The 255000-nt window shown below is 40.0% G+C and overlaps 12 protein-coding genes across 19 annotated transcripts; 4 read left to right on the plus strand and 8 right to left on the minus strand.

Moving 5' to 3' along the window:
- Positions 1–9712: 9712 nt before the first annotated feature.
- Positions 9713–16005, plus strand: proza (protein Z, vitamin K-dependent plasma glycoprotein a). Of its 2 annotated transcripts, none has more exons than XM_080043530.1 (9): positions 9713–9873; positions 11451–11591; positions 12286–12434; positions 12988–13012; positions 13102–13215; positions 13311–13445; positions 13789–13904; positions 14070–14187; positions 14984–16005. In XM_080043530.1, the coding sequence occupies exons 2-9, from the start codon at positions 11513–11515 to the stop codon at positions 15511–15513; spliced, it is 1266 nt and encodes a 421-aa protein (XP_079899656.1). In that variant the 5' UTR covers positions 9713–9873; positions 11451–11512; the 3' UTR covers positions 15514–16005. The 2 variants fall into 2 exon arrangements, with proteins under 2 accessions (XP_079899656.1, XP_079899655.1); XM_080043529.1 differs by having other exon boundaries at positions 9713–9869; positions 11448–11591.
- A 7580-nt stretch (positions 16006–23585) lies between these two features.
- On the plus strand, positions 23586–35594 carry gprc5ba (G protein-coupled receptor, class C, group 5, member Ba). The gene is made up of 4 exons (XM_080044123.1): positions 23586–23797; positions 32019–33047; positions 33167–33288; positions 34687–35594. Exons 2-4 carry the CDS (start codon positions 32021–32023, stop codon positions 34729–34731), a joined length of 1194 nt encoding a protein of 397 aa, XP_079900249.1. The 5' UTR covers positions 23586–23797; positions 32019–32020; the 3' UTR covers positions 34732–35594.
- An 8970-nt stretch (positions 35595–44564) lies between these two features.
- Positions 44565–55576, minus strand: iqck (IQ motif containing K; the record flags this gene model as incomplete). Its single annotated transcript, XM_080044616.1, has 8 exons — positions 44565–44752; positions 47831–47942; positions 53820–53904; positions 54155–54232; positions 54409–54461; positions 54555–54863; positions 55302–55429; positions 55525–55576. The coding sequence occupies 8 exons, from the start codon at positions 55574–55576 to the stop codon at positions 44565–44567; spliced, it is 1005 nt and encodes a 334-aa protein (XP_079900742.1).
- Positions 55577–56680: 1104 nt separating this feature from the next.
- On the minus strand, positions 56681–86671 carry sun1b (Sad1 and UNC84 domain containing 1b). Of its 4 annotated transcripts, none has more exons than XM_080044119.1 (23): positions 83447–83662; positions 79023–79120; positions 69047–69244; positions 68228–68475; positions 67418–67681; positions 66809–66943; positions 66460–66588; positions 65778–65861; positions 64760–64870; positions 64480–64599; positions 64241–64334; positions 63548–63606; positions 62750–62952; positions 62047–62325; positions 61849–61941; positions 61189–61283; positions 60958–61102; positions 60199–60513; positions 59968–60052; positions 59357–59472; positions 58870–59037; positions 58294–58386; positions 56681–58187 (listed from the first exon to the last, which is right to left on the minus strand). In XM_080044119.1, exons 2-23 carry the CDS (start codon positions 79103–79105, stop codon positions 58071–58073), a joined length of 3234 nt encoding a protein of 1077 aa, XP_079900245.1. In that variant the 5' UTR covers positions 79106–79120; positions 83447–83662; the 3' UTR covers positions 56681–58070. The 4 variants fall into 4 exon arrangements, with proteins under 4 accessions (XP_079900245.1, XP_079900244.1, XP_079900247.1 ...); XM_080044118.1 differs by lacking the exon at positions 83447–83662 and adding an exon at positions 79617–79906; XM_080044121.1 differs by lacking the exons at positions 79023–79120; positions 83447–83662 and adding an exon at positions 86531–86671.
- Positions 86672–87516: 845 nt separating this feature from the next.
- On the plus strand, positions 87517–88617 carry LOC307262681 (uncharacterized protein). Its single transcript, XM_080043637.1, has 5 exons — positions 87517–87644; positions 87734–87769; positions 87968–88120; positions 88205–88323; positions 88440–88617. The coding sequence occupies exons 1-5, from the start codon at positions 87575–87577 to the stop codon at positions 88563–88565; spliced, it is 504 nt and encodes a 167-aa protein (XP_079899763.1). The 5' UTR covers positions 87517–87574; the 3' UTR covers positions 88566–88617.
- Positions 88618–90277: 1660 nt separating this feature from the next.
- ccp110 (centriolar coiled-coil protein 110) lies at positions 90278–97996 on the plus strand. Its single transcript, XM_080044617.1, has 14 exons — positions 90278–90378; positions 91236–91449; positions 92393–92521; positions 93384–94605; positions 94822–94943; positions 95276–95453; positions 95671–95780; positions 95905–96021; positions 96159–96260; positions 96347–96463; positions 96910–96983; positions 97093–97158; positions 97291–97350; positions 97477–97996. The coding sequence occupies exons 2-14, from the start codon at positions 91285–91287 to the stop codon at positions 97550–97552; spliced, it is 2538 nt and encodes an 845-aa protein (XP_079900743.1). The 5' UTR covers positions 90278–90378; positions 91236–91284; the 3' UTR covers positions 97553–97996.
- Positions 97997–99666: 1670 nt separating this feature from the next.
- Positions 99667–123023, minus strand: LOC307263471 (uncharacterized protein; the record flags this gene model as incomplete). Its single annotated transcript, XM_080044618.1, has 10 exons — positions 122986–123023; positions 110798–110879; positions 110277–110395; positions 104240–104321; positions 104007–104125; positions 103643–103729; positions 103236–103322; positions 102686–102748; positions 101066–101990; positions 99667–99698 (listed from the first exon to the last, which is right to left on the minus strand). The coding sequence occupies exons 2-10, from the start codon at positions 110868–110870 to the stop codon at positions 99667–99669; spliced, it is 1587 nt and encodes a 528-aa protein (XP_079900744.1). The 5' UTR covers positions 110871–110879; positions 122986–123023.
- A 4299-nt stretch (positions 123024–127322) lies between these two features.
- Positions 127323–170222, minus strand: LOC307262564 (nuclear GTPase SLIP-GC-like). 2 transcript variants are annotated; one of them, XR_013845249.1, is made up of 21 exons: positions 170147–170222; positions 169150–169262; positions 168435–168468; positions 168174–168260; positions 167665–167755; positions 165564–165777; positions 165205–165432; positions 137398–137604; positions 137124–137299; positions 131885–131975; positions 131714–131801; positions 131432–131553; positions 130914–131087; positions 130661–130818; positions 128865–128982; positions 128463–128571; positions 128235–128368; positions 127873–127954; positions 127652–127730; positions 127519–127569; positions 127323–127428 (listed from the first exon to the last, which is right to left on the minus strand). XR_013845249.1 is itself a non-coding variant. In XM_080043493.1 (20 exons), exons 1-19 carry the CDS (start codon positions 170211–170213, stop codon positions 127666–127668), a joined length of 2358 nt encoding a protein of 785 aa, XP_079899619.1. In that variant the 5' UTR covers positions 170214–170222; the 3' UTR covers positions 127340–127428; positions 127652–127665. The 2 variants fall into 2 exon arrangements, 1 of the variants encoding a protein (XP_079899619.1); XM_080043493.1 differs by lacking the exon at positions 127519–127569 and having other exon boundaries at positions 127340–127428.
- Positions 137803–145513, minus strand: LOC307262924 (nuclear GTPase SLIP-GC-like; the record flags this gene model as incomplete). Its single annotated transcript, XM_080043947.1, has 5 exons — positions 145437–145513; positions 145140–145223; positions 144722–144815; positions 138196–138412; positions 137803–138060 (listed from the first exon to the last, which is right to left on the minus strand). The coding sequence occupies exons 3-5, from the start codon at positions 144781–144783 to the stop codon at positions 137803–137805; spliced, it is 537 nt and encodes a 178-aa protein (XP_079900073.1). The 5' UTR covers positions 144784–144815; positions 145140–145223; positions 145437–145513.
- On the minus strand, positions 157713–159195 carry LOC307262565 (nuclear GTPase SLIP-GC-like). The gene is made up of 6 exons (XM_080043494.1): positions 159076–159195; positions 158858–158975; positions 158488–158596; positions 158227–158360; positions 157940–158021; positions 157713–157789 (listed from the first exon to the last, which is right to left on the minus strand). The coding sequence occupies exons 2-6, from the start codon at positions 158915–158917 to the stop codon at positions 157725–157727; spliced, it is 450 nt and encodes a 149-aa protein (XP_079899620.1). The 5' UTR covers positions 158918–158975; positions 159076–159195; the 3' UTR covers positions 157713–157724.
- A 20001-nt stretch (positions 170223–190223) lies between the features above and the next one.
- Positions 190224–241374, minus strand: LOC307262563 (nuclear GTPase SLIP-GC-like). 3 transcript variants are annotated; one of them, XR_013845248.1, is made up of 25 exons: positions 241175–241374; positions 239480–239561; positions 237585–237697; positions 237322–237357; positions 237142–237180; positions 236001–236073; positions 233224–233316; positions 232802–232895; positions 232025–232241; positions 231670–231894; positions 231314–231520; positions 231029–231204; positions 228792–228882; positions 228623–228710; positions 228309–228430; positions 227842–228015; positions 227590–227747; positions 227384–227501; positions 225588–225696; positions 225368–225501; positions 224074–224155; positions 190733–190811; positions 190597–190650; positions 190371–190506; positions 190224–190319 (listed from the first exon to the last, which is right to left on the minus strand). XR_013845248.1 is itself a non-coding variant. In XM_080043491.1 (24 exons), exons 2-23 carry the CDS (start codon positions 239544–239546, stop codon positions 190608–190610), a joined length of 2538 nt encoding a protein of 845 aa, XP_079899617.1. In that variant the 5' UTR covers positions 239547–239561; positions 241175–241374; the 3' UTR covers positions 190287–190506; positions 190597–190607. The 3 variants fall into 3 exon arrangements, 2 of the variants coding, with proteins under 2 accessions (XP_079899617.1, XP_079899618.1); XM_080043491.1 differs by having other exon boundaries at positions 190287–190506; XM_080043492.1 differs by lacking the exons at positions 190224–190319; positions 190371–190506; positions 190597–190650; positions 190733–190811 and adding an exon at positions 223716–223926.
- Positions 190958–218459, minus strand: LOC307262925 (nuclear GTPase SLIP-GC-like; the record flags this gene model as incomplete). The annotated part of the gene is made up of 19 exons (XM_080043948.1): positions 218370–218459; positions 209745–209768; positions 205712–205793; positions 204582–204694; positions 204351–204386; positions 203911–203944; positions 203650–203736; positions 203127–203217; positions 197285–197498; positions 196929–197153; positions 196569–196772; positions 196296–196471; positions 194184–194238; positions 194025–194088; positions 193754–193875; positions 193194–193367; positions 191526–191634; positions 191265–191398; positions 190958–191062 (listed from the first exon to the last, which is right to left on the minus strand). The coding sequence occupies exons 3-19, from the start codon at positions 205776–205778 to the stop codon at positions 190958–190960; spliced, it is 2010 nt and encodes a 669-aa protein (XP_079900074.1). The 5' UTR covers positions 205779–205793; positions 209745–209768; positions 218370–218459.
- Positions 241375–255000: the final 13626 nt, after the last annotated feature.

Below are 255000 nucleotides of genomic sequence, written 5' to 3' on the forward strand. Positions count from 1 at the left end.
TAACATTTTCAGCAAAAGTACATTGCTTTCACCACCCGTTAATGGAGGCAATGTAGCTGAAAACGTTTGGGGAATACACACACAGTACTGGAGAAATTTTGTGGGACCTGTTTATTAATTTGCACTCGATAGTCTACAGAGTGAATAAAACCGAATGACAGAGCCCAGAGTAATGTATTACATTTGCATGTTTACTCTCTCAATTTCTAATGATATGTCAAATGGAGAAAAGCAATAAGCCGCTATTATAGTTGATGTTTGATATTGTTCTCTCTCTCTGCTATGCATACACTTGTTGACAGTTATGCTCAATTAAGTCCACTAAGTGCATTTACTTAGATACTACTTGGTATGTGTACTTTGATGGAGTAGCTCTATTACGCACACTGCCATCAGGAATGCGGTGGCGGAGTGCAACTGAATATATTAACAGTGAATGTGTTTTCCATGGACATTAGTCTCCTGGTTTTTGAACCCCGTGTGGAAAATAGTGGGCACATGGAACAAGAGAAAACTGCTGTACATGATTCAAATCATTTGTGTGTCTTTATTTCTCCCCCAATCTCACAATGTTCTGTACCTGACCTGAAGAATGATCATTTGAGATGATTCAGCCTCAAAGCTTTTGTCTGAAATTGACTATGACCTGACCTGGCTTCTTTCCAACATCCACTGTCCGGATGTGAAAGTGTTATATATACTCGAGTACTACCCAGGCAGCTAAGACATGCTAGTTTAAGATTTAGCTTAAATATATCTTATAAAACAAACATTATTTAAACAGAAATCAACACTGTAAAAGTGGAATTATATAGTAATTAAGTTAGTTAACCCTAAGAGATATACAGGCTAGTAATTGACTCACCATCCATGGGACTCATTGCATTAGCTTTTCAGCACTTGTGTTTTTTTGACTTGTGTCGTTTCTTCATTTGCAGCATGTTAGGCAATGTTGTGGGCCGCTAGAATGTCTGTCCTTTTTCGACCGCCGTTAATTGATATTTAATAATAATAAAAACACTCACAGCAGACATTTTTATGCAGACTGATAACTTCAACTTTTGATACATTTTGTTGAAAATCATTTTATTTTAGTAAGATTTTGGATACAATTGTCATCAAGTATGGTTAGACTGTTGTATTGCTTCTTTTTCAGTGATACATCTGATTAATGCTTCCACCACTGACAATTCTCTCAACACAGGAACAATTGTGAAATCATACAGATATTTATCAGAAAAACTGTGGATCTACAAAAACTACAGAACTACAGAAACTGTGACTCTATATGCAATCAGAATTGATTTTCATTGTATTCATTTATTATTATTATTATTATTTTGAATACCACTGATTTACAAGACTCCATAGGATTTGTATGAGTTGCTATATGTGCAGAAAGTGGACATCAGAGGACAGTGAAACAGAATGTACATTTTAGAGAGCTGTCAGCTGCTTCTCTGTGCCTCTTCAGCGCAATCAAAGCCTACGCCACCTCTGCACAGATCTGAGACATACACTCTACTCTGCTGTCTGACTCAGATACAGTATATCATTTTAAAAAGGTGGCGAGGTGGATGCGACAAGCTCCCGAGGGCTGACAAGATTAAAGAGTTTGATACAAAGAAGAGAGCGAGAGAGAGCGAGAGAGAAGCAGGTTTTGGTGGAAGAAAAGGCCTTGTGAGTCACTGTGCTCGTGGAAAGCTGGGGCACAAAAGAGGATCAGGACCATCTTAAAACCTGTTAAGACTTTCAATTATGGGGTCTTGAGCCTCATACACCCATCTATCTGAAACCAAAGGTAGACTTAATTACAGAAACTGTCCTCCATTGGCTGACCTGTTTCTGCTGAAAGACACTTGAATCAGGGGCAGGGAAAGTGCAGGTGAAGTGAATAAGGAACGAACGAGGGTGTAGGTGAGAAGAGTGTTGGGGAAAAGGAGAAATCACGTGCTCTCTTCATTCCTTTCTCTCCAACATGTGAACAAATGAGCTTCCGGGGACAAGTGATGAATAAAATATGGCCAACTGATGTGAATTGATCATGGGGAAATGTGGGACAGAGAGCCGTGATCCTTCAACAGTTGCTAGCGTAGTGGTGAAAGACCCCCACAGGGTATTAGTGCTTGCCCGCTCTCCAGTACTTAATACAACATCATCATTGGTCCTTGTCACGCAAACTCAATTACACACACAATCCTCTGGCACCCTGATATAGGCGTGATTGTGGTGTGTGTCGGTTGTTGTTTGCGTATACTGTACATGTGTGAGGGTATTCTTAATGCGCAACCATAGATGAATGTTACACAGCAAGGCAAATTATTATGTTTTGTTATTCATAGAGTGTGATCATACCGCCACCTGACCTCAATACTTACTGAGGTGATATGTGTGGTGTGTAATTTCAATGGTGGGGAAAAGGTGTTTGCAGGTCATTAGTGTCTGTGAGAGTGTGACTGTTTTGTGTGTGTGTGTGTGTGTGTGTGTGTGTGTGTGTGTGTGTGTGTGTGTGTGTGTGTGTGTGTGTGTGTGTGTGTGTGTGTGTGTGTTTGTGTGTGTGTGTCTGCCATTAACCTATTACATCATCATTAGACATGCTGCTTGGGGACCTCACAGTGTCACATCCCCACCAAACTGAAGAATCAAATGAGGACATGAACAAACGTGCAACAAAAACACGCATTAGCTGCTTCAAACGCCACATATGTGTTGGTGGAGTATGTTTGCCATGTTGATATTTATGGCACGCTACTAACCAGAACAAAGCTGATGTGGCTTTGAAGCTGTTTAATCTTACCATTACAAGTGTGTACAGTTTAGTCATGTTCCACGAGAGAAATGTAATTTACATTAATGGTAAAAACACAAACATGACATAGGGGAGAACGGGGTAATATGTCACACGGGTTGGTTGTCACAATCGTTATATCTCGGAACCAGAAGGCGCTGTCTGTGAATTTTTGGTATGTAAATGTACAGAATTGGGATCAGAGGTCACCTACAGAGTCTTCCTTGGAGTTAGACTGCTGAATTTGAGGTGAGAGGACTGTTTGTGTTTTTCATGTCAAATTGAAAATATTTGGCTCTTCAGTATTTTACTTCTAGGCTTTTACACAATGGGTTTATTACAAAACACTTGTTACCCATAAAAAGTGTGAAGGGTAAACTATAGTTTAGATTGTGGTTAGCAAGCTAATTAGTTGTCAGATGGTTGTTGGCCTTGATGCTAGCAAGAAATTCAAGTTGGGGTTGGTCGTCACATTTTTTGGGGGGTTGGTTGTCACATATTATCCAAACGCTGCAGCCAAAAAAGGAACCCAATAATGAAAGAAATGTTCAAGCTGTATCCTCACTGACACCCCAGAGAAGGAGAGAATAGAGCAGGAAAAGGCAGCTAGCATGCAAAAGAAAAAAGGGCTACAAAATCAAAACAACCCAGTGCATCCCAAACTAGACCAGCTGCCAAGGCTACAGTAAGTTATGTAGGCCTATTTGTCAACTTGACAGTGCAATTAAACTTTAAAATGTTGTTCTGCTTTCTTGCCTTCTTTTTAAGATTATTCCCATTAAGATAACATTGTGACAAACAACCCCATAGTGTGTGACAACCGACCCCTTGATGTTGTCACACTGTGTAAGGGTGTCTTTTTTTGTAAGATATTTTTTTGGCATTTTTATGCTTTATTGATAGTGTAGAGACAGAGTTGAAATGGGGCAGAGAGGGGAGTGACATGCAGAGAACGACTGCGGGCTGGAATCGAACCCGGGTCTGCTGCTGGCCGAGGCCCATGGGGGGGGACGCCCTACCAACTGAGCTAAGGGCGCCCCCGTGTAAGGGTGTCTTTGATGATTAATTTCTTCTTTATTACAATAAGATATAAAAAAGTGAGGGGTACACATTTCAAGCCAACACATTAAGCTTCAATTTAATGTAGGAATGATTATTGAAAGATGTTTAGGTGATGAGCAATTCTCACTAGAGTAAAAAGTGTGCCTACTTACCCCGTTCTCCCCTATACTTTACAAATGCATAAGAGAGTACAAAGCAACCTGACCAAATACAACCAAGAAAAAGAAAACCTCACTGTTTATAATGTTATAAAGTCCACTCATTTAGAATTGTAGCAAAAAATAAAGTGCTAGTGCTGCTGGAAAGTGCCATCAAGATTTAGCACTGATTAAATGCATTTATTGCACTTAGTACCTAGGGAAATTTATATCTGTTTCATTTTAGCCTGGGCAGCCCGTTCCTTCGACCCAAAGGAAGAAGGACACATTCCTCAGAGGGGATGGTCAGAGCTGGATAAAATTGCATTAGTCACAATAAGTGTCAATACATTTTTCTGGCTGTTGTTCCACTATATTGGAGAGACGATGTTGGTTGTGCCCTGAAAGGTTACCATACCAAGACATAAAGCAAAAATGTTAATGTTATGTCTCAATAAAATGATGTAAAATAGAACCACCAGTAACTTGTCAACGTTAAAAGTGTTCAGTCTTTGCAGAAAGCAGAGTGGCGTTGCACATCTGGTTGTTAGAAGCTACATAAATGATAGCTTGAACATGCTAATGTGTGCACAAACATCTAAGTTAGTCAATTTGGTCCCCTCTGAATCAGCAACTCTAGAGAACGCTTGTTGACAAAATCACTTTTTGTCAAAATCAGTGAAATATCTCCCCACGATACCTGTCCATACTGTGTGTGTGTGTGTGTGTGCGCGCGCACTGAATCTGTTGTTAATACACAGCCTAGGCTCTGTAAACTGGCATGTAAACAAAGTGTATGCAAACAAAGGGGGACTACAATAGCTTAGCGTGCCAGTTTACAGAGCCTAGGCTGTATTTTAACACTGTTTTTTCAGCTCACACAAAACAACATCATAACAAGCATGCTCCAAAGTCACTCATTCCAAGTTTAATCTTGATGATTAATTTAATGATACACAAGGATGTGTTGTCAGTGCTAAAGGGGTAACACGTTTTAAGGGTCTTTGGCTATGGGAGGCTGAGCTTTGAGCTAACATTGGCTTGTTAACATGCTAATAATCATGACATTCTGGTATTACAAGGGTATCATCTCAATTTTAGCATATTTGCTAGAAATGAGGCTGAAGGGAATGTCATTTGTTTGGGTAAAGGGTCATAAGTGGCAATCCATCGAGTAGCTGTTGAGAGACTTCTGTCTAGAGACCATAGTGTTGGACCGACCAAGACAGATATGAGCATCCCTTGAATTGTACTGCTGGCAAGGCAAACACATCAAGAAAGTAGATAAGATGTGAGGTGAAATAATAAGGGGCTCTGACATGCTGGGATTTCCTGGGATTTGGCCTCGAGCCTGTTATATCTATCAGAAAGTTGTCAAGCACCAGGTGGCATTAAGTATAGATGGCTTCTGTGATGGCTGAGCTGTTTGTTTAGCCTGCCTGTTCAAATTGGGCCCTGGATCTGAGGAGGACTGGGTCGGCGAGGTCACACGTGAGTGGTGTGCTACTCTTTTTTTCCTTTCAATCCTCCAATTTGCAGCCGCTGCTCAAAGCATAATGAGAGGAGAGGGAAGACATGGGAGTGAAGGAGAGAGAGAAAAGAGATAGTGAGAGATATTATAAGAGAGGGGACGTTGAATTATACATTACTGAGAGAAAGAGATGGATGGATGATTGGGGGAGATATTCACCACCTTACACGGTTTGCAGGTGTAGAATATACAGTACACACGCACACACACACATACACACACACACACACACACACGCGTGCGCACACACACACACACACACACACACACACACACACACACACACACACATGACAAGACTCAAATCACATGCACATGCACATGTATGAACACAAGCATGTAATTCAGCAACTTAGGAACACAATCACTAGGGAAATTACCACAATCATCATTTACACATAACACAGCTCTACAGGCAGGGACAGGCTCTCCCAAAGCCTGGGTGAGTCTCTCTGGACTGGGCAGCTCCAGCTCCTGCCCCTCTCCAGCACCAGGGACCAGCTGGTCCAAACAGGCTCTTATAAAGCCTCTGTTATTAGACTTGGGAAATGGTGACATTTAACAGGGATGCAGCTGAGACTGAAGCCCTAAGGCCCTGGCTGCAAATTACATTGCTCTCGCAAACACCCCCATTGAAATAAAGCGGGACTTTGGGAAAGTGTAGCCCGATGGCCCAGTTTCAGCAGCTCTTATCTGATGTGCGTGTGTGTGCGTGTGTGTGTGTGTGTGTGTGTGTGTGTGTGTGTGTGTGTGTGTGTGTGTGTGCGTGTGTGCAATGTGCAATGTGCATGTGTGTGTGTGTGTGTGTGTGTGTGTGTGTGTGTTGTGTCCTCACCTCCAAGAATTGCTAATCACAAGGTTTGACATTAAATATGCAGTGACTCTTAATAGTGGCTCATAACTTCTTCTGAGAGAATTCACTTTTATAACCCGCCTTCCCACTTTTATTTCAGTTGGCTTCATGAGATAAGACTGTTCTCCCATGTGCCTCTCTGTTTCTCAACAGTTTCCGTCTAATCCTCCTGTCCACTTTGATTTTCATTTGTACGCATTAGCTGATGTTTGCGGACTGCTGTGTGTTTGTTTGCAGTTAGGCTTCACCTTATTGATCACAGTGGGATAGCGTCCCATTTTGTTTGCTCAAGTGTGCACATCAGACGAGGTTGTGATTCTGAACACACTGCTGAGAAAATAAAGTGATGCTTTTTCATACATGCGTGTGTATGCCTGTGAGAGTGTGTGATTGACATGAATGTTCATATTTATGCAAACACATTTCATTTCATTCATTTTCCTTTATTTAACCTCGAAAGATCAATTGAGGGGTGACCCTCTTTTACAATGACGTCGAGTTTGTACATATACACAATATACAATGAGAATACATAACAAGTTTACACACACACACACACACACACAGACAACAACAATTTAAAACATTCAGATCAATTGAATGAGAGACATAATAGCCTAATTAAAACAGTTACAAGTGTAGAGGGGCTGATTCAAAATAATAATTTTAAATTGGTTAACAGTTATGAGTGTATTTATTTTAATTGTATGTTGTAGGCTGTTCCAGGAGTCAGGGGCACTATGGCTAAAAGCGGTTTTACCAAGCTCAGACCGGGCATAGGGGACATATAACATGAGCATGTCAGTTGAGCGGGTTTGATAAAGCCCATCTGAAATAAGCAGCATTTCTGTCAAATATAGTGGTAGCTTTCCAGTCAGAGCTTTATATATAAAAATATGCCAATGTGCATCACGTCTCTCCTTAAGGGAGGACCACCCAACCTTTTCATATAAAACACAATGGTGTGTATCATAAGCATCTCCTGTAATGAATCTCAAAGCAGAGTGAAATACAGAGTCTAGGAGTTTAAGGCATGAACGAGATGCATGCCGATAAACCACATCACCGTAATCAACATCATCCCTTTGATAACCTGCAGTGATAATCCCTTTGATAATAGCTGTCACCACGGAGTGTCAATCAAAACACTGGAATACTGCTTTCTTGGTTTGTCCAATGTAATGGCAGATTTATTTAGTTTGTAGGGTTTGGAGGGAATCTTTGTGTGTGTGTGTGTGTGTGTGTGTGTGTGTGTGTGTGTGTGTGTGTGTGTGTGTGTGTGTGTGTGTGTGTGTGTGTGTGTGTGTGTGTGTGTGTGTGTGTGTGTGTGGTATACAGAAACAAGGGAAACAAATAATCACGTCATAACCACATTCATAATAACTATACATAGCCTATCTATAATGCATGCACACTACAACTAGCATGACAGTCTAAGTAATTAACATAGGGGGAAAATTATTATACAAGTCAATACCAGGATATGCATTATTGCCAGTAGGCCTTCACATGGAATTAACATAGTTAACAGAAGATGCTAACATTCACCTAACAGCATAAATGCCCCGGTAAAATACTAGGGAGAAGTAACTGACATCTAATACAAATGGCGTCAAAAGACGGTAAGTGCGAGAGGCTCTAAAACGGGACTTTACAACATTAAACAGTTGCTTATATACTTAACAAAAACTTACAAACAATTGGTTATCGTCACTTACAAATCTTCAACGACGCACACTTCGGCAATCAGACTTGCTCTAAAAGACTCAGACCAAATCGCCTCATTTTGTAGATCATCCTGTATTTTTTTAAGAATCATCCATGACAAAAGAAGATTGTAAGAGTTTCTATAAATACAGTATTAGAAAAACTAAACCCTATTTCTGTATTTAATATAATTATAATAACTTGAAAACCACCCAAATATGATGCCTTCACATTGAATGTCAACTCCGTCATTGGCCTGTCACCACCGTCAGACAGAAATCAGACGGAGTTGACATCTGATGGTGTTGACATATTTCACGTTTCTTAAACAATTTTTTTTTAATTAATCTAGTTAGCCATTTGTTTTTTCTGTTGATGTTAGGTGCTAGTATGAACTACTTCAGGAATATAAAATTATCGAAACATTTCAAATAACTTCTTCAGAAATTGTAAGTCGGTGTTGACATATCATGGTTGTGACGCATGACTTTCAAGATTTGGAATGTAAAATATTCTAAAACTACAACACTTATCAGAGCCTGTCTGACTCTAATGTACTCTGCAGAGGTAGAATGTGACAAGAGGTCCTTCATAGTGACAGCTGTCCCTTATTTTGGCTGATTTTCTTACATTTTAATGGATTGTCTGACGGTGGTGACAAAAAGTGTCCCACCACTTTGAAACCATATAAAACATGAATGTGTTGAGGAAAAACAGTTTTTATTGATATGAGAGATTATTTAGTGTTGCTTTTTAATCATTAAAGTACATTTTTAATAGGTGTTATTGCATATTATGAAAGATTGAAACTCTCTCTGTGGACACACTGTTTTGGACGTCGTGAGAAGATAACAAGTGTCATGACATAATAATGAACAAAATAAATTTAAGGGGATACTTGTGCTCCAGACAATCTATTCTTAATGCCTAACAACATCTACAATTTTAAATGTTTTTATTTTTAAAGATAACAGCAGTTACATATGGAAGACGACCTGTTGTCCCGGTTCTCAAGAATCACTCATAAATCATACGAAAGTACAAACATAGAAATGCACTTAGAGAAGTAATAGTACCTGTTTTGCAATTAATGACATCATTACTACTAATGCAACAATGTGTAGGCAGCATAGCACTACTTTAGATAGTTTAATCCAGATAATTCCACTATATCTATTTGATAAATAAAATATTGATATTAACAATAGACACTATAGTCAACAAATTATTTCTGATGTTATGTTATAAAGATGACACACACTATTCATTATTCTGGAATAGGTCCTTCGCACAACGAATATACATGTACGTTAAGTAGGCTACTTTCTATCTATCTATCTATCTATCTATCTATCTATCTATCTATCTATCTATCTATCTATCTATCTATCTATCTATCTATCTATCTATCTATCTATCTATCTATCTATCTATCTATCTATCTATCTATCTATCTATCTATCTATCTATCTATCTATCTATCTATCTATCTATCTATCTATTTTAATCTGTCTCTCATTGACTGGGTTTTCTGGTGCTGCACGGGCATCATTTTGGACTACACGGGGACAGTCAGCTCTGTCTTGCAGCGCCCTCTGATGGCAGCTCTTTGTCGTTACACGCACCACACGCAGTAAACAGTGAGAGGCTGAGTGGATGTGGTCATCATCATCTGATTGTGTAGACCGATAGCCAGCCAGGCCCAGATAAGTCCAGGGAGCTGCGTTGTGTTATAGGACCAGCGGTGTAAAGGAACCAGACCGGGCCGGTACCTTGATTCAGTCCGGAGCGGTAGGTACCACCTAGCATCCCTCTGCCACAGAGCTGCTGTTATTGTTGTTGTCTCCGTTACTCAGAGCCATGTTGGTCTGCTGAAATGACCCGCCCTAAATTCAGTGACAGATTTGAATATGAATAGGCCTAGCCTATATGGTATATTTTTAAAGCTGGACGTGTGCCATTGTAGCAGCTTGTAGAAACTCAGTATCCTAGATATTATTATTGCAGCACAGGAGATGCGTCACGGCTTTCTCTCCGGCTTCATGCGTTGTAACATCAGCTGAGCTAATGCTATCGGGCTGGTGAAAGCTATGACAGACAGGGAGCAAAGAGTCTGTCGTTTGAACACATTGTACTCCACCCAGCTGACTGTTAATGCTGCAAAACGTACATTAGATTATTTGAGAGGGATTTAGGTTGTTTTCTTTTCAGTGTTAATTAGCTAGAAGGCAAAAAACAATATGGCAGCAATGAAACAACGACCTGCTGCACAAAAACTGCAGAATCACTGATGATGGTGTGAGGTCATTTACTGGGTCCTCATGAATAGTTTAACAGACCAATAATAACAGTAAGGTCTTAAGTAATTTTCATAGCATAGGCCTATTTCCTTTGGACTGGGATGTTTGTTTGTTTTTTAAATAAGAGACATTACTTCTAATAATTCTATGTTAATATACTACGCCATGATATACTCGCATAATATCTCATGCTAAACCATAAACTGATCTGTATTATGGAATTTCGTTACCATGTTTCACAAATCCAGGCATTTAATACAAGCAAAGGCGCCTTATTTACAATATGAAAACAAACCTGATCGCTATCTGTCATAGCCTATTTGATTCCCCGTTTAATATAGAGTAATACATTTTAGAAATGGTCCATGGCTGTGATGTTTAAGACACGCAAAGAAGGATCTCTTACGTGTTGATGACCTTTCTTTAACAAAAATCCTCTGGAGTAGCACGGTGTGGTATTGACTAAAACATCTGAACTAGGTGGTGCCAGATATTAAAGGAGAAGGAAGTGATATTTTTGTGTTGATATAATGGTTAAATCTTTATATATTCATGCAGCAATCACTTAAACAGTATGCACAGTTCATAACACAGGTCTCCCAGTCATTCAGTATATCAGTAATTGCCAGTTAAAATGTCCAGTATCCCGCTCGTTTTATCCAATCAGGAGACAGAGCGCTATAAAGAGGCGGGGTCTCTGTGCCTGTGAACGATGACTTGATGCTCTCCATCGTGGCACTATCCGACGTAGACGGCTGTGTGTTCATGTGGTGGTGACGTAGGGACGAGGGAGGGGATTGCTAAATGCAGTCACTGACAGGAAGTTAGCTAAAAGGACCATATCACTTACTTCTCCTTTAATTGCACTTTAAGAATCACTCCTCTATGGCAACTAGCATCTTCATGTGTTATTTCACATATTTAATATGTAATTTTATGTAAGTTTTTTTTTTTGTTTCTTTGTGTAAGACACTGAACAATACTGCCTCAATTCCATCTCTCATCTCATCGCCCTTTTTTCATCAGTATCCTGTGTGTCTTGTCTCTAACCTGCTTGTCTTGCTTGTAGGAGTACACTTAAAGATCCTCACAGCACCAACAACTTGGAGACCCAGATCTGGCTTCAGTGTCAACATGGGCTTCTCTTCCACATCTGCTGCCCTGCTGTGTCTGCTGGCGGGGGCCATGGCAGCCATTCACACCCCCCAGACCGGTGAGTGTGTATGGGGGCAAAAAGGAGGTCAAGATGGCAGCATGCTGAGTGTGACATGTCAGAGTCTCTCCTCGGCTGTGAATACTGTGTTTAAAAAATAAATACATCGGAGCTTTAGCCTCAGTGGATGAGATTTGAGCATATTTTGCAGTTTGGTTTATTTATGCTGCATTTCAAGGCCGGGTCACACATGTTTATGTTTTCCCAGCAGTCCAGAGCCAAAAGATTTTCAGTTTTACAATGAAATAAAACCGAAAAGCATACAATACACACATATGCATGAAAAAGAGAAATGCACTGATAGATCCATACTGTCAAGTTATAAGTATCTAGTTAGATAGTTGCAAACTAACGTATTAATACAAAAAATTGCTTCAGCTGGAAAACACAAACTGTAGCAAAAAAAAATAGAAACAAGCAGATAAATCTTAATCCTAATCAATGAACTATATACAGTAGCTCAATGCTACTGTTTCAGAAACTAAAACACTTTGAGTGTGCCTTGTGTTAATTGACTAATAAAGATAACTTAATTTTACTATAATTTGCTAATCACATAAGATCTGGGCAGGTTGAATCCTATTTATTGCCGAGCAGCTGAATCTGTGCAGGGAAAACAATTTCAAACTGAAGTCTCTATACTAGGTCAGTCAGTTGTTGTGGATCCAGCTGAGACAGTAACCTTTTCCTCCAGTGTTCTTGGACAAGCAGCAGGCCAGCTCAGTGATCTCCCGTCAGAAGAGGAACAACCCGGGGCAGGCCTCCAGTCTGGAGCAGGCCTGCATGGAGAAAGTCTGCAGCTACGAGGAGGCCAGGAGGTTCTTCCAGGACTCTTACCGCACGGTGATTCTCCAGGATTTTTACTTGTTAACTCCCTGGGCTTCTTTATTTCTTACCTCAAACCTTCTCTGTTCCATTTCCTTTGCTTTGTCCATTTCTGTTTTTTTTCTGATTTTCATGAAGGCACTTGTTAAATGCCAGAGAAAGCTATTATGCTGCTTTATGTAACTTTGGGTGTGTCAGATATGTGAACATTTTCTAAAGGTATATTCTGATTATCTAATTAACAAACTTTCCTCCCAGGAACACTGGATCCCTGGAGCACTGTTTGAAGTTAGAAAGCTACCTTAAAATATACTGTTTCACTGTTTGTTGTTTACAGCAGCAGGGCCCACCGTTTTGTTTACAAAAAAAGTCTTACGTTTGGTTCCAGCAGGTGCCTCAAAATAATTTTGTTTTGATTTATCACGGCAGAATGATTCAATACTAAGAATGACATGTAGAGAAAATATATATTGTGGTCTAAATGCATGCTCTGCAAATGTAAACAAATCCCCCTCCCCTGAAAGATAGTGTATCTTTAACACACTTATCATGCATGTTTTTTCTCTTGCAGGACATCTTCTGGGCTGTCTACATTGGTAAGTGCTGTGGTTTAAAGGACTTTCCATCATAGCGAGGTTGTTAGTAGCACATTACATCCTCTCATAGACTTGCTGTCTGTGTCTAGACGGTGACCAGTGTGCGGAGCAGCCCTGCAAGAATGGAGCCATGTGTTCAGACAGTGTGGGAGGCTACGACTGCGTCTGCAAGTCAGGTTTCAGCGGGGTCCACTGTGAGACAGGTGAGAGGGAGATGCCGGCATCACCGTTGTTAAATCACTTATCGTTAGGTGAGCGAGTGCCTCAACCCCCCCTTCTTCTGTTTTCCACCATGCAGACCAGACTTTGTGCACCCTGGAAAAGGACAAGGGCTGCTACCAGTTCTGCAAACCGGGCTACACGTCCTACGAGTGCTCCTGCGCCCGGGGATGGAAGCTCCACCGCACAGACAGGAATAAGTGTGAGCCTGCAGGTATGTCTGTGTCCAGTATAACATGCCTTTTCCCTGCTACAGCATACACCTCATGCCATGTGTTCTCTTTTGAAAACGATTTGAATAATCTGAAACCGAAAGGGAGAAATATATATTTCTGGATTCATTGTGGCAGCATATACTTTTTTTTAAATTAATTAAACAGAATACCATTAGAGCTCCATCTACGTAGATGGAAACTTTTCCACACAGATGATCCAAACTTGCCAACTTCTGTTGTTTTAAATACAAAAAGGGACGACCAAATGTGATGTCTGTTGAGAGGTAAAGAAATATTCTTCTGAGAGAAGTGAATCCTAACCATCTCCCATTCTCCTGTCAGTCACTTTTGCCTGTGGTAAGGTGAACAGTCTGAGTCGGTGGAAAGACAGACTGGCCACCAACGCGGGCAGCAACTTTGAAGGACTCAGCTGTGGTTCTACAGAGTGTCCCTGGCAGGTGAGGAGAAACACACACACACACACACACACACACACACACACACACACACACACACACACACACACACACTTTGTTACACTGCAGGTTTCAATAAAATACATGTTCTTATTGTAAATCCCACGGATAGTGATGCTGCTGAGGTGTGTGGTGTTGTTGTTTCAGGCACTATTGAAGAGTTCAGAGTCTCCAGCCTTCTGTAGCGGAGTCATCCTGAAGGAGAACCTGGTCTTGACTTCAGCTCAGTGTGCCAACAAGTACAGCCTCTTCCAGGTGTCCGTCGGTGAGTAGAAATAAAACACACTCATGTAATACTGCTACTGTTAGACCAACATTACATTTACTAATGCAACATTTAGGTTACTGTCTTCAGAAAAATGAACCAAGGACAGTGTAATACACATTTCTACATTTTCCCAAAAGGCATTGTATTTTTCAATATAGACAATTATTATTAAACCATTATAGGGTTTGAGGAAATTTATACAAGGGCTTTTTTATTTAATTCCAAATGCAGGTTGAGGTTGTTGTGCTCATGTCACTTAATTTAGTTCATTTGTTTAGTTCTACTCAATTCAAGAAACAAAAGGGAATATTGGACACATTTGGATAAAAGGTATGGCAAAAAATAAACAGAGGAAGTATACACTTTTGTCTACCTCTTCTGTTTCAGAGCCATATATAATATTTTGGACTTTCCCCATTAAATTACACAATTTTTGAGTGGAAAATGGTTATGAAACACACTAGGCATCAGTGACGACATTACATGCTCCAAGCTGCATATAACAATGTTCCATTTATATTATTTTATCTGTATTATATCAGAAGAATTGACATTCTTAATATTTTCTTAGAGCCCAAGTTGGCGTCTCCAAATGTCTTGTTTTGTCCTATCAAAAATCCAAAATATAAACAGTCACATATAAGCTTCAGATCTTTACACTTGCGAAGCCCCCGCTAGCAAATGTTCAATCAACTAATTACCTACTCATTGCAGCTCTATGTGTCAGTATGTGTGCATGAACTTGACACACCACCATCATCCTGAATGTCCTGTTTCACCTGCCCCTCCTCAGGCAAGCGCAATGCTGACGACAACAGTGGACAGACGTTGTATGTAAAACTAGTTCACGTCCACCCGCGCTACGTGGCAGGAAGCCCTGAAAACGACCTGGCTGTAATCGAGCTCGGCGACCGCATCGTGTTTAAGAAAGAGGTGATTCCCGCTTGTCTGCCAGAAAGAGACTTTGCGGACAACATGCTGATGACGGGGGAGGCCACAGTCACCGGCTGGAAAGTAGGCGGCGATGAGGCGTCTCCTCTCCAGGGCGCACTCACTCTCAACCAGCTGGAATACAAGCCCCTGACTCAGTGTCTGGAGGCTCACCCCAATCTGATCACCAATAAGATGGGCTGCACCGCTCCTCGGCCCAGTGCCGACTGCACCATGAGCTCTGGCAGCCCGCTGCTCACCTTGCACAGGGAGGTCTTCTACCTCACTGGGGTGCTCAGCCGGCCGGAGGGGGCCGACTGCAGCAAGGGCTACATCTTCCAGAAAGTGTCGCGTCACCTCGGGTGGCTGCAAAAGCTCATTGGTTCTCGTTAAGTGTGGTAGTAAGGGAGAACATGGAGATGATTGGTTATGGAAAATATAGTATTAAAAAGGGTAAATAAGTACTATAAACAGGGAACCAGATGACAATTTTGATTTGGATACTTCTATCTCTTCATACTCTTTGTCTCTTAGTGGTTTGGTTATCTCCTAGTGGGAAACACTATTTTAGCATCCCTGTAGTTTTATTCTGGGTGGATTCTCATCTTCTGTCTCTGTGGACTCCCTCATGCCTCCACAAGGGGGCTCTCTGTTATCATATTTAAAGCAACACTTCCTGTATGTATCTACCAAACCATAGGGTCAGAGGCAGCAAGAGATGCAGTGAATTATTCAGCATGTGTTTTGTGATGTGGATATACTTTATAATAAGCTTTGAAGTGATGTTATTTTAGCAACTACTGTACTGTCTGACATGCACCTTGTACCATTGACTGTTCTATAAATGTAATTAACCCTAATACCACTGCTGAGGTCATTATTTTAGTGTACAGTTAGGTTTTCTAGAAGGTGTTGAGAGAAAAAAAATGTTTTCCAGACTTTCAGTGTCTGAACATTTGGAAATACAAGATATATCTAGATGCTTCAGGGGCCCAAATTGCTTTTTTAATTTCAAAGTTTGACATTTGAGGGTGTGATCTTTTTGGGTTCACCACTGTGTTTTCAAGCTGTTCATTAAATACAATAACATGAAAATAATATGTAGTAATAAATAAGCAACAACAAATCAGTCCAAAAATAACGGCTCCTCTATGAATTGTACCACTTTATCAATACAACTAAATGAATCTGCATGCAAATACAAAATTAAATAAGTCAACTAGTAAAACAAATTTAACTTAGAAGCTTCAAAAAACTGTGATTCCCTCCCTGTCATCGGACTTCATCCACTGGGGAACATGATCATCTCCCACACATTAAAAAACATGGCAATCCACCATATATCTAGTATGCTAGTTTTTTTAAGCACAAAGGAAGAAAGCAACACATCTGCATTTCTCCTAAATTTGATGTAACCATAGTATGAAATCACAAGAACGTAGCTCTGACAGTCTACTAGTCGCATATTTTCTTTTTGTCCCCGGACGTTTTTTAGCTTGCCCTCACTGTCACATACCCCTGTGTTGTCTGGCAACATTTTCCCACAGACACACTGGCCCTCTGCAGTCTTCTCACAGCCTCCCTGGAGCACCAGGCCAGCACCGTGTCACACAGGGAGAGAAAAGGGGGAGGCAGAAGAATGGGCAAGAGCGAGAGCAAGAGACGCCACAAAACAAAACAAAACCTGGCTTGCCACTTTTGATCGGGCGCTTGAAAAGGACAGCCCTGAAAGCTGGGGCCCACGTTGGCTGTTGCCATGGTGCTCACCTAGGAGATGGCTCCTTTGCTCCCAAAAATGGCTGGGCTCCTTTACTGGGCCTTCCAGTGGAGATTAATTTGAGGGGAGCTCCTTCCTTCCTGAACAGGGTCCTGCACTCATCATGGTCCAGCCAGCTCCATTCATATGTTCAAGCTTACACAGAGATACACACACACACACACACACTGAGCAAGGTAGCAGCTAAACTCAATCTTCATCTGCTCTGTGCTGCTGAGTCCAGTTAAATGGATCACCTCAATATCAAAAAGCTATTGCATCGGTCTGATATTATTCCCTGAGTCGAACCTTAAATCTGAGCAAATGGGGGAGATTAGGAATGGATGAGAATGCATGGGGGGGGGGGGAGCATCAGAGGGGAAAACGGGTCAAAGTGAGAGATGTTTGACAGGCTGCGAAAGCAAAGAGAGAGAGAGAGGAAGGGATAAAGAGGTGAAGAAGGTCAGTCAGGAAATACTTCAGTCATTGAACAGATGGAGTGATAGACCTACGGTATATTGAACGTGAATGATAAGGCATCGGAGAGGAACAATAGCGAGGCCATTACAAATGGGGGAAAGTGAAAGCACTCAATGCCAAAGCTTTCAAATCAAATGTTAGTATAAGCGGACAAGATTACTGCAGAGTGTTGATATGGTCAAAATGTACCACAATGTGTCAGGCATGAGGGTACATCTGGCCAGTGTCCTACTAAATCAATAATCCTCTACTTTCCCCAAACCCCCAAAATAGTTGCATGCTGTGATCCCAAATCCTCCCTACCCTCTGTGTGTGTGTGTGTGTGTGTGTGTGTGTGTGTGTGTGTGTGTGTGTGTGTGTGTGTGTGTGTGTGTGTGTGTGTGTGTGTGTGTGTGTGTGTGTGTGTGTGTGTATGTGTATGTGTGTGCGTGCGTGCATGTGTGTGTGGGGGGGGGGAGGTGGGGGAAGCTCCTACGTATTTATAACACATGTGTGCTCATGTGTGTCGTGTCTTGTGAGTCTGGGGGTGGGAGGGCAACATCAAATGGCAGACTTTGGGAGGGATTATCCGTCTGTGTGGTGTCTGATTCCAAACATGGGGTTAGCAGCATGTCTGAGCGTCACAGGCAGATCGACTGAATCGAAAGTCTGGTGTGCTGGGTGTAAGGAGCGCTATGCTATCTGTGAAGGCATGCCGCCTAGGATCTTGTCCAGTTATCTCCCTTCTCAAAATCCATGTCCCCAATCTTTTTTTTCCCCCTCTCTTCAGGACTCAGACAGTAAGACACAGGGGCTCTGCAGTCATATTGGGTGGCACTGGCAGTGACAAACCCAACTCTGCCCTATACCAGACAAAGCAGTTCCCACTTCGATGGGTAATTGTGCAATAGGGTGGGGGTAACACGGGACCTCGAGAGATTAGGGCCTGGACTGAGATGAAGTGGCTGAAAGAGGGCTTTTATATAACTCAGCTGTTGTGTATTTTTTCCCTGATATTTGTGTTATATTTGTTAACTCAAAACTACAAATGTCGACCTCGTGGTGGCGTGCAGCGTGAGAGGAAGAGTCAGAGGATCAACAAAGTCAGTGGGCTTTGTGAATGTTCTGTTCATGGCAATCCATCTGAAGGTCGCTGAGATACTTCAGTCTGGACCAAATAGGTGCACCAACCGAAACACCAACATTGACGCCCCCAAAGTCACAGTGCTAGAATGGCTAACAATCACCCAACCTCAAAACTGAAAAAAATATACTCTACACCATGTAGGACGGACAATCAATACTTCCTGTTGGTAAATGAAGGTATCGCCTCGTCTGATACGCGGTGGATTTCCTGGAATTCCACCTTGGTCTCTTCTGTGCTTGGTGACAATTCTTCTCAGAAATCCTATAACAGAAATAATGTACTTTGTTCACCTCTATCGTTGCGACAGGCATTTAAAACAGTATGTCACTCTCAGCATTCGGACACGCTGAGTGGGTGAGAGAGGACGTAGGTAAATCCTGAAGCTGCCTTTGTCCCACTGACCTCAACCTGACCCTTTCTAGGGTTAAATCCTGTTTAGAGCCATTGAGAAACCATGTGATATAGTCTTTTGAGTGGTCAGATAAGACCTCTGTGTGTGTGTCCTGTCTTCCAGATACAGAACCTGTAAATCTACTTGGTTGTTTAAAGGTGAACTGACAAGGTCACATTTAGATGACCTTCCATATCAACCCTGCTTCTAACAGGCGACGCTACTTCAAAAAGGTCACAACCTCTGTAGGTTTTAGTAACACTGACCGGCCAGTTACAGTCGCAGGGTTTCAGTCACTGTGTTGAACAGATAAAGTCAGGATTATCCCACTAATCATATCACCTTCGTTAAATCAGTGACCAGTGGGCACAGCTAGCTCCACAATGGCACCACAGCAACTCCACGCAATGTTATTTATGTTATTTAGTGTGCACCACCACCATCCCTTAAATACACCAGTATAAAAATACATTCAAAAGTATAATAAAACCTGGGTAACATAAATGAGTATGTGGGATAATTAAAGGGGCAGTACAATGATTTAGTATGCCACTTCCAATAAGTTCGGGGAAACGCAAAAAACATGAAACAATGGTCCAAATCAGATCAGCAGAATCCGAGAAATCTTTTTCTCTAATATTTTGGGTAAATCTCGGGCAAAAACCTGAATCCTACTTTTCCCATAATGCAGCTGGACAGTTATACAGTTACAGTTAACGTACTGTGTCTTTCAAACTCCATGTTCTCAGTTACTAAAGCAGGAATTCTGTTAAAACATTGGTCGTCTCCTTGAAAAATTATTTCACACTCCAGTAATTTATCTTATTTGTTTCAAATGTGTGCAAATGACACAAAAAAAACACCTTAAGACTTGGCAAAGCCTATAGAAGACTTTACACAGCTGTTTTCACAAGCTGTGGTTAGCTCTGCCCATGATGAGTAAACTGATGTTGATGTTTAAAATGGGTGGAGTGCCCCATTTAAGTGGAGGTTTGTGTATTTATAGGGAAACAGCAGCAACAAGATGCGTGGGTTGACCCAACATATCACAGTAAAACTCTGCTATACGACCCCAACATTGTATTTGGTGTCTATTTTCATTTATATACCGAAATGAATCTTCCAATCAGACTTGCTAAATGTCAGTATTACGTCAGCACAAAATAATTGTTCAGCTGATCCATTCTCCTCACCAAGCAGCACCAGCACTGTCCCACTTTTACATCTCTGGAAGATACATTGCAGTCAGATAACAAAATGGGATTGTGTGTCTGGAAACAAAGAGCCCTTTAAAATTAGACTCTCTTCCTGCTCATTTTGGACACCTGCATCCTGTCACTGTTAATGCATCCTGTGAGGTCATGATAGGCTCTCATTCTGACGTTTGTCTCTGGAAACAGATGCAGCAATGCGGCCTGTGTGTCGGCCCACCCTGCAGCCAGCTATATGGTCCATTGTGTGGAGCTGAGCAGGGTCTTGACAAGGTGACGCAACCAAAGGGGACGTGGTGTAATGAAGGGAAGGATGAGTGTGAGTAAAATAAAGAGCATAAACAGAGCACAGACCCATGCAGGGGTTGCACATTTTGAGGGGAATATCTGAGATCAATAGCGGAAGAAAAAAGTCTAACAACACAGAACCAAAAGGAAACATGACAGACAGTAATCTCCTGCTGTTGTTCCTGTAGACACATGACAACCTCAGGAGCATATGCTCTCCTCATTAGGGGACAATAACTCACCAGGCAGAGCCAAAGTTAGTCTGCTGTCTGTCTGTGAAGCTATATTAGTCAGTGAGGCTATATGAGTCACAGGAGATCATACAGATACACAGTTAATTTGTCACCACTTATAAATACTGAGGCAGGAGGTCTACTTTATTTTTTCTGATGATGGCACCTTAGATACGAATGCAAACAATCATTGAAACAATATGGCCATATGAGCATGATTTATGTTCAGAATATTTACCAAAGGTTTTACAATTGAGATCAGATTGACTTGTCCTGGAGGTCTCATTAAGATATTCCCAGTTCAGAGTTGAAAAGAAACTGGTGTTGCATATTTTTATACTACATTGCTATGGTTTCTTCAATTAATTATTTGCTACCTCCTTACGGTCTGCCTTTTCCTGTGTATGAACATTAAGGTTTAGTTCAACATGTCTTGCTGATAGTAAAAAGGGTCTAATTCTACCTAGCTCCACTTTCAGTAACTCCATGTTAATACACATCCTAAATACACTAGTAAACTCCACAGGTTAAAGGTGGAGTCAGTAATCCATGGAGATTGTTTGTTGTCACAATCACTTCACCTGCCAGTATACTGTGTGTGCACTGAGAATAATGGTCTCAGTACATACCCTAGGCTCTGTAAAATGGTACGTTGCTAGCTACAGTGGGTCGGTCCGAGCCCCTTTGTTTACAGTGTAAAGTCCACCTTTGGTGTTAAGAATTCAGATTGACGTGTCCCAAATCTGTGCGTTGTCATTAGTTATCCATATGTGAACTCTTTCCTGCTCACAGTCTCTCAGTGCTGATAGCAAAGATGATGAGAACGAGGGTCTGTATCGACAATGCACCGCCTGAACTATAGTCTGCTGATAAAAAGTGAGGGGGCCATTAATCTTCTAATGGTTCTGTTTTGACCCCCATTCCTCTTCCCATGCTGTCACTCCCCCGGCCTGCACCTGTCAGATTAGTCTCACATCCTCAGCTGCCACTCCATATGATATGCCTCCTTTACCGGCCAGAGCCTGCATGTCAGCTCACTTTGCATGTATTTATGCGTCTGTGTGTGTGTGTGTGTGAAAGGGAAAGTCGAGGTTGGGGGTTGGCCGGTAATGAGAGGGGAAATCCCATGCAGTATAGGCCTATGTATGTGTGCCTGTGATGGGGGTTGTTGGTTCCCAGAGTCTCCCCTCTTGTTGCAGCAGGATTTGTCTTGGCACCATTAACATGCAAGTCGATAAAGTGTAGATTAAAAGCCCCAAATCACTGGATTATTTGCGATCCTTTAAAATGAGACCCATATCTCTGTGAATGGAGTTTTGCATTTCCATTGTCTGGTAATATGTTAAACCAGCAGCATTATTGTTGCCTGGACAGAGGTGTCATGGCAGCCATGCTCTGCTCTTGCCTGTCTGAGGCTGCAGTTTCCACATTTTTTTCTCTTTTTAGGGTGCCAGTGCAAATGCCGTCAAATCATAAGCAACTGGCTTCATGCACCGAGAGAGGCAGGATAGATGGGAGTCGGAGTGGGGGTTGGAGGTAATGGGGGCAGTGAAAGCCTCTATGGTGGATGGACTGGAGCAGCTGAGGCGACAAGCATGTGACGAGACGGAGACATAATAAGCAACACAGTGCTATGTAGTTGTATTAAGCACCCAGTTGATAACCAGAAACTAGCCTGGGAAGAGAGGCTAGATTACTTTCAAAATAAAAGTATAAATCCTTTTAATTGTAAACAATACTTAAGAAGAAGGGAGGCAGGTATTTCTGGATTGACTATAAAATATAAATAAACTAATGAAAGTAATAATAACATGGCATTGGTAGTGAAATACTCATGATGCGTTATGGCCGGACTGTAGTGTTGGAGGTTCACTTCCTGGCTCTTTCTGACTTGTTGAAGTGTCATGGGGCAAAAACACTGAACCAGAGTAGCTCCAGCGGTTATCAGTGTGACAGTGCCTTGCATGACAGTTTGCTGGCATTGGTGTGTGTATGGGTGAGGGTGAATGAGAGGTAAAGTGTAAAGCGCTAAAGATGCAACCTGTTTTTTAATGAATAAATAAAAAAGATTAATACTAGATTAGAATATTATCATTGTAAAATTGGTTTGATTTATTTTAAGTAGAATAGATGACTACGGGGATTATCGAATATTATTCTGAAAGATATCACCGGAAATTGAGTTTTAGCACTTTAGCTTGACAATATATAGGCATGTGTTTTTATGCCTATATAGGCTAGTTATCGTAGTGAACAAGACAAACACAAGTAAGTTACAGTAAACTGTAACTAAGCAGAGTGCACACGTGGTAGCTATAGCCTGGCTCTGAGACAGTGAGAAAAAATATTTTGGGGGTGTGCGCGCGTGCGTGTGTAGGAGAGATAGAGAGAGGGACCCGCTGTGCGACTTTAAAAGATTTAAATAAGGTGGTCCTCCTGTCAGGCACCATTTAATTTACCGACGAGTAAAACAGTTGAAGAGAGGGCGGACAGAGAGGAGCCAGTCAGCGGGGACTGTGGCGGCTCTGAGGGCTGTGACATTCTGTGTGCATGTGCGTGTTTGAGAGTGCACGCAGAGGGATTATCGGGACGCACGTTGTGCAGAGCGCAGTATCGGTCATGCATTCATTCGGGGGATGTGCAGCGGGCACCGTTGAGTATCCACTCGGACATAATTCAGTGGCGTAATCAGCGCAACAGCAGAAGAAGGGGATCCGGATGGTGTTTGGGGGGGCGCCTTCTGTGCGCATCACATGATTCCGACTCATCTTGTGTTTTATTTATTTTTCATGAATGCTCCTTTATTGGTGCAGACTGAAAGTCAAAGATGCGCACCGCTGAACAAAGGATTTAAGGGGAAACGATCAACAATCTCTTCCACATTTTAATCCTAACACCCCGGTGTGTGTCATCTCCCCCCGTTTGGACTTATCAAGAGTCGGCATTCATGTCCATTCTGTCTGTGAGGACAACGGACACATCCTGAATAACCGGGTGCCTCTGGTGTAAAACCTGGAGCAGGAGGAATCATCTGGGCTGATCGCGCACAAATCCATGTGGATGGAGAGAGAATACGCAAACACAGCGAGCGGAGCTCAGTCCGAAATGTGACATTTTCATTCCTCCTCTCACCTTACCTGACAACTGCATCTCCGCCTTCGTTCTCGATCGGATTTGTTTACATCGATTAAGGTACGTGCTGCTCACTGCTCATGGACCAGATGATATTGATTCAAATGAACGGGGGGTGGGTAGGGGAGCGAGTGTGATATTCTAGTGGAGTGCGCGTGACATTTATTCAGTGGGTAGGACTGTTTTCGCTGAATAAACCACAGGGGGTCTCGGTGTATTTGAACGCATCACACGGTGTGTATTGATATAAGGCTTTCGGGGACTTGTCACCACTGAGGTGGAAGTTGCATCACTGACAGCCCCAGGAGAAATACAATGTCGATGCACCAAATCAAATGCATAGGTGTGTGAAGCATAGAGGACACGTAGCACATTTACGCAACTGTACATTTACGCACAGGGCACGGCACGTCTGGCCTTGACCTTTAAGGGGCATTTGAGAAAAAAAACATGCTATACTCATCTAAAGACATGTCTCTGGACGACTTTGACCTGTGTGAGCTATGATGAGTGATTGGCTGTGGCACGTTTGTCTCACAAGGATGAAAACGTTGGTCTTTTTTAGATGCCCCACCTCCATCTTCTCCTCGTTTTAGGAGTGTCAATCACTGCTCCTTTCTTAGTTTAGAGGTTAGATGTCATTCTTTATTTCTGGACACACACACACACACACACACACACACACACACACACACACACACACACACACACACACACACACACACACACACACACACACACACACACACACACACACACACACACACACACACCTTACTAACAATGGTCTTATTGCTGCTCCCTCAAACAAACACACTCTTCTGGAACCCCCCAGGGACCTCCCCATGTGGTTGGTATTGTTAAGACAGAGAGAGAGAGGGGGGGGGGGGGTCTGTGCCTAAAAAAAGAAAAGAAAAAAGAACGTTCTCCAAATGTGTGTTTGCATTAAGCTGCTCCTCAGGTCAGCTAAAACCAAGAAGAACGTCCCCTTTAGGGCGGCGTGTCCCTCCCTGAAACAAGAAGCAGGGCCTGGGACTGGTTGTTGAGAAATTGCACTTAAATGCCCTCTTGAGTTCAATTAGACATAGGAAGTTTGAGTGGAAATGGAAGTCGATGTATTGACTGACTTTCTGTTGGTGAATTGATAGATGATACATCAGCCTGGAGCCTCTGTCAGTGCACTATTTGCGTACTAGTAGGAAAGCTCCTGGGCCTATTTGGGACTGTTCTGTTTTCCATCATTAATCAATATTCAGCAGAGTGGAGCGGTTTGTTCTCGGGCTGTGCTTTCATGAGTTAGTTAGCTTCCCTCATGGGGAAACAAGATGCTACAGTATCTCCTCGGGGATGACGCCATATGTGTGTGAGTGAGTGTTTGTGTGTCAGTGAATGGGGCCCCTTTTATGTACACATGACACAGTGTATGAATGTGTGTGTGTGAACTGTGCGGATTGCCAGGGAACTTCCTTGCTTCTACTTACATACGTGCATTTGTGCTCTAGCACCCACCCAACCCCCTCCATTCAACCTCAGTGATACTCACACACACACACACACACACACACACACACACACACACACACACACACACACACACACACACACACACAAGCTCCAGGCACAAGGCTCGCTCCAATTCTTCCTCCCCACATCGGGCTGTTCCTTGTTACTCCTGCTCCTCTGATCACTATCGTGCTCTCTAACCAGATCGGATGCCCCCCCCACCCCACACACACACACACACACACACACACACACACCCATCCCACCTCAGATGCCATCACCCATCACTTTATTCATAATAGAAGATGCTTATTGAAATCACATGCAAGCAGGACATGTGACACTGGAGGTCTGTGGCTCCGGTTTCAGGGAGCTGTTTTCGGGTTTGGGATGCCATCTGAGATCACACCCCCCTTGGGTTGTTGTTGTTGTTGTTGGAGGAACATGAAGAAGAAGAAGAAAAGGGAGTAGAGGGAGGGGTGTAAGGCGCTGGTGCTGTTAATTGTTAAGTCAAAATTAGCATATGGTCTTGCTGTGAGCCCAGTTATATGCTAATGAGGCCTAACTAGGACGGCTGTAGGGGTGTCTGAAGAGGCTAGGGAAAATACCTCCACCATCAGCTTCCCCATGTTTACACCTAGGAGGCCTGCACAGTGAATGGACGACCACTTTCTCAGTCTCGCCAAGTCGCCATTTAATATCTCTTCAAGTCTTTCCTCTTAGACCTGATTCTCATGTCTTCTGTGACTGAGTCTATTTTTACAAATAATCCTTTTCAGTATTTTAGCACACCCATCCATCATATGGTGACGTCCACTGCATCTCCCCCACTGTCTTTTATTTGTCCCCATCCCCACCGTTTCTTTCCATCTTTTTATCTGCCACCAACAGCTGTGAGGGTTATGCGTGGTCACACAGGAGGCTTGCATGTACTGTGTACGTGGAGAGAGATTGGAGGCCAAGTCAGAAGGGTCAGATCTCGCCTTGTGATTCATGGTTATTGTGCTTTTCATTTGAAGTATAGGAAGTCTGAAGAGTTTCCAGTGGCGAGGTAAATACGTTCCTTTGCATTTGTTCAAGAGAAAAGTCGAGTCCTAATAAACATACAGCGTCATAAGCTGGAATAAGCAGCTACAACATATATATCTAGTCAGCACGTTAAACAAAAATGCAGCTTATGTCCCTGTGTGTGCAGCTGTGCAGCTGCGATGTCAGCTCTGTTTATGTTACCACTAGATATCTTCCTCAAAATGCAGACTTGGAAATCGTATTAAAGAGGGGCCATGCTTTTGCAATTTTCTGTGTAGGAGGTCTCTGACTCAAGCTGAATGCACGGCCGCTAGGGAAGGGCCTTCTCTGGAAAGTCACAAGTTCGGGGATTACAACAACCATGTGTCCTGTCAAAGTGTCCTCCAGGGGAGAAACAGGTCCTCTTATCCTTTGTGGATCCTTTCTCAGAGCATGACCTCATAAAGCCAAGTTCATCTGCCTTTTTCTCTCCATTCCAGCCCTCTGTCTACACTACAACATTGTTTTTTTTTCACTCAAAACTAGAGCAGAGAGGATGAATGTTAAAATGAAAGCCTGGTGATGTCCGAAAAGTACATCCGTAAAGGAGTAAGAAAGAGATTTGCAGTCATATATAGATATTCAAAGAGACACATGAATAAAGAAATGATACTGTATACACACTGGATATATTATATACAGTATCTAAGACTTCAGGTTAGACATGCCTGTCCCTATTGGTTCCCATTACGTCTGTGACTTCCCTCCATTACCTCTCCTTTCTCGACAATGTTTCAGACCAAGAGCTACTTAAAGCCAATTATTCTCACACTAGAGAAGGTCAAGAGATCTTACGGCTGACGTTACGACTAATAAAAGACCAGTCTAAGATGCCTCTGATGCTAAAACCCAGTTATTAGCTCATAGGAGTTTATTCGGAGGCACAAATGTGATTTTAATCCAAAGTAAATCTCATGCAGTGAGACAGGACATCCAGATGGGTTAATTTAACATGACCGATATCTCGGCAATTATGTAATCCTGGCAACTGTTGTAAGATGTAAATGTATGCGCTGTCAGAGGAAGGGTCTGTAACTGTTAAGAGCAGCCAGTGGACGGAGGAGGCTGGAGTTCTCTAGCACCGTCGTCAGCGAGCAGATGCCAGCATACATCCTGCAAATGACCCGCTCACCTCGACAGCTGGATCAGTGTTCCCAGAAACATACCCACACACACACAAAACACAGATGCACGCACGCACGCACACACACACACACACACACACACACACACACACACACACACACACACACACACACACACACACACACACACACACACACACACACACACACACACACACACACACACACACACACACACACACACACACACACACACACACACACACACACACACACACACACACACACACACACACACACACACACACACACACACACACACACACACACACACACACACACACACACACACACACACACACACACACACACACACACACACACACACACACACACACACACACATTTCCTCCATCATTGTAGAACCAAGCTGGATAAAACAGTAGGGGGGGTAAAAAAAAAAAAGAGAATTGAAGCGAGTCGTCAAAATGCAATAATACTCCCAATTATCGCCGTGGTAATTAGACAGCATCTGGCCGTGTGCTATGTCTGATGATTATAGGAGGAGGTAATTGTTCAGTACGGCCCACTGGATTTACCCATCCCAGCCTATCCAGCCTGGAGCAGCTCTGAAGGACTGCAGCGCTGCACACTTGCACTCTCATGTCCGTATTCCTGTTGTGTTAAAACATCAGCGCTATAAGGAATGCATGCTGCATACTTCCACATTCAGCTTTGTGGTGACAATGTGGTGCCTTCACACACGGATGCATAATACATGCCACCAAGCAGAATGTTTTATTTGCATGCAAATAGGGCCAGCACACATGGGCATTACGCCAGCCAGCCTGTGTATAGTGTGTGTGAGAGCGACACGTGCGGCATGAATTCATGTGAACCCACTATGTGCAGAATACAAAACCAAGATGGACCTCTGGGTGCCAGCTAGTAGCAGGCTGCTTTGGCACAGAGGAAGATGATGCCCGAGGAACAGCAGCCGTGTTGCAGAACGGTGCTGGATCCTTCCCCAGTTACATAAGATACACAGCAAAGAATAAAGGCAATGTGGGGGGAGGGAGGGAGGGGGTACAAGGAGGGAAGACGAAGAAGCCAAAATGGAAGGAAGGAAGAGGGGCGTGTTTGGGATTAGTTAGTAAGGGTGGATGAAAAATAGGCAGAAAATGTGGGGAGAGGAGGTGTGTGAGGCGCATCTTTCACTGCACATCTGAGAGATGAGGCAGCGCCGGAGAAGGAGAGGTGTCACTGAAATCCCACAGAATGGAGGATTTTAAATGGTGGGGAGGACAGAAATGGCTGCAGGGAGCGGGAGTGACAGAGAGAGAAACATGTCTAGAAAGAGGGGAGGGGGGGAGGATGAGATGGCTGCAGAACCCTCTGTACTGCACAAAGCGGAAGGCCAGGGGCGCTCTCTCTCTCTCTCTCTCTCTCTCTCTCTCTCTCTCTCTCTCTCTCTCTCTCTCTCTCTCTCTCTCTCTCTCTCTCTCTCTCTCTCTCTCTCTCTCTCTCTCTCTCTCTCTCTCTCTCTCTCTCTCTCTCTCTCTCTCTCTCTCTCTCTCTCTCTCTCCTTTCACATTACTCATATTAATCAGAAGCAGTGGAGAGGACTCAAGGTTGTGGCATGTGTGCCGTAGGTGTGTGTTATGTATTGCATGTTTGGATGAGCATTGGTCATTTTGGACCTCTGTGTGTGCGTCAGTGTGTGTGTGTGGCCACTGGTAGCCCCTGTGTGCCAAGTCCACACTCAAAAAGCACCCTGACTAACCATATGCACACAAGGGAGTAATCAAATAGGCCGAGAGGGTTCGAGACTGAGTGTGAATTTAAAAGTGGCCACTCACTAGTGTGCAGCCACCAGCCGCTGCGTGTCTCTTGTCCTGAGAGTGCGCTCGTCTCGACTATGTTTTTTTCAAAGGCTCCGTCGTTTGGAAGTGACAAAAAAAGGCGTTAATGACAAAAAAAGAAGAAGTGGATAAAAAGAGAGAGGAGGAGCAGCTTGTTGAGGGTGAATGAGCCACTCTCTCTTTTCGTCTACTCTCCCTTTTGTTTTGTTTCTTCCTGTCATTTATGGGGCGTTACCATGGTTATCAGGAGCTCACTAGAAAAACAACATGATGTCAGGAGAAAGAAAGCGAGGCGCTTATCAGGAGGGAGTGTGTGTGTGTGTGTGTGTGTGTGTGTGTGTGTGTGTGTGTGTTTGTGCCACTTGTGCATCTAGGAATGTAAATGTCAGGGGTTTGTATGTGTGTGTGTGTGTGTGTGTGTGTGTGTGTGTGTGTGTGTGTACGGAGCTCCAGCCCTGTGTTTTTTCTATATGTGTTTTTGTTGACTCATCCATCCATAGGCAGTGATTTATGTTAATGTAGGCCAATCACAACTAGAGGCTTTGAGCTGCTGCAACAAGGAGACAACAGGAAGCCACAGACCAAATTAGGAAGCCAGAAATTTGAGTAATGAGGGAGGGCCAGGGTGTGAATCTCTAAAGGATAGATGAAAGAGCTCCAAACAAATGAAATATTATGCACAAACACGCCCTATATATGAACGCATGCATCTTTCATTGTAATGCCCACTGGGGTCTCAGAAATAACTAACGATGTTTGGCAGGCAGTAAACAGCCACTGCCTTAAGAATAAATATATTTTGAATGGATACAGACAGACACATCAAAGGCCAGCAGTGGAGTGAAGAGATAGATGCAATATCTGCAATGTTTGTATGTGGAAATGTGGGGAAGAATCTCTGAACATTTGACTGGACGAGATAAGTTCACTCACTATTTATGTTACATCTTCTAACATACACAACCCTCTCTTTTGTCTTTGGAGAAGAATACTCCTAAGTCAATATATACTCTTTAAAACCTCAGACCCCTAATGGCCATTGGACCGCTCTACCTCTTGATCGACAGCCGGCCAACAAATTAAAGGTGCTTCGAGGAACTTTCAGTTTGTGTTATTCTTGCACCCCCTTTGGACAAAAGCGGTAGTTCCTGGGTGAGCGTACCCATGACAAATGCTTTAAGACAAACTATATATATAAAAAAAACTTTCTTTGCTGGTCCCGTTTGCTGTTACATGTCATTTCTGATCAGCAGAGGAAAAATGTGACTGTTTCAGAAATATTTAAAAGTTCCTAGTAGCACCTAGTGGCAATTCATGCACTCAAAAGCAGGTCTGATTTGCTGCAGATCCACTGCTGATCCTGATCCTATTTTCCTCATGATAAAATTAATCACAGTATCTAGGCGTCTGTCTCTTTCTCACTGACTGCCCCACTTAATGAGCCACATTCCATAAAGACTGTGTGTGACCTGTAGCCCTGGCTGGCGTTTATTTAAACCTACCGCTCTCCCTTGATGGGCCCATGCAGCATTACTCTCCCTGACTTACTGGCATGGAGGGAGAGTATGAAGCTGGGGGATATCCAGTGTCCCTTGTGGGGTATGTAAATATTGTGGTGCAGTCTATTTGTGGTGATTTTATATGTCAAAAGCTCAGCGAGACTGAAGTCCTCTAAAATAAACAGTTCTAAAGTGCGGCTTCGGGAACAGCGCAGACTTGAAAAAAAAAAGTGTGTGTTCTTTGCAAGAGCAGATTGTTTGACACTGTAATGTGTGAGCATGCTTGGAAAGAATTTCGGGACGTTTGACGTGACCCTAACAAAAATGATGTGCTGTGTGTGTGTGTGTGTGTGTGTGTGTGGAGGGGGGGGGGGGGTGGGTTTAAATACAGATGAACAAAAAACGAAGCTTGTCAGGTGGGACGACAGCACCGATCCTATACTGGCAAAGTTTACCTCAATGAAACAAAAATGTGTGTGTGTGTGTGTGTGTGTGTGTGTGTGTGTTTGTGTGTGTGTGTGCGTGCCTGACAGTTGCGATGAATAAAGGAACAGCTATGACAGCATTGATTCCACATACTGAGTTCTGCTGTTTTTTTATTTTCTTCTTCTTCGCTGGCCGGGCCACAGAAGTATAGTGATTCTTCTGGGAGCTTGAAGCGCTGTATATCTGCGCACAGTGTATTATTCATTGTCTTTCGCCTTGCCAGATGCCCTTAGATGCCTGATAGTGATAGGAACTGCTTGTACGCGATCGTTCCCTCCCCTGTATCTCTGTTTTCCCATAAAAATATGCATGATGCTGCAGGTTTTTCTCTCTGTGCTCTGGAAACCTGACGAGAGTAGACAAATGACCGTACACCTGAATCTCACTTTGTAGGTCCTATGACCCTGAACATACCTCCTTGTGAACGGTCTGACTGCAGCTTATCTGGGGTTTTCTGGGTTTGTTGGTATTTGTCTGCCATGTGTATGTTGTTTTTTCGAATGCGTTTGCCACAAAATGAGGCCTTTAGGGCAGGACTACGGTCTACTATTGGTGGAACAGGATGTGTGTGTGTGTGTGTGTGTGTGTTTCAGTCATTCACCCTGCATGAACTACTGTCCTTTGTTTCCTTTCTAAAACACAGATTGCCTGTATTGTCACTCACTGGCGGATGATTACTGTGGGAATGACTGACCACTGCAGCTCTGTTGCTTTCCAAACATTTTTGAGTCCCTCTGTCTCTTACTTTGTCTCCCTTCTGTCTCTTTGCTCCCTTCAGAGATGGCATACCTCCCGGTCCTCCTCCTGCTGCTGACCGTTGCTCACCAGTCTAGTGCTCAGAGCTCAGAGGACCCTGAAGCTCTCCCTAGAGGCTGCGGCTGGGGCCTGGAGCGTCCCTACACCCTCCTGTGTGACCTGGACTCCATATGGGGTGTGGCTGTGGAGTCTGTGGCTGCCGGTGGGGCGCTGACTGCCCTCCTGCTAGCTCTGGTCCTGCTGTGCCGTGTACACACCATCAGTGAGGCTGAGAAGCGCAGCGGCGTGGGACCCATGCTCCTGCTGCTACTGGGCATCCTTGGCCTGTTCGGCCTTAGCTTTGCGTACCTGATAGAGGAGGATGAGTCTCTGTGTTTGCTCCGCAGGGCCCTGTGGGGTCTCCTGTTTGCCGTCTGCTTCTCCTGCTTGCTGGTGCAGGGCGTCCGCCTGCGCAGGCTGGGCCGCGAGCGCCGTAGCCCTGGTGGCTGCGCCTTAACGGGCCTGGCACTGGGCTTGAGCGCCGTGCAGGGCATCATTGCCGCCGAGTGGCTACTTCTGACCGTGCTGAAGGAGAGACGAGCTGCCTGTCTGTACGAGCCTATAGACTTCTCACTGGCCTGCACCTACGTGCTAGTCCTCCTGCTAGCTGCGCTAACGGCCGCCTCCCTGGCCTTGTGTGGGAAGACACGTCAGTGGCGCTGCAATGCTGTGTGGCTGCTGGTGACCTGCCTGCTGTCGCTGCTGCTGTGGGTGGCCTGGGTGGGCTTCTATCTCTACGGCAACGAATGGCTGGGGAGGGCCCCGGCCTGGAACGACCCGGCACTGGCCATCGCTTTAGTGGCTCAGGGCTGGCTGCTGCTTATCTTCCACGCCATTCCTGAATCCCACATCTGCCTTAGACCCCCTCCACAGCCCACTGCCCCGGATTACTTTGACACCTCACAGAACTCCACCCGGATGAGGGAGACCAGCTTTGACGAAGACATCCCTCTGTCTCACAGGCAGTTTGTGGAGAACCAGGGCTACGGATACAGCGATGAGAACACTGCAGGTACAGTGAGTGAGTAAAACCAGAAACAAGACTAAACAGCAAGTGTTTCTTCTTCCTATGGTGATGTGGTTAGACCCAGTAAGTCATTTCTGTCCTCCTCTCTTTCCATTCCCTGCCAGGCTTGAGGAGTGGTAGCAGTGCTGGACAGCATAACAGCAACACCGGTGCCAGGCCCAGCGCTCCTTTCCGTAGCAATGTCTACCAGCCCACCGAGATGACCATGATCCTGAACGGGGGAGCGGTGAGTACATCCGCCCAGTCTCAGGTACACGCCGCTAACACGCCGCTCTCTCATTCGACCACGCCGACAAGACTGCATGCACATCTGTGCGTTCCAGACCGTACGTCATTGCACAAGAATGAGGGAGAGGTGTGAGTGTGTGTGTGTGTGTGTGCGGGTGTGTGAGTGTGTGTGTGTGTGTGCGTGCGTGCATTATCACGTTGTGTGTGCATGGTCACGAGCCTGTGTGTGTTGTATTTTGTGGGCACATGCATGGATGGGTTTGTCACAAATGGTCACTCTTGTGATCTGAGGTTGATTTGTGTATGGGTGAGAGGGAGAGGGCCTCTATGTGTTCCTGTGTGTATAAACTAGCTGTGATGCTATGTGTCCACTGAGTGATGCGACTGCCTGCCGGCCTGTCAGCCCCTTCATTATGCTGGATGAATTGGCGCCCTGGCTGGCACAGGTGAACCCACTCCCGGCCACTGTGTTATGGAGTCACACTAAAACGCTGAAGCAGTACTCTATACTGCCTAGGAGGATAATTTGTAGCCCCTATTCCTAGAGATTGCAGCTGGGCGTGCTGAAAGAGGGGAGGCAGAGACTTCTCCTTCAAGCTACTCTGCATTAAATATCATTAGTTTACCCTAACAGTGTTTTTATGTATCCCTTTTAAAGACTGGGCAAGTTCATTTATAAATCCTGTGTCATACTGAATGGGAAGTGCTTTGGTGAGGCATAAAACTATATTTAGTAAGAATTATATCTTACAACATGTCAGTTTAAAGAGGATAAAATAAATATAAAAAATAGAAGCACATAATGAAGAGGAAGAAGCCAGTGCAAGGTAGATAATGGTCTAAGTGTGTAAGACTGGGTTGACTGTAGGCCTATAGTCTGTTTTAGAGATTTAAATGAGGAGATACTATATGCTGCTCTATTGTGTGTGCGGTACATATTAAGGCAGCACAAGCAGTCAGCTTAGTTTAGCATAGAGGCTGGAAATAGAGTGGAACAGCTATCCGGGCTATGTAAAAGGAACATTAAAAATGTAGCACACACAAGATGTAATTTCTAGCCTTCAGTCTTTGCAATTAAACAAATGGGGTATTAAATGTTAATTAATGAGCTCTGGATGCAGTTGGATTGTGTTACTAGGTGGGGGCTTCATACTCAGCATACAGACATTGGAAAGGTATCGATTTTCTCCTCTAACTCCTCTAAAAAGACAATTAGTTTAGTTCCAAAACTGTCAAACTGTTGCTTTAAATACATATATATAGGGATACAGGAGTATGAAGGGCAATTCCAGGTGGTGAAAGTGTAAATGGGACTGTATGCATGTGTATGTACAGTGTTAATATGTGACACTAGGATGTTTATTTACATTTACATACTAAATGTTTCCCTTCACAGGTGCCGTCTGCTCCTCCGACCTACACGGGGAGGCAGCTGTGGTGAGTGAGCAGATTGGAAAGAAGATGTTTGGTAAAAAATGAAGAGAAGAAGAGGATGGTGAGGGCCTGGGACAAGGGGGCCCTGTCTGGTTGAATTATTGGACTTAAAACATGGATGCCAGGAGGGCCCTTTCGCTCTGTGTACAGACTTTAAAAAACAAACTTTGTGCCAATCAACTACTGTATGAGTGTGAGAGAGACTGAGAGAAAGTGGGGTATGGAGGACAGAGCTAAAGCCCTTCTGGCACACACATCTCTATTGGAGGGTTGAAAAGCTTGACCAGCAAGTAGCAAAACACAAGGCCGAGTCCGATCTGAAAATACCAATATGCAGTATACTCTTTTACATTCGTTTGATTTGCACCCCCCAAGACTACAGCACTGTAAGCATCCTTGAAAACTGTGAAATGTATTGCTTTTATCCCTCCCTTCCTGTCAGTCAGTCAGGATGTCCCCTCACAAAGCTGGAAACATTTGGCTCTGTCCTCCATCCGTGCACGGCGTAGGTGAAGACAGAGCACAGGGGCAACTGTACAGCTTGAGCACCGCCCGCTTAAAAAACAACCCCAGCCTCTGTGTGTGTGTGTGTATGAGTAAGAGGAAAAGAGTGTGTGAGTATTCCCTATATATCCACCCAGGCAAGCCTTTCTTCTCCAGACTGTTACCCCCCTCCGCTTCAACAATGAACACCTCTCTCTCTCCCCCCTCTCTCTTTATCTCTCGCTCTGTATCCGGTTTGCATTTCTGTGAACAGAACACGTTTACTCTTCTCACCTTGCCCCATCCTCCCACCTGCATGGACACTTTGCAAGATGCGAAACAAACTGTGAAGAACTGTGGACCGGTGACCGTGCACTCAACCAAAGCAGCACCTCAACAGAACAGAGGGATCACAAGCTGCTAATGAACTGCTGTTAGATCGTTCATTCTGATTGGACGAGGAGGGTGTCAGTCACCAGCGGTGGGCTGGCACAGCCTCACAAATCTAGGTCAGACTACTGTGTGCCGCTCTCCCACATCTCCGGTGGCCACTGGCGCTTTGAAGCAGCCAGGAGAAACTGTCACTTTGTATCAGCAGGAAACGGAGCGAGGAAGTGAAATGGTCTCCCGTCCTTAGTTCCGCTATCTGTGGTTTTAACGTGTACGTGCGTGGCTGTCGTGATTTTATGAGTGTCCGCAGATGACAGTGTGGTTTCCAGTCAAAATCTGGTGCTAAATACTCCTCCACGCCGCTTCCCAGTGAGGCACAGAGCCACAAGAACAACACTGGTGCAGATACAGTAGTCGAAAAAACTGTGAGGACAGACTATATATAGAGAGCTGTAACTGGTGTGTGTGTATGAAATATCTGAGAGCCTTAGAACGGATCAGATTTATAGAGCAAGGTGGAAATAGAGGGAGATCAAATATAAGAGAAGGAGGAAGAAAGGGGAAGATGGAAAGAGCAAGGAGGAAGATAAGGGGAGTGTATATATGCGACAGTGTAAAATCCCTGTGACATCCCTCACTTGGTCCCATCTGTGTGAGGAAATGGCTTCCCGGCCATGTGGAGGGGGCGGCCATGCTGCTCTGCTCTGTGTGGTTGTCTCCTATATCTGGTGAAGCTTCTCTCTCTCTCTCTCTCTCTCCCTCCTCCTCTCCTCTTCTTCATCCTCCTCCTGTCTCCCTTTGGTCGGCTAATGCTCAAGTCCCTGTGCCAAGAAGGACTCTAGTTACAACGGAGTCTCCGTTTCCCTTCATCGTGACACCAGCTCTCTCTCTCTCTCTCTCTCTCTCTGTCATCGCCCTAGAAGCTATGTACATAGTAGTGCTGTAAAGCTTTGCTTGCTTGTTTACTTTTCCTTTCTTTTTTAACTTTAGGCTTAGACACCAGTGGCATTTGACTGACCACTGTAAACTGTCGTTACCAGGGGATTTTAATTTTATTTTTTAAACTGATTTGCTTTGTGTTTATACATTTTGCTTGTTATTACATTATTCTTTTATTTTTTTAAGCTAGCATTTCGGAACTGTTTCGCCAACACTAGATATGCTTTCATAAATATAATTTTTTGTTTGATTAATGTTCAAGGAAATGTTATGGGTCATTATTTTACAGGTCTCACATCAGTTCTACCACCTGCACAGTACTCACAGTCCAGACAGTGGTCCACTCTTTGCTGTAACGGTTACGGGAATACATACTAGTTTTTTTTTAAATGACAATGACTAAGAATAACTTTTGGCACTACATGCAGTAAACAACAACTTATAATGGGATACTTTAGGGATAATTATATATATATAAAAAAAACAGAACAGGGTTGAAGAAAAAAAAACTAACAAGCCCACCAATCATTTCAGTGACCCCCTGTTCTTACATCAACCCTCCACTAAGAAAAGACTAAGGGTCAACCCTCGACTGCTGTATGTTTAGGTCTTACCCACTGGTTATTCTAAAATAGGACCAATGCAGACAGGCCAGCTCCATGCCCAAAGAGAGTGTCTCTGTTTGGGACGATCCCTGGCATTAAACAGGCTACGGGCCCCAAATTTGTACATCGTAGCCCATAAAGAAGAACTGTCCTCAGGGTCTTGAATGATCAGCGGTGTGAAATAGTGTCAACAAACAGAGTGGAGGGGGGAGGTTTCAGTTCTTGTGGTGAATTCACTCAATGTAGAATACAAAAAACAAACAAAAAAAATAATAACATGTGACTTTGTAGATTTTGCACTTGTCGACTACCTATCTGTGCATGCTTATCACCATTTCTACATGTAAGATCTTTCTCAGATGTACTTTTGAATACTAACTATTTATGTAAGGGTCATGTGACAGCAATCATCATTTCAGTGTATACCAGATGATACATTTAATGTCTGTGCTTTCTTAAATACAAAAGAGAGCTGGCTCTTGAGAAGCAAAGAGATCAAAGTTCAGGGGGTAAAATGGTCCACCATAAAGGAACAAAATGCCATCATCACTGGACCTAATAACAACTTCCTCTGCTAGCGTGAAGACTCGAGGGGGAAAAAAAGAATCTTCTGACTGATATTGTCTCTGTGTTTGAAATCAATTAGACTGTGGTGAAATTTGCACAAAACATCTATATGTTGAGTTTGTCATCCCTGGGCAGCCCACTGAACACCCTTCCTCTCTGGGTTTGACACATCCTTGCCTGTCTCCTCCTGATTTGTCTTGCCTTCAGAGCCGGCAGGGTGGATATTGGTTTTCACAGCTGTGACTGTGCAGTGACGCAGCATGCCTATGTATAGAACTTTATTCCCCTGATTAGAAAAATAAAAAAACAGTTAACTCTCGTTTCTGTAACCGAATCAGGAAGAAAAAGTTCAATAAAAGTGTCATGTTTGTAGTTAACTTTTATTTGGTTGTGGTGTTTTTTTTTCTATTTTTCTGGTAGTGACATTGTGACATATTTGATTATTCTATACAGCAGGGGTTCTCAACCTTCTGCAAGCTGGGCCCCCCCAAAGCTGGGTCATTGCAGTTGGGCCCCCCCACCGACCCTGACAACCCCCCCCCCCCCCCCCACACACACACACACACACACACCACCCTACACAGATAGATAGATAGATAGATAGATAGATAGATAGATAGATAATCTATTATTGTTATTATCACAAGGGCTAGGCGCAGTGGCGCACCTTTGAGTTGAACATTTAGGGTTGGGGTCCGGAAATTTCTTATATTTTAACGTTAAATTCTGGTGCACTTTAAAAGCTAATTATGAGATTGTATCAATGAGACACTGAGGAAATGTTTTTGTTTTTTTAAATCTCCTTAGAAGAGAAGAAAATAGTAGCCTAAATAGAACATACACAGAATAAATTCTACAATAGGTATACCTGTTATGAAAAAGCTTCACAAAACAAAGTCTATGATCAATGGGAAACACTGCTGTCTGACAACCCAGTTCAGAGAATGTTTCAACTATTGAGTCTTGGATTTGGAAAGTGGCCAGATTTAGCTCAAAATGCTACCTGCGATTAATGTGCTGTGCAGCCTGAACGCGGAGTTGTGTGTGTCTCAGTGGCGATTCCAGGAAATTTTGACTGGGGGTGGCCAAGGTGGGCCACAGAGCTAGAGTGGGGTGGCCATCGCACCCCTGAATGAATAGCATGTGATATGCTGTACAACCAATTCAAAGATGATTTATAATCCCAAATGCCCAAATCATGTTAGTATCCATTGTAATGTTTGTCAGAAAACTAAACCCCTGAAAGGGGGTCTGGGGGCATCCCCCCCAGAAGATTTTTTTGTGTTTTTAACATGTAATCTAAGCATTCTGGTGCATTCTGGCGAAGATAATAAAGGAAAAAGTCAATATTTATTTCAGTTCAGATGAATAGTAAAATTAGCAAGACAACATAACTTGCTAGCAGCCAGATGCCTAACAACTGGACAGAGGGACGGATGACAACTAGCTTCTGACCAAATATCTTGCTAAAAAAATAAACCTTTATTTATGAAATTCTGCCCTAAGAACATGTTACACTTGCTAACTACAAACTTAAATTTTTTTATTCAGATTTCAAAAATCTGCTGGGACACGTGCCCATACACATGCATGGGTGGCACGCATGTCACAAGCACACTTATGCTGTTTTCAAGACCTTTGCTGACCAGAGACCAGTTCTAGTGGCCACAGTCCTACCATTAATTCAGTACTTGAAAATTGCAAACTGATCTCATATCAGTGGATTGGAGTGTTTGTGTGATGAACTTGGCAACTACCTATCAAAAAAAGTTAAGAAAGAAAAAAATACATATCATCTCTGAACTAGGCTACATATCAGGAAAAAAATTGAAATTACAAAAAAAAAAAAAAATCTTAATTTTTTTTTTTTTTTTTTTCATCCCCCTCGCGCCCCCCCGGTAGAGTGTCCACGCCCCCCCGGGGGGGCGCGCCCCACCGGTTGAGAACCACTGCTATACAGCATCCAATATTTTTGCACTTTCATCTCCCATGAATATAAAGCTAGCGTTAGCTGTTTGCTAAGCTTAGCACAGAAACAAGAAACAGGAGCGATAAATGACCTTTACAGAAATGTGTGTACATTTCTAGAAAAAAAATATAGAGAATTAAAAAGACATGTTAATTAGTAAACTGTACAGGTGCTGCAGGACCCTTTGGACATATCCAGGCTAGGTGTTTCCCTCTGTTTCTAGTCTTTGTGCTAAGCTAAGCTAAACAGCTCCTCGCTTTAGCTTGATATTTGTGTTAGGCAGCTGTTTTCCTTTATAAATCACAAAATACAGTGGGGTATTTAGCAGCTATATATTCATCAGTAGCCTAAAATCAGAGTTAAAGAGAGTGAATACTGGACTAACTTTAATTCAGAAAGACTACTTCAAATGAATGCTTATGTTGTTCATCACTGCTGCATGTGAAAAATAAGCAACTGTTTGCTAACAAGTTATACCCATATTATCTTTAAAGGTGATGATATGCCAATGTACAGTTTTGTTCAGAAGTTGTTTCATCTGCCCCAAGTGGCCAAAAAAAGGAGTTTTGAAACCATTGTAGGCATACTGTTAAAACGAAGGAACATTGATTGATTGATTGATTGATTGATTGTCTTTATTTCGAACATGCAATAAAAAAAATAGATGAATAAATAAAAAACAAACAAAAGCAAAACAAAGAAATAGAATTAAAAAAAGCAAAAGAAAAACAGACATGCTCGAAAGGGGGTAGGAGGAAGTAAAAAACTTATCTAGTCCTACCCCTTAACAGATCAATTTTGCTTGGATAGATTATGTTATTAACATGTCAGTATAATAAAAAGCTATAATAATGCATATATACATGAGTACCGAATCATTTTGTGCATATATATATATATATACATACACATACATACATACACACACACACATACATATATATAATAAACAATCATATATATATATACTATAAACTATTTATATTACATTATAAATACCCATACATGTATATTGTAAGTTACTATACATATATAAATATTACAAATATAAATACAAATACCATGTATTCTACAAAACTACAGTCTACATATGTCCATGTTATAAAGGCTTTTCTAAATTTCTGTACTTTGTGAAGATGATGTCTTTATATCTGTTTTTGAACTGTCTTATGTTTTGGCTTTTCTGTACTTCCACACTTAACTTATTCCACAATTTTACTCCGTAGATGCTGATACAGAAGCTCTTTTTTGTTGTGCGTGTGTGGTGGACCTTGAAGTTCAGCTGTCCCCTTAACTTATAACGTCCCTCCCTTTCAGAAAACATTGCCTGTATGTTTTTTGGTAGCATATAATTTCTGGCTTTGAAGATTATTTGGGCAGTTTTGAATTCAACCAGATCAGGAAATTTGAGAGTTTTGGACTGTATGAATAGTTGATTAGTATGTTCATGATAATTTACATTATGGATTATTCTAATGGCTCGCTTCTGAAGAATATACAACGGTTGTAAAGAGCTTTTGTATGTGTTTCCCCAGATTTCTGAACAGTAATACAAATATGGTAATATTAATGAGTTATAAAGAATATGGAGTGATTTATTATTCAGGAAGTGCTTAGCTTTGGACAGGACTGAAATGCTTCTTGATAGTTTGGTTTGTATGTGTTTTATATGAGGTTTCCAGCAAATTCTGTCGTCAATGATTACCCCCAGAAATGTGTTTTCATATACCCTTTCTAAGTTTACACCCTCTATTTGTACCTCAATGTTTTCTGATTTTTTACAGTTTCCAAATATCATAATTTTAGTTTTATTTAGGTTTAGAGATAACTTATTTCTGTCAAACCATTTTTTTAGTTTGCTAATCTCTGCGGTCAATGTGGACAGAAGTTGCTGCAAATTTTCCCCAGAAACCAGTATATTTGTGTCATCCGCAAAAAGTATAAATTTTAGAGATTTCGATACATTGCAAATATCATTGATGTACAAGTTAAATAACAGTGGTCCCAGCACTGACCCCTGCGGAACCCCACACACGATGTCCAAGCATTCTGACTTAAATCCATCCATCATCACAAATTGTTGCCTTCTCTCTAAATAGCTCCTCACCCAATTCAAAACTACCCCCCGGATCCCATATTGTTCCAGTTTTGTAATTAATATATTGTGATTTATAGTATCAAATGCTTTTTTTAAGTCTATAAATGTCCCGATCGCAAATTTCTTATTGTCCGTGAAGTTAGTGATTTATTCTGTGAGTTCTGTTAAGGCTAGTGCTGTTGACCGGTTTGCTCTGAATCCATATTGACTGTCGGTGAGTAATTTGTATTTATCTATGAATTTGCATAATCTGTCTTTAAATAGTTTTTCAAGAATTTTGGAGAATTGTGGGAGCAGAGAGATTGGCCTATAATTTGTGAAGTGGTGTTTATTGCCAGTTTTGTACATCGGTATGACTTTGGCTGTTTTCATTTTATTAGGAAATTGTCCAGTTTGGAATGACAGGTTACAGATGTGTGCTAATGGTCTAGAGATACCCTTAATTACCCTTTTAACAGTTTTTATGTCAATGTCATCACAATCAATGGAAGTTTTGTTTTTGCATTTGTTTACAACATCTATAATTTCTTTCTCAAGAACAGGATTGAGGTACATTGAGCTGCTGTTTTTCTTAATAGGTGTATCATCATGAGCTAAAGTATCTGTCATAGGTATATTTTCCGCTAAATTTGGTCCAATGTTTACAAAATATTTATTAAACTGATTAACCACCTCTTCCATTTTATTAATTTTTTTATCATTTTCGCTGAAATACTGGGGGTAAGTGATATGTCTCGGGGTATCTCTAATCACATTATTTAATATGGTCCATATGCTTTTAATATTATTTTTATTATTTTCTAATATTGTACTATAATATTCTTTTTTACATATTCTGATAATACTTGTTAACTTATTTTTGTATTTCTTATATTTATTTTCTGCTTCCTTAGTTCTGTGTTTGACAAATTCTCTATATAGAGTATTCTTCTTTTTACAAGCATACAAGCAACATGGCGTGGGTGTTTAAATCAAAGTGTTTCTAGCCCACCGATACAATCAACTCAGACTCTCAGTGTGTTAACACAGTCGTCTTCTACACTTCCACCTTCAGGCTGGATTCACAGAGCAGAAGCCAGTTGTTTTCTGGCTTTGCTCTGACAGCCTGGTGCCCGCTCCCTCCTGCTGCTGTGTGATCCGGTTTCAGACGGGCCCAGTGCTGCCAGACTGCTTGGAGCTGGCTGCACTATCAGATGTCCCCAGAATGAAATGGGCTGTTTTATCACGTCACCCAGTGGGCAGCTGTCTCCCAGGCATCCACATACCTGCAAAGGGAGATACATGACCCTGTGCATGCCTCACTGTGAAGGCAGCGTGCATGAGTGACTGGGATGGTCAGGAAAGCCGTTCATCAAAGGAACGCCGCCTCCCTCTCTCTGCAGAGACACTGGAGGAGAAACCACTAGTATCCTCTCAGGTACAGATGGACTCATTGAGTAGTGGAAATGTGCCAGGAGTGCACTTTATTCAGTTTAATTGACACACAGTCAGGAGAAGACAGTGATAACCTGCAGTTCTTTTCCTGTCGGCACCAAGGAGAACGAAGAATAACTGCACAGTCCGTTGAAAGCTTGCAGCCTTTTTATTACGAATCTGTCTGCGTATCACATTTCATGAACTTTCCGTGACTACTTTCAAGATGATGTTTGATTGCTTCCATGAGCAAAGACAACAACAAAAAGACAGCTATGGCGCTGGAGTCAGCAGGGGCCATGTAATATGTCTCCCTTTCAGGTACATGGTGCAAAAGATCAAAACCAAAATAATAAAAAATTAAAATATTCTAACTTAATATTTAAAAAAAATAAAAAAACATGAAAATTCATATACAAAACTGAAAATATTAGACAAGTACATCATCATACAGTGTCTTATTTTTATGAAGAGAATTTATATATTGATTGTGATGCTTGCCTAATGAGTGGATGTTTTTCTATATAAAAAGGTCATTACTTTTCTAACTTGCCAAAAAATCGACATGGTGGAAATATTAATATAATGGTAACAAAGTTAACATTTTTATCCGGGACATTAATTATATTTTCAATAAAATAGATATGTAATAATGTTAAACGTATATCTTGTTAAATAGTAATATCCAACTTGCCTTACTGAAGCTAACATTCAATGCACATAGTGTCAGGAGATACATAAAAGACGGTAATTAACAGGTGTAAAATAGCGAAATCTGAGGAGAATATTGAATATTCCTTTCTGCTGTCAGAATTATCTGTGATTTTTTGACAGGGTTATTACCTGTTCTGATAAACCGGATAGAAGATGCTGCTCAGAGTCACCTTTCAAATATATAACCTCTTCTGTGGAGTGATATTTATATACGGAAATGACAAGGCAAGGAAATACAATTTGGTTATGTTAGCTAGAGGTGCTCAGAGGAAATATTAGTGGTTTTTACGACATGCTTCACTCCCGACAGTATAATAATATGTGAACCGTATTATACGGGTTTCAATTGTTGGTTGAGGCTCGTAAATCCATCAAAAAAGCAATAAAAGCAATCAACTAATTAGACACAGATCTCAGACCATAAATCCCTGCCCTGCCGTACCCAATTGGTTACAGGCGTTTTTAATGGCTTGTTTGAGTGATCATTTTGCTCAGTTTGACATCAACCTAACAGAGTTTAATAGCCTTTAAAAAGCAGAAAAGCCTTGTAGACAGGGCTAATGATTTCAGTTACATTACCACCAGTCTAGCTCAGGTTCAGAGCTCCCAAAAGACTGAGACACTGCAGTCAGCGATTTGTCACCAGGCAGGAAATCAGTCACTCATGGTGTGAAGGACATTTTATCCACGCTGTGCAGGCTGGGGGTGAGCCGCTCACCGGCCTCGGGGGTCATCTGCGGGGTGGGGGTGTGGACCACCGTGCTCTGGGGGGTTGGGGAAACTACCTGGATGGACACATCTGAGTTGCCGGGCTGGGGGCTTTCTGGACGATCTGTCATGGCAGAGCCCACTGGAGACAAACAAGAGCTGCATCATTAATATGAGCAGGTTCAACAGAGGAGAAACAAAGAGTGAACCTGTTTAACAAACCATGATTCAGCCAGGAACTGACACTTTCTCACTGTGACAGCTGCAAGGTTATTGTGGTGGCCTTTTGTTATCTGCCAGTTAAAGGCAACTGGTTTGACAGTATGGAAGTGAAGCTTTGATGGATAGACTGACTTTGTATGCAGTTTATATCACAACAAGATCCACGGACAGGTTGTTAAATAAATGTCTGTGAAAAGTTCTTTCACACTATTTACACGTGAATGACTGTAACTGTCGTTTTTATAAACGCTGATTACATCTGTGAGGCGCATAGACACCATCTGCAGCATCAACATCTGGCCTTTAATATCTTAAAATGAACTTCTGCATCTCAACACCATAAACATGGTTATTATAATAAATTGATTAGATGAATAAAATGCAGGATGCGACATGTGCCAGACTTGGGTATAATAAACTGTAATTGACACATTTATGTTACCATACATTACATTAGTTATACTGTTTTTATCCATCACAATATCACCATGCTTGGACTGATGATAAACACACAACATGGCGGACTACAGTCAAGGACAGTCATGTGGTGATAAATGAGCTGCTGAGCGCCACACCTGCCCAAAGAGCCATGGCCTTTAGCCCTTGAGGTACCGTCCTGCATCCGCTCTCTCCCGGCTACATTTCTCTCTCCCCCTTTTGTTTTTCTCTTTTCCCATCTCTGACTTATTCTGATTTCAGAGTGTGACACGTGAAATGGTAGAAGAGGTATCGCATGCCGGTCTCCTCGGGTCAGATGAGATGAGTGCAGCTGTTGCTGGAGCGTGCATACAGTAGGGAGGGGGCTTCCTTAAATAATCTCTCTCTCTCTAAACTCACCCTCTCTCTGCCATAGTCATTAAAACATAGGTCATTTATGTGGAGGTGCTGGAGGGCAGCGCTCGCTTCATTCCATCCAAAACAACAAACAAACTGCAACTTCAGCATCAATCTCATCCCTGCCCCTAACTCCCATGTTTCTGGTTCCCCTCACAGTCTCATCCATTTGAGATTTTGGCAAAGAGGTCAGAAAATGGCCTCCAGTCTCGGCAAACTCTCTTAGTATACTCGCTCAGACACACACACACACGCACACGCACACGCACCCACGCACGCACGCACGCACACACACACACACACCCACACCCACACACACACACGCGCACACACAATAATGTCACGTCAGCAGTAGCTGTGCAGTAGCAGTAGCATCAGCTAACAGCAGCAGAACAGTGTGGCTTTGGAAGAATGTTCGCCGGGCAGCGAGAGCCTTTGTTGTGTGGAATGTGTCAGTGTGGAAGTAACCTGTGTTTATGATGCCGTTATTGTTTGTGTGTGACAAAAACAGAGATGCTACGATGACCATATTTACAGTGCAAATTGGAGTCTTGTGTATTTGTCATGAGCTATATGCACATTCATTTAAAAGTGGCAACATTATTGGGATGGATGGGATCCATGACTGTTTTTTTTAAAGGGGCCACTTGTCTGGCTAACCCATGGAGAACTATCACCCGACTCTACTGTTAATCACTTAGTTCTATAGCTACTTTAGCTGCCATTTCAAAAATCTAACTGCTAAGTGCCAAACACCAATTAAATAGATCATTTACCTTCAAAAGAGACGTATTCCCCTCAAGATTTAATGAAGAGCAACCCAGAGCTATAGAAGAGTAGATATTGGACCATGACTGAACAAATGCTATTGTTGTTCTCTATCTGCTGGATGTGTAAATAAGTTCTGTTTGAGTGGACTGAATATCAGTGGGCTTATTGCATGTTTTTAAGCTCAGTCTAGCCTGCAGCCATGCTAGCTGCTCTGTGAGGCCAAATGCTAATGCTTTCACGGCAACCAAATCATAATGACAATGCTAACATCACATGCTCATTTTTAGCAAGTATAAAGTTTTTAAGGTAATAATTTTAGGTTAGCATCATGACATACTAGTGTTTGCTATTTAGCACAAAACAAAAAGTTACAGCTGAGCTAAGGCTGATGGGAGTGTGTTATCTCTGCAGGTATTTTGTCACAAATCACCTCCTGGCGATGGCAATTGAAGATCCCTATACCTTTCATCTAAGTCATGACGCTTCATCCTCTATGCACTTTGGATACCTGTACAAAATGTAATCGCAATCCATCACATACTGTAGTTATGAAAAAATGTCCTTCTGGAAATAGTGGCGCACTGATGGACTGACATCGCCATCCTTTGAGGAGAATACACATCAAACTAATTCTATTTGTGTGTTTATTTACTAACCCTTTTGTACCTATATTACCACCTAGAATACTTGGGATTACAATGACTACTCTCTGTGTGTTCAAGGACAAAGTTGTCACTTTCATTGCCTAACGCCAGTCAGTCCCACTGGACGAGGGCCTGCATTCTCAGCTGCTGTGCTCTGTCTTTCATCTCCAGACACGCACATGCACACATACACACACACAACACTCTGCATCTCTGCTCTGTCTTCACATGTACTGTATACCCAGTCTCCATCCTTTGCTCCAAGCCAGCAGACACTTTCTTCTCTCTTCTTCTCCTCACTCACTTCCCCTATCTCACTCCTCGTTCTCTCTCTGTGTGTGTCGCTGTTCTCTGAATCCTCATCTCTCGGATTTAACTCCAAAGCATTGTTTGGGATGAATACTGTATCTCTGCAACCCATGTGTGTGTGTTATTGTGAATGCTTCAGACATGTTGGTGTGGATTGCACTGTATAGGTGGATATCTGTGCATTGTAGCTTGTTTGAAAGGAATGCTAACGTGTGTTGGCTTCCTGCCTGCCTATCTATCAACAGCTGCTGTCAACTACAGGAGACAATACAAGATCAATGGTATGGTGTTGTCAGCGAGCCTCAGGCCTGGTGTTCAGTGATACCGTTTGAATGTGTGTGTGTGTGTGTGTGTGTGTGTGTGTGTGTGTGTGTGTGTGTGTGTGTGTGTGTGTGTGTGTGTGTGTGTGTGTGTGTGTGTGTGTGTGTGTGTGTTCTCACCTCGGCTCTCTCGTTGGGCCCAGAACTTCTCAACAGTTTTGGCAATGTCACGGTTCTCTCTCAGTTCTTTCTGCCACCGGCGCAGCTCCTGCACATCTGGGCGTGCCCTGATCTATAAGACATGCAGCAAAATGAGCACAGGCAGCACATGCATACATTCACATTAGCAAAACATCAATAACTTAATCAAGCTGCAATCAGTATTGGTAACCTGCCAGTGCGGTTTGAAATACCCATATGATTTGTATTGGGCATATCAGCCTGTGTAATTAGAAATGGCCTCATTTCACAAAGCCCACAACCTCAATACATTATACTCTGCTATTGCCCGCTCAAATATGTCCAGTTCACAACGCTGATGCATTAACTTCACTTATGCATATTATATTTTTCAGTTCATATTAAGTGTTAAATTGACATGACTTTCTTTGTTTATTAACTTTGTTTTCCTTGTTTATTTCACTGTTTTTATCGTATTGTACCGTGGCATATTTGGTTATCTATACTTTTATTTAATTGATCTGATTATTGTATAATAAGGTTTTAATCTTGATATTCCCATGTAAAGATTATTTTTCTTTAGTTTGAACATGTGGTAAGTTATGAATCGCAGCTTAAACAATGATGCAACAAATGCGTGACATAGATATGAACCTTGTTTAAAGGGCAGATGTGTGTGTGTGTGTGTTTGTGTGTGTGTGTGTGTGTGTGTGTGTGTGTGTGTGTCCCATCGTGTGTTATGTAAATGATACAGCACACTTATATAATGAGCTCTTGTGGATACTATAAGTCTGTCCCTGGTATTGTGTGGGTAAATGGGTCAAATTCTGCTGCAAATTAATGTCAATAAGCAAGCAGCCTCTGATTTGTCAATGTCTGTAGTTAGAATGAGTTATGCTTTTGATCTTGGAGGAACCCCCTGTAGCAGTGTGTTTGTGTGGGCTGCTGGCTTCCCTAAGATATTACTTAACAGGATTGCTGTTTTGGATGAATAAAAAAAAAAGAAATGCTTCTTTATTTCATCCTCTACTCCCCCACTTACTCAGCCTCCTTCAACCTCAACTTTCTCCCTAGTGCCTGCTTGAATGGCGCCCATAGTGTTCCCATTAGCGCTGGGTATGAAAGTGGGCGTATTATATAAGCCTGGCAATGGGTTGAGGAATGGGCAAGTCTAGTGGGCTCCAATAGTTAATTTACCGGGTGTCACAGCGCCGCAACAGCCCCTCTGCTGATGGGATCAACCCATAGAAATGGTAATGAGGGTCATGAGGGATGGAGGGACGGGTGTGTGTGTGGGGGGGGGGGGGGGGGGGGAGGGGACTCCGTTGTGTGTGTCTATTTGTGTACGGTGTGGCCATTCCTAGTCCAAATCACTGCATTGGTGTCCTGCTGCAACCTCATACCTTCAGTTCTTTTTATATTGCTGCCAGCTACTTACTAAATGGAAACATTTAACAGCCATTGGACCCCCACAGGCAATGTGTTATAATGTGTCACACACAAAGACAAAAATCAAAGTCTCAGTTCTGGGAAAGAAGGCTTTTTGAAAATACAAGCTTTCTGCAGGGGTTCTGACAGTTTGTGTGTGACAGCAGGAGAAAAAGAGCTGAGTGAGTGCGTGTGCGCGCATGAACCTGTCTGTTTGCATGAGCACAGCTGATTAGCAGGGGTGTGTTATTGTTTTAGATGTGTGCATCAAGGAAGGTATGTTTGTGTCTCTGTATGCTGTGTTTAAGATTAAACACATTTGAACATGATTTTCAACAGCAAATAATATGCTTTTCATCAATTATTCCTTTCGTCTTAACAATGGATGAACCTTTCAGATAGAACAGTTTCTTGTTGCTACAGTCGTCCATGTCACTGAGTCTGGTTCAGTGAGCATGTGAGTCCGGCCGGCTACATGCATTCACACGCATTATTTAGCATGCAAAAAGACAACTACAAACAAACAGACGCATTCCAAAATCACACGAAACCCCATATCGCAAGCAGAAACCCCCACACTCACAAAGCACACATAAAAACGCGTATGACAACAACCACACACACAGTGACACAAACTGTGCACACCAAAGCCCTCTCACACACACACACACACACACGCACACGTCAATCCTACTACAGAGCCTTTCAAGCTGCCTTTCCTTTTTGTGCAAAGCTGCCTGTGAGACTGAGCTCCTCTCCCAGTCTCACACTCCGCAGCAGCACAATGGAAGAACAGGCTGCAGTCACATCACCAGCAACACTGACACGCTGCATAAAGACATGGCCACCACAGCCTCTTCCATCCAGGCTTCAACCTCCACCCACCAATCCATCATCTTTTTGTTGACCATCCATTTGGGCTTGACCAGCTGTGATCTGATTGATGCATTTGAGTTTTGATTTCATTTATTGTGAATCTACGGTCTTTTCATAAGAACACTTAAAAAGGTCAATTCAATTCAAACCACTCTTTAGATTACAGATGTATAGGACTACTGGAGTAGGCCTTTTCATGCTATGATCAGTCCATCTCATCCTGGGCCAGTGTGTCCGTACAGACCTCTATAGGAGGGGGAAGGGAGGATGAAGCAGAGCCACTGCTGGATGTCCTGAGTGCCTGTGACATATTTACATGAGTGTCACTGTCAGTGCCAGTGGACCTTCACCGACTCAACACGGGAACTCAATTCCGACTGTTCATCTCTCGCTGCCCTGGGATCATTCAGCTGGAATCACAGACCTAGTTCTGCTGTTGACTTCACAGCTCTCTCGCTCTCTCTTTGTGTGTGTGTGTGTGTGCATGTGTGTGCGCGCGTGCATGTGAGATTCTTTCAACAACTCTATTAGTTTATGTCAAGTAGAATACACTCAGCACACACAGTGTCCTACTTTTAGACAATAGCTGGGACTGCAAGTGGAAGAAGACCTCCCTCAGACAAGTGGAGACTGTTATATTGTGTTTGCTTACCAGATGATTTATAAAAATAGGTTTCACACTTGATAGACAACTAAAATACCAGTCAACATAAAGTGTATGACCCTATGTGGCACATATAGCGCCATTTAAATGAAAACAAGTTAGGATTTCAAAGCCATAAATTGACATTTGTCAAAGCAGCTTATTAGCTAAGCTTTTCTGTGTAGGTCTACCACTAATAAGCTCAAGCCAGCAATTGGTTGGATGTACAGACAGGGCTACGCTATTCTGTGCTATGGCCAACCCAACCACAGTGGGAGTATGCTTAATTAATGTGAAAATAAAGACAATGGAAATCATTATGATAAAAGCCTGCTTCTCTGCCAACCACAAACCCCAAAGTATTTACAGATCCTAATTGTAATGCCTATTTATTACTCAGTAGCCACATTACTCCATCTAAGCTGACTGGTCCCGAGAGCCTGGGAGGACTTAGTGAAGTGTGTACATGTACATATGTGTTACACTGGCAGGCATGGATGAATGGATTAGAGTTGGGCTAAGGCACACAGTCAAAAGAAGATTATATAATATTTTTAGACCCATAGTTGTACGTGAGCAAAACAAGAAATAATTGTTTTGTCTGCATCATAGATGTGAGTGAGTGAGTGAGTGTGTGTCTGCCGCTGCTCATCTTCAGTCCTAAACATGTTTTGATGAAACGCATTAATAGTGGAGGGCTGAAACTCCAATCTACAAAAATATCATCCTTCCTTGCTTCCTGCCTCTCATTCGTTTGTCTGTCTGTCTTACACACACACACACACACACACACACACACACACACACACACACACACACACACACACACACACACACACACACACACACACACACACACACACACACACACACACACACACACACACACACACACACACACACACACACACACACACACACACACACACACACACACACACACACACACACACACACACACACACTCTCTGCAGTCTGCAGTCAGAGCTGCGTCAGGAAGGTTATATAACAGCAGAGGGTGTAGAGAGTGAGGGGGAAAGAGGGGAAGAGGGTGAATAGAACAGAGTCTATTGATAAAGGAGGAATTTTGCCATTTTAATCAAATGTACATTGGGATAACTATCACAGAAAATACATATTACAATTGTAAGTGAAGTATTCAAAAAGAGAGCTCATATTCATCATCGAGTCAAATGGGTTTTGAGTGTTTTTTTACAGCCAAATCCCGTAATCCTATTATACTCTGATAAACCCTCAAAACAATATATAGTATTTAAAAATATGACTGAATATGTGGAAATATAGTTCAGACGTTGATATTCAATTGGTGAGTCATGATGTCTTGAGTTGAGTTTTGTAAGCATGCATTTATAATGAGAAAAAATCTCTTGCATGCTCGCATTAAAAAAAAACGAAAGAAAAAATATGTGTACAGGACATCCACGTTTGCACGTCACAGGGCAACCAATGAACTTTTACAGTGCGCCGATGCATCCCAGATGACTGTTTGAGCCGATGTCCTCTGCTCAGCTGCCCACTGAGCTGTTAACCGCTGTTTTTCATTCCAGCCAAGGTAACAACAGCAGCCTTGACACAACACAACGCCTGTGTGAGGACATTGCTTCAGTGCCTGCCCAAAAATATCTCCACCCAGTGAATCTTAAATAAATCATGTCCTTAAGAGCCCAACCCACAACTTTGGATCCTAATTGTTCTGCGTTCACAGCCTCCCCATGCTTCTCAGGGAGAATGTATTTTACAAGGCTGCATGTCCCTCAATCTCGCTCCCTTTTCTAATCCGAGACCACCCTGCCACATCATCATGCCACTTTTACTCCTTTTTGTCATCCATCCATCTGAAAATCCTACCCATTCTCCCAGCACAGACTGTGTGTCTCTATCTGGCTGTGTGATCCCTTGGGGTGCCGAGCTGCAGTGCCATCAGTGGCCCTCAGTGAACCTTTCTTAGTTCAGGGTAAACTCAGTGAGGAGTGACAGGCGCCTGGCTCACTGCTGCCACCTCATGTGAGCAGAGGCCAAATAGAGTTTTTGTTGTTACAGAAACAAAGAGGAAAAGAGGAAGCGTTGCCCCCTGCTGGTGCAAAAAAAAGAACCAAACCTGGATGAATGCACACACAGATACAATGCGTCTTGTCATGCACACACAACTACATGCAACAAAAAAAAACAGGGTTTCAAATTACTCAAACGCCATGTAAATGCACCGGACAGCACAGCTGGAATCTTTTCCTCTCAATGCTTTATGAAGCTGAATCCTCCCACAGGCACCAAGGATAAGACACAAAAAAAGAAGAGCTTTCTTTTGAGACAAACAAGCCTCCACTGCTTACATCAAACTGGGTTTATCTGCGAGCGTGGAAGAAATGGCTGCTGATTGCCTCTGGTATAGCGTCTATTTATATCCCAGTACAGAGCACTCCAGACCACAACACACACACAGGAAAGAATTAAAGCCCAGCATCACTGATGATGACATAATCAAGCTGCTGAATGAAACTGCAGTCCCTGTGGAAGAGGGGCTTTTCAGCGGGATGGGATTATACAACGAGATGACACTTAGGCCCAAGCACGAGCAGGACGGTGCCTGTTGTATCCTAACAGAGCTACACACACACAACAATGCTGGCAGAGTCAATGTGGTCTGTGAGGTAATTACAGCGTTACGTTTAGATTTCTACTTCAAAAATGAATCCCCCTTTTACAAACACACACTGCAACGTCTTCATTCAATGTGAAATGTGCTAATTAGTGTTAGCCAGTCAGGCATACAGTAGCTATAGTTATGTCAAGTGCTACCTTTCGTAAACATTGTAATGTAATGTGCATCCAGCGCTAAGCAACCTTTTTCTCCCAGCCTTTTCATTTGAAATTTCCCACTTTCTGTTATTACTTTTCTCTGAAGCATTTCAGGCCAGGGTTGGGCCCATTCCACCCCCCCCCCCCCCACACACATCTGTCTACAAGCCCCTTAATATACATTTAGACTAACCCCGTTTTGCCTCTAGTCGTGGCATAGTTTACCTTGTATCCCCTCCAGAAAGACTGCATGATCAGAGCAGCCTGTTCCTCGCTCAGCAGCAGAAACAGAGGGATGGGAGGCCGGGGACTGAAGTAGGAGAGAGAGAAAGAGAGAAATATGTGAAAGCAGGCAAAACATGGGGATGTGTCACCTTCCCCTGCATCGTTATTATCTGAATCATTATTCTTCAAATGAATGTTTGTTCTATACTTTAGAGACAATGGAGAGTGGACAGCAAGCTGGTGATCATGAAAATCCAGACCCCAAATAAAACATGGAAGTTTAATGAGGTTTAAAACATTGAATGAACAGGTGCAAGGATTGAGGAGACACTCACTGTGTGCTGAGTAAGTCCTTGACAAAGGGGATGTCATTGAAGGTCACCGGGGCTTGTTTTAGCCTGCGGGGGTTATGGCTAGGAGAGAGGAGAAAATGGATGAATGCATGAAAAATTACAACAGCTCCAATATATTACATTTGATACGATTTATAGGTTGAGGTGAAAGAGCTATCTGTGTGTGTGTTGTCTGTCTGTCTGTCTGTCTGTCTGTCTGTCTGTCTGTCTGTCTGTCTGTGTGGTGGAGCTCTTACTTGTAAAGCCACTCAGTAAGGAAGTCGCACGGGTTAAATGCGGTTATTTTTCTCTGCAACACAAAAGATGAGGCAATCAACGCCATACATCAAGTTTCAAGTTCTGTCTTTACAGATGAATTTGTCAAAATCCAAAAAATTCCGACCTGGAAACAGCCTTGTTTCTGGGCTTCTTTCACCAAAGCCTCCAGTGCAGGCAGCAACAGCGGGAACACTCTCCTCTCTAAGAATCTGGCGACAGGGCCTGAAAAATACAAATATATGAACAACAAGGAGCAGGATGGTAGAGATATTTGCATACAGCTGTACCCATCCCTCTTACGGCTGTGTAGCTGTGGAGGGGTTGATAGGCGCCTCTGGTTTGGAGATTGATGTTTTCCTAACACAGAGGAGCTGGTGAGAGCAGGGCGGCAAAGAGGGGGGTCAAAGTCTAGAGGATCATCGTCCACAAACACCTGATGAAAAGCAACAAGTCACCCAGGGGATTCTCCAAGATTAGATACATTTCAATTTTGGCACAATATGTAAAAGTGTCAAGAGTGGACTGTTTCACACGTAAGGGAGGTCTGTTGGGAAATGCTTTCTATAGTTAATAGGGGATTTTTTTGGTTGAAGTTTTACACAATTTGTAATGGAACACTTGGCCAAATTTTTCGCACAGGTTTTCTACATTCAGTATTAGGTATTGCACAATCTTGTTTTCGATAATCGAATATCCTTACTTTCATTTTTAATTTATAGGCCTATATTTTTGTATCACTACCCTTCCTTAAAATGACCGTACACATTCCTCATTATTTCATGCATGGCAGAGTGTTTCTTCAAGATTTATTTATTTGATAAGATCCAAACTAATGAGACACACAACACGGTGAGCTGAATGATGGGCTGACCTCGGCTGTGGAGAGTCCATAGGAGAGCAGTGAGTGTGTGGTGGCGCTGTACTGGGGGAGCCCGGTGCTTACCGATCTGCCGTCTGTCCACACAGCAGCGGGAGGACTGGGCTGCTCAGCTTCAAACTCTCAGGAAGACACATTCAAGAAAACTACGTTTATTTGAGGCTGTTTTTAAATTCACAACAGCGCTTCAAACAAAGACACAACATTATCATCTTACCTTCGCATACTTGTTGCCAAAGAGATGTTTGGGCTCCGACCGTCTCTGCCATTATTATGGACGTGGTTACCAGGGACTCGATGGTTGCTAAGGAAGTAATCATGCCTGTGACTTCCGGTGTGAATAACGCGCAGATAAATCATCAGAGCAAACGACTTGTCAGAGATGTTCAAAAACCATACATAAAAAAAATAAAATAAGATTATCTGTATAGGTGAATAAAAATCGAGTCCAACTTTAGGGAAATGATTAACGTAAACGTGTGACTCCATGGCCTTCTTACGGATACTGACACAATAAACAACGACGTGTTTTGCAACTGAAACTGCTCTAAAAACTATTATATTACTAAATAAATATTTTATTATTAATTATAAAATATATTCAATGTAGGAAATAATCGCTGCAGTTGGACAATTCCATGCTTCCATTTTGCAGTTCCGTTATTCGCTGCCAGAGGGCAGTATAACTTTGGCCTACAATAGTGAAGTCTACTTGTAGGCCTATATGGCCATTACAAATCAATAGCCTATCATAAAAAAGAGTTACTTTGGTAAGGCCTTTAACTTTTGGGTTGTTGTTTGTTTTTCACCTTTTCAAATTAATAGTCAGAGATCTTCTTAGGCTATCATAGTCAATGCCAAAATCTAAGATCAAGTGTATTTCTTTTCAGGAGTAAAAGATACAGCTTTAAAATCTAAGAGTTTACAGAGTAGCCTACCAGATTATTGTACCACAATTAACATAATAATGTTATATAATGTAATAATGGTACTTATGTGCTCCTCGCTGTTGTATTGTAAAACAATTAATCTCTAAAGGTATAGACCAAAAGTAAACCTGTGGATGAAGAGGACATTATAACCTTCGTATTAGACCATGATTATGTTACTCAGAAAAGTTCTTCAAAATTAAAATCTTTATTGGAATACATTCCAAAGCAGTTAAGTCATCTCATGACTGAACAAAAATAGCCATTTATCTTAAAAAAGTCCCAAGATGGTTCCAAAATGCACTGAACAGCTTTTGACAAAATATACATTGAAGTAACTCACATCTTGCAGTCACCAATTAACTTGTTAATAAATAAGATTGTGAACAAAATATTTTTTTATACATAAACATTTTAGACCCCCCCCCATATTTTCAAACAAAATGTATGACTATACACCCCCCCCTTTTTTTTAGACAAATAGTGACGAGCTGTGCCAAAAATATTCCTCTAACAAGTTGTTGCAGTGCATCCTTTGACATTATTAACAATCCCCCAAAAAAGAAAAAGCAAAACATGATGAGTAACGGTAAAAATAATGGTAATAATAAAAGGAAGATTTTTTCAAAAGCAACACTGATAAAAGCAGATATCATAAAAGGACCGACTATAAACAATGAAATTTACAGTTTACATTCCTTCAGGGTTAGAGGACAGAGGGAGCCCATTTGAGGAGGACGTTTAATAACTGAGCCCGAGGGAGAGTCTCCTCTTGATAGAGACAAAGGAAGAAAATATCACACTCTTGTCTACAGGAGTAGTTATGTTATTTAGCTTTCAGCATTGAGTGGTGGTAAGTTGGGATCCAGGCAAAGGACACAAAACCTACAGAGACGACGCGTGTCTCATGTAAATCCATGATTGGTTTCAAAGTTATTGTTAAGAAAGAGTCTCATGCGAGGATGAATCCTGGAGTCCTTCTATGACCATACACATATTTTGTACATAATGAAGAGCCTCCTAATACTCTGAACACATCAATCTCAGGTCAGTGGTTATATTATGTTGCATCAAGCTTCGTGAAAACATTCAGGCCCTGTCCATAGGCATCATGTTCAGTTCCAAAAGACAGAAAGTTATGGCTGTGTGGATGCGCGATGCTGAGCCTTCAATGTAGTGAAGCTTACACAGTATCAACCCACTGCTGGTGTTGTCCAGTGCTGCAGGCTGCCCAACAGCTCAGTTAAAAGTCATTGCAGAGACTTGACGGCAAAGATGGGAGTGACATGCCTGGACATTGTCACAGGCAAACAGTTTGATACTGAAAATAGAAGACCAACAGCAGTTCAAAGTAGATTAAGAACTGAACTTAAATAGCAGACCAAGATGCAGTGTGTGAGGAAATGGTGGAGATGAGTCTGTGATCCCCCATTTCAAGTGTCCACCTCCCTATAGGAGTGGGAGGTGCCAAGAGTGGGGGGAATAGATTTGTCCGCTCGGTGGAGCCTGCTGCCCCTCAAAAGGCTGGATTCAGTGCAAGAGACCTTTTTATGAAAAGGGGACTGGGAGTTTTAGCTTCCTTCCATGGTTCCATTACTCTTCTGTGATCATTTCCCATACAAACTTTCCTGCGATTCTTTCTAAATTTCTCTCGTGATTCAGTCTGGTCACACATTCCTTTAACAATCCACCGCTTCTACGTCTTTCATGTCTTTCATACGAAAACGTCCACAAAGTCCTGCAGAGTCCCCCTCCGGGTTTAGTAACAAGTTGGCCAGAGCTATGTACAGATAGGGTGATATGTCGTATACGAGCACGTGTGGTGGTCGTTGGTTCACTGAGGCCGAGGTTCTCCGTGGACTCTGAAGCGGTACATGCAGGTGTATTCTGGATGACCCCAGTTAGACAGCACCCGTACCTCCATGATCTGAAAGGCCCTCTCATTCTCCTCCTGAAAGAAAAGAGAGGAGATATTCACATGTCGTATTAGAATATTAAATAATAAATAAACCCAACCTGATTTGTATTTTTCAACACAAAGAAGCGCTTTCAGTTACCATAACGGGAAAGGTTTGCAGTGACTCCCCATCGTCCTGGTATACGTAGTGTCCCAGCAGCTTCCCTTCTTCCTGGTACTCATCATCTAGACCCTGTGCACAAAACCAATATGGGGCGAGAAAAGGCATTGGTCACTTGTGCTTTTACTGGATTAGAGACTCCAATTTTAAAGACATTAGCTGGGTTCCAATACCCATACTATTTAGTATTGCATAAAAAAGATTTAGGATATTCCGATTTGTGTGGCCAGATTTAGTATGGTTAGAAATACCCGGATGTTTACTACATTCGGTAGAGATTTTTAGTGTTGAAAAAAGCATCCTATTTGGGTGATTCTGAGTGTGCACTGGAAGTGATCACATCGACGGAGCCTCCATATGAAAACAAACGATATAAAAGCAAGAGGCAAGATCAAGGCGCACTGTTATGATGAAATAAATAAGTACAAGTTTGTCCCAAGTGTATGCCTACTGCATCCTAACTAGATTCTTTTTATGATCAGATGTAGTATGTAGAATAGAAAAAAGAAAGAATATGCGATTTGGACACAGGGATTGTGTGAAAGTGATTCTTACATAAACAGTGAAGTTGCGTGGTGCGCTGGTGATGCTTCCGGTGGGAGACAGGGCTTTGGGGATGTGCTCCATGCAGAAGGATGTAGGCAGGATCCTCAGGGACAGTCGGATCACGAGGTAGCCCTGGGAGCCTTTGAACGCCCAGCAGTTTCCTGGGTACACATCGGGCTGAGGAGGGGAGACATGCCTAAATGAGTTTCATAACAGCAGCCAGGACTTCCAACTTCTGTGTTCCAGCTAATCAATTCATTTCGCACTAATAAAATAAATCACAACAGTTTTTGGTTCAGGTGTGTCTTCAAACATTAGTTAAGTGCCCATATATATTTAAAAACATATGGATCATATTGCACATTAGAAGACATTTAAAACCCCCTTATTTGATGTTAAAGAAATACTCCCCAACATCAATCTGAAGCTTATACTAGGCTCCTGCAAGTTAGTTAAATCAAGTTGATATCTTCCAAAGTCACAGGGTGAGGCTCACCTGGATGACAACCCGCGGGGACTGGGAGAAGTACCAGAGAGGCAGGCCGAACAGACTCATGAGGGCCGTCTTGGTCTCGTATGTCTCCGAGCAACGAGTACTGAGGATGCTGCCACCTGAATGCACACACACACAAGGGTTCATTACTTAAAGGTGTTTTGACATTTTATTTATTTTAAATACATTTATTTTTTATTTTATTTTATTAAAATTGTATTTATTTTATTATACAAACTACAAATAAGTGGACTAAAAGAGAGGCTAATGTAAAAAAAAACGTCCCCAGCCCAAATCAAACCAGAGTTTCTGATTATATGGAGTCTTTTAACTCCTATGCTACCAGAACAAAAAGTGGTAGGTCAGCAGAGTGCTCAGTAACAACATGACAATGGAGCAAGAGCCTTTGCTGTTAAGACCTTGTTATCCACGAGCCTGGTTCATGCATGCACACTCATTACGCAAGAGATACATACATTAGAGCACGGTATAGAGTTATGGAGCGACTAGCTTGCTTATCCCTTTCACCCATTATAGGGTCGACTACTACAAATAAATAAATAATTGGCCCAGGATGGAGTGTCACAGACATCGATATGAGGCTCCTTTCTTACCTCCAGACTCCAGGGCGTAGTCCACCTGGCCCGTTCGATCCTGGGAGTAGAGTCTCAATGCGTTTTGGACAATCAGCTGCACTTGCTGGGGCAGAGACACAAACACAGGAGTTAAAGGAGAAATAAAGGCCTCAAACATGTGGTAAACAACAAGCTCAGCTTAGATTATGTGTTTAAGATGGTAATGCACAGTGATGATGAATGGCGACAGTAGACTTTAACGTTCATTACCTCTTCAGACAGCCCCTCAGCAGCGGCGGTGTGCTGGACAGATCCGGTGACCGTCTGAATGATGGTCTCAGCTCTGGACTCGACGTGGCCCAGGGTTTGAGCCTGGTTATGCTCCAGCTGCACGGACACGTTCTTCAGGATGCTCAGCTCCAGTGAGGCCAGGGCGGCTCGCAGGTCGGGCGTGCTGACGTAGCGCTGAGACAGCCAGTGGATCAGAGACTCAGGTACCTCTCCCTGCTCCTCTCCTGACCCACCACTGCCATAGAACAGAGCCCGCAACTCCTTACGCACCTGGGAGGACACCTCGGCTGATATCTGGGAAAAAGGCATACAGTACATAGGAATCTAATGAGTAAGGGAATGTATTTGAAGAGTTAAGGAAAACCTTACTAATTACAAAACTGCACATTTGGTAGGGCTGCTGGATTATGGCAAAAACCATGATCGCGATTAATATCGAGATCACAATGATTTAACATAATAATAGCATTAACTTTGGAAACATCATGCATTTAGTAACTTTTTATTTGATTTGTGTATTTCCCTGATGTTAGATATAGTTCAACTGTAAAATAAAAACACGACCTGGCTCGAAGGCTTGACCTGTCTTAAAAAACATTAACCTGTAAAAGTGGATTATCTTATCGTCATAACTGTAGGAAGTGGAAATTGCGATTAAAATTCAATTAAATTGTACGGCCCTAACCTGAGTTCGATAATACTGTAAAGCCCGACACAGAAGTCATCTGTGTGACTTACCGTCGCCTGCAGTGTGTCCAGCTGATCACACTTGCCCTTGCAGCCCATAACACCCTGCACGTCCTCTCTGATTTTGCCCAGCTCCGTCTCAAGTCTCTGCACCTCCACCAGCAAAGCATCATGGTCCTCCTGCTTGACACCCACACTGAGGGAAAGACAGAATCTATGTGTGAGCTGACAGTCTAAAAGAACAAAATGTGACTTCATTTTTTTTCCCTCTGTTCTTTGTACCTGACAGGAACGGTGTGTACTGCTGAAGTTACAACCTCTTCCTTTCTTTCAGTCTTCTTCTCGTGCTCATACTGCTGTTGCTTCTGCTGCACCAGCTACAACACAGACAGACCAACACAGTGTTAATAACAATGAGATTAACCCAGGAACACACATCCATTAGATATGTGATACAACACCATTCTATCTTTGTATAAAAGACTTAAAACCTGGCACGGAAACCAGATCCGCCTGTTCATGTTTGTCCTCGCCTGCCTGAGCTCGTCAGGACATTCTTGTCAATTTTTTAATATTGTTGCTGCTATGGTTGTGGAATGTCATGCCTCATATAATGCCATTGTAACAGTTTTGTGTGCAATAAAAATTAGACTCCAGGATATGTATGAGAGCCCATGTTGTCTGTTCTTTGTTAATGTTGACCATTTGACCTATACATGCTGTGCTTTATAATGGTTTATAGTAACTTATACTTATTTGTTGCATTAAGGAGGCCAGTAATAGACTATTAAGATTATTCTGGTATATTCTGGTATCGGTCAAATAATAAAACATTTAGATAAATACAGCCTCTTGCCAAAATACTCCTTGCATTCAGCAAACATTTGTGTCCATTGCAGTACAGTGGGTTTTCTATGTGGAAAAGCAGTGAATGTGCTGTACCTCAGTTTTGGTAGCCAGAGCATTGAGAAGCAGTTGTAGATCGGCCAGCCGTAATGCCAGACTCTCTTCGTGCTGTTTCTGCTGCTCTGCATTCTGCACAGAGGGTGGGATACATGGTACGAATGTAAACTTTTTTTTAAAAGTAACATTATACTTGTAAAAAAACCTCACTCAAGACTTATCCTGAATCTCCCCTACCTGTGCCCGCTGTGTGTTCTCCTCCTGCACCAGCTCCCCCTTCAACACGCCCAGCCTCTGCTCCAGCAGGGAGGACACCCACAGTCCCAGGCTCTCTCTGTCTGTCTGCGTGTGGAGCTGCTCCTTCACACTGCTGTACAGACCCACTACGTCCTGGTGACGCAGCTCCTGCTTCTGGTCCCCCTGCTGGACACGTTCCCACAGCAGGGCTAGCTGGCGCTCCACACGGTCCAGTCGCTCCAAATCCACACTGGAGACCACCACGGGGGGGACGATCGACTGAGGAAGGGAATGAAAGAGGATGTGACGCATGGAAATGTGTTGACTGCATGACAGCCCTGCATTGCACCAGACACACGATAGAATAAAGATATTATGTGTGCATTTAAGGAAAAAATAACTTATTAATGTGTAAAAGAATATGTTAATGTGTAGTAAACATGAGTCAACATTTAATTATATAGTCCTTTACAGTCCCCAGCAGGTGACCAAAGTGCTTTACAATCAAGGAAACAATTAAACCTTATATTATATAAAGTACAATCAAAACAGCTTACATAAAAGCAGGAAGAAAATGTCACAGCGCTAACTGTTTATACAAAGCCTTTCAAAATATGTCTTGAAACATCATATCATAAGTTCACAATCAGAATCACTCAATGATGTCTAAAAATTATGCTTTTTTTCCCCCTGTGAATCTTACCGATGCGTGCGAGACCGGAGTGGCTGGAGTCTGTACAAGTGAAGGCTCTGGTGGAGGGACGGGGACAGAGGCAGGCACCGGAGCAGAAGCCGGCATCATGTTAGACACCATGGCGAGGGGAGACGTAGGACGCCACTGGGTCAGGTTTACGGCTGGGAGGTAGGCTAGCAGGGCAGCAGTGGACGGACCCCACCACCACCACACTGCACAAAGAAGAAAGACAGTGAGTTAACAACCAGGTCGTTTCCTCATAACAAACTCACAATGTGAGCCAAAAGCTTGTTCAAATCTTTCAGAAATGTATTTTAAATTCTAGTCAAGATACAAAGCAGGATTCATTCTGGGTAAATGTGTATAAAAGTAACAGTTAGAATCTAGAAATGTAACAGTTAATGTAAAAGTGCAGCAGCAAAAACATGGCAAATCTTTACATGACCCCTGTTTCCCTTATCTTTAAATTGACATTGGGATACAAACACAAAATACATAAGTAAATGAGTTAGACATAGTTCACAAAGCAACCAGAGAATTAATACACACATTTTTTTTGTTTAATTTCTGTGCGTTTTTGTGAGCGGTGCTGAACCACAGAGTGAAGACGCTCACTAGAAAGCCCAGAAAGGCTGACCTGAATCTGGTGCCGATACGCAGCTTTATATGCTCTGGGGAAGCGTGCTGGTTTTGAACATCTACAGCCTCACTACAGATTGGTCTTTTTCTCTGTACATGCTCACTAAATGGGTTACACTTGGGATGAAGAAAAGAGAGAGAGAGCACTGCCAGGTCTTATACACTCACAGAGGAGGAGCAGAAGGGGCAGGAGGAACAGCAGGAGCTTCCAGAGTTTGGGAAGGCATCTGAAAACAGAGGCACACACACTGGGTCAGATAAATGACAGGAATACACATAAAGTTTATTCAAAAGAGACAAGAACCTTTATGAATCAAAACTGTGCAAACTTCTGAAAAGGACAACAAGCACTGATTCTCTGGACAAGATGTATTGACCATTATCCACAAAGCACAGAATACATCATTATAGTCACTCTCTAGTTTGCTATGTACCTGGTCTCAACCAACTCATGAAGGAGTTATCTGACTCTTTAGCTGCTAAATGCTCCACTATGGTAGCCTACTAGCTTAGGTACTAACTGCATTTGTTGCAGTCAGTTTAGTGTTCAGTAGGTAGTGTACCATGGGGGTTTTAGAGCTTTGTCATTAAAAACAGTTGCCTTGTGTGGCTGAAACCCAGGCTGTGAGAGCATTGAGAGAGAGAAACATAACAGTCCAGTAGCAGAGCAAAGCTGTGGGGAGCTGCATTTGAAAGGTGACAATTCTCTGTGGGTTTGTCCCTTTCACACTGTCACATTGTTTTAACATCATCATTTGATACATTGTTATTAAATACATATCCAATATATTCACCTTAAATGTTTGTGTGTTGCAATGCATGATGGTTCAGAGAGAAAATAAAAGGGGGTGAGGTTCTTACTGTGTCAGAAAGAAGACGTTGAGGAGAGTCATAAGAGACACCAGCTGGTACCATCCTGTTGCAAGAAACCACAGCAGTCCCCTGCCTGCCTTCACTGGACAGATTAAAATACATATATATTAAAAATCACATACAAAGAATGACAAATACAATGTGTTGCCAGACCATGTTGCCCAGGAAATAAGTAGAGACTGTGCATACTTCCTTTAATAAGAGGGGGAAAAAAAGCTAGCACTAACCTGGAGCTGCCAGGAGCATCCAGAACAGTGAGAGCAGCTTCTGCACCGCTGTAGCAGCCCCTGAGCCCAATGATTTGCCTGCTCTCACTGCACAGTAACCTGGCTGCAGGAGGCAGTAACCTGCAGGACAAGGGGAAAGAGGGACACATGTTTATTGATTGCAGCAACTGTATAACAGATTGACTTACAGTGTAAACGTGGAAGTACTAAAGAAACCCTTAACAGTGTATCAGTGTATATCTACAAGCTGTCATGGACATAAAGTGAAGTGCTGGTTAACCTGTGTAAGCTAGGACGCTCCACAGAGCTCCCGCCAGGCGTCCAGGCCTGGAGGACTGTGTGAGGAGGACGGTGTGTGTCTCAGAATGCTGCTTCCCTTTACAGTCATCACCTGTGTGCGCCGACATGATGGAAAGCAGGCAAACACAAAACACACAACACAAAAAAAACAAACAAAAGAATGTGTAAATGAATGAAATTAACATGGCTGATAAGCATAAAGACAAAAAGCAATACAAATCTGCAAATAACCAAAGCAGCAGCATTTAAAATGTATGTGAAACAGCAACACTGTATGTGTATATATATATATATATATAGAAAATACTGCATGTGATGACAACATAAACAGCTGAATGTATGATAGCGCTACGAGAGGTGCTGGACAGCCAGTTCACTTCACTGTAACTTTTAAATGATTAGCCTATTGATAAAACAAGCATGGACATTCAAAATCAGTAAGCGTTCTTCTGTGTTTGGGTGTCATTCATTTTCATTTATTTTATGTCCTTTTTTAAATAAACGTCTTTCTATATTTGTTTTATAATGCCAAATGTAGGGACTATCTGATCCCTCTGTTTAACATGCATTTATTCTGTTTGTATTCAGTTTATATGGGTAAAACTAAAAAACAATACTAAAAACAGTTGTTACTTAACTACCGGTAAGTTTATTTATGTTTTGAATGATAATAACTTGTGCTGACTTGTTGGTGTTGGACTGGTCCCTTGGTTTGGGGAAACAAGTTCATTGAAAGAGAAGCATCTGCGGGTCACACCGGTCAACAGGCTGCTCACTATGTAAAGCAGTTCACACAACCTCTGCTCACTAGTCCCAACATAGGTCACGCATAGAATTAACTCTTGTCAATCGCAGCTACCACACGAACACATACTGAGAGCAGAGATAAGAAGCTTCGTACGTGGGGTCTGTGTGTGTGTGTGTGTGTGTGTGTGTGTGTGTGTGTGTGTGTGTGTGTGTGTGTGTGTGTGTGTGTGTGTGTGTGTGTGTGTGCTTACACAGGGAACCATTGAGTTTAAGATGTGATGCGTCTTCAGTCACCAGACCCTTCACATTCATGCTTCCACAGTAACTTGAGTGAGCTGCAACACACACACAACACATTTATTTGCATAACAAAACTCATGTCGTGTGAGAACATTTAAAGGAAACAGAGAAGAAGAAGAAGAAGAAGAAGAAGAAGAAGAAGAAGAAGAAGAAGAAGAAGAAGAAGAAGAAGAAGAGAAGAAAATCCACATATCGCGCCAGTCTGACGGCTCTGTGTCTACAAGAAGGAAATGAGAGTAGAGGACACATGGGAAAAACGGCTAGAATCAAGATTATAAAATGTGCTGAAACGAACGTTTCCAAGTTGATCCAATTCATTTATAGCTGTGAAAAGAACCAACTTAAATCAGCAGTATGTATGTATGTAGTTTTAATCTTGTTTCTAGTATACGTTCTCCTTCGGAATAAGAAAGTGTGTCTCTTGGTCCATAGAACCAGAGAGTGAGAGAGATGATAAAGAGATCCATCAAAGTCCATTCAACTACATATTAATCCTAAGAAGAGGCTTCTTTCCCTTTAAACAATTACAGTACAAGTTTAGGAAGAAGAGAAATGGTGACAAGAAAGTGCATTAATAAAGAGAGCAGCGGAAGAGGTCAGGAGCTGTGACCCATTTGCAGTAAGGGCCGGTACCTTGTGCTTCATAGCCATTGGCCCTGTGGCCCATCACCCTGTGGAGAGTGCTCTGCTTAAACAGCCACAGCTGGGACAAACTGGATGACACCGCTCGTCTCAACGAGCCCCAAAACGACACAAGGACACCTGGTGAAACACCCACCCGGTACAATCCCCGTTAGAAAAATGGAAAATCTGCCCAAAATCTTGTCAGTAGGTGTTTTTAATTATTTTTTTTTAATTAAGATCACTGAGAGTCTTGTTCTGACCTGAGCGACTCAATTCCCACCGCAAATGACGGGAGAAGAAAAATAGAGAATGATGGACGAATGAATGGGGAGTAAAAAGGGTCTTGTTGTATGTATACCTTTTCCTGTAGTGCTTTTGGCCCTTGAGCCCAGCCACAGCACATTGTTGAAGAGCAGGGTGACAAAGGACACGATGGGAGCCAGGGCTCGTTTGCTGTAGCGCACACACGTGTTTGACATAGACACCAGGACACCTGGAGAGAGAGAGACAAACCATTACCAATTATAATCTCATGATCACAACTGCATTAAAAGTAGGAACATACTGGCCTTTCAAAGCATTTCAACCTTAAAGGAGCACTATGTACACTTGGGTGTGAGCATTTTCCAAGATATATTGAATAAACAAACTTTCCTCACAGGAGAACTGGAACCGGGGAACACGTGTATTCTGTCTGACGTGGAACCAGCTATCTACTGAAAATGAATTCCTCTAGCCTGGCTGTGTGGTCATTAAAACTAACTAACACTGTTTGAAGTTAGAAAGCTTCCTGAAAAGATGCTGTTTCACTGTTGTTGTTTACGGTAGCACGGCCCCCACTAACTCCAGGCTCCGAACATTTTAACAAATCCCCCTCCCCTGAAACTGCGTAGTGCACCTTTAACAAGGACACATGTGAAGAACAGCATTCTCCATTTCTTTTCCGTCCAACTCATCAGTTCCTCACCTGTTTTGCTCTTCCGACTCCTGTCTCTGGAGTATATGCTTGTGAACGGTGACGAGGAGAAAGCGTCTGAGGCGGCTTCTGCAGCCTGACATGAGGATGATGATGATGATGAAGAGCGTGTGATAAAGGAGTCCGTCTGATGGGAGTGTAGAGAGCAGTCTTTGCAGATGTAACCGTTGGCGAGCGAGGCGTGGGACTTTGACACGCTGACACTGGCGTCACCGTTGACACCCGATGAACAGTGGTCATCGCCCGTGTTTCGTCCTGGGGGAGAGAAGAGAGCAGCAGGTGATGAATAAAACAGATGAATAAAAACACATTCATTTTAAAACGCATAGGCAAATAGTTATATAGCAAATATATTACTAAGCAAGTACTATGCTATTGCTTCATTCACAACTTATTGTCTGAGATACACAGAGCAACAGGGAACACCTACAGTAGTGGAGGAAGTAGTAACAACCTTAACTTAGGTAAAAGTAGTAAAAGTAGCAATACAATTATCTAAATAAATACTCTGTTGCATTGTTCAATTTTACTTTCGTATATTTTTATAATTCATTATACTAGTGCAATTACTTTCTTGCTATCGATAATAATAACCAGTTGATAACCTGGATTGCTAATGTTAGCAAACTAAATAATAACACTTCAAACTAAATCAAATGTATAAATCTAGGCTAGAATAAGGGTACATTTTTTTTTCAGGAAAAGTTACATTGTATATCATGCATGGTGGAATTCATTCTACAAAGGTGTATCAATGACTCTATTTTTTGCAAATGCATAAGGTCATTTTCAACAACTGACCCCAGTGTCCATCCACAGAAGTAAAGGTGGAGGTTGTGGTGCGTTGTCTCAGGTTGGACTGATCCAGCATGGAGGTGAGCAGAGTGGCATCAGACGCTGTGTTGCTCTCCTGGATGATGCTGCTGCTGCTGTGGATGGGTGTGCTGCTAACAGCTGAGAAGGAGAGGTTCTTCATCGGTGTGGCGACTTGACTCAGGGATAAAGACAAGGAGCCGGAACTGGCTTGCTGCTTTCTGCTGCGCACCGTTCTGGGAGAGAAAGGACAGGAAACATTATTATGGCGCCAGTTCGATTGCATGTACAGTATACGAGTATGACAGAGAGACATGTTGAGACCACTTAAGGCCTTGAGCGATCATGGAGCACCAGTTAGTAGGCAAGTGTGTCCCACGTCTGTAAACATGCCAATATCCAGTGCACTTCACCAACACCGTGTGTGTACAATGTCTTAACTTGTTTGAAGCAGTATCCATATTCAGTTAAGTATATGGCATCATCAGTCCAGCTGTTTAGTTCAGTTATTAATGTATCAACACTACGAAAAATTACAGGAACTCTGAAATTTGTCATCAGGGAATGTCATAAATCTTTTTCTTGATGACAATGGTAAGAATGATAAAGCATATCTGACATTGTCAAAAAATATTAAATTATTTGATTGATTGATTTGGAAAAATAGGCTCATTTCATAATCAAAGGTCGATACCGTTTCAAAAAAGCAGGCCGAGTCCCTTATAAACAGTAGAGTTGTGTACTACCAACTGGATTTAATTGAAAAGTTGTGAAGTGCTGAGCATTGTAATCCATGTCTATCCTCACCGTGTCTCTCTCCTGGTACTGGTGCTGGTGTGGCTGGTGCTGCTGTGGTTGTGGGAGTGTTCAGCCAGGCTCTCGGTGCCATACTGACCAGAGCCCGTCTGCAGGCGCAGGCTCCGTCGAGACATCCTGGGGGACACGTACACGGCAGGAATATGATGCTCCTTCTCAAACTCCAACGCTGCTGTGGAGTAGCTGGAGCTGAGTGAGAGAGATAGAGAGAGAGATAGAGAGAGAGAGAGAGAGAGAGAGAAGGAAGGAAAGAGTGGAGCAGAAAGAGCGGGAAAGTCAGAAAGAGAGGGAGAAAGAAGAGAGGGAGAAGAGGTTTATTGAAAAGAAGGTATTGCGTAAGAGTGAAGTTTTCTTGTGTCTGCCACAGGGATATTCAGGTGGAGACAGACCTCTAACGACTTATAACCTTAAAACAACACAGAACGGGGATATCCTGCACTTTTCAGGATGTGTGTTTCTTCTTTAGATAGTCAACTTCAGTGTGAGTTTTCTTGTTTTAAACAAAAACAAGCGATAAAAAAAGGAACAGTCAGTCCGTTCAGAGAGCTGTGATAATGCTGTTGTTAGGCCAAAACAGGAAGTGACTCACACCCAAGGGACGGAGAAAAGAAGACAAAAGAATAGGCACAGAGCGTCTCTTGAACGTTGGACTGGAACAAAATGAGCCTGGTAAACATCACAAATACTGCAAGTAAGCTGTAAAAAAACAACAACAACAAAAACTATTCCCCTCCACTCACTGCAACCCCAAAGCCAACATTTGGTAAGTGGAAACACACCAGGAATGTTGTTCAATTTTGACTTTGCCATGCGTTGTGCAGCTGTGACTCACACTGCCACACCCACTTGGCGAGAGTAGGCGCGCAGAGCCAACGCCAACATGCAGCCATGATGACTAACACGCAACAGGGCAGCACTCTGTAGAATGCACTGGAATCATACACAAAACTACAATCCTTCCAAGATGGTTGTCAGCCAAACACAGCTAGAAAAAATACAATAACCATGCCCCTCTTTCTCTACAGTGGCAGCAATCAACAATCAATATAAAATCAACCCGCTAAGGTAATATTGATTTGTGTTTACTTACGATACTGGTATTTTTGTTATGGTTTTAGACTGAACTGAAATGACCTGACCACCACGCTCCATTTTCTTTTGCAGACTGTCTGTGTACAATCCTCAGCACTCAGCATGTGGCTCAACTGGGTCAGGCAGAATGACTCCCCAGACATGATGCAGGGGAGGGCGGGTGAGGAGGAGGGGCCAAGCACTTCATCTGTCACTGGACAACAGAGACTTAAACTTCCTGATTGAAAAGGAGGGACTCTCCCTGTATAAACACAAGAAGTGTTTGGTTTTAAGTCCCCGTCTCTGGCTCTAGCACAGCAGCTATTACATGGAGGCAGAGTCTTGTGCCCAGGACAAACTATAGACTGAGTAATAGCAGCAGTATGTACAGTACATGCGTGCATGTTGTTCACTGGCCCTCCCTCTGACTCTCAACCCAGAGGATTACACGCCCACTCAAGAGCCAATTATGTGCTTTCGTCCTTGTTTTACCTCCGGCCCGCTGTTCCAACTGGCTTTTCTCTCTAGTCTCTCTCCATCTATATCCTGTTGGTCTGATTTTGACCGTGGCTCAAATCTACTGTCGAGCGTTTGCCAAGTAGAGTGATTGTAAGTGCATGTGCTACTTGTTTAGGGCCTCACTTTACATGTTCTCATTTGGAATATCTGCTTCTTTTTTTTTTTTACTAAAATGCACAACACTACGTCAAGTTGTTCCAACACTAGCAAGCCATCATCCTTTGGGTTTAAGTCAGGTAATTTCAGTTCAGTATAAAATGATAACACAATACCAGTAATATGACCCTGCCCTTCTGTCTTGAAGTGAAACCTATGAGTGGAAAATCAAAAAGGTTACAGATATGATTTAAAAATTGTTTTAAAGCCAAATAACCACACAACGCTTTTCAAACAGTGCAAATCTTCATCTATGCTCCTGTGCCTCGAGTGTGTCTATATTTGTGTGACACACCCCTTCTCCAGTCACATATCTAATAGGAAACATCTGGACCATGAAAAAAAGATCTCACCCAGGAGTAAAGCCAGCTGTACCATATGTACCAATTCAGCACTATTAAGCTCTCAAAATCATTTGAGAAAGGGCGGTATGGTATTAAACCAGCACTGACATTAGTGCTTTCTGCACGTAGCATTAGCAATACTAACTTATTTCACCTCCAAAACACTACTTAAATAACCCATAAACATCCAACATTCATGTGCAACTGAAGATATCAAGAACAATTGAGCAGTCACAAATATATCTGGATCAAACTGTAGACCATGTATCTTCAGTCCAGGTGCTGAATTGCTGTAGAGGGATAATAAGACATAGACACTGTATTCAATACGTATATAATATAAGATCAAGAGGTCATACAAGGACAGCTGAGCATGAAGAGGAGAACATGGAGAGACTGTAAGCTTGAAGTGGAGTGAGGAAACAGGATGCACCTAAACAAAAGTGGGCTGCCGCATATCAACAGAACAATCAACCTCCCCTCACATTTACGTCACTGCTCGTCTGATTCTAATTTGAAATTCAAATCATGGTCCATGTCCGTGGGGTAGTGCAGACTTGGAGTGCGTTTCTGTGTTTGTTTTTTCAATGCATAGTTTCTAACATTGAATAATCTTTATTTAAATGGAGAATGACCCAATTCATCCAGTGTGAGTCATGAATACAGAGAGAGCACGATACAATATTGTATTGGCAAAACCCACAGTTATTAAAACCTCATACAGTTTGCCTCCAGGTCTCATCCTGAGCCAGAAGCCCTTCGCTGTGGCATGTCTCCAGGTGAATACAAACACACACGTTGATGGGTTTATCATATCAGAACATGATAGTTCAGGATTCACTGGTAAATGTCACTGACTGAGAGCCTGGGGGCGTTGAGACAGTGTGCAGGGCAGGGTGCGTGTGAGAGAGAAAAACAGGCTTGTCTGTCTGTGTGTGTAGCCTTCAGCCAGGCACATTAATGTAATCTGCTGCACTGCCTGGCAACTCCTCACCACCAGTCACAAACCTTCATTTGAACAAAAACATCCACCGAACATTCACCTGTCTGGAGGGCACAGTAATGAACGTGTGGATATTGTGGTTCTAGAGAGATTGCACGCCCTGCCCTCCTTCAACAAACTAAAATAATGGTTTTATACACAATGTTTGAATACTTCGTAAAAACTCTTTTCAGTTGTTGTGGGCATCCAAATTGATCTGCGTGCTGTTTTCTGCCAGGCAGCTCCCACGGCCCACACCAGTGATAAAAATAGAGACGGACACTGTGCACTGTGCTTTCAGAGCAGAGAGAAGAAGACAAAGATAAAGAGACACAGACATACGGTATTGAGAAAGAAGACACTGACATTCAACATCCTGGAATCTCTCCTTACATAACACCAAAGCCTTTGATACTCTTCCCACACTCAGTGGGCACTGCCGGCTCTCTTACAACACACAACCCAACCACACAGCCAGCTGCTTAGAAAGTGTCCTTTTTGTTATTAAGCAGAGGATGATGCAAAGTACAACACTAATGAACTACTGGCTTCTGGACTGTTGGTCACACAAAAACAAGACATTTCAAATAATTGGGCTCTGTAAAGTCATGATGAGAATTTTCTAATTAATGTTCTGACATTGATTAAACCAAAAGATGAATCAAGACAACAGTGTGATTGGGGTTTCCTGAACCCGGTGAACTCTACAAAACACGTTTTAAAGAAATACTCCAAATGCCAAATATTGGAGAATAATCAATGCCTCAAGAACATTTGACATTACTTCAAAGTGCACATGCACAACTGAAATAGGATGAGATCTTGATGTGTTTGCATGACTGAGAAGGTATCTATCTATCCATCTATCTGTAGGGTGGGGGGAGGCACTATCATAACAGCATTTGCTCTGTACAGGTTCGGCACAATATAAAACGCTTAAGACAACAAGACAGTTAGACTCTAGGGCTCACAGCAGCTGCACAACCGACTGAGTCAAAACCGGCTCGTCATCATTTCTTTCAGATCTTTCCATAACAAAGAAACAGCAACTCTATTAACATGGCTATTGGTGAGTAGACACCTCCCGCAACATGTTTGGTTTGCTGCCACTTCTGCCTGCTTTGCATAGTGTATGCAAAAACAGAGATCCCTTAGCAAACGCACAGAAAGGACACAATGACACATCAAGTTTACATGCAATGACATTAACATCTTTCTTTACCGTCTACACAGCATTAAAAAAAATGTTTAAAGAGTTAGAATAAAGCCTTTCTGCTAATTATGTTAAAAGCATAGAAAGTATTCTTATAAGGAGGACACTTGAAGTCTTCTTGAACGAGCCGAACTAGTAACAGACTTGCAAGAGCAAATGCTTCATACAACACTACCATTTGTGTGTGTGCGCGCACACAGACACACACACTAAAAGAAACCATGTGGGTTGTAAATCTCAGCATCAAAACAAAGTGTGGTTAGTAAAGCCTTGTCAAATGCCTGCCAGAAACCTCACACGCACAAAACAGAAGGAAAACGTTTTTATAAGACAATGGGGGCTTTTTGAAACCCCTAGGAGGAGCAAGAGCTGCTATTTAAAGTTACTGAAAAACATTGGTTAGTTAGCCATTAAGAGTGCCCTGCTTGCCTTGGGTAAGACTTATCAGAAATGCTTGTCCTGTAATCAAATGGAATTAGTGTTTTTTTCCTCTCCTTCCTCTCTATACATATTATGATATATGGCAATATTGCAAAGCACCAAACACATTTGAAGGATTGGGATACTGTAATTCAGCTGAAGTAAAGTGATTACTGTATCACAAATTCCCAGATATGTATTGAAATCTCCTCCCTACGCCACAGTGGAGAAAACGCTGTGTTTACTGAAATTATACTAACTTCACCCCACCCGGAATTCAGCTGTGATGAGTCTCTGTAAATCTGTGTGGAAAAAAAATACCAAATCAGAAGACAAACATAGCACATTCTGGCTATCCCATTTCCTCAAAGCGTTACAGAGTAGAGAAAGTCTATTCCCCTGAGGTGCTAAGGCCTATATTTACCAGAGGCCGGGGCACTGGGAGTCTGGGAGTGAGCGGAGAGCCTTTGAATTTCCATCCAGCTATCTCTCGGTGGATAAAATTTGGCACTGATTAGGATCGTTCCTGCCCACTCTCATTTTCCCTCCCACAGACAGCACTTTCCTTCTGTCCCACTCACTCTCTCTCTCTCTCTCTATGTGGTGTCCTTTGCTCTCTATCTCATGGCCATATAGTCAGAGTGCCATTTTATGTTGGTGTGATTGCCATGGAGACCACTCTAAACAGCTCCATGGCTTGAGAGAGAGAGAGAGAGAGAGAGAGAGAGAGAGAGAGGATTGCAATCAGTAGCAGAACTGGATACATGATGCATTTCCAAACAGACAGAAGTTGTAATAAACACAAACCAACACAAGCCAGGCTGATACACAGGAACAGAAATGCTTCCGACGTGTAAAACACCTCAACATAATGTATGAAGTAACCATTTCAAACAGGGCTGTGACGGGATAGACTTTTTCTTCCTGCGGTTATCACTCAACATATCAGCACGGTCATTTGTAATGGACTGTCCATACTGTGTTTCAACCTGCATGATAGGGTGCAGTTGAAATGGAGAGTGAATTAGCCTAACAAATACTTAAATAGGCTATTGAAAGCCATGAACGGAAGGCAGTAGGTGACAAATACTATTTTTAAATGTGTACATTTCATACAAAACTTTTACAAAATGTAACTTCATTAGTAAAGAAACAAAAGAACAACGGTGATAGATAGTGGTTATAACACCAAATGGGTTTATTGCGTTATTGTTACAGCCCTAGTTTCAAGAGGCAAAAAAAAAAAAAAACAGTTAAAGAAATGTTTGTGTGTTGTCATGGGTAACTCTGGCACAGGCTCAGTCTCCAGAACCTAACGGCTGTCATTTGCCTAGCACTTGACCAGTGGTGTGCACGTGTTCTGACACACTCTCAGACCAGATGTCAAAACAACTGTGGACAACCCCCACTGTGTTCACAGTTCGAGCCTGATTTACTTGCATCCCTGAACCTTGTCTTGCAGAGCGTGCATGTGCAAATGTCACAGCAACAAATACATTCCATACACTCTCTCAATTTGATTTTAGTCAGTTTTCTAAAAAATTAAACTTTAAATTAAGGAGAAAACATTGCTTTTTCAAATACTTGTTCAATTTTGCGATTTTTGACTATTTGCTTCCATAACATGTTTTCTTTCATACTGGTGAAAATAAAAAGGTACATTTAGGTATTTATTTTACTTAAACTTGTCTGTTTGCATCTGCATATGGAACGATTATTAACGGCCATTATCTCAAGTTCAATTTTTCTCAATACTCTGAACCAAATAATAATCCATGATCCTTCTTAGTTTAATTCTGAAGGTAATTACAGAAGGAGTTGTTCAATAGTAGATATAATACATATAAGACATATAATATAGGTAAATTCAACCAGTTTTAGACTTGAAAATTAGCGGTTTGACACAGTTTCAACAGATCATTATGAGGATGGGAGGTCAAGTTTATGTTTCCTATCCTCTTATCTCTTAGATTTTTTGTTATCTTTTCCCCAGGTGTCTGCTGCTGCTGTTCACAGACAGCCACATTCAGCATCAGATAACTCCATCACTGCTCTCTGTCACAGTTCAGTTATCACTCATGATGGAAAAACACTCCAACCCCAGCCCCAATGACCCACTTCCACCATCAGAAAATATGGAAGGGTCTGTGTGAAGACATTGACAAAGTCCATCTGTCTCTCAACACGTGGAAAAGATCAATGCTGAACCACGCTGTCAAGACTAAAATGACAAAACGTTATCCATGCAGTTATTCTATAAACTGTAGTAGCTCATGTTTGTCCACTGGTGGCGTACCAGAGAACTTTTGTACATGTGTGCTTTAGTATGACCAGTGCAAAGATGACTAAACTAAAAATTATGATATTACACTTTAATTACCTTGATAACATCTTCATCCAATTCCAGCACATGTCTACCTTTGAATTAGCATCCTGGGTTTTTCTTCCGTTTAATGAAAGGTTTGTCAAAATAGCTTTGCTAAGAAGAACTAAAGAATTTGATGTTTTCTTCTAAAAGAGCTTTATTATCTTGATGAGAAATACCCAGAATTCTGCCCCAGAATTAATCAAACATTTTCTCAACTGTTTTGATCCAAGGGCAAAAGCAGTTTGATAATGAAAAAAACCGCACAAATTAGATGTGACATCTCAGATTAGAACTTGAAAAATAGAACCTTGCTTATAAAACCCAAGAATTGAAGATTCAAATCCACACAATAAAAACTTAATATCTCCAATATGACACAGATAATGTGATATATAATAATAATAATAATAATATAATAATTGATCAAACAATGAGATTATAGTTGTCAATCTGATCTAGTATGACCTCGCAGCATCCCTTGATAAAATCATTGAATCAGTCCAGTAAAGAGGAAAGTGAAAGCAACTGTGAGGAAGTGAAAGAGCTCATACATCAAATCCACAGCTAAAACACATTGACAGGTTATAAATCCATTAATAAAAGCATTACGCTTGATATATATACACAATATTAATTACATGAAGACAAGGTTTGGGGTCCAATTTGTAATGGTCTCTCGCTGGTGTGTGTGTGTGGGAGTTGTGAGTGTGGACAAAAACAGCACGTGATTAGCTGGCCTCCTCTCTCCCCCTTTCCCTTGAGCCAGTCAATGCCACACAAGTTGTCGCTGCTCTTTTGAGTTTTGACAACAGATGGGCCAACCGCCTCTTGTCACCTGACCCTGTCCGTCTCTGCCCTGCTCTCTTGTATTCACCGCCAGGCCGCAGACGACATATACAGACACCCTGTGAAGTCGGACCAAATTCAACTGTCAGACTCTGATGGGTTAAGCTTTCTGAACTTTGAACTAGTAGAAAAATAGGCCATTTAGTGACTGGCTGTTCTGCTATTTACTTAGAATATAAAGTCAAAGTCAAATGTATTTCTATAGCACATTTAAAAACAACATCAGCTGACCAAAGTGCTGTACAAGATACAATACAAAACAAAAAAAGATACATGAAAATATATATATTTTTTTTTTTAAACGTAGAAGTGTCAATAATATATAAACCACGAGATAAAGACAGTTGGCTGTTTTAAAATGTCATCAAACCGTTTCTGGGGAGAATTGAGAAAGAATCATTTAGACGCTCGGCAGCAGTGAACACAGGCCAAGATAAAAGCACCGATCTCTCAACTAGCTGCGGTCAAAGAAGCAGAAACTATTAGTGTAATCCTGGGATCAGGGCCACTGGTTGTGACTGTGTGAGGTTCATTAATAGCTTCTCAGCTGACTGCATTCAAAAAGGAACACGATTAGCTTGTTCCAGGCCCTTCAGTCTCTACCTGGCAGATTCCAACACCGTGTCAAACGGGCTTTTGTGTTTTCTTTGCCTCGATCCACGTTGTGAGTCATAAGACTGGATTCTTCATTACTGGAACTTTTTGAGCAACAAATATGAACTGAGATTAATCTTAATTCCTCCCAATAAAGTCATTTCTGATTCCATGAGGGTGTTATTTATTTAATTTCTTTTAGCCATTTATGACATGATACAACATTAGCATACTTTTTATTCTAGTTCTCAAGATGAAAGACTTTCCATAGTGGAATGCCATTTTTTCCACACTTGATATAATGTCACGTATGATTACCTTGAGACTGTGGCCTGAAGTTATTCAACTCAAATGGGGGGAAAAAAAAGAACTCAATGGTAGTTTTCACAATTTGCTCTGCATTTCCGCAACACAAAGTTGTTAAAGTATTGCGAGGTATTTGTTCAAACTAGTCTTCTTGTTTTAGAAGAAACATTCCTACTTTCACTTTGAATGATGGGTCTCTTGCTCTTTCAGGTCATGCCACTCTCCCACTAAAAGTCAAAAAGTGAGTTAAGACCTACACACACCCAAATACCTTTCTCTGTTCTGAGAGCTGCCGGCATCAACAGTGACAGTGCTGAAGACAACAACATTCCTTCACATGCCAAGACCTTCCTGTCGAAGTGTGGACCACACCTAACAACATATCATCTGCAACGAGTAGCCCGAGAAATGATGCATGGAGCTGGTAAACGATGGACCAGGTCGGTGAGGTGTATCTTAAGCTGACTATGCTGACTTCAAAAGCTGAAAGTTTGGGTCAAGAAATCTAGAGTAGTTACATGCTCTGTGTTGTACCCTGTGCGAGCCTCCCCAGTGCACACACTCCAACTGAATCACGAGGCTGAGTCATCAAAACCACAACCACCGGATTTTTATGAGTTTAACTTACTTTGAAAAACCTCGGAAAGTAAAAGAAATACAACAACAATGTAATCAAAAGTCAATTTAACCAAGGTTTAAGATGTAATTCGTCGCTACTTTCCAATCTAACTGGCACGGAAGGCTGGACTATCAAAGCTGCATCCTAAAAACAACAAACAGTCTTCTCATATGACACAGAAAGCTAGCAGACAAATGGTGAGTGCCAAACAACCCCTGGCATCATGTGCACGCTTAAACCTACTGTTTTATTACACTATCATAGTGAAATGAGTTAACACAGACAGTAAACATAGCATCAGGGTTGACATACAGAGCTCCATATAGCATATGAAACAAATAGAATAAGGAGTGGCTGGTTTGACGTCACACATGCAAATTCCTACAACTGTGCCACATTCAGACTTAACACTGTGAGCGACACGTAAGGGACACAATTAACAGACAGGGTGTTAGATGAAGTGCCATAGAGCTGACTGTTTGACGAAGCAGCCAGCGCACAGCAGCAGCGTATAGCAATGAGGTCTCACCTGAGAGAGTAGGTATAGCCCGTGTTGTCTGGAGCACACTGTGGCGGCGTATATGTGTGCAGTTGGGAAAAATCCATGGTCATTCTTCGTTGTTCAGACTGCAAGAGTCAGGACGCAAAGGGACAGGCATCTTTAAGCCAAAGCTTAAGTTGCAGAGGGATAACAAGCAAAACTAAACTCCACACACACACACACACACACTCACAAAGACACATGCACTGCCCTGTTCAGCCTGTCTCTATGCAGCAGACAAATTAGTCCTGCTAATGAGCTCCGGTTCTGCAACTGTGCAATTCTATTTTGGAAAGAAAAAACTGATTCAGAACCGCATGTACACTAAATACAGTACAACACTGGTAAATTCCCCCTGCTTCTTCTCGAATGAATGCTATAGCGCTATTCACTGGGCTGCTCTCCAGGAAAAAAAACACAAGCACCGGTTATAACTGCTAGTCTGCTACACTGTACAACCATGTCATAGAGCCCCGGGCACAGGCAGGTCCTAATGAGAGCTGAGCACTGGACATTCCTTTTCCCTTAGGAGCACAAACAATGCTACTGTGGTGCTAACAGTGGACGAGAGTTGGCCCGAACCTCTTCCTGCATGTTGACGGAGCCTACGGACGCCAGTAGAAGCTGGAATGAATGACTCGTCTCTTCTCCTCCGCTCGACAAAACAGGCTGAAAGTGACAGGAAAAGGGCTGCTGGGGAAAGTGGACAAAAAGAATGACGATCCTCTCCTGTCGTACTGGGTTGTACTCCGCACCATGGGCAGCTATACTCCGACAGTCAGTGACTTACTGGTTAGGCTTCCACGTTCAAACAGAGCACTATTACGAAACAGCCAAGTCAAACTGCGAGGGGTGGGGTTTGAGTTTCTGGCAGTGAGCGGGAAACAACTGGCCTGAGGGGTTGAGCTTCTCATAGTAAAACCTGCTGTGCAAATGCTGTAACCATAATACACTCCGGTTGCCAGTTAATTAGCTTCCCCTATAGTTCAAACTGATGCAGTCTAAGAAAACTGCCGTGCAATAAATCCTGACAGGAGGTTGTTGTTCTATTATTTGATCTTATCTGATTTAGATAAGTGAGGGGAGAGGTGGACTAAATCTGTGGTTCCCAACATAGCGGTCAGCCCCCCAAAAAGGACAACATAATCTATCTGTCATGTCGTGAGTAAAGTTGAATGAACACCTTTTTATTGTTGAACAGTTTCAACAAAACGAAACAAAAGCAACTATTGTAACCTTGATGATGGAAGTATATTGGAAGACTGAGTAACTACTGGGAATATCATTTTTCTATGCGGCCAAAACTTCCGTCAATTTCCTGAGCAAGGAAAGAGTAAGGACTAAGGAGGGAACTCCTACTCTTAACTTACTTACTTACTTACTTACTACTTAATACACAAACTCTGTTCTCCGGGAGTAAAAAAAAAAGTGCGTGTGGCAAATAAACAGATGGCTTTTCCTAAAATCCACCACCAAAATCTCAATCCTTAATCTTAAATCAAATCAATTCAAATCCGCATCCTAGTCTCCAAGCCCAAAAGAGGGATAAACGGAATCAAATAGCCAAAAGCTGAGCGGACTACTATAATTCAGACAGGATTATTACTTTTCTTCTTCTTTTTTACTTGTCAACTGGTGCTATATGAAGCATGATGCTGTACTAAATATGGGCACTGCAAAATCAAATACTGTGGCGTGTAGAGACGGGAGTCGGAGGCGGAGTGTCAAAAGACGGAGCTAACTGCTTTAATGACATTAATACACTTGTCGAGTAACAACAACGGAGCAGACAGTAAACTCTTGATAGTCTCAAAACGCCAACAAGACAAAACAGGAAATTCCCCCAGTCATAACAGTTCCCCCGGAACCCCGGAACTTCAGTTCCATAGGTGAATTATGTAAGATCACTACACAAGCCCCCCCAGAATTCACCCATAGTCAAAGTCCCCGTGCCGGAAAGGCACGATGGCCCGGCCGCGACTAGAACGAGTGGCAGGGGCCGAAGAGGGGAGGGGCGTGGTGGGTGCGGCAGGACCAAGCCCAGGACTGGGCGGCAACGGCACCGACAAGGCGGCAGGGAGCCCAGCGGGGCGTGGCAACGGGGGGCGTCCACGGCGCGGAGCCTGGGCCAACTCCAACGGTCTGGAAATGTCCACGTGGGCAGGCTTGATCCTGTCGACAGAGACAGTCTCGGGCCTACCACCGACGTCCACGACCAGGCTCTTATCCCCGTGTTGCAAGACCCTAAACGGCCCGTCATAGGGGGGGCGCAACGGTCCACGGTGGGCGTCGTGGCGGATGAACACAAACTCCGCCGTGTGCAGATTGGGTGGCACCAGGGAAACGGGGGTGCAGTGATGCGAAGTGGGGACGGGTGCGAACTGCTTGGCGACCTCCAGCAGAGAGGACCGCTGCCTGGCCGCCGACCAGGGTGTTGTGGCGTTCGGAATGAAATCCCCTGGAACTCGGAGCACCTGACCGTAGACTAACTCGGCAGACGAGGACTGCAGGTCCTCCTTAGGCGCCGTCCGGAGCCCCAGCATCACCCAGGGAAGTTTGTCCAACCAGTTGCCGTCCGTCAAACTGGCACGCAAGGCCGCCTTCATGGAGCGATGGAACCGCTCGCACAAACCATTAGCCTGAGGATGGTATGCGGTAGTGCGATGCAGTTTAACCCCCAGATCCTTGGCAACCACATTCCAGATCTCCGAGGTAAACTGTGCACCCCGGTCGGAGGAGAGGTCCGAAGGTGTCCCAAAGCGCGCGACCCACGTGCCGATAAACGCACGGGCCACATCGGAAGACGATGTCGAGGTGAGTGGCACAGCTTCAGGCCAACGCGTCGTCCTGTCCACCATCGTGAGGAGGTGGGTGAAACCATGCGAAGGGGGGAGTGGCCCCACCAGGTCGATGTTGACATGGTCGAACCTCCTACCAGGGACGACGAATGGCTCCAACGGGGCCTTGGTGTGGCGGTGCACTTTTGCACGCTGACAGGACACACACGAGTCGACCCAGGCCCGTACGTCCTTCTTCAGTCCTTTCCAGACAAACTTCTGAGAGACCAGCCTCACGGACGCCCTCCTACCGGGATGGGACAGGCCGTGTATTGCCTCGAAAACAGCCCGCTGCCAGCCGGCAGGGACCAGTGGCCTGGGCTGGCCGGTGGAGAGGTCACACCATAACCTGACCCCTGAGTCGCCGATCGCCACTTTTTCCAGGCGCAGCCCGGTGTCGGAGTCTTTGAGGGACTGAAAACCGTGGTCCGTGGCCTGTTCCGCACTCATACGCGAGTAGTCGAGATCCAGCTGCACCGCGCCGACGATCACGTCGGGGTCACCAATGTGGCGTGTAGAGACGGGAGTCGGAGGCGGAGTGTCAAAAGACGGAGCTAACTGCTTTAATGACATTAATACACTTGTCGAGTAACAACAACGGAGCAGACAGTAAACTCTTGATAGTCTCAAAACGCCAACAAGACAAAACAGGAAATTCCCCCAGTCATAACAGTTCCCCCGGAACCCCGGAACTTCAGTTCCATAGGTGAATTATGTAAGATCACTACAATACCAACGTTCTACAGTGCATCTCTTGTGCTAGAACTGACCACAGCTGCTTCCTATAAAAAGAGCAACGTATGTAGCCTATATGCTCTGCTGAAGGAGACTTTTTATTTATGTTCTAGCGTTTAATCCTTGAGCTCACATAATGCAAGAGACAGGTTCAACCAAAGCAGTCACACACACACACACACACACACACACACACACACACACACACACACACACACACACACACACACACACACACACACACGCAGTCTAAACACGCGACACAGTGACACCTTTCCCACAGTGATTGTTTTGTCCTCCTAATGTTTTGCTGGCTCCGTTGACGCAGAACCACCTGCCAGGAAAGGGGATCGCTTCTGCGTCCCGAAAACAGCGTTCCGATAACACATAGTTTAGTTTAATAATAATAGCAGATAGTGTCCGGCCAAATGACATAGCCTACAAGCCCAGTTACATTCTCCTATTGCCCTGCGCTAAATTTAGACGCCATGTATTTAGACAACACCGTCACTCACGAAAGCACAGACTTACAGGCTCGTGCAACAACGAAATATTTCCATGTATTATAGCCTATCACCACACAGACTCACTTAACATTGCTCAGTCAAAGCACGTACTCTGTGGTTTCTCTTGCATACTGATAACACATACTATGTCCGATATGTCGCAGATGTGTAGAAATCACCTTAGAAAACAAGGCCTGAGATTGCGTACGTTGTGGGTAAAGGAGCTCAGCGAGGACAAAACAAATCTGAAGAGAAAACCCAAAATGACACGTTCGCAACAGAAAGAAATTCAGCTACATGACAGGATGGTATTTATAGTAGCATGCCAACTTGCCCGCGTGGTAAGAGACCATATGTTATTATTCTTAAGAGCGTAGTCCAAAGGAAAAAGATCCACTCATTACTATCACGGGTGATGCGCAAACTCCTGCCAGCATCCCGACGCACGGGAACCGAAGGGTTACTTATCGATGCGGACCCACATAGCCTATATCCTTGACGTTATCGTTGTAGTAAAAAGAAAAAGGCAAAAGTTTACAAGTAGCTTGGCAATGTTATGCTAGTGCACAACAAGCAGATTTCCAAAATGGCTTCCCAGGCGTAACAAAGCCAGAAGGATAGCTGCTGAGCCGATCCTCCCACTCCGAGCCCCTCTATTGTGGGCCAGGGCGCACACTTTGAATCTATTGGAGGACAGCAGCACTGCTGCAACGGCACACACCGGACTGCTGCTGGAGCTCCGTGCATTGCCAGGGATCACAGTCACACTATTGTTAGAGTTGACATTGAACCCATGGAAGAGATAAAAAAAAAAAAAAGTCCTCGTATATCACATCTGTCGTAAAAACAAACTCAAACACACTTCTGACAGCATGAATGATTGATGACAAAATACCGGTAATAACATCAACAATATAATAATAACAAAGCAATAATAATAATAATAATAATAATAATAATAATAATAATAATAATAATAATAATAATAATAATAATAAGCTTACAGATAGTTTTGACCTGCACATAAAAGGTCTCAGAACCTTTAAAATACTCAGCATTTATAATTAACAGTATAATATAAACTGACCCTATAGCTCTCTACAACGCTTATGGCCCAGATTGGTTGAATGATCATTATGATACATCTGAAAATATGATGCATTGTTATAAATCAACCCCTTGCACACACGTGTTTTCAGTTGTGTCTGATTAACATATTCGGTTGGAGCTTTTATAGTTTATGATAAGAAACTTCATTGTTCCATATGGAAACAAAAGTGGCAATGCACCTACAAACATGCATTACATAAATGATATGCACAAATGTTCTGTGCATCTCTGACAAGTGACCAAGGATTTTTAATATAGAAGTTGGAGGTAGTTTTGTTCTTTTTTCCTGATTTTCTTCCTGGCTGCTGGAGTGAAGTCAGTATGCACTACTAAGAATACAAAAATTGTGAATTGTCCTGGAACAAAGTTATAAAGCCCAGGAAGTCCCAAACAATTATTTCTTATTTTGCCGGATGCAATGTGTAAAAACACATCTTCTTATCTTTTGTAGGGCTGCAACTAACGATTATTTTGATAATCGATTAATCTGTCGATTATTTTCTCGATTATTAATCGATTAGTGTTTGGTCCGTAAAATGTCAGAAAATGGTGAAAAATGTTGATACATTTTCCAAAGCCCATGTTGACGTCCTCTAATATTGTTATGTCCAAAACACACAGATATTTCAGTTTACTGTCATAATAGGATTAAAGAAACCAGAAAATATTCACATTGGAGAAGTTGAAATCAGAGAATTTGGACATCTTTTATTCAAAAATTACTCAAAACGATTAATCGATTATCAAAATAGTTGTTGATTACTTTAATAATCGATTAATAATCGATTCGTCGATTAATCGTTGCAGCTCTAATCTTTTGTGCATAATATAGAACCTTGAAAGCAACATAATGTAACACACTGAAAAGGGAGGAACAAATACTGTATGTGTGGTGATACTTTTACTTTTGATACTTAACAAGACAAACAAGAAGCACATTTGAATCTGACTCCTATAATTAAAATGATGGGAGCATATAAGGTCTTGGGGAAGGCGCCATCTGCTGGACAGCAGCCTGTACACTTTATTTTTATGAACTTGAGATCCCGTTATCATGGTCTTAAATGGGACCTTTGGACTTCTGCTGCATGCCTCCAGAAACTTAACAACAGAGTTGTTCACACCCTGTATTAGCCTTGATAAGACCTGTATCATAATTTTCTCATTGAGTATCCGTCATTGCATATCATGTGAGCAATATCCAGTGGTGGAAGGAGTATTCATTAAGTGAAATTGTCAACACCAACACCTAGACTACAATATAAAAAAATACCCTATAACAAACAGTCCATTATATCAAATAACCTATAACAAGCAGTCATATTGCATTTAGGTGAGAGTATAAAAGTAGCAGTTTTTCAATTTCAAGTAGGCCTACTTCATAGTTAGGTAGGCCTAGTTAAGTGCAGTGGTTAGTAGTCAGGTCCTTAGAGCAGGTGACATGGAGTCATGAGATGATTAAGTTTTTCTACAAAACTGTAGACATTTTGGGACTTTTTTTAGGCCATAATAATCCATTATTTATATGAAACCATGTTAGGCATTTCTGGGGGAAATATAATTTGGTGGAACTGCTAACAGCAGACATCTGAAACGTGAACAAGGGCTCCAACCAAAACTCTTATAAACTCTTATAAAGAGGCACAAACCAGAAGTCATAGCATGTGCATTTTAAGATAAATGTTAATCTGAGGAGAAGGCTAGCCTTACTAGAAGCTGTAGCTGTATACTACGATTACTAAGCCTAGTAGACTTTGTAGCAGAGTAGATATGTCCATGGTAGATATGCTATAAAGTAGCAGAAAGTGAAGTAGGCTACAAGCTACAACACTGCGAGTGTCTCCCGGATTTGAATGATAAAACACGGAAGTGTAGCTTTCAGGGTCGAAGCCCCTGCCTTTGCATAGATAGCTACTCTGATTTTGCAGATGTGACGTTCAAGGAAGTGACCAGCAGCCACCCCACACAGGCTTTGTTAAAATTAAATAATAAGCATCCCCAGTGGGATTACATTAGTGACAGTGGTGTGTGTTCAGTGAATCCATAGACAAACTGTGTCGTCACCATGAAATACATTATAGCCTAGCCCCCCTGCTGCTACTGCACTGGGCAGGAAAAACTAAAGCTGAAGTTAGTCACCAGGTTTCAAAAACTTAAATATAGGCTACTGCACCACACAACAAAGCGATAAGCAGCTTACTATCCGAAAAATTCACTGGACAAAGGTTGTATAGCCTCTTGTGACAGTTCATTATAGCACACGTGAAGTGCATTTATAGATATCAATACAGAGGTTAAGACTACTTACATGTTGTCCCTGGCAGCGGGTTATAGAGGGCACGCACTGCTGACAGTCAAATTGGTTAATCTTCCAGTTGGTTGAATCCAGTTCGTTTAAGCTTCACGAGCAGTTGCACATCTACTCCCCTGAAAAGAAGAGGACTTCGCTCAGTTCTAACGTTCGCCTTTCCCGCACACAGTCATACTTTCCGTTGCTACCACCGGCGTCACATGTGTCATTCCATATATGGTGAAGATGACCATATATGGGATCTGTCAAAAAAAAGAAAAAAAATTTAAACTGGCTATTGATATAAAACAGCGCCACTATGTGGCCGCTGACAGGAACAACGACTAAACTAGGTGAAAGAATTGTAGGCCTATTATTATTTCAAAACTAGCCTGCTACTTCTACCCTACTAGGCCCAGCAGTGGTGTAATGTAGGCCTACATTTAGCCAAATGTTTTAGGCTTACAAAATAGAGATAGGCCTCCTTGTAGCCTACTTTACTTGAGTATTTCAATTGTATGCAACTTTAAACTTCTATGATCACTAGCCTACATTTTATAGGATATTGTAGGCCAATTTAAACTCCACTTTATTTGTTTAACAGCTTCAGCTATAATTCAGATTACAATTTGTAGGGTACCCGGCTACCCCCTTCTGTCCAGTGAAGACCATGTATCTCCAGATTTGGTTATTTTGAATGTTTCTGATAAAATAAAGGATTACTTTTTTATGGGTTGGGAAAAAACTTCTTACAGTAACTTATCTCTTACATCTGGTATTGTTCTATATCTAGGGTACTTTCAGACCCCCGTAAAAAAGACCAGCAATAGGCCTACTAACTCTGTGTTAATTATCTTTATATAGTATGAGAAAAACCTGAAAAACTGGACACCTGTCGTCTGTGGAATGATGTGATCCCATTGTCCTCGAGATCACATGACCACGTTACCTGAAAGGGAAGATGACGCGGCTTGTGCACAGTTGATTGCTCTGCCTCTATGTCTCTTACAGTGAGAGAGTTGTCAGTTCACAGTGTTCTTGTTTGGTCTCCAGTCGACAACTATGAGAACCTTGCTCTTGATAGTGTGCATGTGCTGCATTCTTCCTGTGCAGCCTAATGACGTGGAACGCTGTAAGTAAATTAAACTCTGCTAACTTTTACCCCAGTTTGCTCTCTGTGGATAGTTTCTCACCGCTTGTTGATGTTTTTCTTTTGAACAGATGCCTTTTGTGAGAGTTGTCTGGGAGCAGCACGAGGTATTGTGGACTAGTCTACCCTCCTTAGAGCAAGACACAATGTTAAAAAAGAAATGATACTGAGCTAAAGTGAAACTTATTTTGACTCCATAGTTTCCTATAACCTTGTGTCACTCACTTCTTCCCTGTATGATTTTGAATTCTCTCCTAAGAAATACAAAGTATAATTGAAAGCTCATGTTGTTTACCACACTCCAGAGATTGAGAAAGCCATGAAGGAAGCCCCAGCTGAGATGAGACAGACAGTAGTCAAGAACCTCATCGGTGGAGGGGTTTGTGAGAAACTGCAGTCCTACAACCATGGCCATGTCTCGAAGGACAGAATGAAATCCTCCTGCATGCGCTTGTTGGGTAAGATCAGGGGGGACTGTTAAACTGAACTAATGGATTTGCACCTTTTCCACTCACTCATTGATCATTTATTTTTGAATCCAGATTCTCATCATGACCAGTTCTATGAAGCTTTGTTGAATAAAGAACCAAAGCGTCTGGATATAGTCTTGTGTTATGAACAATCCCCAGCATGTGTAGGGGTGAAACGCAAGTCTTTTGAGGTATGGCCGTGGGTAAATTGCCAATTGTGAAACTTATAAACATTGATATCTATCTGTTTAAACATAACACTACATTCCTCCTAGGAGAACTAACATTGTTGAACTTTGTCTGACAGGTTCCCAATGAGAAAGCCTTTAGAGACAGTGACATTGAAGCTCTACTTCAGGCCAACAAGGATAAGGTGCGCATTGCTCAACCAACACATTCAGGTTCACCTGAGCATTCAAGAGACGAGTTGTGAAAACAGTGACGTCACTTTTGCATGCTACTGGATGTGTAAGGACTTTTGTTATGATACAGTGTGAGTTTATACAGTGTCAGTATAATAAAGACATAATTGAAAAAACTTGTCCTGGTGTGTGTGTGTGTGTGGGGAGAGGGGGGGTGGGGGTTGTTCTGCTCCATTTATGTAGCCTACTCAGTATGTCAAGTTCTCCATAAGCCCACTGCGTAGAGTAGATTGAAGATTGAATGCACCTTTATTTAAGAATATGTTCCATGTTACCACAATATAATATTAAAATAGGCTATTAAACATCAACGAAGTTGATTTTGACACAGAGTCCATCCCAAAATTTGAATTTAATCCAAATACCAAAAGTTTTGTTCCAAACTAATTTGCTTGTAGTAAACCTGGGGTTTAGGGACCCTGATGATCCGGGTCCTGGGGCAGTTGCCCACTTTGCACTGTTTGTAATCCAACATCGATGTTTAATATCTAGGCTATATAATAGCCTACAATAACAGAGATGTGACCAGAAACTGTAGCCTATGATAAAATCACATTGGTGTGCAGAGAGGCAAATAGACATAGGCCTACCGTTAGTAGGCTATCATTGGATAGCTTCCTCATCCTTGGTGATTAATTCAATTCTAATCAGATTAACACACAGGGACACTTCCAGACTACCAACAGGCTGCAGGCCTTTACAAAATGCACAGAGAGCAGGGAGAACTAGTTAAAGGTGCAGTGTGTAATATGACATCATCAAGAAAGTTCTAGAAAGTTCAAGAATGCAACACTCCCTGGGTAACCCCAACCCTTTTCGAATAATAACAGAAGCTACAGTGGCCTCCAAGGACAAGAACAATTCTAAATTTTATACAATGCACCTCATGACATTCCAACTATGACACTTTCAAGATGGCGGCACTAGGCCTTGGTCCAAAATATGCAGAAATATGGACATAAATGAGACCCTTTCTAAGGGAAAAAATAATAATTAAAAAAAAAAATTCAGCTATTATGCACTAAATTAAATGTTCTTATGGATATTATAATTACTTTCTACAAAATCTGCTAGGAAATAAAACCCAAAATTCTACACTGCAGGTTTAATAGGAGCTATCAATGTTCCCCTGTTGATTGACCCCGTCACATAAAAGGATAGCCTACTATAGGCCTATGTAATCTTTCAAAAATGAGAGTAGACTACTTTGGATGTAGGCTAGCCAAAATGATGAGTAATTATTTGACAGAAACCTCGTTCCATTATTCTCACACACACAGAATGTAAACTAGCCTGGCCCCGCCCGCCTACCTACTTCCGCTAAATTTTCATTTATGAAGTACGATGGTCTGGTTGGACCAGGCTACATGTAAACGGTTTGCATTTGGTTTACAGTAAACCGTATGACTCACTACTTCTATTTCCTCTCCTACACTTCTCACGGCGAGTCGTAGCATCAGTTCTGCATAACGTTAAAGATGGTAGAATCCTTTATTCTTCGGTGCGCGGCATGGGTGTGTGTGTGTGGATGAAATTATTGACAATGGAATCTCCCGACATGGCAATGTGTACAGGTTGCATGGGCCGTATTGGAACGTGGCCCGCCTGCTGTTGCTAGGAGGCGCTGTTGTAGCCCGGAAGAGTGGAACATCAGGATGATGATGATGGGCAACCAACCCGAGATTGATGGGAGACACCCTCCATGGAGACACCTAAGGTCCACGTCGTAGACGCACTTTGTTGTTTCCCTGCGACATTTGTGCTTGCCTTACACCCGGCGAAGGTAAAAAGGAGAGGACATATCACTTTGGCTTCATTCTGAAGGTAAGACAAGGTGGAACGAGTAATATCACCGGTGTGTACGTTAGTAACAACTGTCATTCTGCCAGCCGGGGCACACGCCTACGAACACGTCTGGATGGCTTCAACAATGCTGCTGTCTATTCGAATATGTCTTTAATGTTGCCTTTATATTTTCCGGTAGAGTGTCAAGGTGGGAGGCTATGTAATATCTGGGTGCAAAAAGAAAACCATCCCCACATCTACAGTGTTGTCACTAGGCTGTAACGTAATTAATCAGTGCGCGTGGTAGCGGTTTAATCAGACAACTGAAGAAGACCACCAGGTTACAGGCAGCAGCAAGGACCCCATGTCGAATTAAGGCTACACACCCAAATGAGGGATGTTCTCTTTAATAGATTAGCCATACGGAATAAACGAGTGAGACTAATTTCAAATTGCCTACATTTTTATTGAAATGTTGTTTAATTCACCCATAGTCTACTGTACAACAACTGTGCTAACGCCTAGCTGCCTGTGCTGTGAGTGGTCTGTAGGCTACTGTCCATTTGCTGACAGACATAGCAGCAATAGCCTGGAAGCTGTATTGATTAGACACACGATTCCATATTCATTTCCATGAGGCACGAGAGTGGAAGTCAGTCACCAGCAAGGACAGATAGAGAAGGAATGGCAGGAATGTGATGAGTGTGATAAAACCACCAAAAGCACACAGACCCTCCTTTGTTTTGTGCAATTTTGTCCTGCTCGATTCTCAGACATGTTTTCCTCTAGTGTTGACCCACCACACCCAGTGCAGCTCGAGCTCTCATGTACACTGCCTTGTGGGGATGTCGTCGGTCCGTCTAATACCCCCGCACTCTCTCCATTTAATTTAACAGCTTGGTGGTGACGAGGCTACATGGTGTGTGTTTCCGATCCAGAGTGTGAATGTGTGGGTGCCCAGAGATGGAGAGCTACCAGGACTTCTGTCTGCGGAGTTTGGCCGTACTGCAGGGGGAGAGGAAATACATGAAGACAGCATGTGAACCACCGTGGACCCCTAAGGCTCACTCCCTCATCCGCTTCCATGGGAGAGCTGTGCTTCTGCCTCTGGTAAGGGAGAAATAAACAAACATTATGAGAACGGATGCCAAAGGAACAACAGTTTAATCAGTAAAATGTTTAGTTTGTATCAATCAAAAGAAGAAATAAGCCATCATATTCATATTCATATTTTTGGGAGGTTTGCAGGTGGCTTGGTATCAATAGAAAATACTTAGTTGCCAGTTGCCACAAAGGTGACTCTGCTTTTTAATGACACAATAGTTGGTTTGTTTCCTTAGAGAATATGTGTATCTATTACTGCCCGGCTGTTGCTGTGTGTGTGTGTTGCATAGTGACAGAGAGCATTGTTTACACTGTGGGCACAATTAGATGAATGTTATCATACGAGTTTCAGGCATTAAGCTCACGTGCTCAGTGAAATACTCAATCACATGTTTTAAATTAAATCCAAGGTAACATTTAGGGTAAAGCACTTAAATTATTTATTTTTGAGGACAACATATATGTGAAACATGTGGGATGACTAGTCCCAATTAGATCAGCAGTGGGCAGGGGAAAAGCCAGGAGCCTGATGACGAGGAACACCAAGGCTGTTTGATGTTAGACAGGAGAAGCCATCTGCTAGTGACTGTGGACCAAAACAAGTCTTCAGGAATAGTCTCATGATGTAGAAGCCAGTGTGAGGCTGACGAGTGATGAGTGTTTCTCATCCACCCCAACAACGGAGACACAACAATATAGTCTAAGAAGGGTTAAAGTGTGAAAATAAAGCCTCATAAAATACATATTCAGTGTTGAAAATCCTGACATAACCAGTTCTTGACTAATCTTTTCTTATTGTATTAGTATTTATGCTTTAGTCTGTTCAAATGGAAAGCTGTATGAATTAATGAATACTTTATTCCGGACTCAAAGTTCCATATGTATGAAGTGTATAGCTTTTGGAATCAGTTAAAAAAGCAAAAAAAAAGCATGTCATTTCTTTTTCCAGTTGAGTGCAGAGCAGCGCGGCGAGATGTGTGAGCACAGGCGGCGGGCGGTCCAGCTAGAGGTGGACAGGCAGAACCAGCAGAGGAACATCCTTTTGGCTCGGGTTCAGGACATAATGGAACAAGCTCAGGTCAGTAGCTCCGTGTAGTGCTGGCCACAGGCCTGGATTGGTTCTGGATTGGGGATCCAGTGGAAAAACAAGAAGTTCTTGACTAATCTATCATAGAGTGATGCAGCAATATATTTAACTACTCTCCCTACAGAGAAGAAGACATTAAACAGCTTTTATTTGTATCATTTCAGAAATACACATCATACAAATGATCAAATAATGTACAATATGGGAAATAGGTCTGTGTGTCAGTCCCACGATGTAGCACAAAAACTGAATTACAGTCTTGTCCCAGGGTCTCCTGAGACATTTGCAGACTTGAATACAGGTTGTTTGATTGAGCACTTTTTCTGATAGGCTTTGGTATTTTTACCTCCAGTTAACATATATAGTCTAGGAAAATGGCTATTTTTGATATTGGGCTATACAATTTTTTTTTTATTTGATTACTATCTGTTTTACTGCTTCTCTGATGTGTTTGTAAAGCCAAAAAATATACTTGCATTTCATTTAGCATCCACGCTATTTATAGGAATTTTCACTGAGACATCGAAATCAACAACTAAGACTGAGCTATTTTTTTTATTGGATCTTAATTGAAAATTTAAATAACATGATGTAAGCATTCAGTGTCTCGTCTAAGACACATCTTAGGTTTGCTTTGGTTCTTTGTGTTGGAAGTGGCACCTGACACATCGTTGACCATCACTGGACTATCTGATATGTTTTCCTTTAATTGCTTGTATGTCATGACCTGCTTTAAACCAATGCATTTTTTTTAGAATAGGCCAAACAACCATTATCTCATCAGTCTTTATTATTGCTTTTGATTTGAGCAATAATTTGATGCACTTCATCATTACTTATTATCTCTTCACAGGCACATAATGCACCAGGTGAAGACGTTGAAAAGCTGCCAGTTTCCAAGTCTGCCTCGGTCAGTGGCTACACCCTGGTCACTGACTCTCCTGGACTGTCCAGAGACTCTGGATTTGGGCTTCAGACAAATAATCAGCCTGCCCCTCCATGCTCTGTGACCCCCATGCTCAATGGCTACCAGGCAGTGGGGGAAGTGACGATGGAGAGGGAAGAGAAGAGTGAAGAGGAAGAGGAGGAGGAGGAGGAGGAGGACATGAGTTTGGACAGCCTCCTTAAGAGGTCAAGAGAGTATGTGAAGAGAGAGCAGGGGCCAACCATTGTCCACACAGTCACCAGGACTCCCCCACCGGAGACAGTGTCTGAGAAGAAGAGCTGCAGTCCTATGCGGGACGCTGGGGTTGAGTTTGGATTCAGTCTGCACCATAGCCCTGTTGGCCCCCCTCAGACCCAAAACCACAATCAAACTCTCCATGACCACAGTCCCCAACCGTCTGGCTGCCTTTCACCTACTTTACCTGAGCCTTTACCTGAGCGGTATGCCCGTCTCCCCAGCCCGGAGTCCAGCAAGAGTCCCCGTGCACAGAGACGCAGACCCCGCCCAGTTTCTATGGGTAACATCCATATTTCGTTCCCCATTGGCGCAGCAGATCTTATCCCCCGTAGCCCAGGGAGATCGGTGGAAGGTGCCGGCATGGCAGATTGGGGAGAAGCTCTCGTCGCAGCCACAAAGTCCTCTGATCAGTGGGGCTCGGTGGGGAGTGAAGGTGGGGCTGCTTTCAACAGGATTAGCAATCGTCAATCCAGCAACTGTGGCAGCGGTCCAGTCCAGGAGACCCGTAGACCTGTCAGTGCCTCAGGGCCCAGCCTGAAGGGACACCATGATCATCTGGCTGCAGGATTCCGCCGGCGCTGCCACACCATGGACAGCCAGATTCAAACCGGCCACTCTGGAGTTGAGAACATCAATCGCAGCCAGGAAAGGGCTCCCCGCTTCATGGCAGGAGTCACATGCTTGGCTCAAGCTTGGCGCAACCCAGCAGCCCCCTTGAACCAGTCGTATGAGATAGATAACCCCTCACACTCTCTGCCGAGGCCCCGCATCACTCCTGACTTGGCTCAGGTCACACTCAGGATGGAGCGTGATGAGCCTCAGCAGACAAACAGTGGGAGGATCACACCAACAGTCCTTCTAAATGCAACCGAGGCACAGACCTGCAAGACAGGTGAGTATCTCTTTGAACAGTTCCCGTAATGCAAAATGTATTTACTAAGATCCACAGAGGTGTGTCAGTTCCACTAAGATAACTACAGCTTTTAGATCAAATAATGTATGATAGATAGGCAGGTAGAGGGAAGCAAAAGAATAAGGCCTTTAAAAGGGAAACAAAACAGGATTTTGATGTGATTTTCTCAGTATATATTTCTGTGTACACCAGCAGAGGAGACCCAGAGGCGAGCACAGGCTCTGGAGGACATGCAAAGGCGTCTGGAGGAGGAGCATGCTGTGCAGATGTCTCTGCTCCTGGCCGAGCAGGAGAAGGAGCAACAGCGCCTCTGTCTGGTCAGCACGTGGAATCACACATTATCTATTGTAAAAAGAAGTAGACGCTAAACATATGTATTTTGTTCAGTATTGTATCATGAATTTACAAGTTACCCAGGAAAGACGTCAAGTCAAAGTCAAGTCAAACTTTTTTATTGTCAAATCTGATATATATATGCAAGACATACATAAGAATCGAAATAGCGTTTAAAAGACGTACTGACTGTGTTTTGTTAAGTTGAAATGCAGAGCAGTCAGTTCATTCTCCTTTGCTTAAGCTTTCCTACTTGTCGTGAACAATAATTAAATAAAGATACTGAAGTATATACTGTATATACCTTTGTGTTTAGGAGCTCGAGGAGACGGAGAGAAAAGTGAAGGAGCAGGGGAGTGTGCGGCCGTTGAGTGGGGATATGTGTGTGTGGAACTGTACGTCTGTGAGTGACAGCTGTCCTGTCATGAGCCCCTCCTGTCCGAGACTTAGCCCTGCCCATACTCCGTCTGAGCGATCACCTGGACACAGTATAGGTACATCTTCACCATGCTCACTTAAAAAGTATTGTTTAGCTCCTCTACTTTTGTCTCATACATTTTTTTCCCCTTTGCACTTATTGAAACCTAAAACATGATAATAATACTAATACTAATAATAATAATACGAGAGCTTTATGTCCATATTGTAAGCTAAATTTGTATTTTGTCATTTTTCCATGTTCAAATTCAAAGTATTTATTTCTTTCTCCAGGTTTTCCCAGTCCTTTCAGTTCCGGTGTGTCCTCTCCCTCTGTCCAGCCTCCCTTCTGTCTGTGGGGGCCGACATGGGCACTTGGTAAACCTCGATCGAGGCCAAGTCTGGTGGGTATGGCCCAAGTAGACAAAAGGGTGTCTGTGACTGGGTGTCTTTTAACAACACATGGGCATATTAAGTTTTCACTCCCTCTCTGTGTCCCTATCCCAACATTCTTGTCTTGTTCCCCAGGTCCTGACTGCAGAGCTGCAGAGAGCGTTCTGTCGAATAAGCGCCATCGTCCGTGGCTTCCTCACCCGCAGACTGCTCAAAACAGAGAAGGTCAAACACCTGCGCCAGACTGTCGTGGTAAGGTTACACTCACACATGCCAGAAAAATACTCACATTAAAAAAGATCTAAAACTAGTCAAACAAGTGAGCAAAATAAGTTATTTAAGATATTGGTCTTCATGAATGAATGTGTACTCTCTGTATGTGTGCTCAGGATACACAGGAGTTCATCCGTTCATTCAAGACTGAGGGCCCACAGAAGAGAGGCACCCAGACAACACAAGATCGCTCCCTGCAGGAGAGAGTTCGAGCCCAGGTATGAATGTGTACCTACGGCCTATATAGACAGCAGAGGTCCAGCTTTCTTCTCTGTGTTAACGTTGTGACTCTTTTGTCCCTCAGTTACGTGCAGCCGTTTATGACATATATGACATCTTCTTCACAATGCCTCTGGGCGATCGATTAGCGCTGCTGCAGCAGGACAGGGAGCTCCGAGAAGAGAGGAAGCTACGAGAAATGGTAACCGGAAAAATCGAGGCAGCGAACAATCACATAACCATGTTAAATGAGAATAAGGTGACGTGTTGCTCTTCTTTTTAAAAGTAAGACCTCAAAAGGAAAATTCAGGTTTCTTTTTTTTTGTCTGTATGAACCATAGACTATACAGTATATAAAAGAGGTATGCTCTTGAAAATATTTTTGCTTGTGCTTTTGTGAGCACTAAAACAAGTTCATGTTATTAAGACATCAATAGCCTTTTATTGTCATTTATACATTATTTATATTTGTCTGCCATCACATCTGGTGGTAAAAATAATCACCATGAGCTGTATTTATATAGCAACTTGATTACCAAATGTACCATGTGACTAACAGTGGAGAAATGCCGTTTTGTTGCAACCTTTGAACATGCTTTGTCGTGTGCTGTCAGGGTGAGCATGTTCTTTTTCTGACTGTGTCAACAGGAGAAAGCTAAGAGCCCCAAGGAGAGAGCGGTTTTATCTGCTGCCACACAGAGGTCTCTAGACAGGAAGAAGAGGCAAGCTAGGGAAAGGGGAACATGGCCTTACTGCTTTTAATGTTGAATGTTTTCAATGATGAGATCCAGCTGTGTTTTGAATGCATGTGTTTGGTATACTCTTTGTCAGGGTTGGTGAGTCCCCAGCACAGGCTAGGAAGATGCAGCCGAAGCCAAAGAGCCCCAAAACCAACAGGTGCCAAACATAGAAAATATTTTTTTAATGTAAATTTTTTATTTCATGTGTTGTAATCTGTTTTTCTTTTGTTTATCTATCCTCGGATAATCAGCTCTCTCTCTCTACATACATTCTGTTTTTCTTTCCCAGAGTCCTGAAGCCAAACCAAGGGCAAAATTCTCCTGTCTCAGGCCAGCTGAACCGACAGGGGTGAGTTTAGATTTCTGCCTTTTTTTTCACCCTTCTTAACTTTTGGCCCCTTTTTCTTATAACTGCTTCATCCTGCTATGATAAAACACTTAAATGACCCATGTTTATGTGGGTGTTGCCTGTCAGGAGCTGGTACAGGAAAACCCCAGAGGACAGAGTGCGGCGCTCAGACAGCCTGAAGAAGCAGAACTCTCTGGGTTAACTTGGTCACTCGACATCCCCCCTGACCCGTCAACTTGAATTTGTAGTCTTTTAATACAAACATTGCACCACTGAAACTTCAGTCTGCGCTGCTATCACTACAGTTGTCTTGAATCTACCTTGTTGGAATGATTGTATTCACTATCACACTTTAGCTCAGCCACATACACCGTCGCAAAGCCTTTGTTTCTGGCTGTTGTAGCTTGCAAAAATAGTTTTAAGTGGCAACATCTGATTGTTATATACACAACTCACATTTAGCTTGATAATTTGTGTGGAGTATTTAATGACGTAGGTAAATCTTTTAAAGAGAAACAATAGAAGTGTCTTAGCTTAATGAAAACTAGGATGTTAGAGTTAAAGGGAAGGAAATCAAAATGTTTATCTGTGCCTAAGAACCTTTGCCTTTGCTATGTATTTTAGCATGCATATACTTAGCAATTAATTGTGTTCACAAACATCACATCAACATGCATACAGCTGTAAGTGAATTTACAAATATGTTTCATGCTGACAGTCCCAATGTAGTAAGAGAATTGTATTTAATACAGTATGTATGATTTATTTAAGTATATTTCTTTGTTTTTTCCCCCCAACGGCTTTGAGTACCTGTGTGTGCTTTATTTCTTTATTATATGTGACTAAGTTTACAGTCCTCTGATAGACTTCATTGTCTCCAACATTTGGCTTAAATAGATACAAAAAAAAAATATATATATATATAGCCTATATATATATATATACAGTCTATATAAAAGTATATATGCCCTATTAAATTAATATAACCTCACAAAACAGGAAATGCAGAGCAGACACTCCTCCAGGAACATACTGAGTGAGACTTTTAAAATTTTAAGAACATATAAAATGCATGCTGATTCTACAAATGTTGCCCTATTTTTTATTTATTTCAGGACAATGCACATTAATGAACATGCGTAAATATGCCAGACTGTAGCCCGGGACTCATTTCCATCTGTAGTCCAATTTACAATTGCCCGTTTCAGGAATAAAGGTCGGACTGAATATAAGAATATTTGTTGTTACTTTCTAACACCATAAATGGATTGGTGCACCCAACTAGTTCACTGCGATACCACATTGACTGTTTATTTCTGTGCCAATCGTCATGCCATAGTATTCAATGTGTTGATGTTGTTTATTGGCATTGCAATGCTCTCTTTTAAATATTTTATTATTAAAATGTCCTGTTTTTGTATGACCAGAATAAATTATTTGAATTATCTGGACTCCTGATTCATGATCAAATGGAACAGTTTTTGCAGTTTAACTGGCTTTACTCATGATGCAGTGCTGTCGGAATTAATAAGTAAGGCAACATTCTTCTAGTAACATTTTAATCCTGATTCACCCGGATCATGGAGTCATCCTAAATCATTTCATACAAAAGTATTTTTGCTTTTAATTTACAACTGTTCAAATGTTCATCAAGTCTTTCAGAACAATATGTCAGGGAGTTTTCCAAGTGGATACAATCAAGATGAATTACATGGATGAGAAGCCACATAAATTAAGATTGTGTTTCACCAAAGTTACAGAACTATCGTATAGCAATATATACTGTACAACATATAATGTACTGTATGTCTTTCAATTGTATTCCCCATATGGACATCAAAGTGAGGACCAAAATAAATAATTTTAACACTATATACATAGTCAATTACCAGAAAATACATCTTAGCATGTTAAATGTCATACACAAATGACCAAATAGCACATACAAAAATACACATCATTGGAAGAATGATGTTAATACAATGTACTGTAATAATAAAGAAAATATATATACAGTATATAAATAAAAACTGTGTGGTCATTCATTGGCACATTACATCTTGTAGTTCCTATGTAGTTTGTTAGATTCTGTTGCGATCATAAGGCTAAGTAGCGCACAGATTGATATGGTGGACATGCATGTTCTATCCACTAAATGTTATTTTGTGGTCACAAGGCTTTGAATGTACGTATCTTAATGTTTTGTTAATATTTACAGTCAGTTATAGATTTATTAATGTCATGCCATTGTGATACTCACAAATAAAATAACATCACACATCCAAGCCATTGCTCAGGGGCTAGTAGTCCATAGTTTTAGACCTTCCTGATGTGTTGTAGCAACTCCCCTGCTTGCACCAGGAAAAAAGATTTCAAAATGTGATAAAAGAGGCATTATACAACTAAAGTTTCCTGTTTTCCACGCCCCCCCCCCCCCCCCCCCAAAAAAAAAAAGAATTGGCTGGGAGTTTAGCATTGATGTGCCTTGTATGTGTGGCAGTTTAATATCTCTCATATGTGTTTGGCAGAGGCACAAACCAACCATCCACATGTATACATTTACACCTGATATCCTCCAAGAAGAAAGCTTTAAGTTCATCTGTCTTTTTCACTTTGACAAAGACAGTCTTTGATGGATGGGAAAATGTACCAGCGTTGACATACATCTGGACCACAATGATGGGAATAGCCTGGCACAAACAGTTGGACGCACAAACACAATTATCTTTAAAAAGGAAAATCTGCTGTATTTCTCCATAGCAGCCATTGTGGAGTCCAATACAACTGTTTTGGTCAGACTCTTTCAAGCTTGTAGAGTGATAAACAGTGTTTCTGTAAGTGAAGCTGTCACAGGCTTCAAGTGATTTGGTAGGAACTGGTCGATTCAAGAGCTCCTCAACTGCTAGTTTTGTGGATCCTGTGAGATCCGGATGGTGCGAGTTTCCGAGGGGTTTGTCGGAGCCACTGCCATCATTGGCTGGTGTGAGCTTGGCTAATAACTCACCAAAATCGGATTGCCGGTTAAAAACTGAAGAAGTAAGGTCTCTGGGTATGTGATGCCAAATGAGAAATCTCTTGTATATGTGTCGAGGGTCAAATTTCATACCACTAACCAGATCCCTTAAATGGCCATTGTTTCTCTCAAAACTAAATGTTGATGTTGCCCAGAGAGGCCCCCAGTTCACTACACTTTCAGTTAGGTGGATTAACTGATGGCAGTTGAAAGACACATTTTCTTGACCATAAAGTACTTCCATGTCTTTGACAAAGTGTATCAAGTACTCATGGGCTAGGGTGAGGTCATGTGGGGATATTGTTTCTTGAAGCAGAATGTGAATACTAGCTACCAGATAAAAATAATGTTCCAGGTATTCAGGAGGTAGGATACCAGGCAGGACACTAATAGCATAAAATAAAAGGAACGCTCGCCACTCTGATGGGTACCAAACGTCCCAACACTTCAGTGATCGGGGAGTTTTGTTTTTTTCTAATGGTGAATTTAGACGGCGAAGACGGTAGTCCATTTGCTCAATCTGTTCACCTACATACCACTGTTTCATTAAGTTGACTGGGTCCAACCACAGAGACATAAGTTGTTTAGAAACACCACGTAGGACTGAGTGCAAGTAGTCAGGTACAAATCCGAAAACAATGTCAAACAAGGGAAGTTTGGATAGTAAAGAAGATCCTTTTACTCCATTCTTTGGGGTGTTACTTTCAGCCTCTTCTGCATCATTCATGAACATTTCATTTGACCTCGGTTCTTGTTTGATTTTATCATATGGGTAGGACCTTGTGTGTCCCTTGCATTTTTTGATACTCTCGCCAGGGTGTAAGCACCAGTCACAACCATATTCACCATTGAATTGTTTGCAGTTCCTTAGGAGTGGTCTAGCCACCGCATCAGAGGAACAAACCAAGCAGAAGACTTTCGAGGAGTGATCTTTACCATTGCTGTCCCTCCACTGAATGGGGTTGTTGGCTAAATTTAGACATTCATCTGTGAAAGGTTTTAGAAATGTTTTCATGTTTGGGTTTGTTTGGCCAAACCAAAGTCCTGCAACTATGACATTTTCCTTTCTTTGCATGTAAGGAAGTTCATTGATAGTAAACTGAAGGGGCCAAATAGAGTAGGTGGGTGATTCATAAATTGGTACACCATCACTATTCCATGTCAGTGTAATGTCATCTGCAGCCAATCCTCCTTGTTCAAGCAGAGTCTGGTACATCTTCCCATCCATCACATCTTTAATGTCATGTCCATGTTTGACTGTTTTAGATAACAACTTAGTGCCATGGTTCTGAAGGATGTCTTTCAGAAGCACTTTCACCGATGTAAATAAAAAGAAATGTCCACCTTTAGTGCTTCTCTTTTTGTTGAACACTTTGCCACATTGCGGACAAGGAGCATCAGGAGGATTTTCTCCCATGTAGTTTTGACAGTCATGACAGTAAAACACCGTAGAGACAGCGGCAATCTTATCAGAAATACTCTCAGATGCAACAATCAGGACAGGGCTGAGAAAGTTCCATAAAGCCATGAAATCATCCAAAGCTGCAGTTACTCTGTGACGCAGAATGAAGAGTATCACAGCAAGTAGGCCTGTACTTGAGTTACTGTTGGACACTGTCTCATCACTCTGTAAAGACATATCACATATTTTCTACATGCATAACACAATTATTGGAATAAATGTGTGAGTTAACAAAAACATAAACCCCATTTGGACTTGATTGATGTAACAGGGGGAGGTTAGGAATTTAATTAATGTCCTAGTTGACTGAAAGCATTGTCCCATTGGGAAATTACAGAATATGCTTTGTAAATAGATGTGCACATTCCATAGGACAAGGCCGGAAGACAAAGCAAAAAGCAGTAACACTTTATATTAAGGGTACATCGATCATCAGGAATTCATGCCTGACTTCATGCATGGAAATGCATGAATTAATTCATGTAGTTATTCACAAACTATAAGTAATACAACATGATTAGTTATATCTCATGCAATATTTAATGTAGGAACAATCAATAATGATGATCATATCTTCTTAATTGGTAGGTCTAAGGTTTAAGTGTCAGGACAAAGAACTGAATCGCCACACCAATACACATGTATTTGTTCATGTTTAACTAAGCATGTATTTTTCATCATCAAATAAACTTTGAAAATGCAAAGCCAACAAAGTAAAATTAAGGCCACAAACATAAAGTATTAAGTAACAACAAAAGCCTCCACAGGGGGCCTGGAAAGTAGAATCATATCATTTCTCCAAGTAATATCTCAGATAAGCAAATGTCACAATACAATATAACAATAACAATATGTCTTACCATCACGCAATCTGTGTCTGATGTTGAAGTTGGTTCAAAGTGCCATGGTAAAATAGTCGGGTCCTGCATAAAAGAACATTGAATTACAACCTGCTGCAGCCTGCAATTTCTTAGGTGTATTACCAAAGCCTCCAGTGCACTAAATGAGGCCAATGCCATAACATCTGCCTGGATGATAATAGTCACACTGAATTTGCCCATGCTGAATATTTCTACATTTGCTGAAGGCTTTTCTTAAACAAGTAACAGGTTATTTAAATGAAAAGGTTGACATCTCTGCCAATTCTGTGTTCCCTACAAGTATACTTCCCTTGTACGGTAAATAGCTGGTTAGACTAGACAGGTGGGAAGCAGCTCGCTTTTCTGTCTGAACATAGCAACATTCTCCTACCAGCACCTTTAGTTTTACCATACTGACAGGAGTATAAATATCTCATCCAACTCTTTGTTAGAAAGCGAATAATAAAATATTTCCCCAAATCTCAAACTCTACCTATTGAAGAACATAATTGAAGTTTTATTCTGATTTTATGTGTGATCATTAACAAACCATTTCGGGGATGTCCTCTTGGTCTGAATTTGTGTCCGTTTCAGTGTCCAGCATTTCAGGAATATCAGCGTGAGTCTGGATCTGGGCCTGCAGTGGGAACACAAGCTTGGATTTAAGATTGACTTCACTAGCACATAATGAAACAATGCATTCATCTAAAAAAAAATGTTTTAAACGCACATGTTACATGAAAAAAAGCAAGATTGGTCTGTCTCTCATTGTGAATACACTGTGATGAGTCACAAGTCATTGTGATCGGCTAAAGATACATGGTTAAGATTATAGAGTATAAATAAATGTGCAGACAAAATAGTTTCGCTTCTCTTATGACCATAGCGCAAGAGTAACAAAGTAACCACACCGTAAGTCTTATTCTGTTGAGTTGTCGTGTGTGATCATTAACAAACCATTTGGGAGCTGTCCTCTTGGTCTGAATATGTGTCCATTCCAGTGTCCAGCATTTCAGGTATATCAGCGTGAGTCTGGTTCTGGGCCTGCAGTGTGGACACAAGCATAAATTTAAGATTGACTTCACTAGCACATGATGAAACAAGAGTGATCTGTTGCCCTAATACCCATTTTTGCTGATGACTCCAATTAAAAGTTTGACATCCCTTTTTTCACTCTTATATACAATCCAAAAATTGTAGTGTATTAATCTGTATTGTATTATGTAACCATTTCCATGTCCATTATCCAGAGGTGTTCTGTTGAATACCTTGAATATTCTAGCTGCTTTTATTTATTTTTTTACAAAGACTTGCACATTACCTTTAAGTATTCTCTGAGTCTCTTTCTGAATTTTACTCTTGGTCCAGTTTTTGGAATCAAGTCATTGAAGTTGCCCAACTCCTCAAGGCTTAAGAACGTTTCCTTGTCAATGGCTTGATCTGAAAATAAATGAAACTCACTATGATTTTTCAAAAACAATCAGAAGAATATCAGGGATATGTTGCTATTGTGCTGCAGCTTCTTTTCATCGCAAAGCCGAATTGTAACTTTACCTTCAAATATCTGAATCAACTCACTCAGACCCCATTCAGTTAGTTTATCCTGGACAAAATAACATGTCTCCATGGAATTCCACTGCAAATATGAAAAAAGGGCAACATTTATTTTGTTGCTTGCAACAATTCTAGCTTATTGTACATATGTATTACTCTCGACGTATACAACATCTACATAGAATACACAACTGCAGAAATATAATATAGAATAAGTACAGGTTATTATACAGGATATGGTAAATCTAAAACTATTACTTTGTTAGTGTAACCCAGGTTATTTTCTGTAGTTCCAAAGTCACAGGAATTCCCTAAAAGCATCATTTTCAGAAAATAATCACTAGATACTGTAGTTTACAATGCCCCCTAAACGCATCACAGGCGCATGATAGGCCGACAGCCGATGACGCAGACAGAGAAACTGCGAGACACATGCAACTACAAGTAATTAAAAAAAAAAAAAAAAAAAAAAAAGCAACTACAAGTAATTAGACGAAGATAACGATATTGATAAACTACCTAATGTGAGAAACTGCAATTTAGACAATAGAGATAAGGAAAACTACTAGTGGTCGGTTCGGGAGAAATTGAGTGGAAGCTCCGGATGGGTGCTTTTCAAAGTGTATATTGACGATTATCCTGGTGAGTTAACAGTTCTAGGTTAGCTAATAAGCATTGAGTTAGCCGCTTAGCATTACCTTGTTTATGCTTAAAATGAGTAATTGTTTGTTTAATTGCCTGAGATATGTGTGTGAAACTTAAAAACCAGTCAGGATATAATGTGTATGTGACGTGAATTGGATACGGCCGATGGTGTTAACTGTTCAGACATTTAGCATCGAAAATGAATGTGTATTGCTGCTTTTAAGGTAGGCTATTTTCCACGTGCTGCTCCGTTTTGTGCCTTGTTAATGGCCGTGGCAGTGTGTTAGCTACATGCAATATGTGCAGTGTGTTAGAACATGGTTAAGCTAATTTACATGTGTGGAGAAATAAGCTAAAGGGTTGATATTTGCATTCAATGAGGTTCATGTTTAAAAATAGAAGTTAAAGGATAAATTTAATTAATATGCTGTTGCAGCTATTGCAAAGTTTATTCTGTGTACTTTTAAAAAGATTATTAGATAAGTGTAATGCAATGGACAGTGAAAAGAAAAGCATTCAGGCTGTTTAATAACTGCGCTGCACACTTTTGTGCAGGCTGGTTTTTTTCGAGGGACAAACTGTTTCAACTGGACTGATTCTACTGCTTCCACCACCATCGCTGTTATTGGATCCATCATCTCTCATCGGACATCTGAAGTTGCATGGACATTGTGCTCAAATCCACGCGGTGGTAGGAACAAAATGAACGAACAGAATTGAGGATTATTTTGTTTTGACACTTTTTTTCTTTATTCTGAGTACTCAGGTTTTGTTTTTCTTTTGGTTCTTGGGTCCAAGACTAAACTACGGAAGAGGATTAGGGCCACACATGAAAAAAAAAAGGTTGAAAAAAAAAAGTTCTGACCTTATTCTGCCATCTATGGGCGAACAACTTTTTTTTTCCATTAAATTCTGACTTTTTTTTTTATTCATGGAATTCTGACTTTTTTTTTGTTCATGAAATTCTGACTTTTTTTTGTTTGTTCATGAAAAAAAAAATCTGAATTCTGACATTTTTTTTTGTTCATGAAAAAAAAAAGTCAGAATTCTGACTTTAAAGTCAGAACTACGGGTACTTGTAAGGACCAACCTCCGTGGGAGAGACACTTTGCTTTATGCAGTAGGAGGAAACCACATGCAGAGTAGCCGTCCATGAGAGTAGCCAGTAGCCCTAGCCTACTTGTGCTAAAATGGCTTCCATTAGCGACTTCTTGCGGGTTCGAGGGGTTCCAGAAGAAGCCATTTCGTTTATGGAAGACCAAAAGGTGAGTGAAACTATATGTGTTGCACACTGTCACCTCATGCACCATGCACCCTGTACCAAAACAACACATATTACAGTTTCACTGTGATTCTAGTCCCATGCGGGATATATTTTATTTATTTTAAGTACTTAGTGCTGCTAAGGTACAGTTTTATTTCACTTTGTTTCATTATTCTGGGTCGATATTTCTATTTTTTCTACATTGCTGAGAGAACAAGTGCAACTTAGTTTTCGAAGATATCTTTATAAATACAAAACTTTTATTCTCTCAAGTCGTGGTCACGTGTTGTTGTGTGGGTTGGAGGTCTCATTAATCTTAGTGTATTAAGCTACAATCAATCCCCTTACCAATCAAATGGGAACTTAGAATCTTTAGTAACCTGATATAAACTTAGACATAGACATTTAGAATAGATACCCCACCTCTAGGGGTCATCAGAAGGTTACATTAGTTTTTATTTGACATAGACATCACATCACATTTGACAAACCAGATGCATAGTCTAATTGTATTCGCATACATGCTATTTCTCAACACCTGTAAGCAATTGCTGTTAATTTACGGCCACATTTTTAATTTAATTTACTGTATTCATGTATTACGGTTCTTTACTGTACTTAGCAATGCATTGTGGGAAGGTCAATTTGAAAAGACAGCTCAGAAGCCCTTTACAGTATGATACAGTTTTAAATTACAGTACAGTACAGTATTTTTTGGAAAGTGGGCGGGCAACGGCCTTTTTCAGGAACATTAGGTTGAAATGAGCCATTCCAGATAGGACAAACTTCGAAGGACATGTGCTACGCATCAACAAAAAGTCCAGCATTAGGTCTACTCTGCATTGATCGAGTGGAGCATCTACACATTTTAAGGTAATATGTTCCTGATCAATTATTTACTCTTAAAAGGTGGCTTAAGATATTGTTTGAAATTAAACTAATGCTCAGCAGCCTGTCTATCAAGTGAGTATGTGATTTTAGAATATTGTTTACCAGTGAGGATGAGTTAACTAGCTCAAACATTTATACTTAAGCGCATGTTAGAGTCCATGTGTGTTCAAACCTAAGAGTGTTGAGCATTAGTGAGTCTTTTCTTTAGAGTAGTAGCCTACTGGTTGTTTTTAGCTAGTGGATAGCCTTTAGCTCCTTGTTAAGAGCTGACGCAGTGGAGCTGATTATCATATCATGCCACCTATACATTTGAATTGAAGCCTAATGTATCAACTGTTTCAAGTGCATTGTCAATTTTGAACCCATAAAATAGTTAAATTTTTACAGTCAGTGTCTAATCTTTGACTATTCTGATTTCAGCTGCTTCAATGGTATAGCCTTAATCTGGAGAGAGGCACAAAGGCCATACGGGGAACAGTTCCCTCCAAGAAGACACGGTGTGGGGGTCCAGCAGAAGCCAGCTACAGTCAATACACATGTATCAGGTCAGTGCGTTCTCTCTCATCTCTCTCTCTCACTACTCCACTTTTGATGGAGTGATGAAGCAACATTTAGGGGCACTTTACACGGTGAAAACGTGACAGTTTTCCCGTTTTTGGTTAAAACAAAAACCCTCGTTCAGACACAATTTATCTGACATCTTCACTCATACACATGTTTTCAGAGGAAACGGGACGAAATCGCTGTAGTAGCAGTGTAGTAGGCATGCCAAGCCAATAGTCAGCGGTGACACTTAGCTTAGTAGATAGCTCTTCCGGTACAATTTGATGCATAAAACCTTAGTGTAACCAAAAATTAATGACATTAACGTTCATAAAGCGGTTGGTGTAAGCTTGGGGTTACAAGTATTGTAAATGACAAGCTTTCTGTCCTCTTATTTCACCGCATTGAACTCGTGAAAACATTAGACATTGATGATAGTGAAGAGGCTTTGTGAGCGGCTACTTTCCTGTTAGGCGTACTTAAAAATAAAAGTCGACTCAAGTTTGTCCAGTGAAATGCTATTAATGTTTAGCCAGTGAAATGCTTTTACTGTGAAGCCGTAGCCTTAATGCTCCTTTTGTTGAACAGTAACTTAACCGCTGCGCACTGAACTATGGATAGTGTTTTTTAATGTAGAGAGAGCCGTGTCCCGGGCATATAGAAGCTACACACGTTTATTTTGCTAGAAAAACCGGCAGAGCACAAATCTTTCCCCAGAATAAGTAGCGGGTGGTCTCAATAACTTACTAATCGCTTAGACTAAATTGGCGAGTGTTATATTTGAGCCTTGCACGACACTCTCCGCTGATCACAGTGATGGTGCCGCGGAGACACCTTTCATGTTACGTTGTCTTCTAACTTTATAACTCGCGTGTGGGTATTTTGACAGCAAATGTTAGACTACGCATACGTGAAGTGGAGCCGTGACGTCAGCGTTACCAGGGAAAATGGTTTCGGTGTTTACAAGAAACCAAAACCGTTGTGTTTTCCAAAAAATCCTCCCTGGGAGTAGATCTCAAAAACTTGATATAGTGCAACCGCGAAAATATTTTCGCGTATGCACCGTTTCGTGTTGTCGTGTAAAGTGCCCCTTAGTCACAACAGACTTCATCAGCTTTTTCAGCATGGACTCAGAGTTGTTTCTGTACATTCCCAATTCTAGATATATTTTGACAATTTTTTTGTTGCTGTTTTACAGTCTCAACACTGGATCAAATCAAGATGGAGGAGCAATGACAGCAAGGTGATGGTCATCTCTACCCGACCCAGAAGACTCCTCTCAGATACCAGCAGTCTACAAACACCCAGACTCTTTCTGAAGCTAAGAATGCTCCTATCTCACGAGACTCTTTAAGAGGTAAAAGACAAGCCTACCTCAAAGGACTATTTTAAGAGGTAAACCACAAGGCTTCCATGAGTTTCCCAAATTATCATATATATGTTTAACAGAGAATGCATTGCATTAGATAAATCAAAATGGTATAGCTGTATTTGTTAATACTGCCCTTAATAAAAGTCTGTTTGATTCACAATATTTTAAGCTGTTTACTTCTTATTTTGCATCACTTCAATATTAATGTATGTATGTACATATGCCTTTAGGCCACAGAACAAAACATATGTAATGTTAGAAGTTTGATATTTTAATTTGCTACATTGAGTTATTGTATTAAATTATATCTGTCTAAAGTAAACATTTATTAGTTATCTACTTGCAACCATCTAATTAGAATGTTAATTTATTTTCAAACAATCACAGAGAAATACTGCATTTCACTTTTACTTTCAAAAACTGTAAAATATTCAACAGTAAGAATACTGTATAATTAATAACAGTAACTTGCTGACGTCTCTGCTGCCAGTATCGTACTGTGAATTCCAAAAATACAGATACATACTGTTTTTTCGATTACAGTAAAAAGCTGTCAAATAATTTAACAGTAAGGGTACTATAGAATTACAGTAACTTGCTGGCGTCTCTGCTGCCAGCATTTTACTGTTATTTTACAGATAAATTATTTACAGTGTGTCCACAAGCAGCTTTTAAAAGAAAATAATTAAAGAAAGGGACAAAAGAGGTAGAACTAATGAAGAGGAAATGATAAAATATGCAATATTACAGTGATGAAAGAGCAGCAATATATTCAGGGTCAAATGAGCAAAGGCAGCATGATCAGCTAATAAACTAGTCGTAATTGATTTATGTGAGCACTGTTGTGATTTTAGCCGTTGTTTAAAAGTCCTCTGTTAAAAGCATTAATGTTAATCAAACACTTACCCAGCAGTCTATTCTTGCACACTGGAGGTTATTTTACTCTGATCAACTTTGCGAAGCATTTTTACTACATAGCAAGTAACTAAACTGTTTTATCTCAACACTCTTCCATGTTTCTATTTACCTTAAAGTTGTCTGAAACATGGATGTGTTAAACCGAATGCATGCATGCATGCATGCTGTGGATGCTTAACTAGGCTTTAGGCAGCTGCAAATCGGCAGAGCTGATATAAGGATCCTAATTGTTTTTGACATCTCCTGGCTGAAAAGAAAGCAAATTCTTGCATTGATTCTGTCATGTTTGTGCTACATCTAGATACATAAGATCTAGATACAAGCTCAATGTCCCGTTACCCTTGAACATTTGCATTCACTGCTTACCAATTAGTGTACACATTAGTGTGAGCAGGACATATTACCTGTAAGTATTCTTTGAGTCTCTTTTGGAATTTTACTCGTGGTCCAATTTTAGGAATCAAGACACTGATGCGGTCCAAACTGCCAAGACTTAGAAAAGTTTCCTTATCAATGTGTTCATCTAAAATCACAAAAAAACACATGAAAGAAGAAACAACATAAACTGGTGGTCCTGATGTCAGCACTTTTAGTCATTCAGTATGTGCAGACATCAGTGGCTTGAGCTTAGGAGAGTGAAGTAACAGCCCCATCATATATACATAGCTTTGCTTCTCTTATGACCATAGCACAAGAGTAACAAAGTAAGCACCATTCATTCACATATATTGATTGCTTGAATAAACTGGTTTTACAACTTAGATCAATTATACACTCTGAACAAAGAGATTGAATAGTATTTGTATAGAGTTTACACTTGCATAACAGTTAACCAATGAAGCAAAACATTTCTCATTATTGTGCTGCAATTTCAGTACCATAAATCTCAGCCTTAACTACTCAAAGCAGAATGCTAATGCAGTACCTTTAAATCTTTGCAGGAACTCAGTGAAGCCCCATTCAGTTAGTTTGTCCCGGATAAAATCGGGGGTCGCCATGTGAATTCACTGCAAAACATTTTTGTCAGCTATTAAAATAGTTAGTCCAAATTACAAGTATAATTCAACAACCACCACTAACTGCTTACCTGAATCTTCTGATTGAATAGTAATAATTGAACTACAGAGATCATGGACCTCCAGTTACTGTGTTGCCTTGCCAGGGTGCAAAGTGCCTGTGTGTGAGTGTGTGTGCTAGTCTTCCTATTTTCTCGGCTCCTCCCTTTTTTTTCTCTCTACAGGTGAATATACTCTGGATACTTTGTATGGGCAGAGATATGTGTCAGTAGAACTTGAATTCGAATTGATCGACTTGAATATGAATTGATCAACCTGCATTTGAATTATTGATACTTGAATTCGAATTTATTTCATTTTCATTTTTCATTTAACTTTTATTTATCCTCGAGAGACCAATTGAGGGGTGACCCTCATTTTCAATGACGTCGAATTCAAACAAATTCAAAGGAAAAACAACAATACATAAACAATATTCAACGCAAATATATCAAATACATAACAACAGGTGAAGAGAAAAACAATTGAAACATTTACACAGTGGTGAAGATTAAGTGGTAGCAATTAAAATTAAATGGGTGAAAGTACAATATAGCCTAATTAAAACAGTTACAGGTAGAGTTTGGCAGATTTAAAATAGTTTGTTTAAATTGGTTAAAGGATATGAAGTTATTTAGTTTAATTTGTTGCTGTAAGTTGTTCCAGGAGTCAGGGGCACTGAAGCTAAAAGCTGTCTTTCCTAGCTCAGACCGGGCTTGTGGGACATAAAGCATAAGCATGTCAGTGGAGCGGGTCTGATAAAGCCCATCTGAGATTTGCAGCAATTCAGTTAAATAACGAGGAAGCTTCCCGGTCAAGACTTTGTAAATAAAAACATGCCAATGTGCGTCACGTCTCTCTTTAAGGGAGGACCACCCAACCTTTTCATATAAAAGACAATGGTGTGTGTCATAAGCATCTCCTGTGATGAACCTTAAAGCAGAGTGAAAAACAGAGTCCAGGGGCCTCATTTATCAACAGTGCGTAGAAAAGGTTCTAAATTCACTCTTACGAATGAAATTTAGTATGTGCTTAAGTACAAAAAAATCGGTATTTATCAAACGTGCGCTGGCCTATCGTACGCACACCAGTAAGTCATCAATCTTGATAAATCCCACATGTTCTTAAGTGTCATGCTCGTTCACGCTCAGCCCATTTGCATTCAGAAACGCCTCCAATTAACCATATATGGTCACAACACATCCCTTTATCAACCATCTGAATGTGTTTTACCCCTCTCCGCCACAATGGTAAAGAGCCGAGGGTAACGAAAAGAAACTTCTCCAACACAGAAATGGAAACCCTTGTAAACGAGGTTGAATCGAAGCAAAACATATTTTGTTGGCGCACTTAGTGCAGGCATTAAAACAAAAGAAAGCTTGCTGCATGGGAAAATGTGATATTTTCGAGCAAGTTGTAAGGCAACGGCATTGTTTGCCGCGATCTGACAACTTTACGTGCAGTCATTCATAAACTCTTTCAATAAAAAAGAGATGAAGATAAGCTCCTAACAACAATAGAGTTAGCCTACTAAGTGAAATGAGTGATTGGCGAGTCTGGCGAGTCACCGCGGCTCGTCCAGCTCACAGCTGAGTGCTGAGACGCACAGAGAGCATCGGAGGGATCCTCCGCTTCAAAACATGTAAACGTGACACATTTAATGAATAATCAATTAGAGCTTACCTAAAAATAAGTGTGCCATATAACTATTTATTGCATTTAGGATGTTAGCTCATTTGGACGCTGTTTTGACCATCTGTTTTCATTGATGTATTGGCGATTTTACATCTACTTCAGTTTCATTACTGAGTCGTGATCAGTGTTCTTAAAGAAACTTAGATTATAAAACAAGAGGTCCAAAACACAGATGATGATTAAACAAACAAATGTATGACTTTATATTACCCTAGAAATGCACGGGTGGATTTGACGCGTGGCGATTATAGATATAAAGAGAACGCTGGCGGTTCTAGTGTTAATGCAGACGTTGAAACTCTTAAATGCTTTGCTTTGTGCTTGTAATATCGCTATTCTACCACTAGATTATGTTCGTAAGCATGGTCAGAGTTGTGCTTACATTTACACACATTCATAAGTCTAAGTACATTTTGGTAAATGCCATACTTTGCGTGGCAATGTTCTTACGCCCTACTTACGCACAGATTTGTGCGTAAGTACGGTTGATAAATGAGGCCCCAGGAGTTTAAGACATGAATGTGATGCATGCCGGTAAACCACATCACCGTAATCAAGGACAGACATGAAAACTGCCTCAATAATCCTTTTCCTACTAAATAAAGGGAAGGTGGTTTTGTTCCTATAAAAATAGCCAATTTTTTGTCGTAGTCGACGAACAAGATTTTTTATATGAAAATTAAAAGTGAGTTTATCATCTAACCAGATGCCAAGATATTTGTACTCTGTGACTCTTTCAATTAAAAATCCATTATTTGTAAAAATATTAAAATCATTCAAATTTGTAGTTCTTGCTCTGGAGAAACACATATATTTGGTTTTGTCTGTATTTAGAACCAGCCTGAGGTCCACTAGACAGTCCTGCAGGGTGTTAAAAGAGCTTTGTAGGTTCTGAATAGATTGGTGCACCGAATCGGAAATGCAATACAGTACTGTGTCGTCAGCGTATAGATGGGCGTGACAGTTTTTTAGCGATGAAACAATGTTATTTATATAAATTGTGAAAAGAACTGGACCTAAAATTGAGCCTTGTGGGACACCATTTGTAACAGTTAAAAACTCAGATTGGTATCTTCCGAGTTTAACTGACTGCTGTCTATCAGAGAGATAATCCCTAAACCAGCTACATGCAGAATGATCAAAGCCAATGTCATGCAGCCTCCGTAAAAGCAAATGGTGGTCAAAGATCAATAAAAAGTGCTGCACAGTGCTTTTTCTTGTCTAATGCTGTAACAATGTTGTCTACAACCAAAGTCACAGCAGAGACAGTACTGTGGCCTGCCCTAAAACCAGATTGGAATGGGCTCAAAATGGAAGCACTAGTTAGAAATGTTTTTAACTGATTATTAATAAGTGATTCTAGAATTTTTGCCAGGCATGGGAGTTTGGAAATTGGCCTGTAGTTATTAAGATTATTTTTGTCACCACCTTTATGTAAAGGAATTACGTGAGCTTTTTTCCAAATTTTAGGAACTATTCCAGAGGAGATGGAAAGATTAAAAATATGGGTTATTTGTTTTGATATTATATGTGTCGAAAGCTTGATTGAAAACGGGTCCAAATTGTCCTCTCCCATGTACTTCTTGGGGTTGATGGCGAGGAGCGCATCTACAACAAAACTTGTGGGAAGAAGATCAAGGCTGAAAATAGGAGTTTGAGAGACAGGCGGTACGTTACTACTGGTTGTAGAAGGTGTACAACCTCCATTTTGAAAGAGTTGACCAGCAGCTACAAAATGTTTATTAAAAGCTAAGCCAATCTCTTTTTGATCATTGAGAGTGTGACCATTTAATTTGATCTGAGTGGGAACTGTGCTAGAATTGTTTTTATTATAGTTCACAGCTTTCCAAAATAGTGCAGGGTTAGAGTAGCAGTCGGAGATTAATTCAAGGTAATATTCGGATTTGGCTTTCCTGACCAGGGCTGTGCACTTATTCCTAAATTGTCTAAAAATAGTCCAATTGGTATTATCTCCAGAGCGTCTAGCTAGAGACTAGGGATGAGCCCGAATCCGAATATGTATTCGGATAAGCACGGATAATGAGTTAGATACGGATACGGATAATTTCCGAATAGTCCCGTTATTATTCGGGGATTTTTTTTTTAATATATTATGCGCCTAATTGACGCAGCGCGTTCCGCCTCAATGACACAACAGGTAGAATGACACTAACAGCTGTTCTGCGGTGGACATGAGAGGACCGGGCGCGTCCCGTGACCCGCGGTCTCTCTCTTTTTATCCACTGATAAACGCAGCGCGTTCGCCCTTTCCCTTGAATAGAGGGTTCTACCTGTCGCATTCGCTGCCGTTTTTATGTGAGTTTCCTCCGCTGCCGTGGCGGAGAAGAGACGAACCGATGGAATATGCTGCACCCCGAGTCACCGTCAGCCCTTCCCCGATGTATTTACATTCACTAGGCCTACTGCTTAAACTCTTTCAAACACCACAACGTTTCCATCAAACTGATGTTTAGGACCTGTACTTTTTCAGCTGTCAATCAATGCGTATACGGCTAGGCCTACTTCAGGACCTATACAATAAAATCGGAAACTGCAAACTTGACACATTAAAATCACATGTGGCTTTGTGGAAAGGCTAAGATATTATTTAGGGTTTATGAGATTGGTACGTTGATACATATATTGTTCCTAAATCTTAGTTTAGTAAAACAAAAGTAAAAAAAGAGGGAGGGGGAGAGATAGAGATAGAGATAAAAAATAATGATGAAATACAGCTGTATTTCCCCCAGTTAAAGGGATACCTTAATTAAGTTAAAAGTAAAACACTGGCCCTCATTTACTAACAGTGAGTAGCCTATGCACAGATTTGGGCTGTTATTTATCAATATTTTCGTTCCCTGAATTTCTTCGTATTCTGAGAACAAAGAAGAGAGAGAGAGAGAGATGAAAAGGTAGAAATATATCTGACTTTTTGACTTATGTCAACATTACATCAATGTGATGCTTTGAAGGGACAACAATTGCATTGACAATGAATATTAGTTTAGAAAATCAATTTAGTTGTGACTTCCTTTAATGTAGGCTAATGTAAAAGAAACTTCCGGTATACGCCACGCCCACTTCTTGTCGTGTATCCGGATACAGATACAGATACAGATAATTTTGTTGGTTGAACAGATACAGATACAGATACAGATAATGACGTCTCCGCACACCCCTACTAGAGACCATGCTTTATTTCTTTCAGAAAATAAATCAGACAGTTCACTTGTAAACCAGGGGTTTGATCTATTTTTTACTCTATGCTTTTTAAGGGGCGCATGTTTGTTTATAATTGAGGTGAAAGTATTGATGAAATAGTCTAAGGCTAACTCAACATCCGAAATTTCCGTAGTGAGTTGAATGTCACTATGACGGAGATCACTTAAAAAGGCTTGCTCATTAAAACCTTTAAAATTACGCTTAATTATGATTTTAGGTTGAGATCTTTTTAAATGAATACTTCTGATACAGGCCACTGGGCAGTGATCACTAATCCCAAACTCAAAAACACCAGCTGAGACTATTTTATTTATTTTATTTGATAGGATTAAATCGATTAAAGTTGATTTTGCTGGGTTTTTTAGATTGGGTCTTGTGGACTCAGTTATTAATTGTGTAAGATTAACGTTGCTACAGATTTCTTTGAAAGGTTCAGAGGCACCAGAAAGCCAATCAACGTTAAAATCACCCATCACAATTACCTCTCTATTTACATAACTGGAGAGCATATGTGCTAGATCGTTTAAGGAGTTAGTTACAGCAGAAGGGGGCCTATACACACCAATTACAACAAAACAATCATTTGACGATAAAGATAATTCTAGCGCGATAAATTCAAAACAATTTGGAACAGAGACAGCATGTAAAAGTGTTACAGAATAACAGGATTTAACATAGACAGCCACTCCCCCACCCCTTGCGTTTCTGTCTATTCTGAATAAATTGTATTCATTAATTGCCACAATAGAGTCATCTGTACTCTTCTTTAACCAGGATTCAGTCAGAATCAAGACATCTGGATCTGCCTGGGACGCTAAAATCTTTACATGGTCTAATTTATCATGCTGCAATAAACTTCTAATATTTAGATGAAGAAAACCCAAGCCCTTTCTTGATTTAAGAATTTGTGGGGAATTTAGTTTAGAGCAAAGGGGGTAATCAGTGATGTCTGTGATGAATGAAGGACAATTTGAGGTGTTGTTATGAGTTAAATTGGGGGATACTTCAGCAGGACCCCTGGGGAGATCTTTTTTTAATGGGGGATGATTTGGTAGGGTCGTGCTGTGGTAAATATCAGTCCGAATTATGCCAAGATGCGATGTGATGAATGTAGTGATTAGTAAGTTCTTTAATACCTTTGGCATTGGGATGGAGGCCGTCAGATTTAAGGAGTGTGTGTCTAGAGAATGAGTCAAAGTTGTTAATATAGCCCAGAGAGTTGCCCGAGCACCAGGACTCCAGTCGTTCATGGAAATCCAGAAGACGGCTGTAGCGCTCAGGGCTTTTGGATGACGTGGGAATGGGGCCGGAAAATATACAGAATTTCCCCAGGCTCTCCAGGGTGAGGGCCAGACTCTGTAGATTGTCAAACAGTTGGTATGATCGTTTATCCATTACATCATTAGTTCCAACATGCAGGATGACTGTGTGGGCAGTAGGGTGGAGGGCAACGAGGGCAGGTGTTAGCTCCATAATGTCAGATGATTTTCCTCCAGAGAGGCAATAGGTGAAAGCACCAGGGAGACAAGGAAATCTGACAATAGAGTCACCGATGATGAGGATCTCAGGTTGGCGATTCAAGCAGCTCCCACAGTAGAGAGACAGCTTCGATGAGAGGGGAGGAGGTGAGGGCAGGGCACAGCCGCGAGAGAGAACCCCACCCGTACAGCGGATGTCAACATCGGGGGCACCACTTCGAGGAGGCACGGAGGGGTGCACACAGGGAAACACACTTCCGGCTGGAGCTGGTAAACGGCGGCGATCTCGACATCCAAACTGGGAAGTGGAACCCCGACGTCCCCGTGCCACCCTGGAGCAGGTCTGGACCGGCGAAGCAGATGGAGAGCCGGCAACACGAGCCGCAGGTTCAGCAGCTCCACATAGCACCTCCAGCGGAGCAAATGGATTGCGCGTCAACACAGGATCCAGCGAGAGCAGAGGAGGAGATGGAGAGGAGAGCAGAGGAGGAGGAAGAGGATGAGAAGATCGTGTAGAAGATCGTCTGCCCCTCCTCACAACAGACGTCCATGCAGCGTCGGGAGACTGAGCAGCAGAAGCAGTAAAAACGCCGCTAACCGGTGCCTGAGAACTTGAAAGAGGAGCTTTTTCAAGCACAGCTAATTTGGAGACTAGGAAGGACTGCCGCTGGAGGAGATCGTGAATGAGACTCTCCACTGACTTGAGCTCGGATCTCAGGAGGAGAAGCTCCGGATCTGTCTGGGTGAGTGCCGATGACATGATGCGGTGAAAAAAGACAGAACACTATAGAGCTAACGCTAGCTAGCGGAGTATTAGCTAGCTTTAGCCGTTTTAGCTAATTTTGGTGGTTTCTTTAAACGACCATAACTCATCACAGGAATGGGGTAGAGACTTACTTTTTTTTTGAAATGTTCAGAAACTTATGCTCTATGAGATGTACATGTCCATGTTGTTACGACCGGAAGTTGAAAAGATCGCGAAAAAGATCGCGAAAATCATCTAACAAGCAGTGGGCTCAGGCTGCCATTTTGAAAAGCAGGGCAGATAGATGATACACTTGAATATGAATTAATCCATTTGAATTTTAATTAATTATACTTGAATCTGAATCAGTTAATATTCGAAATGACACATTCAAATAAAAGTTCTAAATTCAAGTTTTCAAATTCAAGTAGAAAAAATTCAGATTCAAGTAGAGATGTGCACATCCGGTTTCTTTGAGGAAGTGTGCAGATCTCTGATACTAGGCTACAGTGTCCGGCGGTTGACCGTTATTTAATGTTCAGGAAATATAAAGTCATAAATTAGTTTGTTGAATCATCATACTGACACATATCTCTGCCCATAACTTTAACCGGTTTAAGTGCCCCCTCCCTGCACTGAGAGAGATCACATGTTTTAATGAGTCACCCGCTGCTACGGCAGAAAGACAATCACAATATGACAAAGTTATTCATGGTAATAGGTTAGGTTAATATGAAGTTAGAAATGTGTTGGTATAGGTCAATAACTCACAGCCTTGTTGTTTTCTTTCTTTCAGTAATGCCCTTGTGTGTTGTTATTCTTCCTCTTGTCTGTACGCATCATTTATATTTTGCCTGGAGCAGGGCACCATCACACACCCAAAATAACCACACCCATACAAATAGCATGCAAAAACAATGATAACCATTTATAGTAAAGAGGAACTAAACTTTTAGGCGTTCATGGTCAGCCACTTGTAAAACGCAGGATGTTTTACTGTAACACCATCAGTGTGTAGTTCCCTGATACCATCCCACTTATGTTATTACTCTTCTCTTCGGTGTACATTTTTGATGGAAATATTACACTTAACCTACTTGACATTTGTTTGACAGCTATGGCTACTGATTATTATTAAAGTTATGTGAGTACTGCATGCTGAGTGCAGTGTGTCACATGACTTGCATCGATCGCAAACATCTCCCCCTCCCCCCCACCTCCTTATAGATCCAGAATACCCATTGTATGAGGGCTCTCACTGCCGGTATGGTTAGGTAGATTAGGGCCCTAAATCAGTGGAATGTTTCTTGAAGGTTATACAATTGCACATTATAGTGAATGCCATGCTAAACAACCAAAATAAAATAAAAATTGGTAAATATTGATACCTGTTATGCGTTAAACACAGATGAAACAGCATGGGTCAAATTGACTGCAAGGAACACCTATGCGACAAATATGTATACAGGACAACTAAAACATAAAATGATGTACATTTTATATTTACCCAGTTGTCCCAATAAAAATAGGAATATCCATTAAATATGAATGAAAGAAAACGATCATAACCACTTATGTAGGGATTGAATGGGGTCAATGTGCCACATAGTCACACTATTGGATGATTGGATTGTCAATTGCCCCCACAGCAGTTTCTGATTTATATTGTATTGTATTACGGCTTATATCTTTTAACCTTTACGGTTTCTCTCTCTCAGTCTCTCATTTAATGGTTAACATACTGAAAAACATACATACTTTTTCATACTAAAAGCCCTCAGATGGGACAGAAACTTACCTTGCCCCCTGTGCTGTATTTTGAAGTTTAAATTACAGTTTGAGGACCAAGAGATAAAATGATCCAATATTTATAAGTTTTAACAAAAGAAATTATAATATGAATTTAAATTTTCTGTAGCTAAATTTGGAGGAACAATGAAGAGCATTTTTTCATCAGAACAAGTATATTGTACTTTAAAATAAAGGACATTAACTTAACTAAGTATTTTCTACTGTACTTGAGGAATTGGGAATTTTACTAAAGTAAAATATGTGAGTACTCCTTCCACCACTAGTTTACCTAAATTGATAGAAAGCACATGCCCTTGATCCAAACTTGAATTAACTTCTAGACAAAACATTTGACCTACCAGTAAAATAAAGATGAAAAATACACACTAAGAAAAGAGCCCTATTATCATTTTGACCAGGAGGTGGATGGCTTACAATGCTACTTGGCAGTGTTTATTTTCACCACAAAAGCAACTGTGCCTGCTTACACCTGTATGATAATATTGTGGCTTCACACAACAGAACCTGCTCTAATATTGTGTGGGAGTTGTCAAAAAATTAAAACAGGTCTGGTGAGGCTTATTGACTCAGTCATTGTGTGGACAGTTGTCTTTAACGACAGGCCAAATACATTTTTACACAGATTAGACATGGTTCATATGAAGTAAGAATTGGTTTTAGAAAATGCGAGGCCAATAGAAAACTTAGTCTGAAATCAGCATTTCAGTATGAAACAAGTTTTGCAATCATGTGATCATAAATTCCTGGACGACCTATCAGAAAGCTTTAGCTTTATTTTTTAGTAATGATTCCAATTAAAAGTTTGACATCAAGTGGTCCCTTTTTTCGCTCTTATTTACGATCCAAAAATTGTAATGTATTATTCTGTATTGTATAAAATGTAACCGTTTCCATATCCTTTATCCAGAGGTGTTCTGTTGAATACCTTGAATATTCTAGTTGCTTTTGTGTTTTTTTTTACCAAGACTTGCACATTACCTGTAAGTATTCTCTGAGTCTCTTTCTGAATTTTACTCTTGGTCCAGTTTTCGGAATCAAGTCATTGAAGTTGCAACTCCTCAAGGCTTAAGAACGTTTCCTTAGTAAGTAAAGCCTAGTTGTGTTATATTTTCCTTGGCTGTAAACTCATTTATTACTTAGTTCCTGGTGCACAGCATAACCAGCAAATTACTCCTCACACACTTAAAAAAGGCATAGCCATGTAAAAAGGATACACTTTCTCTGTTTCTCATATAAGAGCACACACACTTTCATTTTGCAGTAAGCAACACTTGTCCTTGAAGAAAAAATCATTCTTTGGAAAGCCTAAAGTCTGTCAAATACAAACTGCAGTATGTACTCAAGGTTCAAGGTTTAAAGTATGAACTCATACAAATATTGAACTTGCATAAAAAAAAGTATCTGGCCATTATAATGAAAACAACATTATGCCTGCCTTTCCCCATCATCTCTGTCCACCTCTGATCTACAATTACTTAATTGAAAAAATCCAATCCCCTCCCCATATTAGACTCTTCTCACAACAGACAAGGTGCCGTGTGAATGTCAAAATCTAGGCATTTAAATTGGCTACTGGTCCCTGAATTGTTTTTAAATTAATATGCCGGTCCTTGGAACAAAAAAAGGTCGGGAGCCCTGCTATAATGCTTCATGTATTTCACTATAAATAGGCTACATTAAATCTTAACGGTTAACCGTTAGTACTTGTGGTTAACCGGTTAAAGAAAAAATTCTAAATGGCCATCCCTAACTCACAGCATTTACAGTGTACAATAGTGTCTTTAAATCAGTAACTCATCCAGGCATTGTGTGGTGTCAACACACATTATATCATATTTACTGTAACAATTTAGCCAAAAATTGTGTCATACTTTCAGGGATTCATAATTAATACGGTGGGTGGGAATCAACACAGATAGTAAACTAATGCCAACTGAATTATAGATACACTGTAACTGCTGTCTTTTAATTTTTTTTTCAGTTATACAACTTTTCCACCAAAATTATTGTTGCCAGCTATAACCCTAACACAGAGCAGCTCATATAATTCTGGTGGTTTACATACTGCTTTAGGAACATCCGCAATTTAAAAATGCCTATTTCAGACAAATATTTGTATTTTTTTCTGTTTCTCTTCAAAACTACTATTGACGGCAAACAATTGTAAGAGAAACCAACCCTGGATTATATTAATAAAACTTTTGTATCATTGACCAACAGGGCAAGTAGAAAACACTTCAATATATGCAGCAGATTAAACAATAGAATTAGAATCAGAATTCTTTTTATTTTCAATCAACAGTTTAAACGTTGCTGAAGACTTTTCTGCATTGGTCGTTTACAAAAGTTGAAACTTTGACATTCCTCCATTTTGTACAGCAATTTGGTCAACTGATGTTGTTTTTAAATGTGCTATAGAAATAAATTTGACTTTGTCATTGCACAAAGTGCAATGGAATTGGGGTAGAGGCTCATAATGTATTAAATGTCTCTCAAATGTTCCTGGTTCCAAAAAATATCACTGGTGACTGACTGCAGACTAGAATCTAACAATGCTTGAGTCCAAAGAATATAATGTCCAGAAGTTTGTTGAGTTTGCAAAAAAGGTCTTATGGTTTATTTGGTACAAAAATCAAAGAAAACTGACTAATTCTAATTCTTAAAACAAACAAAAGAGCAGGATGTGGGCTATGCCAATGTAGATAAACGTTGTGCTGTGTAATCAGCCACACCTTGCACTCTGCCCATCTCATATTAAATTCCCACAGGCACTCAAGGTCGCCAAAAACATCCATAGCACACACAAATAATATTAAACAGAATATGGCTCCTACAACAGCTCTAATAGATTAACTGTTAAGTTAACTGTTTAAGCTTCACAGACATTTAGGAACAACCAGTAGCAAACAGATGTGTTCTTTTAAAGTAATTTGAGTATATCTACACTTTGTAAATAATACATCTAATCCAAAGCATATTAATGACTGTATTATAACTTCAAAATAGCCAAGTTCTTTTTTGTATGTATTATTCTACCGTTGATGTTGTGTTTCAGTATCCTAACATATTCAGTTGTGAATTAATTAAATTAAATTGTTCTACTTACATTTTCTTTGAACCTCTCTTCGTTCTACTCTTTCTGCCTGCAAAGCAAGTTGAGCAAGATTAATTAAAATGTGGAAATACATTCAAATACAAGGCACCTGTCATTGGTAAAATGATCGTCCACCACCTCAATTAAAAAGTGTAGTTGTCCAGTCACAAGCACACCTTCAAACCTCAAAGTTATTTTACTGCCAAATGCTCAATTATTGAAGCAGACGCTGGCAATGAAAGTGTTTGTTTTCAGGCACTCTCCAACAACTCTTTCCAAAATGTATTCAAAAAATCAAAGAGAACTAAAGAGCCCCAGACACACTTTAAAATACAACAAAATAGCTTTGGGCGGAGACAGTTTGTTTCAGGCAAGGGCTGGTTTAGGAGGTGACTTACCTGCTCTTGAGAGGTGGTTGTGGCTGGAGAGCATTGAGTGTTCAGACTCTTCTGTTAGTATTATGTCCCTCCCTATCAGCTCCTCTCTCAGTGCTGCTACCTCCACCTTCCAGCTCTCTCTATCTCTCTTGAGCTGCTTTAGTTCCTCACTGAGGGACTCGAGCTGTCTTCTCTGATTGGCTCTGTCTTTCTAAACTTCTCTCAGCCAAGCGTTGAGGACATATTCATGACTTCTCCTAAAGGTGGTCAGGACAAATTGTAATTTATTGTCTCAGTAGGTTTACAATATGATGGACAATACCATTTATTGTTATACCAGCTGTGATTGTAGCTTCATAATTCTAGTCAAAGTATAAACAGCACAATATAAAAATGTAACGTATCATCAGTAAAATATACTTAACATATCAAAAGTAGAAGAACTTGCATTTAGTTTTGTAATGAACATGCTTCATAAAATTCTAATCTGAAAAGAACAGTTAACTGCAGTTTTAAGACAATTATGCTCAAATAGGAAGTACAATATTCCCCTCTGAGATATAGAATTTTAGAATAGAATTGAAACATAAGACACATAAAAAAGTAGTCAGTACTTCAAACTGTACTGTAAAAAGTACTAAAGCTGATTAAGAGCTTTCTTTCTGAAAACACCTGCCTGATGTTCCCAAAAGTTACAATGTGAGAGTAAACCACACAGTAAAGTTGCTGGTCAAACTGCTAATTATTTTGTTTAAAGTGACCATGTTCAAAGAATTAGAAGCAATCTGTAATAAATACTGTATTATTTCAGGATACATTCAGCTGGAGCCTCTCTATTGTCCTTGAGTCTCTGTTCAATTCTTTAAATAGTTTAAGTTTTATTTGCAGTAGACATTGATTATGATGTGTTCTGTTAGTAATAGTGATGTCATTTAATAATAATAAATAAACTACAGAGATCATGGACCTCCAGTTTATGTGTTGCCTTGTTAAATGCCAGGCAGGGGGCAAAGTGCCTTGTGTGTGTGTGTGCTGGTCTTCCTGTTTTCTCGGCTCATCCCTCTTTCTTTCGGCACGACACCATCGCACACACCCAAAATAACCACACCCATGCAAATAGCACGCAAAAACAATGATAAACATTTATAGTAAAGAGGAACAAAATTGAAGGCGTTCATTGGGTTAAATTGACCCCAAGGAACACCTTTTTGACAAATATGTGTACAGGACAACTAAAACATAAAATCATGTACATTTTATATTTACCCGGTTGTCCTTAATAAAATTAGGAATATTAATTAAATATAAATCAAAGCAAATGATCATAACCACTTATGTAGAGATGTCAAACATTGAATGGGGTCAATTTGCCACATAGTAACACTATTGGTTGATTGGATTGTCAATTGCCCCCACAGCAGTTTCTGATTTATATTGAATGGTATTACGGCTTATATCTTTTAACCTTTATGGTTTCTCTCTCTCAGTCTCTCATTTAATGGTTAACATGCTGAAAACATACATACTTTTTCATACTAAAAGCCCCCAGATGGGACAGAACCTTACCTTGCCCCCCTGTGCTGTTTGAAGTATAAATTACAGTTTGAGGACCAAGAGATAAAATGATCCAATACTTTACTTTAGAAATTAGAATATGAATTTACATTTTCTGTAGCTAAACTTCGAGGAACAATAAAGAGCAATTTTTCATCAGAACAACTTTTAATACTTTGTTTTTGCTGATAGTATTGTACTTTAAAATACAGGACATTAACTTATTTAAGTATTTTTTCTTACTGAATTTAATTTTTTTTTTTACTTTCCATGAGGAATTGGGAATTTAAGATTTGAGTACTCCTTCCACCACTAGTTTACCTAAAATGATAGAAAGCACATGACCTTGATCCAAACTTTAAGTAACTTAGAGACAAAACATTTGACCTAAAATAAAGATGTAAAATACACACTAAGAAAAGAGCTCTATGATAATTTTGACCAGGAGGTGGATGGCTTACAATGCCACTTGACAGTATTTATTTTCACCACAAAAGCAACTGTGCCTGCTTACACCTGTATGATAATATTGTCGCTTCACACAACAGCACCTGCTCTAATATTGTATGGGAGTTGTCTCAAAATTAAAACAGGTCTGGTGAGGCTTATTGACTCAGTCATTGTGTGGACAGTTGTCTTTAACAACATGCCATATAAATATATACACAGATTAGACATGGTTCATATGAAGTAAGAATTGGTTTTAGAAAATGCGAGGCCAATAGAAAACTTAGTCTGAAATCAGCATTTCAGTACGAAACAAGTTTTGCAATCATGTGATCATAAATTCCTGGACGACCTATCAGAAAGCTTTATTTTTTAGTAATGACTCCAATTAAAAGTTTGAAATCAAGTGGTCCCTTTTTTCGCTCTTATTTACGATCCAAAAATTGTAATGTATTATTCTGTATTGTATAAAATGTAACCGTTTCCATATCCTTTATCCAGAGGTGTTCTGTTGAATACCTTGAATATTCTAGTTGCTTTTATGTTTTTTTTTACCAAGACTTGCACATTACCTGTAAGTATTCTCTGAGTCTCTTTCTGAATTTTACTCTTGGTCCAGTTTTCGGAATCAAGTCATTGAAGTTGCAACTCCTCAAGGCTTAAGAACGTTTCCTTAGTAAGTAAAGCCTAGTTGTGTTATATTTTCCTTTGCTGTAAACTAATTTATTACTTCCTGGTGCACAGCCTAACCAGCAAATTACTCCTCACACACTTAAAAAAGGCATAGCCATGTAAAAAGGATACACTTTCTCTGTTTCTCATATAAGAGCACACACACTTTTATTTTGCAGTAAGCAACACTTGTCCTTGAAGAAAAAAAAATTATTTGGAAAGCCTAAAGTCTGTCAAATACAAATTGCAGTATGTACTCAAGGTTCAAGGTTTAAAGTATGAACCCATACAAATATTGAACCTGATGCGTGTCCATCCCAATCTATTAATAATAAATGCAAAGCCAAATCATGAATAAAAAACAACATGAAAACACATTCAAAAAGAAGCAAAAACTGCTAAATCATAAAAAAAGTATCCGGCCATCATAATGAAAACAACATTATGCCTGACTTTCCCCATTATCTCTGTCCGCCTCTGATCTACAATTACTTAATTGAAAAAATCCAATCCCCTCTACATGTAATACACAATAAGCAAATTCAAAGCACATATCAAAACAACACTCAAAGAGAACAACTTCACAAAAATGGTTGGGACCAGATCCAGAGTCTTCTTTTCTCTAATCCATGTGATCGCAGTGAATTTACATGATCTACATGCAAATTTAGAATCAGTGTAGATCAAACAAAACGATTGTCAGTTAATAACTAAACACTTGTTTCTCTTGTATCATACAGTATATTGTCTATCTACTTCTCGTACATGAACAGACATAAACTATTACTATGCTGTAAGCTACATTTTTGACCTTTTTGAGAAAACAAAATCATTCTTTTAACCTTTAGTCTGTCAGATACAACCTGAAATATGTACTGTAATCAAGATACAAAGTCTAATCTAGAAACCCATACAATTGTTGATATTGTAGCACATAAAACCCAATGTCATCGCTCCATGAAATAAAAACATTGACACAGCATGAAAATATATTCGAGAAGAAGCAACTGCTAAATGATTAAAAACAAGACTGTGGGACATAGAGGCTAGGACCCCTACAATAAAAATGGCAATGCTTACCCCGCCACACACACACACATACACGCAACACGCACACACACACACACACACACACACACACACACACACACACACACACAGACAACTTTTATGATCAATTACCACATACAGTATAGGCAAAAAAGCCTCAAGTCCTCGCAATTTAAAAACAAATCTTTTACATGTCTGTCACAACAAGCAAACTAAAAGTAAATGTACAACACACTCAAAGGATCAGGGGGAAAAAACATTATAAAACTGGTTGGGACCAAATCAAGTGGCCTCTTTTCTACTCCATGTGCTCGCAGGCATCAGGCCCCTGTTGGGTTCTCTTTGCTGAGAAAACCTGAAACGTCCACATAAAGATAAATGGCATGGTCGTTACGTTGAACAATATTGATAGAATGTTTGGATCATCAGTTTCCCTAAAACATACATGTGCACACATCAGTTATGCAGTGCAGCTGCTGGTCCGGTTGGATCAGGACTAGATAAATCAAAAGCATGATATTCATTAATCACATCAGTTTACAATCAGGCTATTAGTTGAGATTTTAACAAACTTTTACCAGATCAGTGTTTCTTAATCTGAGGTTTCCTTCAACTGCTTGTAGTATCTCTCCACCTCCTTAAGCTGCACTTTAACATCTAAAGAAAAAAGAAAAACTATTTGTTTAAACCAAGTGCATTAATAGTATTCTACACACTGTTTTAATTTATTTAAGTATAATAATCAGAGTATTTTTTGAAAGTATGAGATTTATATTTTGACATACTGTAATTGCTTTACCTGGGATGGAGTGGCCCTCAGTTTTGAGTGACAGTTCGATTGATTTCTGCATTTTTTCCTTCAGTGTCTTCAGGGTGTCCTCCTAATTCAGCATCAAAATCATAATCCCGTATCGCTAACACAGATACATATTGTGCTTAAGGTTAACTGAGTCCTACATGAATCAACATTGTGTACACAGGCTTGCTGAGACAGGGGGAAATGGTTAACATTTTATGGTTGAAGCTTTCAGAATAATTATCTGGCTTGAAGAAGCCCTAATGTAAATGATAAACTACAATTACAGATAAAGACAAGGATGTTTAGATCAACATGTTTTACTATATCATCATAGTATAATGTTTTTATGAAAAGTAACAGACCCTCAAGTCAGTCAGCTGCTTCAACATTATATCTTTAGCCTTCACGAACATGGTGTTCTTCAACTTATGTACGTGCTTCTCAATGGTGCTCCTCCTCTTTTTCAGCGAGTCTTTTCCTGTTATTTGTGCTGCTTCTACAATAGAACAGATATGTTTGCCAAATCACAATGGATGTTAATGTGTATTATTATAGTCTCAGGTGTTATATGTCATGGTCTTCTATCTTACCTTCATAGCATGTTTGCATGTATTTCTCGATTGTCGTTGTCAGACTGCTGTAGATTGTTTTCTTACGCTCCCTGATGTCTTTTTGGAGCCGTGACCTGATTTGTTCTTCCTTAATAAGGAAGAGAAAAAAATAGATTTTTTTAAATGAAGTTAATAGAAAAAAGGCTAATCTTTTTTATTTATTTTGATATACTTATACTGAATACATTTTTTTATTATTTATTTTATTTTTTTATAAAGATTTTACCTTACAAGTTATAAGCAGAACAGGACGTGTGATGTTAACATCTTTTTTCTACATTGTTGCCATTTACTGTTTCAATATAATTATACAGCTTCTCTGACATTCTCTGACCAGCTAGATAATGGAATATAATGGAAAAGGATGGTTCTCATCTCTACCTCTGTCTTGAGAAATCTCAGTCGCAGTTCAACATCCTTGTGTTTTTCAATCAGCCTCACTGTGTCAAGTGAAAACGTGTTGATGACCCCATTGAAAGGTCCACTTTTTCCGTCATTTCTGAAACATGTTAATAAATATAAATGTTAATAAAGGAAACATTGACACGTTTCTAATCAAAATACCAATTTATAGAGTAACGGCCCCCACACACATCCTACCTCTACTGCGCGTCTGCGTCTGACTTTTTGTCACAGACTGTGAAATCAACTTAAAGGCCAGGACACACCAGCCCGATAATCGCCGTCGTCAAAAAAAAAGACGAATCTGTTTGGTGTGTGCCGTGACGTCGGCCGACGTAGAGGTCGTCGGGCTTGTTTTGAGCCTGTCGGCCGCCGATTGAACATGTTCAATCGGCGGCCGACCGTCTTTCATTTGGAGCAATTTGATTGGTGGAGGGCTAGCGAATCAGTGAAGCCCGGAAGTGAGGCGGGTAGCACAAACAGCTAACAACAGCTAGCCATCGTTTTAATGTGTTTGTTCGTTTCGTTTTGAGAGTAGGCTACTCACATGCATCAACCCTTGTTGACTGCTCGACACCATGCTCGACACTCTCTGCTAAAAATTGTGCTTTTATGGTCCATAAATATAAATACGTATTTCTATCTATGTTTATGCTCTAGAGAGCTGTCCCATCATTTCCGGCTTTCGTATTTTTTCGGGCCACAATACAGATTAGCGCCGCCTGCTGTTGTGGAGACATTACGTCCCGCGGAAGCGCAGAGCGTACGGAAAATAAGCAGTCGACTCGGTGTGTTCTTTGGCCGCGACGGGAAGACTGGAGATTCCTGAAACGGCCGACTCCATTTTTTGCATAGTCGGAACAAGTCGGACTGGTGTGTCCTGGCCTGTAGAGCGAGCACACATCCGACGCACTGCTGAGGCGCGTCGGAGGCACGTCTGCAGCGACGCTCCCCTTCACCTCAGGAGGCTCGCCTATTTTTTTTCTGAGAGCAGCGCGTCTCTCTCGCGTCTCTGTGCTTTAACTGATAGAGAAATACTCTGCTGACAGTCATACCAGCAGCATTCACTCTAGTTACACGTTAACCCGGTGTGTTTATTTCAAAATAAAACATCCCTCAGTCGTATACGCGAATAATCCCTTTATTTCACGATTTAATTGTGCAATCAAAATCCGAGGGATTTAAAACCTAATTTTCAATTAGTTCTGGCATTTCATTTTTGGATAAATGACACATATAGAGATCCAATATAGTGAAGAAATAAAAAAGATCATGATGAGCGCAACAGTTTTCCGTTGCTCTATCTGTGTCTACGGCCTTCTTCTTCCCCGACCACACCCCCCTCTCTCTCTCCCGTATAAATCAGTAAAGTGATTTTTGAAATACTCTGCTGAGAGTCATATTGACTTCATACTGGCAGCTTTCGCTGTAGTTTCACCATTTCCTGGTGTGTCCCCTTCAAAATAAAACTTCCAACAAGCGAAAATATGGCAAAAAAAAAGAAAAAAAATGGCAATGGGGCGCACGGATTACTGTCCAGACTCAATATAAATCACATGCATCATAGATGACATGAAAGAACTTAATTTTTAATGGGAATTATCTATGAAAACTCTATGTAGAAAGATAGGGCTTTTAGAAGCAGCGCTGCAGCAGCAGCAGCTGCTGAGACGTTGCATGTGTGTCCGAGAAAAGTCCGAGAGAGGCAGCAGTAAGGTAACGCGACGCGCTCCAGAGGTAGACGCAGGATGTGTGTGGAGGACGTAATCTCTTACGGGAAGGTCTTCCTGAATTCCTTATCGATGCTATCAGTCAGGCATGAAGCTAGCTTCATATTGATGTTTATTTCTTTCCCTTGTTTTGGTTTGTGGATGCCATTTTTCTTAACGACACAATCCAATGTACTGTGAAAAGCACTACCGTTCTTCCATCTCTGAAAACAAACAGAAAACATTTTTTAATGACAGTTAACAATCATATGAAGTGCAAAATCAGTTGTTTTGATGTTATTATAATTTCAATACTCACAGGATTTAGGACAGGCTTCAGCATTGTTTCACATGAACTTATTGATTTCTCAACACCCTCCCTAAGGCATTTAACAAAAGCCTTATGAGCCTCTTCCATGGGTTTTCTGACTTTATCAAGTTCACGCCTCAGCTTTTCTTCAAGGACTGTGCACACATCCATTTCATGGGCAACCTGAACTCAATGACAACACATTCTGTATTTAAGGATATTAATCTGTACTGCTTATGTCACTGAGTTTCTTTCAAGATATTATTATGTAGCCTCTCAAAAAACAAACAGGACATCAACTACATTGATGGCTTTAGCAGGCGTGAAATTTCAGTGTTTTAGTGGAATTTAAGATTTGTTATTCCAGATAGATCCAATAAGTCTGTCACTTAACTTGGCAAATCTTCTACTGCATTTGAGTGTAGATTACTTCAAACTCCTTTTTTGCCTTAAATATTTATTATTTTCTTACAATATTCATAACAATATTAATGAAGCAAAAACACAGTTTTATCAGTTGACCTTACCTCTGCTCTACAGCTGGCCCCTTGAATCAGCGAGAGAATCCCATGAGCTCCAGACACATAGTTTAACGTTTTTGAGTGACTGTCATTGAGCTTTCGCAGAAATTTCTTAAGTTTGGGAATTTCTGTAAAAATAAATTGCAGCTGAATCTTACATATTCAAATTCCACCCTACAAAAATACATTGAAATTACACAATCTAATTAGTAATTTCTGTTTAAATTAAAGTTGTTAGAGTAGAGTAAAAAAACACTCTATCCAGTGTTAAATTGGGACTTCACCTACCAGTTTCATCTGGTTTTAGGCATTTCCCTTTCGGAAACTCTTTGGAGCTCACTGTGAACACTTGGAAACATTCGCCACTGAAATGATTCTTTAAAAAAAATGTTTTGATTTGAACATATGCTTGCAGCTGTAGACAATATTAGTGTGTAAAAATCAGTCTATAAAACTCACCTTAATCTTCTTTGATTTGCCAAATTCCTTTTTCACTGCTTCCTTGGCTCGTGCATTTCTTTTCAAAATCAAACCAGGAACAGCATGTTTTCTGAAGAAAAAGATTGTTTCTACTGGAATTTCCTTTTATATATATTAAATATTAACATATTTTTTAGTAGGGGAGACACTTTTTACATTTGCTTCCCTCTAAGGGAGCTAAAATGATTTATCAGTCAAATTTACACATTTCCCATTAATTCAGGATGAAAAAAAGTTGTCTTGTGTCTCAGTTCCCAGCTGTGGGGTAAACTGAGACAGACCAGAGAAATCAAGGGGGAAAACTGATCCACTTACTTTTTACACTCTGAAACTACCATCACATTCACAACAAATGTTTTAACAGTTAGAATCCTGACAGCTAGCTTGAAAACCAAATATTCCAAAACTAATGTCGGACGAGTAACAGAATCATGGGGTTCGGTCAATTAAGAAAAACATTTTCTAAACACTTGAAAGTAACTCTGATCAAATACACCATATAATTCATATTCAATAATTAACATTCAAATGACATATAGAACCAGTTAGATTAAAACACAGTCTGGGGGTCAGAACACAGGACCCTTAAGGCCTTTTCACACCGGGCGCGACGCGAATAAACACAACGTAAAAGCGAATGTTTTGAAATGTGAATTTTGTCGCGTCTCACTTTAGAAGCGACGTCCCAGAAAGATCTAACTCAGTTCGAAAAAATAAAAAACGCAAATTCGCGGTGCAAAATGACGGAGCTGGTGTGGAAGCTTGTATTGACTCTGTATACGTTCGTTAATTAACGGATTAATCGCACGAATAAAACGCGCCCGGTGTGCAAAGGCCTTTAGAGCCAGCTAGTGTCTGGGGGTCAGAGCAAAGAACAATCAGAACCAGCTAGAACAGCCTGGGACTCAGAACACAGGACTAGACCCAGCTGTCATTTTCCATCTTTTGAGTCTTTAGCCCCTTTTACACAGCCAGTGAAATAATAATAATCTTTATTAAGGACTCAGATGCTCCACTCACATCCAACATACACACACACACACATAGAACACATTAAAATACATTACTCAATAAAATACTGCACTAAAATAGGTGCAAGCTATCATGCCAATGCTTTTGAAGCCTGGATGTGAACCGATAGCCCATCATAGGGTTGGTTAAGGCTATAATGATGCTATTTTCTGATAAATCCAATCGACACATGAAATTGAACATTAACTTTCGTAACAGTGCCTGACATGTAGGTACATTAGAGGACACAAATAACTGGCTAGCACTGTGCCACATAGGAACACGGAGCAACAACCTCATGGCATCATTATATGCCACTCTAAGCCTCTGCATACTTCTCACTCTGTAAGAGGACCAGAGATGAGCTCTATACAGCGGCGTGACATAAGCCCTAAACAGAGCACACTTAACATCTGTGGAACACATGGAACATTTCCTCATCATCATGTTGGCCTGTGCATATATTTTACACCATTGACGACGAATGTCACTGTCATCCATGAGATCATCTGAGAAGACATGTCCTAGATATTTTAATTCCCTGGATATTTCTAAGAGACCATCTGAGAGGTGGAAAGCAGGAAAAGAGGATTTTTTGTCCTCTCTAGATCTCACAACAACGACCTTACTCTTTATGGCATTATAGTTTATGTCAAATTCTCTTCCATATTTTGTGCATATCCTCAACAGCTCTTGTAACCCAGCAGAATATGGACAAAGTAAAACCAGGTCATCAGCATACATGAGATGATTCACAACTTGATCTCCCACAATACATCCTGTTGTACATTCATTTAGCTGTCTTGAAAGGTCATCAATATATACATTAAAAAGAATAGGAGATGAGATTCCTCCTTGACGGACCCCATTCGCCACATGAAAAGCCAGGAATATGCCGGAATTTCGGCCCTCCGCCCTGCTGTGTAAATGCGACCGTTGCGGAACGAGGGAAGAAAGGTGCGAGAGATTGTTCCGGGAATTTTACTACCTTGGGGGGTAGTAAGATTGCCGACACAATCAGTTCCGCCTCTCTGTATAAATGCGTCCAGCTTGTTGTTGCGGAACAGGGGGGCGTTTGACGTTCCATAGCCTACGTTCTAAACATGCGACCATGTTAGCAGTTGAAGGACGTGTGCTTAAAGTTAACCACGGCGGCCTGATGTCCAGTAAAAATCACCAAATAAAAGGAACGGCGTATAATCTAGCTGGTCATAAGGTCCGCTGCTCAATCCAAACCCCCACGCTTCATTTCAGTTTATGAGTCAATTTCTGCCCAGGGGAAGTTGTACAATGGGAAAGCTAGACTAGGCTAAGCTAGGCTGCGACCGGATCGCCGCCGCTATTATTATCCTAAGTCTGAGCGTATATCCACACTTTATTTCTGTCTACAGTAACGGGACTTCACACACTGTGTGTATGTGTATGTCTGATTGGCAGATCTCTGCCCTCACAAAGAGACTCGCTCACAGCCAACCTGTCACACAAACACACACACACACACACACACACACACACACACACACACACACACACACACACACACACACAGACACAGAGGTGAAGAGGTGAGCGGATTGATTTTGTCAGTTTGGTTAACAGTCCCAGTGATGTTGGACTCAGCGCGTAGCGAGATCAACCGGCACATCGTGGGGACAGTAAAATATGTCCCTCTAACTGCAAGCTCCAGCACTTCTGCTCTCAATTCACCGGCCAGTGTTGTTGTTGTAAAGCAGCTGACCGGCGCGGCGCTTAATGTTTACGTCACACCTGACGCTGTTTACAAGCACCTCTTTCATTCCGGAACGCTGTGTAAAAGGGGCTACTGATGCGCCAGCAGGCCGGAGTTGCTTGCTTCTGTGTAAATAACACAGAAGCAAGCAAAGCCGGCATATTGGAGTGATGTTGTTCCTTCAATATGCCGCAATCTCTGTGTAAAAGGGGCTTATGATGAATAATTCTCTGCTTTTGTTTTATTGGGATCATTCATTGAATAAAGACATATTACTTAGAGTCTATTGGTGTTAAAGGTCACTCTCCTGTCCCCCACATACAAACGTGCCAAACCATGCCCTTGCTGACACCCTTTCAACCATCAACCCCCACCTCCAGCCCACATTGTCTTTTGTCTTATTCAAACTAGTCTCCTTGCTACCTCAAACATAATCATTAAAAGAGGGGACAGACACTGTATCACTTTACCCCACAGCATTTGTCTCACTTTACCCCACTGCCACAATTTGAGAAAAAACTACCTCTCTCAGAAAATCAGGCTAATCTTCATTTATCATCATATGTTTCATCATGGTTTCATATGTTGGTAGTTCATCAACATGTATGATAGAAATTTTTCTACCTGAATCAATTTGCTTTGGCACAACAATCCATTAAGTTGACAGCAAGAAAATTTACTTTTACATGCAAAAAAGACATTTTTGTGAAAACAACATGCTTACAACATCACCATAAGGTCCTCTCTTTCATGGCCAAGGGGAAATGAGAGGGGCTTGAAAACATATATCTCAAAATGTGTTCCATTGCCTAGATACAGGGGGTGTCTCACATTACCCGATGGCTCACATTCCCCCATTCTCCCCTACTTATTTCAGTACTTATTTATACTTTTTCAGCACTGATTTATCTTTTATTGGGAACATGATGTAGTTCACTGACTAATATACCTAACACTTACCCCAATTAATTGGAATTAACTGGAAGTGTACCAACTAAACAGTGACTCAATTACCAATTTAATTGTACAAAATTAAATGAATTCACTCTGAATTTACAGTTAGTTTCCAGGAAATTGTTTAATAAGCTTTGGGGTCAGTATAATAAAGTGTTATATTAGTTTGGATGGAGGAGCTCCTTTCTTTATTTGGGAATATCTTGCTTCCTTTCTGCTAATGTAGAAAACCCAAGCAACCTGGAAGTCAGTTGTGCTCAGTAAGTGTTTTAGCAGGCACATGAGTATTTGGTGACTGGGAGGAACATCCTGCCAAATATGTACCAGAGTGGTGCTTGGTTTGTAGACTAATATGCTGCTAGTCAAGAAAGTTCAATAAGAAATTGTACTTGATAACAGGATATAAAAGGCCAACGATAGAGGATTTAACCTGCGGCTGTACTTTGCATTTTGGCTTAGATTTGCAAGAGGCCTTCTGATGTAGCAAGCAGGTACCATAAGACCAAAAGAGCTGCAGCTTCAGTTCTGTCTAAGCAAGAACCTGGGTGTGAGAGGAGTTCAGAGACAGGGATTTACTCAAGACATTTCTGGCAAACCGTCCTGACCTCTCACGGGCTGCTCCAGGAGAATGTGGTGCTGGGGCTATACTTGATGCTAATTATTTGGGATAAATACAACAACAACAACCAAATATATGAAAGTGGTTGTTTTTATTGTGCACTTTTGTAGCAAGAGCAGCAAGCTATCCACGATTTCTCTCCAACTGGCTTATATCAACATCATTTTTTAAGTGACCAGGGTTGTCACTTGTAACCGAAACTGGAGTAAGGGGTCATGGGGGGTGTTGTCGGAAACAGTATCTTAATTGCACTAAGCATTTAACCAGTACTCTTCAGTGTTGAACTCTTCACCAGCAGTGTCAGTGTCTTAATAGGGTTCAACAGTGGCTGCCCCCTTTTTAGCCGGTTCCAGAAGTTAAAATTTAGAAAGTGAGAAAAAGGCAAGGGTACAAGACTGTGGACGTAATTTTTCCGGAAGCAATATAACTACTCATCCCACAATCCTTGGGGAACACCAAGCTTTTCCTAAATAATGAGCGTTAGAAGAATTCGACCGTTATCTACACTTTTATCAGCCGACAGCCGCGCTTATTTTTTTCTACTGTGTTTTAATGCCGGCCATCGTAAGGCTGAATTTCCCGCGAGTGGTAAACATTTCCATGGTAAGTTAACTACGGGCTCCGCTAATCAGAGACATAACTGTGACGCTCTAGGATCACGGGTAGGGTGTTCTTCTCCCCGAGATCACAAATAAACTATGTTTTCCTTCAAACAAGGTTGATATCAAGTAAACTTGTGTCACCTACCGAAGCATATACCATCACGCTCAGGTAGCTATCGGTAAGTCTGCCTTGTATGGTTGGGACATTGTGGTTAACAATCTAATCCCCTATGGAGGAAATGAATAGCATTTCATAACTAACTTTAAATAGCCTATGTACAATAGAATCTTCGATTTACTTACTCAGCATCTGAATCTTCAATCAGATCAGACTTGGTGCAGATGAAGTGAATGTGCTGACATTCGCCACCATTTCCCATGAGGCTACAAGCACTTTCCAGGACCTCCCAGGGTTCTTTTTCTGATACTGCTCGATTAATGTCAGTCACAATCCACACAGTAGAGCAACTTCCAACAACCTGTAAGGGCAGAATTTTCAGTGCTTTGATGTTACAGTATCCAGATAACACAGTAATACACAATAAGTTAAAAAAAACATTGTAATTGACTAACATACATCTTTCCATATTGTATCTCTGCTCTTGTTACGGTCACCATTGCCAGGAAGATCCACAAGTGTGACATGCTTGAGACGATTATAATTGGGCACCCTGATGGTCACACATTTCACTAGTGGCCAATACCACCTCTTATCATCTTTACCTTCTCTGTCATTTGTGTCAGTTCTTGTGTATTGGACAACTATTGCAGATAGCTCTTTAGCCTGCAACAAAAACAAATAAATAAGATCAGGACAACCTAATGTAATTTTATTTATTTGCACATTTAAAGTGCTTTTTAATTTGCATGAAATAATTTGAATAAGGATATGATAAAAAATATGAAAAAACAAACATTGAAACCATTTAAAGTACCAAAAACGGCAAAAAGTTCAAATTAGATTAGTAACTAATCCAAATGACTAACCGGTGCAGAGAGCTGTTCTCTTACTTACTGAACCACATGTCAGGGTCTTCTTCCTGGAGTTGAGAAATTCTGGGATTTCTTTGAAATACTTGTCGTCGAAGAGGTTTTCATTCTTTATATTTTTCCATTCTTCGCCATACAGAGCTGAAAGCTTTTCACCATAATCGTCATCTTCCTGATCATCTTCCTGATCATCTTCCTGATCTGCATTATCCCCAAGAAAATTAAAGGACCACAACTCGTCTCTCCACTCCTAAAGAATAAAAAACATTATATTTGATTTATTTTAATTCAAAGGCATGTAATGTATCCAGCAACTTTGTGTTTGCAGCTACATCAAAATTATTTTAATAGCTTCAAGAAAACAAACATATTCAGCCCATTTTACCTCTTTTGTAATGAACTCAATTTCTGCCTCATACTTTGAGTTCCGCATGTTAGCCTCCACCTTAATCATGGCTGAGGTACATGCAGAGACACTTCCAGAGGGCAAGAGATTCTTCTCTCCAATGACAGCATTTATCAAGGAGCTCTTTCCAGCCCCGGTTCTACCAAAGACACCGACCAGTTCCCTCTTGTCTGTCTCCAAATTGTTTATTTTATCCCTGTCGCACAATTGATTAAAATGTATTAATTAATATACAAAACTGAAAGAATGTCTGGAAGTCAGCTGTCTATAAACAATACTCAATCACAATTTAAAGCAGTCAATCAATTCCTTAATATTAACAATGATTCTAATGAGTACTTGCATGTGAAAAGGGTTACTGTACTTTTCGGACTACAAGCCGCAACTTTTTCCCAATTTTTCGACCCTGTTATTACACAGCACATTTGTATGTTCTGTAGCTACTAGGGATGGGCGTTAGTAATCGAGTACTCGAGTACTCCTCGTTTCAGTACTACTCGATTGGTGGAAGAGAAAAATAGTTTTTTTTTTTTAGTGTTCGTAGCCTTTAGGCTTGCCGGCGGGCCGCCCCTATTTTAAAATGTTATATACGTGTACAAAACGGCACAAAACGGATAAAATAAAGTTTAACAAAATTTTATATTTTGATGCAAGTGCAATAAACTGAGCGTTGTGTCAAAAAGCAACTGCAAATAACTGCCACCTTCGTGTCACCGCAGCGCAGCCTGTTTTCTCCACAGCACCGCGGAGCTGAACACGGTCTCTCCTTTCTCCAGAATATTGTCAGGAATATAATTGTCCAATTATTTCAAAGCAGATAATACAATTACGTTTATAAAAAGGGGAGATGACACCTGTTACTCTCAGTTAGTAATGAGTAGCCTAGACTACAGGTGAGCATGCAAGGTGCTCTCCGCTTGGAAAGAAAAGTAAAGAAGAAGCAAGGCTTACTTCAGGCACATTCGCTCCGAGCCAACAACAGTTAAGAAGCCTTCAACAGGGAATATGGGGATAACATTCAAAAACCGACCGGTGTAACGTTCCGTTTATGAGGAATTAGTCGCGGTAATTATTCATGGTCACAGAGTGAGCATTACGCGGTTGGCTATACAACTATCTGCTTTGGTGAGTTATTTATATGTATTTAAATGGTAGGACAATCATTTAATATTATTTGCTGCCCTTCTTATTTTAAATGGTGACTTAGGCAATTTTTTTGTTACAACTACAGACCATGCTTTTTTTCTCCCCAACGCAGACCTACTCGATCGGATTAAATTGTGGCCCGTCTATTTAATTACTTTCAGTGAGGAAAATGTGTTTTAAACTTGTGGGAATAAATCCTTAATATCATATGGCAACTGTGACTGTTTGACAATAAGCATTGAGCGCTTTATTGCGGTGAACCGTTGTTCTGCAGACAGATGCGTTGCGTTCTAAAAATAGAAAAAAGTTTAACGAGGAATCGATTGACCCTCGAGGAATGCAAGCGATCACACGAGTAGTGAAAACACTCGTGCCCATCCCTAGTAGCTATTGCACTAAATGGTAACACTTGAATATGTTATGCAAATTGTTTGTTGAAATGTTAATAAATGGGAGATTCCTCAAGCAGCCATCTCTTTCCCGACAATCCCCTCTGTGCACAAATTCTTACATATGGTAATTAAACATTATAACACCTGCGGTTTATAGTCCAGTGCGGTTTATAGTGCAGAAAATACGGTACTCACAGATGAAATCACACAGAATTTCCAGCAGACTTTGCTGTTCACTTCAGCTTGACAGAGCTTTAGGGCTCAACAGTGCGGTTTCGGAAGTAAAAATCCCATTAATTTTCTCCATAGGGGATTTTCTCATTAGCCACAATGTAATTACCATCCAAGGCAGATTTACCGTGAAACAATGATATATGCTTCGGTAGATTACACACGTTTGCATGATACAAACCTTGTTATAAGAAACACATGTTTATTTGAGATATCAGGTAGAAAAACTAAACTACACATGATCCTAGACTAGAGCATCACAGATACGTCTCTGATCACTTATCATGGAAATGTTTAAATTCGGCTTTCATTGTCCTCCACTGGTTTACTTTTTTTAGTTTTGATCCGTAATTCTTTTTGATGGTTTTTTGTACCGTTTACCCCCTTCTCCCCGAAACATCAATCTTCACCTCTGAGTACTGCTCCCCCCAACAGTTCCCCCATGCCGGCCACATCCGTCACTGACACTCGCTCCAGAAAGTTTCCCTCTACAAACCATCATCAGCCACAGAGACTTCCATTATCACAACAACCTACACGTGTAATCTGCCTGCCTCCACCCCCTAGCCCAAGCACCCCAGCCTGTCCAAATTGATACCCGACCCCTAAACAGCAAGGGCCTCATACTCAATGAATTAATAACTGACTGGACTTTCTCTGCATAACTGAAAGATGGCAAAAACCACAGGAATATTTTTCACTAATTTAGACCACACCCGCCAGATATGAATATATATATAAGCCACGCCTCCATGGTCGTGGTGGTGGACCATGTCCGAGCACCTGGCTATCACCATGGACCTTCTCATCCCCACACCACAAGTCAAGCAAAAACGCTCTAGAACTTTCTGGAATCTCAAATCCATCCAACCCACATCTCTCTCCTTCCTCTTGTCCGATAACATCCCTGACTCCGCCCTCATCAAGAACGCCTCCCCTACAGACCTGGTCACAATCTATAATGACATCCTCTCCTCCTGTCTCAATCAGCTCGCTCCAATAAAATCTAAGATTGTATCTTTCATTCAATTCACCCCCTGGTACACTGATCATCTCCATCACCTCAAATTCAAAGGCCCCCAACTCCAACGGCTAACCAATAGAACCGGTCTCACTATCCTCTACAAAGATGCCCTCAACAGCGCACGCTCCACCTTCTACTCCTCCATCATACAATCAGGAAGCAACAATCCTAAAACTCTGTTTTCCACCATAAACAAACTTCTTAAACCTCTGGTCACAATCTCCAACTCCTACACTGTCAGTAAATGCCTCTCATTTCTCTCACACATCCAAAGAACAATAGACACTATACACAGCCAACTGACCAACACCTCCACTGTCTCGTCTCCGTCCCTCCCTATCACTCTCAGCTGCCGAAACTCTAGTCCACTCATTCATTTCATCCCGCCTTGATTACTGTAACTCCATCCTTTACGGCTCATCAAACCACTTACTTAATAAACTGGAATAAAACTTCACCCTTCAAAGCCCTCAACAACCTGGCCCCTCCCAACCTCTCTGACCTTCTCCACCGCCATACCCCTACCCGTTGTCTCAGGTCCACCAATGCCAACCTCCCCCAACCCATCAGGACCAACCACCGGTCCTGGGGAGACAGAGCCTTTGCTGCAGCTGCCCGCGCCCTCTGGAATGCCCTCCCCAACGACATCCGCAATGCCAACACTCTTTCATCTTTCAAAACAGCCCTCAAAACACACATTTCCACCCTTGCTTTTAACCTATACACTTTATGTTTTGTTTGTTTGTTTTGTTCAGCTTCTTTTTTCTTCTTCTCATGATTTAGCTGCTATTGTGGAGCGTCTTTGATCACTGGGAAAAGCGCTATACAAATTTGATCTATTATTATTTTTGATGTTGCTTTAAACCAAATTTTTTTGACTGAGCCATGGCTCATATCTAAGGCGACACAACATTTGACGTTCTGTTTACCACTTCTGTTATTGAGTTATCTTTTTTTTTACAATTTAAAATTTGGGGAATGTGTGTCTTTCCTGGCTTCCAGCTAGAACACGAATGTGTGTATTTCAGGTTTGAAAAGCTAATTTTGAATTTTTTTATTTAGGGGGCAAGCTTCTCTAATCAAATTTCACAGATTTTCCCTGCAGGGATAAAGCTGTCATTGTAATGAAATCCACAAAGTAATTCTCTCCACCTGGTGAAAGCCTGACCAAGGATAACTTTGCCCGTCTATCACTATCCCTTTTAGCTTTTATTTATTCTTCATTGGATTTAATTTTTTTCTTTGATGGTCCTGCTCTGGTATCAGCCATTATGACGACAAATAACTGTCTAAAAACAAGGCATATGTACAGGGGCCTGTTTCAGGTAGCTGGTTTTACTTACTCTGAGTTTAATCCTGCGCTAAGAGTTGGTCAACTAATAGCGCAGGATTATGATGAGAAAACTCATCATCTGATTATGATGAGTAACTCTGGGTTTTCGGTTTCAGAACACTGGATCAGCGTTGGGTCAATCAACTCTGAGCGTGTTCACTCTGGGTTGATGGTGTGCGTAAAAGCCATTGTCAATGGATCGCTGATAACATGATTCACCATGGAAGCAAACAAATGATTGATCCTCCCACTTCTCCACTTCTCAAAAAAGAAAATTAAATAAAACTTCTCTGCTCCTCCCACTAGAGTTAGAAATATTAACGAATGAGTTTATGGTATGGAGAAGAATTAACAGGGATATTGTCTCATAACTCTGATCTAATCACCTCGGCAATTCATTAAAAAACGGAGCAAACATTTTTTGTCAAGAGAATCATTTCGCTGCCGTATGAGAAGCAATAGTCTATTTAAAAAAGTTACGCATATCAGCAGCAGCAAAAGTATTAAGCTGGCGCAGCACAGCATTGCTGACAGTGTTTTATATTTGCTGTATAATATGTTGGCAAGCTATAGCCTAATACTGTGCAGTAAACAGACTGCCGCTTCTTTTAAATGGGGAGTGAAAGACGTTAACTTCAGACACATTAGGTGACAGTTTCCATTGAAGAGCCTGATTGATTTATTACCAGATCCATTTTCCTCAAGTGATCACAGTTTAAATTATTATATCATTTTTATATTCATATTAGGCTATTTTACGAGGCTCGTCTGTGACTTTGGGATCGCACAAGTGAACAGTAACGATCGCGTGAAGCCGCAGCGAAATATGTTCAGTGGAACAGACGTTAAAAAGCATACAATACAAATAGGTTTATTAATCTGAATGTAGAGCATGTCACGATGTGTAAGGTGGCCGCCTATATGAACAAGGCTACTGATCAGATAAATGATCGATCAAACGTAAAATCATCAGGAAATGATAAAAACATCCAGATGGAGATTTCTATGGAGTGATTTTGCTTCAAACTGTACAGGGACGCGTGTGACAGTGACACTCTTTCTTCAGTCGGAGCTGCAGCGTAAAGTGAAAACAAACTCAGGGTAGGTCAAATCACCTATTCAGCAGGTTGGACCCACGGCGTATGTTGCCGCAGTAACTGACTCTGGGTTGCCACAAAACCAGCTACCTGAAACACGCCCCAGATTTCTCCTGCTTCCCATACCTGGGGGCAGGGGTGGATTACTGCACGGGCACATTGGGCACAGGCCCAGGGGCCCAAGGGCTCAGGGGGGCCCTTAGCCAGAGATACTGATAGTAACTTTTCATGTTGCATAGTCAAAGAGCTCAGTCACTGATGTCAATAACAGGGTCCAAAAAGGAATAGACTAAATATAAGGATACTCATTCAAATTTAACAAGACAGAAATCATCATGGGCCCCTCAACTGGTAGGGGAGAAATACAAAAGCAAGGTAAAAACACCAGCATTAGTAGCTCTGTCTAAAGGACTCCATGAGGGGCCTTGAATGCCCCCTCACACATACAGAAATAAGCTTTCTATGTGTGAATCCTAAATTGTTTATAAAAAGTAGCTATCCACCCTTTATCTGTTGAAATAGGCCCCTCCTTCATAGAAAATGGGTCTGCAGACCAATCTACTGTACTGTTTTTACAGTTGCAGAGTAAAGAGTGCTGCCTGTTTAAGAAAAATCTGAAAAATAATGTTCCTTCTGCATCTCAGGATTTGAAAGAGCCTCTAAAATGTATTTTCAAAGTGCACCAGATTGATTCATTTTACTTTAAAAAGGGGGGGGGGGCATGCCCCCGGACCCCCCATCAAGGTACAGGGTCCCTCCAACAGTATCCCAAAATCCTGTGGGAAAAACTGACTTCCTTAATATTTTTTTGCCATTTATTGTATATATCTGTGTGGAAAAGTCAGTGTACCTGACTGGATAGGGACGAGTGTGGGGCCCTTTAAGGGTTTGTGCCCAGGGACCCATTATCTCATAATCCGTCAATGCCTGGAGGGATAGGCTACTCAAAACGCGTTCTGCAACCCAAAAGGGATATGTGACAATAGAGCCTGCATGCACAAGCCGTAAAGTGGACTGGGTGCCCGACCAGAGCAAAAGCATTAATAAAAACTATATAAAAACAGCTTTCTTTGCACTGATGGTATTGTTTGCTGTTAAAGGTAATTTATGATCGTCAAAGAAAAATTTTAAGTGTTTTAGAAATACTTAAAAGTAGGAAAATGAAGAAACTAGTCTGAAATCTCCTTTTAAAAATGTTCCCTTCAACAGCAGTAGAGCCAGGCACACAATAGGATTACAAAATAATATGAAGTATGGTCAAATTAATAAACTCTTCACTTACTTTAGGAACTTATTGAGCTTTTCGTTGTCTTGGTTAAGTATTTTCTTGTCGACACAGCTCATGATCTTTTTAACTTTATCCAGTATGATTTCTTCTGTCAGAGTAAAAGTAAGAACTTTCAGTAGGAACAATGAACCAGTATATTCAGTAAATATATTTACAATGAAGAAGGTCCTCTACCAAGTCAATTTAGGATCCCTCACAGAGTGTATTATACTTATACTATTGCAACCTAGATAAACAAGTTATCTGGGTTTAAAGCATCATCCAGTTAAAGGATATGGTTCAATTAAGAAAATAGTACCAAAAGCATACATACTGTTGCTATTGCCTGTGGTATAACAAGTTAAAAATACAGTATATTATATAAAAGCTCTATAATGGGTAATTGTAATTGTGTAGAATGTAAAATAAATACCTGAGTCTGATTTCGGGTCATGATGTCGTTTTGGTGGTGATTGCAATTGGCTGCAACCGCCCTGAAAATCTGACTTTCTCTTTCCTTGTTGCATTTAAAAAATGAAAAAGCTCAAATTAAAAGTTTGCATGTGCCTCTAAAAATGTAAACATGCTTATAATATTTCTTATTCAAAGCAGAAATTGATGCCTTGAACGCTGCAATAAGCACCATGTGTTATCAATAACATGCAGTATATCTCACCTTTAACCCTTGTTTAATGGGTAATTGTAATTGTGTAGAATGTAAAATAAATACCTGAGTCTGATTTCGGGTCATGTCGTCGTTTTGTAGGTGGTGATTGCAATTGGCTGCAACCGCCCTGAAAATCTGACTTTCTCTTTCCTTGTTGCATTTAAAAAATGAAAAAGCTAAAATAAAAAGTTTGCATGTGCCTCTAAAAATGTAAACATGCTTATAATATTTCTCATTCAAAACAGAAATTGATGCCTTGAACGCTGCAATAAGCACCATGTGTTATCAATAACATGCAGTATATCTCACCTTTAACCCTTGTTTAATGGGTAATTGTAATTGTGTAGAATGTAAAATAAATACCTGAGTCTGATTTCGGGTCATGTCGTCGTTTTGTAGGTGGTGATTGCAATTGGCTGCAACCGCCCTGAAAATCTGACTTTCTCTTTCCTTGTTGCATTTAAAAAATGAAAAAGCTCAAATTAAAAGTTTGCATGTGCCTCTAAAAATGTAAACATGCTTATAATATTTCTTATTCAAAGCAGAAATTGATGCCTTGAACGCTGCAATAAGCACCATGTGTTATCAATAACATGCAGTATATCTCACCTTTAACCCTTGTTTAATGGGTAATTGTAATTGTGTAGAATGTAAAATAAATACCTGAGTCTGATTTCGGGTCATGTCGTCGTTTTGTAGGTGGTGATTGCAATTGGCTGCAACCGCCCTGAAAATCTGACTTTCTCTTTCCTTGTTGCATTTAAAAAATGAAAAAGCTCAAATTAAAAGTTTGCATGTGCCTCTAAAAATGTAAACATGCTTATAATATTTCTTATTCAAAGCAGAAATTGATGCCTTGAACGCTGCAATAAGCACCATGTGTTATCAATAACATGCAGTATATCTCACCTTTAACCCTTGTTTCACTTGTGGAAGAGCAAGCCTGGGGATGAAAATTAATATTTGAAGTGGAGTCCAAAAATAGGACATCAAAGTGATAACATTTCCGACAATTCTTCTCTTTTCATGAAGAATAGAGGCACCTTCTTACCTGAGGAGGATCAGCTGCTTCTTCAGCATTTTGCTGACACCGCAGATTAAAATAATATTCAATATAATAATAAGTGCAATGCCATACTATTTTGAGTAGTCATATTAAATATAATCTTAAATAATACATTATTATAAATGTAACACATGCCTTGGATGATACCTAATTGTATTAAACTGTATTTAACTTACTTCAGCAGTTTCCAGACTTGTTGTCTTTTGTTCTTCCTAGGTACAAAATAAATCGTTGCAAATCCATGATTAGTAAAGAAGTTCTATACATTTCTAGCAACCATATTATTGTCAATTAGTTATTACACTCCTTAGTTTGTAGGCCTCATCAAAACTTAACAGAAGTTTCTCCTCCTGTAAATTTTAAATGCATCATACTACATTGTTGGCATAGAGCGACGCAAAATATATGATGTGCTGGCCTCTCAAACAAACCTACATCTCTGGTATGGAGAGAGTCCAGCCTGTCTCCAGTTTGCAGCCCAGGCAAATCTCAAACACATCCTGGTGGGTTGCAAGAAGATCTTAACACAAGGTAGATATACTTCGCGCCACAACCAAGTACTGAAGTGTTTGGCCTCAGCACTGGAGGACAAGAGAGTGTCAATCAATGCAATCCCGCCCAACGCTCAGACCACCTTCCTGCAACTCTCATCATTCATTCGGGAAGGGGCATAACAGAAGACCAAGACCCCACCATCAAGCTCAGGCCCCCTGAACTCAGCCAGAGATTGGAAAATATGTGTCGACCTAAGGCAGAGGCTTACCTTCCCACCTGAAATCGCAGTTACCAATCTGCACCCGGATCTGGTCCTCCGGTCCAAATCCTGCCATAGTGTCTTCATCGTTGAGCTGACCGTCCCTTGGGAGGATGCCACCGATGAGGCATATGAAGGGAAAATGCTGCGGTACTCCAACTTGGCAGCTGAGGCAGTGGAACGGGGCTGTATAGTGAAGTTGGGTCCAGTGTAACTAGGTTGTAGGGTTTTTGTAGCTAGTTCTACAGTAAGGCTACTGAAGGAGGTCGGCATCAGTGGGCAGGCCCAGCGAAAAACAATCAAGGAGCTTTCCACTGTTGCCGAAAGAAGCAGTCACTGGCTGTGGTTGAAGAGGAAGGAGACAGTGTGGGCTGCCAAATGACCACTTATTCGCCAAGCGACACACACTCAGGCATGATCAACCTGCGGTGAGCCTCTCTCGGCTGAGGGTGTATTGTGATAATGGCCGAAACACCTAATGAGGCCGGGGTGCACAACTGAAGATGTGTCGTAATGGCTGGAACATCTCTAAGTGGTTTCTCTGAAATCCTCCCACACCTGCTGCTTTGCCTCCGACTTCGGGCCTGTCGGTACCTTGCAACTGCCTCTGGAGTCCCCCGACTCGTTCTCTGTGGGGGTTGGCCTCCGCCAGGGCTGCGCTTTATCACCAATCCTGTTTGTGATATTCATGGACAGGATTTCAAGGCGTAGTCGTGCTGGGGAGGGGTTGCAGTTCGGTGGGCTGAGGATCTCATCTCTGTGACCTTCAGCTCTCACTGGATCGGTTCGCAGCCGAGTGTGTAGCGGTTGGGATACATCTGAGGCCATGGTGCTCAGCAGGAAACCGATGGATTGTCTACTACAGGTAGGGAATGAGTCCTTACCCCAAGTGAAGGCGTTCAACTACCTCGGGTCTTGTTTGCGAGTGAGGGAACAATCGAGTGTGAGATTGGCCAGAGAATTGGAGCAGCAGGGATTGTTTTGCACTGGCTTTACCGCAATGTTGTGACGAAAAGAGAGCTGAGTCGGAAGGCAAATCTTTCGATCTTACGGGTCGATCTTCGTTCCTACCCTCACCTATGGTCATGAAGGCTGGGTAATGACCGAAAGAACGAGATTGCGGGTACAAGGGGCCGAAATGGGCTTTCTCAGGAGGGTGGCTGCTGTCTCTCTTAGAGATGGGGTGAGAAACTCAGGTTGCGTTCCGAATCGCATACTTTCTACTATGTAGTAAGTAGAAAAAAGATTTAGGATGTCCCGATTCTTGTGGCCAGATTTAGGATGGTTAGAAGTACCCGGATGTCCTACTTCATGCGGCCAAGATTGTTAGTGTTGAAAAGTGCATCCTATTTGGGCGATTCTGACCCACAATCCAGTGCGCACGTGAAGTGACGTAACATCGACGAAGCCTCCATATGAAAACAAACGGGGATGCGATGGATATAAAAGCAAGAGGCAAGATCAAGGCGCAATGTTATGATGAAATAAGAGAGTAAAGTATGTCCCAATAGTATGCCTACTGCATCCTAACTGGATTCTTTTTATCGTCGGATGTAGTATGTAGAATAGAAAAAAGAAAGAGTATGCGATTCGGAACGCAACCTCAGTCATTCGTGAGGAACTCGGGGCAGAGCCGCTACACCTTTGTGTCGAAAGGAGCCAGTTGAGGTGGTTCGGGCATCTGGCAAAGATGCCCCCGGGGCGCCTACCTAGGGAGGTGTTTCAGGAGCGTCCAGCTGGATGGAGGCGTTGAGGAAGACCCAGGACTAGGTGAAGAGATTATATCTCCACACTGGCCTGGGAACGCCTCGGGATCCCCCAGAGCTAGTTGATGTGGCCCGGGAGGGCGAAGTTTGGGGTTCCCTGCTCAAGCTGCTGCCCCCGCCACCCGACTTTGGATAAGCGGTTGAAGATGATGATGATCTCTAAGTGGTCATCATGAAAGTCATCTCAGCAAAGAAGATGCTTTCAGCACCACTCAAGACAAGTGCTGTGCAAAATCCTTCGGGATTGTAACTCCTAGTCCTATAAAGCAAATTTAAATGAAGCAGACCAAATACATTATTTGTATAAATGATTTTCACAGCACAGAAATTACCTTTAATCCTTGTAACAATTTAAGTTTCTTCTTGAATTTTGCCCTTGGCCCCGCCTTTGAGATCAAGTTATCGATGTCTTGATGATCATGAAGAGAGTAAAGACTTTCCTTGTCAATTAATTCATCTGTAATTCCAAAAAATATTAATTTGAAAGTTAAGTGATGCAAACAGTTGCTATTTCAAAAGAAGGGAAACAGGTGTGGGCCCAGCTGTTACATTTACATTTTTAAGAACATTAAAACCGAGAGCACTGTAACGTAGAAGTGCTGCTGTATCTGTGCCTGTATAAACAAGGGAGCATAAAATTCACCAGCCCTCAAAAGTGCCAGCTGAAACCCTGAAATACGCTGCCAAAGCCATGTGTTCTATGTTTAAAGCAATTTTAGATGTGTAATGTCCCTTTTGTGTTTAAAGCCATTGCATCATCATTTGGTTTATTATTTTGTTAGGTCTTGCAGAGGCCTTGACTGAGATCTAATTAATCTGCACCCTTTTTTTAACAACCCATACATAATCTTTTATCTTGTTTTATTCTAATACAGATGGTCCAATATAAACAGAAATACCTTCAACTTTCTGTATGTCATACTCGATTAAATATGTCAGTGATTCTTGAGAACCGGGACAAAAGCCTGGGACAAAATGTAACTGCTGTTATCTTTAAAAATAAAAATATTTGAAATTGTAGATGTTTTAGGGATTAAGAATAGAACGTCTGGAGCACAATTATCCCCTTAAATTTAATTTTAGTATTATTATGTCAAATTTATGACACTTGTTATCTTCTCATGACGTCAAAAACAGTGTCCACAGAGAAGGTTTCAATCTTTCATATGCAATAAAACCTAATAAAAATTTACTTTAATGATTAAAAAGAGCTTTTTACATCAGAGGCAACACTAAATACTCTCTCATATCAATAACAAATGTTTTTCTACAACACATTCATGTTTTATAAGGTTTCTAAGTGGGGGGACACTTTTTGTCACCACCGTCAGACATTTCATTAAAATATAATAAAATCAGGCAATATGAGGGGCAGCTGTCTCCGTGAAGGACCTATTGTCACAAGCTATCTGTGCAGAGTACATTAGAGTCAGACAGGCTCTGATAAGTGTTGTAGTTTTAGAATATTTTACATTCCAAATCTTGAAAGTCATGCGTCACAACCATGATATGTCAACACCGACTTACAATTTCTGAAGAAGTTATTTGAAATGTTTCCATAATTTTATATTTCTGAAGAAGTTCATACTAGCACCAATCATCAACAGAAAAAACAAATGGCTAACTAATTCATTCCATTTTGTTTAGTTTAAGAAACGTTAAATATGTCAACACCGTCAGATGTCAACTCCGTCAGATTTCCTGTCTGACGGTGGTGACAGGCCAATGACGGAGTTGACATTCAATGTGAAGGCATTATATTTTGGTGGTTTTCAAGTTATTATAATTACATTAAATACAGAAATAGGTTTCAGTTTTTCTAATACTGTATTTATGGAAACTCTCACAATCTTCTTTTGTCATGGATGATTCTTAAGAAAGTACAGGATGATCTACAAAATGAGGCGATTTGGTCTAAGTCTTTTAGAGCTAGTCTGATTGAAACACTGTAATGTGAATCTTGAATTAACGCTCATTAATATGCTGTTAATGCTGTTATAAAATCACTGTCATTGATTATTCTACGTATTTGATGGTTATCTGGGTTTTTGTCACCACCGTCCGATATGTCAAATCCATAAGATATACTTGTCAACTCCGTCAGACATGTGTCAACTCCGTCAGATTTATATTATTATGATAACAATACATAATGATATTTGATAGTTGTTGAGGAATGGTTGGTCATATGTGAAAATCTAACCAGTCATTTAACATGAGAATGTGTTTTGAAATGTGAAACACATCTTGATTGCTGTTAATTTTAAAGTAAACATTCTATTACACAGTTCAACTGAAGAACATAGAGGAAAATCGATATAAAATATCTATAGTCATATACATTTTGAAAATATTTTTTGTGGCCTTTGTCAGTCTTGGTGAATACTTGTGATCACAATTATTCTCATGGGTCTAGCATAAATTGAGGAAAAATGTTTTTGGTGTCTGACGGTGTTGACACAAAATAAAGAATGGCAAGGTAAAAAGCCCATTTTGATAACAAGGACAAAAGCTGGGAGGTTGTATCAAAGTGTAGCCCAGTAGCTTAGTATATGTTAGAAACATACATGTAATTTAATTTGCCTAAACATAGGGTTTGTATTTTTTTCAACCTTGCACCCTGTTTTGTCCCACTTCTCAAGAATCACTGATGTAATTTGCTACTTCAGTATACTTATGAACAAATGTTAATGGGATCACTAAAGAAAATACTAGGTTTTCACCTTTTCTTGCTTATGTTTGTATTAGTAAGTCCCCCCAAGTATTGGCAAGCCATATCACGTCAAAACCCTAAAATAAGGTATGATGATACTTTACCTTTAAATTTTTCTATCCAGTCGCTGAGACCCCATTCAGTTAATGTGTTGCGCACAAACTCATCCATGATAAAGAACAGAAGCTGGAAGGTTAAAAAAAAATAATGAGTAATCACTTATTACTGCATTGCATTTATAAGATCTGTCAAGAGCAAGGATTTGAGAAATATGAGTCAGATCGCTGATAAAAGAAAACACTCACAGCATTTACAGTGTACAATAGTGTCTTTAAATCAGTAACTCATCCAGGCATTGTGTGGTGTCAACACATATATCATATTTACTGTAACAATTTAGCCAAAAATTGTCATACTTTCAGGGATTCATAATTAATACGGTGGATGGGAATCAACACAGATAGTAAACTAATGCCAACTGAATTATAGATACACTGTAACTGCTGTCTTTTAAAAAAAAAAAATCAGTTATACAACTTTTCCACCAAAATTATTGTTGCCAGCTATAACCCTAACACAGAGCAGCTCATATAATTCTGGTGGTTTACATACTGCTCTAGGAACATCCGCAATTTAAAAATGCCTATTTCAGACAAATATTTGTATTTTTTTGTTTCTCTTCAAAACTACTATTGACGGCAAACAATTGTAAGAGAAACCAACCCTGGATTATATTGATAAAACTTTTGTATCATTGACCAAAAGGGCAAGTAGAAAACACTTCAATATATGCAGCAGATTAAACAATAGAATTTGAATCAGAATTCTTTTTATTTTCAATCACCAGTTTAAACGTTGCTGAAGACTTTTCTGCATTGGCCGTTTACAAAAGTTGAAACTTTGACATTCCTCAATTTTTTTTCTCATGTATCTAATATGTTGTTTTTTATTGAATTTTGTACAGCACTTTGGTCATCTGATGTTGTTTTTAAATGTGCAATAGAAATAAATTTGACTTTGTCATTGCACAAAGTGCAATGGAATTGGGGTAGAGGCTCATAATGTATTAAATGTCTCTCAAATGTTCCTGGTTCCAAAAAACATCACTGGTGACTGACTGCAGACTAGAATCTAACAATGCTTGAGTCCAAAGAATATAATGTCCAGAAGTTTGTTGAGTTTGCAAAAAAGGTCTTCAATCAAATAAAACTGAATAATTCTAATTCTTAAAACAAACAAAAGAGCAGGATGTGGGCTATGCCATTGTAGAAAAACGTTTTGCTGTGTAATCAGCCACACCTTGCACTCTGCCCATCTCCTATTAAATTCCCACAGGCACTCAAGGTCGCCAAAAACATCCATAGCACACACAAATAATATTAAACAGAATATGGCTCCTACAACAGCTCTAATAGATTAACTGTTAAGATAACTGTTTAAGCTTCACAGACATTTAGGAACAACCAGTAGCAAACAGAAGTAGTTTGAGTATATCTACACTTTGTAAATAATACATCTAATCCAAAGCATATTAATGACTGTTATAACTTAAAAATAGCAGAGTTCTTTTTTGTATGTATTATTCTACCGTTAATGTTGTGTTTCAGTATCCTAACATATTCAGTTGTGAATTTATTAAATGAAATTGTTCTACTTACATTTTCTTTGAACCTCTCTTTGTTCTACTCTTTCTGCCTGCAAAGCAGGTTGAGCAAGATTAATTATAATGTGGAAATACATTCAAATACAAGGCACCTGTCATTGGTAAAATGATCGTCCACCACCTCAATTAAAAAGTGTAGACGCTGGCAAGGAAAGTGTTTGTTTTCAGGCACTCTCCAACAACTCTTTACAAAATGTATTCAAAAAATCAAAGAGAACTAAAGAGCCACAGACACACTTTAAAATACAACAAAATAGCTTTGGGCGGAGACAGTTTGTTTCAGGCAAGGGCTGGTTTAGGAGGTGACTTACCTGCTCTAGAGAGGTGGTTGTGGCTGGAAAGCATTGAGTGTTCAGACTCTTCTGTTAGTATTATGTCCCTCCCTATCAGCTCCTCTCTCAGTGCTGCTACCTCCACCTTCCAGCTCTCTCTATCTCTCTTGAGCTGCTTTAGTTCCTCACTGAGGGACTCAAGCTGTCTTCTCTGATTGGCTCTGTCTTTCTAAACTTCTCTCAGCCAAGCGTTGAGGACATATTCATGACTTCTCCTAAAGGTGGTCAGGACAAATTGTAATTTATCGTCTCAGTAGGTTTACAATATGATGGACAATACCATTTATTGTTATACCAGCTGTGATTTTAGCTTCATAATTCGAGTCAAAGTATAAACAGCACAATATAAAAATGTAACGTAACATCAGTAAAATATACCTAACATATCAAAAGTAGAAGAACTTGCATTTAGTTTTGTAATGAACATGCTTCATAAAATTCTAATCTGAAAACACATGCCTGATGTTCCCAAAAGTTACACTGTGAGAGTAAACCACACAGTAAAGTTGCGAGTCAAACTGCTAATTATTTTGTTTAAAGTGACCATGTTCAAAGAATTAGAAGCAATCTGTAATAAATACTGTATTATTTCAGGATACATTCAGCTGGAGCCTCTCTATTGTCCTTGAGTCTCTGTTCAATTCTTTAAATAGTTTAAGTTTTACTTGCAGTAGACATTGATTATGATGTGTTATGTTAGTAATAGTGATGTCATTTAATAATAATAAACTACAGAGATCATGGACCTCCAGTTTATGTGTTGCCTTGTTAAATGCCAGGCAGGGGGCAAAGTGCCTTGTGTGTGTGTGCTGGTCTTCCTGTTTTCTCGGCTCATCCCTCTTTCTTTCGGCACGAAACCATCGCACACACCCAAAATAACCACACCCATGCAAATAGCACGCAAAAACAATGATAAACATTTATAGTAAAGAGGAACAAAATTGAAGGGGTTCATTGGGTTAAATTGACCCCAAGGAACACCTTTGTGACAAATATGTGTACAGGACAACTAAAACATAAAATCATGTACATTTTATATTTACCCAGTTGTCCTTAATAAAATTAGGAATATTAATTAAATATAAATCAAAGCAAATGATCATAACCACTTATGTAGAGATGTCAAACATTGAATGGGGTCAATTTGCCACATAGTAACACTATTGGTTGATTGGATTGTCAATTGCCCCCACAGCAGTTTCTGATTTATATTGTATTATATTACGGCTTATATATTTGAACCTCTATGGTTTCTCTCTCTCAGTCTATCATTTAATGGTTAACATGCTGAAAACATACATACTTTTTCATACTAAAAGCCCCCAGATGGGACAGAACCTTAGCTTGCCCCCCTGTGCTGTTTGAAGTATAAATTACAGTTTGAGGACCAAGAGATAAAATTATCCAATACTTGTAAAAAAATCAACAAAAGAAATTAGAATATGAATTTACATTTTCTGTAGCTAAACTTTGAGGAACAATAAAGAGCAATTTTTCATCAGAACAACTTTTAATACTTTGTTTTTGCTGATAATATTGTACTTTAAAATACAGGACATTAACTTAATTAAGTATTTTTTTTTTACTGAATTGATTTTTTTTTACTTTACTTGAATCGGGAATTTAAGATTTGAGTACTCCTTCCACCACTAGTTTACCTAAAATGATAGAAAGCACATGACCTTGATCTAAACTTTAAGTAACTTAGAGACAAAACATTTGACCTACCAGTAAAATAAAGATGAAAAATACACACTAAGAAAAGAGCCCTATTATCATTTTGACCAGGAGGTGGATGGCTTACAATGCCACTTGGCAGTATTTATTTTCACCACAAAAGCAACTGTGCCTGCTTACACCTGTATGATAATATTGTGGCTTCACACAGCAGCACCTGCTCTAATATTGTATGGGAGTTGTCAAAAAATTAAAACAGGTCTGGTGAGGCTTATTGATTCAGTCATTGTGTGGACAGTTGTCTTTAACGAGATGCCATATAAATATATACACAGATTAGACATGGTTCATATGAAGTAAGAATTGGTTTTAGAAAATGCGAGGCCAATAGAAAACTTAGTCTGAAATCAGCATTTCAGTATGAAACAAGTTTTGCAATCATGTGATCATAAATTCCTGGACGACCTATCAGAAAGCTTTAGCTTTATTTTTTAGTAATGACTCCAATTAAAAGTTTGACATCAAGTGGTCCCTTTTTCGCTCTTATTTACGATCCAAAAATTGTAATGTATTATTCTGTATTGTATAAAATGTAACCATTTCCATGTCCACTATCCAGAGGTGTTCTGTTGAATACCTTGAATATTCTAGCTGCTTTTATTTATTTTTTTACCAAGACTTGCACATTACCTGTAAGTATTCTCTGAGTCTCTTTCTGAATTTTACTCTTGGTCCAGTTTTCGGAATCAAGTCATTGAAGTTGCCCAACTCCTCAAGGCTTAAGAACGTTTGCTTAGTAAGTAAAGCCTAGTTGTGTTATATTTTCCTTGGCTGTAAACTAATTTATTACTTCCTGGTGCACAGCATAACCAGCAAATTACTCCTCACACACTTAAAAAAAGGCATAGCCATGTAAAAAGGATACACATTCTCTGTTTCTCATATAAGAGCACACACACTTTTATTTTGCAGTAAGCAACACTTGTCCTTGAAGAAAAAATCATTCTTTGGAAAGCCTAAAGTCTGTCAAATACAAACTGTAGTATGTACTCAAGGTTCAAGGTTTAAAGTATGAACCCATACAAATATTGAACCTGATGCGTGTTCATCCCAATCTATTAATACTAAACGCAAAGTCAAATCATGAATAAAAAACATGAAAACACATTCAAAAAGAAGCAAAAACTGCTAAATCATAAAAAAAGTATCTGGCCATTATAATGAAAGTAACATTATGCCTGCCTTTCCCCATCATCTCTGTCCACCTCTGATCTACAATTACTTAATTGAAAAAATCCAATCCCTCTATATGTAATACACAATAAGCAAATTCAAAGCACATATCAAAACAACACTCAAAGAGAACAACTTCACAAAAATGGTCGGGACCAAATTCAGAGTCTTCTTTTCTCTAATCCATGTGATCGCAGTGAATTTTCCTGATCTACATGCAAATTTAGAATCAGTGTAGATCAAACAAAACGATTGTCAGTTAATAACTAAACACTTGTTTCTCTTGTATCATACAGTATATTGTCTATCTACTTCTCGTACATGAACAGACAGAAACTATTACTATGCTCTAAGCAACATTTTTGTCCTTTTTGAGAAAACAAAATCATTCTTTTAACCTTTAGTCTGTCAGATACAACCTGAAATATGTACTTTAATCAAGGTACAAAGTCTAATCTAGAAACCCATACAATTGTTGATATTGTAGCACATAAAACCCAATGTCATCGCTCCATGAAATAAAAACATTGACACAGCATGAAAATATATTTGAGAAGAAGCAACTGCTAAATGATTAAAAACAAGACTGTGGGACATGGAGGCTAAGACCCCTACAATAAAAATGGCAATGCTTACCCCGCCCGACACACACACACACACACACACACACACACACACACACACACACACACACACACACACACACACACACACACACACACACACACACACACACACACACACACACACACACACACACACACACACACACACACACACACACACACAACTTTTATGATCAATTACCACATACAGTATAGGCAAAAAAGCCTCAAGTCCCCGCCATTTAAAAACAAATCTTTTACATGTCTGTCACAACAAGCAAACTAAAAGTAAATGTACAACAAACTCAAAGGATCAGGGGGAAAAAACATTATAAAACAGGTTGAGACCAAATCAAGTGGCCTCTTGTGTCTAATCCATGTGCTCGCAGGCAGCTTTAGTGGGTCATCAGGCCCCTGTTTGGTTCTCTTTGCTGAGAAAACCTGAAATGTCCACATAAAGATAAATGGCATGGTCGTTACGTTGAACAATATTGATAGAATGTTTGGATCATCAGTTTCCCTAAAACGTACCTGTGCACACATCAGTTATGCGGTGCAGCTAACTGCTTGTAGTATCTCTCCACCTCCTCAAGCTTTCCTTTAAAATCTAAAGAAAATATATAAAGAAAAATAAAATCTGTATTGCTTAAACCAAGTGCAGTAATAATATTCTACTAAATGTTTTAATTTATTGAAGTATAATATTCAGAGTTTTTTTTAAAAGTATGCCATTCATATTTTGATATATTCGATTTACCTGGGATTGAGTGGCCATCAGTTTTGAGTGACAGGTCGATTGATTCCTGCATTGTTTTCTCCAGTTTCTTCAGGGTGTCCTCCTAATTCAGCAACAAAATCTTTATCACTAATCACTCACATTGATACAAATTGTATTCTAGGTTGACTGAATCCTACATAAATACACTGAACATAGAAGAAGCCTTACTGTAAATGATGAACTACAATTACAGGTAAAGACAAGGATGTTTAGATCAACATGTTTTACTACGTCATAGTAAGATGTTTTTAGGAAAAGTAACAAACCTTCAAGTCATTCAGCTTGTTCAACATCGTGTCTTTAGCTTTCTCGAACATGCTGTCCTTTAACTTATTTACGTGCTTCTTAATAGTGGACTTCATATTTTTCATCGAGTCCAGTCCTGTATATTGTGCTGCTTCTACAATAGAACAGACATGTTTGTACAATCACAATGCATGTTTATGTGTATTTTTATAGTTTCAGGTTGTAGATGTAATTTCCTTTATTTAACCTCAAAAGATCAATGTCATGGTCTTCTATCTTACCTTCATAGCATTCATGCATTGATTCCTCGATGGACGTTGTCAGACTGCTGTAGATTGCTTTCTTACTCTTCCTGATGTTTTTGTGGAGCAGTGTCCTGATTTCTTTTTCCTTGAAGAGGGATTAAATACAATGAGATAATATTGATTTTAATTAAGTCAAGTTAATAGAAATAAAGGTTATCATGTATTATTTTTTATAGACTATACTTCTTCTCTTACAAGCTATAACATATTTGAACTGATTTTTTTGAGCAGCACATGTGATATTTACCCTTTTTATTTACCTTTCTAACATTTACTATATCGATAGAATACAGCTTCTCTGACACAGCTAGATAATGGAATATGATGGTTATTAACTCATCTCTACCTCTCTCTTGAGAAATATCAGTTGCAGTTCGACATCCTTGTGTTCTTCAATCAGCCTCATTGTGTCAAGTGAAAACGTGTTGATGACCCCGTTGAATGGTGCACTTTTTCTTTCATTTCTAAAACATGTTAACAAATATAAATGTTAAAAAAGTAAGCATCGACACGTTTATAATCAAATAATTAACCAATTAACAAACAAATGAAGTCATCTCCTACGGGAAGGTCTTCCTGAATTCCTCATCAATGCTATCAGTCAGGCATGAAGCTAACTCCACATTGAGGTTTATTTCTTTCCCTTTTTTTGGTTTGTGGATGCCATTGTTCTCAACAATACACTTCAATCTCCTGTGAAAAGCCCCACCATGAAACCAAACAAAATAAAACAAACATTTTAAAGACAGTTAATCATATGGAAGTGCAGTTGTTTTGATGTAAATTATAATTTAAATACTCACCGGATTTAAGACGGGCTTCAGCAATTTTTCCCATGAACTTCTGGATTTCTCAACACCCTCACTAAGGCATTTAACAAAAGCCTCTTGAGCCTCTTCCATGGGTTTTCTGACTTTATCAAGTTCACGCCTAAGGAGGTCTTCAAGGACTTTGCACACATCCATTTCATTGGCACCCTGAAATCAATGACAACACATTCTGTATTTAAGTATATTAAAATATAATGCTTATGTCACTGCGGTTCATTCAAAATATTGTTATATAATTTATTCATAAAGGTCTGTGATTATGTAGCCTCTGTGATGCAAAAAAAACAAACAGGAAATCGACTATGTTGATGGCTTCAATTCTGCAGGGGTGAAATTTCACTGTTCCAGTAGTCTCGCAAAGCCAGACCAAACTACAGCACGTAGTATGGTCTGGAAGCACTCTGTTTAGAGCCGTCTATTCGGGTGGGGAAACCGGGGGAAACTGGGCTAGCATGTTTGTATTTGTTTAAACCAATCACAATCATCTAGGGCGGGGCTAACCCCGGGAAGCAGCAGCGGTGTCCTGCAAAATAGTGCCGGGGGGGGACTTATTTTGATGGAACGTCTTCACGTCCAGAGACTGTCAGAGAAATGGCAAAAACCCGCAAACGCCACACAAAAACTATTAAAGACAAAAGGAAAATACATAGTGTGTTGCTTTCTAACCAGCATGTCAAGACACCATACACTTTAGCCCCCGAGGAGCTCACGGGATAACTTAACCGGAGTTAACTAGCCACGTAGTGTTATCTCTGGTAACATTATCATCGGCGGTTGAGAGGACGGCTACGGCGGTCGAGTAGAATTTTTAGCATTCGAGAACTAATGTCACCACCTCCTATCGCTGTAGTCAGAGCCGTAGTCCGTCTGTTTACAGGCAGAACAGGGTTTTGACGTTGTGAGCGCTACACCAACTGCAGCAAGTAGCCGTAAGAGTTGCTAGGTGATAGTGGAAGCCGTTGGAATCTTTCCCCGTCGCTAAAACACCGCTGGTTAGTCCCTAATTCACCAAAGAAAGGGAACGGCGGATCTTAATCTAGCTGGTTATAAGGTCCGGTGCTCAATTCAAACCCCCACGCTTCATTTTCCAGAGTTTAAGAGGGTATTTCTGCCCGGGGGTAGTTGTACAATGAAGTTGGACAGCTAGGCTAGGCTGCGTCCCGGACCGCCGCCGCCAATATTATTATCCCGAAGTATCGCCACACTTTATTTCTGTCTACAGTAATGTGACTTCTCACACCCTGTGTGTGTGTGTGAGAGAGAGCGCTGCACATAAGCACACGGGTTGACTGTGAGCGAATTGTTTCCGAATTTGAGGGGGATCACAATAGGGGAAAGCCAGCAACCGGAAAAGGAGGGGGCTGCGTCAGGGCTGCGTAGCTTGCCGCCGCAAGCGAATAGACGCTGGCGGAAGTGGTCATGCCAGACTACTGTTCCAGTGGCATTTAAAAGTTGTTATTCCAGATAGATCCAAAAAGTATTTCACTACACTTGGCAATTGTTTCCACTGCATTTGAGCGTAGATTACTTCAACTTACTTATTTGCCTTGAATATTTATTATTTTCTTACAATATTCATGACAATATTAATGAAGACAAAGTTATCTCTTGACCTTACCACTTCTCTACATCTTGCCCCTTGAATGAGCGAGAGAATCCCACGAGCTCCAGACACATAGTTTAATGTTTCTGAGTGACTGTCATTGAGATTTTGCAGAAAATCCTGAAGTTTGGGAATTTCTGTAAATCAAATTGCAGCTGAATCTTACATATTCAAATACTACCCTAATTACAAACTTAAATTGAAATTACACAATCTAATAAGTCATTTTTGTGACAAAAAAAATCACTCTATCCAGTGTTTATATACAGTATGGAGACTTCACCTACCAGTTTCATCTGGTTTTAGACTGCTCACTGTGAATACTTGGAAACAGTCTTCACTGAAATGTTTCTTTATAGAAAAAAAGAAAACGTTTGATTTGAAGATAGGCTTGCAGTTGTAGACAATATTTGTGTGAGAAAATATTATCCGTCTATAAAACTCACCTTAATTTTCTTTAATTTGCCGAATTCTTTTTTCACTTCTTCCTTGGCTGCTGAACTAAAGAAAAAATATGTTTTCTACAGGAATTTCCTTGAAAAAAGTTTTCAGTACTTATTTATCTATTATTGGGAACATGATGCTCACTGTACACTGACTAAAATAGCTGACACTTACCCAGATAATTGGAATTAACTGGAAGTGTACCAACTAAACAGTGTCTCATAATTAAATGAACTCACACTGAATTTACATTTAGAAATCAGTTCCTTTACAGAAAATTGTTTAATAAGCTTTGGGGTCAGTATAATATTGTTATATTAATTTGGATGGAGGAGCTCCTTTCTTTATTTGGGAATAAATAAATATCTTGCTTCATTTCTGCTAATGTAGAAAACACAAGCAAATACAAACCAACCTGGAAGTCAGCTGTGCTCAGTAAGTGTTTTTGCAGACACATGAGTATTTGGTGATTGGGAGGAACAGCCTGCCAAATATGTACCAGAGTGGTGTTTGGTTTGTTTATGCTAGTCAAGGAATATCAATAAGAAATTGTACTTCCTACCAGGACAAAATAGGGGATGTTCCAGGAGAATGTGGTGCTGGGGTTACTCTTGATGTATTAGTTTGTGGGTTAAATACAACAAGAACCAAATGAATGAAAATGGAATGATGGTTGTTTTTAACGCGCACTTTTGTAGCAAGAGCAGCAAGCTATCCACAATTTCTCTCCAACTGGCTTAGACAGGATGGGATTTTGATTATTCCCCTGTCAGGTACACACAATCTATCTAACTTTGTTAATTAGGAGACATGCCTACCCTTCATGTTACGAATAGACATTTGTTACTTATGAAACCAGATTGAGAGCCGTGTCTGTAGGACCTTTTCAGAGGCTTCACCAGGGTTGTCACTTGTCACTGATCCTGTTTATATTGTTTTGACATTACAGAGGTGAAGTTGAATATGGAGTGAGGAGGGATCAACCCGCCGCTCAGACCACATCACCCCTGTCCTCCAAGACCTTCACTGGCTTCCCATCAAATACCGGATTGATTTCAAAATATTACTCATCACCTTCAAAGCCCTCAACAACCTGCCCCCCCCCCCTAACTCTCGGACCTTCTCCACCGCCATACCCCTACCCGCTGTCTCAGGTCCTCAGATGCCAACCTCCTCCACCCCATCAGGACCAACCCCACGCCATCAGACAGAGCCTTTGCTGCAGCCGCCCCCACCCCCGCCCTCTGGAATGCCCTCCCCAACGACATCCGCAATACCAACACTCTTTCATCCTTCAAAACAGCCCTAAAAACACACCTTTTCACCCTTGCTTTTAACCTTTAAACGTTACGTTTTGTTTGTTTGTTTTGTTTAGCTTTTGTGAAGCGTCTTTGAGCACTGGGAAAAGCGCTATATAAATTTGATCTATTATTATTATTATTATTATGGGGGGTGATGTGTGAAGCAGTTATCTAAATTGCACAAATGATTTAACTAGTACTTTTACTAGTCTTAAGTGTCTTACCAGTGTCTTATTTGAATGCTATAACTAACTTTAAATAGCCTATGTATAATAGCATCTTCGATGTACTTACTGAGCATCTGAATCTTCAATAAGATCCGACTTGGTGCAGATGAAGTGAATGTGCTGACATTCACCACCATTTCCCATGAGGCTACAAACACTTTCCAGGATCTCCCAGGGTTCTTTTTCTGCTACCGGTCGATTAATCTCAGTCACGATCCAAACAGTAGAGTAACTTCCAACAAACTGTAATGGCATCATTTTCAGTCCTTTGTAATAGCATGATGTTACAGTATCCAGATAACATACAGGTGAAACTCGAAAAATTAGAATATAAAGTTAATTTATTTCAGTAATTCAACCTAAATGGTGAAACTAATATATTATATAGACTCATTACATTCAAAGTGAGATATTTCAAGCCTTTATTTGTTATAATTGTGATTATTATGGCTTACAGCTTATGAAAACCCCAAATTCAAAATCTCAGAAAATTAGAATATTACATAAAATCAATAAAAAAAAATATTTTAAATACAGAAATGTCGGCCCTCTAGAAAGTATAGTCATGCATATGTACTAAGTACTTGGTTTGGGCCCCTTTTGCACAAATGTTTGCCTAAATGCGGCGTGGCATGGATGCTATCAGTCTGTGGCACTGCTGAGTTGTTATGGAAGCCCAGGATGCTTTGATAGTGGCCTTCAGCTCGTCTGTATTGTTGGGTCTGGTGTGTCTCATCTGCCTCTTGACAATACTCCATAGTTTCTCTATTGGGTTCAGGTCAGGAGAGTTGGCTGGCCAATCAACACAGTAATACCATGGTCAGTCAACCAGTTACTTGTGGTTTTGGCACTATGGACAGGTGTCAAGTCTTGCTGGAAAAAGTAATTCAGCATCTCCATAAAGCTTGTCAACAGACGGAAGCACGAAGTGCACTAAAATCTTCTGGTAGATGGCTGTGGTGACTTTGGACTTGATAACACAGTGGACCAACACCATCAGATGACATGGTGCCTCAAATCATCACTGACTGTTGAAACTTGACAGTTGTCTTCAAGCAACTTGGATTTTGTGCCCCTCCACTCTTCCTCTAGACTGTGGGACCTTGATTTCCAAATGAAACGCAACATTTCATTAGGATCAGTGATGATTTGGGGTACCATGTCATCTGCTGCTGTTAGTCCACTGTGTTATCAAGTCCAAAGTCACCACAGCCATCTACCAGAAGATTTTAGAGCACTTCATGCTTCTGTATGTTGACAAGCTTTATGGTGATGACAATTTCCATTTCCAGCTAGACTTGGCACCTGCCCACAGTATCATAAACCACTGGTAACTGGTTGACTGACCATGGTATTACTGTGCATGAATGGCCAGACAACTCTCCTGACCTGAACTCCATAGAGAAACTATGGACTATTGTCAAGAGGAAGATGATACACACCAGACCCAACAATACAGAGGAGCTGAAGGCCACTATCAAAGCAACCTGGTCTTCCATAACAACTCAGCAGTGCCACAGACTGATAGCATCCATGCCATGCCGCATTGAGGCAAGAATTCATGCAAAATGGGCCCAAACCAAGTACTTAGTAGATATGCATGATTATACTTTCTAGAGGGCTGACATTTCTGTATTTAAAAACCTTTTTTATTATTGATTTTATGTAATATTCTAATTTTCTGAGATTTTGAATTTGGGGTTTTTATAAACTGTAAGCCATAATAATCACAATTATAACAAATAAAGGCTTCACATATCTCATTTTGCATGTAATGAGTCTGTATAAGATATTATTTTCACCTTTAAAGTTGAATTACTGAAATAAATAAACTTTTGCACGATATTCTAATTTTTCGAGTTTCACCTGTAGTAATAAAACAAAGCATTGTAATTGACTGGCATACCTCTTTCCACATTTTATCTCTGCTCTTGTTACGGTCACCATTGCCAGGAAGATCCACAATTGTGACATGCTTGAGAAGATCATTATTGGGCACCCTGATGGTCACACATTTCACAAGTGGCCAATACCACCTCTTTTCTTTACTTTTTTTGTCCTTTGTGTCAGTTCTTGTGTATTTCACAACTCTTGCAGATAGCTCTTCGGCCTACAATAAAAACAAATAAATAAGATTAGGAAAACTTAAGGTAATTTAATTTATTTGCACATTTTAAGTGCTTTTTTAATTTGCATGACATAATTAGAATAAGTATAACATAAAAAATGTAAAAAAGAACATCAAGAATCATTAATACCATTTAAAGTACCAACAATGGCTTACTTACTGAATCACATGTCAGGGTCTTTTCCCTAGACTTGAGAAATTCTGGGATTTCTCTGAAACATTTGTTGTCGAAGAGGTTTTCTTTGTTTATGTTTTTCCACTCTTCGCCATACACCGCTGAAAGCTTTTCAACAGTGTCACCATAATCGTCATCTTTCTGATCATTGTCCTGATCTGCATTATCCCTATTATCCTGCTTTTCAAAGGGCCAAAACTCCTCACTCCACTCCTAAAATAAAAAATATGACATTTAATTTATTTTAATTAAAAAGCATGTTATGTATCCAGCAACTTTGTATTTGCAGCTATATCAAACATTTTCAAATAGCTTCAAGAAAACAAACATTCAGCCCATTTTACCTTTTTTGTAATGAACTCAATGTCTGCCTCATACTTTGAGTTCAGCATGTTAGCCTCCACTTTAATCATGGTTGAGGTACAAGCAGTGACACTTCCAGAGGGCAAGAGATTCTCTCCAATGACAGCATTTATCAAGGAGCTCTTTCCAGCCCCGGTTTTACCAAAGACACCGACCAGCTCCCTCTTGTCTGTCTCCAAATTGTTGATTTTATCCCTGTCGCATAATTGATAAAAATTGATTAATTAGATCAATTTATTTAGCATATATTTAGTCTCTAAGAAGAAAATAGAATATTTTCGATTTGCATATTCAGATACACTTTTGTAAGAACCTTAAGATCCGATCATCATTAAAGCTACCCTTACCTTTGTTGCATTTTTACACTTTTTTTGGATTAGGTTAAAATGGTAGGCCTATTAATAAGGTAATGACACTCTAAAATGCAAGACAGACCCACCAGGAGTAAAAACAAACAATGATTTCAATCTCATAATAGTTTGTGAAAACCAATGATATTATTCGGTCTGCCGTCTGCTTCTGTATTGCGCATTCTCAACTAGAGGGTTTGTTTTGATTCCACGGCAGACAGTAGCGAGTAGCGACCATTGTAGAAAAGGCCCCAACGTTCATACGTTACAGTGTTGTTATTTCTTACAGTGTGTTAAGATGTGTTTTGTTCAGTGTGGATAGCTGTCAGTTAGGGCCGTGATGGCATCAGTCGGCCAGAGAGCCTGTTTAGTAAGTTTCCTTTCTCTTCTCCCTCGGTCAGATGTGTGAGCATGCAAGTTGCCGCAGTGAGCGATCATTCCACATGGAAACGTGTTTATCTGAGTTTAAATGTGAATCACCCGTGTGTGAGTATGTACATGCAGTCCCGATCGCTGTTATAATATAGTTTGCATGTTATTAACGGCTGCGATTCGCGGGTCGCAACAGCTGTTCTAACGATCTCCTCACGAGCGGAGTTTAAGCCTTTGTTCTTTTCCCGCAATCTATATGCGGCTGTGCCTGTGAAAGAAGGAAAATAAAGAGCGGATAAAACCCTTCTCCTCCTCTCCTAGTCTCATGCTTATAATCTGAAGCCTTTGGTCATAAGTGGTGTTCTGGCCGACACCTCTGAAGTGAAACCAGTGATACAAGCAGATCAGCGCGGTACCGGTACAGCCACCAGTTTCCTCCGCTACAATATAACTCACGTGCTTGCGCGGAGGCAGTAGGTTGTAAGTCTGCTTGTGTAAATAGAGTTTCTTCAACAAAAAAAATAAAACACCGGGGATGGGAATGAGGGGGTGGGGCATTGGAGGGAGGCGGGATGGTATGATAGTGCTGTAATTCTCAATTGCAGGATCGGTAAGAGTCCCTTTAAAGTGTATGTTAGGCTAGAGACAATAAAATAAACAACGGCCATCATTTTTACATTTAAAGCGACAATAGGTAGGAATATTTGTTTGGCAACATCGAAAAGCCGTACTGCAACTGCACTGTCGTGAATAGTAGAGTCTGCCTGCAGTAGGCTACTAGTGTTGTAACATAAGGGAATAAGGGAAATATATTTCCATATTGATTATATCACATATATTGCTTAACATCCACGCTATTTATTGTGAACTTTGTCCCAGGCTTTTTGCTCACACATACAAATGTTGCTATTGTGAAGTTTGTCCAAGGCTTTTTGCTCACACACACAAATGTTGCTATTAATTAAAAAGATTTGTGCTCCTTATCTCAAGGCCGAGAGGCCTGCAGAAGACTCCAGGCTGAAGAGATCCTCCCTAAAACATTCCTTATCAGAAACGACTTGCACCTGCAATCCTCGCAAAGTTACAAACATAACTTTAAAGCACAAGCACACAAACCTCTTCCAATAAGCTTCTGATATTCTGTTTAGTCTTTAGTCAATGTCTGTACCACGTATGTATGCAGTCCTGATACATAACTTGGATTACACTTATTTTGGCACCGGGTAAAGCTGCTAACTAGCTCTGTGTCGGACCATAGATCTACATGGTCTGTGTAGAACTTTCTGTGTACTAGTCTAGTGGAACTAGGCCCATACCAATGAATATGAAATAGGGAAAAATTAATAAACTCTACACTTACTTCAGGAACTCATTGAGCTTTCCGTTGTCTTGGTCAGTTATTTCCGTTTTGACATAGCTCATGATTGTTTTCACTTCACTCATGATTTCTTCTGTCAGAGTAAAAGTAAGAACTTTCAGTAACCATGAACTACTGTATCCAGTAAAGTAATTCATAATGAGGAAATTCCTCTGACATGTCAATTTAGGATAGATCAGAGTGTATCATCAGACTTATAATATGGTAAATTAGATAAACAAGTTGTCTGGGTTTAAAACATCATACAGATAAGGGAAATGGTTAAATTATATACTAAGTACCAAAAGCATACATTATGTTGCTATTGATACCTGTGGTTAAATGTACATATAATACATAATGACTGTTGAGTTGTTCTGTTAAGACCAGACCCTGGCCAACCAATCAGACAGCATTTTGTATGGCCGTTTATTAAGTTATTATTCAGTAAAAATTACATTATATAAAAGCTCTATAATGGTTTGTAATGTTTTAGAACATTATATACATACCTGATTTTGATTTCGGTTTAGTGTCATGTCGTTTTGAAGGTGGTGATTCCGATTTGCTGGAACTGCCCTTATCCAACTTTCTCTTTCCTTGTGGCATTAAAATTAAAAAAAATTAGAAAAGCCAAAAAGTCAGGTTTGTTGCATGTGCGTCTTTAAATATTTAAACATGTTTTCATTATATTTTTAAGTCAAAGCAGAAATTGATGCATTGAACACTGCAATAAGACCCATGTGTAATCAAAAACATGCAGTTTATCTCACTTGTATCCCTTGTGTCACTTGTGGAACAGCGAGCCTGAGGATGAAAATTAATATTTGACTTCCTGGCAAAACTTTGGCAAGTGGAGTCCGAAAATAGGACACCAAAGTGATAACATTTCTGGAATTTCTGTCATCTATTATTATTATTATTATTATTATTATTATTATTATTATTATTATTATTATTATTATTATTATTATTATTATTATTATTATTATTATTATTATTATTATTATTATTATTATTATATATTGCCTCTATTCTTCATGTACATACTTAAAGAAAAGAGGCACCTTCACTGATAACACAAAATGATCCTTACCAGGATCAGCTGCTTCTACAGCATTTTGGTGACACTGCAGATAAAAATAATACTCAAAGTGAAAGACTGTGTACTATTTTCTGAATAAATTTTAAATATAATCTAAAATAATATGTGAGTATAAATGTGAAAAATGCCTATGATGATACATAATTGTTTTAAACTGTATTTAACTTACTTCAGCAGTTTCCAGATTTGCTGTATTTTGTTCTTTCTACAGGTACAAAACCCATGATTAGTAAAGGAATTCTATAAAATCATAATAAATGCCATTATTGTCAATTAGTTATTACAATCCTTTGTCTGTAGGCCTCATCATCTATCTACATTGTTGAAATTAATTAGACCAATTATGCATTTGTGTAAATTATCTTCACAGAGCATTACGTTACCTTTAGCAACGTAAGTTCCGTCCTGAATATTGCCCTTAGCCCTATCTCTTGGATCAAGTCATTGATGTCTTGATCATTAAGACTGTAAATACTTTTCTTGTTGATGCGATGACCTGTAAATAAATACAAATACAATTGAAAGTTAAGTGATGTAAAAATCTCAAATAATTTCAAATTCCAATATCATAAAGAGTTAAATAATCTCCTTATTAAGAACATTAAAACCTCACAGAGCTAAGGGTTATTGTAAGAGTTATTCATCACTTTGCCTTGATTTCAGTGCTTCTCGAACTGAGATCCTCATCCCATTTCTCAGTATATAGATCTCTCTTGCAACAACTACCTTGCGTACGCTGATCATTGAGTAGTCAGAGGTATAATAGGCACAGAGCACTGTAACTAGTGCTGCTGTATCTTTGCCTGTATCAACAAGGGAGCATACAAGTCACCAGCTCCCAAAAGTGCCAGCTGAAACCCTGAAATATGCTGCTAATGCCATGTGTTCTATGTTTAAAGCAATTTTAGATGTGTAATGCCCCTTTTGTGTTTACAGCAATTGCATCATCATTTGGTTTATTATTTTGTTTGCACCATTAGGTTTTGCAGAGGCCTCTTACTGAGATCTAATGCACCCTTAACAACCCATACATCATCTTTCTATAATGTATATATTTTTACACACCAATTATGTTGTGTTTTTATGTCTGTCTAAAAGAGATGGTCCAATATTAACAGAAATACTTTCAACTTTCTGTATGTCATGCTCTAATACATTTCACACTGCAATACAACAGCGTTTTTAATATGGTTTACTCAAACTTAAATTAAATATGTCATTTGCTACTTCAGTACACTTATGAACAAATTTTAATGGGATCACTAAAGAAAATGCTAGGTTTTAACCTTTTCTTGCTTATGTTTGTATTAGTAAGTCCCCCCAAGTATTGGCAAGCCTTATCACGTCAAAACCCTAAAATAAGGTATGATGATACTTTACCTTTAAATCTGTCTATCAACTCGCTGAGACCCCATTCAGTTAATTTGTTGCGCACAAACTCATCCATGATAAAGAACAGAAGCTGGAAGGTAAAAAAAGAAAAAGAAAACATTGAGCAATCAATTATTACTGCATTGCATTTATAAGATCTGTCTGAAGCAAGGATTTGAGAAATATGAGTCAGATCGCTGATTAAAGAAAACACTCACAGCATTTACAGTGTACAATATTGTCTTTTTTGTCTTTTAATCAGTAACTCATGCAGGCATTGTGTGGTGTCAACACATATGATATTATATTTACTGTAACAATTTTGCCAAAAATGATGGTCATATACTTTCAGGGATTTATCATTAAATAAGGTGGGCAGGAATAAACAAACATAATAGCAAACTAATAACTGAATTATTGATACACTGTAACTGCTGTCTTTTTTCAGTTGTGTGTTATAAAACTTTCACACAAAATTATTTTTGCCTGTCACAACTTCAGCCAAAATTTCGTTTTTTTCATGTCTGTTTCCTGGTTCTAACTCATGTCATTTCAGACCCTGCCACTCCCTCCTGCTCTGCACTAGCTGCTAATTACATTCACCTGGCCTGCCCATACTCACCTGCTCCTCATCAGCTAATCAGCCCCTCAGTACATATACCAGTTAATTTCCCTCAATTCCTTTCCAGATTGTCTATCGTGTTCACATAGCTCTCCAGCGGTCTTATCCTATCCTGCGTTTTGACCCACCCTTTGGACCTTGGATTACCCTTTTGCCTGCCCCTACTGGACTTGTTTGCCATGCTGTCCGACTACCTGGTTTGACTTCTGCTTCTTATTAAAACTGTGTTGCTGCACCTGAACTGTTGTCTGTCGTGCTATTGGGTTCTTGCCTGCCATTTTGTGTAAACCTGACATTGCCAGCTATAACCCTGTACTCATAGCAGCTCATATCATTCTGGTGGTTTACAAACTGCTTTAGGAATATCCACAAATTTCAGACAAATGTTTGTGTCTCCGTTTCTCTTCAAAACTTATGTTGATAGCGGACAATTGTAAGAGAAACTAACCCTGGATTATATTGATAAGACGTTTTTAATCATTGACCAACAGGGCAAGTAAGCATTTCAAGATATGCAGCAGATTAAACAATAGAATCACAATCTCTTTATTGTCATTGCACAAAGTGCTCTCAATAAGTGCATTTAAAAAAAAATTAAAAATTAAGAATAGGTTTTAAAAAATGTATAGCGTGTAAAAATTCAAATGTATAAATATGAAAGTCAGCCACTTGTAGAGGTCAGCTTGATAATGCAAGACTTTTTAATTCTGCATTAAGATAAATTACAGCTAATAGATTTTCTGTTTAAGCTTCACAGACATTTAGGAACACCCAGTAGCAAACAAGTTATTTTAGAGTATTGAGTACCATGCACTTTATAAATATGTCTAAAGCATATTAATGACTGCATCATAGCTTCAAAATAGCTAAGTTTATATTTGTATTCTACCGTTAATCTTTAACATTTAATCCATTTTAGTAGCCAAATATATTCAGTTGTGGTTTTAGTGAATTTAAATTGTTGTACTTACATTTTCTTTGAACCTTTCTTCGTTCTACTCTTCCTGCCAACAAAGCAGGTAGAGCAAGATTAATTTAAACCTGGAAATGCATTTAAATACAAGGCACCTGTCTGAGGTAAAATTCACAAGAAGTCCTGCTGCTCAATTCTAAAGTGTAGTTGTCCAGTCACAAGCAGCAAAGAGAACCTATGAGCCCCAAACACACTCTTAAATACAACAACATAGCTTTGGCCAGTTTGGGCGGAGACAGTTTGTTTCAGGGGAGGGCTGGTTTGGGTGGTGACTTCCCTGCTCTAGAGAGGTGGTTGTGGATGGAGAGCAGTGTTTAGATGCCCTCTTTTAGTATTCTGTCCCAACATATCAGCTCCTCTTACAGTGATGCTACCTCCACCTTCCAGCCGTCTCTTTCTCTCTTGAGCTTCTTTAGTTCCTCACTGAGGGACTCAGAAGCTGACTTCTCTAATTGGCTCAGTCTTGCTGGAACTCTGTCAGCCAAGCGTTGAAGACATATTCATGACCTCTTCTAAATTGAAATTTATCGTCTCAGAGCATGTCTACAATATGAAGGACGATACCAGTTATTCTTATATTAGCTTTGATTTTAGATTCAGAATTCCAGTCAAAGTATCAACAGCATAATATAAAAATTTAACGTATCAGTAAAATATACTTAACATATCAAAAGTAGAAGAACTTGTTCAGATTCTTGCATTTCATTTTCTAATGAACCTGCTTCATAAAATCCTAATCTGAAAAGAACAGTTACCTGCAGCTGAAAGACAATTATGCTCAAATAGGAAGTACAATATTCCCCTCTGAGATATAGAATCGTTGTGTAGAATTGAAGCATAAAGACACATAAAAAAGTAGTCAGTACCTCAAACTGTGGTGTAAATAGTACTGAAGCTGATAAAGAGCTTTCTTTCTGAAAACACCTGCCTGATGTTCCCAAAAATTACACTGTGAGAGTAAACCACACAGTAAAGTTGCGAGTCAAACTGCTAATCAATGTGTTGAAAGGGACCATGTTCAAATAATGAGAAGCTGATATAAAAAATCTTTCAGGCTAGATTCAGCTGGAGCCTCTTTATTTTCCTTGTATCGCTTTTCAAATCTGTAAATTGTTTAAGTTTTATTTGCAGTAGACATTGATTATGATGTGTTATGTTAGTAATAGTGATGTAATTTAATAATAATAAATAAACTACAGAGATCATGGACCTTTTTTCGGCACGGCACCATCGCACACACCCAAAATAGCCAAACTCATGCAAATAGCATGCAAAAACAATGATAGCCATCTATAGTAAAGAGGAACAAACTCTTAGGCGTTCATTGTCAGCCACTTGTGAAATGCAGGATGTTGAACTGTGTAGTTTCATGATATAATCCCTCTTACAGTATGTCATTACTCTTCTCTTCGGTGTACATTTTGGATTAAATATAAACTTAATCTACTTGACATGTGTTAGTCAGCTTTGGCTACTGCTTCTTAATATTATAGAGTGCAGTGTGTCACATGACCTGCACTGATCGCCCTGTACTGCCCTGCTTTTATCGAATGAAATCAGTCTCAATATTAATGAATGCACAGAGAAGGATTCACACTTGTATTTTGTGATTAATATATAAATGACTCTCTTCTCACAAATACATTTCAATGCACACACAAATGAAAACCGTCATATATAAATGTAAAATAAATCCATCTATAAGAAAAACGTTTCACAAACACATCCACACACAAATGTGTATTGTTTTAAATAAATGTTATATAAATCCATAAATATATCTTGGAAGCTGAAAATGTCCCAGTTCTTGCATGGCCAGCATACTCACCGGACATGTCACCCATTGAGCATGTTTGGGATGTGCTTGACCGGCGTATACGACAGCGTGCACCACTTCCCACTAATATCCAGCAACTTCGCACAGCCATTGAAGAGGAGTGGACCAACATTCCACAGGCCACAATTGACAATCTGATAAACTATGCGAAGAAGATGTGTTGCACTGCATGAGGCAAATGGTGGTCACACCAGATACTGACTGGTTCTGAGTCCCCAGACCCCCAATAAAGCAAAAAAATGCACATTTCATAGTGGCCTTTTATTGTGGACAGTCTAAGGCACACCTGTGCACTAATCATGATGTCAGATCAGCATCTTGATGTGGCACACCTGTGAGGTGGGATGGATTATCTCAGCAAAGCAGAAGTGCTCACTATCACACATTTAGACAGATTTGTGAACAATGTTTGAGAGAAATGGTAATATTGTGTATCTGGAATGAATTTTAGATCTTTAAGTCCATCTCATGAAAAATGGGAGCAAAAACAAAAGTGTTGCGTTTATATTTTTGTTGAGTGTATATTGTATTGTATTATGGCCCATATATTTTAACCTTTATGGTTTCTCTCTCTCAGTCTCTCATTTAATGGTTAACATGTTGAAAACATACATAGTTTTTCATACTAAAAGCCCCCAGATGGGACAGAACCTTGCCTTGCCCCCCTGTGCTGTATTTTGAAGTTTAAATTACAGTTTGAGGACCAAGAGATAAAATGATCCAATATTTATAAACAAATTAGAATATGAATTTAAATTTTCTGTAGCTAAATTTGAAGGAACAATGAAGAGCAATTTTTCATCAGAACAAGTATATTGTACTTTAAAATAAAGGACATTAACTTAAAGTATTTTCTACTGTACTTGAGGAATTGGGAATTTTACTAAAGTAATACACACTAAGAAAAGAGCCCTATTATCATTTTGACCAGGAGGTGGATGGCTTACAATGCTACTTGACAGTATTTATTTTCACCACAAAAGCAACTGTGCCTGTTGAATGATAATGTATGATATGATAATATTGTCGCTTCACACAACCGTACCTGCTCTAATATTGTATGGGAGTTGTCAAAAAATTTGAACAGGTTTGGTGAGGCTGTATGGACAGTTGTCTTTAACGACAGGCCAAATAAATATATACACAGATTAGACATGGTTCATATGAAGTAAGAATTGGTTTTAGAAAATGCGAACCCAATACACAGACAGAGATTTGTGCCAGAGAAGAAAACTGAATCTTAAATCCAACCCTGTCTCATCAAAATTACGTTCCCAGAGAACTATTCGGCATTCTCAATTACGTTTGTCCGAAAAACTTATTTTGTCCGTGATTACGTTTTAATGAACATATCGCAAACAAATTAGTTCTCAGCCTAGAACTGTTTGGGATTCTCAATTACGTTTGGCTACAAAACGTATTGATTACGTTTTAATAAACATATTGCATACGTTCGTTCTCAGCCTATTTTTTGCCATTTATTTACCTCTAGGATTATGTTTGGTTGAAGTGTGCGTTGTCTGGGCGGCTGCCTGAACTACAGCGCTGCAGGAAATTAATATGTTCCATGGATATGTTCACATGTTTCTTCATTCATTCATTCAAACCATAGATAGTGATTCAAACTGGTGAAGGCAATGGACGTTCCGACATGGCCACGCCCCCTTTGGGTGCAAAACAAAGCGATTTTGACTATAATGCAAAATTGCGGTCCAAAACAGCACAAAAAGAAAACCATCAGAGGTAAATAAGTTACAATTTGACCGACAGACACAATGTTAAGATCCTTTACAACAACTCTGCCAGCTGGATAACGTTAAAGACACTTATAAATGATTACTTTGATCAATCTAAAACCATATGTGTGTCTAGTCTCTCAGCATCAATCTGGCGCAATGATCCGACCCATTGGCCAGAGATATCATGCCCTGATGTATATATTCACCTCACTGAGTCTCTATGTAAGCTGATTACACGCGAACTAATCAGCTTACTAATTGTTCTTTACGATAGCAAACTCCCACTGAATGCAGAGCGCAGCCGGGAGCTTCCTGCTGTCATACAGCCCTTCTTCAGGGGAATTTTTGGGGGCATGGCAAAGGAATAAAACCATGATGTTTATTTTTTACTTTGTAAACCACACAACAGAGGGGTATACTACGAAGCGAGATTAAGGGCTGAGCGAGGTCTGTTGAGTCTAAAGCGGTCTAAAGCCAGAGTTTTCAGTATCACGAAAGGTGGCTCTCTTTCTACCTGGCTAGATCACCGTGGTAACAGAGGCTGCACGGCTAACCTGCCCAGACCAGTTTTTGTTCCAGAGTTTGAGTTTAAATTCGGCTCTTAAGGTGCGAACACGCGTTACACGCGTACAGACGCGTATAAAATCGTCAATTTTTCCATAGGAAACCATTGGTTTACGCACGTACATGGCGCGTAGATGCGTCACTCGCGCTAAAGCAACATTTTAGCCGCGTTAGCCGCGTATATACGCACCTACGCAGCTACGAGGGGAGTTCAAAAAATTTAACTTTTTACGCTCCTACGCTTGACGATTAGCCGCGTTGGCCAATCAGCGTTGGGCTTGACCCGACGTCACATACATTGGCACGGTCGGAGAACAGTGTACTGTTGTACACAGAGGCTGATGAGAGACACCGAGGAGGAACATTTATTGCAGGCAGCCGAGCCGGTGCTGTATGACAGCAGCTTGGGAATAGAAGACGTGGGGAGAGTAAACCAGGAGAATGGACTTCCTGGTTAATTCAGTGAATATGTGCGGCTGTGCTTTAGCTGATAAAACAAGTTAGCGCCGTATAGCATTAGTTAACTCATCCGGTTGTGTGCGGGCGGCTAGCGCCTCATATTATGAACCCAAACATGACGGCTATGTCCGGGGGACTTTCACAACAAGTACAGCGAAGCACCGGTGTTGATCTACGCCAGCCACGGTCCCCTGTCACCGCCAGGTAGGGTAATGTTGTCTACTTGGCTTTATGTTGTGCCGCCGTGCACCGATGCTGCTGTAACTGTGTTTGTTATGTAGCTGCCGTGAATATGCAATGCTGTTTTAATGCTTGGCTATAATTTGTGCTGTTCAGTTTGTCTTTTGGCACAGTTGTTGGCCGTGTTGTTGTTGTTTTTGTGCGGACATGCACGCTGTCGGGTCGGGTCTGATCGCAGCCATGGTTAATTAGGGGAAATACAATATCGGGAGGGAGACTACGCACGTTACGCGCGTAGAACTATTTTTGACACAAAATGATCAAGCAACATTTTAGCTGCGTTACGCACGTAAATCTTACGCGGGTAACGCGTGTAGTGTGTTCGCACCTTTAGAGCGCTGCCCTTTAAGGAAACTACACCTTTTGAAATCCCGCGGAGGCGCGGACCTGACTATATTGTCTGAGCGATACTTCTCACTGAGTAAACTAGTTAAATCAGTAAACTTATTGATCAGTAAGTTAATGAACAAAACGAAGCCGTGACATAAGGCTTACATTAGAGTGAACTGTAACATCGCGCTGCAGCTTTTTGCCACATGCATACAGTTATTGATGCAGAAAATGTAAAATAGCCTAGACCTATGTATGCAGCGCCATGCTCTCACCTCAAATGATTTTACCTGGCGATCTACACACACTGGCTCTTAATGAAGCGTTCTATAAAATCACAGGTTGCAACAATATTTCACTGTAGGCTTCTTTCTTTTCATCAGTAGCGATTACAGTTGTGACGTGACAGGTGAAAGCTGTCACAGTTCGGACATCGTTGCAGACTCGCAGGTTAAGCTTCTCACAGTAGATTCATATTTGTCCGGAAAATACAGACTAGCCTACAGGTTTTGTATCTAGGCTATTTATTTTAATGGTATTTATAAGATGCAAATAAAGGGCTATTAGCCTAAATCAAAATCAAAATTGTATTAATTTTGATGTGGCCCAAAACTAATGTGATTTTCCACATAGGCTATGCTATTCATTAGGGGACAGTGTCAGACTCTTAAGTGATTATCAACTAGGCTAAATGGTGTACTGTTTAAATCCGAGTTCAACCTTTAATTGCTTTATAATGTCATTTAATGTCATTTATTTTACAGATCGTTCTCACTGCGAGAACGATCTGTAAAATAAATTAATCAATTCAGTAGCCCAATTTTCTGACAACATTCCACTCTCTCCTTATTTGCAGTATGAGTTTTTTTCGGCTCTCTGTTTTCTGCTGTTCTGTGATCATTCAGACTGACAAACTCTTGTGAAGTCAGCGAAGTCAGCTGCTTGCAATCAGTCCGTTACTGTAAAGTTAGCGGCACAAGATCAGTCCAGTCTGTGTGGAAGCAGAGTCAAATGACGGCCAAACGCCCCCTCTTATGGGGACGCGCACAGAGCCTGAAGCTGAAAGCCTCATTCAACATAAGAGGTTGATAACTGCCTTCGTGATACCGGTTAGCTCTGAGCGAGGGTATGTGTTATGTTGAACCAGATCAAAAAAAGAGAGCCGGGCTCTGTTGAGTTTGCTTTGTAGTATACCCCTCAGCTCAGGACAATGCAGATTTGAGCTATAACGCTTATTTTGAATGATCGCGCTGTCTTTGAGTATTGCCACGAGAGTTCCGTCTAGATGACGTATTGCCGACCTGATGAAGGGTGACGTCATACGCACGCCCCTCTACAAACCAATCAATGTCGAGGAATGTCATGTGACGCGAAACGAGCCTATAGCGGCAGCCCTGAGCTACGAAGAGCATCAATCATTGTGAGATGATCATTGTTGTTTGTGAGAAATTAAACACAATCGTCACTCAGTAAATGTGCACAATGTAGTTTGATGGTTATCACGAATAGGGTGTTGTAGGCGGCCTTTACAGTTAAATAAGCAGGAAAACTACAACCATATACCCACTTTGCTTGTCTTTTTACCTCTGTATAACCTTGTGGATTAAATTACTTTTATTTTCTTCAGTATTTTACATTAAATGATCTTTGAAGTAAGATATCATTCACAACTTTTTTATATATATCTCACCTGCACAATATGTTGCCTTTTAAAAATGTTTTTATATTTTATATTTCTGTGGCCAATGTTCTTTGTTGTTTTTATTGTGCAAATAAATTAAATCTAATCAAAAGCATGGTGGTGAATTGTAGGTGTGTTTAAATGTAAAATTGTACAATCTTCACACTCTCAACATTAACACCTTTCCAACAATGTATTCAGTTGGTGTTCTTTACCGCAAGGTTGATTTTCTGATCAATTTGGAGGCCCAATATGGAAAATTAAGCTTTTTGTTTGCTCATTTGTTTTCTTGTGGAAATAGTAAACCAAAAGGTGTGTCCTTCAGAAATTATAATACAGAACCCATATGCATAGGCGTTGTTTAAATATACCTGCATGGATGGATGGACTTATAGATGGATAATGTACTTTATTTATTGCCATAGGGAAATTGTAGCATTGCAGCAGCAGTTATTGTGGATTGTATCAGGAATGACTTTCTGTAGTGGTCAAATAGCTGAAGGTGATGCTGTCCATCATCTTCAGCAGCTTGAGCATTATCATTCTCTCCACAACCAACTATATGGGCTTAAACAGGTTAACAAGGATTTGCTTGCTCCATGTTACATTTGCAGTCTGTTGTTGAATTAAATGCCCAGGTTTCTGTAGCCCTCCATCACCTCAACCTCTTCTCCCAGAATGGAGATTCAGCCTAGTCCTCCTGGTCCTCCCAAAATCCATATCCATCTCCCAACCTTGGTTACATTTAAGAGGTGTGTAGCTCCTACCATGCCCAAACACTACTGTCCACCTGTTCCCTGTCCCTGTACACTGTCCCGTGAACTGCACACAGAACTGACACGCCTTGCATCTGCTGAATCATCTGAATATTTAATTAAAATAGGCCCATGTGCAAGTGACAGGTGTTAATTGAGGGATATGAAATGCAAAGGCAGTTTGAACAAAATAGGCTAGAGTCATTGGAAAAACTGTTATAGAGAGATCTTAACCTTGCAGATTAAATCAGGGCGCTGTCAAGGCTTCCTCTCCCATTGCTACACCACAGGTCCAGCGCGATACACAGGTGGAATGTCGCTGCCCGTATGAAAAGAACAAGAATAAATCTCTTATCAATATATCATGCCAAGTGTGTGGTGGACAAACCGCCGTCAAGACCACTTACCATTAAGACAGGGGACAATATACTGAGTCAACTGCATATGCAGAAAATAATAAACACTGCCACACCACCCCGCAAACATTGATTAAGCACTGTTCATAAGACTGCCTAAAATTCTACCTTTTAAGGTCAAAATCATGAATAAAGCAATCTTTAAACTACTCCCATTTGAGTAACTGGCCTACTCCTTCCAAATACTTTCAGTTGCAGGCTTCACATTCAATATGTACCTAGTTTTATATTATGTGTAGGCTATGCTCAATTTATAGCAACATTTGATATCATTAACTAAAAGAAAACAACCAAATCCCTGTCGGGGTAGGCTACAAGATGTGACACACACACACACACACACACACACACACGCATTGTAGAGTACTGCTTTAGTAAGTTCAAGAAGCCTATTCAGTGACATTTTAAATTGTACATTTAATTGTTTTATAATTTCATGTATAATCCGCCACATATGTGATCAGAAACTTTAAATTATACAACCACAAAGGCTATAAAACACATTTTTCTTACATAAATAGTGTCCCTAGAATAGTGGGTACTGTAGGCTACAATGATACATACTTTAAGATCTAGGGTAGGCCTATACAGAATGTGTTCAATTTAAGTAATTTTATTTATTTTTTGGTAATGCAGCATGTTTCTGTAAGTGGTTCCATTATTCCTAAGTAGTGATGGTGAGATGAAGCCCCGTGAATGTGTCGAATCTTTCTGGCCAAATGCTTCACCAAAAAGCCTGATCAACAAAGCCCCATTTAACAGCTCATTTAGGAATACTGACATCTGCTGGGATGTTACGGTAGTGGCTCTCTTATTTCACATAGCGAGCATAGATAGTATATAAAGTGAGGCAGTCGCATGATATCAGAAAACGGGGCTTCGTTTGTCTTTAGTCACGTGGTACTGTGACAAACGATACAGGCCTTGAGACAGGCTTCATCTGGACACGCCCCCTTTGCACGACACAGGCTTCGGGGCTTTCGTGTCGGACCTAACATCACTATTCCTAAGGGCCCTTATGAGGTTTCTGTGTGGAAACGGGGACGTTTCGGAGGAGGGGAATAATGTAACCTACTTCCTGTTCAGTGCTTTTATTATGATGGGGCAGAACGGAAGTGTCAGCCGTGTGAATGTGTCTGTTAGGCCATAAGGTGAACCCGTTTTTCGTTTCATCTTGTTCCCATGTCTGGGCACTAAATAAATTTTGGCTCTTTAAAAAGATATATTGGTTTTGAATGACAAAAAAAAAGTTCTCCACTTGAAATCCTGCAGTATTTTTTTAATTAGTGTTTAAAGTCGGGACTATTTCTTGCTTAGCGGAACAATATTTCGTTCCAAATGGTGATTTTTTTGTCACGTGCTTCACATTCGACCAATCAGGTAGCCGCGCAGATCCAAGATGGCGATGTCAACAACGTCTAGCGATGAAGAGGAAAATACGGAAAATACTCTAAAACATCGGAAAAACCTTAAAAAAGTTCGAAAAAAGAACAAAAAAATATGCTACATGCATGTTACGTCTGTACGGAATGAAGAGGTGAATGATTTCACTATCACAAGGTGGGATACTTACAGGAATTGTTTAAAACGGTGGCTTTGCTGTCATGGCGAGTCTCATAAAGTAGCCGAGACATTCAAATCCTGTATCGATGTTGAATATAAAGATATTCCCGATGACGCTGGGTTTCACCCGACTTGTTACCGGCGGTTCATTGATAAAAAGCGATTGGATTCTGCCGAAAAACGGGCCAAACGGCTGGCTGTGGGTCAAGATGAGTCTGTGGCATCGGACAACGCTTCAGGCTCGACCGGCTCGACAAGTGACATTCCAAGGAAAAAACTAAGATCGAAGACGGGCCTGCCTATCGGTTCTGCTGGCCCTGTGCTCCCTGCCTTTTGTATAATTTGCAAGAAAACGGACAAGAGCATTACTGTGGGAGGCAAACGGCAGAAGGACCATCTTTCACAGGCAGAAACGCTTTCAGCAGGTAAACACAAACACACACACACTACACACAGCACTTACACACATACAAACCATTTAATCATCTTTTATTTTTAGGCCAGTTGATGAACGCTGCCAGGATAAAGCAAGACAGTAGCATTCTCTTGCATATTGAAGACAGAGACTGTGTGGCCATGGAGGTTCGGTACCACAAGTCCTGTTACAGACAGTACACCAGGTTCATGACAAAGTCTGCAGTTACTGGAACCGCAGACGAAGAAGAGTGAGTTATTAAATTGTATTATTATATACACACATTAACAATTACACTTCATATTCTAGATGCATGACAGATACAGTGTCAAGAATTATGAGATGAATATAGAATAAATAAAAGTTTAACTTTTTGAATGGACTTTTCCATGATATTGCATTTATTTTAGATGCACTTGTAAAGGCTGTTTGTATGTAGCTACAATCTTGACTGCATTACTTTTGGCACATATTAAGTGTGTGTGTGTGTGTGTGTGTGTTTCTTTTCAGAAGTGACCCAACCTTTGATGCTAGCTACAAAATATTCTGCGAGAGGATCATCCGCCAAAGGATAATTGTAAATCAGGAGGTGCTGAGAATGAACCAGCTACGACGAATGTTTTTAAATACGGTGCAAAAACATGAAGATCGTGATGCTTCAAACTACAGGTAACAACAGAAGCTTTTTTAGCAGCGATGTAAAACACTTTTATGCTGGAAAATATCAAAAGAATAATAAATAATAATAAAAAAGGCTTTGATAGTATATTTAAACTACTAATACTTTCAGTATGAATATATCTTTATTTACACCCTTGTGCTCCTCTTTCCCTGTGTTCTTATGTTGCAGGCAGGATAAATTAAAGAGAAGGCTGACCCTGGACTTTCCCCAACTGGTGTTTCACTGCCCCAGCAAGCGCAACATATGCGAACTGGTTTTTGTTGAGACTTTGTCTACAGATATGCTGATAGACAGGCTACCTCATCCATCAGGTACAGACACAACTGAGTCAACTGAATTAAGCCAAGCTGAAAGTGACACTGAACACATGGCAAGAACAACAGCTGGTCCACAAACTACTGAGAACACGAGGACACTTTATAGTGCAGCGCTGATATTGAAGCAGCTACTATGTGACTCTCCCGGTATGACGTGCCCCTGGCCACCCACATCAGATGATTTAAATGTATCCGATGCAAAATCTGTTGTGCCACTTGAACTGTACAATGTTATTGCTTGGATTGTAGGTGCAACAGAGGAACCAACATTAGCCTGTTATGTTGATATTCCAGAAGATTTGAACCTAAAAGTGATATCTGTTTGTCAAGACATTATGTATCTTGCATCTAAAGGTCGGAGGCAGACACCCAAATCATTATGTCTTGGTCTAAGTATTCGGCATTTAACAGGTTCCTCACAAGTTGTGTCACTGCTGAGTGGACTAGGACATTGTGCTTCATGGGACACAGTTGTCAGTCTAGACACTAGCCTTGCCCAACTACAACTACTAGAGGGCAGAGACAAAATCCCGGTTGGATTCTCGAAGAAGACTCCTACAATACTGGTGTGGGACAATATTGACTTTGGGGAGGAGACACTATCAGGTCGTGGAACTACTCACCATACAAATGGCATTATGCTGCAAAGTTCTGTCGCTGAACCTGCGTCAAGAACAAACAGACAACCACTACAGAAGGGAGTGTCCTCATTCAAAGCACCCCCTAGCTGTCCTGTAGAACACTACCAACAGTCTAAAAGACAAGGGCCACAGAACTTGTTTCATCAACATAGTATTCCACTGCAGCTGGAAACATACAGATTGAACACCGTGTCTGCAGCCCAAACTGAACTGGCCTATGTTTTTGTAAAATACATAGATGCTGAACGATGCACAGTCCCAAGCTGGACAGGTTTCCATACATTGCTTCAAGGTGATGCTACTCTGCAAAAGTCAGCACTGCATTATCTTCCAGTCATTGAGGCTTCACCGACAGAGATGTCAACGGTAAACACAATTCTGAAGCGAAGTGTCCAAATTGCTGATCGGCTTGAACTGGACCATATCGTGTTGGTGTTTGACCAAGCTATATATGCCAAAGCTCAACAAATCCGTTGGAAAGACGAAGACTTGACAAAGCGTCTAGTGATAAGACTAGGCGAGTTTCACACATGCATGTCCTACCTCGGTATTCTAGGAAAAAGGTTTGGAGATGCAGGACTGCAAGACATACTCATTGAGTCTGAAGTGGTTGCCCCAGGATCCATCAATGGGGTGATCAGTGGGCATCAGTATAACCGCAGCATAAGGGCGCACAAGCTTATGTACGAGTGTCTGCAACGCGCCAGAGTAAACACCTTCCTGGACTCTTTGCCACTAGCGGAGAGATATGAGTGTTTGGATGTTATTGAGGAGACAAAATGTGCATTCCCAGAGGGAACAATCGATGTTTTGGGTGCTAATGACAAATTTGAAAAAATGTGTTGTATGTATGCAGAATATGTGGAAAGGAGAAGTGCAGTCAACCAAACATTTGCATTCTGGAGTTCATACATCGATATGGTTCAAACACTCCTTCTGTTTGTGAGAGCAACAAGAGAATCTGACTGGCAACTCCACCTGTCAACAGTTCGATTGATGATGCCGATGTTTTTTGCCTATGATCGTGTGAACTATGCTAGGTATCTAACTGCATACTGGCTGGAAATGGTCAATTTGCCTGTAACACATCCTTCTTGCCACAACGACCTCAGCGTTAAAGGCCAGTGGACTGTCCAACGTCAAAGTGTCCATGGATTTGCCTCGATTGCCTGTGACCAGGCTATTGAGCAAACATGCAACCGAGATTCCAAGACAAAAGGTGGATGGACAGGGATAACACAGAATCGAGCTGCAGTTTATTGCTGGATATTATCACAAAATGAAAGGGCTGCTATAACAAGAAAATGTGAGTCAATGGCAGGTAAATCTCCTGAACAACGGAAACGGAAAGACCTTGACAGCACACGGATTCATGCTGATGAAAAGGCTGTGGCTAGAATAAGTTCCACCCTAGATTCTATGCTGAACCCTTTCGACACACACCATGAAGGTATTGTGTGTCTTAGCTCTGGGACAGTAGCAGTTGAAGAAATCACAAAGGATTTGCTCGCAGCTCCAGACAAGGGGGAAAAAGCTGTCAAAGAGTTTATGGACCAGCGACTTTTGTCAAAATCTGTCGACATATTCGCTCCCATCAAGGCACTTAAACTGAAAACCTTTAGTGACCAGGCAAAGACGAAGAAGAAATCTGCAGCGGGCAAGGATGTGATTCTACGGGCTGACAAGAAGCTGTTCTCTAGACTGCTCATAATAGGCCAGAGTAGAAAAATTGACCTTAGGGAGATTCTATCCTACTCACTGGGAACGGTTTCCTATCCTCTAGCCAGTATGGATGGTTCACTTGCCAAAACTAACAAATCAGCTCTCATGGATTTATTAGAGGCTAAAGGTGGGGACTGCCTAGTTGATACAATCCCAGCAAATGGAGCTATTCTGTTCGATGGCATGGCGGTCATACAAGCCCTTCAGTCCAGACCACCCACCTTTGGAGAGCTCGCTGAGACCATACTACAGTACATAGTCAAGCTGGCTCTGCAGCACAAGTGTGAAAGGGTAGACTTTGTGATAGACCAGTATCCTGAAATGAGCATTAAAAATGTAGAACGGTCACGTAGAGCCGCTGGTGGCACACAACAGGTGCAAATTTATGGAAGGACCCAGAAGACACCAACTCAATGGAAAAAGTTTCTATCTGATGGAACAAACAAAGCGGCACTGGCTGAATTCCTCTTTGATGTGTGGAAAGATGCTGATCTAACTGTTGTGCGCAAGGACTTGACTGTGTACATAGCACACGGAGAACTGTGTCACTGCTTGAAAGTAAAAGATGGTTCACAAACTGTAAATGCTGTTAAGGATCTTGAATGTGATCATGAGGAATGTGACACAAGGGTGTTCTTACATGCACATCATGCTGCACAGGAACATGAAACGGTCATCATTAAGAGCCCTGATACAGATGTGGCAGTTATTGCTTTAAGTCTGCAGAGAGATTTTCCATGTAGCTTGTATTTCTTCACGGGAGTTGGCAACAGGACAAGAATCATTGACCTTGTTAAGGTGTCAACAGCCCTTGGAAACATTGTGTGTTCGGCACTTATTGGAATTCATACCTTCTCAGGTTGCGACTCCACAAGCGCCTTTCATGGCAAGGGGAAAAGAAAGACGTTCTCTGTTGCTTGCGAAAAGGAAGAATACCTGTCTGCATTTACACATCTGGGAAGCAGTTTTGAATTGGACCAGTCAACATTTGATGTGCTGAGCAAATATGTGTGCCACCTGTATGGCCAATCATCTGCAGAAAATGTCAACGATGCAAGGTACAGAGCATTCTGCATGGCATCATCAGCTTTGCCGGAACTCTCAATGCCTCCTACAAGTGACGCCCTGCACCAACACTGCAAAAGGGCAAACTACCAGGCTGCAATAATGAGACATTCTCTCAAAGGTATAATGTCTGCCCCTTCACCCAATGGCAATGGATGGCACATTGAGGATGGGGAGTTAAAAGTTACATGGATGACTACAAATCCTGCCCCTGACAGTGTGTTAAAGGTAGTCCACTGCAGCTGCAAGCAGAGCAAATGTGAGACAGGAAGATGTTCCTGTATGTCTGCAAGACTGTCGTGTACTGATTTGTGTCGGTGCCAAAATTGTGCCAATATTTCCATGGAAACAGAGGATAAAAGCACATGGGAAGATGGCTCTGATGATAGTGATGATAGTGATAGCTAAGAGATGAACAATGTCTCCCTCATTCAGAATACGCAAAGTCACACTTAATCAGTTAGTTCTCTAATAAACATTTTAGTTTTTGCCACATTTGAGAAAAATCCCTCAGAGTATTTTACTATTTCTTTTTTTTTTAGTTACTTAAGTTAAATACTTTAAAAATGAAATGTGAGGTTACAGTGCACCTGACCTTAAAAAATATATAATATTCATAGTTTGAGTTTGTGCCAAATTTGAGGAAAATGTATCAAAGAATTCTTGAGATATGGCTTTAACAATGTGCAAAGTTAAGACAAAATAATAAAAAAAAAAAAAAACTCAAGACCTGCTGTGACATCAACACATTGTTTTGTTCATGTAAATATTGTTTTATACCATATTGTGTACATATTGTGAACTGTAATGCAGTTTTTGTTGTATTATCAATTTTTTTGCATTATTCGATATTTTGATTGATGTCAGCCATTTTGGGCCAAAGTGTTCTTTATTTTATTTATTTTTTACTTCCTCTTATAACACAGTATCTACTGAAATTTTTAATGTATAAAACATCATTGTTTAGCAAAATGTACCATGTGTATGTTCAATTGTACAGGTTGCTATTCACTTATTTTGAAGCGTTTTTTTATTTTTTTTGTATATTTCATGGTTTAATTTCAAATTAAAGTATACTAATGCTAAAATACTTGTCTCAAATGTTAGGTATATGTATTAATGTCAATTTGTGAGAGAGATTGTGTTTCCAGAATGAATGTAAATACATTTACAAGAAAAAACTGCTGCATAAGATTTTCGTTTTTTGGTAATTCCTATTTTTATACATTTATGGCTCTTAAAAAAATACTGCAGGATATTTTGCGGAGAACTTTTAACCTAATGTCCACAATGGCATTGTCTATGCAAAAATGCAAAAAAAGAGTAGTGCCCAGACGTGGGAACGAAAATCACTTTCTAGGCACTTTTTCCTGGTTCACCTTATGGCCTATGTGTCTGACTTGGTTTTACGGCGGAGACCCTGAATTGTATATGGAATGCGCCCTGAATTGGCAGACACTCTGATAGGAGTCGAACGGGTCCACCCAGCCCTAAAGGATGATGGGAAATGTAGGATTACATAGCAACGGTGGTAAATACGTCAGCAAACTAACCAAATAGAGATCAGATACTTCCAATGACCGAATATAATGATATTCTGATGTATTTCTCGCTAGATATGTTTTCAAAACATATGTTTATGCAGTTAGGCTACTAGCTGAAGTGTGACATATTTGTGTCACCATGATAACCCTTGAAAACAAAAATTTGCTCTGGGAAAAAAAACTTGGCGGAGGGCGGAGGGAGGGAGCGCTCTTGTCAGCTGTGTGTGTGTGTGTGTGTGCTATCTTTGATTTTGTCCAGTTGATCAACAGCTTAGCACGTAGCCTATTTGTGTACCGAACATTTCTTGAGAATTAGCCTATCAGACTTCAGACAGATCATATGAATTCGCAATATCAAGATTATGAAAATAAAGTACATAGGTCTCGCTAGAAATCTTATAATCTTTATAGCTCAGGGCTGCCGACAGGCTCGTTTCGCATTCCTCGATATTGATTGGTTTGTAGAGGGGCGTGCGTCTGACGTCACCAGTTTGAATAAACGAGAATATTTTCCCTGCAGCCCTGTGTAGTTCCGTAGTCTAGTTTAACGTTATCTAGCTGGCAGAGTTGTTGGAAAGGAACGTGACATTGTGTCTGTTGGTCAAATTTTAACTTATTTACCTCTGATCGTTTTCGTTGTGCTGTTTTGGACCGCAGGGGGCGGGGCCATAATGTCAGAACGTCGATTGCCGACCTGATAATGGGACATGATATAAAGCCCCTTAACCAGTGAATGAATGAAGTAAAATATGAACAGATTCATATACTGAAGTGCTGTGTAGTCCAGGCAGCCGCCCAGACATCGCACACCTCCAGCTTTGACTACAGTTGCATATAAAAATATAAATAAATCGCCCGTCTCCCCGCTCCTACACTCGCCACTTGTCAGCAGCTGATTTATCCAATTGTGACTGAAATAGCCTGTGTTTTATATAAAACGTAGGACTATTAACATAATCAAAAGTTCCCCGAGAGGTAAATATGCCTTAATGACAATAATGTGTTGTATGTTGACATTGAAATTTCAACCAAACATAATCTGACAGGTAAATAAATGACAAAAAGTAGGTTGTTATAATATGTTCATTAAAACGTAATCACGGACACAATACGTTTTTCAGCCAAACGTAATTGAGAATGCCGAATAGTTCTCTGGGAACGTAATTTTGATGAGACAGGGTTGCTTAAATCAGCATTTCAGTATGAAGCAAGTTTTGCAATCATGTGATCATAAATTACTGGACGACTTATCAGAAAGCTTTAGGTTTATTTTTTCTCCCCAAGTAAAGCTGTGTTTGTGTTGTACTTTTTCCTTGGCTGTGAACTAATTTATTACATCCTGGTGCACAGCCTAACCAGCAAATTACTCCTCACACACTTAAAAAAGGCATAGCCATGTAAAAAGGATACACATTCTCTGTTTCTCATATAAGAGCACACACACTTTTATTTTGCAGTAAGCAACACTTTGTCCTTTAAGAAAAAGAAAAATCTTTGGAAAGCCTAAAGTCTGTCAAATACAAACTGCAGTGTACTCAAGGTTCAAGGTTTAAAGTATGAACCCATACAAATATTGAACCTGATGCGTGTCCATCCCAATCTATTAATACTAAATACAAAGTCAAATCATGAATAAAAAACAACATGAAAACACATTCAAAAAGAAGCAAAAACTGCTAAATCATAAAAAAAGTATCTGGCCATCATAATGAAAACAACATTATGCCTGACTTTCCCCATTATCTCTGTCCACCTCTGATCTACAATTGCTTAATTGCAAAAATCCAATCCCTCTATATGTAATACACAATAAGCAAATTCAAAGCACATATCAAAACAACACTCAAAGAGAACAACTTCACAAAAATGGTTGGGACCAAATCCAGAGTCCTCTTTTCTCCATTACAAATGTAGAATCAGTATAGATCACAACAAAACGAGTGTCAGTTAATAACTTAACACTTGTTCTCTTCTGTCATACTGTATATGTCTCTCTACTTCTCGTACATGAACAGACATAAACTATTGCTATGCTCTAAGCAACATTTTTGTCCTTTTTGAGAAAACAAAATCATTCTTTTAACCTGTAGTCTGTCAAAAACAACTTGAAATATGTACTTTAATCAAGATACAAAGTCTAATCTAGAAACCCATACAATTGTTGATATTGTAGCACATAAAACCTAATATGTCATCGCTCCATGAAATAAAAACATTGACATAGCATGAAAATATATTCGAGAAGAAGCAACTGCTAAATGATTAAAAACAAGACTGTGGGACATGGAGGCTAGGACCCCTACAATAAAAATGGCAATGCTTACCCCGCCCGACACACACACACACACACACACACACACACACACACACACACACACACACACACACACACACACACACACACACACACACACACACACACACACACACACACACACACACACACACACACACACACACACACACACACACACACACACACACACACACACACACACACACACACACACACACACACACACACACACACACACACACACACAGACAACTTTTATGATCAATTACCACATACAGTATAGGCAAAAAAGCCTCAAGTCCCCGCCATTTAAAAACAAATCTTTTACATGTCTGTCACAACAAGCAAACTAAAAGTAAATGTACAACACACTCAAAGGATCAGGGGGAAAAAACATTATAAAACTGGTTGAGACCAAATCAAGTGGCCTCTTGTGTCTTATCCATGTGCTCGCAGGCAGCTTTAGTGGGTCATCAGGCCCCTGTTTGGTTCTCTTTGCTGAGAAAACCTGAAACGTCCACATAAAGATAAATGGCATGGTCGTTACGTTGAACAATATTGATAGAATGTTTGGATCATCAGTTTCCCTAAAACGTACCTGTGCACACATCAGTTATGCAGTGCAGCTGCAGCTGGGCCGGTTGGATCAGGACTAGATTAATCAAAAGCATGATTTTCATTAATCACATCAGATTACAATCAGGCTATTAGTTGAGATTTTAACAAGCTTTTACCAGATCGGTGTTTCTTCATCTGAGGTTCCCTTCAACTGCTTGTAGTATCTCTCCACCTTCTCAAGCTGCACTGTAAAATCTAAAGAAAATATAAAAAGAAAAAAGGAAAACTATATTGTTTAAACCAAGTGCAGTATTATTACATTATCCAAAATGTGTTCATTTAAGTATAATATTCAGAGTAATTTTTTTAGAGTATCGCCTTTATATTTTGCTATGTTCTTTTTATTTTGCTATGTTCTTTTTACCTGGGAGTGAGTCACCATCTGTTTTGAGTGACATTTCGATTGATTTCTGCATTGTTTCTTCCAGTTTCTTCAGGGTGCTCGCCTAATTCAGCAACAAAATCTTTATCACTAACCACTCACACGGATACATATTGTATTCCAGGTAGAAGAAGCCTTACTGTAAATTATGAACTACAATTACAGATAAAGTATGATGTTTTTATGTTTTTAGGAAAAGTAACACACCGTCAATTTACTCAGCTTATTTTTAGCAAAGTATAATGTTTTAATGAGAAGTAACAAACCTTCATGTCAGTCAGCTGCTTCAACATTTCATTTTTAGCCTGCTCAAACATGCTGTCCTTTAACTCATTTACGTGCTTCTCAATAGTGGACTTCATATTTTTCATCGAGTCCAGTCCTCTATATTGTGCTGCTTCTACAATAGAACAGACATGTTTGTACAATCACAATGCATGTTTATGTGTATTTTTATAGTTTCAGGTTGTAGATGTAATTTCCTTTATTTAACCTCAAAAGATCAATGTCATGGTCTTCTATCTTACTTTCATAGCATTCATGCATTGATTCCTCGATGGACGTTGTCAGACTGCTGTAGATTTCTTTCTTACGCTCCCTGATCTCTTCGTGGAGCTGTGTCCTGATTTTTTCTTCCTTGAAGAGGGAGAAAATACAATGAGATTATATTTATTTTAATTAAGTCAAGTTAATAGAAATAAAGCTTGTCTTTTTTTATGTATTATTTATTTAAATTTTTTCATTTACTAGACGATACTTTTTCTCTCACATACTATAATATATTAATACTAGGGCTGTCAAGTGATTAAAAAAATTTATCTAATTAATTACAGGCTCTGTGATTAATTAATCTAAATTAATCGCATACTTATATGACACTTTTATGCCTGTTTAGAAACAGCTGTATAGCCTACTACAGTTTGTTTCTCTCTCTCTCTCTCTCTCCGTCTCTCGTAACTTCTGTCTCCTCCCCTCAGCCAGGTTTCTACATGAAATAAAATTAGGAACTAGCGCCGAATTTTCTCAAAAAAACAAGCAGACTAAATAACAACTTTCCATCTCCCACAACAGACAGCGCTGCACTGCCACAGACGCGCATAGCCTATGCCGATTCATTCACCATCGTCGTACTCATAGGCAAAAATAATGACACACACACACACACACGCACACACACGGGGCGGGTGTCCGTTTATGCGGGAGACGAGACAGCTAGCAAACAAAATTGAGACACACGGAGGAAGATTGAGAGATACTGTTTTTAACCTATATTGTTGCACCCACTAAATCAATAATGCACAGACACTGCGGAGAATAAAGTAAGATGTCTTCCTACCTTCATGCTTATTTGCCCGAAGCATCCCATACACCGTCCATAGAGCCCTCAGCCCCTTTCCCCTGCTTCTCTCTTTACTTTTCTCCCTTTTACCCGTGCGGGCCGCATATGCAAGCTACAGTTGAAGCTGCGCACCACTTTTGCACCGGGTCAAAGGGCATTATAGAAGTGCGATTAATCTGCGTTAAATTTTTTTAATCGCGTTAATTTTTCTGTAATTAATTAATCAAAATTAACGCGTTAATTTGACAGCCCTAATTTGAACTGATTTTCAGAGCCGCACATGTGATATTTACTCTTTTTATTTACCTTTCTAACATTTACTGTATCGATAGAATACAGCTTCTCTGACCTGGACCAACAGCTAGATAATGGAGTATGTTATAAACTCATCTCTACCTCTGACTCGAGAAATATCAGTTGCAGTTCGACATCCTTGTGTTCTTCAATCAGCCTCACTGTGTCAAGTGAAAACGTGTTGATGACCCCATTGAATGATGTACTTTTTCCTTCGTTTCTGAAACATGTTAACAAATATAAATGTTAATAAAGGAAGCATTGACACGTTTATAATCAAATAATTAACCAATTAATCAACTAATAAAGTCATCTCCTACGGGAAGGTCTTCCTGAATTCCTCATCAATGCTTTCAGTTAGACATGAAGCTAACATCACATTGAGGTTTATTTCTTTCCCTTTTTTTGGTTTGTGGATGCCATTGTTCTGAACAACACGCTTCAATGTACTGTGAAAAGCCCCACCCTGAAACCAAACAAAATAAAACAAACATTTTAAAGACAGTTAACAATCATATGGAAGTGCAGTTGTTTTGATGTAAATTATAATTTAAATACTCACCGGATTTAAGACGGGCTTCAGTAATTTTTCCCATGAACATCTGGATTTTTCAACACCCTCACTAAGGCATTTAACAAAAGCCTCATGAGCCTCTTCCATGCGGTTTCTGACTTTATCAAGTTCACGCCTCAGGTTGTCTTCAAGGACTGTGCACACATCCACTTCATGGGCAACCTGAAATCAATGACAACACATTCTGTATTTAAGTATATTAAAATATAATGCTTATGTCACTGCGGTTCATTCAAAATATTATTATATAATTTATTCATAAAGGTCTGATTATGTAGCCTCTGTGATGCAAAAAAAACAAACAGGAAATCGACTATGTTGATGGCTTCAATTCTGCAGGGTGAAATTTCACTGTTCCAGTGGCATTTAAAAGTTGTTATTCCAGATAGATCCAAAAAGTCTTTCAATCCACTTGGCAATTGTTGCCACTGCATTTGAGCATAGATTACTTAAACTTACTTATTTGCCTTGAATATTTATTATTTTCTTACAATATTTTATGACAATATTAATAAAGACAAAGACAAAGTTTTATCACTTGACCTTACCACTTCTCTACAGTTGGCCCCTTGAATCAGTGAGAGAATCCCACGAGCTCCAGACACATAGTTTAATGTTTCTGAGTGACTGTCATTGAGATTTTTCAGAAAATCCTGAAGTTTGGGAATTTCTGTAAATCAAATTGCAGCTGAATCTTACATATTGAAATACCACTCTAATTACAAACTTAAATTGAAATTACACAATCTAATAAGTCATTTTTGTGACAAAAAAATCACTCTATCCAGTGTTTAAATACAGTATGGAGACTTCACCTACCAGTTTCATCTGGTTTTAGACTGCTCACTGTGAATACTTCGAAACAGTCTTCACTGAAATGTTTCTTTAAAGAAAAAAAGAAAAAGTTTGATTTGAAGATAGGCTTGCAGTTGTAGACAATATTTGTGTGAGAAAATATTATCCGTCTATAAAACTCACCTTAATTTTCTTTAATTTGCCGAATTCTTTTTTCACTTCTTCCTTGGCTGCTGAACTAAAGAAAAAATATGTTTTCTACAGGAATTTCCTTGAAAAAAGTTTTCAGTACTTATTCATCTATTACTGGGAACATGATGCTCACTGTACACTGACTAAAATAGCTGACACTTACCCAAATAATTGGAATTAACTGGAAGTGTACCTACTAAACAGTGTCTCAAAATGAAATGAACTCACACTGAATTTACATTTAGAAATCAGTTCCTTTACAGAAAATTGTTTAATAAGCTTTGGGGTCAGTATAATATTGTTATTTTAGTTTGGATGGAGGAGCTCCTTTCTTTATTTGGGAATATCTTGCTTAATTTCTGCTAATGTAGAAACACAAGCAAATACAAACCAACCTGGAAGTCAGCTGTGCTCAGTAAAGCCCCTATCTCACTGGGCTGCGACAGTGTGCGACAAGTAGGAGACACAAAATTGCGACAAAATGTGCAAATTAGCGACAATTTTCACTTGCAGTCTCACTGAGTTGGTTCCTCACGACACGTTTGCGAATGTCCTGCCCAACACTTGCTAGGAGGTCGCATTTATGTCTCGCGAACGTCTCACGACCGTCTCAATTTTGTCTCAAATCAGTCGCAATTTAGTTTCATATGTCGCCAACCCCTCGCAAAGTTGTCTCACATTGCTCGCACTTTCTGACTCGCGGAAACTAAATTGAGAAGGGTTTGCGACGCGTTTGAGACACATGCGACCACTCTGAGACTATTTTGAGACAGATTTGTCGCACACTTTTTTTGAACATGTTCAAAATTCATGCGACAGGACTGCGCGGCTCTGCGACTCATGCGAGGAAATTGAGACCTCCGCGAAAGTTTGGAGACAGTTTAGAGACTCGTTTGCGAATGAAGTCTCCAACTTGTCGCAAACAGTCGCAGCCCAGTGAGATAGGGGCTTAAGTGTTTTTGCAGACACATGAGTATTTGGTGATTGGGAGGAACAGCCTGCCAAATATGTACCAGAGTGGTGTTTGGGTTGTTGACTAATATGGTAGTCAAGGAACATCATTAAGAAATTGTACTTGCTACCAGGATATAATAGGGGATGCTCCAGGAGAATGTGGTGCTGGGGTTACACTTGATGTATTAGTTCGTGGGTTAAATACAACAAGAACCAAATGAATGAAAATGGAATGATGGTTGGCGCACTTTTGTAGCAAGAGCAGCACGCTATCCACAATTTCTCTCCAACTGGCTTAGACAGGATGGGATTTTGATTATTCCCCTGTCAGGTACACACAATCTATCTAACTTTGTTAATTAGGAGACAAGCCTACCCTTCATGTTACGAATAGACATTTGTTACTTATAAAACCAGATTGAGAGCCGTGTCTGTAGGACCTTTTCAGAGGCTTCACCAGGGTTGTCACTTGTCACTGATCCTGTTTATATTGTTTTGACATTACAGAGGTGAAGTTGAATATGGAGTGAGGAGGGATCAACCCACCGCTCAGACCACATCACCCCTGTCCTCCAAGACCTTCACTGGCTTCCCATCAAATACCGGATTGATTTCAAAATATTACTCATCACCTTCAAAGCCCTCAACAACCTGGCCCCCCCCCTACCTCTCGGACCTTCTCCACCGCCATACCCCTACCCGCTGTCTCAGGTCCTCAGATGCCAACCTCCTCCACCCCATCAGGACCAACCCCACGCCATCAGACAGAGCCTTTGCTGCAGCCGCCCCCACCCCCGCCCTCTGGAATGCCCTCCCCAACGACATCCGCAATACCAACACTCTTTCTTCCTTCAAAACAGCCCTAAAAACACACCTTTTCACCCTTGCTTTTAACCTTTAAACGTTACGTTTTGTTTGTTTGTTTTGTTTAGCTTTTGTGAAGCGTCTTTGAGCACTGGGAAAAGCGCTATATAAATTTGATCTATTATTATTATTATTATGGGGGGTGATGTGTGAAGCAGTTATCTAAATTGCACAAATGATTTAACTAGTACTTTTACTAGTCTTGAGTGTCTTACCAGTGTCTTATTTGAATGCTATAACTAACTTTAAATAGTCTATGTATAATAGCATCTTCGATGTACTTACTGAGCATCTGAATCTTCAATCAGATCAGACTTGGTGCAGATGAAGTGAATGTGCTGACATTCGCCACCATTTCCCATGAGGCTACAAACACTTTCCAGGATCTCCCAGGGTTCTTTTTCTGCTACCGGTCGATTCATCTCAGTCACGATCCAAACAGTAGAGTAACTTCCAACAAACTGTAATGGCATTATTTTCAGTCCTTTGTAATAGCATGATGTTACAGTATCCAGATAACATAGTAATAAAACAAAGCATTGTAATTGACTGGCATACCTCTTTCCACATTTTATCTCTGCTCTTGTTACGGTCACCATTGCCAGGAAGATCCACAATTGTGACATGCTTGAGAAGATCATTATTGGGCACCCTGATGGTCACACATTTCACAAGTGGCCAATACCACCTCTTTTCTTTACTTTTTTTGTCCTTTGTGTCAGTTCTTGTGTATTTCACAACTCTTGCGGATAGCTCTTCGGCCTACAATAAAAACAAATAAATAAGATTAGGAAAACTTAAGGTAATTTAATTTTTTAATTAGCATGACATAATTAGAATAAGTATAACATAAAAAATGTAAAAAAGAAAATCAAGAATCATTAATACCATTTAAAGTACCAAAAATGGCTTACTTACTGAATCACATGTCAGGGTCTTTGTTGTGGCCATAACAGTCTTTTTACTAGGCTTGAGAAATTCTGGGATTTCTTTGAAATACTTGTTGTCAAAGAGGTTTTCATTGTTTATGTTTTCCCACTCTTCGCCATACAGAGCTGAAAGCTTTTCAACAGTGTCACCATAATCATCATCTTTCTGATCATTGTCCTGCTTTTCAAAGGACCAAAACTCATCTTTCCACTCCTAAAATAAAAAATATGACATTTAATTTATTTTAATTAAAAAGCATGTTATGTATCCAGCAACTTTGTATTTGCAGCTATATCAAACATTTTCAAATAGCTTCAATAAAACAAACATTCAGCCCATTTTACCTTTTTTGTAATGAACTCAATCTCTGCCTCATACTTTGAGTTCAGCATGTTAGCCTCCACTTTAATCATGGTTGAGGTACAAGCAGTGACACTTCCAGAGGGCAAGAGATTCTCTCCAATGACAGCATTTATCAAGGAGCTCTTTCCAGCCCCGGTTTTACCAAAGACACCGACCAGCTCCCTCTTGTCTGTCTCCAACTTCTTGATTTTACCCCTGTCGCATAATTGATAAAAATTGATTAATTAGATCAATTTATTTAGCATATATTTAGTCTCTAAGAAGAAAATAGAATATTTTAGGTTTGCATATTCAGATACACTTTTGTAAGAACCTTAAGATCCGATCATCATTAAAGCTACCCTTACCTTTGTTGCATTTTTACACTTTTTTTGGATTAGGTTAAAATGGTAGGCCTATTAATAAGGTAATGCCACTCTAAAATGCAAGACAGGCCCACCAGGAGTAAAAACAAACAATGATTTCAATCTCATAATAGTTTGTGAAAACTTCAACCAATGATATTATTCGGACCGAACGATTTGATTGGCCGACAGACCTGTCTGTTTGCCGTCTGCTTCTGTATTGCGCATTCTCAACTATAGGGTTTGTTTTGATTCCACGGCAGACAGTAGCGAGTAGCGACCATTGTAGAAAAGGCCCCAACATTCATACGTTACAGTGTTGTTATTTCTTACAGTGTGTTAAGATGTGTTATGTTCTGTGTGGATAGCTGTCAGTTAGGGCCGTGACTAGGGATGCACCGATCCACTATTTTTAGTTCCGATCCGATTCCGATATCTGGGTTTTGGATATCGGCCGATACCGATACTGTCCGATACGATATCCTAATTATCATATAAAAATTGTTGGTGGTGATGTTATGTGTAAGGTTAGGAATGCTTAAGCTATTCTAATTTAAAAGAGCAAGATATATACACAAATGCATATAGGTTTATCTTAAAGGCAGACTATGCAATATTTTAATGAAAATATCAATTATAGAGTCACACAAAAATAATCCTTCTCAATGATCACTTCTGCCACACTAGAATATGTGGTGGTGTGTTTGTCTGCACAGTCTTCCTCTCTGGCTGTATTTTACATAGTAGAATTTGTCACAGTGCAGAAGCCTCTCCACTTCCTTGACTTGGGTTAGCTCACTGGCTAACTAACTAACTGGTACTGTATGTCTAACTAGAAAGTGGTGTCCTCTCTCCCTCCACCGAACGTCGGTGCATGCTCGCACAGGCTCGTTCGCTCTTTCATTTAAAAAAATAAATAAATAAATAAAAAAAATATATATTTTTTTTTTTAAATATCGGAGCTGACAGTCCGATATCCGATACGCAGATTTCATATCGGACCCGATACCGATACTGGATCGGATCGGCCCCATCCCTAGCCATGACATCAGTCGGCCAGAGAGCCTGTTTAGTAAGTTTCCTTTCTCTTCTCCCTCGGTCAGATGTGTGAGCATGCAAGTTGCCGCAGTAAGCGATCATTCCACATGGAAACGTGTTTATCTGAGTTTAAATGTGAATCACTCGTGTGTGAGTATGTACATGCAGTCCCGATCGCTGTTATAATATAGTTTGCATGTTATTAACGGCTGCGATTCGCGGGTCGCAACAGCTGTTCTAACGATCTCCTCACGAGCGGAGTTTAAGCCTTTGTTCTTTTCCCGCGATCTATATGCGGCTGTGCCTGTGAAAGAAGGAAAATAAAGAGCGGATAAAACCCTTCTCCTCCTCTCCTAGTCTCATGCTTATAAATAAATCGGGCTGACAATGCTTCGAACACACTAAATTTAGCTTTATTAAACATCAGATCCTTGGCAGGTAAAACATTTTTAATTAATGATCTTATTACTAGGCACAATCTTAATGTTATGTTTTTAACGGAAACTTGGTTAGACCAAGATAACAGCTCAGCTGTTCTCATAGAGTCCGCCCCCCCAAATTACAATTTTGTGAGTGAATCCAGAGTGCATAAAAAAGGAGGAGGGGTTGCTATTCTGTTTAAAGAATCTCTACAATGCAAAAAGATGTCTTATGGAAATTTTGATTCATTTGAGTATGTGGCTCTACAGTTAAATTCAGCCTCTAGAGCAATTTTCATCAATATTTACCGGCCACCACAATACAATACAAGCTTTTTTGATGACCTTGCTGAACTGCTGTCTGTAATCTGTACTGAGTTTGACTGTGTATTAATCGTCGGAGATTTCAATATTCATACTGACAAACCAGAGGACAGATGTGCGAAAGAACTGTGCTGTGTCCTTGACAACTTTGGACTAAATCAGCATGTTGACAAACCAACTCATAACAAAGGGCACACGCTGGACCTTATCATTTCCAGAGGAATGAACATTTCAGACTTAACAGTGGCAGATATAGGTCCCCTCTCAGACCATTCCTGTTTATTTTTTGAGAGTAAAATGTCTGTGCACACAACTGATCAATCAAAAGTAATCAAAAAACGGTATATTACAGAAAATACCAGTGAAACATTCATTCAAGCATTTTCTTCAATACCACCCCTCCCTTGTAACTCAGTTAAGGAGCTCTTAGACAACTTTAACGGCAAACTTATAAGTATTATAGATGCTATTGCGCCCACTAAGATGAAGGCTGTCTCTGGTAAGAAAAGATCTCCTTGGAGAAATGCCCCGCAGGTCAGAATAGAAAGAAGAGAGTGCCGTAAAGCAGAACGCAGGTGGCGAAAAACAAATCTCCAGGTTCATTATGACATCTTCAAAAAGAAACTGTGCACGTTTAACTCAGAACTGAGAAATGCAAGGCAGTCTTTCTTTTCTGACATCATCACCAAAAACAACAACAATGCACGTGCCCTGTTTGCTACTGTCGACAGATTAACAAACCCTCCTGTGTCAGTAGCGTCTGAACATCTCTCCACGAGAGCCTGCAATGAATTTGCCTCCTTCTTTACTGAGAAAATTCACAAAATTAGACAAGCTGTCACTGCATCAATACCAAGTTCAACATATGTGTTCCCTCTTAAAATCAATTCAAATACAATGACAGAATTTTATCTTATAAACCACAAAAACCTGGAGGACATTATACAACACCTGAACTCCTCATCCTGCTGCCTTGACATTCTGCCCACAGGCTTCTTTAAAACTGTTTTTAGCTGTATGGCCTCAGATGTTCTACAAATTGTCAACATGTCCCTTCAGACAGGTGTATTCCCACAGGCCCTGAAAACAGCAGTCATCAAGCCACTCCTAAAAAAGAACAATCTAGATACATCACTCATGAAAAATGATAGGCCCATATCTAACCTACCATTTTTAAGTAAAATCATTGAAAAAGCTGTTTATCAACAGCTAAATAACTACTTAGCAAAGAACAACTGCTTTGATGTTTTCCAGTCAGGATTTCGACAACACCACAGCACTGAGACTGCTCTGGTTAAGGTCCTCAATGACATCCATTTAAACACAGACAGTGGCAAAAGTTCTGTCTTAGTTTTACTGGATCTCAGTGCCGCTTTTGACACAGTTGACCACAGCATATTATTAGATCGACTAGCAAATTGGGTTGGACTTTCTGGAACTGTACTAAGCTGGTTTGAATCCTACTTAAAGGATAGAGACTACTATGTGTCAATAGGCAATTTCACATCTGAGCGGACAAATATTGAATGCGGAGTCCCCCAAGGTTCCATTCTTGGGCCTCTTCTGTTTAACATCTACATGCTCCCACTAGCTCAGATTATGAATAAGAACAAATTATGCTACCATAATTATGCAGACGACACACAAATTTACATAACCATATCACCAGGAGACTACAGTCCGATACAGGCACTGAGTAAGTGCATTGAACAAATCAATGATTGGATGTGCCAACATTTCCTTCAATTAAACAACGACAAAACTGAAGTAATTGTCTTTGGTGCCAAAGATGAACAATTAAAAGTCAGCGCACAGCTTACATCCGTTATGTTAGAAACCACACCCCAAGCCAGAAATCTTGGTGTAATCGTAGACTCTGACTTGAATTTCAAGAAACACATTAAATCAATTAATAAATCAGCCTACTACCACCTAAAGAACATATCAAGAATTAAAGGGCTTATGTCTCAGCAAGATTTAGAAAAACTTATCCATGCATTTATCTTTAGTAGACTTGACTACTGTAACAGTGTCCTTGCTGGCCTTCCAAAAAAATCTATCAGACAGCTTCAGCTAATTCAGAACGCTGCTGCTCGAGTCCTCACTAGGACCAAAAAAGTGGATCACATTACCCCAGCTCTGAGGTCTTTACACTGGCTTCCTGTCACTCAAAGAATTGATTTCAAAATACTGATGTTGGTTTATAAAGCACTAAATGGTTTAGGGCCAAAATACATTACTGATATGCTGATACGTTATGAACCGTCCAGAGCCCTTAGGTCGTCTGAGACAGGTCTACTTACAGTCCCTAGAGTTAGGACTAAACAAGGAGAAGCAGCTTTTAGTTATTATGCACCAAAAATCTGGAACAAGCTCCCAGAAAACTTGAGGTCTGCTACAACTCTCAGTTCTTTTAAATCGAGTCTGAAGACTTTTTTGTTTCCATTTTAACCTGCAATTTTTATTTTTATTTGCTTCTTTTATTAGCTTTTAAATGTTTTATAATGTGTCTCCATTTTAACCTGCAATTTTTATTTTATTTGCTTCTTTTATTCGCGTTTAAATGTTTTATAATGTGTTTTATGTATTATAATCTTGCCCCTGTAAAGCACTTTGAGTGGCATTGTGTCTGAATTGTGCTATATAAATAAACTTGCCTTGCCTTGCCTTGCTTATAATCTGACGCCTTTGGCCATAAGTGGTGTTCTGGCCGACACCTCTGAAGTGAAACCAGTGATACAAGCAGATCAGCGCGGTACCGGTACAGCCACCAGTTTCCTCCGCTACAATATAACTCACGTGCTTGCGCGGAGGCAGTAGGTTGTAAGTCTGCTTGTGTAAATAGAGTTTCTACAACAAAAGAAATAAAACACCGGGGATGGGAATGAGGGGGTGGGGCATTGGAGGGAGGCGGGATGGTATGATAGTGCTGTAATTCTCAATTGCAGGGTCGGTAAGAGTCCCTTTAAAGTGTATGTTAGGCTAGAGACAATAAAATAAACAATGGCCATAATTTTTACATTTAAAGCGACAATAGGTAGGAATATTTGTTTGGCAACATCGAAAAGCCATACTGCAACTGCACTGTCATGAATAGTAGAGTCTGCCTGCAGTACTAGTGTTGTAACGTAAGGGAATGAGGGAAATATATTTCCTTATTGATTATATAACATATATTGCTTAACATCCACGCTATTTATTGTGAACTTTGTCCCAGGCTTTTTGCTCACACATACAAGTGTTGCTATTGTGAAGTTTGTCCAAGGCTTTTTGCTCACACACACAAATGTTGCTATTAATTAAAAAGATTTGTGCTCCTTATCTCAAGGCCGAGAGGCCTGCAGAAGACTCCAGGCTGAAGAGATCCTCCCTAAAACATTCCTTGTCAGAAACGACTTGCACCTGCAATCCTCGCACAGTTACAAACATAACTTTAAAGCACAAGCACACAAACCTCTTCCTATAAGCTTCTGATATTCTGTTTAGTCTTTAGTCAATTTCTGTACCACGTATGTATGCAGTCCTGATACATAACTTGGATTATACTTATTTTGGCACCGGGTAAAGCTGCTAACTAGCTCTGTGTCGGACCATAGATCTACATGGTCTGTGTAGAACTTTCTATGTACCAGTCTAGTGGAACTAGGCCCATACCAATGAATATGAAATATGGAAAAATTAATAAACTCTACACTTACTTCAGGAACTCATTGAGCTTTCCGTTGTCTTGGTCAGTTATTTCCGTTTTGACATAGCTCATGATTGTTTTCACTTCACTCATGATTTCTTCTGTCAGAGTAAAAGAAAGAACTTTCAGTAGAAACCATGAACTACTGTATCCAGTAAAGTCATTCATAATGAGGAAATTCCTCTGACATGTCAATTTAGGATAGATCAGAGTGTATCATCAGACTTATAATATGGTAAATTAGATAAACAAGTTGTCTGGGTTTAAAACATCATACAGATAAGGGAAATGGTTAAATTACATACTAAGTACCAAAAGCATACATTATGTTGCTAATGATACCTGTGGTTAAATATACATATAATACATAATGACTGTTGAGTTGTTCTGTTAAGACCAGACCAAGAACAGACCCTGGCCAACCAATCAGACAGCATTTTGTATGGCCGTTTATTAAGTTATTATTCAGTAAAAATTACATTATATAAAAGTTCTATAATGGTTTGTAATGTTTTAGAACATTATATACATACCTGATTTTGATTTCGGTTGAGTGTCATGTCGTTTTGAAGGTGGTGATTCCGATTTGCTGGAACTGCCCTTATCCAACTTTCTCTTTCCTTGTCGCATTAAAATAAAATAAAATTAGAAAAGCCAAAAAGTCAGGTTTGTTGCATGTGCGTCTTTAAATATTTAAACATGTTTTCATTATATTTTGAAGTCAAAGCAGAAATTGATGCATTGAACACTGCAATAAGACCCATGTGTAATCAAAAACATGCAGTTTATCTCACTTGTATCCCTTGTGTCACTTGTGGAACAGCAAGCCTGAGGATGAAAATTAATATTTGACTTCCTGGCAAAACTTTGGCAAGTGGAGTCCGAATATAGGACACCAAAGTGATAACATTTCTGGTAATTCTGTCATCTATTATTATTATTATTATTATTATTATTATTATTATTATTATTATTATTATTATTTATTGCCTCTATCCTTCATGTACATACTTAAAGAAAAGAGGCACCTTCACTGATAACACAAAATGATCCTTACCAGGATCAGCTGCTTCTACAGCATTTTGGTGACACTGCAGATAAAAATAATACTCAAAGTGAAAGACTGTGTACTATTTTCAGAATACATTTTAAATATAATTTAAAATAACATGTGAGTATAAATGTGAAAAATGCCAAAATGATACATCATTATTTTAAACTGTATTTAACTTACTTCAGCAGTTTCCAGATTTGCTGTATTTTGTTCTTTCTACAGGTACAAAAGAAAATAGTTGCAAACCCATGATTAGTAAAGGAATTCTATAAAATCATAATAAATGCCATTATTGTCAATTAGTTATTACAATCCTTTGTCTGTAGGCCTCATCATCTATCTGCATTGCGTTGAAATGAATTAGACCAATTATGCATTTGTGTAAATTATCTTCACAGAGCATTACGTTACCTTTAGCGAGTTAAGTTCCAACCTGAATATTGACCTTGGCCCTATCTTTGTGATCAAGTCATTGATGTCTTGATCATTAAGACTGTAAAGACTTTTCTTGTTGATGCCTTGATCTGTAAATAAATAAAAATGTAGTTGAAAGTTAAGTGATGTAAACATCTAAATATTTTCAAATAGCTATTTCATAAGGAGGTAAAGAACAGCCCTATTAAGAACATTAAAACCTCACAGAGCTAATAGGGTAATTTTACCATATATTCGTCACTTTGCCTTGATTTCAGTGCTGCTTGAGCTGAGATTATCATCCCATTTCTCAGTATATAGATCTCTCTTGCAACAACTACTGCTGTGTATGTTGATCATTGAATAGTCAGATGTCTAATAGACACAGAGGACTGTAACTTAGTAGTGCTTGTGCCTGTATCAACAAGGGAGCATACAAGTCAACAGCTCCCAAAAGTGCCAGCTGAAACCCTGACATATGATGCCAATGCTATGTGTTCTATGTTTACAGCAAATTTAGATGTGTAATGTCCCTTTTGTGTTTGCAGCCATTGCATCATCATTTGGCTCATTATTTTGATTGCACCATTAGGTTATATGGGTGGAACTCTGTACAAGCCCATTGGGCTTCGTTCCCTCCTTGCACCATTAATTGTTAATGTGTGCTAAATAAATAAACTAAACTAAACTAAATAATCTAGGTATTGCAAAGGCCTTAGACTCTAAGGCCTCTGCAAGACCTAAGTCTAAGTCTTAGACTAAGATCTAATAAATATGCACCCTTAACAACCCATACATCATCTTTCTATATAAGTTTATATTTTTACACACCAATTATGTTGTGTTATTCTAAGAGATGGTCCAATGTGAACAGAAATACTTTCAACTGTCTGTATGTCATGCTTTACATTTCACACAGCAATCCAACAGCATTTTTTCTATTTTTTACTCAAGCTTAAATTAAATACGTAATTGGCTACTTCAGTACACTTATGAACACATTTTATTAGGATCACTAAAGAAAATGCAAGATTTTAACCTTTTCTCGCATATGTTTGTATTAGTAAGTCCTTATTAGCCAGCCTTATCACGTCAAACCCCTAAAATAAGGTATGATGATACTTTACCTTCAAATTTTTCTTTCCAGTCGCTGAGACCCCATTCAGTTAATTTGTCGCTCACAAACTCATCCATGATAAAGAACAGAAGCTGGAAGGTAAAAAAAATAAAGAAAACATTGAGTAATCAATTATTACTGCATGACATTTTTTTTTTTTTTTTTAACTTTGTTTTTATTTGTTTTTCAGGTTTAGTGACAACAGACAGACAGACAGACAGACAAAGAACACATCGGGCAAGCATGGGCCATTCTAGATTATAAGTACAAATGCAACAGAGTGCAAGAATATTAATAAAAATAAAAAAAATACAGTAAAATGTACAATTAGAGTGGGTTACATTCCTCACAATGGTCAGACCATTTTTTCCAGGCCTTGATATAGCGGTCAAACTGTAGCCTTAGGGAAAAGGTCAGTCTCTCCATACAGTTTATTTCGTTGACAATAGCGACCCATTCTTCTTTAGAGGGTGGCTCTTCCCTTAACCACTTCCGGGTGATGGCTTTCTTACATGCAACAAGTAGGATTTTGTAGAGGTATTTATCATGGGTCATAAGGTTGTCAGGCAGTTTACCCAGGTATAGTATAACAAAGGAGTTAACAACTTTTATTCCAAAAATTGAACTTATTTCTTTGGAAATCTCATCCCAAAATGGCTGGATAAAAGAGCAGTCCCAAAATATATGAAAATGATCAGCCATGGGTTTACCACACTGCCTCCAACATCCACTCGGGCCCTGAGATCCCTGCTGCATGTATTTAATTTTTGGAGTCACAAAAAAGCGTATTGTATTCTTCCAGCAAAATTCACGCCAAGATCTTGAATTGGTAGTTTTAACCTGGTTTTCCCAAATATCACTCCATTCTTCTTCAGTTATCTCCAGGCCCGATTCCCTCTCCCATTTTTGTCTGACCTGGTCGGTGGACTGGTCTTTAGAATTCTGCAGTTCCTTATATATCCGAGAGATTAAATGTTTGCTGCCTTTGGCCTTGTATGCCTCGGAAAATATATTTATCAATTTAGATTCACTATCCGCTAGTTGTTTAATTTCTCTATTGAAATAGTCCCTGACCTGGAGATACCTGAAGAAGTCACATTTTCCAAGCTCAAATACATTTGAAAGACGACTAAATGACTCCAGAATACAACCATTGGTTATAGAACAATAAGCAGTTATACCTTTGTGTACCCACTGTTTAAATTGCTTATCAAGGCTAGATGGTAAGAAGCCAGAGTCATAAGCCACCCATTTCAATATTCTTGAATGCCTCACCAGGTGGAGCTTTTTGCAAGTCTTGAACCACACCATAAGAGATTGTGTGGTCCACTGATTAAGTTTACACAGGTAGGTGCCTCGGTTTTGATAGTCACCCAATATAGACTGTGCCGGCGATTCAAAAAGCTTCAATTCTAAATCCTTCCATTTAGCTGAATACTCTGGATTGCACCAGCAGACAAGTGGTCTTAGTTGAGCGGCAGTGTAATAATCCTCAATGCATGGTAGGGCAAAACCACCCTTGTCTTTGGGAAGTTGTAGGGTTTTAAATTTAATCCGGGGTCTTTTGCTATTCCACACAAACCTTGAAATCATTCTATTCCAGTCATTAAAGGCAGTAGGGGGAATAGCAACAGGAAGAGACTGGAATAGGTACAAAAGCCTGGGGAGCACAACCATTTTAACTGTTTCAATTCTATTTGACATATCCAGAGGTAGTACAGTCCATCTATTAAGGTCTGCTTTAATTGACTTAGTAACAGGGCTATAGTTACTTTCATAGACTTTAGAGATGTCCCTTGGGATCCACACACCCAAATATTTAATAGCCGTAGCATTCCATTTAAAGTCGTATTTACTTTGCATCTCATCATTTGGATTGAAGTTGTAACAAAGTATTTGGGATTTATTCGTATTCAATTTATATCCTGAGTAAGTGCCAACCAATTCCAAAAGAGACATTAATTTGGGAATACTTTTCTCCGGGGCACTCATAGTCATCAGAACATCATCCGCGAATAAGCTTGTTTTGTATTCAGTACCCCCTATACAAATCCCCTTTATCTCTGGATCTTCCCTCATAGCTTGAGCCAAGGGCTCTATAAAGAACGCAAAAAGGGCAGGGCTAAGTGGGCAACCCTGGCGGCACCCTCTCTCTAATTTGATGGGGTGGGACAGGTGCCCATTAATTCTTATTCTGGCTGTAGGGGACGAGTATAAAGATTTAATACATTGAACTGACATTTTGTTGAAGCCAAATCGCTCTAATACCTGGTAAAGATAACCCCACCCAACTGAATCGAACGCCTTCTCTGCATCCAGGCTGATCAATGATGCGCTGATGTTTTCCTTAATCACATAGTCAACCACATGCAGGGTGCGCCGAATATTGTCCTGTGTTTGTCTTTCACTGACAAACCCTGTTTGATCTGGGTCTATCATTTCAGAAACAATATGTTCGACCCTTTTAGCCATAACTGATGCAAATAGCTTATAATCAGTATTTAGAATAGATATAGGCCTATATGAACTACATTCCCCTTTGTCTTTGCCCTCTTTATGAATTATTGTTATTACTGCCTCGCTCCATGATGTGGGTGTCTGTCCCTCTTTAAGAGTGTAGTTGAAACATTTAAGGATCAGTGGTGCCAACTCAGGTTTAAAGGCTTTATACCACTCACTGATGAAGCCATCAGACCCAGGCGCTTTATTAGCTTTCAGTCGAGAAATCGCTTTGTCTAGCTCAGCAATGGTTATATCTGAGGTCAAAATATTATTTTGCTGGTCACCTATAGAGGGAAGATCCAGAGATTTCAAAAATGTGTCTATCTTCAAAGCATCTGCCGTTTCAGGCTGGCTATATAAGTCCTTATAATAGTCCTCAAAGGATTGTTGTATATCCTCTAGCTTGTAACACATTGTGTTATTTCTCGTATTCCTTATTTTGTAAATAGTCCTCTCGGTTTGTTGTTTACGTAGTCACTGCATGACATTTTTAAGTTCTGTCTGAAGCAAGGATTTGAGAAATATGAGTCAGACCGCTGAGTAAAGAAAACACTCAGCATTTACAGTGTACAATATTGTCTTTTTTGTCTTTTAATCAGTAACTCATGCAGGCATTGTGTGCATATATAATATATTTACTGTAACAATTTTGCCAAAAATTATGGTCATATACTTTCAGGGATTTATCATTAAATAAGGTGGGCAGGAATCAACAAACATAATAGCAAACTAATAACCGAATTATTGATACACTGCAACTGCTGTCTTTTTTCAGTTGTGTGTTATACAACTTTCACACCAAATTATTGTCGCCAGATAACCCTAACTCAGAGCAGCTCATATCATTCTGGTGGTTTACATACTGCTTTAGGAATATCCACAATGTAAAAAGGCCTATTTCAGACAAATATTTGTATTTTTCCGTTTCTCTTCAAAACTACTGTTGACGGCAGACAATTGTAAGAGAAACCAACCCTGGATTATATTGGTAAAACTTCTTTATCATTGATTAGCATTTCAAGATATGCAGCAGATTAAACAATAGAATCAGAATCACAATCTCTTTATTGTCATTAATTGACAGATTTGATTCATTGTAGGCCTATAGACTGTGGGGTAGAGACACTCAAAATAAGTGATTTTTTTTTAAACAAAAACAAATTAAGTATAGGTTTGAAAAAAATGTAGAAGGTGTAAAAATTCTAAAAACTAAAATATAAATATAAAAGTCAGCCACTTGTAGAGGTCAGATTGATATTGCAAGAATTTATAATTCTGCATTATTTAGATAAATAACAGCTGTAATAGATTTTCTGTTTAATCTTCACAGACATTTAGGAACACCCAGTAGCAAACAAGTGTTCTTTTAGAGTATTTTGAGTATATCTACACTTTATAAATAATAATCTAAAGCCTATTAATGACTGCATTATATCTTCAAAATAGCTGAGTTAATCTTTGTATTAGTCTACCGTTATTCTTGTTTAAGTAGCCAAATATATTCAGTTGTGAATTTAGTGAATTTAAATGGTTGTACTTACATTTTCTTCTTCGATCTACTCTTTCTGCGAACAAAGCAGGTTGAGCAAGATTAATTTAAATGTGGAAATACATTTAAATACAAGGCACCTGTCAGAGGTAAAATTCACCACAACGTCCTGCTGCTCAATTCTAAAGTGTAGTTGTCCACTCACAAGCAGCAAAGAGAACCTGTGAGCCCTAAACACACTCTTAAATACAGCAAAATAGCTTTGGCCAGTTTGGGCGGAGACAGTTTGTTTCAGGCAAGGGCTGGTTTAGGGGGGACTTCCCTGCTCTAGAGAGGTGGTTAAACTGTTGCATAACATTTGTGTTCTCGAATGTGCTCCTGATGTTGCCCTCTGTGTGCTGTTGCACACAGGTGCACCTAATCTAATCAATAAATGACTGCTGCCTGTGAAGGTTCAGGTCATGCCAGTTGAATGCAATCCAGTGGCTGTGTGTGTGTCTTTTTCCTCTATCATGGTATTTTCTGTTGGCTATTCCAGCCTTTAAGATATGGCAGCGTCAACAGGTTATGGGCCCAGAAAAGAGTTTGGAAGCCGATGGAATCGTTTATGTTTCGATGGAGATGAGAGAAAATATGAGTTGTGGGAAACTAAGTTCCTTGCGTACCTGCGTCTACAAGGTCTGAAGAGCACCATACTGCAAGAGCCAGACGAGGAGGACGAGGGTGCAGAACAAGACGCCGAAAGAAATGAAGAGGTCTATGCTGAACTGATTCAAGTGTTGGATGACAAAAGCCTGTCACTGGTGATGAGAGATGCAGCTGACGATGGTAGGAAGGCCCTACAGATTCTGAGAGACCATTATGCTGGTAGGGGGAAGCCCCGTGTGATCAACCTATACACAGAGCTTACATCCCTTCAAAAAGCTGTAAATGAGAGTGTCACAGACTATATTATTCGTGCAGAGACTGCCATCACAGCACTGAGACATGCAGAAGAAACTTTAAGTGATGGTTTATTGATTGCAATGACTCTGAAAGGTTTGCCAGACTCATTTAAACCATTCTCTATCCACATTACCCAAAGTGATGAAAAGTTGACCTTTGCTGAGTTTAAAACAAAACTAAGGAGCTATGAAAGCACAGAAAAGTTTAGTTCTGCCAGCTCAGGTGATGACAGCGTGATGAAAGTAAAAGGAAGACTTTGGAAGCCGATGGAGTTGACCTGTTACAACTGCGGCCAGAAGGGACATAAGGCCATGGGGTGTCCTGCTACTGGTGAACACAGAGAACAGGGACAGTGGTGCAGTTTTTGTAAGAGTTCCACCCACAGAGATGCAAACTGCAGGCGTCGGAGGCGAGACAATGTGAAACAGGCGGTGGATGAGGAGGACCACACGTTTGCGTTCAAGGTGGGCCAGGTGGATGACGCCCCCGTTGGTGGACTAAAGAAAAGAGGTCTCATGGTCGACACTGGAGCCACTTCGCACATTGTAACTGACATGGCACAGTTCAAGAGTTTTGATCTGGGTTTTAAGCCGCAGAAGCACATCTTGGAGTTGGCTGATGGAGAGAGAACCAGTGGCATCGCACTGAAGAGAGGTTTGGCCAAGGTTAGCCTGATTGACAGCAGAGGACGTGCGGTGGACACAATGCTGACCAAGGCATTGTACGTCCCATCGTTTCCCCAAGACATCTTCTCAGTCAAGGCAGCGACCGCCCGAGGAGCAACTGTCATCTTCAAGGAGGGACAAGATGAGCTCATTCATAAAGACGGTACGAAATTTGACATTCAGGTATATGATAGACTGTACTATTTAAGCACCGTAACACATGAAAGTGATGATGTTGATGAATGTCATGGGTGTTACGATCTTCAAACATGGCACGAGATTCTAGGTCACTGCAACTATGATGATGTGTTAAAGTTGGAAAGTGTCACAGAGGGGATGAAAATTAAAGGTAAAACTGATGTGTCTAATCTGAAATGTGAAGTCTGCATGAAAGGTAAATTTGCCCAGAGCAGAAACCGAGAACCAGATGAAAGGGCAAAGGTAGCACTTGCACTTGTACATACAGATTTGTCAGGACCTATAGAGCCAGCAGCAAAAGATGGCTTCAGGTACACATTGGCATTTACTGATGACTATTCAGGAGCAGTTTTTGTGTATTTCTTAAAAGTAAAGAGTGACACAGTTAAAGCTACAGAGAAATTCATTGCTGATGTTGCACCTCATGGGAAAATCAGATGTGTGAGATCTGATAATGGTACAGAATTTACATCTAAAGAGTTTCAGTCCTTATTGAGTAAAAACGCCATTCGGCATGAGACTTCAGCTCCTTATTCTCCCCATCAAAATGGGACGGCTGAAAGAAATTGGAGAACACTCTTTGAGATGGCAAGATGCATGTTAATTGAGAGTAATCTTCCAAAAGAGTTGTGGACATATGCAGTTCAGACTGCTGCAGCTATTCGCAACAGGTGTTATACCAGACGAACAGGACAGACTCCGTATTACATGTTGACGGGGAAAAAGCCTGATCTTTCAAGGATGACAATATTTGGGTCAGTGTGCTATGCATACAAACAAAACAAGAAAAAGCTAGACTCACGATGTGAAAAAGGGATTTTTGTGGGGTATGACAAAAATAGCCCTGCATATCTAGTCTTTTACAGAGACACTGGGAGAGTACTCAAACACAGGTTGGTGAAGTTCATCTCAAAAAGTGTGAAGGAAGGTGAGACTCAGACAGATTCTGACATGAGTGAAGATATTCTTTACAGGGAGAGGGCTAAAACCAACCTGCCAGAGGTAGAAATAACAAAACAGTTCAAACAGGAGCCTAATGCAGAGATCTGTGACTCTAATGCCACTACAGATGAGGATGAGAGTAGTCACAATTCACGCTATCCAAGAAGGCAGAGGAGAGCTCCTAAGTACTATCAAGACTGTGACTATAAAGTAAAATGTGATGATGATCATGAAATACCCAGTATTGATTATTGTTACAGAGTTATATATGACGTACCTCAAACTCTGAAGGAAGCTATGAGCTCACCAAGTTCAGATTTATGGGCTAAAGCTATGAATGAGGAAATGGATTCTCTGAGTGAGAATGATACCTTTACTCTGACCACATTGCCAAAAGGTAAACATGCAGTGGGGGGCAGATGGGTTTACACAGTAAAAGAAAATCTAGATGAAACAGGAAATGAGACCAAAACATGCAAAGCCAGATATGTGGCAAAAGGTTATAGTCAAGTTGCAGGCATTGATTATAATGAAACCTTTTCTCCAACTGCTAATTTGACATCTGTGCGTAGTCTAATGCAGCTAGCAGCACAACATGATTTAGACTTGCATCAGATGGATGTTAAAACTGCATATCTACATGCACCTATTGACTGTGAGGTGTATATGGAACAGCCTGAAGGATTTAAAGTTAAGTCAGAGACAGGTGAGGAACTAGTCTGTAAACTTAACAAATCCCTGTATGGTCTGAAACAGTCAGGACGGAATTGGAATAAAATGTTGCATGATTTTCTAACTGAAAATGGTTTTATTCAAAATCCAGCCGACCACTGTGTGTACAGTAAACAAACTGAAAGTGAGAGGGTAATATTACTAATCTGGGTCGATGATCTTATCATTGCAGCAAGTGACAATCAAACGGTCACAAATGTGAAAGAGATGTTGGGAGCTAAGTTTAAAATGAAAGATCTTGGTAAACTTAAACACTTCCTAGGCATTGACTTCACACAGAGAGAAGGTGAAGTAAAGATGAGTCAGAAAAGGTACATTACAAAGATATTGGAGAGGTTTGATATGACCGACTGCAAACCAAGATCAACCCCATGTGAAAACAAACTGAAATTTGACAATGAAGGTGAACCTGTCAATCCAAAGATGTATCGAGAAGTTGTTGGCAGTTTGATTTATCTCATGACATGTACTCGACCAGATCTGAGTTGGGTGGTCAGTAAGTTATCACAACACTTATCTGAACCAAAAGAACCACACTGGATAACAGCAAAACATGTGTTGAGGTATTTAAAGGGAACTGTAAACCAGGAATTGTGTTACAAAAGAAGTGACGTAAATCTCAAACTTGTAGGATATAGTGATGCTGACTGGGCAGCGGATCATATTGATAGGAGAAGTACTACTGGATACTGTTTTAGTTTGTCTGAGACAGGGCCTGTTATTTCCTGGAAATCTAAGAAACAACGTACAGTTGCTTTATCCACATGTGAAGCAGAGTATATGGCACTGTCAGCTACAGTCCAGGAAAGCATGTATCTTGTACAGTTATTGAGTGCAATGGACAATGGATGTGACTATGTACCAGTGATGATTTTTGAGGACAATCAAGGCGCTATTGCATTGTCAAAGAATCCTGTATGTCGACAAAGATGCAAACATGTTGATATCAAGTATCATTTTGTTCGATCGGCAATCAGTGATGGGAAAGTCTCCATTGAATATTGTTCAACAGTAGACATGGTGGCAGATATTCTAACTAAGCCTGTAACTAAAGCCAGGATTGAGAAATTTCTGTGTTTTATGTTTGGTGCAATCACATCAAGAGTATAAGAGAAAGTGGGGGTGTTAAACTGTTGCATAACATTTGTGTTCTCGAATGTGCTCCTGATGTTGCCCTCTGTGTGCTGTTGCACACAGGTGCACCTAATCTAATCAATAAATGACTGCTGCCTGTGAAGGTTCAGGTCATGCCAGTTGAATGCAATCCAGTGGCTGTGTGTGTGTCTTTTTCCTCTATCATGGTATTTTCTGTTGGCTATTCCAGCCTTTAAGATATGGCAGCGTCAACAGTGGAGAGCCTTGCATGTTCAGACTCTTCTGTTAGTATTCTGTCCCACCATATCAGCTCCTCTTACAGTGATGCTACCTCCACCTTCCAGCTCTCTCTCTATCTCTCTTGAGCAAAAGTAGAAGAACTTGTTCAGATTCTTGCATTTCATTTTGTAATGACACTGCTTCATAAAATCCTAATCTGAAAAGAACAGTTACCCTGCAAGACAATTATGCTCGAATAGGAAGTACAATATTCCCCTCAGAGTATAGAATTAAAGCGTAACGACATATACTGTACTGTACTGTAAAAAGTACTAAAGCTGATTAAGAGCTTTCTTTCTGAAAACACCTGCCTGATGTTCCCAAAAGTTACACTGTGAGAGTAAACCACACAGTAAAGTTGCTGGTCAAACTGCTAATCAGTGTTGAAAGTGGTAGGATGGCCTAGAGGAAAGGTGGCCGACCAGTAACCATGAGGTCGCTGGTTCGATCCCCGGCACCGGACAGGAGGGTGTTGTAAAACTAGCAGAGGCTGGTATTACGTCTACGGTGCCCACCATCTCTACCATTGTGTCCTTGAGCAAGACACTTAACCCCAAAACTGCTCCAGGGGCGCTGTACTGCGGCTGACCCTGCACTCTGACCCCCTCCGAAGTGTGGTAACTTGAGAGGGGATATGCGAAAAAACAAATTTCAATGTAACCAACCATTGACTAATAAAGTAACTTAACTTAAGTGACCATGTTCAAATAATGACAAATAACTGTGATTCAAGCACTTTTGATTAGTTACTGGTAAACAGACAGGGAGATACTGCAATTTGAAGCATTAGGTAATGTGGAGTTAATGAGTAGGTACTGGTAAGTACTGAAAGACTGTGATTCAAGCACTTTTGATTAGCTACTGATAAACAGACAGGGAGATAATGCATTAATGAAGCCTGTGTCTGGCCTCTCATTTTATTAAATGTGAAAACCAACGGGGGAAAAACAAGCTTATTAACTCATAATTAGCTAACCATTACCTAATGCTTCATTAACACAGTATCTCCCTGTATGTTTATCAGTAACTATTCAAAAGTGCTTGAATCACAGTCTCTCAGTACATATCAGTACCTGCTCATTAACTCCCCATTACCTAATGCTTCATTAATGCAGTATTAAACTACAGAGACCATGGAACTCCAGTTTCTGAGTTGCCTTGTTAAATGCCAGGCAAAGTGCCTTGTGTGTGTGTGTGTGCTTGTCTTCCTGTTTTCTCAGCTCCTTCCTTTTTTTTCTGCAGGTGAATATACTCTGGATACTATACGGTTTTATAAGTGCCCCCTTCCTGCACTGAGAGAGATCACATGTTTTAATGAGTCATCCGCTGCTACGGCAGAAAGAAAATCACAATATGACAAAGTTATTCATGGAAATAGGTTAGGTTAATATGAAGTTAGAAATGTGTTGGTACAGGTCAATAACTCACAGCCTTGTTGTTTTCTTTCTTTCAGTGATGCCCTTGGTGTGTTCTTCCTCATGTCTGTACACATAATTTATATTTTGCCTGGAGCACAGCACCATCGCACACAACCAAAATAACCACACCCATACAAATAGCATGCAGAGTGCAGTGTGTAACATGACTTGCATTGATCGCAAACATCCCCCCGCCTCCTTACAGATCCAAAATACCCATTATATGAGGGGTCTCACTGCCGGTATGGTTAGGTAGATTAGGGCCCTAAATCAGTGGAAAGTTTCTTGAAGATTATACAATTGCACATTATAGTGAATGCCATGCTAAACAACCAAAATAAAATAAAAATGTGTAAATATTGATAGATGTTATGCGTTTAATACAGATGAAACAGCATGGGTCAAATTGACCGCAAGGAATACCTATGCGACAAATACTAAGCTAAGCTTTGACACAACCTCCCAGCTTTTGTTTTTTTTTACCATCATTGGCCTATCACCACTGTCAGATGTCAACTCCGTCAGATTTCCAGTCTGACGATTTAACGTTTCTTAAACATAACAATTTGAATTTATCTAGTAGCCATTTGGTTTTTCTGTTGATGTTAGGTGCTAGTATGAACCTTTCAGGAAAATTAAATTATCAAAAAAAATTGATTCAGTCAGTCGGTGCTGAGGTATCATGGTTGTGACGCAGCACTTTAAAGATTTGGAATGTAAAATATTATAAAACAACAACACTTATCAAGGCCTGTCTGACTCTAATGTACTCTGCAGAGGTAGAATTTGACAAGAGGTCCTTCATAGTGACAGCTGCCCCCTTATTTTGGCTGATTTTATTACATTTTAATGAAATGTCTGACGGTGTTGACCTAAAGTGGTCCCACCACTTAGAAACCATATAAAACATGAATGTGTTGAAGAAAAACAGTTTTTATTGATATGAGATATTATTTAGTGTTGCTTTTGATGAAAAAAGCTCTTTTTAAACAATAGAATACATTTTTAATAGGTTTTATTGCATATGAAAGATTCAAACCTTCTCTGAGGACACACTGTTTTGGACATCGTGAAAAGATAACAAGTGTCATATATTTGACATAATATTGATAAAATTAAGGGGATAATTGTGCTCCAGACATTCTATTCTTAATCCCTAATAACATCTACAATTTTAAATATTTTTAGTTTTTAACATAACAGCAGTTACATATGGAACGGCCTTTTGTCCCGGTTCTCAAGAATCACTGAAATATGAAAGAAAATGATCGTAAACCACTTATAAGAGATGTCAAACATTGAATGGGGTCAATGTGCCACATAGTAACACTATTGGTTGATTGGATTGTCAATTGCCCCCACAGCAGTTGCTGATTTATATTGTATTGTATTACGGCTTATATCTTTTAACCTTTATGGTTTCTCTCTCTCAGTCTCTCATTTAATGGTTAAATACTGAAAAACATACATACTTTTTCATACTAAAAGCCCTCAGATGGGACAGAACCTTACCTTGCCCCCCTGTGCTGTTTGAAGTATACATTACAGTTTGAGGACCGAGATAACATTTCCAATATTTATAAAAATTCAACAAAAGAAATTAGAATATGAATTAAAATTTTCTGTAGCTAAATTTGGAGGAACAATGAAGAGCAATTTTTCATCAGAACAAGTACTTCACTTTTAATACTCTGTTTTTGCTGACAATATTGTACTTTAAAATACAGGACATTTTTTTTTACTTTACTTGAGGAATTGGGAATTTTACTTTAAAGAGGACCTATTATACTACTTTTTTGGTCTTAATTTCTTGTTTTACACTGCTATAGAGCAACCTGACACGAATCACATCACAAAAAACTATGTAGATTTTCGGGAAGCTCTTTCTCTTATTTTGGCGATCCAGCACGTCCTGTCAACACTTGAGTGTGTGTGCTTCGGCAATCTCCGCTCCCTCCGCCTGTGCATCGGCCATCTCCGCTACCCTCCCCCCCTCCTGCAAACCCCACTCCGTTGTGATTGGTTACCTTCCTTCCGGAACACTTTCAGTGGCGGGAAGCGCAAGCATGGACCTATAAGGGCGCGAGGCAGACGCGAACAGGGAAGTGACAGCATTACCATACATGGAAACATCCACGTGGTCACGTCACAAATTTTTATGCGACGTCACAAATTATGAAAGGGTAGACCGCTTTGAAGACGTGACTTCTCGACTGGCTAGAATAGTGTTTAGTGCTCTGCACAGACACCCCAGACGGTCAGCAGGGAATACGTCGAAATGCATGTAAGTCATTATTTGATAATTTAGTATGGTTAAGCATGACTATGAATCATCATAACAACGTTTATAGGTCATAAAAGTCAAAAAGCATCATAGGTCCTCTTTAAAAAAAAATGTTTTACCTTTATTTATACAGGTATATCCCATTGAGACCGAAGACTCTTTTGCAAGGTAGACCTGTTTTCCTTTCCCACGTTACCATTCACACACACATTCATACACCGATAGCAGGCTAACGAGCAATTTCACACTTATATTAAAGGCCTACTTCACCGGTTTGAATATGAAGGTGTATTGAATTCTGAGATCCTATGTAGTATAAATGTGCAATTTTTTTTTAAATCGGTTCATCCTAGCCTGAGAAAAGGCAGAAAGAGTGTTTTTTTAACCCTATATTTTTCTTTCTCGTGACATCACAGAAAGAGAAATATAGGCAGTGTTTCCCCTAGAATTGTTCTTAGGCCCGGTGGTAAAAGCTGATAAAGAGTATGCGCGCGGCATGCGTACCAAATTTGTAGTAGAAATTGACCAAAACTAACTGTATTATGGATGAGCCTCTTTTGACAGCCCGCTACAAATCAGGGCATAGGGTTATGCCTTCACATTCGGTACGTTTGTACATTTTGTGTTTCCCTCAGGAATTTTTGAGACTGCTGGGGGAGAATGGACCTTCTAGTGGGGTCTTGGGGCATGCCCCTGCGGAAGAAAACCTTTACCTTTTTTAAGTTAAATGCATCAAACTGGTGCACTTTGAGAAGCTAAATCTGATTTTATTTTTTTTGCTCTGTAAACAGCTGTCATATGTCCTGCCTAAAACAATTGTATGGAATAATTTGGAGAAACAAGCCATATAAACTATTGAAGAAAAACACAGATATGAAAATAAAATACAATAAACACGAAGACCTAATATAGACAGGTATGTCCTGTCTAGTATTAATTTCTGGAATAATCTGGATCATGAAACATTTTCTTTAATTTATCAAATATTAATTTAAAATAAATGAATTAACCTCATGATTAGCCTATCAATCAAAATGTGTGCAAAATAAGCAACATTTTGTATTCCGACCCATTATATTTCATGTAGCCTAGTTCTCAATTTAAAACATAAAAATAAAGTAGCATTGAAAATACCAAAAAATAAAGCTTGTAGGGCTACTATAGCCTGCTGTTTTCAAGATAACTTGCTGCGCTGTCTCAGCTGTTGATACAGATTGGTTGCCATGGCGACGTAGCGACTTTAACTTTCTAAGTTTTGCTCATCACTTTTTCCTGTTCAACTCCCTGTTACTGAGTCCTAAATATCTCCAGTGTAGCCTATACCATGGACCTATAAAGGAAGGTTCTTTCTCGTCAGTTTCCCTGTTTGACATGTGCGCTCCGAATGCACACGTGCATCGCGCGGCGTAGCGCAGACAAAAAAAATAAATAAATAAATATATATATATATTTTTTTTTTTTACATTTTTTTTTTTTTTTTTTTGGGCAGCTGTTGGCCTGGCGGGGGGTCCCGTTGGCCTGGCGGGCCCGCCAGGCCTGTATAATGGTAGGGGAAACACTGATAGGGTTAAAAAAAAAACTTACTTTGTAAATATTACTGTGATGTCACAGTAAAAGACATCACAGTAATATTTACAAAGTACGTTTTTTTTAACCCTATATTTCTCTTTCTGTGATGTCACGAGAGAGAGAAATATAGGGTTAAAAAACCACTCTTTCAGCCTTTTCTCAGGCTAGGATGAACCGATTTCAATTTTTTTCGCACATTTATACTACATAGGATCTCAGAATTCAATACACCTTCATATTCAAACCGGTGAAGTAGGCCTTTAACTTAAAGGTGAAGTAAGCGGTTTATTTTTGTTAATATAAGTGTTATTATTCATACAGTGATCACTTACATAATGTGCGCGTTTCATAAAGCCGATCTCTCAGTCAGCTGCTCTGCATGTAATCGGCAAATAAACTTATTGGAGGATCCCAACATTTTTATCCAATCACAAGAGAGAACGCTACAAACCGACACCCGTCTCACTCATGGTCTCACTGCCGGTGCACGCCAGAGCAACAGATGGGTGAATGTGTATGCGCATAGAATGGCGGAGCAGGTAAAAATCCTTCCCAATGTCTGTTTTGATGGTTTTTATCATGTTTTATCACACTTATGGATCTGAGATGATGCTAGATAACTCGCTGCTTGAAGACCATAAACCATCAAAACAGACATTGGGAAGGATTTTTACCTTCTCCGCCATTGTATGCGCATACACATTCACCCATCTGTCGCTCTGCACGTGCACCGGCACTGAGACAATGCCGGTTTGTAGCGTTCTCTCTTCTGATTGGAAACCAGTTTCGGGATCCCCGAAAAGTTTATTTGACGATTACATGCAGAGTGAGTGACTGAGAGATCGGCTTTATGAAATGCGCACACTACAGTATATAAGTGATCACTGTATGAATAAAGAGCGATTTCACATTTATATTAACATAAATAAATAGCTTACTTCATCTTTAAGTAGAAGATTTGAGTACTCCTTCCACCACTAGTTTACCTAAAATGATAGAAAGCACATGACCTTGATCCAAACTTTAAGTAACTTATAGACAAAACATTTGACCTACCAGTAAAATAAAGATGAAAAATAAACACTAAAGGGCCTTTCCCACCGCCGTGCGGGACCCGCCCTCTCAAACGCCTCCTTGCCGGAGGACTCCACCGGTGAGCCCGGCGTTTTTAAAAGCGGCTGCTGCCTCGGCGGCAATGACAGCGAGATGCTTCGGTGATCGTATCGTTGGGATAGCCCGACCAGAAGTCCACCACACTTATTTCTCTCTTTCTCTCTCGTATAACGATGTTATAGTTTCTCTATACGAGCTTTTATGAAGAATAAAAGTCCAGAGAAGAAATACAGTTCCGTCTAAAAAATAATTCCCCTAGAAGATTGGCTTCAATCGCTGGTTCCACATGTTTGTGTTTAACGTAGAATATACAGTAGCCTATATAACAAAAGTGGGTACACCGCTCACATTTCTTCAAATATTTAATTATATCTTTCCATGGGACAACAATGAAGGAATGACACTTTGATACAATGTAAAGTAGTCAGTGTACAGCTTGTATAACTGTGTAAATGTACTATCCCCTCAAAATAACACACACAGCCATTAATGTCTAAACTGATGGCAACAAAAGTGAGTACACCCCTAAGTGAAAATGTCCAAATTGGGCCGAAAGTGTCAATATTTTGTATGGCCACCATTATTTTCCAGCACTGCCTTAACCCTCTTGGGCATAGAGATCACCAGAGCTTCACAGGTTGGCACTAGAATCCTCTTCCACTCATTTATGACGATATCACGGAGCCAGTGGATATGAAAGACCTTGCGCTCCTCCACCTTCCGCTTGAGGATGCCCCAAAGATGCTCAATAGGGTTTAGGTCAGGAGACATGCTTGGCAAGTCCATAACCTTTACCCTCAGCTTCTGTAGCAAATTAGTGGTTGTCTTGGAGGTGTGTTTGGGGTCGTTATCATGTTGCAATACTGCCCTGCGACCCAGTTTACTATTGTATTTTGAGGCGACAGTAAATTTACACAGTTATACAAGTTGTACACTGACTACTTTACATTGTATCAAAGTGTCATTTCTTCAGTGTTGTGCCATGAAGAGATATAATGAAATATTTGAAGAAATGTGAGGGGTGTACTCACTTTTGTGAGATACTGTATATTCAATCTTTTTTAAATGACAGACACTTTAACATTGAATTAATACATGGTAGAGCCGTGTTGTTTAGGTCTGGATACTCCGTTTGCAACGATGCCTTGTATTTCCGTCTTGCCGCCGAGCGACTGCAGCTGAAAGTTTCAACACGGGGAAAGCAGAGCGGTTGGGCAAATTCTGTGCGCGTACACGTGGGCGGCAACCGCTTCTTGGTCCAACCGCCACGGTTGTAACCGCCTCCCCTCTGCCACCCTTCACTCATTGAAATAAATGGAGGCGGCGAGTTGCCACGCGGTGGTGGGAAAGAGCCTTAAGAAAAGAGCCCTATGATCATTTTGACCAGGAGGTGGATGGCTTACAATGCTACTTGGCAGTGTTTATTTTCACCACAAAAGCAACTGTGCCTGCTTACACCTGTATGATAATATTGTGGCTTCAAACAACAGCACCTGCTCTAATATTGTGTGGGAGTTGTCAAAAAAATTAAAACAGGTCTGGTGAGGCTTGTTGATTCAGTCATTGTGTGGACAGTTGTCTTTAACAACATGCCATATAAATATATACACAGATTAGACATGGTTCAAATGAAGTAAGAATTGGTTTTAGAAAATGCAAGGCCAATACACAGACAGAGATTGGTGCCAGAGAAGAAACTTCATCTGAAATCAGCATTTCAGTATGAAAAAAGTTTTGCAATCATGTGATCATAAATTCCTGGACGACCTATCAGAAAGCTTTAGGTTTATTTCTTCTCCCCAAGTAAAGCCGTGTTTGTGTGGTACATTTTCCTTGGCTGTGAACTAATTAATTACTTCCTGGTGCACAGCATAACCAGCAAATTACTCCTCACACACTTAAAAGAGGCATAGCCATGTAAAAAGGATACACATTCTCTGTTTCTCACACACACTTTTATTTTGCAGTAAGCAACACTTTTTAGCTTGAAGGAAAAAAAATCATTATTTGCAAAGCCTAAAGTCTGTCAAATACAAACTGCAGTATTTACTCAAGGTTTAAAGTATGAAACCTTACAAATATTGAACCTGATGCTGTCCATCCCAATCTATTAATACTAAAAGCAAAGTCAAATCATGAGTAAAAAAACATGAAAACACATTCAAAAAGAAGGAAACAATGCTAAATTATATATATAAAAAAAAGTATCTGGCCATCATAATGAAAACAACATTATGCATGCCTTTCCGCATCATCTCTGTCTGCCTCTGATCTACAGTTAGTTATTTGCAATATAATCCCATCCCTCTATATGTAGTAATAATAAGCACATGCAAAGCACATATCAAAACAACACTCAAAAGAGAGCAACTTCACAAAAATGGTTGGGACCAAATCCAGAGGCCTCTTTTCTCTAATCTGTGTGACTGCAGTGAATTTACATCTCCATTACAAATTTAGAATCAGTGTAGATCACAACAGAACAACCGTGAGTTATTAATGAACACTTGTTTTCCTTCAAGTAAGAAACCAAAGGTTTATTACAATCATCTTCTTCTTCTCATACATGAACCGACAGAAACTATTACTTTGCTGTAAGCAAAACTTTTGTACAAAAAAAAACATATACAACATGAAAATATATTCAAGAAGAAGCAACTGCTACATAATTAAAAACAAGACTGTGGGAGATAGAAGCTAGGACCCCTACAATAATAATGGCAATGTTTCTCCCCTCCCCACACAAACACAATTCTATGATCAATGACCACATATAGGCAAAAATGCCCCAAATCCAAAATATTTTACAGGTCAGTCACAAAAAGCAGACTAAGGGCCCTGTGTCTGGGAACACCTCACCCTGCCAGGCACACATTACACATAGTGTGAACAAGGCGGTTGGCATTTTAACTAAATTTTAGCAAATTTCTTCATCTGGGGTTCCCTTTAACTGCTTGTAGTATCTCTTCACCTCCTCAAGCTCTACTTTAACAGCTAAAGGAAATATATAAAGAAAAAGAAAATCTGTATTGTTAATACCAAGAGCAGTATTAATACATTATACAAAATGTTTTCATTAATTTTAGTAAAATATTTAGTGGATCAAATAATTTCACATTTATATTTTGATGTTCTCTTTACCTGGGATTGAGTCACCATCTGTTTTGAGTGACAGATCGATTGATTCCTGCATTGTTTCTTCCAGTTTCTTCAGGGTGCTCTCCTAATTCAGCAACAACATCTTTATCACTTATCACTCACACAGATAGATATTGTGTTCAAGGTTAACTGAATCCCACATACATTCACTTTTTAGATGTGTGCACACAGGGTTGCTCAGGTTGGGGACAGTTTAAGGTTGAAGTTTTCAGAATAATTATCTCACTTGAACATAGAAGAAGCCTTAAAGCCACTACGGGTAACTTTGTCCGTTGGCGGCCCCTTTGGACAAAAGCGGTAGTATTTTTACAACGCCAGCTGTCGCAAAGCTGTTTTCTAGCGCGTGCCATCCGTGCAAGAGTCAAATGAATAGGACGCAATATAGTGCATGTCCGTGTAGCCTATTGAAAGTGTGAGGGCACCGGACTCTTTTCGGCTCCGTGAGAGTGGTTAGTGACTCTGCATCAACTAATGCCAGTCAGTGCACACACCTGATTGCAATGAGTTGATGCAGCAGTGTCACCTAACTACTGTCACGGAGCCGAAAGATTGTCCTCACAGAAAGCGAATGAACGAGAGACGGCAGTTAGTATGGATCACGATGAGGTAATGTGTTTATGTTGTTGTAAATAATGACTATTTCAGATGAATAATGGTAATCTGATGATGGTGATGAAGCAAAGTAAACTTTGTGTTAGTAGGCTACCGCTCATTCAGTAAACAATGCAGTCTATTCGCTCCCGTGAAATTGTTTACACGTTGCTTGGCAACGTCTTCCTCCCGCCCGTATATCAATCTCCCTTTTAGCTTTTCTTCATTGCATTCTCTTTTTTTTCTTTGATGGTTCAGCCCCGTTATCAGTCATTATGACTACAAATAACTGTCTCAAACAAGGCTCCCGCTCCCCTTCCCTCACCTGGAGGGATAGGCTTCTCAAATTGCGTTGCAGCGCTACACTGAAATCTGCGACCAATACGGATATGTGACCATAGAGCCTGCACGCGCAAACCAAAAATTGGACTGGGTGTGCGACCAGACCAAAAGCAGTAATAAAAACTATATAAAAATGTCTTTCTTTGCACTGATGGTCTTTGCTGTTAAAGGTAATTTATGATTATCAGAGGAAACATGAGGCTGTTTAAAAGATATTTAAATGTTACTCGTAGCTGCTTTAATGTAAATGATGAACTAAAATTACAGATACAGACAAGGATGTTTAAATCAACATGTTTTACTATATCATCAAAGTATAATATTTTTAGGAAAAGTAACAAACCTTCAAGTCACTCAGCACGTTCAACATTTCATTTTTAGCCTGCTCAAACATGATGTCCTTTAACTCATGTACGTGATTCTCAATAGTGCTCCTCATGTTTTTCATCGAGTCCTTTCCTCTCAATTGTGCTGCTTCTACAATAGAACAAATATTATTGCACAATCACAACTAATGTGTATTATTATAGTTATAGGTTTTATGTCATGGTCTTCTATCTTACTTTCATAGCATTCATGCATACATTTCTCAATGGTTGTTGTCAGACTGCTGTAGATTGTTTTTTTACGCTCCCGGATGTTTTTGTGGAGCAGAGTCCTGATTTTTTCTTCCTTAATAAGGAAAAAAATAAAAATAGATCAACATGTTGTTTAATTAAGTTAATGGGAATGAGGCTAATCGTTTTAATTTTCATATATATATATATATACATATATGTATACATATATGTATATATATATATATATATATACATATATGTATATATATATATATATATATATATACGTATATACACGTATATATATATATATATACGTATATATACGTGTATATATGTGTATATATATATATGTATCCCTTTTCATTTCTGTTTCGATATATATGTATATATATATATGTATATATATATATATATATATGTATGTATATATATATATATATATATATATATATATATATATATATATATATATATATATATATATATATATATATATATATATATATATATAGGGGAAGGTGGGGTGATTTGTGCATTTTGGAAGTTGCAAAACCCCTTGTTTCTAGAAAACCGTGGAAGAAATTGGAAATGTGACCACATATTTAAGAAGAGCCATCCATTTGACTCATCCTGTAAAGAAGGGAGACACAAGGAATAAGATATAAGCACATTTAAGCTCAAAAAACTGTGTTTTGCCTTTCAAAGTAAAATTTCCATGATCAAGGTTTTTTGATTATTGTGTCTGAACAATTATAGACACGTTTGAAAACATTTGACACATGTTTTAGTGCTTTGGTATGCTACACTTTGAGTCTATATAGTTAGCACAATGTCAACCCTAAATTGCTGCATCATGCCTATTATCCAAAATTCTGGGGATGGGGTGATTTGTGCGCAAGGGCCTGGGTGAGTTATAAGTAAGTAAGTAAGTAAAATGTATTTATAAAAGCACATTTATGACAGTTTGCACTGTCCAAAGTGCTGTACATAGTGCATTCAGTAGGTAAACAATGAAGGTAAAATAACAATAACCAAAATAAAAGACGTAAAGCCCATACATCCACATAAACACAGATAGTAGTGCAGAGGTAAGTAAGTAGTGCAGAGGTTAATGGGGAGGAAACACCAGGGTGTACATATGGGTTTTGAGCCTTGATTTAAAGGCAGAAATGTAGGGGGAATCACATTTGTCAGGTGGCAGTTGGTTCCACAAGCACGGAGCAACTAGTGCAAAGTACATTTCTGAGAGTTGTGCCAGTGGCATGGCTGTATACGCTGGTCACCAAAAGAAAGTGATAGTCTACAGTAGCTCAGGAGAGAGTGACATCTCAATTCCACTTAACGACACCACTGATGAGAGTTCAGATGGCCAGAAAGATGATGATGGTGACTTTGTCATTGTGACACAATGACGCACAAATCACCCCACGTAGTGGGGTGATTTGTGCGACAAGACAACTTTTTTTCCGAAAGCTATATTTCTTAAACAGTTTATTCCAGATCCAAAGTTTTTATTGCCAGGGATGCACAACATCCTGAAATATATGTACATATTTGAGTTGGAGACATAACTGTCAAGGCCTCACTTTAAAATCACTTTGAGTAAAAAGTTGCACAAATCACCCCACCTTCCCCTATACATATGTATATATATTTACTTTACCAGGTATAATAGATTAACGTGTGGTGTTGACATTATTTTTCTACATCGCTAACATTTACTGTTTCGATAGAATACAGCTTCTCTGATCTGGACAAACAGCTACATAATGTAATGGTTATTTTCTCATCTCTACCTCTGACTCGAGAAATATCAGTTGCAGTTCGACATCCTTGTGTTTTTCAATCAGCCTCACTGTGTCAAGTGAAAACGTATTGATGACCCCATTGAATGGTGTACTTTTTCCTTCATTTCTGAAACATGTTAACAAGTTCAAATGTTAATAAAGGAAGCATTGACACGTTTCTAATCAAAAGACCAACTAATTAAGTCATATCCTACGGGAAGGTCTTCCTGAATTCCTCATCAATGCTATCAGTCAGGCAAGAAGCTAGCTTCACATTGAGGTTTACTTCTTTCCCTTTTTTTGGTTTGTGAGTGCCATTGTTCTGAACAACACATTTCAATCTCCTGTGAAAAGCACCACCTTTCATCCCTCTCTGAAAACAAACAGAATAACATTTTAAAGACAGTTAACATTAATATGAAGTGCAAAATCCGTAATTTTGATGTAATTATAATTTCAATGCTCACAGGATATAAGAAGGACTTCAGCATTGTTTCACATGAACTTCTGGATTTCTCAACACCCTCACTAAGGCATTTAACAAAAGCCTCATGAGCCTCTTCCATGGGATTTCTGACTTCATCAAGTTCATGCCTCAGCTTTTCTTCAAGGACTGTGCACACATCCATTTCATGGGCAGCCTGAAATCAATGATAACACATTCTGTATTAAAGGATATAATGCTTTACTGCTTATCTCACTGTGTTTCTTTCACGATAGTATATTTCATGGAGAGCGTTTCAGTGTTTCATTGGAATTAATACATTGTTATTCCAGATAGATCCAAGAAGTCTGTAACTTCACTTTGCAATGTTTCCACTGAATTTGAGCGTAGTTTACTTCAGATTACTTATTTGCTATGGAAATATATTATTTTCTTACAATATTATTGATAATGAAGACAAAGAAAGAGTTTTTGTTCAGTTGACCTTACCGCTTCCCTACAGCTGGCCCCTTGAATCAGCGAGAGAATCCCATGAGCTCGAGACACATAGTTTTTTATTTCTGAGTGACTGTCATTGAGATGTTGCAGAAATTCCTGAAGTTTGGGAATTTCTGTAAGAAACAAAATTGCAGCTGAATCTTACATATTCAAATACCACTCTAATTACAAACTACAAACCTACAAATAACATACCTAAATTGAAATTACACAATTTCATAGGTAATTTTTGTTCAAAATAAAGTTGTTAAATAATTTTTAAAAAATCACTCTATCCAGTGTTTAAATATTGGGACTTCACCTACCAGTGTCATCTGGTTTTAGGCGTTTCTCTTTCAGAAACTCTTTGGAGCTCACTGTGAACACTTGGAAAGATTCGCCACTGAAATGTTTCTTTAAAAAAGGTTTTGATTTGAAGATATGTTTGCAGTTGTAGACAATATTAGTGTGTGAAAATCAGTCTATAAAACTCACCTTAATCTTCTTTGATTTGCCAAATTCCTTTTTCACTGCTTCCTTGGCTTGTAAATTTCTTTTCAATATCAAACCAGGAACAGCTGCTGAACTAAAAGAAAACATATGGTTTCTACAGGAATTTCCTTTAAATAATTTTTCAGTACTTATCTATTATTGGGAACATGATGCCCACTGTACACTGACTAAATACCTGACACTTACCCAATTAATTAGAACTAATTGGAAGGGTAACTAAACAGTGTCTCAATTACCAATTTAATTGTACAAAATCAACTCACACTGAATTTATATTTAGATATCAGTTCCTTTCCAGGAAATTGTTTAATAAGCTTTGGGGTCAGTATAATATAGTGTTATTTTAGTTTGGATGGAGGAGCTCCTTTCTTTATTTGGGAATATCTTGCATCATTTCTGCTAATGTAGAAAACAAAAGCAAATACAAACAAACTTGGAAGTCAGTGTGCTCAATAAGTGTTTTTGCAGACACATGAGTATTTGGTGATAGGGAGGAATATCCTGACAAATATGTACCAGAGTGGTGCTTGGTTTGTAGACTAATATGCTGGTACAAGGCATTTCAATAAGAAAGTGTCATAGCTACCAGGATATAATAGGACAAAGATAAAGGATTTAACCTGCGGCGATACTTGGCCTTTTTGGCTTAGATTTGCAAGAGGACTTCTGAAGTAGCAGGCAGGTACCAGAAGACCAAAAGAGCTGCAGCTTCTGTTGTTGTCTAAGCAAAAACCTGGGAGTGAGAGGAGTTCAGAGACAAGGATTTCCTCAAGAAATTACTGGCAAACCAGCCTGACATCTCATGGGATGCTCTAGGAGAATGCGGTGCTGTAGCTATACTTGATTACAAATTATTTGGGATACATACAACAACAACCAAATTGATGAAAATTGGCTGATGGTTGTTTGTATTGTTTTGCGAGGACCGAAAGCTATCCACGATTTCTCTCTAACTGGCATATCAACATAATGTTTTAAGTGACCAGGGTTGTCACCAATACTGCTTATGGGGCGGCAGTGGCGAAGTGGGTGGGGAGTTTGCCTCTGGTGTGCAGGGTCGGAGGTTCGATCCCCCACCTACCTGCCACATGTCCAAGTGTCCCTGGGCAAGACATTGAACCCCGAATTGCTCCCGATAGTTAGCTTGCACCCTGCGTGGTAGCTGCTGCTATCGGTGTATGAATGTGTGTGTGATTGGGTGAATGTATTGGGTGAATGTGTACAAAACAATGTAAAGCGCTTTGAGTCTGTGAAAAACCAGGGAAAAGCGCTATATAAGTGGAGTCCATTTACCATTTATAAATATTCACAAGTTGAATATGGAGTGAGGGATCATGGGGGTGTTGTTGGAAGCAGTTATCTAAATTGCACAACGTTTTTAACCAGTACTATTACTAGTGTCTTAATAGGGCTCAACAGTGGCCATGCTTTTCCCAGATAACAAGCCTTTCGCAAGCTTTTAAAAAAATGTTTTACACACACCGTCTTTTGTACATTCATCATTTCCGATCTGCTACTTCTCTAATAAAAATATTAGTTTAGTATAGTAGATTTTATTTGGAGTGGACATGACAACGTCATTGGACGAACCAGATGCATTGTTTACAGTGTGTTAGCATAAATGCTAGTTTACAACACCTGTCCACAGGAGGCTTTTTTAAAAACAACTAATTAAACTAAACAAAACAGAAACAAGATCAAATACTGATAAAACAATGATAATTAAAAGATTAAAAATGCAGTATACAATAGAGTACAGAGCAGCAATATAATGAGTCAAATATATATATAGGCTACGTAGAGTAAAACAAAGGCCCGTTATGTACACTTTTAGCAGCCGAAAGTCGAGCTGCATTTTTTCTACTTTAATGGCGGCCACTGTAAAGCCAAATTTCCCGCGAGTGGTAAACATTTCCATGGTAACCACGGTGTGACGCTCTAGGATCATGGGTAGTGTAGTTCACTTTGAGATCACAAATAAACTATGTTTTCCTAAAAATGAGGTTGATATCAAATAAACTTGAAACATCTACCAGAGTATATACCATTGTTTCAGCTATCGGAAAGTCTGCCTTGTATGGTTAGGACATTGTGGCTAATAATCTAATCTCCTATGGAGAAAATGATTGGGATTTTTACTTCCGGAAGCAAGTGCTCTATTGTACGCTATAACTAATTTTTAAATAGCCAATGTACAATAGCATCTTCGATTTACTTACTGAGCATCTGAATCTTCAATAAGATCAGACTTCGTGCAGATGAAGTGAATGTGCTTACATTCGCCACCATTTCCCATGAGGCTACAAGCACTTTCCAGGACCTCCCAGGGTTCTTTTTCTGATACTGCTCGATTAATGTCAGTCACAATCCACACAGTAGAGCAACTTCCAACAACCTGTAAGGGCAGCATTTTCAGTGCTTTGTAATAGCATGATGTGACAGCATCTTTTTGTTTTTGTTTATTAACAAAAAGTTAAACAAAGCATTGTAATTGACTGACATACCTCTTTCCACATTTTATCTCTGCTCTTGTTACGGTCACCATTGCCAGGAAGATCCACAAGTGTGACATGCTTGAGAAGATCATTATTGGGCACCCTGATGGTCACACATTTCACTAGTGGCCAATACCACTTCTTTACATCTTTACTTTCACTGTCATTTGGGTCAGTTCTTGTGTATTTGACAAATCTTGCAGATAGCTCTTTGGCCTGTCAAAAGCAAATAAATAAGATTAGAGCAACTTATGGTAATGTTATTTATTTGCAAATTTTAAGTGGATCAGATGAAAAATGGCAGAAATTAAATTAGTAACTAATCCAAAAGACTAACCGGGGCAGAGAGCTTTTCTCTTACTTACTGAATCACATGTCAGGGTCTTCTTCCTGGAGTTGAGAAATTCTGGGATTTCTTTGAAATACTTGTTGTCAAAGAGGTTTTCATTGTTTATGTTTTTACACTCTTCGCCATACAGAGCTGAAAGCTTTTCATTAGTGTCACGATAATCGTCATCTTCCTGATCTTTTTCCTGATCTGCATTATTCCCAAGAAAATTAAACAAGGACCACAACTCGTCTTTCCACTCCTAAAAATAAAAAATATGACATTGACTAATTTTAAATCAAAAGCATGTAATGTATCCAGTAACTTTGTAATTGCAGCTACATCAACATTCTTTGAATAGCTTCAAGAAAAACATATTCAGCCCATTTTACCTCTTTTGCAATGAACTCGATGTCTGCCTCATACTTTCCGTTCAGCATGTTAGCCTCTACTTTAATCATGACGGAGGTACATGCATTGACACTTCCAGAGGGCAAGAGATTCTTCTCTCCAATGACAGCATTTATCAAGGAGCTCTTTCCAGCCCCGGTTCTACCAAAGACACCGACCAGTTCCCTCTTGTCTGTCTCCAAATTGTTGATTGTATCCCTGTTGCATAATTGAGTAAAATGTATTAATAAGATCAATTAATATACAACACTGAAATAATGTCTAGAAGTCAAATATGGAATAACAATAATCATAATTTAAAGCAGCTGCAATGAATACTTGAATGTGAAAAGGGTCACTTGTAGATGAAATCACACAATCAAAACCAGATGTTGCAGTTCACTTCAGCTTAACAGAGCTTTAAACAGTTTTTATTGTGTCTTCAGGCCAGATGGTTCGCTCAGGAGTTGGTCTTCAACAAAATCAAAGCTTTGAGGACAGTAAAGGCGAGTTTGTCATCAATAACAAAATCCTATTAGAGTTTGAGTATATTTTTGGTACAGTTTGTCATATGCATTTGCATCTTTTGCTTCCAACAGCAAACTTTCTTAGCAGGGGACTTAATCTTTCTTGAACCACCATAACCATGTTTGTAAAATGTCTAACTTTCTACAGACCAGTCTAACATATCCTAATATAAATGTGCCACTGGACAGCAGTGGAACAGGGTCCATACAAAAGAATATGAAACGTGAAAAAATCATAAACTCTATACTTACTTCAGGAACTTATTGAGTTTTTTGTTGTCTTGGTTTGGTATTCTCTTATTGACAAATCTCATTATAGTTTTCACATCAGCCAGAATGATTTCGTCTGTCAGAGTAAAAGTAAAATTTCTTCAGCGTTAGACATGAACCAATCCAGTAAAGTAATTCACAATGAGGCAATTCCTCTGCATGTCAATTTAGGATGCCTCAGAGTGTATCATCCTAATTATAACATGGCAACAGAGATAAACAAGTGGTTTGGGTTCAAAACATAATTCAGTTAAACGACATGGTCAAATTAAATATGTAGTACTAGAAGCATACCTATTGTTGCTTTTGACACCTTTTTACTATAATTATCATCTGCCCCAAGTCTGAACTAAATATAAAAGCTCTTTAATGGGGTTGTCATTGTGTAGAATGTATATAAGTACCTGAGTATGATCTCGGTATAGGGTCATGTCGTCGTTTTGCAGGTGATGATTGCCATTGGCTTGAACTGCCCAGACCATTCAACTTTCTCTTTCCTTATTGAATTAAAATAAAATAAAAAGCAAAATATAAAAGTTACATGTGCCTCTCTAAATATTTCAACAAAGTTTCATTGGAGTTGTTCTAAGTCAAAGCAAAGAATTGCTGCCTTGTAATAATCTTTAACAAAACCCAATATGTAATAACTGGTCAATAATGTAACAAAGTGCGGTAACGCTTTATATTAAGGTTCTTGTTATAAGCCTTAGCAAATAGGTAATAAGGACCTTATTAGATGCTTATTAACATTAATTTGTGTTAATAAGACTATATATAAGTGTTAATAATAACATAATAAACATGTTGACAGTGTGATTATAAGACTTTTATAAGCACTTATAAGACACTTCTTAACTATTAATTGATCGCTTAATATCATTAATAAAAGTCTTATGAGTTTCTGATAGCTGTTAATAAAAGCGTTACAAACCTATTTATTGAGTCTTACTAACTTGCCTATTATGTCATTGTTAAACCTTTACTAAGCATTGTTTGTTGCTTTATGAAGGTAACCACATCTTTATTAATCAATTAATAACAGTTAACTATACTCTATGAACAATGCTTATTAAGGTTAATAAGTCCTTTATTAAACACTTAATAACAGTTAATAAGTACTATATCTTGTCAAGGAGGATACAATGAGAATTAGAAAAACGACATGTAAATACAATGTTAGAGCGGTGAAGGTATTTGATTAGCTTTGTATCCACCTTGACAAGATATAGTACTTATTAACTGTTAAAAAGTGTATGTTAAGGATTTATTAACCTTAATAAGCATTGTTCTCGCTTTAGATCCGGTACCTTCAAAATGCATTATTACCTGTTTAATAAAGGACTTATTGGCCTTAATAAGCATTGTTCTCGCTTTAGATCCGGTACCTTCAAAATGCATTATTACCTGTTTAATAAAGGACGTATTAACCTTAATAAGCATTGTTCTCGCTTTAGATCAGGTACCTTCAAAATGCATTATTACCTGTTTAATAAAGGACTTATTGGCCTTAATAAGCATTGTTCTCGCTTTAGATCCGGTACCTTCACAATGCATTACCTGTTTAATAAAGGACTTATTGGCCTTAATAAGCATTGTTCTCGCTTTAGATCAGGTACCTTCAAAATGCATTATTACCTGTTTAATAAAGGACTTATTAACCTTAATAAGCATTGTTCTTAGAGCATAGAAATGAATTATTACCTGTTTAATAAAGGACTTATTAACCTTAATAAGCATCGTTCTTAGAACATAGTTAACTGCTAATAAACAAATAATAAAGGTGTGTTCACCTTCATAAAGCAACAAACAATCCTTAGTAAAGGTTTAACTATGACATAATAGGTAAGTTAGTAAGACTCAATACATGGGTTTGTAACGCTTTTATTAACAGCTATCAGAAACTCATGAGACTTTCATTAATGCTATTAAGCAATCAATAAATAGTTAAGAAGTTTCTCATAAGTGCTTATAAAAGTCTTATAATCACACAGTAAACATGTTTATTGTGTTATTATTAACACTTAAATATAGTCTTATTAACACAAACTGATGTTAATAAGCATCTTATAAGGTCCTTATTATCTATTAACTAAGGCTTATAACAAGAACCTTAATATAAAGCGTTACCCAAAGTGCTGACCCCAAAACGTAAAAACGTTTTGCCCATAATGTAACAACTTATTATATTTTTGGTCGGTTATTACATTATGGAGCGAGCAACATTTTTCTTCTAATAGTGTAATGATTTTATTACATTATAGAGTGAGTCAATAATTTATTATGTCAGAATCGCTGATTCCACCTTTAAAACTATTGAAATAACGCTTTTATTGATATAACACTACATTGAAGCAATAAGCCCTTAAATCCATAAATCATTGACTCACTCTTTTATGTAATACAAAGATAACACTAATATGAGCAAAATATTTTGCTCGCTCCATAATGTCATACTAATAAATGACCCAAAATGTAATACGTTCTTACATTATAGGTAAAACGTTGTTACAGTTTGGGCTACACATTGTTACATTATTACATTTTGGGTTTTGTTAAAAAACAAACAGTTTGTGTCGTTACAATTTGTTTAGTTTTTACCAAGCCCCAACCACAGCGAGTTCTACTAGCTTCCAATGCGGAAGTGACAAAAAATGCAGTTCACCGAGAGGCCACTAAGGGCAGGTTTCAAACAGAACAATTCTCATTGACTACCATGTTAAATAGGCCGTTTTCACAGCATTATTAGACCTATTTACGGCCTGGTCCAAAAAAACATTCTAGTCTGTATGTTTAGGTCGTATCTCCTAGAGGGGGTTGAATTATTTTGGATTACGCTAGTTTTTAAACCAATGGAGGTGATAATTAACAAATAATTAGGGTGACAGCTAGCCACCCCCGGCCCTCGCTGCGCCTCGGAGGTATACATCAGCCAAATGGGCGTATCTCCCTCCCCCCGACGTCACATCAATGCCCTTTTTCGGTAAGAGGAAATGAGGCGGAGTAGAAATCTGACAATATGGCGACGCGCATAGGCCAGGATGATTGGATACAGTTGAAATAACTGAGGTCAGCCCGGATCCATTTTAAATACTATCTATGGTTTTAACAGTTTAGGCTCTTAAATGACTTTAATACTTCAATAAGTGGCATTATGTAATCAAGAACAAACTGTATAGCTCACCTTCAATCTTTGCGTCACTTGTTGATAAGTAAACTTGAGGATGAACATGAATATTTGACATCCTGGCAAAATTCTGAAAAGTGTCCAAAAAAAATGTGACAATTCTTCAGTCAAAAGCCCCTTTTACAGAGATTGCAGCATATTGACGGAACGACGGTACGCCAATGAGCCGGCTTTGCTTGGTTCTGTGTTATTTACACAGCACTAAGCAAAGCTGGCATGCTGGTGCATCAATATGCCAATTTACACAGCGTTACACATTCCGGAATGAAAGAGGGAAAAGAAATATAGCGCCACACCGGTCAGCTGCTTTAAACAACACTGGCCGGTGAATTGAGAGCAGAAGTGCTGGGGCTTGCAGAAAGAGGGCCGTCCTTTACTGTCCGTGATGTGCCAGTTGATCTCGCCCTCACGCTGAGTCCAACATCACTGGGACCAAACTGACAAATCACTCCGCTCAATTAGGAGCTTCACCTGTGTGTGTGTGTGTGTGTGTGTGTGTGTGTGTGTGTGTGTGTGTGCCACACACACACACACACACACACACACACACACACACAGTGTGTGAAGTCACGTTACTGTAGACAGAAATAAAGTGTATATATACGCTCAGACTTCAGGATAATAGCAGCGGTGATCCGGTCGCAGCCTAGCTGAGCCTATAGCTTTTCCAATTAATTGAATAATTTCCCCCGTGTAGACATACACTAATAAACTCTGGAAAATTAAGTGTGGGGGTTTTGATTAAGCAGCGGACCTTATAACCAGCTAGATTATACGCCGTTCCTTTTCTTTGGCGATTTTTACGGGACATCAGGCCGTCGTGGCTAATGTTAAATACATTTACATTACTGCTTCCATGGTCGCATGTTTAGAACGTACATAGCGTCACACTCCCAACCGCTCCCAACACCCCCCCGTTCTGCAACAACAAGCAGACGCATTTATACAGAGAGGCTGAACAGAATGTGTCTGCAATTTTACTACCCTCGGTGGTAGTAAAATTCCCGGAACAATCTGTTGCGCTTCTCGTCTGGCTGTGTAAAAAGGGGCTAAAGATGACCTTATCTCAGGACACTTTGGTGCATATACATGAAGAATAGAGGAACATTCACTGATGACAACACAAAGTGATCCTTACCTGAGCAGGATCAGCTGCTTCTTCAGCATTTTGGTGACACTGCAGATAAAAATAACATTCAAAGTGCAAGACCATGTTATATTTTGAGTAGACATTGACTATAAATCTAAAATAATGTGTTAGTACAATTGTAAAAAATTGCCTTAGATGATACTTAGTTGTAAACTCTATTTAACTTACTTCAGCAGCTTCCAGATTAGTTGTATTTTGTTCTTCCTAGGTACAAAATAAAATTGTTGCCAATCAATAATTAGCAAATAGATTCTATGAAATTGTAGTAAATGCTATTGCCAATTAGTTATTACAAACTTCTTGTCTGTTGGCCTCATCAAAACATAAACCAGAAGTTTATGTTCCTGTACCTTTAACTTGCACCTATCTTCATTATTACTAAGACCAAATACATTATTTGTTTAAATGATCTTCACAGCGCAGAACATTACCTTTAACAATTTCAGTCTCCTCTTGAATTTTGTCCTCGGCCCAATCTTTGAGATCAAGTTATCGATGTCTTGATCATGAAGACAGAAAAGACTTTCCTTGTCGATGCCTTCATCTGTAATTAAGTTAAAATGCAGTTGAATGAAAAGTGATGCAAAAAATAAGAAACATTTTCAAATTGCTATTTCATAAGGAGAAAATTGTTATCATTGTGAACATTAAAACCTCACATGGCTAATAGGGTATTGTTCGACATTTTCATCACTTTGCCTTGATTGCAGTGCTGCTTGAGCTGAGATCCTCATCTCATTGCTCAGTTTTTAGATTTCTCTTGCAATAACTATAGCTGCAATTAAAGGCCTACTTCACCGGTTTGAATATGAAGGTGTATTGAATTCTGAGATCCTATGTAGTATAAATGTGCAAAAAAAAAAAAAATCGGTTCATCCTAGCCTGAGAAAAGGCAGAAAGAGTGGTTTTTTTTAACCCTATATTAATCCTACTGTGACATCACAGTAAGATAAATATAGGGTTAAAAAAAAATTACTTTGTAAATATTACTGTAATGTCACAGTAGGAGAAATCACAGTAATATTTACAAAGTAAGGTTTTTTTTTTAACCCTATATTTATCTTACTGTGATGTCACAGTAAGATTAATATAGGGTTAAAAAAACACTCTTTCTGCCTTTTCTCAGGCTAGGATGAACCAATTTCATTTTTTTTTGCACATTTATACTACATAGGATCTCAGAATTCAATACACCTTCATATTCAAACCGGTGAAGTAGGCCTTTAAGTAATGCTGCAGTATCTGTGCCTGTATTAACAAGGCTTGCATTGTGAGCATAGCATACAAGTCCACACAAGCTCCCAGAAATGTTGTTTTGTCCTGTTTACAACCATTGCATCATTTGATTTCTGCAATAAAGTCTTGCAGAGGTCTTTGACTGAGATTTTAATAATCCCAACTGCATCATCTTCCATGTATATAATCCTTCTATGTATGTACAGTTTATATTATTAAACACCAATTAGATCATCAAGTTATTTCAATACAAATGGTCCAATACAAACATAAATACTTAAAAATTGCTGTATGTCATGCTCATACCTTTTCACGCTGTGCAATCAGCGATTATAATATTTTTAGACTCAAACGTTACTCAACTATGTCAGTAGACATTAAGAATTTTACATTTTACTGGGACCACTACAAAAACGCTAGATGATCATTCAAAATAAAAAGGAATTCACATGATAGGCACAACCACCAAGTAGGTTTCCACCTAGTCTTGCCAAAGTTTGTATTGGTAGGTTCTTATATGTTTCAGTATTGGCAGGTCGTACAACGTTTCAGTGCCCTATAATTGAGGTTTGGTAAAACCTTACCGGTTACACTGAATATTGATGGTACATGAATTCATGCATGAAAATTAATGAATTCATTCATGTAGTACTTCAGTAATTCACTAGGATTAATAGTATCTCATGCATGATTTAACACAGGAACAATACATCAATTAATGCTTCAGCTAAGGTATGTTAATCATCATGATCTTTGAGTGATCACTGATGATCATGTCTGTCCAGTCACACCAATAATACACATATGTGTTTTGTATACCAAGTGTTGAAATCATGATGAACTAAGCATTTTCATGACTTCATCATGTTTTTGGCCCCTCATATAAAGTGTTGACATGGTCCATCTCATTCAAATCATAAACTCAAATCAATTCAAGGTCACCACTATCTCAAGCTCACCCCTTTATGTGGTGACCTTGAATTAACAGGGCACCACTTTATTTGTAGGCCCACAATTACTGACAGTTCATGAAGTACTACATGTATGAATTCATGATGATTCATGTACCAATAAAGTGTTACCACCTTACCTTCAAATCTTTCTATGCACTCGCTGAGACCCCATTCATTTAATTTGTTGCGAACATAATCATCCATGATCAAGAACAGAAGCTGAAAGTAAAACAAATAAACATATTTTAACATCAATTATTACTGCATGACATCTTTAAGACAGTTATTATGAAATACATTTAGTTAATGCAAAATAAGTGGGTATTACATTCATAATGTTGTAAGTAGTTCCACAATAACAAAGTTAGTTGTCTGGACAAATGGCATATGTCTAAACTTTAACTTGTGTGAACAAAATAAATGTAAATGGTAAGATACAGTATATAACCAACCTCAAAAATCACAATTCTCAAAATGTATTTGTTCTATCCTTAGTTTGGATACACATACAGATCAGGGGCCGTATTCACAAAACATTTTATCTTAGCGCTAAGAGTACTCCTAAGGAGCACTAAAAGTTCTTAGTAAGGAGTCATTTCTTAAAACCTATTCACAAAGCTGATAAGACCAACTTTTACTAAGGAATGGGAGGGACTCCTAAGCTAAGATAAGGGGGCGGGGTTGACCCTGTTGCTATGGATGACGTCATGTCCATACCTTCTATGCCCACAGTGATTGGCTGAAAGGGAATGAGAGCTAAGAGTGAATTCATGATAGAAACACTGTGGGAGATATCCATATCGTGTGCTGTATTAAAGTTAAGAGTTTTTATATAGAATTAATGACAAGTGACACTGATTTAACATGAAACCAAGATACTGCAGGGTTTCCCACACATTTGTTCACTATTAACCTACAAAGGCGCCACATAGGTCTATTCATTTTAAATTTTACAATGATTTGAATTGGAAAAATATCCTCATTGAACAGCTGCACGCCATGCACTCTGTATTTCTCTGAACAGCGGACTATGCAGCAATAGTCAGACAGCGACAAACCAGGAAATTCACAATTTAGAAACAACAGCCGGCGAAATTGTAAAGTGCATGCGGAAGGAAAAAGGCGAGACGCGCACCTATACAGACAGCGGACCTGTGGAACGGAGGAGAACCCAAAGCACCTGCAGGAAAAGGAACTTAATAAATAATTTTTTATATAAATATAATAAATATAAATGTGTCTATACTTTCTGAACATAGCTTTACTAAGATCATTAAATCCTTACAGCTATTAAGGTACCTTTTGTAAAGCTCACTAGTATTAAATCTAGTATAAATCTCTCCAAAAAGCCATCAAATGGTTGTCTGTGATTTACTCTTAGTGACTTAGGAGTCCTCTCGAGGACTAGCTTTTCATAGATTTAGGAGCTAGTTTTAGCGCTAAAATGATTTGTGAATTACACTTATCTTAAAAAGTTAGGAGTCCTAAAATTAGGAGTGAAACCCCCCTTATTTTTGAGAGTTACTCCTAAATCAGCACGTTAGAACCTACTCTTAGCCTTAAAAGGTTTTGTGAATATGGCCCCAGAATTATATTAATTAAACATTTTATCATATACCAACATGGCAAGTAAATAGCACAAGATTTACCGCAGATTAGACAAAAATGTTTCAGTTTAGTCATAAATAATACATCTATAGGATAAAAAAGACTGCATTACAAATACAAAATAGCAGAGTATATTCTTGCATTTTTCATCATTTTACAGTTTATTTTGTGTCCCAGTTATGTATTCTGTTGTGAATATAATGCATTGAAATGTTCTTACTTACATTTTATTTGTTCTTTTCTTCTTTCTCTGCTCTCCTTTCTGCCGGCAAAGCAGGTTGAGCAAGATGAATTCAAATGTGTAAATACAGGCACTTGTTATGGGAAAAATTCCCACCGACCACCACGAAAGCCTGTTTCAAATCCAAAGTGTAGTTGTCCTTCAAAGTTCAAAGTTCTTTTATTGGCATATGTTTTGCAACAGCAATTGCAGAAGCAGTCGTTGGCAATGGCTCTCTCCAACGCTTTACCCCGAGACACACCTAACAACACACCCAAACTGTAGGCCCAGTTTCAAACTGAATTTACATGATATTTGCACAGCTAGATCTACAGGAAGAGTGTCTACGTGCTATGGAAAGTATTCACAGCGCTTCACTTTTTCTACATTCTGTTATGTTACAGCCTGGAATAAGGCTTGATTTAATTCATTTTTTTCTCTCAAAATTCTACACACAATACTCCAGTCCATAATGACAACATGAAAAAAGTATTGTTTTAAATGTTTGCCAATTTATTAGAAAATAAAGAACTAAAATATGTACTGCTTGAATGTACTATGTGAACCCCTTGAGCCGTTTGGAAGTTTATTTAGTTGAAGCATTATTAATAAATTTTTTATCAATGCCAGTATTTTTTATATTAAATAACAGGTTTGTGTTTATCAATTAAAAGAAAATCCGGAAATGACTTGTGTAGTCAAAAGACTAAAATAAAACAAATTATTTGCCATGAATATTGCACAGGTGTGCCTTAGAGTGGCCACAATAAAAGGCCACTCTGAAATGTGCAGTTTTGATTTATTGGGGGGGGGGGGGGTCAGAAAACCAATCAAGATGGCCAACGATACACTCTAATCTAAAGTCTCAAAACAATGACAACTCCACAGTAGCATAAATATGAATTCCAACTGCTAATATAACAACAGTTCCGTAAAAAAAAACAAGAAAAAACATTCCTTGTCTCCTGGGCCTGTGAACTATGCTGACACTGACGTGAGCACGCTACTTTAGGTTTGCACTTTAAATATATATGTATTTCCCGCCATCTAGACGGAGCACTATTCACCTAAGTAATGTTTTTAGTTTTATGAATTTTACACCGAAGGAAAAGACTACAAGTTCCTGAAGTCACTTATTAAGGATCGGCACATCTTCTCTCCTAAAGTTCAAACGCCGCCAGGATGTTCACTGCAGCTTCAGACGCACTTGGGGAAATATCACTCGTTGAAGAAAAACTTGGGTTAAGGTGCTCAACTGGGAGGTTTGTGAGTATCCCCAAACCCGCCTGACGCATCAAACCTTGGGCAACTACAGAGAAGAGTCCAACCCCTATCCAGGATAAATGTTTGTGAACCGAGACTGGTATCTAACTGGTAGCGCCCTACTTCCCGCACAAGTTCCGGCTTAAATATCCAACTACAGTTTTTGAATACACCTTTTTGACTGGACCGCAAATAGAAGCCAGCCCTACAAATGCAAATGTTGCTGAGTGAGCGTGTGTGCAGGTCATTCAGATTCCAATTTCAGAAATCAGTAACATCACTACTCGGCCCTTATTGTTTATTTCCCTTTCAAAATTAACATACGCCAGCAGTTCGCCAACCACACACACACTAGTGATAGTAGAAAGTTACCATGACACCCCACACTTGAAAACGGGACTAAATTCATGTTTTATTGTGTGATTCCTCTCTTACAAACGCACTTGCAAAGCAGAAACACAGACCCAAATATAAAGTATGCACAACATGACGCAAACACATACAACACAGTGCGTGGTGGTGACGACCCATCAGACATACTTTACTACCTATAACCAAACAGTAAATTGGGACCGTATTACATTGAGTAAGGGTGCTATGTAAAAATACTTAACACAAACCAGAACTTATTTTGTGACGACTTAACTTTTTTCACAAATCTCATTATAATGTAACCTACTAGGCCTACTTAACTCCTAAACAGTAGCCAACAATCATTTACACCAGTCTACTTAAACCCAATTGTGGTCATATACTTATATTCACCTAGTTGTTTTTATTGTCAACTGGATTTTGTAACATGGTGTAGACTTCTGTCTGTAGTGCAATGCTACTTACCTCTGTACACCGTGTTTAAATATCCCAAAATAATTTGTGCTGTATCAATCAGCACACTCAAGAAAGAAGACACTATCTGCTGTTTGTTTTTTTGAAAAACATGTGGAATATTTTTTCCTTTTGTGCTTTCTAGCTGTAAACACCAGATGGCAGTAGAAGTCAACGTTTTGATAAACAGATGTTAACTCATCCCCATAGTACATGTTTGCAACATTTGACTAAGGAATATTCTGTAATTTAATACAGTGATGTTCAGAAAGATAATAGTGCCAATGTTTGACTGTAGGGATAACTTTTTATTGACAATGACGCAACAGGCAGGCCCAAAAATAACATCAACTGAACCAGTTGGAATTCTCTGCAATTAATCAGGAAAAGAGTGTGATTTTTCAAAAGAACAAGAATGAACGGACGGACAGGATGAAGACTTGATGCCAAGCCCAGAAATATCAGTGCTATCAGTAATTTCTTATCACGTTAGATAGTACGGCAAGCAGCATTTGTTTTGCTGTATGTAAATCAGGCTTACTGCTTTAAAAATACTAAATGTGCATGGCCATAAAGAAAGATTCTGCAGCACTTGTTACAGCTCAGTCATAACAAGATAATAATAAGGTGATAGATATTATTAGTTGTTTTATGCTCATACAAATGTGCAGCCCACATGCATATCCAGTTGCGTTGTTACAAAGAACTTTGTCTCCTGTCTGGAGCTGAACAAGTACTTTTTTTTAAACGCATGTTCCCTTCCCAAACAACACGGTTTTTTCTGAACTTCTAACTGAAATAATACATTTCAAATGAAGGACACTAAAATGGTAAATGGACTGCATTTTACAGCACTTGTCCTCAAAAGACTCAGATCGAATTCACTTTACAATATTTGACTCATTCACCCTTTCACACACACTCCTAGATCAATGGCAGTGAGCTACCACTCAGGTACACTTCGAGGTGGGGGTCAAACTGGCAGTAGATCAAACCTCAAACCCTCGAATATCGCTCTACCTCCTGAGCCCTACTTGATCTTGCACTTAATCTTCAAACTCACCGTTAAATCACTATATATACACAAAGTATTTTAGTCCCAGGGACACAATTTACTTTTCTGTTAATTGGATATAATTTTCTCTTTTTTAAGGGTTGTGCCCTGACCCCTGCCCTGAGTTGAATTTAATGCATGTTAAATGTTGTTACTTCTAATTTTCTGATAGCCCAAAGTCGATTGCTATCACTCATATTTGTCTTTTATATCAATTAATGTCTTTACAGATAAAATGCCTTGTAATGCAAGTAAATGCCTTTTATTTATTTATTATTCTTTCGGACAATTCCACACAATACACAATTTTCTCTTGCAAATATTCATACATCATACTTTGTGTTGTCCGAAGGGAGACGGAAGAAGCCAAAGGCTTATCAGGTCCCGCCCCCATTTTTACCTTCAACACTATATAGTAATTCTTGCTGAGAGGCATTACTTTAGGCAACACATTTGAGTATCTTTCAAGGCATTCAAGCTACCTTTTTTATATAGAAATGATTTTATGTTTTGGGTGCTGCCTTTATTTAATTGTATTAAAATTACACATTATACCACTGTTGTGTTTACAGCTTGTTTCCGCCATCTGCTTTATTACATGTGAAGTCAGATGACAGGATTGGTATCAAGTTCACCTGTGTTTTTTGTTCACCACCTCTTTAAGAAAGTAGAGGCAGGCTGGGTGACTGCGTCCCTGTTCACCTGCCACCAGTGCCAAGCCCAGCAGACCAGACCTTTCCATGACCCTGCTCAGTGGTGACAGCTGCACCCAGTCTCTGTGGAACAACACACCAACCCACAGCGGGCCAAACAACGGTTCCTTCAAGACAAGGTCCCCAAAGACAGACACTCAGTCAAACCGGGTCTTGAGCAGGACCTGACTCAGCCCCAGCCACCCAGGTGTGCCCTGCTAAACCCAGCACAACAACTCTTCTATTTACCACTTGTTTACCGCACTTTACCTCATTTCCCTGGTCTATATTTGTATTCATGCTGAGCTAAAGGGGGATTTTTTTCTTGTTGACAGGGCTGAGCTCAATTCTCAAACATACAAAAAATCATGAGAAAAAACAGATTAGTGGTTACCTTGGCTCTGTGGATGTGAAAATTAATAATAAAAAATTAAAACTGAATACAGTTGAAAGCGGGGTAGCAGGTGCAAATAAAAGAATAAGCTTCTCCAGTGGATAATCGAAACTAGGTTAATGGTCATTTACAGAGACGGGACCGACCGATTACAATATTCATTACATTATAAATCCTTTTAACTGTCAAAAATCTGTACAGGAACTTTTAATGTATTCTATTATGCATTGTCCAAACAAAACAACCGTTACAAATATGTCTAAAGTGACATGGGGCATTTTCAAACTCAGACATTAAGCATTGTGTCTTAATTTACGGTCAAGAGATGACCAATGACTCTGCTATTGGTTGCAGGGGGAACTGTCAATGTAGTGTAAATTAATCCAATGTATTACAACACACAGGCTGCTGCTGTGAATACGCTATAGCCTTAATGCTATTCATTTAGGCTACCTCCAGGACAGCATGCATTTCCCTCAAAACGACTGCTTGAATCGATGCCGATTATTCTGAGATATGCTATAATCTAGGTCGGGCCCTAGTTCAGAGTATGTGTCTTTGTGGCATGCCAGCCACTTCCTCTGCCCAGAAAGTTTAATTTACATGCCCTGTCATGACTACTGTAAGCAGCAGTACGAAACTAAGCCTGGCGTAGTAGGACTGAAAATGAATGCCCGCAGTATTACAAGCCAACAATGGAGCTTGATAGGCCACCGTCACAACCGCACATGAAGACGCCTCGCCTTGCCTTGCCTCTCTCGTTCAGACAGATACAAGGCAACTGCACTGGTATCTAAACCGAGTGTTACTTCACTCCTTTGGGGGCATTTCAGATTTTAGCCAAGTGGAAAAGTAGAACCAGCTAATTAAGATGAAGCAAATTGTCTTTGAGCTATCATAGTGAAGCTGCCTTCTACCCACACAGTCTCCCTCCCAGCACGTCTAGTGCCGAAGCCCTGTCATCATGCTCGCCCCTCTGCGTTAGACGACGTGTAGTGTATATCGCCCGACTGGCGCCCACCTGAAAAATACAAATGTCTGAGGCTGAGACTGATAATGTGCATACTTCGAAACACATTTAATCTGTTCTTTTGCAAGATAATGATCATTGATTTGAATTTAGCAAACTGCACCTCCCTTCACTTTTGAGCAGTTGAGCTTCTCTGCTGGCCACGCACATTGTGCATGTGCTCAGGCCATGCCTGTATGAGTGTGTATATACAATCCTGATATAGGCTCCAACCCAGATCTTGATTAAGGGGAAGGTTAAGAACATTTCCTACTGTCAAATTAACCAAAGTTGTTGTATGGTAACCAACACAACCAGTCTCACGCTGAGAGCTTTAGATAGAGGACAAACAGAGGAAATATGAGTCTTCGTCTGTCTTCTTTCTTTCATTCTGACTGTCTTTCTCACCCACCCTCTGTTTCAGACCATAAAAGGCAGGGATGTCATGTGATGGATGGCAGCGGAGCCTCTGACTGAGTGGGGAGCTGTGGTGCCACTCTTCAGAGTCCCTGCAGTTTCTCCATTCAGCTCTGCTCACAGACGGCAGGACAGGGGAAACCTCCTCTCCTACTGAGCAAAAACACCACATCCTGCCTGCCGGACCACCTCCCCATTCCCCTCCCTTCTTCACAGATCCAGGCCTAGCAACAGTGCCGTATTTTTATGGCGTTCGACAAACTGCTCCTTGGCAACCAGACCAAAGGCAACGGGAGGCCCCTGTCCCTAACAGTGCATCTAAAAGCAGCCCCATGCTTCATGGGAGAGACAATACTCACTGATGTGTGTACTTTTCATTTCATGAAAAGCAGGCATTACGTTTAGCAACTACACTCGCATGTTGAGTAGAGTTCATGGATTCTAAAGTGTGGTCAAAAACAAGACAAAGATGACAACGTCGTCAAGTCAAGTTTTTCTCAACTTCTTTCATTATAGGATCACATGCACCTACTATATATATCGAGGCCATTTATAGAACCATCTGTGGCACCAATAAAATACCTTAAATTCCCAATTAACAGGTATAGGGTTTTCATTACATTCTGCCATGTAGTGAGAATACTTTTGATAGAAACCTTTTCCCCACACAGACATGTCTTACAGCCAAAATGTCTTTTCCACCTCAATCCAAGCTACAACATGCGAGGAATATGAAGTCAAGGTCCTGCCAACAGTATATACTAAATTGCAATTAGGTGTGAAAGCACGTTAAAATAAAATGGAAACAAGTAGGCTTATAGATTTATCCTAGTCCCCCTTTTACATATGGAATCAACACCTCTTCACTCCAATACATCTGACTAGGCATGATTGAATGAGCCGAGTGCTGCTCTGTTGACAACCTGTGTTTCACTGAGTGGAAATGCTAGTACTGAACACACTCCGAGGGCATGCGCACATCCGAAGACACACATTAACAAATGTTGATGGAGCCGAGGCCGTCTCACAACTCAGTGGGCTTCTAGGAAAGTTAACAACGTCCCCTTTCCCTCTAGCTCCTCTTCCATCCCACAACCCCTTCCCACATCAGTCCTTCTTTCCCCTTGCTAACCGACATCCTGCCATTACTGGTTGCCTCTTCATCCTCATAAATATAGACAGTTTCCTCTCTTTTCCATATGTTGTATGTCACATTTGATCATTTCTGATATTTAAGTTGCAAGAATATTCTGTCTTGAATATAATATACTGTATATAAATGAGGGCTGTCAAACTATTCATTTGTTTTTCACCGCGATTAATCACATAATTTCCATAGTTAATCGAGATTAATAGAATTTTGTTGAATGTTTAAAATTATATTATTTTTCATTTCACAACCGTTTTTAAGTCCATGTTAACAATGTAAAGCAATTATTACCGGTGTTTCTTGATTGGGAATCAAATGTGGCACATATTGTTAAATGTTACATGAAAGGTGATGACAGTCCTCTGAGGAACTACTAAGCTCTTAGTACTGCACTATATGTCTCTTCAGGCTTGAATTCAGTCTGCGGCCCTGTCTCTACAGCATGAGATCTCAGTCAGCAGGCTCCTCTGTTGCCAGGCGTGGTAAGACAACTTCCATATCCTTCCTCTTTCGCCTGTGATCTCTCTCACCCCACCAGCATTGCTACACATGTGGCTTAGTACCGCCACACCTCTAAATGATGTGTAATTAAGTTTTATCGATGTTCTCTCACGCCTGCTGCTTTCAGATTTTGTTATCGGCTCGGCTGTCAAGTTTGTACTGTGAGCCCCTATCGTGCTGTTCAGACTAAATTCCTTCAGCGTTCAGGAAATGAACGGGGTGGATTAGCGCCGGATTATTCCATTAACAAGGTTCAGACACTATCCTGTGTTTGGTAGGACATCCCCTCTCATCCAACATTGTATTGAATGGTAAGAAGACTGATCAACTCCCTTATTTTTTTGTACTTACACTACCAGAATGGTTTACTGCCAAAGGGGATAACAGAAAAGCATTTGTCTTTTATTTTATAAAAAGGTACAGAGCATTGCATTATATCTACATCCCTTGGTCTTTTTGTGGCTCAACAATCACCCTAACATCAGTGACCTATACAAGCACACTATAGCTGGGCCTTATCGTACCAGATTTCTTTCCCCCCTCAACCATTATTGTCTTACCTCTCCTCCTTCATGAGTGGATAGAAAAGCCTTTTTTCTTTGGTTTTTTCATTTCCGTAAACCTGTTGAGGAGGAATTTTAATTTGGCTTAATAGAGTGTGACGGGGAGTAGGGTGGGAGAAACAGGTGCAGTGGGGTAGAGTTCCCTCCTACCAGCTATGGAAATAGTCAAGAGTGATGGTGCTGTGTTTAGATTTGGGGTTAGAGTACATTTTAACCTGGACATCCATAAAGCATGACGTTTTACTTTTTACTTATTCTTTGAACACACTTCTCATCTCGGATAACCTTACAGAGAGATGCTGTTAGATAGCTACAGAAAATATACAGTCACAGATGTGTGCACTCTACTATATCATTAATGAAACAACAATGAGTAGGGCTTGTCTTTTAATGATCCATTACTCTAGTCATTTGTTTTCTCGTTGAATCCATTAATTTTAAATTTGTTTGATCTACAAGATATCAGCTAATTGTTCAAAAGTCAGTCACAAGTTTCCAGAGGCCACGCATTACAGGCACATTATTTTTTTTAAAGACCCATTAATTTGAGTATAGGCTATCGGTAGCCTGTAAATTGAAACAAGGAGAGAGGAAAAAAGATTGATGTTACCCTATGCTCCATAATTAGCATTTTTAAGACTTTTGAAATATTGATTTAGGACACAAGTCCACCAATTAAGGACTTTTTTGTATTATCATTTAACATTCACTCATTCAATGCATTGTTAAGACTTTTTAAGGATTTATGTTGGAAACCTGGATAAAGTTACGCATGAGTAATTACTTGAAGTACTGTGAACAAATGGCCACTTCACTACTAAAATAAAATGCGTGTGGAATATTGGTTGTAGTATTGGTACTCACAAATCCATGGGTTGCTTGCTTTTCCTGAAGCATAGGCCGATGAAATTCGGAGAACAGGCATGGAAGGCGTGGGTAAGGGCTTTGGCTGTTAGCCGAGTTCAGGTTGTACTCTCTTGTTGGAATTCAAATGTAAATCTTCTCAGTTACCAAAAGCTCGTATACATATGCCTAGTTAGTTTTAGCTTAAACGTTGCTATCGACTCTAATAAGAAACACTTAAGAATATAGCAGCAACCACATTGAGAGCAATGCTACTGTCGCTAGCATGCTAAACGCAATTAGCATCTCAACTTTTACAAACTGCATCATAGGCTACTGACTAGCTTGTTGCTCAGTGTGCTCACCCTGTTGTGATAGACTACCTCTAACACCCGCCCCTGTACCTTGACAGTGACAAGTGATTGGGCTGAAAGTGTATGACCAAACCAATAAAATAGCTAGGCCTACATGTCAAGATTAGGATTACAATATCACTGTAAAAATGTTTTATAGAGTGAGATTATAATTGTGGTTTTAACACTTTCGTGTTTTGAATTCCAACAAACCGTAAAATAATAGGATAATTAAAAAAATAATAATTTTGAATTTTTTTTTAAAGGTTATTAATTTACCATTTTATTTCTGTGTTTAGGCCTATATTTGTCTAGAAGTGAAAACTGTGTCTAATTAAAACTAAATCACTAGAGTAGACTAAGCCTATTCAGGGGGACATAAACTTACCAAAATTGATGGCAATACCCCCTAGTTAATGAGAGGTGTTTCTCAAAAAAACTAATGTAGAGCCTAAACCTCGTGGTGTGTCACTAGATTCATACTTTGGCTACATGGTTGGACAACATTTCATCGCTATTCATCTAATAGGCCTTTATAGGCATTACCACTATCGCTAAAAATTACTCTGGCATTAACAAATTATTGATATTGCTGAAGGTTGTCAATCACCTAACAAAGTAATTAGTCCACTAACTGTTTCAGCTAACAAGTCTTTGCCCAAGGTCCTCACTGAGATCTTTTGGCACATGGTCCCCACAATGCAGCTCATCCACCAGGCCCTCCCCACAATAAAAGGCCTCCCAGGATTTGTCAGGCTGCAGGCCTCCTCAGTGAGTCCTCATGAGTGATGGTTTTATTAAGCTTTTACTTTGGCACTTGAATGGAAGGAATGGCAAGTTGTAGAGTGAGTGAGGTAAGGTGAGAAAGAGGTTGAGAGAGAGAGATCCTGATTTTCCTTATAAACAGCTTCAACGTGACACGTTAATAGGGCTATTAAAACAGGCAAATCGACCAAAGTCAAAACATACTTTTAGGGCAATAGAGCAGGTTTTGATATTAACAGTGTTGCCTACTAAGGTATTTAAGGAGCCTATTCATAACCTGACCTTTTCTCCTACCTCTCTCTCTTGTCATACTCTCCCTCATGTCGTTAACACAGAGAGCAAATCTAGAATTATTCAGAGGGGGAAAACATAAATGTCGGCATATGGAACTTTACTGCTGAATGGAGAGCACAAAAGACAAAGTGTTGGCTTCTGCATCCTCACAGAAATCCCTGTTTTATAGGCAAGACTGTGTTTGTATTCATTTGGGTTTATTTAAAACTTTCCAATCTGGCTCAGGTAAATGTTTTAGGAAAAATGTAATCTTGCTGTGAGGTTGCTAACTTTTAAGGGTGGGAGTGGTGCAAAGGCCAGGAAGAACTTGCGTGAATGCTTTCTCTCTCTTACACAGAATATTGACCGACAAATGGAAAGAAAGACAGAGCTGCGTACAGTGCATACATCTACATTTCACAAGCTAAATGTCTTCTTCATGTGTACTGGTCTGTGTGTGTGTGTGTGTGTGTGTGTGTGTGTGTGTGTGTGTGTGTGTGTGTGTGTGTGTGTGTGTGTGTGTGCATACTACCCACTGTTATCTTAACAGAGATTATTTCATTATAGACAGACAGATAGGGACTGACTTAAGGGGACAGAAATACACTCAATAACCGTTCCTCTATATGACCTATAGATGGCGCAAGATAACCAGTCATAAGATATTGTCACTGCTTTGACTCATTGGATTTTATGTCAAGTTGTAACTTAGACAAGGACTGAATGTGTCATGTGTGTTTGTGTGTATCTGCATGTGTGTGGGTGAGGAAGTGTGTTGCTCCCATTACAGTGTATGTGAAGGAAGTTGACTCACAGAGAGAAGACATTGACCAACATTCTCCTGCCATATACTTTCACACTCATTCATGAACATTTAACAATAAATGAGTTAAATTGAATGTGCCTAGAGCTTAAAGTGTAGTTGATAGATCTACCTTTGGCTTCTGTGCCCCCAACTCGTGGAATACCCTGCGAAAAAATCTGAAGTTAAATACTTGAGTAGCCTATCCATGGGTCAATTCAGAACCGTGGTGAACGAACAGATCAAGATATATGCACCTGTTTTTGAATTACTTCTGTATTGGACTCTTCCTATTGTCCTATTGTTCTTGTATTTTAATTTATTTATTGATTGTTATTTCAGGGATGAAATGAAATTCAATTAAATGAAAAAACTATTTTTTTTATTGACAGACTTGTTTGTTTTACTTGCTTATTGTCTAATTCCTATGTGCTGTACTCTCGATATTGTTGTACAATGAGAGCCTCCTCTCAATGTCTATCGTGATTAAATAAAGCTTGAATGAATGAATCATACCCTCTCAAATTTGAGTATTTGCTGTTTTTTTTAGTCTTCTGTATATCAAACTGAATATTTGAAACAGTGAAATCTTACATGACATATACTGCACCCATCTTTCTATACTCACACTCTCTGTACATACAGCCCTCAGTGACTGCCAAATTATTTTTATCTACCTTGTGTAAACATATAAAAGCTATATCTGACTGTGTGAGCTCCTCGCTGACTATTTGACTATACAGCAGCAGTGTTAGTGGAGGCCTGACTGGCTTCCCTGGGATCCTCCTCCCGGTTCCTCCACAAACAGAAGGAAAACCTTGAGGAAGAGCAGCTGATTGATTCAGTTTCCACAGCTTCCCTGGGCTGGAGGGAGTCTGGGGAAGTCGTGAGGTCCACAGGGAGCTGAATGGAAAACTAAACATGACAGGGCCAGATGAAGGTATGGCACAGTTAAAGGGGTGGAGGTCCGGGCTGAGGTTTTTAACACACCTTCACATTTGCACCCACGTGCAGTAGAAAGACCTCACCCTCCTTGTCCCAAATGTCACCACTCAACGCCCTGAAAACATCCTGAAGAACGTCCACAAGTCAGTATCAATATTTACTGTACCAGAGCAAGCCTCTCTGCCAGTTATTGTGTGTATTAGCTTCCTCCCTGTACCTGCCTGCCTGACAGCTTGCTCAACCCCGGCCCAGCTATATTTCAAACTTGATGGATAACAGAAAACATGGGAGGCATGAGGAGACAGGTGAGCATGCCACACAAGAATACTGACCTGCATCATGTCAAACTTTTTGACTTTTCTCCCTTCTCCTATCTTTTACAACATTTCTTTAAGGTTCCAAGTGCATCGTGCAACTGTATGCTCAAGGATATTGTAAAGGCCATCAATACACTAAAACAGGATAGGGTCTAGCTCCTTGTATCAAACTATTTGGTGATTTCACGATGGTGGTGATTATTCTTTGCAAACTCCCCTTAATTCTCCAAAGTAATTTTGCTTCACTTATTTGTCCAGGTTTTAAGGCAAGCCTCTTAATGTTTAGCTTCAGTGCCTCTATTAGATTGCTGAGTGTCACTGTGAAAGAAGGGCGGGCAAGAGAAATATGACATGCAATAAAGGTCACCAGCCGAATTGGGGACGTCCTGATTTCACACTGCTGGTCTGTCATGATGTCCCGAAGGCAAAACCTTTTACTGGCCTCCCACCCAGGCCAGCCAAAGCCATGGGCTCCCGTCAGGTGTGTTTGTAGTTGGGATGCGCCTGAGTCATAAAGCTTTTCTCTGTAACTACAAGCCCTCCACCTGATGGCCCATTACACCGGCTTGCTGACCCGACTGCACTGCCCAAGGGATCAGAAAGAGGGAGGGCTGGTAGACACAGCAGGGCTTGCATCAAAGTATTTACTGTGTATACCCTACACTACCCCCCAGTGGCCCCACCACATAGCCTCAAGGGTCTGCATTTCTCATATGATAGCAGCAAAACAGGGGAATTTTCCATGTATTAAAAGTAAAAAAAAAGAACTATGTGGCCCTTTAGTTTTCTAGTATACCACAAATGTACTGCAGCTCCCATAACTCAAACATGATCATGTGCCTTTGATAACATCTGAATGAAAATCTTGCAAAGCTGGCAATCCTGCTCTCCTGTAGAGGGGGTTAAATGCCAACAGTAGATAAGCCCAGTGGCTTCACGCCAACATCCTAAGCCTATTGAAGTTTATTCAAGCTCTAATTCTACCCTGCAAACAAATATTTCTTTGAGAAAAAGAGAAAGAGAGAGAGCAGAGAAGCAAGAGCTTGCCAGTGGAGATGCACTATGTACACAGAAGCGCACTGTAGCCAGTAAGAGCAGAAGCATCAAAATGCCTCAACATTGGATGGTTCCCAAGAAGGAAATGCTCACAGATAGGTTTCTTCTTGTAGTCTGTTACGCAAGTGCCTGCAGTTGTCTTTTCTCTGTAAGAACTTTGTTGAAGTTCAAAGAGGTCGGTTTTGATGAAACACGTCTACAGTCAACCTCATTGACTGTAAAAAGGAGTTTGGGTGCAAGACAGGCTACCTGTCTGTACTTTGTGTCTATTTCAGTTTAGCTGTTTAAGTAAAATCAACTTCGCAGATGCTGCTTTGAGGGAAGGTAGTGCAGCAATAAGCTGAAGTGGGGTTTAGTTTTATTGTCGCCTGCTGACGTTCACTTCTGTGCCTCATCTTTCATGTCAGACTGTCTCTGGCATCCTGCGGGGTCAAATGTTGGGTCACGTCAGTGCGGTGCCAAGTGTCCTGGTGTCTCCATTGCTGTATAGTCACACTAACACACACATGTAAGTACAAGGAATTTTCCACGCGCAGACAGGCAGGCACATAGACAAATGTAGGTGGGACACACACGAACTGTATGTGACATGCATACTGCACATGCAT

Source organism: Ammodytes marinus (assembly GCF_949987685.1).
Source record: "Ammodytes marinus genome assembly, chromosome: 16".
NCBI classification, from domain to species: Eukaryota; Metazoa; Chordata; class Actinopteri; order Uranoscopiformes; family Ammodytidae; genus Ammodytes; species Ammodytes marinus.

What these genes read in the sequence shown, in the direction of transcription:
- gprc5ba (XM_080044123.1), top strand. Translation starts at nt 32,021, where the DNA reads ATGGCATACCTCCCGGTCCTCCTCCTGCTGCTGACCGTTGCTCACCAG. An exon ending in CAGCGATGAGAACACTGCAG is followed by an intron (nt 33,048 to 33,166) that starts GTACAGTGAGTG and finishes ATTCCCTGCCAG; the next exon opens with GCTTGAGGAGTGGTAGCAGT. An exon ending in TGATCCTGAACGGGGGAGCG is followed by an intron (nt 33,289 to 34,686) that starts GTGAGTACATCC and finishes TTCCCTTCACAG; the next exon opens with GTGCCGTCTGCTCCTCCGAC.
- LOC307262563 (XM_080043491.1), bottom strand. Translation starts at nt 239,546, where the DNA reads ATGGATGATTATGTTCGCAACAAATTAAATGAATGGGGTCTCAGCGAG. An exon ending in AAGTGACGCAAAGATTGAAG is followed by an intron (nt 233,317 to 236,000) that starts GTGAGCTATACA and finishes TAATTCAATAAG; the next exon opens with GAAAGAGAAAGTTGAATGGT. An exon ending in GATGAAGAAACACCGATCTG is followed by an intron (nt 190,651 to 190,732) that starts GTAAAAGCTTGT and finishes TGATTAATCTAG; the next exon opens with TCCTGATCCAACCGGCCCAG.
- proza (XM_080043530.1), top strand. Translation starts at nt 11,513, where the DNA reads ATGGGCTTCTCTTCCACATCTGCTGCCCTGCTGTGTCTGCTGGCGGGG. An exon ending in CTTCTGGGCTGTCTACATTG is followed by an intron (nt 13,013 to 13,101) that starts GTAAGTGCTGTG and finishes GTCTGTGTCTAG; the next exon opens with ACGGTGACCAGTGTGCGGAG. An exon ending in CTACAGAGTGTCCCTGGCAG is followed by an intron (nt 13,905 to 14,069) that starts GTGAGGAGAAAC and finishes TTGTTGTTTCAG; the next exon opens with GCACTATTGAAGAGTTCAGA.
- sun1b (XM_080044118.1), bottom strand. An exon ending in AGTACCAGGAGAGAGACACG is followed by an intron (nt 68,476 to 69,046) that starts GTGAGGATAGAC and finishes TTTCTCTCCCAG; the next exon opens with AACGGTGCGCAGCAGAAAGC. An exon ending in GAGCGTCCTAGCTTACACAG is followed by an intron (nt 64,600 to 64,759) that starts GTTAACCAGCAC and finishes CTTGTCCTGCAG; the next exon opens with GTTACTGCCTCCTGCAGCCA.
- LOC307262565 (XM_080043494.1), bottom strand. Translation starts at nt 158,917, where the DNA reads ATGAGGCTGATTGAAGAACACAAGGATGTCGAACTGCAACTGATATTT. An exon ending in TGATATTTCTCAAGAGAGAG is followed by an intron (nt 158,597 to 158,857) that starts GTAGAGATGAGT and finishes TCCCTCTTCAAG; the next exon opens with GAAAAAGAAATCAGGACACT. An exon ending in TGATGGCCACTCAATCCCAG is followed by an intron (nt 157,790 to 157,939) that starts GTAAATCGAATA and finishes TATTTTCTTTAG; the next exon opens with ATTTTAAAGGAAAGCTTGAG.
- LOC307262681 (XM_080043637.1), top strand. Translation starts at nt 87,575, where the DNA reads ATGAGAACCTTGCTCTTGATAGTGTGCATGTGCTGCATTCTTCCTGTG. An exon ending in TTGTCTGGGAGCAGCACGAG is followed by an intron (nt 87,770 to 87,967) that starts GTATTGTGGACT and finishes ACCACACTCCAG; the next exon opens with AGATTGAGAAAGCCATGAAG. An exon ending in CTCCTGCATGCGCTTGTTGG is followed by an intron (nt 88,121 to 88,204) that starts GTAAGATCAGGG and finishes TTTTGAATCCAG; the next exon opens with ATTCTCATCATGACCAGTTC.
- ccp110 (XM_080044617.1), top strand. Translation starts at nt 91,285, where the DNA reads ATGTGTGGGTGCCCAGAGATGGAGAGCTACCAGGACTTCTGTCTGCGG. An exon ending in GAGCTGTGCTTCTGCCTCTG is followed by an intron (nt 91,450 to 92,392) that starts GTAAGGGAGAAA and finishes TTCTTTTTCCAG; the next exon opens with TTGAGTGCAGAGCAGCGCGG. An exon ending in CTCGATCGAGGCCAAGTCTG is followed by an intron (nt 95,781 to 95,904) that starts GTGGGTATGGCC and finishes CTTGTTCCCCAG; the next exon opens with GTCCTGACTGCAGAGCTGCA.
- LOC307262564 (XM_080043493.1), bottom strand. Translation starts at nt 170,213, where the DNA reads ATGGATGAGTTTGTGCGCAACAAATTAACTGAATGGGGTCTCAGCGAG. An exon ending in CGGAACTTACGTTGCTAAAG is followed by an intron (nt 168,469 to 169,149) that starts GTAACGTAATGC and finishes TTTCATCCTCAG; the next exon opens with GCTCGCTGTTCCACAAGTGA. An exon ending in TGAGATTTCTCAAGACAGAG is followed by an intron (nt 128,572 to 128,864) that starts GTAGAGATGAGA and finishes TTCCTTATTAAG; the next exon opens with GAAGAACAAATCAGGTCACG.